At 39.3% G+C, this 245,824-nt stretch overlaps 2 protein-coding genes across 9 annotated transcripts; one reads left to right on the forward strand and one right to left on the reverse strand.

Annotated features, from left to right (window-relative positions):
- Positions 1-41,176: 41,176 nt before the first annotated feature.
- Positions 41,177-231,814, reverse strand: NOL4 (nucleolar protein 4). 6 transcript variants are annotated; one of them, XM_027750186.2, is made up of 12 exons: positions 231,326-231,810; positions 196,862-197,011; positions 186,637-186,748; positions 186,025-186,137; positions 181,752-181,884; positions 122,934-123,217; positions 88,873-89,052; positions 87,928-88,119; positions 75,842-75,955; positions 52,698-52,878; positions 48,814-48,894; positions 41,177-43,127 (listed from the first exon to the last, which is right to left on the reverse strand). In XM_027750186.2, exons 1-12 carry the CDS (start codon positions 231,590-231,592, stop codon positions 42,934-42,936), a joined length of 2,001 nt encoding a protein of 666 aa, XP_027605987.1. In that variant the 5' UTR covers positions 231,593-231,810; the 3' UTR covers positions 41,177-42,933. The 6 variants fall into 6 exon arrangements, with proteins under 6 accessions (XP_027605987.1, XP_027606031.1, XP_027606013.1 ...); XM_027750230.2 differs by lacking the exon at positions 231,326-231,810 and adding an exon at positions 216,175-216,275; XM_027750212.2 differs by lacking the exon at positions 231,326-231,810 and adding an exon at positions 207,480-207,581.
- Positions 230,972-235,394, forward strand: LOC120323352 (translation initiation factor IF-2-like). Of its 3 annotated transcripts, none has more exons than XM_039381793.1 (3): positions 230,972-231,787; positions 231,985-232,901; positions 233,010-235,394. In XM_039381793.1, exons 2-3 carry the CDS (start codon positions 232,670-232,672, stop codon positions 234,014-234,016), a joined length of 1,239 nt encoding a protein of 412 aa, XP_039237727.1. In that variant the 5' UTR covers positions 230,972-231,787; positions 231,985-232,669; the 3' UTR covers positions 234,017-235,394. The 3 variants fall into 3 exon arrangements, with proteins under 3 accessions (XP_039237727.1, XP_039237726.1, XP_039237728.1); XM_039381792.1 differs by having other exon boundaries at positions 230,972-231,532; XM_039381794.1 differs by having other exon boundaries at positions 230,972-231,532; positions 231,985-232,482.
- Positions 235,395-245,824: the final 10,430 nt, after the last annotated feature.

Consider the following 245,824-nt stretch of genomic DNA (forward strand, 5'->3'; position numbering starts at 1 on the left):
TACTAACTAAAGAAAAATTATAACATAATAATGAGCATGATGTCTGTTTGATTTAAAACATGAAGAGCCTAATAGATTAAATCCCTTTTAGACACCATAAAAAAAATCATTTCAAAGGACAAATTCACCCATCACAAACACTAAATTAAAATTAGCTGCACTTTCTCACTTTGCTACTAATTTTGTAGAATTTAGTATTTTTTCACTGATTTTCTGTATACCAGCTATATAGCTGGTAGTTATGTGCTCCAGTATTAAGATGTGCAAATGGGTACTAGTTCACTATTGCAGGATTTAAAATCAATTTAATGTTTGTTTTACCAGCGAAAAGATCTCTCTCACTTGTCAAGGAGCAAGAATCTATTTTCTCTAATATTAATATATGGCTTTGGGCCTCCTCATGCAGAGGCATTACATGTGCATGAAGTAAACACTCTGTTTTGAGGGACAGTCTTGTTCAAAGCACACACACAGACAAGAAAGAAAATCACTGGCATTATTTATGTTTGGATTTTTTTTTTCTTAGAATAGATTGAGATTTGTTTGGAACTGGCAGAAGGACCTAAAATTTGAATATCCAACCAAAGTGCAGCAAAACCCCCACTGTGGCTGCTGCTATCAGTCCACTGCAGTGATGCCCCCCTGTCACTTTGCCAAGAAGCAGCTGTTGCAGAAAATAAATAAATTCTCTAGTATTCTACCAAGCAGGACAGGTCTCAGCCTTGGCAGATGCAAGAATGAGAAAGAAATAAATGCTAATCAGACATTTAGAAAGGTAAACACTCCTTGTTTGTGCCTCAAAAATAATCTCTGCTGCTTGATGCAAAATGTTATTAAAGAATACGCAGTTCATACACATGGAATTTGTTCTATCGAAAATCAGTATAGAGAAGTAGGTTTGCATGGCCAGTCTTCGCGAGCGAAGATTTGGGAAAGGTCTTTACCCTTCGAGCCTGTGCAATGGATTTTTTAGGTGAGACACAGTGTGCGCTGAACTGAGCCCACCCTTTAATCCTAAGGTTCAACTGCCGGGGCCAAGCAAGCTTGGACAGTAGAGAAGTAGGTTTATTATTGCTTAAATTATACAGTTTTATTAAAAGAGTACTTGGTATTACACAATAAGCTTTTCTTATATTTCAAAATAATTGCTATTTAGTTGTCTGTCTGCTTACACTCTTAAAGTTATTTTATATTTTACACTCATCTTCCTACTAAGAGGGACATGAATTTACCATATTCACTCTGAAGCAATGGGGAATGCAGATGAGTTATTCAGCACAAGCACATAAAGTGTCCCAAAGTATATGGGTGCTGTAATCATGATTACTTCTTAATTACATATGCATTTGGTATGTCATGCATATAAATTACATCCTTAGTGCAGAGTTTATCTGCCAAAGATTTTTTCTGCTGAACATTATTACCCCAGTAGACAGGAGGACCTCATCCTAGGGTCATTATGGACAGCAGGCCATACTGACCAATCTACTGAGTTATCTGTGTCTGGGAATGGTTGTGAGCTCCGAGGCCAATTGGCAGAGCCAGCACTGGGACTTCCCTGGAATGGAGCTTCTTGGCACTGTCCAGAACTCCAGCAGAGAATATTCCTACAGTGTATTAGTAAGCATGATTGTGTTTAAATGCTGACAAAATTCTTGGATGCTTCTTCATTTACAATCATAGGTGCAGCCAAGGTGTCCGTCAAGATGTAGAGGATTTATTTCCTGTACATGAGTTGCATAGGTAACGTGTGAAGGCACAAGCACCACAAGGAGTTTAAGATGCACCACTTTTAACCAGGTGTATCTCAGTCATCAGTAAATGTGATGGATCCTGGGCATACCGAAATCACTGCATGTGGCCTACTTTTACCTTGATAAACTTTTACCTTGAAAATCTCAGGCAGTAATGTGGTAACTCTGAGAGTGAGGCTGAGCCTGTGCAAAGAGTTGTTTCAGCCTTTTGGTCTTACACTTTCTTCTGTCGTTTGCTACTGTGCTTTCTTGAAAAGATATTAAGTGTTAGATTAACATAGTTGCAGATTTTATTTGTGATCTCCTTATTGTTGTGTTTCTCAGTTTTTTCTCTTTCAGCAGCTTAGCATACTTATGTTCTCAAGAGGAAAATACAGATGTGGCTTGCTTATATTGTTGGGCTCAACATTGCACATCTATCACCTCAACTTTATTTCAGTGTAATCTGGTTCTTTACTTCTCTCTAAAAATGACATGTTAGTCAGTTGTTCTTCTGAAAGCCATAATTTGCATCACAGAAGGCAGAAAGAAAAATTAAAAACTCTAATAGAGAAAAGAATTCCTTTTTCCAGTATTTACAAGACATTTTGAAATTTTCATTGTCTTCTGCAAAATCTCAGTATTGTAATTTTCCTCAGGCAAGAACATTCACAGTGTCAACACTCTCACTTTTTCATGATCTCTCCTCTGCCTCAGAAGTATAACTTTTCTCCAGTTCCTCTTCTAATCCTCTGATTGTCTCTTCCATACCTACTTTCCTTCTCATTTTACTGCTCTGACTTGTCCACTGGTGCTGTGTCTGCTGTCTTTTCTCTAATTCTTTCAGTTCCTTGGAATTTACTTGCTCAATACTTGTTGGCTGCCAACAAGTACAGACAAGTCTTTTAGACAAGTTCTCATTTCCAAGTGGTGTTTATCTGCAAAGGATAGTGGAGGCCCAGTTCAATGTGTCTAAGATGAAGCACGATTTTTTTGTGCATCCACAAGTCTAAAGATCTGCTTGAGAGAATCCCATGGGATACAGCCTTGGAGAAAAGAAGGGTCCAGGAGACCTGGCTGATTTTCAAGGACAACTTACTCTGACCTCAAGAAACTCCCATCCCTATAAATAGGTAATCAAGCAAAGCCAGCAGGAGGTTTGCATGAATGAACAAGGAACTCCTCTATTTTTGAACAGGGTCTTATCCTTTTTTTCTAATTTTGTCTAACACAAGGACTCTCCTTTTTTTGTATGTTTATTTCAGGCTATTCACTGTATTCTGGTCTCTGAATATAACTCCTTAGTATATGACAGTGTGTAAAATCCGCGTACCAGCTTTGTTTGTTTTCTGTTTCCGCAGTGTTGTATCCGCGGAGCTGTCACATGGAAAGATAGAGAAAATGGAGAGGAAAATTTCCTGCTAAGTCTAAACGGAAACTTTATTATAATAAAATAGTAACAAAAAATTACTCTTGTAATTATTAGTTATTATTATTTACAAGTCATAATAGTATTATTAATTGTTATTATCTTCTTCTATTTTTCACTATTTATCTTTTGAATATCCTTCTTTTCTTTGCTTCTTGATTACAAACTGAGAAAAACCCCAAAACTGTTTATGCAATATCACAAATCCTAACATTATACTTCTTATTCATGTAAGCTGTGTGGAAACACAGTCCCACCACTTTCAGCTCACAGAACATGCAGTGAAGAATGGAGAAGGAAGGTTCCATCAATGAACATCCTGTTCATACCATCTCTGGCTTTCCTCAGGATTCTGTTATTCAAGTATATGAAACAACGGAGTAGCTGGCCTGGGTACTAACTGATCTATCAATCTTGGTGGCCAAGATTTACGTCTAAATTATTGGTTCCTAAAACACCTGATGAGGGCATTTGATGAGCAGAATTTCAAAGTGTGTTTAGTATGCTGGAGAGGTAACTATGGGTAGAGCCTAGATGACATTTCCAGTAAAAATCATCCATTTGAACACAGTATATACTATATTCAAGAGAAGTAAGCCTGAATAATGCTTCTAAAAAATGTGTTTGCATAGGATTTCATTGGTAAAAGCGAAAATCAATCCACAGTTCAGAGATCTGTGGATTCCAATAAAACTTGCTGTAAAGTAACAACAAAGCACAGAAATCTAAGACTGAATGAATTTAACTTAAAATTCCTTTAGCCATTTAGGTGTAATTGCTCGTAAATCTAGTTCTGCCTCTTCTGATACGAAGTGCTGAATAAGACAAGTGTCTGCAAAAATTTCTTCCTCTTTTCGATGCTTTTTCATTGATTGGGAGGGATGACTGGACTCAAGGAAGTTATTTAACTGAAGGTGCAGATTTATAAAGCAACCCTTTGTAGGACTAATCACCTGTTTTTCTCTAGTCCACACTAAGGAATGTAACTTTGGCTTCTCAAGTCTATTAAGAAATTTGGATTTTGGATTTCAGGATAAAAAATCTTCTCAAAATCGGAAGGTATCTTGGTGGAGTTCTGACCTCATCAAGAAATATCCAAAAGGAGAAAAGTATTCTATTAGGCTATAATATTTTATGCATTCTTTTTCATTATGTTAATGATCTATACAAACCTAATATGGGTTAGTATTTAATTAAATAAAAAAAAAAGTGGACAGATATTCTGGGAAGAAAATGTTAATTCTTTACATTTTATTTGAAATATTTGACTGACTACATTTCCCCATTATTTAAATACATATTGCACTTTGATATATAATTAATGCTATCTTTATTTTGTCTTTCCTAAGAATAATACTGAACTTTCAAAAATATAATTTGACTTCCAGGAAACTATAGTTTCACCACAGTTTGTGTACTTATGCTGTCTATGAAAAGAAATTTATATTTTTCTCATGACAACTAAGCAACAATATGTAGAATATTGGTCCAAGGTAAAATTTGCAAACACACAGACGGAGTTAAAAATTTATTACTCTTCCATGGGTAATCATCAAATTTAATAGACTGAGTTTAACAAATTATTGTGGGGGGGGGTTTCTTTGGAAATAGACAATTCTGTTTAGATTTAAATTGGAATGTAGAGATGGCATTAGCTGTTTCTTTGGGTTTTGTGCATCTGCTACTAAAATCCACCAATTCAGCTGCCCAAAACGAAGCAATAACATTGAAAATTTGTTTAGAAATTGCCAAATAGCTGTAAAATCATTTTAAAACTAGAAAAGCTGGAGATAAAAGACTCTGAAGGTTCTTAGTGTCTAAATATTGAAGGGAGTTAAAGAAGTGACTTGAATATGGATTATTAATAGCTCACTCTATTTGTTGAAGGTGAGCAATTTAAAATTATGTTTTTAATAATGAGAGAAAACTCATGAATGGTAAAGAGGTCCTGAAGCATCAAGGGTTGTGGCGGATTCTCCATCATCCATTGTACGTTTATAAGTCAAGCTTGACAGGATGTTTTACTAGATGTTTTCTATTTCAACAACTGCAACTAAAGAGACACAAATATCATAGGCAAAACAGTCTCAGATGGAGGAATTTTTAATTGATTTTATTTATTGTCAATTAGTACCATCTTCTGATTCAGATATTTGGTGGGGGGTGTTATAAATGAGAAAATAAACACTTAATCCTTCTTTCCCGGGCTCATCTTAAAGCAAACAGCTCTCCTCTTATTAGTGTCATCTTGCCTTGGTTTTGCTGTGGATTACACTCAGTCCCTCCTGATTGATTTTGTGAGTACACAGGCAGGTCCTGCACATAATTGTTTCTTTCTGCTGTCCCTTGACCATTTTCCCCCTGCTCCAGGGAGGCCCACCCATGTCCACAGTGCCTGTGGGGAAACCCAGGCTGCAGTCCCTTGAGGTTGTTTCCTCTCCGACATGGGTCACCTCTACGGCCCAAAATGTCTCCTTCCCTTGGGCTCCTCATGCATCTGCCCAAGATCATCTCCCCATGTGTCCCCTCACCTTTGTGGCTGCTGCCTTTTCTGAAGGGCATTTGAGCAGAGGAACCACATGCCCCTTCAACACCGAAGTTTTGGCAGGCAATGGATTGCTCACAGCAGTTTCAGAGCTGGATGGATGTACCTGTTACCTGCTCAGGGCAACTCGTGACCTTCTCCCAAGCAGCCCCCAGCTACCCAAATTCTGCCTGTTATGCTCAATGCAATAGATTAGCTTTTATTTTTCATATGTCAGTGCAGCTCAGGCTTTAATCAAACCATGGTCCAGCCTGTGCCTTAAGCAAGGCGGAACATATGCCATTTGTAGGGTTCCAAAACAGCTCATATTATGTGGCTTATTCTGCCTAATACTTCCTGTTACCACTGAATAAAGTCCTGTTTGGAAGTACCGTATTCTTATGAATTTATGAGAATTATTTTCAGCTACTTTGTCATCTTGTTCTATAATGACAAGAAAGCATATCCCATTATGTCCAAAAAATGAATGTAAAAATGTGTATTTTCTCTGAAACTAAAGGCAACCTTTCCATTTGACTTCTATTGTTCCCTATTTGGCCTAATCTCAGTAATTCAGAAACCCTTTGCTCAGTCCTGAAAACTTAGCTGATAAAATCACACACTTAAAACCAGTTCCATTTCAGCAACACAGTTATGTCAGTGTATAACTATAAGCACATGCATTTAAGTCAGTCCTTTTCTTATCAGAAAAGCCCTTTTAAATGTTTAAACATCAAGTAGAAATTACATTCTTTCAGTGTCTGAAAAAAGCTCTTTTTTGAAACTCAAATATTGCTACCCTTTTGCAATCAACACTCCCATTGAGTACCATTAGGTGTCAAGATTTGGCCTTGGAACATAATCTTTTATTGGATTTTAACAAACAGAACTATGAGGGCAGTCTGAATATGGGAGAATGAAACCTGCCAGTGACATTTGTTACTGATGGTGTGGGGACCTGATAGATGATTCAATTTGAGAGTGCAAATTCAATTCCTGACCCACATGTCACTACACAGAAGGTTTATGTAATTATCATTAGTGTGTTGTTATTTATCCATGCGTACATCCTGCTGACTTTTTATTACTTGCTGCTAATGTTGTCATTAAAAATGCATGCCAATTAACATAATTTTAAAATGAGACATGAAAAATACCTAATTTTGCTTTAAGTTGCAATTCTTTCTTTGATTTATTTTACTTTCTTCAGCAATTTCAAAATAACAGTGTGGGTAGACAGTGGATAGGTAAACAGTATCCAAGTTTAGTAATTCTCTTACCTCTACAGGTAAAGGTGACAAGCTTCTCATTTGACAAGCTATCACCAATCTTCAGCCAGTCAGCTATTTTTATTTTAAAAAAATCAAACCCTAGCACAAAATGTCATATTTTGTTGCAACGTGGCAGTTTCAGGCCCTTCATGAATCACTTGAGTAGGTAAAACAGCATCTGTCAATTTTATTACATGGGATTTATTGAAACCAGGAAATTAGTGTCATGTAAGTATGTATTAGTCTCTATTTGACACTTTATTGCAGTACTCAGTTATCCAAGATGGCAAATTCAGTTCCGTTTACTGAAACCTTTAGGTATATTTTTCTTTCCTCCTTTACTTGACTGAGGAGGCTTAATGATCACAATTTTATAAGCCTCTGTTTCTTATGACAGTAAAAGCCTTGGCATTTCTTTTTAGATCAACTTTTTGGAGCCTTATAAAGAGCACAGGTTTCACCTAAGCTTCAAGATGAAGATGGAAAGTAGGGAGTGATCTTAGCAGGGAGCTAAAACCAACAATTTCAGCACTAGAAGATGCTCACTTTTATCAGGAGAAACCCGTTCCCTGGAACTGCTGCTGTCTCTCCTTTTCTGCCAGGAGGGCTCAGTCCCAAGGGCCTCCCAGATGTCAGAGAGAGTTAAGGACCAAATGTTAGAAATGCTGGAATGAACTCGTGGCTGGTGATTGGATCCCTCAGGCGAGACAGTGGGTTGCCTAAGTCTAAGTTTCTTGCTGAAGGACCGTGTCTATGTACAGCTCTTTCAGTAACAGTAGCCACTTGCGCTTAACATATATAGCACCTTTGGTTAATGCTATCTTCTCTATTTTGCATTTGGTTTTAAGCAGATGGGAAATCAGAGCAAGCAAGGTCACAGGGTTTTTTTTTTTCCCAAAATGCACACTCTTGATTCATTAACAAGAATATAAATTGAATTTGAGAGTAAACATTTTTATACTCTTTCCTTGATTCTTTTGATTATTTGTATAGAACATGCTGAGTTGGAAGGGACCCATCAGGATCATCGAGTCCACCTCCTATACTTACCATCAGTTTGAAATACATTTGTGATTTTTGATTTGAACAGAGTAAAACAGTGAACACTGCTAATGCTAGAATATGCATCTTGTCAGATCCGGCAAACAGCGCTCCACCAAAATCCAATCTTTTATCTGGCCACTTGGGTCTTGTAAAGGCCTGGTATTTCACCTGATGTTGCCATCTGGTGAAGTACACATCATGTTGCAGCTTTGATTGCTGTTACATTTTTGCCGGTACCATTTTGCTGAACCACATTGTGTATTATAAAGGAAGAGAGACTTGGATCTTCCATCCATAAACTCTTCAGTGTTTGGTCTTTTATTTCTTTCAGGATCCATTTCAGCAGTTCCATCTGTAAAGCCTTCCAGCATTTCCACTTTCTTTTCTGGTTTCCATAGTAAATGTCTCAGAACGGAAGCCATAGCAATCTCTGCCCTGATAGAGAACAAGATCCCAAAACATGATCTCAACCATATGGAACAGAAGTGAAACATGGTATTGATGGAGGTCACTTGTGCAATGGAGGAAAGAAAATGCTGACACAGTGAATATTTTTTGTTTGTTTTTATCTTTGCTAAGCTCTTGAATGACTTGATAGGAAAGTCTTGTCACGTATTTCAGTACAAGACACTCAGTGTTGGAAACTGGCTTTTACAAATGTCACTGAAAAAGGAACATTCAGCTTATTAAGTGGATACATAACAAGCTTCTCCTCTAAGTGGAAGCTCCTGTACTGTTCTGTTTTCCTGCTTTCTCCCTTTCTCTTTCTCCTTTTTTTTTTTTTTAATTTTTAATATGTATTCTCCTGCCAGGACTTAGTAGCAGATCAAGTGATATTTACTAGCAGTAGACCCATAATGTTTGCTGAAGCACAGTGACATTAGCCCAAGATGTGTAATATACTGTAATATACTATTTGATACTAAAATTTTAGTTCTTTTGACAGCAAACTCAGGGCTTTGAATCATTATTCTCCTCAGTATGAGGAAGGCTAAGACAAAGATAGTGATGAGATGGAAGATGCTCCATTACAGCAATAGCAGAATATCAAAAGATGGTGATGTGTGGCTAGTGGATTCACACTGAGGTGTTCCTGGGAAAAGGGAACCTGTCTCCCAACCAGGTTTTAGGGGCAGGCTGCTGAGAAGTTGAATCAGAAGAGAAAAACTGAAATAAGGTGAGGACTGTCAAAAGTTCAATCATTTTTAACATTCCTTTTATATTATTTTTCATGATGGGGACCAAGTGACTTCAAAAAATCATATTGATTACAATTTAATTAGGCATATTTATCTTGGAATGAAAAGCATTTATGAGAAGTGGAGCAATGATAAGTATATATAGTGATCAATCAAATTCTAATTATAACTGTGTTAGCTTTCCATTTCAAAAGTCAAATACTAGAAAAAAACTGTTATTTTGTATGAAATACATTCACTGTTAGAAAAGTCCATGAGTTTTAGTGGTTCATCTTATGCTTTCTTTTATTTCACAGCTTTAAATAAAGATCAGAAACAGCAGCTTCATAAGAGAGCTCTATGGGAGTAGGTTTATATGTTAATTTACAGAATTATCCATGAATAATTTAGAACAAGCATTAGATTAGAGAAGTGGAGCTTTATCTTCCAATAATAAAATTAAAGAAAAATTAAGAAACAGGTAAGTATATTTCTAGAACCAGTGAAGCAATATTTGCCTGATGGATTAGTCCTATTTAATCAGAACAGCGAGCAGCTGGATAAATCCTAGCTAGGAGAATATTAGGTCATTTGTTAGCCCTTCAGCCAATTACAGCTGCAGCTGCTCTATGCTATCTTTTCCTTCTCATCACTGAGCTTCTTTTTTTTCCTTGAAAACACTAGATGATGAGCCCTCAATAGATAAGAATGTAGGGCAGAGAGATCTTAGAGCATCAGGGTGCTGGTGGATAAAATATGGTCCCTCTCATCACCAATGGAGTGTCAGTGAAATTTGTTTGTGGAACTGAAGAGCAGCAGGACCAGGATCTAGTCCTCACTTGACAAGACAGATGAAGTACTTTTTTCTCTTCTGCCAAAGGAACTTCTTTTTCTTTTTCTTTTTTTCTTTCTTCTCTGTCCTGAACAGAGCACCACTGCTATGGATAATGTGCACAAAAACCTGCTCGTGCAGCATGAGAAACCCAATAACGTGAAGTCATACAAATCTATGATTCTGGACTTGTTGCTCGAGCTGGATGTGCATAAATCTATGGGATCTTATAGGATTCATCCCGGGTTTCTGAAAGAGCTGTCTGGTGTCATGTCATCACAGAATCTCTCTACGCTATTTTTCAACAGTCTTGGGAATCTGAAGGGGTCTAATTTGACTGGAAGCTGGGAAATGTTGTCCCAGTTTTCAAGAGGGGTAAGAAGGAAGGCCCTGGTAGTTACAGGCCTTTCAGTCTCACTTTAGTGATTGGTAAAGTTATGGAGAAGGTTATTCTGAGAGTTATTGAAAAACACTGGAGAGACAATGCAAGTCCTTAGTCACAGCCAGCACAGGTTCACGAGGGGAAAGTCCTGCTTAACAAACTTAACTCCCTTTTGTGACAAGTTCAGCTATCTGATTGACCAAAGGAAGTTGTGGTGGTTTGTGGTTTTAGCAAAGTTTTTGATACTGTCTTTTACAGTACCCTTCTGGATAACCTGTCTACCACACAGCTGGATAAACACATTGTGCAATGGGTGAGCAACTGGCTCACAGGTTGGGCACAAAAGGACAGAGTAAATGGGGTTATATTATGCTGGTGGCCAGTCACCAGTGAGGTTCCCCAGAGTTCCATCTTAGGCCCAGTGCTCTTTAGTGTTTTTAAAAATTATATGGATGCAAGAATCCAATGTACATTAAGTAAGTTTGCTGATGGTACTAAACTAGAAAGAGCTGTGGACTCCCTCAAGGGTAGAGAGGCCTTACAGAGAGATCTGGATAGACTAGAGAGCTGGGCAATCAGCAACCACATGAAATTTAACGAGCAATTTCCGGGTTCTTCAGCTGAGATAGGCTAATCCTGGTTATACACACAAACTGGAGGACAAGATGCTGAAGAGCAACCCCATGAAAAGAGATCTGGGGGGCTGGGTCGATGGCAAGTTGAGTAAGAGTCAACAGTGTGCCATGGCAGCCAGGAGGGCCAACCGTGTCCTGGGGAACATCAAGAACAGCATCGCCAGCCGGTTGAGGGAGTGATTGTTGTGCTCTGCACTGGTGCAGCCTCACCTTGAATACTGTGTGCTGTTATGGGCACCACAATATAAGAAGAAAATAACGTTGTTAGAGCATGTTCAGAAGAAGGCAACCAAGAAGGCAAAATGTCTCAAGGACAAGACGTAGGAGGAATGTTGAGGCCACGTGGTTAGTTCACTTTGGAGAAGAGATAGCTGAGGGACATCTACAACTTCCACAAGGAGAGCAACAGAGGGGGAGGTGCTGATCTCCTCACTGGTGGCCAGTGATAGGACACGAAGAAATGGAATGAAGCTGCATCAGAAGTTAAGGTTGGACATTAGAAAAAGTTTCTTCACTGAGAGGGTGGTCAGTGGCTGGAACAGGCTCCTGAGGGAAGTGGTCATGACACCAAGCCTGCCAGAGTTTAAGGAGCATTCTGATGATGTCCTTAGTCATATGGTTTAATTTTAGGTAGCCCTGCAAGGAGCAGGGAGTTGAACTCAGTGATCCTTATGGGTCCCTTCCAACTTGAGATATTCTATGATTCTGTGAAGCATTTGGACCATGCTTTGGGGTTTAATCAGTTGTGCAGGGTAGGTGGGAGTCTGTTTCTTTAGTGTGCTGTAGAGGAAAGAGAGAGGTATTTTGGTGCCCTGAGCATCCCTTTGCCCCAGGCACTGTCCTCAGCTGCAGCTACAGCTCCTCCTCCTGGGCAGCCCCAGCTTGGTCAGCCATATTTTATACCCTCTCTCACTTCCCCTCCTGTGATTTGCAGGGAGCTACTGGTAGTAGCTCAAGAACAGACTAGAGCTTTGTAGCAGCCAGCATCATTTGGAGTTTATGGAATATTTAGTGGCAAATTATACCTTGCATTTTATTGACTAGTTCTGTCTCGTATGCCAGTTTTGTGCTGCAGTGCATCCCCCAGGTTACTCCACGTGGTAATAACAGTATGTGCTCTGCCTTGTATACGTTAATTTTAAATTATGTTTACACAGTTCATGATGTGAATCAATTGAAGCTTGACATTCTTATTTCAGGGTAGAAATAGCTAGTCAATATCAGCTGATATTATTGATTGGGCTTTTTGCATGTCTGTTATGCAAACTATACAGGTAATGAATATCAATGTACAAGAGTCTGCTGAAATGTTTTATAGTCAAAAGCACGGAGGCTGAACATGGAAGGCAGTCTCCCATGTTGGAAAGCATTTGCCAGTATTTTGGTACAATAGATTCATCTGTAATCTAAAGTATATATAAAAAATGAAATGTGAAATACTCTGTCTTAAAGGGAAAACATGAACATATGTTTCATAGTACACTTCTGACATGTGGTGTCTCACACTCCAGAGCGACTTTTTTTTAACATGGGATGCAGAGCTGGTGTGAGAGCTGTGGAGTTTCCAGGCAAAAGCAGAGGCACATGAAGTCTCTCTTCTAGCTCTACTCTACTGTCTTGTACTGCTACCTCCTCCAAATCTGGCAGACCTTCTGCCCTGTCCTTAGTCATTTGAGATCCTAAGTGCTTGCTCTGGTTCTTATCTTTAAAACTTGATCTAATCAGGTACATATTTCAAGGAGACAGGATTGAATAGTAATTGGAAATGGACAATATGTCATTACTGTAAATCAGGATTACTAAGCATTATCATAATGTCACATCATCATAATGACACTATTTGTAGAAGAAGAGACCAAATCTGTGGCTAGTAAGAGAAAATTAAGATTAATCATAAGCCAACTGTTGGCTTTATAACAGGGCCCCTGCAGCAGTCATGGAGTACAGCTGGGCTGTCTTGGGAGAAGAACAGGGACAGAGCTGTGACTCTGGAAGATGACATGTGGCTCCATACTCCCTGAAACATGGCATGGAAGAATTAGTTGGTACTTCCTGACTAACAGTAGATTGACTGTGCTGAGTGGTGTGCCAGCCGTGATTGCAGCACAGGAGCCAAATCTATTGTTTGTAATATAAAATCCCTCTGTTTTGCTTCTCTTATTTTGTTAACAGCCTGTAAATATGTCTATACATGTCCCAAGCAGATGTGAACTTACTTCACTGATGCTGCAGCCTTACTTGAAGCTACATAGCCATGCTAATGTGTCAACAACCTACAGCAACAAAAAAAATTGATTCTCAGCAAAGCTTATTAGCTTGGGCCCAGCTCAATGCAAGCATGGCAGTTTAGCTTTCATTCAGATCTTCTAGCTCTAGCTAACTCCAAGTGTGGGCAGAATATGATAATGAAGTATAGAAAATGCCATGTAGACATAACTTAGTTTCTCATGATCTTTAGAAACATAATATTCTTTTAACACTTCGATTTGAGAGTGGGTAACAAAAGGAAGCAAACAGATGAATCAACTCTCCTGTTTAGAATGGGATTCCTCCTAGAAAAGTTGTGTGGTTTATATTTTAGGGTTCCTCATATGAAAACAGGCATGCCCATGCTGTCACTTCTTTGGAACCTAGAATGGCATTCTATGGTCTTGAGATAAACTTCCCATTCTTGCAAATAGAGAAGCTAATAAGGTTCCAAGCACAGGGTACCAGGAGACCGATTTTTCTATCTTGATGGCAATAAGGAAAGAATAATACTGAAATGTTACATACACATTAAGCTACAAGTGACTGTAGCACAGTTTACATTGGAAAATAAGAAGTACCTCCATGGGAATAAAAAGCTTTTGCTTCCATCCACAAGGGGATAGAACCTTGCCCCTGTGAAGCATACTTGGGATTGCTGACATAAGGGCCACCAGCCTTTATTTTTGTCTCTCATAAATAAATGAAGTTAGAAATGCAGAATGGTGGTGTATCTAAATTTAGAGACGTGAACACTAATATTGTTCCGCATTGCCTACATTGCTTCTTAATCCTTTATGGAAGATTAAAGAACAGGCATTTTGATTTTTGTTCAATGTTCTATGATGAACTTGAAGAATATTGAAAAAAAATTTGAATTCTCCCTTGACACTATTTCATCTAACTGAATCCCAATGATTTTTTATTTAAATACTGAACTTCAGTTTCTTTTCTACTTTTAATCTGTCTCATGAATGCCATTCATTTTACCTGTGCTATGATTTTCTGGAATGATCATATTGTAGAATTATTAAATATAAAGACCTTTGCCTTATCAGGCTTATCAACAGTTATTGGAGAGTGAGTTTTTTAATCTTTCTTGAAGAAAACAGAATGCTTTTAAAGTTGGGTAGTTTAGGGGTAAACGTATTGGTTTTAAGGTGAAGTGGTATTCCAATTAGTGGCAGACTGTTACAGTTACTAGTTACCCTCTACCAAATACATTTCTTTGTTTACCAAAAACGCCAAATTTTTTATCTGCATATAAGAAAAAAAACAAACCATCTGAAGTGGCTGCACCTGGGAGGTGTTGACTGCTTCGACAAAATGCTTCCTATGGGCTTGGTGTAGTTGGTCCATATTACCTTCAGGATCATGTCATTAGATATCCCTTAATGATTACAGTATTCTGGGGTATTTTCTCTTTCTATGTCACTTTAGGTGACGTCATTAGAAAATGTTGTTAAGTTTTAAGACACAACCTTCTCAAAGCACCAAACTAATAAGGAAGATGCTAGTAATGCTAGTAACATTTTCCTAACATTTCACTTTCTCCTCATTCTCCTTCTTCTCCTTCTCTTTATTCTCCTCCTCCTCTTTCTTTTTATGAACTGAGTTTGCAGGTGACAATTTGGAAGACTGTATTTGTGTGTTTCAAGTAATTCTGCATTTGTCATCCAAGAATCTAACAAGAGAGAAAAGAAGGTGTCTGATGGCTTTTGGTGTAAAAAAATGGCCATTGGTAGGTTAAATTCAGACTTGTATGCCTCTCTTCTGTCAGTGGACCAACAGAAAGGAATATTGTATAAAGTGCTTACTTGGCTGGCAACCTCTTTGGGAAAAAATTCATAATCAGTCATTCAATTGTACTATGCATAAATCCACACTTATGAGGCACCACTTATTTTCAATTATTTGGCTTAAAAAAAGAGGTATGCAACTGTATACCAGTTAAGGGTCCTCCTATACTTCGTAGGACATTCAGAGTTGCAGTTATCTAAAAAATAGATTAGAGGAGATGAAACCTGTATTTCCACCAATCCCGCTGCTTGGGTATTCAAGGAAGATGAGCTGCTGTCTTCAAACTGGCAGTTCCCCAAGAGCCGTTATTTGGAACTCTGAACAGAAGAAACAGACTTGGGTTTACTTGGTATATTCATGTGTTTAAGTCATCTCTGTCATGTTTATCTTGTGCAGATTGCATTGAAGGCAGTTGCTGCTCACGTATGTGTTGCTTTTTTTCCTCCATTATGTATGCAATATGTGCATGAGAAGAGTTTTGGAGAACAGGTGGGAATGACACAGCCATGTGTTGAAAGTATATTCATAGATTACAGAGCCAAGAAGGAAGGCTGAAACAGTCTTAGTTGACTTCTTACATAATGCTCTTCTGTACTTGCATAAAATAGTTTCAGGGGAAACATCCCGTTTTGATTTAACCATTTATTTCCTTAGCTGTTATTCAGTAGCCATCACTACCAAGGGCCTCATTTCTCCTGAGGAGAAATGTTGAAACAGGAAGATGGTGGTAGGATGTTGAATTTAAAAAAAAAAAAAACCACACCCCATCAATGACTGTATTCCTCTCCAGGCCCGCGCACCTGTCCTTGCCCTCTTTGTAGTCTGGCAATTGAAAGTCTTTACTTCAAATTTCTTGCCATTCTTTTTAAATTTTCTTCAGCTGTTTTGTAGCAGACCCCTTGCATTTTACTTACATTTTCTTTTACCCTGTGAGCTGACAATCCAGTCTCTGTTCCTCCAACGATTTGGCTTCTGCCTCTAGTTTTCAGTGGTAATTCTGTTTCCTCTCTCTGTACTCTTTGTGCCCAACCTCTATTCCTGCCCTCCCCATCTCAGCCTTGATTTTGTATATCAAACGAGGAAAAAAATTGTCTTTTAGATCTGTGTTTCTTTAAATAGTTCACAGCTTTGGCCATTTTCATGTGTCTCCCTCTTTCAGTGATGCAGCTTAGTCACTGCATTAATTTCTAATTCTTTTTCTTGTAATGACTTTTCTTGCATTTGCAGATACGTATTTTCTGATCCAGACCTGCCAATAATCCTGAAGGTAACATGGGCCAACAATATCATGCCCACATGAAGTATTTTGTCGAAACAGCCACCACCTTTCAAGTGCAACTGCTTCAGATGAAATTGTTTTTACTTGTAGAACATAGAATCACAGAATAGATAAAAATGAAGTACTCTAGAATCATATAATAGACAAAAGGAGCCTCACTAGTGAATTTTTCTTCTACCAAATGTGGGAGGGAGACTGCCCCATCTGGTTTTGTCATCTCTCTTTTTCTTCTGCTTTCTGTATTCCTGAATCTACTGATTTAAATATCTCTCCAACCTATTTCTGCTTCTCAGGTGTACCTGTTTTTTCCCCACTTGCTAAGATGGAAACCACCCCTCTTCTCAGACTCTAATAAACAAACCTCATCCCAGAACTCTCCTTCAGCTCCAGTTCTCGTGGGTGTTTTGTAATCAGTATTTTGAATTCAATTACTTCCCTTTTCCTGATTTTTTAAAACACTTTTTTTTCTTTCCCTGGCCTGATGCAGGAGAGACGAGTCTATTCAGCACCATGAATTGATAAACTTAGTTTGGCTTGTTACAGGTTGTGGAGAGCTTAAAGCATATTCAAAATTTATCCTAGAAGACACTCAAACAGTAATGTGTGTCAAAAAAAGAGGAAGTTTTCTTGATACTTTTTTTCATGCCTCCTAAGAAATACAGAGCATGAATCTTGTCTGACAGTTGCTGCTCCCCTAGAAGGAATAAAGAAAATATCCTGCACTCTGGATATATTTGTGAGAGTATCCCAAAACCTTTCTGCAATAGGGAGCTGGGACCAGCCACTAGAAGGCAACATGATCCCACAAACAGCCAAAGGTAGTATTCCCTCAGAGCTACTTAAATTGAAACCTGAACTTCTACTCAATAAAATCACTTTTGTCATTTGTATGTGTAATTAGTAGGGGATCTATTAAAAATGCAGCATTTTTCTTGGGCAGTGATTGCAGCAGTGCAGCGTTTGAGAGGCACATCATGAGGAGGGGCAATGGTCACTGGTGGCACACAGGTGTTCAGTCTTGTGCTTTATCAGCATTTACTGTATTTATAATCAGCTGTGTTTGCAAAGCAGGCTGATGACATTTTATTGGAAAATAGTTAAATACTGAAAATAGTCTCTTGATCATTCACAGTTTCTTAGACCTGAAGTTCTGTAGTACTTTGTGAAGGGGATTTGCTGTGCCAGCTTGCTTTTCTGAGCTATCAGTAGCAAATAACTTGTCCCTGTCAGGAATTTAATGATACCAAAGCATAGTTAATATATCCCTATGTCTGGGTCGATATACAGCTAGAAAATAGATGCAGCACTCCTGCTTCACCTTTTCCTTTTCATCTGTCTTGTAGCTGAGAGACCCAACAGATGGTCCTTTCCGTGTCTGTGTGTTAAAAGTGTAGTGTAAGAGACACCACTAATATTTTCTGCCTTTTAATTTTGAAGAAAACATGTAAATGGAGGAAATCTTATTCTGTGGATTTAAAGAAGAAAACCCAGTTAGCATGGCTCTCTAGTCTCAGAGTGCTGCCCCAAACCAAGTCCCTTACAGCACCTAAAGGGACCAACTTGATCTTTTGTCACCTGTTTTTGGGGTGCCAGTGACATATTTTGCTTTTTTTTCTAGCGTTCACCTGGAATTCCACTCTCTTTGCTGTAATAAGTTGGTTTCTCTCTGTGGCTTTTGTCTTACATGTGAATAACAAGTACCTTTCTTCACATTTATGCCTTTTTACTCACTTGTGCCTCATGTGCAGCCTCTTCAGGCACCTGCCACTGGTTGGAGGCTGGAAGAGATGCCATGGTATCCCTCAGAGCATGTCTTCTTCAACAACATAAAGGGAAGGGAAAAAAACCCCACCTGAGGGGAAATATCCTGGCAGCAGATAAGCAACTCCTCCTCCTCGCTGTTCCTCTTGATTTGGTAAATTTGCGGATCCAGGCAAGTATATTTACTGTAGAATCTAATAAGATGCCAAGATTTAATTGAACTTGAAAGGGGAATGATAAAATAATTGTGTATGGCTTTGAGAGTACCAGCTCGCCTGTTACAAGTCATGATACATAGTTTTCTTATGTTTGATGGCTCTACCTAACAAAAATTAGGCATTTTACGCAACTTCTCTCCTTAGAGAATGAAAAGCCCTGTCCTGTACCAAGCCTTTGGATCCTCAGAAATAACTTAGAATTGTTCTGTACTGTATCAAAGAACTCTACAAGTGGCAGACATTTGGCTATCGTGCCATAGTAAATTTTTTTTCATTATTATTGGGCCTGTATGTCTGGGGTGTTCTGTGTGCATGCACATGTCTGTGTGATGAGAATCATCCATAAACTAGAAATCTAATTAGGGAGACTTTCACATCTCCTGGCTAAAATACTCCTGAGATGAGGGCAGGGCAAACCTCTGCTGCTGAAGGACAAATCAATACTGATAGACTCTGACTAATCCCTGAGGCTGCTGTGTGGGGGGAGGGCAGGGTTACTTGTGTGCCCGCTGGCTGGCTGGGAGACAGGGTCAGGGTTTTGCTCAGGCAGGTGCAGAACCTGTTGTTTATTTAACAAGGTTGGCAGCAGCTGCTGCTACTGCTTCGGAGCAATTAAAGAATGTGTTGTTGGGTAGGAGGTTGCCAGGTGCCGGCTGTCCTATATGCTATGACAAGCAGGGCAAAATTTCATGCAAACACCTGCCAGCATCCCAGGCAAACCTGAACTAACGGGCCATTATGTACCTGCCATTAAGCCATTTGTGGGTTTAGCTGAGAGCAACACGTGCATGCCAGCTATCTCCAAGCAAGGGCTTGGAGAGATAAGATATACCCGTGTTTCCTTGCCTCCAACAGATGCCAGGCCAGGATGTTTGAGAAACACCAACAACCACTTCAGACTTTATCCTCTCCAACACATGGGGCCCAGCCCATGTATGGGGTGAACAAGTGCTCTGCTGGTGATGGCAGGAGGAAGGTACAATGCACGTGGTGGAACTCTGACACGGACCAGACCTGCCAACCACAGCCTGATGTTTCAGCATTGAGTAGTTTTTCCTCATGGAACCTGGGTTTTGGGTGGACTTTCTGGCCTCCACATGCATGGCAGGCAGGCTTATAGGTTAGCCCCTCAGCTTCTTTATGAGTGCGTATACGATCTCTACTCTGTTAACTGAAATTGCTACAATTAGTGTCATTAGTCACAAGTGTCCCCCTGAAAAGAACAGAAGCTTCTACAGAAAAAAATATGCCTCTGAAATATTTAAAAGTATATCTTACAATGATTAATACACTTCTGAAATGCATGTGATGCATAATGCTTCTGTTACTTCAGTGTATGAGACACCCAGATATTCTGCTGCTGTTGTCCTCTGAGAGCATAACTCAGGGAATGAGGCCAAAAAGGGTTACAGGCTGAACCTTCCTTGGGGTGACTCAGAACTAGTCTCTCAGAGCAACTCTACACACTGTCTGTGGCTAATGGCCCTCAAGGGACCATGGACCAGCCAGAAATGGCAAAATGACAGGAGGGATGTAGCCCCTGCCCTCCTGTCCTGAATGATGCTGTAAGAGCAGACAGGAGGTCTGGTACTGGTAGGGGGGCTTTTCCATCTGGGGAGAGGGTCCTGCAACTTACAGAAATACAACAAGTAATAGCAATCATAACATAAGGAGGGGGAACCAGTACGTAGAAGGCTTTTCAATTAATTTCCATACGTTAGACCATAAGAGTTTATTTTTCCTTTGTGCTTTAGCACATAAATTGGTGCTCTGCTTTATGAAGTTTGAGGCAGTCTGCGGATTGGTGTTTTGAATTGTGTTTTGTTCTGAAAGGAAAAGTAAAAAGCTTACTCAGAATGTAATTGTGGCAACAGTTTCTTAAATTGCTGACCTCACTGAATTAATGAATCCAGCACTAGTGACAGTGCTGCAGCCAGTGACCTACCCCCTCCCTGCAAGCGCCATCCAATCACTCCTGTTTTCAACTCTGCGTACACTCTGTGACTGTTTCCGCATTTAAGCAGATGGATTGTGTGCACACGTATGGATAATTGGGCATTTTGGTCTGTTCAATTAAATGATAGAAATTCACATATTTGAAAGATGTTAGAGGTTCCTTTTGTTTTGCAATAAGACAATCCTGATATTATTAGTAGACTAGTGTTCCAGGAGTAAGTTATCTATGTTCCTTCATGGGAAGTGAATGACTCTAATTCAGGCTCAATTTCTGTGTATGGTGTATGTTTGCAACAGCAATTATTATATATGCATTTTTCTTCTTCATTGGAAGGAAAACCTGCAGTCTCTTGCCCCCTGCAGTTTTTAGTGAATACTGTACATAAATGATTTATTCTTTTCTTTTAGAGAGGGCTTTACTCTGCATGGCATCTGTCACCTTGGGATTTCCCCCTCCCCCTCTCGCAGAAAGTAGCAGGAAGCTGTTTGACTCAATCTAAGCACAACTGAAAATTGGTTGTATTAATTCCATCAAGCTTCAACTACTCTTTAACATTCTCTTTCATCTGGTGAGGACCTTCATTAATATGCACCACTTGTGATTAAGGTAGCACTTATAGGACCATCACAGGATTATGTGCAGATTGCTACACTTCAGAAATAGTGCCCTGTCAGTCATCCACAAAATTCAGATTTCCAGAATTTAAAAAAGAATACTTAAAATCTTAAAAAAGGGGTTTTGAATAACTTTTTTATTTTCAATCAAGAAAATCATGCCAATAATTCCTCTCTAACACATGATCTCTTCGTTTGTTGTGGCATGGAGATAAGCAGTGAGACAACATTTCAACTGAAGGATGTGTTGCCCAACACATAAATTAGGATGGATCACGGAAACTAACTTATAAGAAGTCCCAGCTCAGTGGGATGCTAGGGTTCGTTGCTGGTAGCTCTTCTTCAGAGGAGAAATAACTGTGTTCCATTAGGTAGCACACAGCAGTAACTGTTAGCAAATGCTATGTATTGTGACTTTTACTTTTTTTATTATTTTTATTTTTTAAACGAAGTTCAAAGTAGCATTCTGAAACAGAGCCATCAGGTGAACTTCTGTGTAAAGGCCAAAGAAATGCAGTTCCTGGCATGAGATAAAAGACAGAAATAAAATGGGTAACAGGACAGAGAAACTTTGGAAGTAGATGATTCCAGCAAGGCAAAGCAAAGCAGAGGTCGATGGGGAAGAAGATTAAAGTAGAATAGGAGAAGTAATCAAAGGAGGTCTCAAGCTGTTGGAGGGTAAACTGCATGTTTCTGAGAAGCGAGTCTTTGAATCGGTAAATATACTTAGTGTAGTTATGCCTTTTCTGGTGGTCAAAACTGCTCACACTGAAGTGAGTTCAAAGATTTCAACAGATGCAAAACTGAGTCTGCAAAGAGCCTTGGCAGCATTACCACTGGAAATGGCAAGTGTTACCCACTGGGGCTTTGCTGATCACAAAGAAGAGCTGCAAAATAGCATCCAACACAAAGCACACACAGCTTAACCACGAATGGCTCATGAGAACCCCCTTTTTTCAGGTGTGACATTACCAGAGGACCCAGTGCCAACCACAGGTTGCTGGCACTTCAGTGGGGAGATGAGGAGGTACATAGGACAGGTCATCACAAGCCTGCAAAATGCTTCAGTGCACGATCATCATAGAATTATGATGATCAGAGAATAGTTTAGGCTGAAAGAGACCCCAAAGACCATCCAGCTCCAACCCTCCTGCCATGGGCAGGGACACATTTCAATAGACCAGGTTGCTCAGCGTCCCATTAACCTGGCCTTGAACACTCCCAGGGATCGGGCATCCTCAATTTCTGGGTGTCTTGCAGAGAGAGAGACTTCAAAAAGGGAAGATAGGAAGCATACAGATGCATCAAAGTGTAAGGTGAAGCTAATATGCCTGCACTGAGGTTGGAAGCACAGTAACTTGTTTAATGAGAACAGTACCGAGAATCTAACTTTATTTCAGCCTAAAGTAATAATTTCTATTTCAGTTATTTGGCAATACAATTCTATGTCATGTGGAGGCCAGAGCAAAGGATCAGGGCTGGGATGTGAGAACACATTTATGAAAGAGAGTTTTCAGGAATGTAGTGGCATGAATTCCATCTGAACCAAGAAACCAAGAAAAAAGTGGCTTCCTATGAGGAGGAGTGCCCTTGAATACAGGATTTATTTTTTTTTTCTGCCCACTGTGCCTATAAAAGGACAACTCTGGCTTTACAGAATAGCCCACCTGCTCTGCTGGAGGGTGGATGGGTGCAAGGGTAGAAAGAAGTGTTAGTTCAGAACTCCTGATGGAGTTCTTTACCTGTTCAGCAGGGGTGTTACAACATGTTCAGTGGATGGACAAGTTCCAGGTTATCTCCCTGGAGAAGAAAGGAGAACAAAAAAATGACTAGGAGGATGAGATTATCTGTAAGCAACAGACAGAAGGGAGTTCAAGTGGGACCCTGCAGGTTCATGCTGAACTACAGACTAAATGCCTTCTTCAGCATGTGGACAGGCACATGGAGCCTGACTGCTCTCACTGATGGGCTGTGAGCAATGGACTGGAGATGTGCTTTGTGCTGCATGTGTACACAACGATGCACTGAGCTGGAAATCATTTACAGGGGCCTTTTTGGCTGAGGGGTTAGGAGAAAGGAAGGAAAGTGAGACAGACAAGGCATTAGAAATAGGAAAGGCAACAAAAGGTGAGATGGGAGCTTATGGCTGAAGTTTCTCTTCTCAGACCACATAGACCACTTGGAACTGGGAATTGCTTTCCCTGCCCTTAAACTCAAATATTTGTGTTTGTGCAAAGTATAATTTAAGGGGAAATCCAATGATTTTTATAAAGATATTGCAATTTGTGTATCAATTTGCATTGTATTACTTATTTGCATACCAATCCCCCTTAGTTGCTCATCCTGCATTTAAAAATGTCACATATGTTATATCTATAAGCAAAACCACCATTTAATCATTGGACCATGTACTATTTGTTCATGAAAGGAATATTACAGAATCAGAGAATATGCTGAGTTGGAAGGGACCCACAAGGATGATCAAGTCCAACTCTTAGCCCTGCACAGAACCACCCCAAAGAGTCACATCATGTGCCTGAGAGTATCTTGAATTCTGTCAGGCTTGGTGGTATGACCGCTTCCCTGGGGAGCTTGTTCCAGTGTCCAGCCACTCTTGAGGTAAAGAACCTTTTTCTAATATCTAACCTAAACCTCCCCTGACACAACTTCAGGCCATTTCCTCGGGTTCTGTCACTGGTCACCACAGAAAAGAGATCAGTACCTGTCCCTTTTCTTCCCCTGACAAGGAAGTTGTAGACTGCAAGAAGGTCTCCCCTCAGTCTCGTCTTCTCCAGGCTGAACAGACCAAGTGACCTCAGCTGCTCCTCATACAGCTTCCCCTCAAGGCCCTTCACCATCTTTGTTGCCCTCCTTTAGATGCTCTCTAACAGCTTAATATCTTACATTGTGGTGCCCAAAACTGCACACAATATTCAAGGTGAGGCCACACCAGTGCAGAGCAGAGCGGGACAATCCCCTCCCTTGACTGGCTGGCAATGCTTTGCCTGATGCCCCCCAGGCCCTCCTGGCTGCCAGGGCACTGCTGACTCATATTCAGCTTGCCATTGACCAATGGCAAGTCCCTTTCTGTGGCTCTGCTTTCCAGCATCTCATTTTGCAGTCTGTACGAACATCCAGAGTTGCCCCATCTCAGGTACAGAATCCATCACTTTCCCTTGTTGAACTTCATATGACTGCTGATTGCCTAGTCCTCTAATATGTCAAAGTCTCTCTGCAGGGCCTCCCTGCCTTCAAGGGAGTCAACAGCTCCTCCCAGTTTTGTATTGCTTGAGATGGAGCCCTGTGGAGCCCCACTAGAGACAGGTCACCAGTCTGATGTTGCCCCGTTCACCGTCACCCTCTGTGTTCGACCCATGAACCAATTGCTCACCCACCACATGATGTGTTTATCCATCTGTGTGCTGGACAAAATGTCCAGAAGGTTCCTCTGGGAGATAGTATTGAAAGCTTTACTGAGATTCAAAAAGATTACATCAACTGGCTTCACGTGATCAACTAGGTGGGTTAACTTGTCATAAAAGGAAATCAGGTTGAATAAGCATGACTTTCCTCTCATGAAGCTGTGCTGGCTGTGATCGATGACAGTGTTGTCTTTCAGGTGTTTTTCAATACTTCCCAGAATAATCTTCTCCATAACTTTACCAGGCACTGAAGTGAGACTGACAGGTCTGTAGCTTGTAGTCCTTCTTGCCCTTCTTGAAAATTGGGACAATATTCCACAGCTTCCAGTCAGCTGGGACCTCTCCCAATTCCCAAGACCATGCAAGAATCCTCAAGAGAGGTTTTGTGATGACATCAGCCAACTCTTTGAGGATTCTCAGATGAATCTCATCAGGCCCCATAGATTTGTAGGGATCTAGCTGAAGCAGCAGATCCCACACAATTTCAGGGTCAACTGGGAGTAGATCATTCTCGCAGTCATGGTCTGCCAGCTCAGGGCACTGACACTTCCTTGGTCCCTCATCTATGTTGAAGACAGAGACAAAGAAAGTGTTAAACACCTCTGCCTTGTCTCTGTTCCTGTTTGTGAGGTGACCATCCTCATTTTGTACAGGGCTAATGATATTTCTGTACTGCCTATTGCCATTAATATATTTGAAAAACCTCCTTTTGTAGTCCCCCACATTTCTGGCAGCTTCAGCTCCAGTTGAGCTTTGGCCACACGAATTTTCTCCCTGCAGTAGCAAGGAGCATCCCTGAATTCTTCACGTGTCACTTGACCTTGCTTCCACAAAGCATAACCTTCCTTTTTTGCCTTATTTCCAAGACAAGGTCCCTGTTCAGCCAGCTGGCCTTCTGCCTTACCTGCTTGAATTCTGACATCTGGGAATTGCCTGCTTCCATGCCCTTAGGAGGTGATGTTTGAAAAGTAACTAGCGCTGATGGACCCCAGCACCTGCAAAACATTTTCCCAGGGGAACTTACTTACTAATTCCCTGAGCAGCCTGAAGTCTGCTCTCCTCATGCCCAGAGTTGAGGTTTTGCTGGCACTTTTCCTTCTGTCGACAGAGATTTTAAACTCGATCACTTCACTGTTGCTGTGGCCAAGACGGCCACCAATCTCCACTTTGGTCATGAGATCCATTCAGTTGACAAGCAGCAGATCAAGGAGGGCATCTTTCTGAGTCAGCTCCCTTAGGACCTGGTCCATAAATTTGTCATTCAGTTTTTTTAGGAATCTTCTTGCCCAGGTTGTACAAGTTGTGTGATGCTCCCAGTTAATTTCTTGCAAGTTGAAGTCCCCCATAAGGACTAGGGCAATTGACTTTGAAGTGTTTAGCAGATGCTTGCAAGATGTGTAGAAATAATAGTGGCTTTAGGAAAAGTTTCTAGAGTGAAAACTAGGTACTGGTTTTATGGTCTTGACAAAGAATGTGTTGGCAGTGGGTAATGGTTGCTGCTGAGGTAGAGGAAAATTGCTATGATATCATGAGGCCCTCAGCTTCAGAAGCTACTGGTTGGGGACACTGAGGGGCAGACAAGGAAGCAGGTTAAAGGAACTGCTTTCTGCAGGAAAAGAGAGCTTCAGTCTTGAAGGAGAACCAGTGAGTGCAATAGGGTAATGTAGAGTAATTTCTGCTTATGGGTATGATGACTAGCCCAAAGAGGGGATTTCTGTGTGAGGAGGGAGTGTACCGCTGGCCTGAGGAGTGGAAGGACCCCCAAGGAGCTCTAGGTAGTAGGCGGGACTTTATCAAGAATTGTGTATTCTTGGTGGTAGCAGAATTGTATATTTGAATTAATTTTTTAATTTGAATCTTGCAGTACTGCTGAAAGCAGTATCCATTCTTGGGGTTACTGTCTGCCTCAGAAAACAGGGCAGGTTGTTGAATGGAAGAAACTTGGTTATCTCAGGTGGGACTGGGCAGTTCCTCCATGAATTGTGCTATTTCCCACTCGGAAATGAGGACATGATAGCAAAGCAAGCTCTGATGAAAAAAAAGATACCCTCACTCTTTTACTTCTTCCTCTCTTATCAACCTTCCCTTCCCCTGTCTTCTTTGCCAGTAACTCTCTCATGTGTTTCACCGCCTCTGTTGCCCCTATCTCAGGTCTCACGCATGAAGCCTGAGCTTCTTCAGTGAGTGATAAGATACTGGAGTAACAAGGGGTTTGAAGAAAAGAAATACAAGCCAGAGAAAAAAATCTTCATTTGAAGAAGGAATGCCATGTTGTTTGTCTTGTGTAGTGTTCTTGTTCAATGAAATTATCTGTACAGTCTCATAATTAATTCTTTTTTCTTGCTGTTATATCAATTAGCATATAACACAGATAAATTGGAGAGGCAGTGGTTGGTATTTTGCCTTCAGCAGCCAACAGTGTAATACATTAAGCCATTGAATCATCTACAGTGCTGCAGAACATTTCTGCCTTTGAAAAAAAGTGCCCACCATTAACGTGCTAGCAAAGAAAAATGAGCCAGAAGTTTATGGCAAAGAGGCAGTGCTTCAAATGTACATTTTATGCTGCTAAAGAAGACCACAGTACTGTGACCAAAATCCCATTAAATGGAACACTTTCTATTTAAATCTTCCCATGACATGATTCTGGTATTACTGTACCGAGGAGGCACATAACCGTCAGGCTTAAAGTCTGCTCTTCTTTCCTTTCTTGAATGGCTCTGCAGACTCAGGCTGTCACTTCCAGTTCAGAATCTCAGGCTAAGTGCCAAACTTCTGGGCAGAACAACGCCTCACCTCTGACTGTTGCTGAACCCCTTAGCCTGTGTACCTTACCCAGTGTGGCATTAGCAACTTGGTGCTCAGTTAAGGAAACTCAAGACCTCGCAAGGAAAACTGCAATGCACTTACCTCTTCTCTTGGCCATCAGCTTTGCTGTGTTCCTCATGGGATGAACTCCAGCACAGTGTTATTTGTGAGTGCCTGCCGTGGTAGAGTGATGCACACCACTCGTAAGAAAGAAGTAGCAAGTTGTTTATTGACATAAAACAGCAATTTAACAAAGTTTGATAGTAATTGCAACAACGGCTTAACAAGATTTGATGGCAAGGTACACTTGGTTATTACTGCATAGAGGGCAGGGTCAGACAAAACTGTTGAATTTGTTGAGTCATGAAGTTCATAAAGGACCTCCTTGCATTCTAAACTCCTTCTCAGAGGGAAGCTTAGATGCTGCTGGATCCAGACTTAGCCTCAGACTTCCTCAATGGTTTATGGCTAAATGATTGTATTTGCACAATCCATCCTTTATATCACTTAGCTAAGATTTAAAAGTAGAGAAGGCTATTAATCACTTATTGAGAATCCATTGTGGCCAGGAATCTCTCTGCCTTGAGGAGTAACCTTGAGAGGCGTCCCTACTGAAGTGGAGATCCTGGCGTGCTGCCTACGGCTGTGCAGCAGGGCTTAACATACCGCTGTCTGTCCACAATTTATGGAGTAAGATAATGACTTACAGTCCGATTTGCATACCAATTAGATAAATTAGTTTCTTCCAAACTTGGCTTGAGTCAGACCTTGACCAGGACTATGGTGGGGGAATGAGGGTGTGTTGCTCAGATTAGCCCTTGGCTACCGTGCTGTTTTCCATCTGCCCTGAATCCACTATGAGTTGAATGCAGCCATCACAACCAGACTCATCCATTACAACCACTACTGGTGCTTATCACTTGAGCAGCATTGTGGGAAATAAAGGTCAGGTTTTGGGGGCTGGGGAGAGGACATGACCACAGTTCTTCGCCTGTCTTTTTCCATGGATGGAAAGGCCTCTGGCAGTGTTAACCTGGCCAACACTGAGTGGAGTGCAATAACTCGAACTAGAAGTTTTTTGTTGCTGTTTTTGAATCACCCTTTGGGCATTTAAGGCCTGCTGTGGTTTCTGACCCGTACAGAGAAGGGTTTCTCACCACAAAGGGTAGCAAACTGCAGTGAGTTACAATTAGAGTCTGCGTGCATCCACTGTAAACATCTGACATTATCTCGAATGCCACACTGAACTCTCTTTCAAGAGCTGGTCTTGGATACACTTAGATACACTTAATGCTGGCTTACATTAAATTTTTTAACTGCTTGTAGTAATCCCAAGTGCAGTGTATAAAGAGTGGAATACAGGAGCTGGTTCAGAGAAGGGTAAAAAAAGATGCTTAAATGAATCTTCATAGACTGTCACCCCAAGCTCCCCAAATATTGATGATGCTAGAAACAATAGTATAAGAGAAAAAAGGAACATAAATGATAAGCTAAAATCTAGGAGTCTTACTTTGTCCACTGACAGGCTAAAATATTCCTCCTTTTTTTTTACATTCTGTATAGGAAAGTCAGCTTTTTTTGCTCCCAGTTCAAGACTTTTGGTGCAATCATAATTTCTACAATGTAAACAGCTATAGCACTATTTTCATAATTACCTAGCTGGTAAAATATGTAGAAAATTCATCAGATTTGGGATTCCTCCTAGAAACAACTAGCAATAGCCAGTAGATTAACCAGAGTTTTTTCATGTTTGCATGTTGGCTTTGGTTTTTTGCGTCTTGTGCTTGGATATCAAACTTTTCTTTTTTTTATTATGGCTAGATCAGTTGCCTTAGCCTTAGTTTTCTTCCTTCAACCTAGAACTTTAGCAATATTGAAACAGGATTTACTTTCAGGTAACTATTCAGTGTCTGTCTAGCTAAAGTGATTTTACTCCCTCCTTGCAGTTTAAGTGGACATCACAGTTACTAGCAACAGTGGTGAGCTCTCTGCAGGTCTCAGAGAGGACACAAAGACCTGAATCATCAGATATCTGATTTCCCATATCAGTCCTTAGTCACATTGGGCAATGCAGAAGTCTGAATTAATGTTCATCTCTTTTCTGAGTGAATAGGACTACAGAATTTTTCCTAATGCTCACTACGAGAGAAGTAAACTCAGCTAAAACCAAACACACACCCCCCCCAACCTCACAATCCCAAATAAGCTAAGAGGAATAATATATTTAAAGGGATATGCCTGTTAAAATATGGTGTCTTTGAGGTAACTGAGCCCATCCTTTATTGCAAATATTTTTTATAATTTTTCCAGCCAATATAACTATTTGTCAAAGCTCTCTTTTGTTCAAACAAGCGCTTGCTGCCTGTCTGCTCAGTCCTGCAGTGCAGCCATTGAGCTGAATTTATGGCACAACAGTCATTACTGTGCCAAGCCCAACCAGCTGCTATTTAACAAAGAAATCCCCCAAAATCTAAGAAACAAAACCACCGGTTGTGCCTAACAATGCAGAATTAGATGGTAGCGGACAGAGAAGCTTTATTGGAGCACTAATGTTCACTGAAGTATCAGGGACACTGGAAATGAATGGCAGAGTAAGCAGCACGTTGAATAAATGTCTCCTCCAAGTTTATTCCACTGTAAGAGCCCTTCTCAATGTAGGGTGTTGCTGCAGTGTACACAGAGAGCCAAACACTCACTTAGAGTGAACAAAAGCCTGTCTCCCGCTGTTGCTTAATGCTGTAACTTTTATTAGCAGCAAGTGACAGCAGTTTAGCCTCCCTTCTTTTTTCTAGATGATTACATTCTTAAGCCGATTGACTGTGGTGACTAAAGGCAGCTGTTGATCCACACTCTTTCCTCTTACACACACAATGGCACACAAAGAAAAGAAACACCAGATTTTGTGTGTTCAGGTTATGCTTAAGGTTTTGATTGCCTTAGCAAAGGTGAAAAATTGGTTGCTGTGTCAGGAGCCTGGGATCCCTAGGGGCACAGTTTCCACCTGCCTAGCAAAAGCAGGTGAGGATGCTCTGAGTTTGGGAGCACAGAACTGAGCCTCTCTCCTAAAGTCCCTTCCCTCTTGCCCCAGACATGAGGGAAAAGGTGAGAAAGAGGAGCACATGTATGTATTTGGTTGGTGGGCTACTAAGTCACTAACCAGGGAAATCCCTGACAAGAAGAGGAAGAATTAGTGAATCAAATATAAATGCAGCCCACACAGTCTTTACACAGAGTTGAATGTAGATGTGTAAATGGAATTTTTTTTTTTGCTCGTGGTTGTTTGTACCTAGATCTGTTTCGACCCCCCGAGTCCAGGCAGGTACTTTGCTCCAGGCTCAAAAGACCTTCAGGACATCCAAAGCGGCAGCTGCCTTTTCTGTTAAGGTTTAGGGATGCGATGCCAGTGCAGGGGGATGTAGACGGTGTAAAACGGGTGGTTCACTGAACTTGCAAGCCGTTCTTTGAGCTCGTAAAGAGCACTACTATAGGGAACGGTATTGGGAAAGGATTCCTCACAACCGCAAAACAACTAAAAAGCTGTTTTTCGGGGAGATACTTTTAACTAACTTGTCTCTGTGAATTGGCACAAAATTTTACCCAGGAGGAAAAAGACAGTGGAAGTGGAGTTGCAGCCATAATTACCTAATTAAGCTTTTTTTCAAGGAAAAACATGTCTTAGATATCACCTTATCTGCTGTAAATTAATGGAAGAAAACCAATTTCTTTCTGCAAAGATTTAGGAGACAAATTTCCTGGCTCAGCCTCTATTGGCTGCAGTGCATAGTAAATACACCAGTTACAGGCCTCAGGAGAGGTTGACATAACAAGAAGACTCCTGCCACTGTCTTATCTCAGGTGAGAGGTAATTTGCTGTTTAAAGGAACATCCAAGAGCAAGGCCTCATTTACAAAAGGAAAATACAAGTGAAGGAAGTGGTGGTTTGGTTTTTTTTCTTGTGCACAAACCAGTGAGCCTGCAGTGAAAAGGATCTAACCATAAAATTTACATTTTCCTCCCTGACAAAACTGGGGTATCTGCTTAGGAGCCTCTCTAGCTAATACAAAAACACACACTGAAAAAGTCTTCCAGGTGAAATCCAACTGAATGCAGCCAAGATACAATCACAGCTTTTAAAGGGATGGTCATGTGGGAAAAAAATATTTTGACATCTCAAATTGGAGCTTTCAAAAATGGTTAAAACAAAAGGTACTTTTTCTACGGGGAACCTGTGCCATCTGTTTTACTGCTTTGGAAGCCGCAATAGGGAAAAAGTTCCTTTCATGTGCTAACAACAAATGAGAAATGCTGGCATCCTTATTACCTTTTGCTCTTCTCTCTCTCTCTCTCTCTCTCTCTCTCTCTCCATATACCTAAGCTCCCATTCATATTTGTGTGACATAAAATTATTTATGAAGTATTGGCCAGACACACAGCTTGTAAACTGATGGAAAAGCTGCTTGATTCTGCTTTGTGCAGTGTGCAAATAGATTTATGCACAGTGGAAGAACTTAACAGGGATGACAATTTGATAAGTGACATTGTTGCAGTAATATATTTAGAGGAGAAAACCTACGCTAGATCTCAGAAGCTTGAGTAGACATAGATAATAGCTCACTGGTAAACCATATCCTGAGAAATGAAAGTGCTGCCAGTGTGCTGTCAGATAGGGAAAGTCTATTCAATAATGGAATGACACACTAGGGAAGCAGGTGGCTTTCAAGGTGGTAATAGAAGTATGAGCATGGGTCTGAGCTGGAAAGGTCAGAGTCCAATAGAGTAAGCACCAGCGAATGGAAAGATCCTGGGTTTTGTGCACCTGTCAGAAATTTGCTCGGTTTAAAAACATTTTGTAAAATTCTGCAGCTATTGATGGAGTGATACAGTAAAATATGGTATTTTAATTTCAACCCATCAGTGCCTGGTTTTAGTTCATACAAATCTGTTTTCTGCCTGGATGATATAAGGTGAGAAGGTCTGTAAGTCACAAAACCTCTGATGATGATAACCATATAAAAGGGTTAAAAGCTCAGCTCTACTGCTTCTCTTCACATCACCTTTAATCCATCCCCAGCATTCTCAGAATAGTCCATCGATTGTTACATCACCTCAAAGAAAAGAAATTAAAGCTTACCTACAACAGCATATGTAGAACATGACTGTAAAAGCTGCTTCCCCATGATGAGTTTTCCAAAGACCTGGGCTAAACCAGCAGCTATACTTTTCAGGTAGGGGTGGTGTCTTTTACACGGTCCCTTTAACTGAAGCTAAAATGAAGTGGTTTCTCTGGATTCCAGGGCACAGGAGCAGAGTATGCAATACTGCCCTGGGCCACACTGATCTGGGCTGCACCTGCCCATTGCAGGCACTGTCGTGTTTAAACACACCACCTCCCTTTCCAAGCTGTGGTGTGAATGTACCTACATCAGTAATCCCTTCAATGGGAAACAAAAATCCCAGTGTTGGCAGAACCATCTATTTCATTATTCAGAAGGAGCTGCATGTATTTATTTTGGTTATCTCTACCAGTAGGTGTCATAATACAGCAATCTGTGAAAATTCTTGGTGGAGTAGGAGATAAAGTGGTTAAATAAACACTAATAATTATGGAATTTTATTGAAATTATTGGATGTCAGTGGTTAAAAGAGTGGTTAAATTTGCTAAATGCTATTACACAGACATTACTCTCCTTGTTTTGGGAGTTCTGCAAATTAAAACCCCTGTCATTGCGCCAAAAATTACTTTTTGATGCCTGTGGAATATATCAGTTCCTCTTGTTCCAAGAATGGTACCTGCCCTTCAGTGGGACATGCTAATAATGGGGTAGGTAAGTGACCGAAGAATTACATCCTCTAAAGGAATTAATTAGAACCTCTCCTTTGAGGAAAGATATTCAAAATGAATGCTACACACACTTGCTGTGTCTAAGAGCAGTCCACAGGTGTTTTTGTCACACATTAAAGCACACTCTCACCATGTCCATTTTTGGGATGACTCTGGTTTCATCCTTTTGGGTGAACAAAAAAAAAAAGCTGTCTACTCTGTGAAATCAATTAAAAGGAACTGTAATATGTCAGATAGTCAACAAGGTGCCTGGGGTTACTAGGAACATGTCCACTCAGAGGTGCTGCAAATTACTTTATGACGTGCGTTTTCTCTCACCTTCCCTGTACCAAGCCTGCAGAGCTGCAGGTACTCAGTGCTCATGGATATCCATTCATGCATCTGAGGGTCCAAATTCCAAACAACGTGTTTAGCTGTTTAGTTTTCAAGCCTTTGCGTGCACAGGCATGTTGCAATTTAAGAGAAGTAAAGTAGGGGTGTTTTAAAGCTTTATCCAGTTGCTGGCCTGATGGCTTCTGAATACATCTCTCCTGCTCCCAATAAAGGCATCTGTTAAAACGTTTTGAGGTTGTTTTGTTGTTGGTGGTTTTGGTTTTTGGTTTTTGTTTTTAATATTTATCTTAGCCCTGTAAAGATTGTAGTTGCAAAAAACCACCCCTATCACATTACATGAAAGGGCCTGTTACTATTCAGTGAGGGGAAAAAAACCTGAAGTGCAAAATCTTATTAGAAATGTATAAACATTCCTTGGTCTACTCTTGCTTCATGTGTGCAGCAAAGTTCTTACTCCAAGCTCCAGGGATCTTGTAAATCCATTCTGGGTATTTTTAAATGATTTTTGTAATCCATATTTTGAAGATATCCTGTGTTTTTAAGGCATTTGTGTTTACAGCTGAATTTCTACATTCTTAAAGGCTTAATATGAGAAACTAAATGGAGCCTCATCAACAGAATTCCTCAGGACAGATGGAAGAAAAAATATTTAAGAATATGCATTTTCTTTTAGTGAAAACCCCAGCCCTGCAAATTCAGGAGAGTGTAAGAACAAATACAGCATGAGGTTAAGAGGGCACCATGGAAGCATATAGGATTAACCATGAGAAATTTGAGTGACTTCTAGTCAGGCAAGAGTTGATGGAACTCCTTAGATCAGACTCACCAACACCCACAGAGAAACTCTTCTGGACCTCTGACCTGGAGGGACTGATTACCCAAGTCTTACTTGAGCGCTGGCTGTAACACAACACTGCAATAAGTGCTGCCGTCTGCAGAACAGAACCAAAACTACTTAATTGGTAATAAAACTTCTTTGACAAGTGTGGGTTTTACACAGCACACCTCCACCATGTCATATTGTCACTCTTGAAAGAAATGGGACAAGATCACTACATTATTTTTGTATCTCAAAATACTCTGGGAAGAAGTCTGGTCTCTTTTGAATTCAACAACAGTGAAATATTAACAAGGCAAAGCCACCACAATGAACCTGCTTGTCATGACTAGTGATCACTTCAGAGTGGTTTACTATTTATTAGCATTCCAGCTGAATCTACTACTTGGCAACTAAATTTTACGAGTGAACATACCAAATTAGCGAGCAGGTTTCAGTGCATGAACACAGAGTCTCGCACCCAAACCAAATGCCTACCCTTTTTTGAACTGAAGGAAACTCAATCAGTAATGAATGAGCTTTTAACCTTCATCTTAGAGCTGTCAGCTTTCTAGAAAGCAACATATAGTCACAGAGTATTTGATGCAAGCCTCCCAGGTCAGCTGTGATCACTGGAAGAACTATTATAATGAGAGATATGTAATCAACTGTCCTGGTTTTGGCTGGGATAATTTTCTTCCCAGTAGCTGGTGCAGTGCTATGGTTTGGATTTAGAATGAGAATAATGTTGATGACACACTGATATTTTAGTTGTTGCTAAGTAGGGGTCAGGGATTTTTCAGCTTCTCATCCCACCCCACCAGCAAGAAGGCTGGGAGGCACAAGAAGCAATGACTGAGCATGGCCAGGCCAGCTGACCCCAGCTGGCCAAAGGGATAACCCATACCATATGGCATCTTGCTCAGTATATAAACTAGAGGGAACCAGGACCACTGTGCAGGAGGTGGCTGGGTTGTAAGCAATTGTACCCTGTTTGTGAGGTTTGCTAAAGCCTGAAGCTATGGCTTAGGTGAATGCTTCTCATTTCTATAAAGATCTTCTAAGCTCTCAGCCTGAGAGCTGCTCTCTGTTCAACAAGTTTCACCCCTTTTTCCATTCAGGAGTAGCCTCAATAGCTGTTATGCACAGCCTGGGACAGGATCTGTATGATTTGAATTGTAGGTAACTCTAATAGTTCACTAATATAAATTTAGTGAACAAAATGTTGACAAGTAGAGTAAAATGTGACTATTCGATATGTGTTGAGTTGAGTCTTGACTCAAGTAACTTCAAATGGACAGATCTGGGTCTGCAGAGTCCTTTCAGGGGTTCGTGCTCATTAGAACACTCAATGTCTACTGATTTCTGCCATCATGTCATGCTATTCACACTGTATTACCATAACAATGACATCCTCTTATTGGCAGGGAGCAGTAGAAGGCCAGTAAAAAATCGGTATCCTTGTTAATAATCTCATTTTCCCCTACAGAAGAAAAGAAAAAAAGTGTCTTTTTATAGTGACAAGGATGGGCAGATGGCCCTTTTTAAGCAAAGAAGCCTAATTTTCACTTCTTTACATCCTAAAAATGTACCATCTAGCATGACATACAGAGGGACAGCTCGTAACCACATTTCTCTCTCAGTTTCTTGGCAGCAGAAGCCTCTTTCAAGTTCTAAAATATCAGCCTGAAGTCCCAGTGACAGTGACACTGGAAGATTTTTTGTACTACCACTGAAACTTCCTCAAACTGCCCACAATACCTGAACTATAGCATTTCTCAGAGATTTTCCAAAAACTTCTCAGTTCAAACATACAGAGAATACCAAAAGGCCATTGGGAATGAGAGCTTTTCTGTAGCATCATAACAGCCTACTCCTATGCATATTCTAGTAATGGGTCAAGAGATTGATTCCTCTGGGATGCCAGAAGTGGACCAAAGTTAACCTCATCATGCTCAACAAGGTCAAGTGCCAGGTCCTGCACCTGGGTCGGGGCAACCCTCAATATCAATACAGGCTGAGGAATGGATGGATTGAGAGTGGAGAAGGCTTGGGAATACTGCTGGATGAAAAACTGGACGTGATCCAGCAATGTGCACTTGCGGGCCAGAAAGACAGTCGTATCCTTGCTTGCCTCTTTAAAAGTGTAGCCTGCTCTGGAGTCCCCCATACGAGGAAGACACAGACCTGCTGGAGGAGGTTCAGAGGAAGGCCAAAAAAACAGTCAGAGGGCTAGAGCACCTCCCTTATGGGGAAACACTGAAAGAGTTGGGGTTGTTCAGCCTAGAGAAGAGAAGGCTCTTAGAGCAGCCTTCCACTATATAAGAAAGACAGAAAGGAAGTTTTTATCAAGGTCTGTAGTGACAAGCAGCAATGATTTTAAACTGAGGGTAAATTTATGTAGAATATAAGGAAGACATTTTTTACAATGCAGGTGGTGAGGCACTGAAAAAGTTACCCTGAGAAGCTGTGAATGCTCCAGCCCTGGAAGTGTTCAAGGCCAGGTTGGACAGGACTTCAAGCAAGTGAAACTTGTTCCTGCCCATGGAGAGAGGTTGGACAAATGATCTTTGAAGGTCCCCTCCAACCCAAACCATTCTTTGATTATATGATTCTACCAGAATCTAAATGATTTGGTGTTCAAACCATTAAACTTTAGTCAATAATCATGTGGTAGTTTTTCAATGGAGCATGATTTCAAGCCTTTTATCTTCGTTTGTAAGGTAACAGGGTGATGAAGAACTTGGCAGGGAGACTAAATGGGATGTGCTGCCTTCTCAGACACCAAACAAGTCAATCAAGTCCTTGAGTCTAAACAAAAAGGTGGATTTGCACTGTAGAGATTTCCCCACATAGCAGAAGAAATCTGAACTCTTGGTACTGTAAACAAACAATACTAATAGTAATTTTTTAAAAAGGAGAAATCATATAATTTTATACTTTACACTGAGACAATTAAATTTTCCAACTCTATGCTGGATATTAAAGATTTCTATTAAATCCCTAATTTTATTTTTGTTGTTATTTATAGCTGAAATTGATTTATATATATAGTTTAATATAGTATAAAGAGACTGGACAGAGACATTAGCCTATGCCTCTAATTATTAGAAAATGGGTCTGCAAGGTAAGCATCCCTTGGAGCTTGCAATTTTCAAATATCAGGGGCAGCCAATGAACATTGCTGATAAGGTTGCTTGCTGGCTAGGGCAGTAAGAGTTTTTCTCAGCTAGAAGCTATTCCTCCACAGAGGAAATCCTTCCCTCCCTGCTACAGAATATGAGAGGAAATAAATAGGTCAAGCTTGTGGTGCTGAAGCACTGTTAGCTGGCAACCATTAATAAAATTAATTTAAAACACTTAAAACACGTTTGGAATATTAATAATACTTGTCCTTCCTATTTTTCTAGTTTTTCCTACTGCTTTTCCTGCTATGAGTGCTTCACTGTGTTGTGACTGAGTGTAAAAAAAAAAACAGTATCAAGAACTCATTAGTAACCCTACAATAACGAAACAGCAGCCTTGCAGGAAAAAGGGAAAAATTAAATGACATAATTTTCCAGGGGAGCATTAGGAAAAACTTGAATTAAAAAGTTCTCTTCTAGAAAACCTTGAAAATTTGGTAACACTGTTTCTTTTTAATTAGCTACTGTAATCTACCTCCCTGCTGAGTCAAGAAAACCACAACAAGCCTATCCATTTGCTGGATCCTTCTCCCAGCTCTCCTTACACCATAATTTTATAGTTGGCTTACCACAGCAAAGGTGTACTTACAAATCAAATTATATATATATAGTCACAATAATTAGAACTCTTCCTTTGTGTTTCCACACATCATTAGGAAAGGGAGTAAAAAATTTTGCATAAAATATCTTTCTCCATACTTGGACAAATTAACTGAGTTAGGTGGCACAACATAGAGTTTCTATTCACAAAGCAGTTAGTAATTTTACAACCTTTCCAGCTCCTTTGTGCTCCTTTATTCAGTGGTGAAAGAGATTTAAGCAGTTAATTTGGGTAGGGGTAAAAAACCATTTCTGTACCCTCTTCCACAACATTTGATTTAGTCCTGACAATGGAAAGGGGTCAACAGACCCAGGCATTCACAGGTTGTATCTCCTCAAGCAACTCATTTCTCTTTTGTGATACTTTTTAATGATATACCATACTATATGACTTCATTCTTGGCAACAAAAATGTGGGGGGAATTGTGGCGAGGTATGTGTCCAAAGTAGCCATTGCTTGGGGACCTGCTGGTGGGAAGTGGTGAGGGATTGCCTTTGCATCTCTTTTTTTCTTTTTTCATTCTTCACTTAGTCAGCCCTCGTTTTTTCCCTCTCCTCTCCCTGTGCCACTGTGGGGAGTGAGTGAGAGGGTGAGTGATTACCTGCCTGCCAAGGACAACCCACTGGATCCTCAAGCTGTTGTAGGCCATGGATGTGCATTTAGAAATTCTTGCTAAGTGCTTGCTCTGTTCCTCTGGTCTGCTATATCTGGCACAGTTTTATCTCTTTTATACATTATCAGAGACAGAATACCAGGCTGTGAACGACTGATCTTGTCTAGTACAGAAATTTTATATTCTTATATATTTAATCCAGTAACCACCTGTATGTCATTGCTTGATTTCTGCCATTGTTTCACAACTCTTTTTCACGTGCTGATAAGTATTTTTCAGTAGTGGTTGGAGTTGGGACTAGCTCCTAACTCCAGGATCTACCAAGATCAGCTTTTCTTTATATAGAAAAAACATATGTCTTCCTTGTGAATGCCTCACAAGCCCTTCAAAGCCAAATTCAGAGGCGTTTCAACAAATTTATAGCAAGTCTTTTAACACAGTGCTAGGAACTTGAGAGATATTAAATTGTTCCTTATTTCAATGGAGTTTTACCAACAAAACTTACCTCCACCTAAACTGTACTCATCAGGGACTCAGGTCATTACAGCAAGAATATTCAGTCACTTCAGTATAACTCTGTTTTCCAATTATTTTTATAACCACAGTCATGTATGTATTCATCTGCTTTCTATCTTTCAGGAAGTTTCTTCTCCATGCAGGATGGGCAGCTTTAGAATATGTCAAAACTTGCTTACTTACTTAGTTGATTACCTATATATAGTCTTTCTGTGGCTTTTTGATACTCATCATGGCTGGTACGGTGGTGTTCTCCTTCAATGACAGGCAGCAAGGTGCCAATCTGGATAAAAAATTTTGGTTCCAGATCTCTTTTCATGTTTTCTGACTCCAGTTTCCCAGCTGGCATCAAAAGCAGTAAACAAATCTGGTTAGTTGATAAGCTGGTCAGATTGTCCACTCTCACAACCCAAAGTTGCATCAAAAGAAACTATCCACAGTGGCCTACCCTAAGAATGAAAACTACCCTGGAAATCAGGGAGAGAATGCTTTTCTGAAGGCAGCCTTAAGCTTGTGTACTCAGGGGACATGCCCATGCTGGAAGGAACTGGCCTTATCCTAACAGCAATATTTAGGCTGAGGTGATCAGGCGTTGATTACAGAAGATGTGGATAAGAGAAAAAAATAACTCTGAGGTTATTGCTGGGTATCTGACTAAATACATAGTTGAGGCAAGATCTTCTCCCCTTGTGCCTTTACTGCCTTAGAAAGTTCAAAGCAGACAGATTAGGTGGCTCTGAGACCTGGATTCAGGAGACGAATTTAATTGCTATGCTCTAGATTTGCACACCCAAAGTGGACAGAGATTTACAGTCTCTTCTTCATAGGATAGGCCTGAAATTCAGTACCCTCTTAGAAGAAGAGGAAGTTAAAACTATAGTTGAATCTCTATGATCATTCCAAAGAAGAGATGAATAAACCCAGCACTTAGAGAGGGAAACAGCTGTAGAGTAAGAACTCCATCAGTCTGCTGGAATTTGGCACAGATAAACCACTTGAGGATACTGTTACTGTTGAGTATCTGTATGAGACTTTTGAGGAGGACATCAATTGCTCCTTAATATTTCAGAGAAGGCATGAAGAAGAGGATACGTGCAGAAGACATACTGTAGAACACACACTCGGAGAACTATCAAAGTAGGCTGGGAAGGGAGCAGGAGAAAAGGAGAGCCTAGCCATAGACCTCAAAGGTTGTATGGTGACCCCCAATTTCCTACTTCTCCCTCAAGAAAATGAGTAATTGAGGGAGAAGAAAGAACAGCCAGAAGGTAGAACACTGAAGCAAATTTCTTGCTTCATCGTCTAGCTTATTGGCTTTATCTGGATTTAGCAAGACAGCTTGAAAACCAGTGAGGCTTTCCTGGCTGGCAAACAGCCTCTTGGACAAACTGCTGATTGCTACTTAGTTGGCAGTTCGAGGCACAATGCCCTGCACAACTGGACTAAGGAAACTTCAAAACCTAGGCATAGTTGTCAGTCTTCTCTGTGGAAGATGTATGCCAGAGCTTTTCTTTGGATGAGGCCAAGACAGTGACCTGGCACAAGGTACCTGCTTCATCCCCTCCTGGCATGCAAGGGACAGAAGAAGGTGTAAATATTTGAAAGTGGAAGAAAGGAAAAAGGCACATGGCTTTCAACAGGCTTTTGAATGCCTGGTGAGAGAAAAGCTGAGGCAACCTCACATCTCTGGTAGCGACAAGCTGTAAGCTTTCACGAGCATGGTGAGGTGATGTTAGGAACAAACACACCTCCCAAGTGATGAGTAGCAACTAGTAAGAATTTGCAGCGATATTCTCATATCCAAGAATAGGTGCCTCTAAAAAGACATCCAATAGATTTTTAAGAATAAAAGTGGAGTGACAAAATAATGTTCCCTTCAGCCAACTTTAAATTATAAAATGTTGTTGAGTCGTTCTCCTTATTTATAGACCACCCACTTCTGCTCTTATTGAGGAAATTCTTCATCAATACAAAGCTCCAGCTAGATCAGCCTACTGGATTTACTCAATAGTTTTGAGAAATGATGTTTGAGCAGCTGCATAAATTGGACAGAAGGCCCTTTTCCCTGTTGAAAGACAATAATAGTTATATCTTCAAATACTATTCAATTTAAATGTTACAATGTTTCACAATCATGTATTTAAACACAGAAATCTGTTTATTTACCCAAACAAAACAGAGGAAATGATTCCAGCCCTCAGGTTTTGAATTCTCATTTAAATATGTGAACATCAGTCCACAACTTAGAGATGGTTGTGTATCTATGTACCTCCAAAATATTCATATTTCATAGGCTTTTTCACATTAATATTCACCAACAGTATCACAAAAGTTCTTTTTCTTTTACATAACTGTAAGCAACAGTAATTCTAGAAACACTAGAGAAAAAAAAAGCATAGCAATGTCCACAGTTACAAGAAAAAGTGCACATTACTTGGTCACAATCACAGTCATTACTTGGAAAACTATATGTAACAAGTAGATATAAAATATCACTGATGCCTTAAACTCATTGTCAAAAACGGAATTACATAAAATTTTGTACATGAAATAAGGCAAATTTAGGAATGCACAAGAAACTTGTTATTCAACAAAAGCTAAACAATAGAACAGATAGTACAGTAAGCATAAACTAAAGTACTTTTTTCTATATACTTAAAAAGAAGCCTGCCTTAGTGCACAAAGAAAACACCATTAATGTGTAATCAATATTATAAAATAAGAAATAGAGGGGTTGGGAAGAGTGGGGAAGGGGAGAGAATAGTTTTATTATAGTTGCAGCTGCATCCATTTACAGTTTTGTACAGGTTTTAGCTAGGCCTGGGAATTATACAAATTATACCAGAAGTGTCAATGACCTTCCTCGGTAAGAATTTTGTTTAAATTAAGGAAAAAAAATAAATACACACAAGAGTGCAAATTTTCAGATTGTCACTTGCAACCTCTTAACATTCATCATCTACATCCAATCACAACTAGAGGGACTTGTATAAGACAGCAGCAGTGATCATGGAGTTAGATGAGTTCACCGTAAGAAATCAATTTATCTTTTTTTTTTTGTCAACGATATGTCTTTTTTAAAAAATGCTCAACTCTTTATTAATTGCTAATAAAGCTGCAATATATTACAGAATGGAGTTGAGAATGGTATGAATGCAGGAAATGCATGCTTTTTTTGGAAGGTATTCCATAGATGACAATTTACAGTACACAGGGGAGGAATTATCCAGCATCAAGAGTTACTCGTTGTAGAAAGAATATGAAGTTGGGGAGAAGGGCACAGCTGGGGGTTCAAGAGAGGAAGGGGGGACTTAAAATAGCTCCTCAAAACATTTTCAGGACCAGTGAAAAAGTTTACCAAAGTAAAAATGAAAAATCTTGAATGAAAACAAAAATCATTTGTCTTGTCTTTTTATAAAAATTACATTTTTTTAAAATACAAGATCCTTTTAATTGCAATTGTGCCCTGTAGCAACAGGACATTTGGCAATGTTTTGCCATATACTGCAGCTTTAAGTCCAATGAGTCAGTATCACATTCCACTAATATTGCACTTGGATCTTGAACCACTTTTTTGAAAAACCATCACAGCATCTTCTGTTTCCTCCACTTGTTAGAATGAGTTAATTCTAGCCACTTTTTCGATATTTATGCTGACACACTAAAACAAAAGCAATAGGCTGGACACAGTAAAGTACCTCAGAAATACCAGAGGTTGAAGTTCACTTGAAGCACCTTAACACATCACTTTATGGATCAAGAACAGTGTGGCAATATGGTAATTAACTCTCCTAAAAGACTGTGCAGTAACTGAAGTGTGTGCTCTGGGAAATCAAAATGTCATTAGTGGAAATTCTGAGATAAGACCAGGCCGGTGTGAAGGTCACATGACTCAGTTCTGCTGCAAAATAAGGTTTTCCAGTTCATCTGCAGAACGCAATAAAAATGCGGCTGATTCTCGATACCCTGCCACAAGCTGCCTCACTGCGTTTATTTCAGTTGGACTCAGCTGGGGTCTAGAGCTTGAACTACTGGAGGATCCAGAGCTGGTTGCTAATTGCCTCTTCATACTGAGATCTGTTGGACCTGCAGATAGCAAAGGAAAAGAAAAGAAGCTTCAGATCTGCTGTCAGAGGCATTTCACAGATTTGTAGCTACAGATGCAAAGTAGTAAAATCTGCTCTCAGCTGAGTGTCAGTGAGAAGTAGGAGAAATAAGCAATAACTGTTCTGTTACCAGTTGCCTTGACAAGAACCACCGAGATTTATATTTATGTATCACAGACCTCACTTACGGAACATGAGGAGTAAGTCTTGCTGCAGCAGAAAACTACCCTCCGGGAGGGTATCCTAACAGAGTAAGCTACTTGCACCCCAGCACTGTCCTGGGATCTGATGCTGGTGAGCAAGCAGAAGGTTTGTCTCCTGTGCCTCCCCCAGCTCCAACTGCCATTGTAGACTTCATAGCAATTTGTACACTTGCAATTTTTATCACAGAAAATCAAACTTATGTTTTCTAGATAGCTATTTTATGCTTTAATCAGCATGCGACCAGATTGTGAATCCCTCGCAGACATAGATAAATGGTCATTCACATGACTAGCCTGACGCCGTCTGATCACTTACATAAATAGCTGCTCACGAATGAGATTAGGCTGGTGACAATCTGGCTGCTACAGTGAGGAGCACACTATCATCTGTGAGGGCTGCATACAGCTGGCAATATATTGCAAGGATCTTGTAAGGCCGAGAGTCTGTAGACAAGAGGGTCTGTAGCAATCACTGTGTTGCATTGGCAGCTTATAGCAATATGCTTAGCACTTTTCCTCACAGAATATTCTCAAGACCACGTATGCTGCATGCAGAAGACAAGCAGTCCTGAGAGCAGCCTGCAGGTTACTGTGATCAGTAAAAAATCTGCCATTGTGAACTTCAGCTTTGTGTGGAATTTCCTTGGCTGCTTGATCAGTTATTAACCAGCTAAGATGCATGATGCTTTTATGAAAGGTTTGCATTTTCCACTTTAAACATTTTTTCTTCTCGGAGCATAAACTTGGACAGGTAGAATTGGACTGAGGACTTTTTAAAGCATACATAGAAGGATGCAGATGGCAAGTATACCTATCAAGCAGTATATTATGCACAGGTCTGGAAAATACTGCACATTCATTTTGACAGCGTAGCAAACCTATACTTTTGGCAGGCAGAAGATCAGACTAGCCTGATCTTAGTACTCTCCTGGAAATTTGGGTCTAGCTATCCAGAGCAATGCATCTCATTTTCCTATGAGAAAAATTACACTGTTTAATTTGATTAGGACAACATATGTCAATGCCAAGGCTTCCCAGAAAAGACTGGAATAATTTAAAAATTTAGCATATTCAACTCTAGAAATGCAGAAGACACCAATTCATATCCTAGAAGTTCTCCTAAATAATGCCACTAAATAACAAGATTCAAAACCAGACTCACAGTCTTAAGCACTAATGGAAAGAGAAGTCTGATTTCTGGAAGCTTAAGATCTAGTCATAAACCTTACTTTCTTTTATGTTCATGCAGAGGTACAGCTGAGACCACAAAGAATGTAGAGATTCTTGTCCCTAGACTCACTGAAGTTAATGAAAAATCTTCCTTTGAGTGAATGAAAGCAGAGCTGGGACTATGAAAAGAAACTACTCAAACAGAAAGGGTCCTATTAGATCTGGCTTCCTACTATACAACTAGCATGAGCAGCACTTATCCTTACAACTGTATTATCCAGTTTTACACTGGCATAAATGAACTGACTTTTAAATGACTTCCAGTGTACAAAGGATAAATAAAAGGACAATTAGTTCAGTGAATTTGTTTCAGTGTGACCGCACACTGCAGGAAAACCATCACAGTGTGAAGAGGCTCAGAGGATATTTCTAAGTAAAATCCTAACCCAGCACAGAAAAGAATGGTATACAAATCACAAAGGCAGTTGGACTGAATGGTTGTAAGAAGCCATTAAAGACTTCTATATTTATTGAGGAGGTAGTGAAAAAGCTACCACTGACATATTGAGGGCATTGTGCTCCATATGAACCTACTTTAACTTTTATGTTCTTTCCTTGACTCTCATTCATGTAACAGCCAAAAACACACACACACAATAACTGGCAGAACAGAGTTTCTGCAGCAGAGCGTATCTTTTTATGAGATGTACCTGAAGGGCTTTTCTCATTGGTAATCAGATTTTAAGTAAAGAGATAGGATATTGGTTTATTTCACTTATAGGTAGAAAATTCATGGAAATGTTCTCGGTTACATCTCTCAGGTTTTCCTTACAAAGCTGGTAACTCAAAACACTGCTCTGAAAGGAAAACTAGGAGAAGACCAGATGTACAGCATGCACAAAACAGTTGAAGTACTCACAAGCCTATAGGGTCCCAAACTGAAGCTCTGGTCCTATATTCCTAGATGTCTGGATTAACTATTATGAGGAAAATTTTTTTAATTCTTCATAATGTTTATCTTTGCATCCCTGAAGGTACTAGAAATACCTGGACAGCAGTGTGTATACACAAGAGACAGTCAAGACCCAAAACCATTGGTCTGGGAGATTTCTGTTGTATCAGAGCTCTTGTATACAAAGGAAATATGATATCTCAGATTTTAATTTACCTCAGCTACTTCAAACTACTTGCTGGTTTGTTTGGTTTTTTTTTTATTTCTATATACTAGGAAAATAGGATTATACTTCATTCCCCAACTCCTGCTTTGCACTTAACATGTCTCAGTGCTGTCCTCCTTCACCTCAAAGAAAAGCTCCCTGAGGAAAAAAGCAAATAAATTCACCCAGAGAGAAAAGTCTCCATGGCTATGGTTTTGGGACACTGACTACACCCATGCTTTTTCAGGAAGGGAAGCTACATGTGCTGGCAGAGAGCTGAACGGAAAGAGACCAAGCCATGCTTGATGTAGGGATAAGGATTTTAGTTCTTTTAATTGCGTTACATGACCCCTTCATCTCACCTTTAAATCTTGCCTATGAGAGCCCAAGCTTTATATCTGGGTGAATATCTCACTCAGAGATTAGTCCCAGGATGTATTATATTGGTCTCAGCTTTTAACAGCTATGAGAGACACTCACTGGCAGTAATAGAGATTCTCAAAGATTGTCCAGGCTGCTAAATACTAAGATGCTATAACTTATTTGTAGCTTCATCAGTCACTTAGAAAATAAGAAATAAGTGCACCTTATTTTTAATAGTGTAGATTTTTTTCTGTGTAATTTTATGCAAATCAACCACTGAAACACAGAAACCTAAACCTTATTCACATCTACCACATCTCTTTAACCAGACTAATAAATCACAGCTATTCTAGAAGGCTTAAAATAGCTAGTTAAGGTAGACACTTCATGTACATCTATCTCTAGAAGCCATCACTACAGAAGACTAAATCTGGAAAAAGCTGAACAGCTTCACTTCTTTTAATTCACTTCATTTCTTTTAATAACTATCTTTACTATTTCCTCAATGTACTTAACATTATTTATTAAACTGCCAGTCCTCACAGGAACAAGGAAGTGTGTACTTATACAGAGGGTAATATGAATATTTTTGTACTGAATTTTGCAGTGTCAGATTCCTCCAAGGTGTTATTGCACATTTTAGCATACTGCTTCCTATTCTGGAGCACTTCACAGCAATTAAAAATCTTGATTGCCAACATTATCAGGTTCCACAATGTCTGTATGTGCAAGCAAAGATTAATCATATATCACAGAGATTAAGACAGGAAACTTCATTTTCTTTCTTTGTTACTCTTCGTGCATACTATTATAATGCAAAGTTGTCAGCTCCCATGTTTTTATAACAACACAACATTCTCACAAGCAGTGGGCTAAACAAATTGCTGAGATAGATCCTTTCTTTTATACTCTTTCAGAAGACTAAAGTATTGTTGCTCTGCCTCTTGTTCAGGCCACCCTATTGACACTTTAACATGGGAATATTTTTTATTTACTACCTCTGTTGAGTTACAAGGACCTAATTTCCCCTGTGAGGTGAAATTGTTCTTGTTGGAGCCACATCAAGATGAATATAAAACTCTAAAAACCCACTTCGTGTGCTAGACAAACATTTATCAAATTAGCTGCTAAGAATGTCTGCCATTAAATACACTGTGGAACAAATGGCTTTTCTGTAAATTGCAAGACTTTAATGGAACTAGTTATTGCCTCATGCACTACTCATTACCAACGTGATTTATATCAAATTCCAAAATATGGGTCAGATGTAGATGTGCTGATACTGATTGCTTAGACACTATCAACTGTCTCAGCAAAATTCCCTTAAGAATTGTATGTTGTCACTGAGTAGCTACCAATCTCATAATTAACAACTACTGAAAGAATAATAAATGCGTCAGTGACTCTCAAAATGCTTATCGCTATTGTAGATAATAATGTAGAATAAAAAAATAATTTTAAAAAGCTTTATGTGCGTAAGCATCTGTGCTTCTACATTTTCATTAATAGTTAAGCAACCTTTTTCATCAGTGAAGATGCAAAAAGTAGTGACACTTATTTATAGAAAAAATGCATTTGCCCATGCTTTGAAATCTTTTGCATGTGTCTTTTCTATGGCGTCTATTCTCCTCTCCCCATTTTTCCCCATGAGTGGCTTTAGAAGGGAGTATATACTACATTATCATATACTCCAAGAAAACTAAATTAAAAAAAACTATCAAAGTATGCTATCTTTTTCTCAGTATCAGATGTATTTATTATAGCACAAATGTTTCATTGTGATATTATGCATCTGTCAATGCTTCTTTTCCTCCTGCCTTCAAACAGAGCAGATGTTCCTAAAAGCATTGTTTCAAGTGCCGGGAGAGATCAAGAAAAGAGGGATTAATGAATTGGACCTTTTAAGCTTCTTTCTCCCTTCTATACATTTCCCTCTGGAAAACACACCTTCAGCTAGTTTTGCCTGAGGAAAGAGATATGAAAACACAGAAATGCCTACAGCGACTGAACATCATTCATTTTCAATGATCTGCAAAAATACTGGTCTGTGATTAAATGATTATGTGAGATCCTTTCTATCCACCACAGGGGTTTAAGTATGTGCCATATACCTGTGTCACCTTAACAATTGTCTCCTCAGCTTTGCGCAGAGGCAGAAAAGTAGGATACTGCCCAATGTATCCACAGACATTCCATTTCCATTCCTATATATAGTGGAAACAGACTAATACTTGCATGTGCCATGTATCTAATAATTTGAAGAGGATGAGGAAGGAGAAAGAGGAATCCGGGGAAGATTTTAATTCAGAATTCATCCAGCATTTCCCAGCAAGAAATTCTCACCTTTGCCAAAACATAGGTCAAACCATTTAACTTCTTCCACCCCCATGTTTTGTCTTTTTTTAAAATGAGATTAAACACACTGTCCCAGGTTCCTAACTCTATTACTCTTGTTCTGTGTTTCTTCATGCTCTCGGTTCCAGCTGTGTCAGAGACAAGCTGCGTTGCCCTGATGTCATCTGAGAACACAGAAGACTGTGCAAGAGTAGAGGTATAAAGAAGAGGTGGAGAGAGCAACCACAGCAAAAATCTCATTCAACCTGGCTAGCCAACCTGTGGGTTTAGCAGGGAGGGGTGGGAGTCCAGCAGCTACTGGCTGGACCACTGGGCCACTGGTCATGGTCTGCAGGCCTGCCAGTGAGAGAGGAGGCTGAGGATTTGGCTCAGGATTTGCTTGTGGTGTGAACATACTTGGATTTGCCAGAGGACTCACCTGAGCTGGAAGGGGACTGGACGTTTGTGGTGCCAGGGATGCAGTGCTGAGTTGCGGCCGTGGTGGAGGTAGGCTGCAGATCTGTATAGAGAAATGGAGACACAACAGCTGCTTTGTCTTACCATGACACAAGAGCATGTCTGCAAGGCCAGTCTGACATTGAGTCTGAAACACCCTCCTTTTACACACACAAAGGGAAATGACTGATATTTCTGCCTAGAAAACCAGACAATGATGCAAAAGAAACAGCCCCAAATCACCTTCAGGAAACCCAGCAATGGCAGCAGAAACACTTTCCACACCTCTTAAAGAAAATGTACTTCAGGAATTGAAGTGGCTGTGAAGAACATTACTCCAATGAAGAACATTACTCTCCTTGACTTTGGAGAGTACTGACAGCTGACAGTCATCAGGAGAGGGCAGACAGAGACCCCCTGAGCAGAAACACATGGAGAGACAAGCCGACTTCCCCCCTCCATCAGGAGAGGCTCAGGCAGCATGTAGGGACTTTAGCAGCTCCTGGCAGCAGCAAGAGATTTTGCTCCCAAACAGTATCTCCTGTCCTCACCCTCCTGCCCTCAAGCTGGGCGTTCTTCCAAGCTCAGTCCAGGTGTGATGGAGGGGGGGCAGCCTTTGTGGCTGGCTAGGATCTGGCAAGCAAATTTTGTTTACATCCGCTGAACTATTCCACCTTGGAGGTTCTCCATTCAGTTCTGTAGCAGGAACTGCATTAGCCTTAAAGAGAGCCGTGGAAATCCACCCTTCTCAAAGAGCAGCTCTTCTTTAACATCTACAGGCTGACGGATTCTGTCAACCCACAGACTGCTTGCTGAAGGTTTCCAGCTGAGCTGGACTGGCCTAAAAAGTTTAAAGGAGGGGAAAAGACGCCTTGGTGCTATAAGCCCAAAGCTTTTCCTTCTGTGTTTTTTCCCAGCCCATAATAAAGGCGGGGTCACTGTACAAGCTGTTGCATTCTGTTTGCTCATATTGAGCAGTTGCATGAAAGCTTGCCCCATACAGTTGTGTAAGTAGCTAATTATGGCTCTGTAATTAGCCATGTGGAAGGACAGACCTCCCCATGCGGAGGGAAGCACTGCAACAGTAGGCACAGAAAGGTCCCTGAGCCAGAGCCACCAAACAGTTGGGTGAACAGATAGCTAAGTCTGTAAGATCAAGGTAGCGATGAACTTTATAGAGAGGAAATAACCAAATTAAATGAGTCACAGAATACAAAATACATGCATCAGTTGGACTACTAGATTAAGAGCTAATTGGACACACTTATTATAGTACTGTGGGGGAGGGTCCAGAAATAGGTATTCAAGCAGTGAGTTTTAGATAGCTATTGCAACTTTTTTTCTGTTTTAGCAGATACACAAAACCAGACCATATTTGTTTATACACACTTTCTGACTGTGGTGTGTATTTATTTTTACACTAGAAGAACATCTGTAAATGTGATAAGAACATTTGATAGGTTACTATACTGGAAAGGGAATGCGTTCTTAAGTTACTTCTTAGGTATTGAAAACAATTTGCAATCAAATATCCTGTTCTCCAGAGAAGTAAATCATTAACTATCGTAACGGCCTTGCATATTTGGAAGAAGAGTCCTTGAAACAGCGTAATGAGGAGACTGTGAGGTCTGTCAGGTGGGCAATGGTTATCCCTCTCAATTGCAACTCCATCCACTCCTCTTAGCTAGAAATGGACATATTAGAGAGGATTGACAGGTCCCAAAGAACTGGCCTCCAAGTCTTCCCATTTCTTCTGTAGGGAAACCAGCTACCAGAGCCAGAGCAATTTACCCTCAATAGCTAAGAGATAATTAGGTTGGTTACTGATTGGTTTTGTGCCAATAAAACTAAGACATTGATGGAGTTGCCTTTCCGCAACTTTCCTAATGATCTTTCTAAAATGGCAAGTGGGTCACAAATCAGCAGCCTCATTAAACTGTTACCATCAACAACTGATTTGAAGTCCTGGCACACAGACTTTGGGTTCGTGGCGCTTACGTACTTTGGATCCCGTAGGATCCCTGTAGAGAAGACAGACACCTTTGCACAACCTTCCAACTATGCACAGCCATATAGAAGAACTCACTGGTCATCCAGAGTAAGAGGACATACAGACAAAATTTTCCAGTACAAGTAGGGAAAGGCAAGGAAAAAGAAAAGTTTGAGCATATCTGTATGCAAACCTATCTTGAGCTTTAATTGTGAAAAAATACTTGAGTTGCCTATGTTAAAAGTACAAAGAAAAAGTTGTAACACTAATTTATAGTGTTTAATTTGTACATCATTTTTTAAAACTGTATGCTGAAGATTGCCTAAATCCCACAATTCACTGAAAAATGAGAGTTATGAAAATGTATCCTATTACAAGATGTTTGAAGGGAAAAACAAGTACACAAACACAGTTGCATTTCCTCACAGTTTAAAATTATATAAACCAGGACAATATTGATGGCTTTTGCTGACAAATAACACATGTGGAGTTTAATCCTACTCTTAGTTGGGTAAAGGGCAAATGCCAACTGTTTTCAATGAGAACTGGCTCGGATCCTCTCTGGTCACAATGTAAAAGACAATTTTAAAGTTCTCGTGCATTTTTGCAAAACAACAGATTTCCACAGCCTGTCTTACTCTTAGAAAAATATTTGATCAGAGACCATATTCGGTACCTCAGATGTGCTTTTCATGCGTATGGAAACACTTGTAATCATAATTCAGTCTCTTTAAGTCAAAGACTTTTGACAACTAAAACATTATTTTTTTAAAAGCTGTTGCAAACTTGAAGCAAATCATTCACAGATCTTTGATAATTTTGGGGGCGGGGGGTGAGGAAGCAGACATGACTGAAGGTCCCCAGGACACCGCATACCAATATCTCCTTGCAGGCGGCAGCTCTGACAGCGTTTTGAAAATTGCTGAGCATGCTGAATATAGAGGCTGTAGCTGAACAATTACCATCTTGCCTAAGTCAGCCCATCTACCTGGAAAGGCACTCTTGTCAGTCAGAGAGGGATCAGCCAGTGCAAAAATCCAGGGATTTCTCCATCCTCTGAGATATTTTTTTAAATACAGTTCTTGGAAGCAAAAGACCATCAGGTTTCCAGAGTAATCACTTTTCTCTGACAGAGAGACAACACCCTTCTTATCAGAAGGGTATTGCTTTCAATTTGTATGAAATCAATATGAAGGACTATTTCAAACAAATACTACAAATCGCTTAAATTTGTTTGTCACAAAAGTATGTCAATGTAAGAAGAAAGGAATGTTGTCTAAATAAATGACACCAGTGTTTTTTTCAGGGGGCATACAACCTCATGGTGACACATATTTTACCTGTATCATCTTCAGTTTAGAGTATAAATGGATATGCTGATTTCTCATTTAACACTTGGTATGCCAGATCCTTATCTCCAGTAAACTAAAGTAGCTGGTGAGACCACACGAGAAATCTACATCAATTCATTTATGTTACACAATACAGAGTTCAGCGTTTTCAAACTTGAGCCAAAAAGAAACTACTGGCCTCATTTTGTGATCAGCATAGGCAAGGACAATAATGACAGTGTAAGTTCTCATAAAGTCACACAGATCAACTGAAGGTCTAACCTGGCATTTTTTTTACTCAGCCATGTTGGAGACTTATAGTTCAGTCTTGCCCTATTGTGCATTATTCCCCTGAAACTAAAAGGAGATTAGCATGCAGTGAGCAAGTATTTTGCTCAGCAGTAGCTGTTCACGGGATTCTGTTCCTGCTCATTATGTTATAATAGCCTATGGATATTGAACCCCTTGGACTAGCTTTTTGTACAGCAGGGGGAAACATACACATGAGCACATATACACACAGGCACATTTTGTAAGGAAACTCACCACTGCTAGAAGCATCACTGAGATTTAGCAGCCCTCCTCCGAGTCCTCTGTAACTATGGTAACTGTAGGTCCCGTTGCCGTTGATGTACAACACCTCCTGTGTGCTGGAAACAGCTGATGTTGAGTAAGTGACCTGGGCTGGCTCCTGTTTGTACTGCTTGTCAGCTGGAGCAGCCTCGTCCTACAAAAAAACAAGGAAAGGTTTTGAATTATTGTTACATTTTTACCTTGCATGAGAGAGTCTTTTCCATTGTTAAGACTCTACATCTATTGCTTTCAGAGAAGTATAATACATGGTAAACAAGCACAGATATGTTTCTGATTGACCAAATATCAGCTGAAAAGAAACGATGGAAATAAGCAGGAATAGAGGTTTCCTAAAATCCTGATAATATTCATTTATTTGTGCTCCACAAGCCAACCATACTGTTTCTCAATGGAGAAGATGTTCCCTCTCACTGAAGAGCTCACAGCCTTCTGCAAAAGCCAACTCTGTCCAGAAACAGTGGGAAAGGATAGGAAAAAGCCATTCCTTCCTGAGTACCAGAGTGACTCTTCCAAGTCAGAGAATCATATATTTCTCAATAAGATAAACTAATACAGAATGCACCAACTACTTATTTTGATGTATCGGTCTCAGAAATGACAGAAGGAACAGAGGAATGGAATAAAAGAGCATTTTGTATGTTTGGGGAAGGCTGAGTGAGTGTCCTTCCACACAAAGGCCAAAAGGTAGGGATGCTTCTACCTGTTATCTGTGTACGAGCCGTGGATGTTTGCACACCGTGAGTTTTCCTCAATGCTCCCTTAGAGCATTTGCCTCTTAGATGATAACATAATATTTAACAGAATAGCACAACAACCCTTAAATTTTCCCCTAAAGGAGATGATGTTTCAGGTGAGAGTGTATTTTTCCCCATCTGCATTTACTGTAGCTACTGCTTAGAGCACCTTACCTCCACTCATTATCACAGAATGCCCCTGTGGCAACTTTAGTAATGACACATGAAAAAAAAAAAAAAGAAAAGCATTAAGAGAAGATTTAATGCATTTTAGTAGTTGGAAACAAGGAAAACCATCAGTGTGTGACTGCTCATCCCACTACAGGGACCTGAGTGCCAGATTTTCTATTTAGTCTGAAAATGTATTTGAACATTTTCTTTGTTTCTTTAAGTTTTAGATTTTTTTTCATGAGTCTGATTTTACACTTTCATCTGATGAAAATATATTTCAGTGATTTAAATAAAATGGATCTATGGAAGATCTGTATTTAAAAGATCTTTTCAGAGTAGTTAACTGAAGAAAAAAAGAAATCTGCTAGAATTATCTCCCTTTTGTGTAAGATTTTGTCCATTTTATGCCTCTGTCTTCTGCACAACCCTTTTATGGTTGCTAAATATACCAAATATATTAAGAATGCTATAAAATATCTGAAACCTTTTCTACAGTTTTTACTTAGAGAGATCAGATAGTTCAAACAGTGTCCAGTCTTCATGTTGAAGCAAAAAGGGTTGTGAAGGAACTTTCCTATAAGCATTATAAGTTGTTGGTTCTACTCTCGAATAAGACACTACCAAGTTTTCCAAGTTGAAGACACCCCTGTCTTGCAGATATTTATTGGTGAAAGAGACTTAGGCACAATTGACAGCAGAAAGTATGTATATTATTAAGAGAAATTTTAATATTTAATAAAGAACACTGAACCATCAGACAATTCCATAAACAATAAGAATGGGGCCTCTTGGGTACTAACACAGGCTAAGGCAAAGCTTTGCATTTTTAAGAGAGTTGGCCAAAGTGGTCTCCTCAGCATTTTCTTAAGTAATAATAATCTTAAACAAATGGCCAGAATTGCAACATATTTTTGCGAGAAATTCAACTTTAATATAATTTACCTTTTATCTCCAAAGGTCATTGCTGCCTCTTATGAGAGAAAATGTATTATTTTCTCTGACAATATTCATAAGCTATACAGCAAAGCTCTATCTTGGCAACATAGCTTAACTCACGGTCCAAAACTTTAGCACTCTCAAGACTCAGATGTTCTGTATCCTTATGTCTAAAACTAGATGATACTTCCTGCCATAGGCTCACTCAGGGCCTCATTTTATTTTTCAGATCAATCAGGGATCTTCTTCAAATTTATCAAGACCTAAACTGTGTTCAAGGGGCGCAGTGCAAACAGGAATAACTCCTACAGCTGAGCAGAGTATCTCAGGGCCTGTCTCCTTATCCTCACAGGAGGACATCCTCACCCACGAATCTGCTGTCCCCAAATTTCTGTGCCCTCCAAAGCCCCTCTAGTCAGTGCACTGAAGCCCTAAATGTGAGTTCCTTGCAGAGTGGATGCACTGAGCTTCCAACAAACCAAAGAATGCAAAGCCTGGCTGGAGGACACAGCAAGGGCGCTTGGTGCACCTTGGTGCACACCAGCCCACATGCCAGAGCACATGGCCAAGAAGTGGGAGACAAGAGTTCTGGCTCCTTGTTGCAGTACATGGTGAAGAGGCGGAAAAATTGGGATGCAAGGTCTCTGCTGGCTGTGGTGAGGAGGGGACCTGAACTCAGAGCTGCCATCTCCTAGCAACCAGGCTCAAAGCAAAACTGAGGTGGGAGTCATTGCTGAAGCTGTGCCACTGAGTAGAAAGAAGTGCACAATTCATAGGGACGCAGAGATAGCAAACAAAATGGGAGCATGACTCAGTTCCCTTTCAGAAGCGCTGCCCTGGGAGGCTTCCAGCCCTGCTCCCTTCCAGCTACTCCCTAACACAAATTTCACAAGCTGCTCTAAAGCCAGGAATCCAAGGTTGGAGCTGTGCGGCTGAAGGGGGATCTTTGTAGAGAAGTAATTGCAGCCCTGTGCGACCCCACAGTGTGCCATAGGCTGGGGCTTGAGATGGAGTCCAGGCATGGTGGCGGGGAAGGCATTTCTCAGGGAGGTGAAAGGGATCAAAGACGATGCCGAGCCCCGGACTCCTGGTTCTACGTATGAACTCTAATCTGTCCACCTCTATAAAAAAGGCATCTTCTAAATATTACATATATTTTTAAAGAGTATACCGATACCAAATTATTCGTCACTGTCCCTAAGTGATGAATAAGTTGCCATACATTTCAGACATTAAATCTGATCCTTAACTGTTTACTTCAGTACTACAGGATAACCAAATGCAGAAGCAGGGCAGAATTTTTGGCAATTTTTCTGGGTAGGCTCAGGTGTCAGCCCTACTGGTAAGATTATGATCCATTAGCCCAGTCTTAGGCATTTAGGTGTTGCATTTCATATATTCCTCTGGGACTTAAGCATTTTTTGGAAATGTTTTGTACTTCAAAAGACAAAACTGTGTCATTTTTCCTTGCAGCCATACCAAGGATAAAGAAGCCAGGTCCTTTTTTCTTGGTGAGAGAGAATATGAATATCATGTTCACTTTTGTATACCTGAGATTTATTCTTCACAGAATCATTCTCTTCTTTCTTCTCATCTGAATTGCCTTTGATTTTAAACTAATGTAGAAATTAAATATAGTGGTGTTCCACTGAGATTGATTCCACTGAGAACTGAGATTTTTGAAATATTCTCTGTTAGTCATTCAGCACCTCTTGTTTCTCCTTATATAATGTTTACACTGGAAAGGCTTATTTATTTAAAATGTTATTTTAAAAATACTTTCATTTAATAATAACCATTAACATTTAACTAACCATTTAGTAACGTTTGACCTAACTACCTGAAACATACACTGTTGTAATTCATAACAAATTTATTAAGCCTCTGTAGTATTAACTAACAATTTTTAAACTATTTATAATTTACCTTTAATAAAAAGTATGAACAAGTTGCAGATAAAACATTTGTTCATCTAGAATTTGACACATACTATCATAATTTTGTATATGGCAATGGAAATAAGTCATCCTAACAATATCTCTCTTCTGAATTTATTTTGGAGGAGAAGCAATTTAAATCTTGAGCATATCATCTGGAAAATTATGGAAATTGCACAAATGGAAAAACACCTCTTAGGTACAAAACATGCTAAAATAAAAATTTATCTGTTGTCTTGAAAAGAAGCATGAAGTTCTTACTGTGATCCTCAACTTGATATATACCAGAGATGCTTACGTCTCAGTTTTATGTCAAGGTCTGTACTAGGAGAACACAATTTTTTTCCAAAAAAAAGCAGACAGAAACAATTTATTAGCTTTTATTTTGAATCATGGAAGCAATTTAGTAGCCACCTAAGGACAGTACATACTAAGAAAAGATTCCATGAACTGTATACTGAAGAAACCCTGCTCTGCTCTGACAGATATTCTGAGCAGCAAATGAATAGTTCACAGAGGAAACACCATCCACAGCAACACAGATGCTAGTGCAGATTGTCAGGACTGTGGTACAGAGAGCAAGGCTTGCTGGCAGTTCCCAGCCTCCTGTTCTCCTGCCAGCAGAGGCACAGCACACACATCTCTTTTCAAAAAGTCTGTCCTTCGTGGAAGCACCTTTAGCAATGTCACTGATCCTTTCTGTTCCTCATCTCCTTCACCATCACTAAAATAATAACAAAAAGCAATAGTTTGTTAAAATAAAAAGCCCTGGAAAATCTGTGCTTCACTGAGTTTTAATCCCATATACACACAAGTGTCAGAAATTGTGTGCTCACATTAAGAGAGAGAAGTGCTACTACCTTGGCTTCCCTGTTAGCAACAGGCATTGCTAACATGAAAATGAAAATGTAAATCCTAGAAGAGAGTGCGTATGCAGATCTACTCACATGGACAACACCAGCTGACCACAGAGCTAATAAAACTTCTGCAAAGAGAATATAAATGGTAATGTTCCCAAAATGGCAAAGACGGCAACATGCAGTTAGCTACTGCTTTCATGAAATGCAGTGTCCACCAGAGTGACAAATTAACAACTCTGAGAATGACGGCTTTTAACTGCCTCCATGTCAATGTGATTTTTTCCCATCAATTAGAAAAGAGACAAAAAGGCAAACACATTTTTGCCTCGTATTTCTTGATACTTTCTTTTTTAATATGTTAAACTGAAAAATGTGGATTGTTCATTGTTCTTGTCAATACACTTCTCTTAGAATACTACTTTGAGGTTAGGAAAACTCAAATGCAGATAAGTCTTCAAGCAAATAGGCAAGCCAGGGACCCAATATTTGCATATGGTCTTCCATTTTTTCATAGGAAAAAAATTCATTCACATGAAAAAAAGAAAACAGGCTTTAATTTTTTTTTAGGCCTCAATGGCTTGTAATATGGCTTTAGAAGAAAGGAGATAATGTTTTGTATATTTTTCCCATTTGGAACCCACTAATTTAATTCTATGATTTTTGAATCAAAAGTAAAATAAATTGAAACACATGATAAAACCACATAGCACTTTTCAAAGCACACCCAATTAATCCCTACAATACTCTTGTTAGATAGGATTTTATCACTGCTTTTCAGAGAGTGAGATTCTGGCAACAAAGGCAACCTTAAGCCAGCGCTACCTAATATGTAAACATAAGTGGCTTCTCTTTGTGTAACTTAATTTTTAAAATAATGGGAAGAAACTCAGAATTTTTATCATAAGGCACCCTGCTGAATCCACAAAGGGGTGTGGGGTTGTCTGCTCATCTCAGCTCTTGCAGGAGGAGGTGCTACCAGGGTAAGCAGCCATTATCATCTGCATGGAACAAGGTATTTAAAGGAGGATGAGACACAGTATTCCTGGCTCCCATTGCAGGGCCCAGAATGTGGCCCCTTAGACACCTGGAAACCTCTGCTGTTTCCTTGATCTGATCGCATACACCTTGTTCTCTGTCTCTTCAAACTTATTTCATACCGTCTCTTCAAAATCCATGACTTCTCACACCATCTTCCTTGCTTCTCCAGTTTCATCTTCTACCCTCCCTCTCAGTTTCAGTCTTTTTGCCTAGCAAATCCTAATCTCTCCTTTCCAAACAAGTCTCTTGATTCCAGGTACCTGAGCAACTCCAGCAAGTCAAGGCTGTTTGTTTCTAGTTTGTATTTAATCAGTGTCACATCCACTGATGGTCCCATCTGAGATTTTCTCTCCCTTCTCAGGCTCCTGTCAGCATATACCTGACAAAAGCCCTGAAATCCTGTCCTATAGGGAGCAAAGCCAGGTTCCACAGTTTGCCAGGGTAGCTTTTGTTTTCAACTCACATTATTTTTCATTAGTAATATCTGATCCTCTTTCACAGCTAGTTCTTTAATTCACCCAACCATCAGTTTCCATCACATTGTCAGTCTCAGCTACTCCCTTCCTGATTCAACCCCATCTCATAATGTTATTTTCTCTTTTATCTCTGCTCCTGCCAACACTTACAAGGTTCCAGCCTCAACACTTTTCTCCTCCTTTCTGCACTGAGATCAGATTCCTAGTCACACCCACTGAAATTCAAATAATCTGGGAATTTAGCAACTAAAATACTTTGATTGTGTGTATCCAGTGTCACATCCCTGGCATACATGACACCACTATATTGCCAGGAGCAAGCACAGAGCCTGTTTGGTTTGGGTTTTTTTCCTTAAGAAATGGTAAATACATTTAAGGATCTTACTACCCTTACAGGACAAAATTTCCTCATTCTTGAAAATGGCTGCAATTCTCTCTGACAGAGTTCAACAGGTGGAAGACATACATAAGTGCAAACAGTTGAAGGTCATGAAGTTATCACCAAATTGCATACCTAGTATTATAATGGGAAGTGTCAGGTAATCTTAATAAGTGATGATACTACCAACTGCTTGGATGACACACATTGTTCTGACGGAACACTGGAACTTTTATCAGCTTTAATTACATTAAAGTAATTATCTAGTGTTTGACCTAGCTTTTAATTTTATGACCAATATCCTGGAAGCCTAGACAGTTAAACATTATTTTGGCACATCACAGTAGGCTAAATTTTTCTTTAACTCTGCAGTAAGGCTGTTGACTCACTGTGCTTATCAATGGTGGAAATGGGATTTCAGCAAATTATGGACATGAGTTTTCACTTTAGTTTTGGTTTTCATTGCACATTCTTTCTCCCCTCTGCAGTTGCTAGGGTTTGTGTTGGGATTAGGACTCACTAAACAAAGCCTGTTCAAGACTAGTGAGGCTTGAACAAAAAAAAAACAGACCTACATAATTCACTGAGTTTGAAATCCAAACAAAGCTTCACAGTAGTCCTTTGCACTAGCTGACCTTCATATTTAAAGTACTGAATATTTATAGTCGTTTAAAAGACATCTTTTAATATTGTAGGAGATGGTCAGCATGGAGGCAATGTAAGGCTAGAGCAGGAGAAGAACTTCTGTGCCCAAAAGCTGATCTAAGATACTACCTTCCCCTGAAACCCTAATTTCTCTTACAATGCAATAAAAAAGACAGATTTTCAGTTAACTCAGCAGTTAACTTAAACAATGAGAAAAGCCAAGCATTTGCTACAGCCTCTGATGAATTTGCACATCTAAAAGATAACCCGTGTGACCTGTTTGCCATGCAGCACCATGCTTTCATACCTCAAAACTACTTTGAATGAAGTTCTACGAAATTTCCAGTACCTATATTAAGGGATTAGTAACAAAAAAATTAACATCTAACTGAGATTTCAACTCACCATACCAGACCCATAGCTGAAACCTGAAAAATGAAAATGAATTGCTAGAATCTTTGTAGTCTGTTCAGGAAAATACTTAAAACATAACACAGATAAATTTTATCTGAGGGGAAGAGTTATTTTCTGATAACTTTTCAAGACTCATTTATATACATATGTGTGTGCATGTGTATACATTGCACAATATCTCTTTAAAATGATGCATCCCTTGACAGTCCCACAACCTGTTGTCCAAAATCATCAGTACAGTTAGATGTAAACAATACTTGCAACTCTGGAGAGATTCCTTTCCCTTCAAGTTTAGTTGTCCTTCAATAAACAGCATTGCTGTAGCAGTATGATCCAAAGAAAGAGTAAGCTACAAGTAGGCTATACAGTAGTGCAGGGGATACTCCTTTTTGGGCTCTCAAAGAGGACATAGTGAAGACTTGAATCACAAATAGAGATACTTTGACTCGGGACATCTTTTTGAGCCTTTTTTCAGACATTTGGTTTTCAGTACTGTTTTTGGAACAGGCAACAGCCCCGCTTGATTACTTGGTTAACCTTTGTTTTCATGTTTCTTTTGTTCTCTTGCAACTCCAAAAGTGTTAGAGAGTACAAGAGCGACAAGAGAGTATGTTTGGTTTAGTGTGATACTCATAGCACCATCTTGATCAACACAGCATCAGTATGGGCATACACAAACATTCAGATGTTAGAGAGTCAAGGCTAGTTCTTACATCTCTACTTCCCTTTTCTGCTTTTTGAATAATGTCCAGAGGATAAGGCACTAGATTTACGGATGAGGTCTATGCACAACCAGCAGAAAGACCCCTGAGATTTTATGCAGAAGTACTTAGTGTAAATTTGAGCAAGCTGACTAAAATAAAACATGAAGAAAAGTCCAAATAATGTCACAGAACTCATGCCAGATATTCTTTAGACTAGGAAGTGTTTTGATAATTCAAGAGTGGACTTAGCAATGAAATTAAGAGGGACATAATTGCTGTTCTCGGGTATGCACACTACTTCTCCTCTTCTAAGGAGCAGTTGGGGGACTGCATAGTTGTTTTCCACCCTCTTGTTATCAGATCTAGACTATGTTCTTCTCTAGCACTCTCCCTGCATTACTTTCTTCACTTTTATTTACTTAAATCAAGTATGTAAAAAAAATTAGAAAACCCGTTCCTCTGTGACATACTACTCAATCTGTTGCTCAGCTGGGCATTCCAGCTAAGCTGAAAGTTCATGCTTTAGCTGTGAGCCTATCATCTCATCATTACATGGAGAGCATATCAGTCTCAGCATAGAATTTTCTGGCATAGATGTGAGATTATATGCAAAAGTACTCCTACCATGCAGAGGCAACTGTATCTCACAGGTTACTGCCAGAAGTCTAGGTATTAATGATGATTTTGCTTTGAAATCCAGTATAAAATGTTTTTTTTCATATTTTAGATAAAAAAATGATAAATAGAATTTTTGGATGGTGAGGAAATATTGCTATAGTCTAACTGAGCTAAATCAGGTGTAATACATAGTCCAGTTGGGGCCCCCTGGTGGTCTAGTGGTTAGGATGTGGCGCTCTCACCGCTGTGGCCCGGGTTCGATTCCCAGTCAGGGGACTCCCCCGGGCAGATGGAGCTCGTCAGCCCTGTAAGGCCATCCATCTAAGAGAAGGTCACTCTAAACAAACCTACGTCCTGAGGACCTCACTGCCACTGTCCAAGCTTGCTCAGCCCCGGCAGATGAACCTTAGGATTAAAGGGTGGGCTCAGTTCAGCACACAGTGTCTCACCTAAAAAAAAAAAAATCCATTGCACAGGCTCAAAGGGTAAAGACCTTTCCCAAATCTTCGTTCGCGAAGACTGGCCATACACACATAGTCCAGTTATGCATATAAACTTCCTGTAATGCCAGTGGTAACATGGAAATTTGAAGAGTGTCTATCAAAACGTTAGCTGCCAACAGTTTGAGGATCTCCAAACTGTCCTCCTGACACAGGGTACAGAGCCAAGAAAAGAAAGCACGATGCTTCAATTTCAGATTAGAAGGGCAGTAGGTTCCTTTTCCTTGCAGATTATTAACACTGAAATGAACTGTCAGCATCAGTGTTGTCACCAGGCACCAAAAATGACATGAGCCAGTGTTCAACAAGAAATGAAAGCATGAGACTGACATGGGAAAAGAAAGTCAAAATAAAAAGGTGTTATTGTGTAGAAGAGAGATAAATGAACCTAAGTCTTTGGTATTTCTGATAGAATGACACACTATTTAAAGACTGGAATATAATAATACTCTTAAAAAAAGGTTGGTGTTTTCACATTGCATGTTTGAGTCCTGTTTTTTCACCACTGCCACTTCACCTGCAGTACAGAAGAGGTACTTGTAAGGCTGTTGCAAGGAGAATCACTTTTTTGGACCAATACCAAAGCAGAGGGATCATTGTTTATAGCCTGTCAGCTTTAGCCGGTTCATTATCCATTGAGATAGCAGAAGAGCAACATGAGCTTTAAGAGGTCACCAATGCTGCTAGATGAGCACAGACATATGGATGAATTACTCCTACACTGTGAGGCACGGTCACTGAGGAAAAAGAAACTGTGTTCTACTAAAGACCATGTCTCACTGTCCAAATGGAAAAGGATAGAATTTATCTTTTCCTGTGGTGCTTGAGATAAACTTACTGTTCTTTAGTGAAGTTCTAGATAGTTGATTTTGGTGGGTTGTTTTTTTTTTGTTTTATTTTACATCAGGAACAAACAAATGTTAAAAAGCATAACTCAATGTAGAAATCTCATTTGAGGTGAACTAATGACAGAATGTGTCCTTGCAAGATAACTTACTCTATAACCCCTGCTGTTCTTGTCTTAGTTTGCAGTTATCACCATAAACTATTTCATAAATTATATTTTACATGGTCATGCTCTTTATTTTTCTAGAGAATTTTAATACATGTAAAAATTTTTTTAGCTAATGGTTTCACTACGATTAATTGAAATTTGTCTCAATAGACAAGACAGGTGCATAGAGCAAGACTGCATAGTGCACTGCAGTGTATGCATAGCCATGACTTCCTCAGCAGAATTTTAAATCACATATTCAACAGTGGCCAGCACCAGATTACAAGAAGCTACAGGCATGTAAGAGGCAGAACTGGACCTGACTGAATACAGGAATTGTGCCAATGCCTTTGAATTTTGGAAAAACCCCTATGGGCTGACAGTATATTTCACAAAATACATGTGACACTTCCTAGAGAGAGAGTGGCACAAATTCAGACAAAGGGACAAAGGTGTCATACAAAGAGAAGAAGAGTCTCCAGCACCACCACCTCCTGCCTTGCAGTGGAACACCAGAGGAGAGATGGCAGGCGGAACTTTTGTTCCTGCCTGTTGTACCAGCAGAAAAGATTTGTTAGGGTCCAGGCCTCATTTACAGAATTTCCTCCTGTCAGGATAGGCAGAAAACAAAAAGGCAGACTTTTACTGTGACCTAAAGAACAGCACAGCATGGGCCTTTCCTTGGGCCATATGATAAGTCACTGATTGAGCCTTTGTTTCAGTAGTCAACCTTGAGAATCTTCACCTCCTCTATTTGCACCTCCCCACCCACTCTCAGTCCATATCTTCCTTTAAAGGAAAGTCAGTTTCCCTTGGAAGAGTGCATCACCAGCTCCTTCAGCCTGCCACAGAGGATGGCACCAGAGAGAATAGGAGAGGATCCTTTCCTTCCCTGTGTCACCTCCACAGATCTCTCAGCCTAAGATCACTCAGGGCACAGGACAATGGGCCCAGGTTTGCTAAACCTGCTCCTTCCTAAGAGGCTTCATTTGCTACATGCCTGATCCCAAAAGTGAAGCACTGCATAATGAACTCCAGAATCTAGAATGCCCCTGCTGGAATTAGATCAGCTAAAAATCTGAAGAAAATAAAGGTAAAACCTGAGTGAAAATGAAGTACAGGTTATCTCATGTTTATTCTTCTGTTGCCGCATGTACCCTCTCATCCTTCCAAAGCCAGTTTCTTTGCTGAGGCCAGCACCTTGCAGAGGAACATGGCTACTGATCATTTTTGCTGCCTCTTTATTGACAGGCAGTACAAATGGAGGAGTCCAAATATCTGACCTTTCTTCTAAACAGAACCAACATAAACTGCAAGAAAACAATGTCATCTTTTCCCATCCCAAGAGCAGTTTTGCCTGCAGATAATGGAGTTGAATGAATCAGTGTATTACTGAAACTGATGCACGATGACAAAAGCGTAGCAGTACTGCTGAACCAGAAATATGCAAAGTGAAAGAAATTCCTCCTTCATGGTGTATTCCTCTCATTCAGAACAAGCCTTGCTATGCCTCAGGCAACTCCACTTTTATGATCACAATCAAGCATTTTTCTCTGCATTTTTCATATTTATGTGTACTGTCCTCAAGAAATTATCTCAGTGAGGCACTCCTGTAGGAGTTTCTTTCCCCCCTTGCCAACATGTCATTTTTCAGTGACTATGATAGGCAACACTTTCAGCTGGGATAGATCAGCTTTACTCCAGCAGGAGGACTGTGGCACCAGAGCACCAACAGAGAAAAATCTTTATAAACTCATGAATCAAATGTTTAGGAAGCACACAGGGAAAAGTGTGTGGGAGTACTTGAGCAATGCTCGTGCCAGCTTTGCAGATTTATTACTACAATATCATCATGGTCAATGTAATTAAACCTCCCACTATAGGTCTCTTCATCTACTGCACTACAGCTGGTATTACTCCCACCACTGACAGCCTATTTTCTTGACACAAAACAGCTTTCCATACACCTGCCAGATCTGGGATATGGAGATGCAACTACTGAAAAAGACTTTATTGGAAAACTATGGGGTATGATTTGGATTTTGGGTGATTCTTCCTATTTCCCTTCTGCTCCACACTTTCTTTTAATATTACACATATTAAAGTGTGTGGCAGGGAGAATGCACCAAAGCACTTTATGTTAGATTCTAAATTAAATTCTTCTTCATTTAGAAACAGAAGATGATGGCCTGGACATGAAGCATTTGAGGTCAGTGCTAAATTGACTTCCTCAGTTTTAGCTAATTAAAAATGTCTGTGTGTTCTGCTTTGAAAAGGAAAAAAAATAAGCAAGCTGGAGATTTCATCATTTTGCCGTATTTACAGTGTGCTGTCATTCCACAGATAAATTCTAGTGAAAGATATAGGTAGCTGTCTTCTAGAAAAGACAGTTTTCTTGTCTGTTTGAGAATGAGCAATTACTTTTTTTGCATTTACTTGAAGATTGGTTCTTGTTTTCAACAGTTCAGATATTTTAAAGATATTTTCCCCTGTGTTTGATACATTTGAATGCTAATTATTTTATTTCAAATGTGCATTAAAACTTGAACTGCATGTTTGTGTAAACCAAAGTTCTTTCTATGAATTCAATGCAGGATGTCTGTTTTTTAACATCACCTCAGGCACAACTTGACTTTCATAGTTTAAAAAAACCTTTTAAAAATAAAAGGTATTTAAAAACCCTGACCTGCCCACCCTGTCTCGAATTATTTAGTGGAAAGAAAATATTTTGCTTCTGAAGAAGACCTACTCTAAATTTTTTACAGAATTTGGCACACATCCTTTAACTTCATCCATTTAACTTCAGTGCTGTGAGGATTCTGTATATTAAAAGATTCAGGAGATAAGAAGTGATGTTTTTGAGGATGGCCTTTTGATTCCACAATCGTTAGACCAGAGTAGCATATACCAGTGCAAGAAACAAAGAAATGAACTTTGACTGGCCTTTGGAGGATGCACTTTCTGATTTGGTTTATCAATGGAGACAATAAAACAGAAGCTTAATATGAAATACCATGAGTAATAAGTATGAAATATGTGAACTGCAGTGCAAATGTGCTCCCCAAATATTCTCATTTCAGGGGAGAATTCTTTTGGCACAATGCCTAGGCTGTTGGCCACAGCCTGTTTGGCTGCCTTGTCCTGTGCCTAGCCTCTTTAGCAGCTGGTGCTGCTCCCAGGCAATGCATTCAGCTCTTGCTCCCACTGCTTATCATAGTGGGTGTTTTTTCTTTGAAAAATATGTTTCTAAATTTAGTTTAGGACATTAAGCCAGTTGTTGAATCACAAACATTTCCCTACTACCAAACATAAGCAATCTGAGGATACGCTTCTACATGTATTTTCTGTGTGGAAAACTGCACTTTCTAATTGGGGAATACTTCTGAATCCATTGTGCAACTGATGTTTGGAATTTAGGAATAATTTATGACTTTTTAAAACCTTCTAAATGTACCATTTCAATAACCAAAACCAGAATATGCCTCTTGAAAAATAAGAGTTTGCTCATGCACACTGGGTTTGCATTGATTTCATTAAAGCGGCCCAAACTCTCCGTGATAACTGGGATTTACTCACCAGAAACATTATTCCCTGGCTGTGCTGTAGGCAGGAGGGCGTGTGCAATGAAGTTATTGGCTAAACACCAGAAAGACATACTTGTATCTGTGCTAGAAACATCTTAGGGGCAAGAAAATGCTTCCCATTTAATATCTTCTTGCCATATGAAAGGGAGGGATAAGTAAAATGCTCTCTATTCCTGGCTTTCAAGATGGGAGCAGGAAGAACAGAAGCCTGGACTCTAAAATCTCCATCTTTGGGCCTGAAGAGAGAACTTTCCTATCTACATTTTCACCAGCCTTTCCTCTCCTGCCTCCCTGGCATAAGATGGATACTAAAGACACATGGAAAAAAGCTGTACCAGTTCCTGTTCATTTTCTTCCACCTATGGTAGGAAGGTGGATAAGGCTGTTCAAACGTTCCTGTCCAAGAAACAATCAAACGCTCAATTTTTGAGCCTTCAGCTTTATCAACCTCCAGAACAGAAAACTTATACTGGTATCAATTTTACTTCACATTCAAGATCTTACTGCAGCTCATGGTGCTTAAAGTGTAGTCTGAAATCAGCAGCTTGAAATTCAACCACACACGTTCAGCACAAAGAACCTGGAAAAACAGAGTATTTTCTAATGTAATGATCTCTGTGCTGAGGTGAAAAATTAGCTGCTCACCCTAGGGCCCATTGTAAATCTAAGGCATGAAATTATTTGCAATTGCATGCCTTGCACATTATTCCTTTCCAATGCATGTAACAAATTTAATGTAGGTTGGGCTGGCGTGTGGAGGGAAGGGGGTTGCCCTGTGATACTTTGCAGTCCTTTCCAGCTGCATCTGCTAATGATAGAACCCTATCCAGCACTGGTGAAATCAGGAATTTTGCCACCAACTTGAAAGACATCAAGATTTAAAATTACAATGCATACCACTTATTTTCTTCCCCTTGACAATATGGCCAGTGCATTCTGGGTAGGAAGCTAAGTTTCCCAATACCAGTACATAATTTGATCTCTTGACAATAACTCACATGCAGCTAAATGGTGCCTGCATAACATTTTTTGCCTCAGTGGTTAAGGTATATCATTTGGAACCACAAAAGCAAACCGAAGACTAACCTAGAAGTAAAATAATCACTACGTGGGGAAGTCATGGAAGTGAAAGAGGCCTGAAATGCAAACTAGCATGTTGGTATCCAAGGACTATACAGTCATTTTAGTGACCATTTTGAACACAAATAAAAAAAAAAGGATAAAGTACTGAAGTACAGAAATCACTCTGATTCCTATTAAATACCAAATCACAAAGAGATGTCTGAATACAAAAAGCTATTATTAATAAGTTTCTGTACTGTAAGAGGCATTGAGCTCTATGCAAGTTAAAGCGACATTTGCCTTTTGTGGATTTGGGGATTCCAATTTCTATTTGTTTGCTTTATGTTAAGTGAACCATCTGCTTCCTTTTGCTCTTTTCTAGGACTCTACAAGCCTCCCATTCTGAAGTGAAAATCACTTTGAGCTGGAATTTTTCAGGTCTTATGTAAAGATACAGTAGAGGGAGGACATGGCTCCATCCCTCATCGCTGCTGCCACTTGGATGAAGTGCCTTTTCTTTCCCATCCTCTACAGAAAATTAGTCTCCATGAAACCCAAGAGGAATGGAACTTCTGATGATTTCTCCTCCACCTCTTACAAGAATGTACAGTTGATGTGCTCTTCCTGCATACTGAATAGCTGTGGCAAGGACTTTATCTCTCTGACACAAACTCACTTCTTTGTGTTCCCTCTGAATTTGCAGATTTCCACCACAGAAGCACTTCCTCAGCAGGACATTCTCCAGTGTCAACTGTCAGCTCAGAGATATTCTTGCATAACTCCCTTTTCTGCAACCGATATTGTCCAAATCTGCCCTTGATAAAAAAACCCCAAAACTCAAAAAACCATAACCAAACCAAACCAACCAACCAACCAAAAAACCCCAAAACAAAACAAACAAACAAACAAAAACAATAAAAACAACAACAAAAAACCAAACAAAACAACATCAAAATAAAACAACAACAAAAAAAGACAAAACAAAACAAAACAAACAAACAAACAAACAAAAAAACCCAAGAGAAAACCCCCATTATAAACAACAGAATACAGAGAGCATTTAAGAATCCTACAATAATATTCTTCCTTCCTTCTGGAAGCTGCAGTGTGCATTGATCAAGAAGGAGAACAACATGCATACACAATGTAAATCTTTCTTCCTTCTTTCCTCTCATCTGAAGGGTACTACAGGAAATAAATGCTCAGCGTCAAGATTTATAAACTGTGCATTAGTGACATAGCTGAAACACAAATTCTCTCTCCTCCGAATAGAAAGGTTTAAAGGTCTCTTCCCCCTCACTTCTGAAAGCCAGATACAGTGATCCTGCTGTGGAGGTCCACGCCCTCACTGCAATTTAGATTTTTAATTAGTTTCTTCCAAAACAGTTTTACAATTACCTGTAATTTGTCCACCAGTAATTTCCTTCCTTCTTAATCAAAACACAAACTGCTCCTGGTCTGCAACAGCCAGACATCATTTCTGTTAATAAAAATGTGCTTGAAGAGTCCTTCTTTAGGTCAACCCCCTGTTACACGCAGTGAAAAAGAACCAGAAATTGTATGGGGGCAGATCAGTAACATCTCCTCACAAACCTCAATTTCTTTAAAAGTGAACATTCAGGAATTAGATATAAATGGAAGGAAGCACCATTGCAGTTATTTTCAAATGGCAGTATGTGTGCACTTTTATTAATATTCAGATGTATTGCATTAGCACAGAACCTGTATCCAGTCTGCAACCAGAGCTTGTATCAAACTGCTCTATTCAGCTTGCTGCTATGACAACTATCCAGAGGCAAATGTCAGGTCAGCTCTCAACATATGTGCCTAGGCCATAATTGCTTTGTCAGAAACCTAATAGCCACCTACTCCTACTCCTTTAACAGCTAAAAGCAATATTGTTAAAATTACTAAATGATGCAATATCCTTAACACCCTATTCACTGAAAAATTTAGATTTTCCTTCCTTTTATCCCTCAAAATAAAAATGGGTGAGGAGAATGTGTATAAAGTGCCTATTTGCAAATTTATGTGCATTTATGTTTGAGTGTAATCCTAGGATCATTGAACTTTCTCTTCCTTGGGGGTCAGATGTTATCTTTCAGTCCACCATGATGATTATTGATATTTAATTTGGCTGGTTACAAATCACAACGTGAAAAAAAATTACAGTCATCCTCTTGATGAGAGATTTCCTTAAAAATGCATTCAGAGTTTATCATAAAGAACTGTTTCATAGCATCAGAGTGCATGATACTCTGTGCATAGTGCACAGACTTGTTCTTATGTTTAACACATCAAACCAGTTGTATACTGATGTCTGTGCAGTGAAGGCATGAGGACAACACCTTTCTCAGATTATAAAGTTGTACAACTGTTGTTGTACATTTCTCTGAAATGAAAGAAAACTGTGGCCTTTAAACCCATATTTTTTAAAAAATGAAAATGCAGAAAATCCTTTTCTTATCATGTATATTCTATAAAATACTGACTGAAAAGCACCCTGTGAAGAACCTACTAATTCAAAAAGCACCAGTTCTGACTGAGAAATGCCTTCGTTGGGAAAGGAGATATGTAAGATAATGAAAACCTTCATTTTCCTCTGAGCTTAAGTTTTCCTTGGGCTCAACTTGTCATTTGCTATGTAACTACAAAAGAATCATACACTGCATGTCCAATTACTTAAGACATAAGGATGAAAGAAATGTACGTAGCTCCCTCCTTTGGCTGACCAAATTATTCTGCATACTATCGCAGCCCTTCCATGACATTACTCACTGAAATGGAGGTCAAATGGCTAAAATGACATATCCAGGAGAGAGTCGAATCCACTGGCTTCACACTCATATCATATGTGACCCTATTTTCCTATCTGCAATTATAATAACATATTCTCAAAGGTCCAGCTTCCTAACTGTTACAAATCAACATGGCACAAACAAAGCAACATCAATTTTCTAAATGATCTGGCTAACTATACATGACACGTCTATAAAAAGGTTCATATACTTCTACAGACAATAGTACTCTCTGATTCAGTTCTTTTCCTTCTTTCCCATATTCATCCTCCCTCCTCATTCCTAGGTGCTGTCATTTTATCTTGATTGCCAAAAACTAGTTATTTCAATTAGAAGAAAAATGTTTATTCATAAATTCTGCAATATGACAGTATGCAAAAAAATTAAATTTTAAACAAAAAACAATGAAACAAAAGGCAGCTGTTACAAAAAACACTTGTGTCCAAGTAAAGGGGAAGGCAATTTTTTCCTAGTATCATTCCTACATTCTTTTCCAAAGAAAGATTTCACCGTTTCAGCCTCCTTAGCAAAAATCGAGAGGCAGGTCCTCTCCCACACTGACATATATAAACTGCTATTTCCTCTAACATCTTCCCTTGAAGAATTTCTTTTTGATTTCAGAAAGGACAGTAACAACACTAATCCACATCCACTTTCCACAGAGCCCAGCAGTGCTTCAGACTGTTTTATGATGAGGTTGTATAAAAACTACAGCGCACACATACCTATTTGGAAGAAGCAGAGACTGACAAACTTCCATTTCTGTGATCGACAACAAGGAGAGCCACATTACTAAGGTCTCTGTAGCGCATAAAGCAGGCATCCCGCCCCTCTGTTCACTGCCCAGGACAGTCATGACAGGATGACTTTTCCCAGATTTTTCTACTTATTTAACCATTCTTCTTTTGTCCAACGAAGACAAAATTCGGTTTGTAAAGTGAAGGACACAGAAAAGAAGTCATCCTGTTCACTGTATGAAATGAATGCACGTGAATCTACTTAATTTGTTTCATGACTCCCTTGTTGATAGTAGATCAGAACCTCTACTTAGCGCAACTGCTTCATGAAGGATTATCCCGGGAGAAAATTCAAAGATATCACTTAGAAGCCCAGGAAATCTTAAGGATTCTGATATGACTTCAATCTCTGACTGAAACAAGTCATAGAAGGTTTATCCAATTATTGTTTTTACATTTTACATCAGCTGTGATCAAAAAAGTCCTCAGAATTCAAGACAGTTCCTCTTCAGTATCCTGACTCAGCAGAGGTGATTTGGAGCAAAACACAAAACCTCTGCATTGCCTCTGTACCTACTGCTTGATCTGGGCCAGAAAAGATTAACCCAATCCAGCCCAGTGTCACTAGCATTTCACTGTTCAGCAGTACTACCAGTAAACCTATGCAATTTCAACATATAAATCTATAAAATTTGTGCATCGGAATAATTTTTAGTACCAGGCAGAATTAAAAAGTGGAAGTGACAGAACTCTTCAGTTGGGTAATAAGTATCAAATATATAACTTCTCAGCGCTTCAGTTTCTTGCCAACCAAATAGTGCTTGATCTCAAGATAATGAAAATGCACTGAAGCTTAAGAGAGCACTTGAGTAACACCTAACACAGTCAGACAGCCAAAGCATTATAGTCCAAGCTACCATGACCTAGTAAACACATTTATATTCCTTATAGAGAAGTCTCACAAACTGACAATGCTTTTATTGTTGCAGTTCTTAAAAACTATGTGAAGTTACTAGTTTCCTGATGGACAAGATTACATTGATTTTCCCATTAGAAAATAAATTACTGCCACGAAAAAAACCCAATGTTGAAAATAAGTAAGTGATGCCAGTAAGACCAGATTTCATTATCTTATTTTTAAAATTGGATTTTTACAGGCAGAAATATTCAAGCATGGCTTCCTTGAATGATGGATGGCTTCATTTCAGACTTAACTTTATCACACTTAATACTATCCCTAGATCAGGGCTATATTAAGTATTGCAACTATTAGAAATACCTCTAGGAAGTCATTCATAGGAATCAGTATTTGTGTGTGCACAGACACATACTTTGGAGAGGTTTCTTCTGAAGAGATAAAAAATGTATGCACAGGGTTATAAGTATATAAACCCAATCCTTCATGTTTATTACTTATGGAAGAAACAGCTAATACTCATAAGCATGGCCAACACTGTCTGTTCAAAAGAAAAAATGAGCTCTTAGAAGTTTCTGTAGTTTCGACTTTTAAGCCGCTTCTTTCTGATGAGCAATAATTGAGATGGTTTTTCATAAAACCACTGCTAAAATTAACACTGTAGGCAAAAATCTATTTAGTTGGGAAATTCATAATATTTTAACAAAGTACAGACTTTTATTAGGGACATACATGCAACATGCTCAGAACTTCCTGCTCAGGGGCAGTGTTGTGCCAGGGAGAGAAGGAAAAATGGAGAAGAGGAAAGAGCATAAACAAGACAAGCAAAGGAGTTCAGGAAGCTGCTGAAGCTTTGTCATCAGGATTGGGCATAACACTCGTGGTTTTAATACATTCACATTTTATAGATAATATTCCGAAAAAGGTGGTGGTGGAGATACAAATCACAGAACCACAGAATCAATTAGGTTGGAAAACACCTTTGAAGTCATTGACTCCAACCCATGCCCAAATGCCACCATGTCAACTACACCATGGCACTAAGTGCCACTTTGAGGCAGATCACAGATCACCCTCTGGAGAATAAAAGGCAGAACTTCACCATACTGCATGCAAGAATAAAGCAGCTTTAATGCAATGCTTCTGTTCAGATCTAAGGGGAAGTGCTAAATGAGTGCTCTTGCCAGAGTCTCTTAACAATCTACTTTCCAGGGCTGTCTAATGTTTGTCCTCAATTAGAAGATGTCTTGATATAATTTATGACGCGATAATTTTCATTATCAGAATCTTATTTCCTCTTTCTTCCTCCCAAATTTTCACTGAAGAGTCCTCAAAGCCTGAGTCTACCCATTGGTATAATACCCAATTTTGGAAAACAAGGTGCCTTTTTTTTTTTTTTTTAAGAGCTATGGAACAGTAAAAGGACATGCTGCACTGAACTTTTCCAACCTATCTCCATTTAAGAAAAAAAAATCCAAAGAAAATATTTCATTTTAGATATATTTAAGAAAAGTGAAGGAAATTTAATAGTAAGTAAGAAGAAAAAATAGGAAGAGGAGCAGAATACAACCCTTTTACCTATAAGTCAAACTCTCTGGATGTGAGGATACAGGTCCACTTCCCACCTCAGCACATGAACTGAGCACACTAGTGTGTATTAAATAGCGCACGCAGAAATATTCCAGAATGCTTTGCTCTCAGTCAACTTTGTTAATGTCACATATTTGGAATAAATAATTAAATTTCAATGGAACTGGGGCTAGGACCAAGGTTTTCTATTTCTCTAATCAATTAACTATTCCACCCTGTAGGGCAAATTTCTCACTCTAACTTTTATGAAGCTACCTAACACATATTTCCATAATTTTTTCCAGCCACAACTATTCAGCATATCTATCATGAATTCACAAATAGTTTTCAGGCACCAAAACTACATCAACTCATCTAATTTACTGCTTGATAAATCAAAGGGCGGTGCTATTTGCAACCGTCTTCACAGCGTTCCCAGAATTCACTGCCAAAAAGGGGAAAAGCTGAAAGAAGCAGAACCCAACACCCATTTTTCATAGGCAGCTTTGCTACTTCAACATCACAGTTGTAATCAAGGTGATCAGTTTGGATACATTCTGACTACAGATTTTAATTCTGTACTGAAAAGTAAAGAAATGCTTCTCAACGCTGTTACCAAATCCTTCTGTGATAAGAATACCAAAAAAAAAAAGCAACAAAAAAATCCTACTAATAGGCTTTTTGAGTTCTGACTGCAGTTTAAATATTGGTTTTTGTTTCAACAGCTCTCTGGCTCCCTGAAGACTATTATGGGATTCTCGTTTAAATCACTTGAAAACTCTGCCTCACCCTGACCGGACTAAGGAATTAAGCCATTAGTTTTGTACAATGAAAGCAATTGATGTTTGCATGAGTCATTTCTAGTTCTCCTTGGGGTAAGAGCACGCTGACTTTGTAGCTTTTTTTTCTTATTACTGAAAAATCAGAGAGCAAATGAGAGAATATAAAACCTGCACAATCTGAATGAGCACTGCTTCTAAACTAAGCTATACTTAGTATTTCAGTCCCATATGATTTGTAAATCTTAAGGTAAATGTAGCACAATAATGAAAATACTAGTAAAAAACAGAATAGCAAAAAGAAATAGAAATATACACTTTCAGATCCTAAATTGTCAATATTATAAGGGTAGGAGTAGGAATCTTTTTTACAGTTAGGGCATGACCTGAAAGAACTTAATGGACCATGTATAAAAGGAAAATGTCCCTTTAAAAAATGTTCCGTTCCACAAAAAAAGTTCATCTACCATGACAGAAGCATATTTTGGAACAACTGACATATTTCTAAGATTTTACTTTGTTACAACCATGTAGAGAAATAAAGCATAACAGTTTTTGCAATAAGAATGTTAGACATTCACTTTATCTGTGGAACAAGTAAATAACTAAAGTCTGGAATGAGCTACCAGTTGGGTTTCAAAAAACTGAAAGAAAATATGTAATTTTCAGAAAGTTAAAAGTAACAAAATCCTAACATGCACTATAAAAGGTGAATAATAACTGAAAAAATATATATGAGCTTTAAAAATTCTTAAGCATTTTGTTATATATCACAATAACTTTTCTGTTTGGGGCAAATGGGTATTTTCAGAAACTTACAATTTTTCACCTTATATTTACAAATGCATACACATTTTGAAAGAGAATATGGGCACAGATAAATACACCGAGTCATGGACACATGCACCATTTCTATTATTTATGTAAATTACATATACTGTGTGTTCTGTTCCTTTTAATTCTACACATTATTCTCTGAAAATCTACAATCGTTAAAAAGTAAATATATAGCTTTAATCAGGTGGACATTACAAATACATTAAGACACCCTCTTACAGCTTATGTAAATATAGACAAAGACATGCTTGTGTATTCATTTTAAAAAGTCCAGCTTTTGTATTTTAATTATTCTTGCTAGCAAGAAACATATAAGGGATTGCACCATGCTTCTGCATGGCATCCTATATAAATGAGTCCAGTGCATTTATAAATATGGATGTGGTAGACCCCCAAACAACACAGTACCTGCTGTCTATCCAACCGCATCCTTTTTGCAGCATTTCTGCTTTCACTCTCACAGGCGGAAGCCAGGATACTCTCTGCAACTGCTGAAGTAAGGTGTGAGGGAATAGGTCGTGACTATGAGAGAAAAAAAGAAACACAGAAATTATTTCTAGCATAATCCACGATATCCTTTTTCAAAGCACACCATACCATCACCTAGGCAGGAAAGTCCGCTCATTGAAATGCAGTTTATACCAACAAAACAGGGAAATGGAACTTGCAAAGATGAAAAATGAAACTAGTTAGATGTTAAAGCTGCAGCTGATCCACAGATCCACGAGAAGCCCTTTCCCCCCACAGCTCTATTGTCCAGTGTGTTTAGTCTGGCTCATTAAGCTGTACTTTGAACAGACAGTGGCATATTCTCTGCGTTCCAGCAGCACCCTGGCCGTCTGATTCTTGTTAAGAAAACTGAAAGGCTTTTTATCCTGTACAGCATGTGACAGAGATGAGTAGTGTTTTTTTATAGTCATAAAAAAACAAAACAAAAAACCCCAAGTGATAGGGTTGAAACATCACTCAAAACCTAACAGATTGTCAGAACATTTCAGAGCAGCCTCAATCTGTAGTATATGAATATTTGCATTCCTTGCTGCAACATGACTGATGTGATTAAAGCGACTTTAAAAAAAAAAATCTGTTTTTCTTTTGATAATGCCAGCCTTCTAACACTCTAGATATTTTGTGGTTCAACTAGATATAATTAATTTTTCCAATTCAAAACTTCTCATCACTAATTTCACAGCATTAACATGTTTTAGGTTAAAGGGGCAGTGAATGCCCAAAAAAACAAGGGAATGCTACAATATTTTTAGCTTCATTGTTGATTATGAACTCCAACATGATCTTCCCTACCATTTCATTAGGGAGAATATTTAAACACTTTTTTTCCCCTGATTACATGCAAAACAATCTTTCTGAAAGATGAAGCTCACAATAAAAATAATCTTCATTAATATACCAACATATATCAGAACTACCAAGAAAATAAAGGAAGGATAATAACAGAGATAGTGATATACATATAAGCCTGTTACAGAGACTGCAATTTATTCAACCCAGTTCTGAACTTCCATAAATTTTCAAAGCTTAATTGAACTCAAAAGTACTATGTATGGAAATTTTTACCTACTGAGGAAGTGGCCACATGTGTGGGGGTTTGGTGTGGTTTTGTTTGCTGTTGTTTTTTTGGTTGCCTTTTTTTTTTTTTTTTTTTTTTTTGGAAGAGTTTTATTTTCTTATTCCCAAAAACATAGATATGATCCTGCTATGGAATGCCACTTAATTTTGGAAGCAAATTTTGCATCTATTCCCATTCAGTTCCTAGACAATGTTAGAACAGATTAATTATATTGCCTCAATTGATTTTATGGTTTTCATAACATTTCAGAAACTTAGGAGCCAACCATTATTAATATTACATTTTTACCTTTAAAAATTAAAGTCCATCTATTGACTTTGGATGTGCTCTGCCTAATGCCAGTTTTTAATCCGACACTGTACTATCTGTAACACATGGGACCACAGTCTGTCTGGGACCAGAAGCTGAACTAGCTTTTAGAAATAGACAGGGATTTATGGGTCTTCCTCACTACTGTAATATTATTTCTCTCCACTCATAGAGAGAACAAGCTCACTGGCATCAGCATAACAGCTGTGTCAGAAAGACAACCAGAGGCTGCAATGCTGCAATAAACCATACTTGGATTGATTTGACGACAAACTATTGTTTCTAATTTTGAAAATAAGTCAGTCTAGGAGATGAGGGACACTGATGTAAACCCTGGTGTCATTATAGAAGTTAACATTACATATAGCACAAGCAGACACCTTCCTCAGAGCTCCAGAGGAGGGAGTAAGTCTTTGTGGAAGGTTCTCACCGACAAAGCAGTATATTTATTATTCTGTATCCCTAGAATGGTGACGTTACTCTGAATTTGTTATTGCATCACACTAGATCCCTCTCTGTATTTGGTGGCCAAGTGACACTGTACATGCCACTGGTTTATGCACATTCAAAATACACTATGTTGGCAGCATGGAAATCTCAGTATGGTCCTGTAAGAGTGGCCACACAATTACATTCTTGAAAAATGGTGAGCAAAAACCTGGTTAACTCCTCCAGCTCAGGTCTTTAACTAAACCTATAACTATCCATGTACATCAATGGATTTTTAGAAGGTGACACATGAGCCAAAAAATTAATGTTCTGACCAAAAAGTAGAATGACTACTAATTCCCCCATCTTATTTGTTTATAGGAGAGAATAGGTTTATTGAAGTGTTTTATAAAACAAAAAATAAAGAGAACCCATAAAAATGAAGCAGTTATCTTTTCTCTGAAAAGTAATTCAGTGGTTATGTGCTCATTGTTGAAATATTGCACTCCAGTGAGCATCTGCAAAAAAAGAGTAAATCTCCCGGTAATGGAGTATCTTTCTCTTGAAATACTTGTTAACCCATAATTTCTCTCAGTCATCACTGTAGTTGGCTATTGATATGTTCATATCAAGAACTATCTGGAATGAACCTTAGGGAAAATGTAATGAATGCATGGCTGAGTCATCTGGGGAGTAAAGTACCATAACAAAGCACAGGAGAAAAATCATCTGATTAAGGTTTGGGATCTATCAACAGAGCACTAGTTTGGCATTGACTGGGAAGATGAACACAGTTCTCTCTCACTAGGAGTAGAGTTGTTAAAAAGAAGATTTTCTGTTCCATGAAATTCCATATCTGTAAAATGTCAAAAAGGTCAATTTTGAAAAGCATTGCCTTAGAGGAAAAATTGCTTTGAAATAACCACTTCTAAAAAAGTGTTTTTTAATATACGAATTTATACTTCCATATTCCAAGATCAGAGGCCCATTTAGGTTCATCTTAACTTCCTCTTCTTCTACACTTATTCATGATCTCTGTCTTGACTACAGCTATAAAACCACTTCTGTAAGAAGCTCAATCATCACAGTCCTTGTTGGTTTTTGAACTCTCTCAACTCCCGATCTGGGGGTGAGACACAAAGGCCTTGGAAAACATGGCAAAAGCAACATCTTTAAGTTCTGCAGAAGGGAGCCTGCAGATCTCAGCCAAACCAGCATTCTGCAGGTTCCAAGGCTGCCCTCTGCAGAGCTGAGAGCTAGTTCCTGCATGTTTGAGACTACAGCAGTAAATGTGGGAGCCGAGGAGAACTTTTTTCCAAGGGCTCCTAGAGTCCTCCCACAATCCCTGCATCCACAACCTGTGCACTGAACTAGCAGGAAACCAGGTTTCATTTTATGGGAATATGTCAAAACAGAAAACCCTTGACAAATTAACATTTCTGAAAGGGGTGGGGGGTGGGAGTGGTGGGGGGAAAGACATTATCAAAAAATTCCCAACCAGCTTTAACTGGCATAATGCACATAGTGCTGCTTGATACACACCATTCACAGCCCTGATCTGGTATTTCTTTCACTTCACAGCAAGGTAAAGCAGGAAATAACTATATTGGAACTACCTATGTGTAAAACAACAGAAAAGAAACAAGACTCTAAACTTAGTCTACCAAAACAAGCAATTCACAAAGTTAGAAGGTAGGATAACATTTTTATCATTTTGAATTAATGCCAGACAGAAAAGATGCATGTGAAAATTTTATAGAAACTCTCAGGTGAAGAGACGAATAAAGCTTAGAAGGAATGTGGTGAACAACGTAATACAGACCATCTGAGAAGACTATATGTCTCTATCCACCACACAAGAGCAATATACAGAATTCCTTTGTATTTACATGGAAACATGATACTGTTTGTGACTGCACTAACACGGCAGTCACATTTTGAACACACATCCATTTTGGGTTTTTTACATCTCTTCAGCTGACACACAACTAACGTTGAGCCCCTAAGATGTAAGGAAACCTTGCTAAGTTGCATGTGCACATGAATGCCTCTGTTTACAATAACTTTTAGAGCGACTGACATTCAGAAAGTGTTGGAATTCCCTCAGTAGCCCATGGGATATGACCAGCCACCACCAGTACTCTCATATTTGAAACTGTATTTCAAGGTAATTTAACACTGAAATTTAAGACTACCACAGAGCCTGTAGATTATGATGATGACAAAAAAAGCAACATGCACATATAATCACACTATTGAACACGCACTTTTGCATGGTTTTATGAAAAATAATTTTTTGTGCAAATTCATATGAAGACTATACACTTATCTCCTTTTCTATTTCTGAAGAGTTTACAAATCATTGACAGATATACTTTTGCAGGTTGCTTAATGAAAAACCAATTAGATGATACTTCTTTCTAGTCTAATAACTGTTGATCTGCTTTAAAGTATGTTAAACCTAATAAAGACTCTTCCATGGCTTTGATGGTCTTTAGATCAGGCTCTTAACAATCAAAGCATCTTACAAGAAGATAAAGCAGTCCTGCAAGATTACTGATTTTTTAGTAGTTGAAATCAGAAATCCTTGGCCCAGATCCCCTAGAAATTAGCTCCATTAGTATAACCTCTGACTCCTTAACAAAGAAGAGCCTAGTGTGTTCAATCTGCTGTAAAACACCCATTTTCAGTACACCAACTGTATATTACAGTATCAGAAAGTCTTCTGTTTAAAGGGAGGTACGTTTGCTGTATCTTCATGGGAAATACAAAGCACTCATTTTGGCATATTTACACAATTCTTGTATTTCTATATGGAATCTAAAAAAACTGCTACATTCTAATTTCATATATACCTTTTTGGTATAAATCTACCAATTAGTGATGTAATGGATGGATTATATTTCAGTGTAAACCACTAGGAGTAGGATATTCACCAAAAAGATTTGTGCAATTTACTGCGCATGCTGTTCCCCTCTGGTTAGAGATCTATTGTCTCTAAAGGTAATACCTTGACATTTTTGTGAGATCTAGTACAAATAAAAGCCAAAGTTGTTGCACAGAAGTTCGGTCTACATACTCTTACACATGTTGCACCAGACTGATTCAGTTCTGAAAAAATACAGCTATGTGTTAGATCAGATAATGGGCACATATGTACACCTGCTAAAATGCCAATTGTTAAAAGCTGACATTCATAAATACTACCTTGTAGTTTAGGCCAATTAACACTGAAAATTATATCTTTCAGTATAACACAGTTGCAAGCACATAAACATACACGTTACTTAATTTCTCTCACAGAGACCCGAATAGAAATCATAGAATCACAGAATCATTTAGGTCCTGTAAGATAATAAAGCCCTGTAAGATAATGAAGTCTAACTGTTAACCCAGCACTGCCAAATCCACCACTAAACCATGTCCCCAAGTGCCACATCCACACTCCTCTTAAATACCTCCAGGGATGGTGACTCCAACTCTTCCCTAGGGAGTCTGTCCCAATGCTTGACATTTTTGTGAAGAAATGTTTCCTAATAGCCAATCTAAACCTACCCTGGGAAAAGTTGAGGCCAGTTCCTCTTCTCCTATGGCTTGCTACTTGGGAGAAGATGTACGAATTCTAATGTAAATGTGTGAATAATGAAGTATTTTAACTATTACTCAAACTTGAAAAAAAGTAGTTTCAAATTTTCCGAAGTGATTTTGCATGGAAAAGTGAAGATCAATGCCTAAGACGCCTCACTGACAGTAACCGAGTTTTTCCAGAGGTACCACTAAGTACTTTGCATGTTGGGCTCCCAACAACTAGATAGTCTTTAGTGCTCTCCAGCATGTCAGCTTCTTCCTCAGTATTGCAAGACCAGTTCATGTCCAAAATAAGATATTGCATCTATGCCACAACTCTTTCATAATAAATTATTAAGGTCTAACATAGTGTGTTAAAATCCCCAACAAGTTTGTAACAGTATGCAATATCTAAATAGCATTTTTCCATAGAAAATGTACAAAATACTTTACAAGACACAGAACATATTACCTGAGTTTTAACTCAGCACAATGCAGTGAAATGCATGACAGAACTGTCCTACACAGCACAGTTATAAAGGACTCAGAAATCTTTCTACAGAGTATTTTTTAATTTAAAGACTGAATGGAGTACAGTACTGCACTATACTGGATGTACTTTTATAATGGTTTCAAACTGAAAAAGGGTAGATTTAGATTAGGTATTAGGAAGAAATTCTTTACTGTGAAGGTGGTGAGGCACTGGAACAGGTTGCTCAGAGAAGTTGCAGATGCCTCATCCCTGAAAGTGTTCAAGGCTGGGTTAGATGGGGTTTTGAGCAATCTGGTCTAGTGGAACGTGTTCTTGGCCACAGCAGAGGGGTTGGAACTAGATGAACTTTAAGATCTTTTCCAACCCAAACCATTTTTTCATTCTATGATTCTACTAATTGTTAGTACAGAATAGTGACATATGAACAACTGGACTTGCATTTTAATACTTGTAGCACTGCATTTCAGTCTGGGTTTTGATACATTTTGCTCAGTCATGCAGTCTTGTGAAACAGCTACTAAAGAATTCAATGAAGTAACTAGGAAAAATCTCTTAAATGGTAGAAGAGGCTTTTTGAAACTTTCGGTGATGTTCACATCACTTTTTTAAGTTTTCAGCTTTGATATACATTTAATTGAAACATTGTATGCTGCACCTAGATTATAACAGCACCTTAATATATCCATATATATCTTAACATATCCATATTCCTGTCTAAATGTTAAGCAAATGACACTTTCCAATCAACCTCCATGCTTCTGCTGCTGCTGCTATGCCTACATATGGGACGACTGATTTTGATTTAACAGTATTTCGTGTTTCCCCTAAACTAACACACTGAACTGTCTCCCTATCCTTAAACTATTGGCACAAACCAATTAATCAAGTAACATTGCAGCAGAGGTATCAAACTAAGTTAGAATCAGAGCATAAGAAAACATGAAATATTTACTAGCTTTTTTCTTCTTATTTCAAATAAAGAGTTTTGTTTTTTTTTCTTTATCATAACTTACTGTCATTTTGGAAGGGACTATTTTTCTTTTAAATCAGTAAAAAATTGAAACACACGTCAAAAATCATGTTCCTATCTTTACCTCTCTCACAGAATGTAGAAGATTAGGTGCTATCAGGTTATTAGGTACTTTTAATCTTTTTAGTTTTAATTCTTTTTACAAATATCATGATTTTTTCAAAGTTGACTTCCTCACATTTTCCAAAGTTAACTGAAAAAGTGTAATTTCTTCTGCTGCACACTTTTCCAAAATTGAAAGCAAAAGGTATCTGAGACAGATTTAACAGACAGATCTTAAAAATCACATTACTATTCACCTAACTGTGCTGTGGTGAAAAAAAATATGTAAGAGCCTTAGGGAAACTGTTTCTAGCATATTTTTTTAAGAATACATGAGATCTAATGGTAAAAGTCAACATTTGTCTAAGAAGAGATTGTTTGCCCTTTTCAACCAGGTTGCCCATCAGACTTACGTAAGCTAACCACTGTCAAACTAGGGTGAGATGCTTATAAAGGAAAGCAACCAATTGACAGAGCTTGGAGTGTAGTACAGAGCAATAACTCTATTATTATTTGTAGATCTTCATGTAACTGTTCTTGTGATAATTTTCTTAATGCTTCCCAGCTTGTTAATCAATTAGATATGCATCCCTGGATCCATAGACCTTCATCTTCCTGAAAATGCTTATAATCTTTCCAGGCATAAAATGCCTAGAGGACTGAAAGCCCATGTGACTGCATGAGCAGCTGGACTTTTCAGCACTAAATTAAGTAAATAACAAAAGCTTCCGATGTCTAAACCTAAAACTTAAAACCAGAACCTAGATACCTATCCTGAGTAATCTTAATGAGGCAGATTTCAGAAAACATACCCCCTTCTGGAAACCAGTCCCCACTGAAGTCGCTCGATCACAATATAGAAGCGTGACAAGAACTAGACATTCAAAACACCTTGATCAATATGAGCACAGTTGCAAACACCTTGTTAAAACACCTCTTACAGCCAGCTGGCACAACCAAATGACAGTAGCCATGAAAGATACAGAACTTAGTTATTTATTATTGAGGTTGGCGATAGGACAGAAGAAGCTGAGATGAACAATACTGGGATCTAAATGAGGAACTGTCTTCAGGCATAGTGTGACTCTTCTCTGACACATCCAAACTTGCCTTTGGACAAGGAAAAGCATTTATGACTAGCCTTTTCTCTCTAATACAGAAGAATGCTTCGCTCTTTGATACTATTGCTTTGTATTACTGTAGTACCTAGGAAGAAGGGTCTCCTTTGATTAAGCAAAACAAAGAATCTCTTCATGAATGAGAGTTTAAAATCTTGCTCTTGCATTGGGATGCTCACAGAAAAAAAATGGCATAAGTGTGGAAAAAGATACTGTAACATGCAGTTTCAAACAGAATGAAGGGAGACTGATTGCAGGAGATCCTGAAGATGGGAGGAAGCAGATGTAAGAAAATGTAACTATTAAGTCAATCCAACCTCATTTGATTATTTCTAGCATCTAAAATTTTTCTGGACTATCATTAAATAAACACATAACACATATCCTCAGCAGCTGTCTACTATTTTTTTAATTGGCAGTTCTCTATAGATACAGAAGCTGGGAAAAGTTTAAACAAAGGATTTTAAAAACATTAGTGAAACAGGTCAACTGACCATTTCAGGGAGAAAATTCGTATTCCTCTTGCATAGGTCATAAAATATCTAATTATATACAGGAATTCTCACTGATATCACTCCTTTAAAAAGAGGCATTATTTTTTTGCTTTTGTTTATGGGTTAATGAAATGAAAAAAAATAATTTCTTTAAGAACATCAAGAACTTTAAGATGTTCACAAAGCTCTATAGCACAGTGCACAACCTAGAAATCCCACCCAAAAGCCAGTGATATCAGTACTTGACAAACTTCCCTCCCAATGAAGGATTCTGAGGAAGATCATAGAATTTAATAAGACAACATTCTCAACAGTCCATTAGCAAGAGACAATGGGAGGAGAAAAACAATCTTACAGTTCATGAGAAAAATTGGGGATTTACTTGTGAGGGATATACTTGTGTCAGAATGAAAATGGCACAATTACAAGCTGAACAGTCAAATGGACAAAGCATTTCCAATACTGAAAGGGAACTTCTCAAAGGCATATTTGTAACAAGGAGCTATGCCAGCTGCCTCAAAGTCCACAGACAACTATCTGTCATAAGTAGAAGTAGAATAACTACAAGCAATCTCTCGAAAATATTAACACTAAGAATCACATTAATTAACGATATGAACACAGGAGATTGGGCTTTCTCCATTGCCTCAAAGCTAGAACTGGCCTGTTATGCAGCAGAAACTGTCATATGGATTACAGATGGCAAATAATTGACAGAAGCAGGCTTCAGGCATGCTTTTTCATCTTTACCATGCAGTTTTACACTAATTTAACTTAGTGTTTACATTTTCACTTTGCTTTGCAGTACGACGCTGTAGGTAGCTGCAGTGTTCCACGCACAGTCTGAACTCTCATATGCCACAAAAGAGAATATTATCTTTTTCTTGTGCAACTAGATGCTCAAAATGAAGCATTTTGAACCTGAACAAAATAAAAAACTTATATTTAACATGTCTATAGCAAAAGACCTCTCCTGTGGAGATGATCTGACATCATATTTATTACGACAATGGTACTGGTATTGCTGCTGAGCAGAACATTATCCTGGTTTGCTGTATTTGAGGGTAGCCCCTTATTTGAATCAACACCATTGTTGCCTTTCACGATTGTTTTGAAGAAATGTTATTATCCAGACAAAGTGATTATTCTCCATTGTCAAAATGGTAAGTACATTTAAAACAATCATGCAGTCAAATGCCTCTGTCCATGGTAGCATTTTTAAAAACTGCTTATAATGAAGAGATTATGATACACTAATTTAGAAATCAGAAAATAATTTCAAAAAAACCAAAGGGATACATATTAAATTTCAGAGTTATTCAAGAAATAAACATAAAATGTTACTTTTTCTCTTACGAAGTTATGGGGAGCTCCTACAGAAACTTTGGATAATCTTTGACTTGTGTTCCTACCTGCAAACAGGGACACAGGACTGATATCCCTGCAGACCTAAGAGGGCTTAAGTCTTTGGCCTGAGCTTCAGTGCCTTGTCACTTCCATTCATGGGCAAAAAAAGTCAATGTTTTAGAGGGTAATTTGTTTTTTTTAAAAGAAATAAATCCCATCATAAACTGTCATGAAACATTATAAAACCAGAAAATATTTCTGAACCATAAAGATTGCCTATTTGGATCATATTCCTGGTAATCTCTGCTCCTTTTCCCCTCTCAGGATTAAATTTGATCCCTCAACCTTTATTCATATGAAAGTAACATTTGCAAATGTGCACTGAAATCAGCCAATCCAGCTCTTATGGGTCAGACTGTAGCCCCTTGTTCATATTGCAAAACAGTTGCACAAGTCTTTCAGATGACAAAAAATGAACCAGTTTACATAACTGCTCATCAACGCGAATAATGAGTAATAAGGCCATAAATTGGAACAGCAAAGAGACTTGCTAGCATTGGCTGATTTTGTAAGTATTTTTAACTGAAAGTGCAGTAAAATAAAAATATCTGGCATTGTGAAAGCTGAACTTGATGTTGCTGAATTATTGTCAGCCAGAGTGACAAGATGCAATTTGATAATATTAAGTGAATTGTAGAAAATATTTACTTCCTATTTTTCTTTCTTTTATTTTGGATGGACAAATAATCTGATGTACACCACCAATCAATCTTTGGCACTTTTACCTGTACAGATGTCCTTTATTCTACCTCTCTTTCTTCATATGGGCTTCCATTGTTCAGAAACAGTGTTAACACAATGTTCCAAATAATAAAATCATGCAGTTGATTAGAATCAGAAACACTTACAAAAATTTAGTTTCTGTCTTTGCTTTTTGTGTTATTAAATAGTAGTCTTACCCTACAAATAAGCCTGTTCTTAAAACTGTCAGCTTACATCCTAAACAATGTGTGGTACTCATAAGTATTCTGCAAAAACTGCAGGAAAGAGAAAGACAGAGGAAAAGAGAGAAACAGTAAAATTTGGTTATCTCCAGTAATTTTTTTATGTAGTCAATGGGTTTGCAGATGATTCATTTAAAAAAATGATATGTTTAATCACTAAATGATATCTATTTGTAATGATGAGGTGATTTTTTTGTCATAAAGGCCAGAGAGATAGCTAAGACACATTAAATACAAGGTGTGTAGCTACCTAGTTTCTTCTGACTTTTCTCCATTTTGGAAATACAAAAGTTTTTTAGAGATAAGGAAGCTGCTGATTGGTGAGAAGACATTATAAACCCATCTTTGTGCTACCGAGTAATAGTAAAATATCAGTGTCTGAAAACACAGTTGTATACCAACATAATTTTCATGAGTTTTGGTTCAATTATAACTACTAAATCATTGGGATACTCAAATTTTAATTTTTATGTCTCTGTTTTACAACCATTAAATATGTTTTTCACACCCATATATCAACTGAAAGATTTCAAAGGAGTAACTTTTCCTGATAAGTAATAGGCTAAGGTGTACAAGAAAAACCCAAAGCCAAACCCATTGCCACAATGTTGTTACTACACTGGGCATTTTCTTGGGTATAGCTTTTCCCTAGCAGGATCAATTTTTACAAAGCTCACTGAAATCCAGTTAGCAGAGGCATTTTAAAGAAAAATCCAACTTACTGTAAGACCTTTCCAGGCAAAAATCTGTAACTATAACTTAAAGTAGGAAGTAAGTCACTGTACAGTCCATCATTCTGTTTCCCTCCTTATGGCTTGCTTTGTTCATTTTTTCCTATAGATCCATACTAGTTCATTTTGTGAACACTAGAGTCTTAAAGCAATTTTAAACCAAAGGGAATAAATTCAGGAAGAATGAAAGAGGGAAAAAGAAACCTCTGACCTGGTATTTTAAAAAAAAATAAATAAACAAACAAACAAAAAAAAGACGCTAAGATGAAAACAAAATAGTGCCATGGATTCACATATGGGGTTTTGATGGAAACTAGGGCTGGGTTTTAAGTCAAAACTCACCATCTCAAAACCACTTCTTTTCATCCGCCTGCAGGACTTGAGGTAAGTACGTATGCGTTTTCTGGCACGCTCTTGATACTCAGGGAATTGTCGCCTGCATGAGTCAATGATAGCCTGGATCTTTTCTTTGGGCTGCTTAGAGATTGGGACCATTCGGTCCAAGTTTTCATCTACAAACAGCCTGACAAACATCTGTTGGCAAGAGGGAGACAGAGGAGATGGGTTTGGAGGGTGGCTCTCTTCTCTTCCTAGCTTCCTGGCTTGATTACTGATAGGAAGACATTTTTTTTTCTATCCGCTGAAGAGCTTTGTAATGGGAAGCCAGAAATATTAAGCAAACAGTTCTTTAAAGGGTTATTTGGGGTGGGAGGGGAGGGGCTGATTAAAAGGAAAAAAAGACAAGAAAAGAATAGTCTATAGGACACAGAACTTGTGAGATAAACCAGAACAGATTGTGAAAATAGGCACTACTTAAGTTTCATTATTAACAATAGGCTGTGATTGCTAATCATTTTATTGAACTGACACACATTTTTTCTTTGTTTGAACAATTGCTTGTGTTTTCATGCATAATTATAGACATCGGGAAAGCAATAGAGAACATCTGACCACTGGAATGGTCTTCTGATAAACTAGCTATAGCCTCTTTCCATTCAATGGGTGAACATGCACACACACACACATCCACACACATGGTCGCACATGCACAGATACAGAAAAAAAGATTTGTTTTCCTCACTGGTAAAGATGGCACTCTGCCTTAAATTCTAAATCAAACACAATAAATCTGTCCTCTGTTAGTAGGAGCTTAATGTGCATTAAAATAATAATAGAAATAAATCCTGTAAATTAAATAAATTTGCCCTTAATACTTTCAAACTTACCCATAAACAACAATGTAAAAGAAATAGAAGAAGTAAACAAGATGAGTGCAAGAGGGCTTACATTAAAAGCTTTCAGTCGCTCAGCTTCTACCCCATCTGATTCATTGACCTTCTCAGGATCTTCTTGCTCATCATGGTCATCCTCATCCTCATCTCCTCGATTCAGAGACAGATCTTCAGCACCTCTGCCTACACTCTCATTCTTGCCAGAGTCATAGCTTGAATAGCTGTGTGCAGGGGACTGAAAACAGAGAAAAAGAATATGCTTGTAAAAATTCACCACAAAAATAAAGTCTACTTTTCAAAAATGCTTGATAAATATTTAAAGATTCCATGAATTCTTTTTATTATTTTTTCAACATAAAGTGCTCCTAGTCCTTCTAAGAGCAAACAATTCAAATTATATTAATTTCAGTGCTTTAAAAATGTGACCTATTGCAAATTCAATAAATCTATTAACAAATTAATTACCTATGATAATTACGGTTAACATGAAATCTTTGTCATACAGCCTTGTTTAAGTACCATCTGTAGAAGTTTCTTACAAATACTAATCTATTTGTATTAGTCAAGATCAACTACCCAACTGAGGGGGAGTTGATTTGAACAAAACTATAAAGAATTAAAAATTACACATTTTAAGGCAAAGAGGATTCAAGTAGGAAACACTGATATTTATCCGATGAACATTAAATATTACCAAGAGCCGCAAGAAGTTATTCAAAACATGGAGATGATTATGTTTTAGTTTCACTTGCACATCCCCAGAATGAATTAGAGAAGTATAGCTTTGTTAACATTTTGAATGCTCTTCTGAGAATCATATAGTAAACCCATTTTTGTTTTGAAATCAGCATTTAGGACTTTCCCCCAAGCAGAAGTTCAATTTGTTAGATAAAACAGATGACCATCTCATTAAAGTGTGTCAAATGGTAGGACCAAAAAGTTTCCAATTACCAAAAGTCAATACAGTGCATTTTCCCTTGCAATAACAAGTCCTCAGTTACCTGTTTCCACTGCATAGACTTCAAACTACAGACCATAAAAAGGCATCAGTAATAAAAAGCCTTCTACAACTTAAAATTCTACAGCTTAACACTTCAAGATCAAAGTTTTCCCCCAGCCACACAAAAATATCAGAGACTGTCTTCACCAAAGCTATCAAATTCACATTAAGGTAATTCAGAGCACAACTTTACTTCTATATTTTAATATTTTTTGTAATATTTTGATCTTTTTCTCTCTTGCTTCAAAGCATACTGTAGTCTGAATCAGGTGCTACACAATGAACTTCATACACACATTTAAGGGTGCCTCCTCCCTTAGTGTTGTCAAATGTCAGGAGCTTAATGCCTCAATCAAAAATACATTTCAAATAATTAAAATTGTATGCCTTGAGCTACATTCTGAGCTTCCTAAAATTGTCTTTATTTCAGGGTATTTTTGCCAACCACAGAACTTATGGGTAGTGTGGTAGAAGGGAAAGACCAACAAAATCATTCATCTTTAAGGTATATTTCTTGCTTTATATTCTTATTTCAACTTCATTTTTTCCCCTTACCCTATTTTCATTTCCATCTTATGTTGGTCCTCTGTACACCACCACTTTTGGAGTTCCTTGCCTTCCCCTAACAGCACTCTTACTCCAAGCCTTCCTTTTTTATCTATCCTACCCAGACTATATTCTCACAGTACAAATCCTCTGGAGTGCCACTTTTTAATCCCTAATGCTCCTAATACCAGATCTTGCAGCCTCTCTCATCCTCTTCCTTGAGTCTCTTCATTAAACCACTCTCCATTCCCTAGACCATTATAGTAGAGGTAGGAAAAACAAGAAAACATAGAAAGAATACAGAAGACCCAGACCCTGGATAAAAAACCTTCTACAAGTAGCAAGTTCAGCATTATCTCTTACGGGGCAAGAAATTAGCCAGGGTTGAGGATGGCATATTTGAGATGTCATGGAAAGATAAGACTTAGGAGAGCAGCAAAAAAAAATGTTCTTGATACACTGATATTTTGTTCTGTGAAGATGATGAGTATTTAAATTCCTGCCCATTCAGATAACTATTATTTGAAGGAGGTGTTGATTCCTTTGAATTATCAGGCTTGAGAAGAATATTAGTTCCATCCTGAAAGGACAAGGTGGCTTTACCTTATCAGTGTCCAACATATACAGGCAACAGTGCTTAATCTGCCCAATGTTGGCTACCAGAAGGCCAACAGCTACAGCCTGGTACCCTGTTACAAAGCAGTAAGAGTGATTTCCCTTAACCCTGAAGAGATTCTCAGAAGATGTTTTTTAAAAAGTTACAATTAATTAATTGCTACAATTATTTTTACAATTGTAATTGTAATTGTGCTATGCAGTAGAAGATCTGACCTACCCTGCAAGACTTGTTCTCTTGTACTTCTTCGTTTCAGCTGTCACTACAGTTATACAGAACACAGAAGGCTTTGAGATAATCAAAAAGTCATTTCATATGCGAGGTATTGCATAAAGCATAGAAGCTACTGCCCTGAAGAACCCTACCAACTGAAACCCTTGTTGTGCAGACACTTGATTTCACATGAGTCATTTCATCAGACTAAATCCAATTAGACTACTCATGTGCATATAGTTAAACAGATGCAAAACTGATTTCAGTGTGTACATATGTTTCGGCTGGATGCCAAGATCATAAATTATGCACCATGACTGAGATTTGCTTTTGTGAAGGAAACAAATTCAGGTCAAACTGGCTTAAGTATGTCTCTCAAAAATGCAACAGTCAGGGTTTTGTTCTGCTGTTTTTTCTTTAAAGAAAGAATTGCATAGAGAGCCTTGACCAATACCTTCTCAGACATTTTTATTTACACAACAACAGCATTTTAAATGAACTGTGGGGAATAACATACTCTGAGAAGGTTGCATGGCAGGAATCCATATCTATTCATTATGGATTTGAAGACTGTGTACAGTACCAGGAAAAAAGTGGGGTTTTTTTCCTAGCTTTTGCATTGGTAAACTGAGGGAAGAATTTGTGAAAACTCATTTAAGAAAAAAAATTTCTACCTTTCTATATTTCTACAGAGATGACTAGTGAGTCAAAGAAGGAAGAGACGTTTCTCTCACTTGTGTTGACTCTGCAGCTGTGCAAAGGCTGATAAGCATTTTCTTTTGGTACTCTATCAAGAGCTGCAGCGCTAAAGAAACAGGGAGTAGGACAGCAGAGGATAACTTTTTCTCAGTACATGTTTCCCAATTTTAAGTCTTGCACTATCCTTTCAAAAGATTGCTCCCACCCTTGCCAGATGGGAACTTGCTCCTCGTTCAGATTCCTGAACACCCCTTGACGTATACATTTTATGGTCCTGCAGTGACCTACAATAAAGAAGTGATCCTGGTAAAATATTTGGGATTGTTTGTTTGTTTGTGTTTCTTTTTTCTTTTTGCCAGTCAGTTTAAGACCAGAATCAGTTCTTGTCTCCAGTTCACCACCTGAAAGTATAAACCTTTGTGCTGACAGGAAAGAGTAAGCATGGAAGAGAGGAAGCATATGTGCCTCTGCTGGCAGCAATGCGAGATTAAAGCAACTGTGGAGTGTAAGCATTAGTAGACATAAGATGTTTCACAGGTGAAACTTTTGCTTAACAAATCTGGGTTGGCAAAGAAAGTGACAACAATTTTAAATGAGAAATTATTCAAGGAGAACAAATGAGGCCAAGGCTAAGGCCAAGGGTTTTGTCTTCCCCAAACATTTACATTGATGATTACAATGTTGTATTAAAAATACTGGGATGTTGATAGATATATTCTGACCACTTTGTCCTTAACCTTTTCTGAAGGTTCTGTGTTCATTATTTTAATCTCTTCCTCACAGTATTATGCACTTCTACTTTATAAAAATGAAAGTAAATGTTCATCCCTAACAACCTACTTTTATGAGTTTGTGACATGAAATATCAACCACTTTCTAGAACATTACAGGTCAGCAACAATTACTCAAAGTAAGGTGTCAAATCATACAATAAAAGACCTGGGAGGACATCACAGTCTCATCTTGTTTATCTTGCTTCCACAGAACAAGGTCAGAAGGTCAATCCTGACCACTCTTCATCTGGTTGTTATCTGAAGACTTCTAGTGATAGGGCTGCCACGCATCCCACAGACAACCTGTGTGTTTCATTGTCTTTAGAATTATTAGAACATCCTTGACACCCACCTCTGACTTTCATAAGAGTATTAAGCCTATTTCTTTTTCACATATCTACCACATATTGCAGTGGAGGAAAGGTGTGGCATCTGGAGAAAAGAGCATTCTCTTTTGTTTTTACAGGAATCTTTCCAACAATTAAGGACTGTTATCACGTCCCCTCCCCTCAATCTTCTCTTCCCAATAAATTTGTTCATGCTATGAAACTCATGTTTTCCTCATTCTTAATCATTCTCACTGATCTGCTCTGTATGTTTTCCATTTGGTTTGAAACTGTTTCAAAGAGCAACTTCCAAAACTCCAAAGTGCATTCCATTTCTGGCCTTTCTATGAAAAATATATTTCTTTATTGCTTGATTAATTTCTAATATGCTTACAGCAGAAAAAGTTTATCACCTTATTTGCAAGATAAAAGAATACCCCATACATGCAAAAGACAGCATTGCAGAAACCCCATAGTTGCCAACAGAAGTCATGCTGTTATTTCATGAGAACTCAAGCAGAAGTAATCCATAACATTTATAAATATGAAGTCTACTGTAGTGCTCAGTGCCTGGTAGGCTTCGACACTGGTGTATGGCCATCAGACATGGTTTGGAGGATGATGACACATGAACTCACTGCAGGACGCTTCTCCTGGCAGCTGACGCCAAGAGACTCTTGGCTGTCTTGGTGAGTGTACAAAGACAGCTCTTAATTACTCAACCAAAAGTGATAGAAAGCTAATTATTGAGGATAGTTATTTGTAATGACCAACAGCTGGAAAAAACATGTCCTTGTGACTTTTAAAAAATGCCAACAGGGAAAAAAAGACCCCACCTTTACAGGGAAAGGAACCCCTGATGGAAGTGTAGCCTTTTTTTTTTTTTAATGAAGCTTCATTTTTCACATTTACAATACATTTTACCTTTACATTTAATTAGAGAGTTTTACATATAGTTGAATAGTGTGTGATTCTTTCAATTGTTATGTTAGATGGTCATAAACCACAGCACTTCTGCGAGCAAAAGAGATTTGGACATTTGAAGAATTGTCCAAACAGTAGCACAGGTTTCCATGCTGCACAGAAAGAAAAGGAGTTACTCTGCTGGGTATACTCTATTCTCTTCTAGAAATCTGCCTCCACATCTGTAAAAGTTACCAGATTTTTTTAATGAGTAAATAAAACAATAATCTAAAGCTGAGAGAATTCTGTTCAGCCCCTCAGTTGTACCTCCAGCCCTTTCTTCTTTTTCTTACATCTCAGTATTTCTCCCTCTACCACTGAATACACAAAGTCTGCAATTTCAGCAAGTACTCTTGCAATTATGTGCACTTTTCTGCATATTTTCCCATGTGCTATTGTGAATACATATTTTTATAGCAACTATTCCTATGATCTAGAAAGAGATGATAATATTCTGATGACACTAGGTTTGAATGCTTTGAAGACTGTTTTTTTCCAGAATTTTTAATTAAATTAGAACTTGATTTTAATTTTTTGTTTCACATTTACATTTTTAACTGACTTCACATATGACAACGTGTGTGACACTAGTTTTTGGTGAACTGACCATGAGTAAGAAGCATGCCTTTTATGTGACATATAAACAAAATTAAAAGGTTAAGCCTGTAAGTTTAAGGGAAAAGTCATGTCCTATATCTTCCCCTTAAAAAGACATTTGAAATTTATATTGCACTGTTAGAGTTCCACTTCTTCCCTGTGCAAACTGTGAGTTCTCCATATAGCAGGGAACTTGCCTACAGGAGGTGATGGTAGGGGCATTTTTCATTAAATCTATAAAATATATAATTTAAATTGCACATTAGAAAACATAAAATACATTTGGCACATACAGGCACTTTTGGTATTAAAAGAGATGAAATCATGAATTCAAACATTTCCATCTTTTTCTCCTCAGTTTAAACAGGAAAGGAGGAGGCATAACTGGAATGCTTAGATTCAGCTGAATCTAAGTCATGTGAATTCCAGCATCTCACCATTTATTTCAAGATTCAATTAACCTCATTTTTATAAACTCATCACATATTTCCTCATCTTACCCATATCTTTGCATCTGACTATGATCAGTTTGCTCCCCTTGTTATATCATAATTGGCCTTTCCACCTCCTTCATAAAATTTCATCCTTGATAATGGGAAGGCATCATTGTGTGTAATTCTGCTATTTGGAGCATGAGGACAACAGCACTTTTACTGAAAAAATGGAGAGCTAAAATCTAGAGTCTCATAAGTTTGACTCTATAAAAGTGTTATCTAACACATTAAGTGCTGTAGAGTAGATTTTATAAGACTTTTTTACACAAAGCTTGTATTACACTGAAATATTAAAATATGTTTTCTGATTACTCTGTGTTAACAATGTGAGCTCCAGAAAGAAACTGTTCAGTTATTAACAATAGGAACTAAGAAATAGAAAAGATTTTTCTCCTGAATTATTTTTGACATAGTCTTTCCTCCAGAGTTATTGTTTTTACAGTAGTCCCTGAGAGAACAATGACTATTACTAAGACTATTTGTCCTTTCTCAGTAATTTGCCAGTCTATATCATACTAGGTTTGCTTATAATATGCCTTTCAACAGAAGCACATTTATTAGAACTTAGGAAACTGTAAATAACCCAGACACTTTCATTCCAGTGGGTTTTATCTGGATAAGTAGAAGTTCGGATAACTGAAAAATAAGAAATAATTGAAACGCCCCCTGAAACACATATCTTCCTTGCTATATTTTCTCCTTTTACCTAAAATACAGTCTACCCTAGCTTTATCCCCACTGGTATTGACTGACAATAAAATACATCACTTTGCCCTACTAGAAATAACTTCAGAAATTAAGTAGAGAGTAAAAACAGAGAGGCAACTAAGAATTCTCAGTCAAGTAGAAGAATAAAGTATATTTATAGGCAATAGTTTAATGAGCTTCTTTCTAATTTGTCCACAATCAGTCTTTATTACCTGATTCAGCACCTTCAGGAAAGCTCCTCCTCCTTCCCCAGCCATTCTGGAGGAGAAGAATTCTTGGGGGAATCAGAATAAGTGTGTCCAAACCACCCCAGTCTACCAGTATTGAGAGTACCAGGGCAGAACTGATTTAACAGAGCAGGAGACTTGCCTACTTCTCACAGCTTTCATTTTACAAAGTTGTTTTATTAATGAACTTCTAGAATTCCTATCACTGATGTAGGAAGACAGATTTTTTTTCAACCAAATACTAAAAGAATGTAGTTATATAAACACTAGTCATATTGCAAAATGTGGCTGCTGTGTCTTTAGCAAAAATACAATGTCCTTTGTGAGAGTTGAAAAGTCAAAACTAAATGCGGACAGGCTCAAATAAAGGCTTACATTATTTTTGGCATTGTACACTTCTGTTTTGATGCTTTATTTTGTGTTGCCCTCCTTTATTTTGTGTTGCTTAGTCACAACTGTCACATGTCTGAATAGGTGAGAGGAGACAATACTGTCACTCCTTCTGATCAATCATTTACATCTTCAGAAGTACAGATTAAAAGAAAAAAAACAGTAACGGTAACATATTGACAGATTTGCACAAAAAACCAAAACTAATTGATTAATGCAAGCCAAAATAATTTGTTCAGTCCTGAACAGCCATTTACAACTGATCCTGGTAATAAAATGACATATGAAAGATTGCTTTCTCCAGGGGAAAGCTAGGAATACAACAGGGCCACAACAGTAATTTGTTGCATATACAATAGAAGAGCATATTGCTTACAGAGAAGTATAGGGTTCAACTTGAGAATGAAGGACTAGCTTGTTCTTGCTTTTCCTTTCCGCCTTTTGCCTCTATCTGCTTATAGCAGCAACCTTTTTTTTTTTCTTTGCTGACCTTTAAAAAACTCTCTAGAGGTAAATCAGCTGGATTGTGTTAGTAACTAGCCCTGGGAGGCAGAGGCTAATGGCCTTAATTATTGCTTAAGGGCCAGGTGGGGAGATTTAGAACTTGAAACCAATCTAGAGGGGTCAGATGAAGACAGGGCTCCTGAATCAGGGTGGAGAGGCTGTTTGCAATAGTCTGAGTAACAGAGGAGCAGCTGAGACGTCTGTAGCTGAAGCTGATGGAATAGATTACTGATTAGTTCCCTACTCATGTAAGAAATGCACCCAGTTTGACCCTCCTTGTTTAGGGGAAGATAATTAAAACATTTATCGTAAGAGTAAACCAGAAGCATTGCTTGAGGTTAAGAGCAATCACAAGAATGTTACAGGAAAGTTCCTCATAAAGGTGCTTTCTACCAATTAGTTCTACAGACCACTGTATCCTTAGGATTGATACAAAAAGAGCACCAAAAAATAGAAACAACAAAAGAATCTTTCAGTTCTAAAGCTACTCAGGCTGTGCTTCTGTTAAAGGCACGGTCTGACATTTTGGGGTGGGGGATGGAGGACAATATGAAAATCACTAAACATGATTCTCAAAAGAAAAGACAATTCCTGCTCAAACTACTCAGGCAGCCAATTCTAGCAAACAACACAACTGTGTTGAAGAGCAAATGCTCTTCCCTAGAGGAATCAGACAGATCACAGTAGCCTCCTAAATCCCTACCAGTATCATTAAGTATCTCTATTGGGTGATAGCTTCCATGGTACCATCCTGAAGAAACTAGAAACTCTCACTGTAACTTTACCTGCTTGAGATGGTACAGCACTCTCCATCTTGTACAATTGTTTGCATATATTTGATACAAACTAGAAGGACAACTCTAATTCCAAACGCGGCCAGATGGAGCTCGCTTAGCCCTGTAAGGCCATCCATCTAAGAGAAGGACACTAATTAAACCTACATTCTAAGGACCTCGCTGTCAGTGTCCAAGCTCGCTCGGCCCTGGCAGATGAACCTTAGGATTAAAGGGTGGGTCCAGTTCTGCTCATGCTGCATCTCACCTAAAAAATCCATCGCGCAGGCTCACGGGTGATATCCACATTTGTAAAGCCCTGTAGCAACAGGTGAGGGTCGAAACAGCAGGTGATAAGGTGCACTGGAAGCCACAGACCCAACCCTGCCTGCAGGCGGTTCAGAACATTGGTCGCTAGACATTGACCCTGGAGGATAGTCTCTTTGGGCAGCATCCCAAATGACCAAGCAGCCTTTTCAAGGACAGCACTGCTTGCTCCACTCGGAGAGGGGCCTAGAAAAGGTGGCCTAACCAAAGCTCATCTCCAGCCTTCACCTGGTTGATTAACCGCAGCCAACGGGCATCTTCTGATGCGATCAAAAAAAGTCTAAGAAACAAAGGCATACACCTGCCTTCAAAGGTGTACCCAAACTGACTCTTGCATGCTGGAACATCAAAACCATGCTTGATACTGTGGATAGTGGATGTCCTGAGCGTCGCCCTGCCCTAATTGCCCATGAACTGTCATGTCTCAACATCGACATTGCTGCTCTCAGTGAAGTTCATCTCCGTGAGGAAGGCAGCCTTAGCAAACATGGTGCCGGTTATACACTCTTTTGGTCAGGTAAACCCAGAACCAAAAGGTATCTTTCAGGAGTTGGCTTCATGATCAAACACTCATCCCTAAACTCAAAAATCTGCCGACAGGTCACTCTGACCGCATTATCTCCTTACACCTTTCACTACACAATAAGCAACATGTTGTCCTCTTTAGTATATATGCCCCAACTCTCCAAGCTGACCCTGCTGAAAAAGATAAATTTTACACCGACCTGCGCCACCTTACCCAAAAGGTTCCCGCAGATGATAAGATCATTATCCTTGGTGATTTCAACGCCAGAGTAGGAAAGAACTTTGAAGACTGGAAAGGCATATTAGGCAAGCATGGTGTTGGAAATTGCAGCAATAATGGATGACTTCTGTTAGAATTCTGTGCGGAGCAACAGCTCACCATCACTAACACTATCTTTCAGTAGAAAAATAGTCTGAAGACAACCTGGATGCCTCCCAGATCTAAGCATTGGCACCTCATCAATTATGTCTTGGTGCAACAGAGAGACGTTTGCAATGTCCATCATACCCATGTGATCCCCAGTGCAGAATGCCAAACAGGCCTTGTGCGTTGTAAACTTGACTTCAACCTTAAGTTCAAACCTAAAAGGGGTGGTATCCTAAGGAGGAGACTCCATGTTAACAATCTTCAATCAGTCACAGTGAGAGACAGATTCCAGGCAAATCTTCAAACTAGGCTCGAAAATCATTCTATAGATCCCTCTCCTGAAACACTTTGGCAACATATTAAAAACAGCATCCTGCAGTCCTCTGAAAAATCCTTAGGGTTCTCCTTCAAGAAGAACAAGGACTGGTTTGATGAAAACAATCAAGAGATCCAGGAATTGTCGAGGAAGAAGAGAACTGCTCACCAAGCACACCTTGCACTGCCTTCCTGTCATGTAAGAAAAGCAGCCTTTCATCTTGCATGCAGCAAGCTCCAACAGAAACTTCGTGACATCCAGAACAAGTGGTGGATCAATCTATCAGAAAAAACTCAATTATGCGCAGATGCGGGTGATTACAGAGGATTCTATGAGGCTCTGAAAACAGCATACAGGCCTACATACCAGGTCCAAAGCCCTCTACTCAGCACAGATGGTCAAATGCTTCTGACAGATAAAACCTCAATTCTGAATCGTTGGTCTGAACACTTTCAGACTCTTTTCAGTACTAGCCATGTAGTTCAAGACTCAGCAATTCAGTCCATCACACAACAACCAGTAAAGTATGAATTGGATTTTGCCCCCACTTTGGGAGAAACTCTTAAGGCCATACAGCAGGTGAAAATTGGCAAGGCAGCTGGAATTGACGGAACTCCACCTGAAGTCTGGAAGCATGGGGGCCAAGCACTCCATGCTAAATTTCACGAGTCTGTGGTGCACTGTTGGGAACTGGGCGAACTCCCATCAGACCTTCGTGATGCAGTCATCATCACTTTGTATAAGAAGAAAGGAGATAAGTCAGACTGTTCAAATTACCAAGGTATTACTCTGCTCTCCATTGCTGGCAAAATCCTGGCAAGAATACTTTTGAACAGACTAATACCTGCTATAGCAGAAGGAATTCTACCTGAAAACCAATGTGGTTTCAGAGCCAACAGGAGTACCACAGACATGGTATTTGTCAGACAACTGCAAGTGTAGGGAACAGAACAAAGGTCTCTATGTAACCTTTGTTGACCTCAGCAAGGCTTTCGATGCTGTGAGCAGAAAAGGTCTATGGTAGATTTTGGAACATTTAGGATGTCCCCCCAAGTTCCTTAAAATGATCATCTCACTTCATGAGGATCAGCGCAGCCAAGTCAGATATGGCAATGCACTTTCTGAGCCCTTTCTAATTACCAATGGTGTAAAACAAGGCTGCGTTCTTGCACCAACTCTATTCACAATCTTTTTCAGCATGATGCTCCAAAGGGCCACGGCAGACCTCAATGAAGAAGACAGTATCTAGATTCAATATTGTACCGATGGAAGCCTATTCAACCTAAGGCGACTGAAGGCCCACACTAAGACCATAAAACATCTTGTCCGGGAGCTGCTTTATGCTGACAATGATGCCCTTGTGGCCCACACAGAAGCAGCTCTGCAGTGTTTAACATCCTACCTTGCAGAGGCTGCTGAGCTTTTTGGGCTGGAAGTCAGCTTAAAGAAGACTGAAGTTCTCTATCAACCTGCACCTCAGGAAGTCTTCCTTCATCCCCATATCACCATTGGCCAATCAGAGCTCAAATCAGTCCAGCAGTTTAATTACCTAGGGAGCCTCATCTCCTCGGATGGTAAGACTGACAGAGAGATAGACAACAGGTTAGCAAAGGCATACAGTGCTTTCAGAAAACTCCATAAAAGAGTTTGGCGAAATAAATACCTGAAGAGAAGTACCAAGATCAGTGTTTACAGAGCCATTGTGCTGTCTACTCTGTTATATGGATCCAAACCACAGGTCATCTATCGCCACCACCTGCGACTCTTAGAATGCTTCCATCAACACTGTCTCCGTACAATCCTAAACATCCACTGGTCAGATTATGTGACCAATACATCTGTTCTAGAGCAGGCAGCAGTCACAAGTATTGAGGCCATGTTGCTGAGAACACAGCTGTGATGTGCAGGACACATCTCCAGGATGAAGGACCACCGCCTCCCTAAGATCCTGCTTTATGGTGAACTTGCCACTGGCTGCTGCGAGAGAGGAGCCCCGAAGAGAAGATTCAAGGACTCCCTGAAACAACAACTCAGCCTTGGCCATATTGATCAACATAACTGGCCTACTCTGGCCTCCAATCGGGAGGTCTGGAGACACAACATTGTCCTAGTTAGGACAGCTGAGATCAGTTCATCATGGTATGGGTGTAACCCAAAACTGTGTATTCTATAGCCTTCCATGCCATTTCCCAGAAACTGTTGTCAATAGACTATTCGCACCCTCCTCCCATAGAGCCTGACTCCTCAGGCTATAAACTAGGTGTTAAGAGGCCTGTGAGATAGGAAGATGATCTTGTCCTCACACCCTTTGTGGAACTCCCTGCCCTGAGGGAAGTACTGAGCATTCCTGCCTGAACTGGAGGATATATAATCTTGGAGTCTTGGAACATTTTTAACCCACTCGTGGGATCCAGAGGAAGACTGCAGCTCATCGCTCTCAACCAGACTTAGACCACCACTGGACTGCAATCACCACTTTTGACCAGACTGCAACAGCTCTCCCACCAGCAGGTTCTTCCCCTCTCCCTTTACTTTGGACTCAAGCGGGGCCCAAGGAACACCACTTTGTTCATGCCCCAGGGTACTGGGTTATACATTTGGGTTTTGTGGGTTAAGACCAATTGTTTGTTTGTATGATTGTACTTACTGTATTATTTTAGTAAATTGTTATTCTGACTTATAATCTCTCCTTCGAGTTGAGTTCATTTCCCCTGCTGGTTAACTCTTAAACCAGCACAACCATCTATAACACTACTGCTTCCTTTGAGAACACACGCAGGGTCACTCTTGAGGAGAAAAGACAACACAGAAAGAATCGTGTCTTGCAGAATATACCACCTAAGGAGTCTTTCTGTTGTGCCTTTTGCAACCGGACGTGCCTGTCTCGTATTGGCCTTTTTAGCCACCAGCGCACCTGTAGCAAATGTGGGTAGAGCCCTTCCCAAATCTTCACGAAGCCTAGCCATGGATGGATGGATTTGATACAAAAGCGAACTAGAACTTTTGCTTGACCCGCTTATAAATGAGCCCTGAGATTTCATATGCTGCCTGTTTAACTCTCAGGCTTGTGAGAATTGTCCTGTTTCCTCCAGGATAGCATGGCATACTGTAAGCTCCCAGAACAGCTGCTGTTTAGAAAGGAAATTGCACTTCCGAACTTGATTCCATGCTCTGGAACTCTGTGATTTCTTGTAGTTGCATAATCTTTGTTTACTGCAAAATGCTTCTGTCACTTGGTACTTAGAGCTCAGTTAGAGGGAACCAAGCAGCACAGAGGTTTCCAAGATGATCTAATAGACCTGATCTGTAAAAGTTCAAATTCATTTACAACAAACCTTCTATTAGGAGAGATATTTTGAGTTGTAAATTCTAGGGACCATTTAGTTACATGCATTCACTTTAGCTAACTAAATTAGTGCACAAGGTTCATCTCTTATCACTATCCAGCAATGGAGAAATCCACTAGCAGAGTATACAGCAGAGTATAAAATCCTATTTGGTAGAACTCCACATCCTCCAAAAACCACATTCAATCCACCTTATTGCAGAGGAATAGTTCTATGAGCAAAACCAGCTAAAAGTATACCAGAAAAATGGAATACATCAGAGCAGACAGTGCATTTTCTCATATTGATATCATAACTCAACTCAATATCTGACTGTGGGGCACTGAATAGCTATCAAAACTGCTTTGTCTCATGCTCCACATCCTGCTACTAAATCTGGGGAAAAGGGATTTGATCTTATGGTAAGTCAGCTTATCACATGAAAAGAACTAGCTGAAAACTTCAGATCCAGATTTGAACTGGACTAAAGTTTTAGAACTTTATGTCCCTTTCTATTGACTTTCTTATTTTATGTGACTACTACCTTATCCTTAGCTTCCACAGATGAAATTGAAAGAACAAAGAGGAAAATAAATTAGAACACAATTTTTAAAATAAAATTATCTATATGTCTATTTTGAGAAAGTGCCCCCCCCTCTCGTGGTTCAGCTGCCTACATTTTGTGCTCACCCATTCTCATCTTTCACAGAGCCCTACCTCAGCTTAAGGCATGCAGTGCTGTGATCTACAGGCTGAGATCCTTCTGGAGCATGAATACAGAACTTAACTCTCATCTGTTTCATTCTACTAAACCCAGGTACAAGAGGTACAGAATTTGAGGGACAGAAAAGGTTTCTGTGAACATCTCCCACTACTGTCACTGGAATTGGCATTGGTTCGGCACTGTTGTGTGGCCAGGCCACAGATCAGAAAACCTGTAAGGAGGAATTAATTTTAAAAACTGAAAAGCAGGATAACTTTACTAAAGTTCCCCTCCCCTAGTGAGTAACCAGATTTAATAGATTTATTAATAAGTAGAATGGCTCTTCTGCATATTCACTATCTGTTCAAGTCTTTCCCTTAGTGTGCCAGACCTGCTGCATGCATCCAGCATGATCAGCTGGCATTGGTATCCCTGCAGCTCTCTGAACTTCCCTGCATGAAATTTGCTTTCTGCCTAGTGAGCTGCGTCAGAGACATCTCAGAGCTGATTAGACAGAGCAGAAGGCCATGTGAGGTCAAAAAAGCACCCATACACCTGAGTCTGGTTTAGCTGCCAGGATTTGCACTGTAAGCCATGCACCAAGAAAACATCAAAAGTTTTTATCCCAAGATCTTTACTGGTTCCTTAGGATCAACTAAGTCAACAATGCATGTGCTAAGGGCTATGGTACAGTCTAAATTCCATGGATTTAAGACAGCTGCACAAAATAAAACAAACTCATCTACTCTTCTTGTCCTACTGATTTTTGTACAAAAGTTTCTGAGATCCCCTGACATGCATCTAAAAAGCATCTCAGCTGGTTATCTAGATAGGTGCTTGTACTGGACATTAGGAGTCACGAGTCTCTAAATGTAAGATTTTTCAATGAAATTGTGACTCAGCTCACCAGAAAGATTTTGTGGGGAGTCTGAAAAGGCTACAGTATGTTTATTTTGTGGCTAAAGGATTACAGGCAGATATTCTAAAATCCAAAAGACAATATTATGACTCAGAAAATGGTCCCAGATGGAAGGTTTCTGGAAACCAGCACAATTTTTAAAGGTATATACACAATCAAGATTTGCAATACCAGAATTTATAAACCAACAACATTTACTTGTCTGACAACATCTGTAATATTACTTTGTATATTTTTCTTTCCACTACAACTGGCTAAACTGTCTGTCAATCTTCTAATCAACAAAGTAAATAAAACAGGATTACCTTTTGTAGACCCTGGGCATACAACACCTATTGTATGACTCTATTTGAACACAATGATATGTTCACATGTGGCATAGGATGCTAATAGCTTGATTTTCCATTATTAAAAAGTAACAGCACACAAGTAATGCAGAGAAATTGGTTTTCTCTGGCAATTCTCTTTCTCTTCAGTTTTGTCAAGAAATTTTGCAACTCCAGTATTACTGTTTTTAAATGAATGCAATGATATGGGTTCAAGTTATCGAATTTTTCTATGCAGCAAATGTTTTCAACAATGCCACATGCAACAAACAAAATACAGAGACATGACTCATGCTGGCAGTCACAGCTCACCTCTACGAGTCCTGTGAAGGAGTAGCTTTAATATCTGCTCAGTGATTACTACACAGAGATATCCAGTATATTATATTTAAATCAGTTTATCTTCAAAAGTAGGACTGAAAAAACTTGACATCCTAATGACATATGTCCTAGATCCCCAAGTCCTCACCAGCATGCCTTCTCCATTTCACTCCACATCTTTCTCACTTCTTACAAGACTAGAGTTTGTAGCTTGTTGAAGGCTGGGAGAGCACTCATTTCCCAAAGAGTTTCTGCCTCTCAAAAATCCAAGTCCCTCATGAAGGTAGTAACCTGAATTTTTCTATTTGAGTCAAATACAGATTTTTCACGGCTCAGAGCAAATCAACATTGTCAAGATTCCTATCCTATGGAATTATATTGAAATTGATCAATATTTCAAATGTTGTGCAGGGACAGAAAAACTGACAGAGCATAAAACACTTCCTTGGGAAATAAAATCAAGACAAAAAAAGACAGCACCTTTTCACATTTATAGAATAAACCATATGGGTAGTGAAACAGTACTTTTTCTGTATAAAACTTTCCTTGTAACCAAGATTTTAAAAAAGATTTCTTACCTTGGACATAAGTAAAACAGAAACAGTCTGGCATAAAATCTCTAAATAACACTTTGCAGCTAAATGTAGTTTTATGGAAAGTCATATTTTGAAAAGATCTAACAAATATCTTACAAATTACTCCTCTAGGTAGAATGAATTTCAAAGTGGTGTGTGAGACATATCCATACAGAGAAGACTCCCATATTTATTAGCAACTTCCATGGCACTATATACTATAATATACTATTATTTTTCTGGATATAGGTACAAGTGGCATTATTAAGTAGTTCACAATACTGGATAAGTCTGAGAGATAATATTTTTTAATTTATTTAATATAATTTAACCTCACAGATTGACTGAAGGCAAGAATATAAAGTGATGATTATACAAAATCTCTTAAAGGCATGAAATAACTTTCATGAAAATGTTTGTATAAGGTGATGTTCTGTAAAAGATTCAACTTTCCAAGCAGCTGCTTTTATTTAATAAACCTGTGAGAGGCTAACTAATGTAAGAAGAGATATGTCTGTGCACAGCCATATTTCTTTTAATGTACTGCCTTCCAAGGCCCCGTTCTAAGACATTATGGGTGATAAATGGACCATCCAGTAGTTTTTAATTGCTAATAAATTATGCATCATGTGCCTAATCAAAGTTCTATATGCATATTGGGACATTCCCAGCTTTTTTTAAAACTGTAAAACCCACATTTATAAGCTGAAAGCAAACATTTTTACTATTTACCATTCAGCCTTCCAAAAGTAAGGGAAACAACCTATCATGGGACAAAACTTAAGACTTTCTGTGCCTTACATTTTGCAGAGGTCATGTTTCACAGGCTTCAAATAACTGGAGCTATGGAAACACTCTTTATATGCGTCAACTTTGTGCACCAAAAATGCTTGGTCCTTCACTTGATCTGATCACTGAAAACCATATTGCCCTTAATTAACTAATTCAAGGTAAGATGTTGTTTGGTTTTTTCCTCTTAAAGGATGAAAGGCTTAGGGTAGGATTAGTGAGGCCTATTAATTTTTGAGATTAAATCCTGTCCTTTTGCTTTCCCATATCTTGGATTCTGCATTTCTACCAAAGTCAGAAGAAAACAGCTCTACTATGTCAGATAGCTGGCTGTAGCCTGAGCACAGCCCATGGAAATTTGCCCTTGCAGAGCTAATACAAGTCCTCTCATGTGAGATAGGAAGCTAGCATCTCGTTTTGTACCAGGGCCACTTAAAACCCTCTCACAATTTCTGTCATTAATCCATACCCTCATCAGGCCCCTGAGTGCGCTATCAGGCCTTATTTTTTCTGGCCATCTCTCCTGGGACCTCCCCCTTCAGGCCCCTTCCCAGGAGCACCACAGAAGCTGAACTACGCTGTGGGTGAGTGGGGGCCAGTGGCATCCCAGGCTGCTTCTGGCTCACTGCCTGCCCCTCCCGCACTGAGTTGGGACCTGCACACCCATCCTGCTCGTCTGCTGGTCACTAGGCTGGCAGTATGACCAGCTATTGGCAGCAGCCCTGCCCTGACATTTGCTGCATCAAGTCTCCATAACCTTATACAGTTTTTTATTCACTGTTTCAGAATTTTTCCTCCCTTTGATACTTTATCAGAGTTAAAGCAATGACCTGTAATGCATGCTCCAAAGACCAAATAGGAAATGTCTTCTATTCTTGCCAATGACACCACTTGTTCTAGGTAATAAATTGTCTTTCCGAGTCTTTTTTTTTTTCTGAAATGAACAATGACAAAAAAATGTCACTGAACTAAGGCATTGTTAAGGTAAAACTCAGATCATGAACTGGATTTAACAGGCAGATTTTCTGACTCTTCTATTGGCTTTTGCTTTCATAAATTTTAGCAGAGGCGACATGGGAAACTTCTGCTTCTGGCAGAGGTGCAAGAAGAGATACTGAAAGTCATCTGTTGGGACAATCCTGTATAAAGAGAAGATCACCACACGGAGTGGATCCACTTTTTGAGCATCACTATCTCAATAAGTAATTACGTAACAGATCACAACACAGTTGACTTGGATTAACTTGTAAGGCTGATTGAGGAATAGTTCACAACAGCACAGGAGATGGAAGGTAATAATAAAATGTCATTCATGCCAATTAGGAGGAACAGACAGATGAAGTGAGAGCCTAAAATGGCTGCATGGCAGTGGAAATGTCATGCCTTGGTGACAAAGAAGAAGGAAAGAAGAGGGAGACTATTGCAAAGCCAGTCTCTGATCTGCAGTTGAAGGACTTTGCAGAGCACTGAGAGAGGTAACACACTAGCAGATGTTCATTTTGGCCCTCAGCTCTGTATATTCCTTACTATTTAAAGTAAGAAAGCTATAAATTTTTAACCCTTTTTATGTTTTCTGTTACATGTTTCATTTAACACTTGCCCAAAAACCGGTGAATTGTAAACATTATGCCCAGCTGCTATAACACCAGTAAGTAGTATGTGTAAGCTACTGTGGGATCTGTTGGTGTCCACGTTAGTTATATGGCTTTGATGGGTAAAGCACATGAGTTTTAGGAAATAGGCTGCTGGAAAGAGAGTTTGTAACTTAAAGGCGTGTTTATAAAGGCACACTGTCAAAACCACTTGCCAGAAACACATGGAAAGTACACAGGCCTATTAAGCAGGACATAAATATAACAACTGGGAGAGCACTGAGCCAAGCAAGCCATATATAGCAGAATTGTGAAAAAAAGATTGCATTGTAAGAAGCAACGTTTAAGGAGGAAGTCAAAGAACTTGCTAGATACAGGTACACATATGTACATGCATACTCATATTTTGTACATAAATTGAAAACCTAGATTTAAAGTCCAATGCTTGGGCAATTTGAACTATTGTTTTGATTTTGACTTTTTTTGTCGTAATTAAAAAGCTAAAAAACCCCCAACTGCTAAGTAGCTATAGACAATTATTCTAACACTTTTACAGTCTCATCATCCTGCAGTTCGCTCAGTTTTGGCAACATACTCAGTGCCTAGTTCAATCAATGATTCAATCAGCAAATTAATGGCTGTATCCATTTCAACTCCGCAAGGCCAGAATCCTGTTCTGAGACACATTTAGAGAAGTTCAGAGGCTAAATGTTCATCTGCTATCCTCAAGAATATAAAAGAAACTACATCATCAATACAGGTGGAATTAACTGCAAGTTGTACCAAAGTACTCCAAACTTATTCGACTGTCAAGAGAAGAGCCCATGTGGATGTGCAAGACAGCCTGAAATAGAACCAGAGGACTACATGAAAGGCAACTGAGCCCCATTGCTATATTAGGATGGAATAGGACCACTGTATAATACCAGCAAATCTCACATAAGGCCAGCATGAGAGGCACATCCTTCCAGAGAGGTTTATGCTAGGCACAAATACCCTGGCGTCCCCATAAGGGTGCCAAATGCCCATCCCTATACAACTGAATCCCATTCTGCTATCTAAAGCCAGGATGAACTGCTACAGTCTACGTTCTGTATTATGTCAATAGACTGTGCAGGGAAGCTATATGACTGAATCTAAGGAAAGCATCTAACTTTAAAGCAATTAAGGTTTACACACACATGTATTAAGAGTGTAGTCCATAGGCTCTCTTGTGCATACATATACATGTTTTCATGATGAGGCCTGGACAGATTTATCAAGACAATCAGTGAAATTTTATTCCTCAAGGTTCCAGCAAAGCACAAATTAAAACAAACATTTTAGAAACTGTTTTGAATTTTAGCTATGCTAATAAAACCAGAGGAAACTTTCCAATGGCTATTCAATTGAAGTTGACTCAGCCTCTTTACCCCAGCTGAACAGTAATATCTGGAGATAGGGATTTGTACTTTGATTTATGTTCAGCTATAACACCCAGGAAACAAATGACTTCTCCAGCTTTCCTACAGATTGATTTGCTTTGGGAAAGTCAATGAATTATGTCATGCTTGCATTTACTAATCAGTAGACAGTGATAGAACACATTTGCCTCACAGGACCAATCCAATGTTAAACTGATATATTTTTATTGATGTTTTCAGAATCCCAAATGTGCTATGTAAATCCAAAGAATTAAGATACAGAAACCTCTGGTAATTAAAATATTGGTGAAGGTATAAACAACTTATTCATGTTGAACAAAGTTATTATGCAAAATTTTCTTATTAGAAACAGTATATTCTTAAACTTTTATTACCTATATAAATTATAGATGTTAAATGACAAATGTAAAAAGTAACAGTGTAGTATCATATACAGTTAAAGGACATAACTTTCAACTAGGAAAAAGTAGTAAAAGATGGAGCAAAAGTTTTGAAGATCCTGCCACTACTGACACTGCCTACCTCACATGGACAGCAAAACTCAAGTAAAAATAACTGTCTCACAGTCAACAGTAGACTCATACACAGTCTATTTTTTTTTATTTGATATTTGACATAAACAGCTCTAGATATAAGGTCTAGGTACTGTAAACATTGTAGCATTAAATATTAAAAAAACAAATAAAATCAAAATCTAAACATAGAAATGGAGAAACAGGCTAAAAGCAAGCCAGCATACTCCCTGACAATTTTCTATTAAAAAAAAAAAAAAAAAAAGGAAGAATAAGGAAGATAAATTATCTCCACAGAGTTTAGAGATAGTCTTAAAAACTTCTTACTTCTTATACTAAATAAAATGATCTTGAATTGGCTTATGAGTGCAGTGAAAATAAATATTCTGTCCTGGATTTTACCAGATGTATGCAGGGCTAAGTACTGAAGGCTATGAAATACAGACATTTAGGCCAGGTTTCTCAAATGCTTAGGCCAAGGAACTGGCAGTCTGAGAGGCTAAAAGCCTTTTTGGCTGTTTAAGCATTCAAAACACTTCTACAGATTCATAGACTTTAAGCTCAGAAGAGAATGCCTGCACCATAGAACATGACCTGTTAACTCTTGAACAGGAGGGTACAGTTGTCACCACTTTCCTAAATAACACAATCATGCCACATAATAATTAACTACTTTCATACTTATGGTTGGTTACAATCATTGTAAAAATGTTTTACCTCAATTCCAACCTAAACTTAAAAAAAAAGTTTCATCTGCTGAGTCTTTTAATAACTTTGCCTTCTAAAAAGATGACAACCTATTAATTGGTAAGAACCACTGAGATCTGTCATGAAATCATCATGGCTTTATCTCTAACAACGTAATTCCCTCTTTATGTAGCAAATTTTTCAGCTCCTCAGTGTTTTGTCACTCATTCAGATCCACTATGACTTCCAATATCTTTTTCCAGTATTACATAAACCTGTATATTATGTGTTTCTTGAAGGCAGGGTGGACACTTAATTGCATGATTATGTACATCAGTGGATGTTAAAAAGGATCAAATGCACCACACAGAAACATCAATCTTTCTCAATCAATGAGAAATCATTTTTAAGGCAAAATTGACACAAGCATCATATTCCAAAAGATGCCTGTATGTCATTCCTTCATGCCTCCCTCTCTCAGCTGAGCCGAGGGTATGAGGTGTCACACAGGCCCCAGACTCATCTGACTTCTTTTCCTCTAAATACAGCTTTTCCTGCTAAGCAACACACTTGGGGAAGCAGGTATTTAAAAAACTTTATTTTAGTAATTTAATACAGTTTTTGAAACAGGTCCAGTCCCACGGGGTTCCATCTGCAAAAGATTTTTTAAGAGCATATGACTAACTGTGCAAAGTGAGACAGAGATACATACTTTCAGAGGTGGTCTGAAAAACCACATATCACTGATTAAGTAAAAAAGGGCCAAAGAATATCCATGTGTCCTTTTGAAAGCTAATACAGACTTCACACTATAATGTTGTGGACTGAGGACAAACCATAGTGGGGCCATTCAGGGTAATCCCTAAGGAAATCAACTCACCTTTCCCTGTTTCTCATGCAGATTCTTTTATCAATCCTGAGATGGTGCAGTTGAGGATCTCAATGGCAGAAGGTACAGGGAAGAAATTCTGAATAGTTCTGCAAGGCATCTTCCTGGTAGAGTCAGACAATTCCCAAATGCCATGGGAAACACAAGAGGAGGAAAAACATTACTTCATGACCTTTACCCAAACATAAAATGGAGTCAGAAGCAAGATATGAGATATCATCCCAATTTTAATTAAAACACACATGAAAGACAATCACACGCTCTTGTCTGCTAGAGCACCTGTATACAAACGTTAAATTTGTATCACTGCAGGTGCCTTAACAAAAGATATAAGCTCTTTGTATGCTCCTGATTCATCTGTAGGATTCCATCAACTTTGGGTCATGGCCATTGGATGACTGTTCTCATCAGATAAGGGGGAAAAAACATAAATATATATATATATGCATGTATAAAGTGTGTGTGTGTCTGCATCTATGTATGTATGTATATGAAGAGAACAACATATATCATTTCCCATCAGATCCGGGGGTAGCTCATGGTATAATCATGATGAGAAGAGTTAGAAAACACAAACTGAATAGGTGTGAAGGGACACTGAGAATGACAGTCTGACCAAAGCAGCTGATGAGAAACATCATCTATATGGGAAATATTCAGTTGTACCATGCCAAGATCCAAGAAACTGCAGTATTTCATAGAAACACTGTGAGCTCCAAGAAGCAGCAGCTTAGAGAAAACTCTAGAGATGCATATGGAATTCATCCAGTATTAAAATGTTTCATGATATGCCACACTTACATGGGTGAAATGAAAACTCACACCAGTAACAGACCCCTACCTCTGGCTATATGTTTTCATATGTGCTTGTGTTTTCATACTGTTTCATCAGTTCCCAGTGAAATACAACTCTTGACTCTTTACACAGTTTTCAAATACTAGTTTCCAGGACCTTTTATTGATTGTGCAAGAATACTGTTCTGTAATATCTGTAACAGTGAGTGGTTCATTTGTTACCATGCATTTTGCAAAATTATTTGTTTTCTGTCTTTTGACTGCGTTTAATAAAGATAACACACATTTCACAGTTTTCAATGCCTACTTACACCACCAATCCCCTCCCTATCTCAATAACTAATGTGGATGCTGGTTTTTTAAATTGTTTCTTTGAAGTATTCAAAATCAGTCACTGTTAGAGACAAAATTCAAAGAAGCATGTTTTGATGAAACATATGGCAGACAAAATCTCAAGTAGACTGATCAGGATTATTGGCAGTTGTTCTTTTTTACTTGTCATTCTGCAGGGAATAAGATACTGTTAGAGACCATCTGGGAAATCCACCTAGCAAATCCTTTGTTGTTGTAGGGATCTAGGACATCAGTGACGATTCCAGTAACTCACTGTTTTCCAGTGGCATATTACATCTGCAACATTGTTGTTTTCTATAAGTCTGAAGGTTATTAATCAGAACTTCATAGACATTGTGAGCTGAACTGTTGCACATCCTCTTGGAGTAAATGTCTATTACCTAGGTTCCCATCTACAGAGGATTACATTCAGTAATTGAAGTGATCCATCACAGTCCTATTTGCTGGTAAGTAATACTATTACCTACATCTACTTCTTTGTTCCTAAAAAAACCAAAATTTCAGATAGATCTTCCTAGGAGTCTTTGGAAGCAAATGGAGAACAGTGGAGAATTACCAGAAAAAGATGAAGCAGGAAAAGGAGGATTAAAAGGCTAGTAACAAAAGAAAGATGATAGAGAACAAAATAGTTAAATAGTTTTAAAGTTGAATTCTACTTCTCTTTCCCTCTTTTCTCTATTAAAAAATTGACCTGCTCACTTCTCTCACATCAAATAGCAAATCCAGTTACATGAATATTAAGTATCCAAAAAAAGCATTCAGTGTTCTAGTGTAAGTAATTATTCTCAGCAATTGCTAGGGAGAGCACACAAAAGCACAGCTTGAAGGTATATCAAACATTCAGCAAGACATTTGACTACTGGCATTCATTCAACAAAAAACAAGATTAGAAAGAGAGATGCATGTAAGACCACTAATAAAAATTATATTTATTTTAAAACCTCATCAATATGTTGTTATAAAACTCATTAAAGAAAAAAAATCCTGGACTTCTTTCCTCCCTTTCTGCTGAAGTTGACTTGGCATATAGAAAAGAATTCAATACCAGAAAGAAACAATTAGGAGTAACATTTGTGATTATCAACTTCTTGAATAACAACGTAGTCTTGCAGGAGTGTAATGTGTGTAGAAAGTGGCCAATTATCAAGCTATTTATCACAGATTAGTTTTAAGGATCAGCTCTTCAACCTCTGCATCTGAAAAATAAAAAAAATGACAGTTCATTAAAACTGTAAATAACATTAAGACTAAACACAATCACAGTAGGTAGCAATTATTGCTACCCCATTATATTTTGCTCAATTTACCATCAAATAGTATTTAATCTTCCAAGAGCAAGATTTCTTCTCCTCTTCTTTTTCTAGTTCGAAGAGGAGCTGTGTATTTGATAACAGAAGGAGAAGAAAAAGCTGCAGCAAATCATTTGACATGGTAGGACTTCAACACAAATTTAATTTCCTTCCTAATGAGAAAAAAAAAAAAGGCACAACTAAACAAAACACAAAAGCTTGATTTAAGGACTGCAACAAGGCTCAGCCTTGAAGCTGCGTGTCAGGAACAAATCTAGGTTGAAGCGAACAGGAATTTGCCTGAGTGGTACAGACATAGGTTCCCAGGCTGATGAATTATAAAACGTTCTTAGCTGTAAATGGGGAGGGAAGTAGTAATTTCATACCTTACCTCACTGACTTCAGAGGTCCTTGATAGCTTTGTCTCTTGTCCGAACAGATGTCCAGCCACTAAAACCAGGTTGGACAAAGTCCTGCATCCCCTCCATGTACAAATGCTTCTTTTTCAATGTGAGGGACCAAAGACTCCAAAGGTGAGTGTAAATGAGGATAGACAGCTGGATCTATAAGTAACACATATGCAACCTGGAATCAACAGCACCACTGTCTGATATTTGACCACCTTGTACTTTTTCCTTTAAAAAAAACTTCTGAGAACATTTATAAAAGGTCAAATTAAAACTTATTCTCTTTCACTACATTAACTGGGATCTCATACACATGTTGAGCCAGATTGTATTCTCCATTACAGATATGTAAATCTAGAGTAGCACCATCAACTTCAGTTTAATTGATCTGGAGTTACATCACTGGAATGGATACCCTGCAGGAAACCAATTTCACTTTCAAGAGTTTTCATTGAACATGAAAACCTGCTACTAAATGTACTTCCAATGGGAAGAATTAGACATAAAACTGTTATAATAGACAAAGGACTTTGATGAATGTCACTGTTAGAGAATGCTACAGCATCCATATTTCCTGGCAAATACAGCACTGATTTTTTTCATGCATCTGTAGTTGTCTCTCTTCAAAATAATGTTCTATTTAGCCATTTATCAGAAGATTCACGTCTGGAAAACACAGTGCTCTATAAAACCATAGTGCTTACACTTAAACAGTGCTTATTAAACCCTTAAACTAACATCAATTTTGGTTTTGGTACCAAAAAGCTTCTCAGTGGCCTATAGCAACTACCTTACAAAAGCAGCAAAAAACAAGAAAGACTTTTTTTCTTCATAGAACCACACTGCTTTCTCCAAACAACAAATAAACTGAATTTTGGAAACAGAAAATTGTGATTTTCTCAGCTTTCTAATTTTCTAAAAGTAGGAAAGAGTAAAATCAAGGTGTCTGATAAAGTGGTAAAGCTAAAGGACTCAGACTTTACAATAGGAGCAACCTGTAAAAATGCTATGTATGAAGTAGGGTTTCATAGGGAAACAGAAAATAGCCTAGTTTGTAGGTAAGTGGGTAGAAAAAAATTAGGTCCCAAAACTGCTGTCACCCACTTTTTGTTCTCCTTTTATTAATGTTCTCCATGTGTAGGAGAAGAGAATAGGCCTGCCTCCTTTTATTGTGGTATATCTATCACCGAAGAAGTTATGAAAAACAGTGTCATGGCTGTTACCTCTGCACAAACCTGAGTATAGTGGACAAGATGCATATTTCAACAACATTTGAGCCTGTCTTCACACACCAAGGATGTGAGATACAAGCTTAAAGATGTTGTAGCTTTGTATCACCTACACATGATGGTGACAGAGTTGGATTTCACCCTCACTTTAATTCTTCTATAATTTTTACTTTTAATCCTTGGTACAAATCGTTTCCAAAGATTTAGTGTAGAGCAGCAATGATGGATCCATCAGGTAACAACAATGAAGTCACGGCTGGAAGATGCCACCATTCTCTCCTCAGTGCTATGGCTGTAATGCTGAGAGCAGACTGGAGCCTTAGCTGCAGACTCAGTCTGTGCTGGTATCTTGTTGCTCCACAGAATGTGTATAATGCTGACTTTGCATTCTGCTCCACCCCCTCTGTTGTTGTTTGGTCAAAATCTTGTTCCTTGTTGTAACATGTCCTGCCTATACCTCTACCAGACTTTGTGTCCCTGCTCATAAGTTATTCATTACAATGGCAAACAGTATTTCATGCTAAGCCTTTTCCTACTCCTAACAATTAAGTCATAAAATAAAGCTGTCAAATCCCTGGACTGTAGATTTTTTTAAGATATTTGCATTAACAAAACAGCAGTAAGTAAAATATAGCATTGCTTTAACAATCAATTTCTATCTGACCATGGAAATGAAATAAAATATAACAACCAACCGAAACCAAAACAAAACCAAAAAATGTAATTTCCTCTTATGCCATATCTAGGTAGTGAGATCCAACTTCAAGCAAGGGAGATGGTGAAAAGTTCTCAGGAGAGGATGAGTTGGAGTCAAAAGCTCCTTTCTGAAAGGTTTAACTTTCAATTCAGATTCATTATTTAAACTTGGGCATTTAGCAAAATAAACTAGATGGGCAAAAGGTTATTTGTACAAAAAAGCCAACATGCAGCATTTAAGGGCATCCTCAAAAGGACAAGATCCTTCTATCTTACTCTTTCCACCTTCCTTCCTGCTTAGAGCTAGCTAGATCATATAAGCACCATATGACAATGCCCCCATTCAGATGAAACCTATCTATTCCACTTGACTATAAATAATCAATGACGATGAAAGAAAAAATGTTTGAATTATTAAAAAAAAAAAAGAAAAATAAATAAATAAATAAATAAACAAACCAACACCTCCAACACTGTTCTTCAACATGCCATATTCCCAAAGCCTGCATTTTAACTCTTGCTTCAAGTAGGTGCACACTTGTTTCACATTTCATTAAGAAAACATTTAAATAAATTACTTCCTAAGTTGCTCAATAAGCTACTGTCTCCATAAAAGCCCACCGTAACTCCTGAGGACTCCACTTGTTTTAGAAAAAGCCAAATGCTCCCTTATGTTCTGATCATCACCACTTGCCCAAGGAAACCTGCAGACAGAAATACAGGCTAGACAGATAGCGACTCCACATGTCTCAGAAACACTTCAGATGTGATGATCTTCACTGGATATAAAGAATGATCTTCCACTTTTTACTAAGGCACAATCATATCTTTTAGAGAGAGTGAGAAAGAAACACATAGAAACTCTACCTTACTCCTCAGAGATGATGTCCATCTGTGGCTAAATTCATGTACACTTTTGGAAACCAGGTTCATGATGCACCAGCATATGACAACAGGCTTACCTGTATATTTGTATATTTAGGTAAGGTTGCTGGGACAGTTGGGCCTGGTTTCCTTTAGTAACAATGATCTCCAGTAGAGCAGATATTACAAGATTCTACAGCTGCACTAACCACTGAAGATGACTTAAGTTTTAACTAGAGTATCATGAAGGAACTTCAAATGACTCTTCACCCAGGACCTCACATATGCTCTGGGTTTCAGATCCCACGCAAGGTTACAGCCTTTAAATACCTTCTTAGAACCTGTCTTAAAAGTAGACAGTGTGCCAGGCTAACCTGCCACAGCGTAGATACCTCTGTTACAACGCTGGTTTGAAGCTGCAATTGTTGGAAGCAAACAGCCCCTGGCAGCGGCCCATGACAGTAATACTGTTCTTTACATCAGGCAGAAGAAACACTTCAAAAGACCAGCATTAAAGGAAGGATAGAAAGATTTTCCTTCTACACTACATGAAAGCTCTGCCTTGTTGTGAACAACTGTAACTATAATGGCATGCACATTAGAATGCAGTATTATAATTAAAGGTCATGGTATGCAGCAATCATTATTCACTGTTCTCTTCTCTAAAACTATGACTTTCTTCTCAGATTTAGAGTAAAAATTTTTTACCTTGTGCCATTCTGCAAGTAGCCAATTACACACTTGAGCTAAGCATGATGCATATTAACTTAGCCTTAGTTCCTCTGAGTCCCTTCAGAGGGACTCCAGCTGTCCAACTTTTCTATCAGAAATTTTTTCTGGTAGAAAGAAATAAACCCAACTGTTTGCAATTAGTAGGTATCCAGACAAAATGGGCACATGTGTGTAGTCCTTGTTACCTTATTTTAATGCATCTCCTAGGCATTTATGATCAGTAGCATGTGTTTCTATCTGGGAAATTCCAAAGAGAAGTTGTTGCATAATAGGAGCATCCCTTGCAATACAGACATAATGAACTATTTATTAATCCAGGTAAAATACACGGCACAATGTAGATATGACTGGTTAGCTCAAAAGCCTGTTTTCCCATACGGTATCACAATGACCTTGTTATCCAAATGCAGAAGAGACAATATCATTTAAAAGGAGCAGGCTTGCTATATTTAATGAAATAAATAATGAAGAAGAGATAAAGCTATATCATGACTTTTCAAAAAAAAAAATAAGGTCCAGAAAGTAGCAATAACAAAAGAAACCGCAATAAAAAAATGTCAGTGCTACAGAGACTTCATACAGAAATCCAGCAGGCTCACACATAAGTAAGCATATAATGATCTAAAATAATCTAGATATGCACTTAACTGAATTCATAGAACTGCATTTGCAGAGCATTTGCTCATGAATACTTTCTAAGTCTTTTGTACTACAAAGACCCAGCCCTGTTAAGGTAAATTTATGTATAGATTTTTGCAGCTATGCAAAATTTCACAGACTTCAGTTTAGTCCTAAATGGTTGTAGAAAATTCTACTGCTGTGAACACCTAAGTCTTACTGGAGGCTCTGTTCCCTAATATAAACTCAACAAAAGCACATACATAAAGTGTATATACATACATATACACACTTACATATATGTATTTAACACAATGAAAACCCATGGTCATCCTTGCGCAACATTTTTTCAGTGAATGGTAAAACATTTGCAAGTCATATTCTGGAGTGTTAAATAATATACCCTAGTAGTTTAAAAAGTTGAATTAAAATTTGTTCACAGGGTTATCTAATCCCCAGTTATTTATCCTATTCTTTTCAGGCAACCCCTCCTTGATTTATTATAAAAAAACCCCAAACCCTACATTTCTTACAAACCACTAATTACCTCCTCTGTGTACATTAGAGAGGCCTGATTTTAGAAAAATGTTAAGTATCCCTGTTTTGACATCCATGACTCTTGCAAAATAAGGCCATTACGTAGCAAAGTTCCCCTACAGCTCAAATAGGAATGGACAACATAAATATTCCAAAAATTGAACTTCCACAAAGGAGTAGCCATTTTCAAAAAATTTGACTATTAGCTGTCAAATTTACAAAGAAAATATGATAGAAAAACTACCATTTTTATCTCAACTTTTCCTGATCATATTTCTGCAGCACATGCAAAATTATCTATCAGAATGTCAGCCAAGAGATCTTCCTGGCTCCATCCCTTTGCCTCTGAGTTTCACAGAGTCCTGGCTATCCCAAAAAAGTAACATCTTGTACAGGCTAAATAGGTCATTTTAGAAGTTGGAGGAAGCATAATGTACTTCATCCAATTCTAGCCCAATAATTGAAATATATTTCCCTTCTTTTAGAAACCAGATATTTTCTTCACCAACTTCTCATAAAACTTTTCTCAATTCTTTGCCAAATAAAGATACCGTAGGAATACTACATTATAAGAAGTGGCATATCAATTTTATATCTAATGAATGCTGCAGATTATTTTTCTCATGAAAACATTATTAGAGGCATCATAGTTTAGGAACAGTATTCCCCAATTTAGTACTCCCACTAAAAAGACAAGGAATCACTTCCCTCCCCTCCTAAATGGGAGGCACAAAAGGCAGAGATCACGCGTTGAGACAAGAACAATTACTGGAAACAGCAATGAGATAAGAAAAATGAACAGTAACAACAACAATACTAATAACAAAAGTGTACAAGGAGGGGGTGATTTACATGCAAAATGCTGACCAAGCCCAGGACAACAAAATAATAGTGGGCAGCTTCCCTCTGCCCACCACACTTTCTCCACCAAAAAAGGAACGCTCTTCTTCTAGGAAGCAAGAGAGAGAGTCCCTACCCCTGGCAAAGGACATGAGATGGTATGGAATAATATTATGGTCTTGGTCACTCCCACACAGCTCCAGGCACCACCCCTTTGCAGCTACTGCAAAAAATTAACCCTGTCCTTAGCCAAAACCAAGGCAAGAGGTTGCACTAAACACATTTGCTTACCCATCACTACCAGTGATGCCATTATTCAGGTCCAATCATCTCTGACCACTGGGACAATTTCCAGGAGACTTCAAAAAACATCCCACATACTTGGTGTATTCTAGGTAAAAAGGACATGTGAGATATGGCTCCTAGTTAACAGTAGTACTCTGTTAACCTTATATGTTCTATATTTTCTTTTCTTCTTTTGCAGAGAATTAGAGTCCAGGCTAGTTGTAAAATATTCTTTGACTGTTCAGTATGTAAGATATCATTTAAGGTAAAACAGTAGTAATTATTTATATGACTGCATATATATATGCATATTAAATTCTGAGATGTTGTACAGTCACATTCTATTCTAATATATTGATGGGTTTTAACCCTTACAAAAGTATCTTACAACTTTTCTTAGATTTAAAAAATAAGAGTAGAATTAATCTGTAAAACACTAAATTGGCCAAAAAATATTCTTTTACTCTATACTCAGCTTACAGATCTCTGAAAATTTTTTGCTTATCCCAGGACTGAGTTCTTTCTGAAGTATTTACTCCATATTTAATAATCTTCATTGCATACCTAATAAATCATATACTTAAATGAACTGTGAACATCAACATGAGTTTCACTAGGACAAAACGGGGAGACAAATCTGCATATTATTGGCAGCATAGAGTGGGTAGGATGACAGTGAGTGTGAAAGAATGTATCAATGTGGGGGATGATTCTGGTGTCTTAAAAGTTGTAGAGTAACAAAGAATGAGATGGCTTTGATTGTCATCTCAATTCATTACAAACAGACTTTTAACACTTTTTGATACATTTTTTGCATCTTAGTTGGAACTGATTGAAATTGGAAATTCAAGCTATGTTCTTGTCTTAGCTACAAATGAGTTCCACATTAAGACTCCTCCTTTCTTTGCCAAGCTTATTTGTGTATTTGCAAGAGTGATGGCAGAAGCAACAACCTATCTCAGGCAAAAGGGCCTGTGTGTCTGCCAATATTTGGGTGACGAGCTTCATTGGAACAATATTCCCTGAAGCAAATGAAGATACCATCCATATTAGCCAATTTGGTACTCACTGTGCAACAGTGAAAGTACTGAGTAAATCCAGCATTGGAGTGTATACACACACCGAGACTACAGATAGTCAGAATATTTTCCACAATATAAAAATTTGTAAGAAAAAAAGTATTCCATGCAGATAGACAGTTTTCCATGAAGATTTTATGAAGAAGGTTTGGGATACATGATTTGCTAAATTGGAATGGCCACAAGAAAGATTAACAATCTCCCATTTAGTCTCCCTTTCTTCTACCCACCAAAACTCAGACACTTAAGTAACAAACACATTTCAAGTTTTTATTTTTACTCCACAGGCAATGAAGACAGAAGGTAAAACTTTAGCATAAACAAATGTTGTTCTCTAGACATCAGTCACGTACAATCCCTTTCTAGGTATGCCTAGAAAAAGTGATTTTCCATAACACTCCTCTTTCAAAGTCCTGTAAAAAGATGTGCCGATTCAAAGTATATCTATGTTGTCAGGCTACTGAAAGCTAATGGCTAGTATTAATAGTACTTGGATCCACAACTAACATCCTATTATTGCTGCTGCAAAAGTGGTAAGCCAGTTGTTTATCAGATAAAAAACAGGAACTTTTCACCAGTAAGATCAGTGGCTGAATTCTATGACACAGGCCATTTCTTCACCCTCCCTTACAGTAGGTCCTCATGACAAACACCTTCCTAGAAAGCTAATGAACCTAATCTATAGGATCTGTCTTTATCTACAAAATAACCACCCTTGCTTCCCCTTACCCACATAATAGAAACTAGAGAGAAAAGCCCTCAGAAAATTCCAGCTTCTTAAAGCAAACTTGTCAGTTTTAATTCAGGTTAGGTGCCTGCATAACACAATAATGAAGGAAAAAAGTCAGCTCCTTTCAGATGTTGATAATTCACATGTAGTAATTTTCTTGGGTATAAACGCTTAACATTCATATGGATTCACTCTTGTCCTGGTTTTGGCTCAGAATGAGTTCACTTTCTTCCTAGTAGCTGGTACAATGCTATGTTTTGGATTAAATATGAGAATAATACTGATAACACACTGATGTTTTAGTTGATACTAAGCAGTGCTTACCCTAAGTCAAGGACTTTTCAGTTTCCCAGGCTCTGCCAGGGAGCAGGTGCACAAGAAGCCGAGAGGGAGCATGACCAGGACAGCTGACCTGGACTGACCTAAGGGTTATTCCATACCATAGAGCACCAGGCCCAGTGTATAAACTGGGGGGAGTTGGCCAGAAGCCACCAATTGCTGCTCAGACACTGGCTGTGGGCATCGGTCAGTGGGTGGTGAGTGATTGCTTTGTTCGTCACTTGTGTTTCTTGGATTTTATTCCTCTTTCTCATTTTGTTATCTTCTTTTTCATTACAATTATTAGTAGTAGCATTATACTTTATTTTATTTCAATTATTGCACTGTTCTTATCTCAGCCCATAGGTTTTACCTTTTTTCAATTCTCCCTGCCACCCCAGCAGAGTCGGGAGGGGAGTGAGTGAGCAGCTGCAAGGTACTTAGTTGCTGGCTGGGGCTAAACCATAACAATTCTACAGATACATAATACATGTGATGAGATGGCCATCTATAAATATACATACATATATGTATCTCAGTTTTATACATATATATATGTATCACATTATATACATATTATTTATATATATATATATTTCAAATGGGTAAGTAGACACTTCTCGATAAATGAATTGATAAAATTCATGTCTGATGGAGAACTGTACCATTTTTTGTCTGTGTGTCAGCACAATATACATGCCTATACATATTTATTCACCCATGTACATCCACATACACTTAATGTATATATGCATAATATACGTGTAACAGAGCATACATACCTATATATAGCATTTAAGCAATGATCCAACAAACATTAAGTGCTTATGTGGGAATAACCTTTAGTTTGGCCTCACAAATCTTTTCCTTTTCTAAACTACACACTTCATATCTGGAGCATGTGGAAGCATCTTACCTTGCTTCCATTTTCTCTTGCCTCCCGTTCCATCTTGAGGTCAGAAATTAGGAGAGTCTTGTATTTGTTCTTTCCATTACTGCTGTGATCATCTAGTCTGTATTCTGAAGTCAGCTGAGCAGAGAGGGGACTGTCACTCAGGTTCAGAGGCTGCTCATCCTGCTCCAGATTTGTTTTGCCATTACTGTTGGTTTCTGCCATCTCCCTGCAGTGTGTTCCCCCTGAAGCATTGGAACTGTGTCCCACGGTCTCATTGCCATTAAAACTCTCTGCGGCTGAATCATCTATTAAAAAATATATATTTTCAGTCACATGCCACATAATCATCTCTGTCCAGTTCAAACATAATTTATATCTTCACAATTTTTTTCAAAATAGAATGAAAGTGGGTTATATTTACTAACACCAGTACATTTTTGCAAAATGTGCACACACACTTCTCCACATTTGCAAGTAAAAGCTTTAAGTAAATCCATGAAATATTACTAAGTTAAGGGAAATTATCTGGGCTGACACCTTAGTATCACCGTGTACAAAAAAGATAAGTATCACAAACGATTTTTAGGCACAAAGTGACAAAATCTGCCTTAATCAATCTGTCTGTCCATATGTCTATTTCTTATTTCAGATTCTTATACCATGCTCATTGCTGTAGTATTGCATATTTCCAAAATCAGCAGAGGTGCACATGGTACTCAGAGAGAATCTAGTTCTCAGGTTTTAAGTGTGCAGAACAGCATGTCGCATCCATAAACATCCTCTTGCACAGCCAAAACTTAAACATATCTGATGTATTCACTGCTGGCAGTAAAGATATGCAGGAAGAGTGGACTCCAGAAACAAAGATCCTCTCTTCATTTTGTTCACGTGCCCATTCACTTAGTTAATTCATTGTGTGTTATAATATATGTAAAAATACTGATCAATAGTGGATTAGATTATAAATCTGAAAGCTACATCCAAAAATTCTGGATGTGTTGTTGTTACCCCCAAGATTTTACAGATGAATTGTATGATTAGTATGTGTCTTCACATACTTATGGTTTTGTGTATCCTGTTGTCAGCATTCGAATTTGCTACCTGTGCTACTATCCTTTACATCTAAGCAATCTTTTCACCAACAGTCTATGTAGGAAAACAATTCATCCTTCAGTGGGTTAAAAGGCAGCAGAATTAGGCGCTCAGTTTGCTTACTTCTTGTTCTTCAAAGCACCTGGGTTTTGGCAACTTACATGGTTTTGCTAATGGTGCTACACCTGCCTAGGGCTCTACAAGCCTATGCTTATTGCAGACAGTGAAGCTGGAAACAAAACTGGGGAGTTAGTAGTCAGGAATGTGTTCAGATTGAAACTGGAGATACAGGATGAGATGGACCTTAATATTTTAGCACCTTTATATACCATCTGCTTTGGGCCCTTCTAAAAAACTTCCATGGAAAAGAAGTAAACACATTTATACACATGTGGTACTTAAAAAAACAACACATCAGGACACGTTCTTTAATGGATGAGCTCAGAAATACTCATACTTAAACTACATGAATAATCAAACTGTTGACTCACTATCATTATTACAGTAAAAAACAACTATTCACTGCACTCAGATCAGATTTTTAAAAGAGAATAAAATACTGTATAAATGGGGAGTGATCTAATTCAATTAAATACTTAGAAAGTCATAGACAAGACATGACACATCAGTGCCTTGCTTGCTGTACTCATCCAAAACTTTTATGTCACAAAGTATACTGGACTGGGAATATATTATGAACATATTTTTTAAAATTTCTTTGTTTTTTAAACCTGTAAAAAATCTAGTTTCATAAAAATCCATAATAAGAATCATAATTTAAATGGTTTTATTTAAGGAACATTTTTTTGTTCTATAAAATGCTTTATAATTAATGGCTGGAGAAAAAATAAAAAAGGTATGCTTTGGTATGAACCACTTTTATATGACTTCTTACAAATACAAATGTATATACTATAAAATACATAACATTCCTAGAATAATACTTTTAAATGTGTACACCAACCAAACTTGCAACAGAGCAATGCTGCTTGGGGATTTCAGCTATGCAAGTGAATAAAGTAGCAGAATTTATCCTTGATAAACCTTCTATCATGCCCTGAGACTTATGTCTTAAAGAGCATAACCAATAAAAAAGGTTAAAATTCTAAATAGAGTTTCAGAAATAAATATGCAGTTTTACTATTACAAAAGAGAAAATGAAATTCCAATATGGGGGCATTATTTTTTAAAGAAAATAGCCATATTTGCAATACATTTTAAAAGCTCTGAGATATCAGAAAAAAAATCCAGATTTCTTTAAGAGAAAACACTGATTACTGCTGATTTCTATTTAGGACTGTTAACAAATAATTGGCTTCTTGATTATCAGTTTAACAAGGGATAGTTAGTTTCAAATTAATTAAATCAATTACTGAATTGGTCACAGAGTGAGGGATGCTCTTCCCTTTGAAGGGCTCAGAAAATTCCCTACTGTTGGGAGCAAAGAGAGAAACAAGTGAGTAATCAGAGGATGCAAAGAACCACCTAAAAGATGGGGGCACTGCCTACTCTGCACCACACAAGTCTGATCCCTAGGGAACTTCTGTGTGCTGGCACTCAAGTGTCCCCGCTCATGCAGTGCAGAGTCACTACCAGGACACAGACAGCTAAATGGGAATGATGAGAGCTGTGCTTAGAGCTAGATCCAGGAACTGCCAATTCTCAAGCACAGCTGCTAGTTTTACCTTGTAATCATAAGCAATAATTATTTTATTTCTTTTTTTCCCCTTTATGACAAATGGTTGACAACTAAAGCTTACACGTGTGAGAAGGTTACAATGCAGAAGAAAAAAAATCTTATATTTGTTCTAAAACATGACCATTGAAAAGATTCCTATGCTAAGTAAATGCAATCAAGCATTATAATACTCTGAAACAATAAAAAAGTATTTACAAGATTTTGTCTTTTCTTAGCAAAACTTAGTTACTTGATGGTAAATCTCAGTTTCTACTATACAGTCAAATACTTGTTTTTACAGTCATATAACCTGGCTTGTTAGAAATGGGAACTGTTGTTTGTTGGGTTAATGCTAAGGAAAATGGCTACCATGGGTATGGTATAAATCATGAGTTTGCCAAGTAAAGAGAAATACGTATTTCCATAAAAGAAGAGATGAAGGAAAAACAAAAAGTGGTGGAGCACTAATAGTTTCTCACAGATGTTACCAAGGTAACTAGATTACAAGGTTTAGTATATTCCTCATCCCTGGGCAGCCGTCTATTTTTGCCAAGAATAAGGCTACTTCAAAGCAACAGTTGCTCAGGAAAAAGTCAGGAGGGTCTGGCCCAGGAGAGGAAAGACATGTTCACCTTTGGATACAGGTAGTCACAGCCCAAACACCTCCTGACTGCTGGGCTGAGATGAGGTCCACCCCCTCCCAGTGCACATGGGGAAGCAGCCATGGACTCACTGCACGGCTCCCCTCCTGCAGGAAGCTCTTCATCCCCACTGCCAGTCACCAGCCATGACTGCAAATGATGCCCTCATCAAATGCTGTTGCTCACTCAGGGTAGGACACATCTTTAGTAAATGCGCAGCTTTCAAGCCCTTACCCCAGGATGCTGAAAGACTGGAAACACATCTACAACTGGTTTTGTTACTTAAGACTGAAAAGGGCAAGTCTGACTGCAAAATATGTATGTGTTTCACTTCAGAAATACAGCTAGATGGGGCTTGCCTCACCTATGCAGAGATCCTCTTCCAGGAACTAAAGAGCATCACCTCTCAGAAAAGTACTCCAAGAACAGACTGCTGAATCAGACAGCAGCCACCTTCTTGCTGAAGCATAGAACAGTCTCCAGGCTTAGGCAGAGACTTCTCACTCCTGGACCGGTATTTCTTACACCTCCTTTTCCCACTTGCACACTGCTCCACACTGATCATCTGCTCTGACCAACACCCTTTGGATACTTTCAGTCCAAGTACTCTCTGTGTTAAAGGTAATTGATAGGACAAGGGGTAATGGCTTTAAACTGAGAGGCAGGGTTAAATTAGATATTCGGAAGAAATTCCTTACTGAGGGTGATGAGGTACTGAAACAAGTTGCCCTGAGAAGTTGTGGATGCCCCATTCCTGGAAGGGTTCAAGAGCAGGTTGGATACGCCTTGAGCAACCTGGCTTAGTGGAAGGTCTCCCTGCTCATGACAGGAGACTAGGAATTAGATGGTCTTTAAGGCCCCCTCCAACTCAAACCATTCTATGGTTCTATGATTCTAATTCTCAAAACAAGAACTGCAGTAACTTTTCTACTTCAAAGTTAGTTCCTTAATCATCACATTGCATTACAGCTTCCAGCTCCTCCTTTTAGATCCCACAGAGACCAGCAAGATACAAAGTGACACCAGCTTTGTTTTTGAACACATGAGAAGTCTGTATTCCTGCTGTGAACCTCCCAGGCTCATTGCAATCATCACTGTGTTAGTTTTCTCCCTGCTTTTGAAGGAAAATTGGAAATGGTGGAAGAAAAGACAACGCCAAAGAAAGCTCAAGCAAACAGATGCTCTGAATATGAATTTTGATTCTCAGAACTATTGCATCCTTCACTTCAGTTATCTGCCACAGACATTCAAATTATCATGGCCTAAATCTCCATCAAAAATCAGTGGCAGTTGGTATTTTAAGGAAACTCTGATTTAGAGCAGGAAACTAGGTCTTAATTTATAGGAATATCTTTTCCTTTCAAACAATATCCAGATTTATGAATGGGCAAACAACATACATTGCTAGAATTAGAGATTCTTCTGTTACAGGTTAACATCCAGTTGTTCTACTCAGAAAGAACTGTCTTCAGACAAGATATGTCAAATGCTCAATGCAGTGCTCAATAGAAGTGCTTTCTTAAAGTTGAAGTGAGCACCAAAGATGGCTGGAATAACAAGTTTATCAAATACCACTTTTCTGAGAGCACAAATTTAAGATCTGAACTCTAATATAAGTGTCATTGAAGTACTGTGAATAGCAAACCAAGGTACATATATATACTCTCATTGATCTCCTTGAGAGAAAAATGTCCAGATGTTTTAAGGGATCTCTTAGGTATCAATTTTTTACTCTAAATCACCCAGGCTTTTCATATTCCTTGCAGCTAAGTCAGGGAGGAGTTAAAAGACAAATCTCTGAATAAATCCTCACCCTCTCTCAACTCCCGTGTGAGAATGCAATTAATATTTAGAGTATGCTTTAACAGTTTATACAGCTGAGATTTCAGCTACCTGAAACACATTTTACTAGTGAGGAATCCAAAGCACTGGGCTTCAGCTCTAACAGCAGTAATGGGCTCAGGCCTGCAACCATATGACCACATGGAACCTCAGATCCACTGAAAGGGCAGAGAGCTCACTTAGGAAGCAGACAGAAAACAAGGGAAAGGCAATCAACCTTACACCACTTGTGGCTCTATTGAAATAGTCTGATTATATGAGGGTGTCCTACAAGTCAAAACCATTCCTGGTAATAATTAATCACACCAAATGATCAAGGCATTTGTTGGGGCCACTTTGTTCTGCTCTAAGGATTGGAGGTATGAGAGGACCCCATACACAGCCCAAACAGACAATGATGCCTGCAGACTCCAAGGCAGCATGCATTCAGGTTAAATGAACTCTTTGAGTGGGCTACCCGTTGACAGAGCATCTCTGAGAGCAGCAAGATGGGTAACTGTTCTTTCTAAAAGGAGATTGGAAGCAAATGAGCTGAGTAGGATGAGTGAGACTGAAACTTCTTGCTGTGCAAATGCAGACTGTCATAACACCCACTCTGAAAGATTGTCTACCAAAACCCTGTATGCTGAAGTTTGCTTTAATCTTGTTGGGCTGGACACCATCAGGCCAGACCTCGCCAAACACCACTTTATACACTGAGCAATCTGATTCATTTGAAGAGAATCCCTTGCAAGAGACAGTAGTGCAGACCAGAGTGACAGGCTCCATATCAGAACTATGCTGTCCTCCTTAAACTTTGGCTTCAATATTGCACGTGTTTTATTCTCCGTATGTTAAAATACAACTTTAATGTAAGTAATATGTTACACAAGCAACCATTTTAAACTAAGTTAGTTACATTCCTTCCATAATCTACAAATCCAAGGCAAACCTTCCCAACAGGAGCTATTAAAAAAAACACTCTACCAATGGCATCCAACAGCAGGCAGTTTGGGGAAAGCTACACCATGAATCAGGCAAAAGGTGGTGTACAGTGTTGAGTCACAGAAATTTCCGTAGTATAAAATAATTATTGAGACTTTTCTAAATAAACGGATGAAAGGCAAAGACACTTCTCACTCACAGCACTTTTCACAAGGACCGTTTAATACCAGTTTGTCACAGTTATGTATTTGGTTATGCTTCATTTACATCACAAGTCATGTTTCGAAAAAATGTTCAATAAATAACTTAAAAGCCAGCCAAAATCAACTCTGTCTATTCATTATCTTCATTCCCTTTCATATTATGATAAAGAACAGGGGTTGAATTAATGGAGGTACAAAGGTGATTTCAGATGCCCTTTTATTCTTCATTTCATAAAGCATAAGAATGGTCATAGTTGGTCAGATAAAAAATGCACTTTGTCCAATATCCTGTCTCCTGCAGTAACTATTAGGAGATGTTCAGGGAAAAAATAAGCCAAGCATATACAATTCTTCCTCCCATGGATTGCTGAGCCCTTAATAATTCTAAATTCAAGGTCTTTTTGACCAGCGTGTGGTTTCTAGTAGCACACCAACACTCAAAAGATTTTTTGATTTCCAAAAATTCAGTCTTTATTTGAACCTGTGTAAAACCCAAGTAACCTTCTCTGCTCCAAAAAGTTACTGCCACTATTTCTGTTTCCACTAAAATGTCAGTACGGTGGCAAGGAAATAAGGAACAGGAATGAAGAGGTAGGCAGGGGACAGAACAGGGTGAAGTGCACAGAGCTCAGTCCCTACATTCACAGTGAGACTGCACTTGCTCCATATTTTATTCAATTACAGTGTTAAATAACAGAGCAGTGAACAATTGCCACTCCATGACATCAGCAACTATCAGAAAAATAATACTGCCCTCTCAGTCACAGTGTTATAAAAGGGCTCATTTATAAAGCTTCATGAGTGATTTGCATGACTACTTTGCCTGCAGAGCTCCTGTCCTTGCATATAGATAGCAAGGAGATGAAGCAGAATGTGTATTGGGAGGATACTGCACATGTAAATAATCAATTGGAAAGCTCACTGGGTGCACAGTCATCTTATTATCACTGTGCATCTAGTTTGTACTTGTTCTTTGGTATACACATTTCAAAACACATAGCCTTTAAGGTCTCTGGGGAGAAAAATCCCTAGTTTTGCCCTTACACTGGAGAAACCTTTAGGGCACATTTTGTAACAAAGGCTCTGTCAAGCAACTGTTAACATAGAAAACCTGCAATTCTGCTAAAAGTTTTTATGCCGTGTATAGGATCATATTTGACAGGCAAAATATCATCTGGCACTGAGAATGTGGCTTAGAGCTCCCTCTCTGGGCAAGCACTCCAGGAAAAACTTCTCAGTTTGATAACATATGAGTGATCCTAGAGGTATTGCCTTATGCTCATCCTGAAGAGGACTCTGGATGACAGAGCAGTTTATTGATAAGAAGCTAGGAACTGAGGAAGGCTGGAACACAGGCAGGCAAATAGGGCTCAGGACAGACTAACTCTTACTTTTGAGAATCACTAAAATTCTGAAGATGTACAGAACTTATCAGCAACAAAGACATTTGAGTCTGCAATATATTACGAAAAGGAGAAATATGAAGCCTTTTCCTTAAAGTAAAAAGATGCAACCTAGGATATCTTACACCCTCCTCCTCCTTGCCCATGATGGAAGAGGTTTATGCTGCCATAGCTAAAGGTTGCTGCAGGTAGCAGCAACTGCTGCCATTCCCAGCAGCAAGAAGACTCCAGTGCTGTGCCAGCAACAGACAGAGTAATAAGTGCGTGTTTGTGCCTAAACTTCAACCCAAATGGGGCTGAAAGGAAACCTACTGTTAAATTTATCTGCTATTTGGACCTAGTGCATATGTGCAATATCTAATTTTACTTCATTAGGATCTGCCAGAAGACAAAAGAGAGGAAAGATCAAATTGGAATCATCAGAAGAAATTCTCTGCAGATTGGATGCCCCAAAATCTGGAATTTTTAGTAAAGCCCTCTAAAGTCTAAAATGCAGCCCACCAGTTTCAGTGTGTTGTTCACTCAGTGATATCAGTCTGTGTTTCTTTCTAGAAAAGTGAAGCCCTGAGCACAAGCAAGATAAGTAATAGCTTGACAGCTTTGCACCCCCTCAGCAAATTGCTGCCTACTCTTCCATAAGGGCAGCAAGGCTATGGAAAGGCTCGTTATACTCCCTCCATCAGTAAAACTGGGAGAGAAAGGGGGAAGAGGCCATAAGAACAAATAGAAATGGCTGCTTTGAGGTGCATATGTCCTTAGCAACATTTAAACCACACTCTGACTTGGGGCGCCAAACTTTACAGTACAAATTGCTGGATTTGCCTGAATGCTACATTCCTAGCAGAGTACTGAACAGAAGTTTCCTCTTGAAATATGAAAAATTCATATGTCTGTTAATATTTTACCTCTCACTAGATCACTACAATGGAGTAGAAATAAGGAAAAATTGAAAAAAAAAGAGAGAGAGAATTGGGAAAATGTACCTATACATGCCCAAGCGTATGAAAAGCAAGAGTTCTGTTGAAGTTCAACAGATGCTGATATTGTATTTTAAGTTTTATTTTAGAACCATTCTGAAGAAGTCTTTCAAGCATTCCTTATTTTATATTTGTAATGTATGCATAATCTCAGTAGTTACCAGCTGCTATTTAGCTGCATAAAGCAAAGAGCAACTTAAATCAAAATGCCCTGTCAGCCCAACATTTTGGTCACCTCTCTAATAATAAAGATAGTTCAACTGAGTTGACAGCATAACTCTCAGTAACAATATTTCTACAAATAGTTCAGATTCATTAGACTATTCATCATCTGTTTTGTAACTCTACAGTTAGGATCTCAAATTTACTATATAATTTTATTGATTTTTTTTTACACAGAAAAGTATGATTTAAAGACTTTTATTACTTACTTTAAAGCAATTTTAGTGTTACTCACAACTGCATACTAAAAGCTAGGACACAAAAATTCTTCAAAACTAGAAGTGAAAACATTTTCTACAGTTTTTATTTTTTTTTCTAGTTTTCATTTTATAATGATGGTAAAATTAATTGGTTTTTAGCAAAAAAATTGTTTTTCACTTTGGAACAATTCTGTCGCATCCTTTCCAATCAGTTATCTCCACTCACTTTACCACACAGGCTTTCAGGAAAATTTCCTACCTCAGCAGAGAGTAAAATAAGTGCCTCTAATATTCACATACTGAAATTCAGTTTAAAAATAGGTAATAAACATATAATTGGGAAGAACTAGAAGATAAGTACGTAGAATAGGAATAGGAACTTACAGCCTTTGTATTTCTATGTAGTTCTAGCATTATCAACAGTTAACTGAAACTTCCTCAATACATTAGGAAACTAGATGTTAGTGAATCTGAGAAGCCAGAACAGTAAATATCCAATTGTCAGACTCCATAAGGGTTGCTGTTTCCCTATTTAGTGAATGTAATGTAATTAATGTTTTGCTGAGACAGAGTCCCTGTGAGTCAAGTATAGGATTCTGCTACAGATAAACTGTAAATTTAGAAATTCAAGGAATTCCGGAGCTTGGAAAGCTGCTATTAAAAACTTGGAAAAATAAGCATGTTCAAGGCATATAAATTACATGACCCTTTTCAATTCAGTTTGTTTTTTATTCTGCCACTTAAAAATGCTTATGAATGTCCATGGCAGCATGTGCATTACTGTTTCCTGCTTTGAGCATGCCGTGGGTAAATACAGCAAGTGGTCTGCACACTGCTTGAGGGAAAACACTATTCTGGTCACATAGGCCACCACTTCATAACAAACTTGGCCTTCCTCCATCTGGCAAGCAACCATTTTTGAGTGTTCTATCCATTATGCTTTCCTATTATATTTTTCACTGTAAGTTAAAAATATTCAGCATGTACAATGCTTAAGTGCCAGCCCAAACACCAGAAAAAGAATGCTAAAGATTCAGCAATGCTAAGAAACCTTTACCTGAACACAAAAGTATTGCCATTGAGGTAAAGGGCACACGCATATTGGGAGTGTCTCTAGCATGTTGACTATAATTACAAGGTAGAAATCAGCAATGCTGATAATTGAAGTCCCTTTGATCAGTCTGAAAAATTTCTCTAAAAATTTGGCAGTGAATGCCAAAACTGCCAAGAGAGATGTATAGACATTATCACACCCAAGGCATTAAAATCTGCTTGGAAGTTTACAACAGTTAATGCTTTTTTCTACTGAAAAATGGCCCAACTCAGCGGAATCCTGAAACATGTAATATAACTTGGGCTGAAAAATGGCAGATTTGCACACTCTATCTACAAATGTCCATGACTGAGGAATTTTACACCAATTGGGTGCCACAGAACACAGCAGACTTTCTATAAGGTATTAATACTACAGGAATGTCTCTTCTGCCTTTCCTAAAGTCACCACTTTTAAATCCCAACTGCCTTATAATCCTACAGATAGACATGTTGACTTCCAATCTGACTGGCAAAGTTCAAAAATTCTCTTTCCTTTTCAGAAATTATTTTCAGGGTGAAAAAAACCCTCAACCACGTTCTTTTATCAAAGTCAGTAATTTTTTTTACAATTCCCAAAATATAGTTGAGCATTTGGTCACACATTGGCTAAAAATGAACTAGAGTAAGGGGTATCTGAAGACAAAAAAAGAATGATTCTGTTAGATGGTCTGTTGTCACAGTGTCCCTGGCAAACCAAGTAAACATGATTCAGTGCCCAGAAACTTCTTAAAATCCAAAGGATCTGATAGATAGTTCTGGCATATCTACTGCTATTCCCCACTAGAGCTGCGGACTTGAAATTTTCACTGCCAAGCCATCCGACTAAGCAATGCCTCCCCTGTTTCAAACTTTCCCTCCCACTGCAATGCAGTGGGCTGCGCTTGGGTGGGAAACAGAGCAAGTATGAGAGGGTGCAATGAACAAGAGTGTAAATGGAAGATTAAAACTTGAAAACTATTTGAGCTTGAAAATTTTTGCATGAAGACTATAATTTTACAGTTCCCTTCTGAGAAGCTAATGCCAACAGAAACACTACAGGTTCTTGAACTTAATATTAATGTAGGAACTTTCAAAAATTTTCTTCTCATCAAAGGCAATCACTTTGCCCTTGCTGAAACATCACTGAGAGCTAGTCTCAAAACCAGATTACTCAACAAGGCCAGAAAGTAGAGCAAGCAGAATACTAGGCTTCAGAGAGAATACATGAACTGTTCTGCAGTTCTTTGCAGACTGGAGAGATTTCTTAAGAAATAAAATAACTGGTCCATTATTCTAATTTACTTAAGGGTTTCTGGTAGCCCAGCAGAATTCAGCATTGGGACGGTCCACACACAGAGTAATTGCTGCATGTGCTTTTACTGTGCTTTACACTATTGATAAGGTACCATTACCAATGAAAATTTAAATGTTAATCACAGTGAATCAGTCCTATTCTCACTAAAATTCCACCTACTAATTATGTACAGATTGTTGTTAGCAATCAGAAAACTAGAAAGGGAAAGAATAAAACCTTACCAAAGTGTCCAACTGTAATGCCTACTTGGCCTCCTTATCATATGGGACTGACTTGAGAATGAAGGGCAGCATGAAATTGTAAAAAATTGACCATTTGTTGAGCTGGCTCAACAGATCTCTATGAGGAAACCAGCAGGCTGCTCCTAGTAAACCAAGTGTTTTAAATCTGTCCACAAATGATGTTCTCTGTTGCAAAGATAGCTTGGGGAGGAAGGGGAAGCCCAGCGCAGAGCACTCACAGAAATGCTTGGTGTTATTCTAAATATAGAAGTAAAGACAATGTTATTGCAAAATCAGGTATATAATTTTTTTCCCTTTATGATCTGTAAATAAGATTATTTGGCCCATGATAGGCTTTGTATTTTGAAAGGATCATCATTGTATAGCCACTTTCATCTAATTGAAATGCACATTAGAAACAGAAACAGATCTTTAACAAACGGCTGTACAGTAAACCTTTTCCCAAGCTTCCAAAAAACTTAGAAAATATAGTGCTTGCAAAAAAAAAAAACAAACCTGACAAGAAAGAAAAACACTTGCTAATAATCTTTCTCCTGCTTCAATAAACTGTAAATGTCCATAAAAACAGCAGAATCCCAGGAGGTTCTTTCAAATCCCAGATCATTACTTTGCAATTCTTAAGATCACCTTCATAAACTGATCACCTTGCTTCCTAAATAATAATTACAAAGCAGTTCTAAGCAAACCATGTTTTCCAGAAGCTTGGGTTAAAATTTTTTGAAGCAGAATATGGTTTTGAAGATGGCTTTGAGAATAGGTTAACGTTATTTCTTCTGGGTGGAAAGTTTTTACCATTGGATCAAGCAGAAAAGTTAACACATGATGAAACACACTATTTCAATCCTGATCCTGAATAGAATGTTATTTCTAATAACTATTACAAGCTTGCGGTGCTGTCATCTTTCATATCCAATGTAAAAGCAAACAATAAGACCAACACTCAACAGCATGAAATGCCTAGTGTGTTCTCTTTCACAGAACACCAGCAGGTTTTTCCTTTTCTGCAATTGCAAATTACTGCCATCGGAAGAAATAATGCAACCAATACAACAACAATAAAAAAACAACCAAAGGGGAGCTGTCAATGGTAAACACACTGCAATGAAATCTATTAATTGCACTTCAAACACAAATTTGATTGGGAAAATTTGTTGCTGATGGCACCTGGTGCTCCAGGTATGACATATTCTGAGACTGTTCCTTATTCTGCATGTAGGAATCAACAGAAACTTCAAAGCTAGATATTAAATTGCTCCAAAAATTATAAAACAATCTGTGGAAAGCATGGTTTTACTACCCCTGCTTAAGTGAGTGTGACAGGCTTCAGAATACAGAAGAATATTGACACAAACGGATTGCTCAAGCTATATATGTCAGTTCAGGTACCCAAAGAAATTTCAGCTGTCTAAGCAAAGAAATGGTTACCATCTTTGAGTCTCCAACACATGAATAAAAACATTTTGGATGAACCAAAGCACAGTATTTCTAAAAGAAAAACCCTTTTTTTATTACCCATTTAGAAGGTAGTCTAAGGCTATCATCTTCTTTAGAAAAGTCTGCAATGTCTCAAAGATATTCTTGGCATTCCCCTTTACGCAAACAGATAAATACAGATTTTCAAGCTCCCGATTTTGCCTCACAGTGTTACCCTAGGAAAAATACTCTAGGAAGCCTTTGACATTTTGGTCCAAAATCTTTTAAGCTCACTCAAGAAGCCTTTGAAGATGAACATTTTCTCAGAACTGATATAATTTCAGCATTATCTTCTTCTGTTGAAGAACACCTGGGATAGCTCTATTTTGAAATATTTTCAACAAACGGCAAAATCAGTTAAATAATGTGGTGAAAATCACCAGAAATCATTGATGTGGAGCCCCTTTTACATAGATGTCATCAGCCAATTCTCAAGCCGCTGTTTTCCCAAAAAGCACTTCTTTTTAACTTCAGCTTTGAAATCTGCGGTTTCTGCAGATTCCTACCCTAGGAGTCCCTGCCAAACTCAACACCTCAGCTTGTGATGCAGGAAATTAAGATAAAATACAGGGAGCAGAGGCTGAGCTTCTGCATCAGAAGTGGACATATGCTGACAGTGCATTTGCAGACAGTAAAAGAACTGGTAATTGTTAATGCATCACGTGATAACCACAATAGGAGCCATTGAAAGCAATCTTCAGTAGTTTATGTAGTAGCAAAGAGAAGAATGGAAGGATATTAGTGAACATCACAGCACTTTTGCTCTTGGACTTGAATATCCAAAACGCGGTTTTGATCAGATCCCATTTGGTTTACTGCTGGCTGAACAGAATCGCAAATCACAAATGCAATCAGAAATGCTGCTGCTGCTGCCATTAACCCACATACACAGCACTTGACTTCTCCTCAGCATGTTTCAGAAAATTCCAGTCATAACAACCAGAGAAATGACAAATTCGAAATGACAAATTCAAAATGACCAATTATTCACCTAAAGACAGACCATTAAAGGGGTCCACACCAGGATACAATAACTAATCTATTGTCAAGAATGAATTCGCAATGATAAAATAAAATGCACTACATGTGAAAAGATTGATCACTCATATCTTGAGCTCACATTCATTCTCCTATCCCCTGTAAAACTTCCAGTGGACTCTTCTGGTAACAAAACAACAGAAACCCTGGATTCCCTTTGTATAACTCTACTGCAATTGCAATTTTGATATTATTGGTATTATTAACATTTGATATCCTGATATTTGGAATCTAGAAAAAACACAGCATTGCCCTGGAGGATGTATGTGCATCTCTCATCCTCCTTATAGCCACCTGCTGTCATGACCTCACAAACAACCTCTGGAGAAGACCAAAAATACTCCGATTGCTATGGCTGACAGCACACAAAACTAGAATAATGGAGCTGCAACAAGAACAACTGCACTCATTCACTCCTTTCAATATTAGAGCTGCCAGCCAGACAGCACATAGTATCTCAACTACCACTAGAAACACAGAACTTGCCCAGGAAATCTTGGTTCGTGTCCGGCCCTGTTAAAAATGAACATCGTTGTTTTGCTTAGCTCCTCAGCTAATATAAAGAACTTATTACACAGTAAGCCACAAAGCCAGCAGCACAGCACTAAGAAAGCACATTTTAATTAACTGCTACAGAGCTGGCCGGAAGAACATCATACACAGGGTTGAAATCTACCTTTGGATGCATATGAACTTAATCTCACTAGAGTCAACAAAAGCCAGCATGTGCAGCCTGGGAAATAATTTATTCCATTAAATTCATGCAATTTGCATACAATTAGTGGTTTCAGAGTTTTATTTTTAGGAGCGGAGGAAGATAAAGAAGGTTTAAAATAATCAAAATATTCCCATGCAGATGGCTATCACTCTTTCAAATTAGGGCAAAATGTCAACTCAAAGATATTTTAAAACCTTGCAGATTTGTCTAAAATAAAAATATTAATCAAAATATTTGAGCTCATGTGTAAAGACATAAAAAATTTCAATAGATTTAAACTTCCTGTTTCAACTGAAGATACACTTGAGGTCCACTTCTGCTACCATCAAATTGACCATTTGTAGTCTCTTTAGAAACATTGTATATATATATATATATTCACATATATATATGTACATTTTAAAGGAAATAGAGGTAGAGGCGCCTCAGAAAACAAGATGCCTTGCAACCAAGAAAAAATACCATCACTATTACTCTTTTCTTACTATAATGTGCAGGATAAATCTCTGATATGGAGAGATACACACGTTGTGTGTAAAGTTTACATATAGTATAAAAGTATGATTTCTGTTATTGATTTAATGAGAATATCATCAGCAAGATCCCTGCTGGGACAGAGTAGAGTTTGTGACTTTCTATTTGAGGATGCTAAAAGACAGCCAGGTTCTGTGAGGTGCAGTGTAACAGGTACAGTGTACCATCTGGAAAGTGTTGAACATCTTACCTATTTTTCCCTGAATGAGAATGTGAATGAAAGAGGGACAAATTGCTAGCCATGAATTCCAAATGGAGACTGTAGGCAGTCTCCAAGCTGTGTTGTACAAGTTTTAGGGGCTGTTTTTGCAATCATGAGAAATGTTTCAAGGTAAGAGAACAACACACTATTGACAATATTTTCCTGATTGGTGTCATAATCCAAAACCTTGATTTGGTGAATAAGTATATACAATAAATTATCCTATTTTTATGCATGGAAAAGACACATCAGAGAGCATTATGTTAGCCAGTTCAACATCTAATCAGCAGACACCCTTAACAGGGATACAGGAAGAAGGCAGTTCTGGAGGAGTGTAATACCTATTGGGAGTGGGAGTGCTGGCCAGAAGAGGAATTAAGAGAAAAGCCTGGGTAGAAACTCACCCCCTGCTGTGGGGAAGCCAACAGCTCTCAGAACAGGATGGTGCTGAACAGAAGCCCTGGCAGAGTCTGCTATTTCTATTATTTTTAAGAGTTTAGGAACTCCGACTTTTTTGTATACACCAAGCAGAGTCATCTCTGCTTTTTAGTTTCTGGTAACTCAAGGACTTCCAGTTTATTTAACCGACACAGAGTTTATACAGGAATTTCCTCAAGTTTGGTGGTCTGCACTCCTGAGTGTGGGCAGTCTCTGCCAATTGTACCTGCCTGTGTGCAACACAGTGCCACTACTACACGGAGTGTCCACACCCTTTCCCTGGAGAGAGAATGCAGACAGGTTATGGGTTTGGATGCATGCTTGGAACGCCACTGCGCTTCCTCACAGGCAGTTATTCCTGTTTACAGTTGGTGCTTAAACTTGTCTACATGTGTAGATAAAGAATTCAAGTGCCTTTGTGAAAACTCAGTCCTAATAAAATTTGGACCAGTTTCCTAAAATCACACACTTTGTAGAAGAAAAAATAAGTTGACATAATCTTTCAGTAGTCAACATTATTCCATTTAACACAAATTAAATGCTGGAGAAAAATAAATGGAAAAAAAATCATGGCCTTGAGATAAAAAAAAATCCAATTTATCGGTTAATTAATTTAATAAAAGGACGCGCAAGGTAGAAAATTTGCGCATTTAACAATCTCAATTATTTTAAAAGCTGTAAACAGCTGTGTTAAAATGTAAAACTACATCCTCACAGAGGTGGTGAAAATATACAATAAAACCTCTGCCAAATCTTTCTTAGTCGATTTTTATCACAGAAGGGACTTTTGAATCAGTAATTTAATTTGACAGATATCCAGCAATAATTTCATAGTGCTCTTTCTAATTAAAAGCATTTATTTGATGAATTTTCTCTTACCCTGATCCTCACTTTGCTTGGCACTTCTGTGGAATGCCTGTCATCCATATGTCTACCACAGATTCAAGGGCCAGCCTAAATAATGGCTTTAAGCTTCCAAAGCCTTTGTTTCTACAGTCTTCCATAATAGACATACACTGGCTACTGAGTTTTTTAACTACAAAGGAGACAGACAGTGTCTTTGATTATCAATGTTCTTACTATTTGGTAAACCAGCCCAAAAAAGGAAGTTTTAAGGGAAGACTGCTCTTACACTAACCAATCTGGAGCTTATGAGTGACTCTTTCTGAGCTGTCCTGGAAGGAAGGAGAAAAAAAACAACTGTCCCTTCACTACACATTCCATAGACCCAGATCTCTAGAAAGGCAACACAGTGTTCTTTCATCATTATCAGTGAAGATGCTTCCCCTTTTAACTCTATAGACACACAGAGAAATAAAACATGCTGTTTCTTTAAGCAGATTGAGTGTGTTTATTAGGATTTTTCAATAATAAGTATTTCAGATAGGAGAAAAATACCTATCCTGCAAGTTGAAAACAGGTCTTTAACATCCTTGGTGTTATATTATCATGAATCACTAACGGGCCTCATCAAAACAAAGACTGCAAACGTATATGCATATATTGTCTGTATTTGTATATGCACATATGTAGTGCAAAAACACACAAGCATGCATACATTTTATACATGTAAAACACATATATGCATAACAGAATTAAGTTAGAGAACACTGCTATATAGTAAACAATAATTAAATAATTATAAAGTTATTTTTTTTTACCAAAAACAGAAAAAGCATGCATATGAAAAATGCAAAAATACATAGGCTGAACATATAAACTCTGCTAGAAAAATAAGTTTAAGAAAAGCTGACAGTAACAAAAAGCAGACAGTTAAAATCTTACTGCAAATAGTCTAGTTTAAAGCTGGGAGTCTTGAGCATCTCTTTAAGTGAAATGCAGGATCATATCAAAGAAAGGTAGAATATTAAAATAACCAGAAATGGAATAGCTAGAATACCCTCTGTCCAACTCTACCAGCAAGAAAACAAACACTTCACATGCTGCATCATGTCACACACTACCTTAATTCAGCTACATTAAAATGAGTTTTTTCCTCAAAGAAAAACTCATATTATGACTATACCTTTAAAAAGCTCATGTTTTCTCTGTTTGGGTTTTTATATGATGAAAAAAAAAATTAATCAGGAATTGTAAATTTTCATGCTTACTTTCCTAGTTCAGCATGAAAAGTTGAGTTTGCAGTTGAGTTTGCACAGCACACACAGACCAGTTTCCTCACGCTTTCCCGCTTATTTTGCAGCACTCAGGAATTCCTAAGCACACCACACAGTGCATACACAATTTGTAAGCCATGCTCATCATCACTTGTTCAGCTTTATGCACCAAGTGAGACACACTTCAGGTTTCTAGGTGCGCATCTCACAATGATGTTTTAAAATTTTATCACCTAGTTTCCAGGGAACTGAGGCTTTGAACCTATATTTGAAATACCACCTGAACAGGTGAAACATATTGGTATTCCACACACAGCCTCCTGCTGTCATTCCACTGTTGGCATGGGACAGTCTTCACCAGGACTTAGAAAACCTCATTTAATATTCCTCTCTGGAGGATCTGACACTTACTGTGAATTCTGCTCTTCAACTTAAATACCAGTGTCTGTGGCAGGCCAATTCTATCATTGCAGATACAGCATCCCTCAGGCGAGGTCCAACCTTTCTCTTGCAGTGCACCCAGGGATTAGCTTGACTTCCCCTAAATTCTCTCCAGTGCACAGTACGAGCTAATCTTTCCTGTAGGAAGCAGGAGATGGGGTTGCCATGACAACAGAGCACATTCTAGCAGTGGGACCACTGAGATGAGCTGAAAAGACGACAGTGAAACATGCACTCAGCCTTCCTCCAGGGCTATGGGCTCCTTCCTCCAGGATTTAATTCCCCTGCAAGTTTACTGACAGGCTAGGAGGTTGATTAGCTATGTATTTTGCTATGGGGAGATTACTAGTTAAGAATATGGTTGAGAGATCATAGCATTATTTAATGAAACTGCCATTCCTGCTTACATTAAATTGCTGATTTAAGCGTGGTTGCTTTTAAACCACTACTCATTCATACACAGTAGTCTTATACTTAGTCCACACTAACATCTTACAATAATAAGGAAAGTCACAAGCCAAGTCTTGCACTCCAGTTTTGGTTTTCCAGCATATTAGCCATGTTTTTGTGCCCTTACACACACATGCTCATACACACACATGCACACAAAGAGCACAGAGTAACATCTGTGTTTGGAGCTCAAAGGGTTCTGCTGATGGGGGATGGGGCACCAAGAAAAGCAAATCACAGCAGCCACGTGTCTTATACAAACGGCACAACCACAATAAGCTTTGGGAGCCCTGTTCATCAGGCAAAAGAAAATTGAGTAATCTATACTGTAAATATCAGCTATTTTCTGCCCCAGAATAATGTTTGAATCCTATGTGTTAAAGATTTTTTTTCTCAACAAGAGCAATAGAAAGCTTTTACAGTGCCTGCATTTCAATTATTTACACGTTTTTAATTGCTCAATCAAATTTTCATGTAAAGGGTTTTTCTTTGTGTTTTAATTTCTCTTAGAAAACCACACAACATATTACTGTGGTAAATTTCCTGAAGGCTTGAGCACGACTGTGTCTTCTCCTATTATGTGAGAAACAAGCGTGTCTCAGTGAGCTTTCACATTGAAGACACAGTAACCAAAAATGTAAGGCCAGGCTGTAATCATATTTTTAACCACACATTTACACAGGACAGATTCCACCCTTCTTTGTGCCTTCGCTCTCAAGCATATAATGTGTGTTACATGCTGCACACTCAACACTGACAGGCTACAGTCCCCTCAGTAACTGTAAAGGCTTGACCTATGTGAGTACTGAAAGAGCTGCAGATGAGCCAAATCTACACCATCTGAATCCATTTTCCTCTTCAGAAATTTTAAAAGCAAAGAACCTCTGTGATGGTCTCTGACACATGAAAGAGAAGGAGCCCAGGGATTGCATTTAGCCAGAACTCCTATACGCAAGGGAGGTGGGGGTGGACTAGATAGTGGGCAGAGGTATAGCAGCTTTCCCTCCACAGCAAGTTATACAGGACGGTTGGCAGGTTAGTCCCAACTAACTTAGTCTTGGCAAACCACATAAGGCCAGGAATAAGGCTTTGGCTGGAGAGGGAAGGTATCTTCTTGGGGAGGCAACCTGCTGCCTGGAATGGTTAAGGAAATTTTGGGGAAATCTGGGGGGATGGGGGCATTTGGAAGCCCAGGTCAGGATCCCCAAATTATTATCAAATCACTGTTTTTATCCTAGTACCATACTAATTGCATTTACAGTGAGAAGCTTCCAGACAAAACCCAACCAAAAAAAAGCATACAATTTATTTTCCATGCCTACGCAATATTGCACCTCTGCAATCTTGAAAAGTATTCAGTGTTATACAACCCTTTAAAATTTTACCTTAACTTGGATTTTAGCATGTGTTTGGAAAATATATGCACTAAACAGTATCCCTCAGAATCTGCTGGCTCTGACTCTCCCACAGCTTGCTATGAAGATGAATTACACCACACAGTATAACACCTGTATTTATTATCATCTAATTAGCATTAGGTTTTACTTTTTTTTTCCTCTACTTTTCCACTCAAGTTCTATCCAACTGGAGAAATGCCAGATCATGTAAGCGACATATGGCTTTGCTTTTGAAATCACTCAGACAGAATTCCCAAATACTGAAAAATCTTTGCCCAAATAATTTTCAGCTTGAGAGACAATATTTTACACCTTCAATTCCAGTGGGAAATACTGATATTTGTAGGTATGCAAATTGGTTTTGAGGAAAAAGGGCATATAATCAGAAGTTGAATGATGTTACAGATTTTTCCTGTCACATGTTGTCTCCTCACAATGTAAAGAGAACAGTTAACAGCAAGATTAATGTTGTGAAAATAGCTAAACCACTATTATGGTTAATGAAAGCAAAGTTCTGTTTCCTTTTTTTTATTTCACAAACTATGACTGTAGAAATCAGTAAATACTGCCCTTAGAATGCAAACATCCATTTCATAATGCTAATGTGCAGAAATTCCATTTAATAATATTGCATCCTGTGTTTCTGGAAATTCAGTCTTTCAGCCAAAGGCAAAACATAAGTACTGTGTTCCTTTAGTTGTTGAATAGGGAATGGATTCCACTGCCAGCACCCTAAAGAAGTAGCACCCAGTTACTAAAATGGGTCCAAACTAACCCTGACCTTCTTATTTCTGGCAAAAACTTCTTGGGTTTTATTTCAGATTAATACCCAAATCACCCTCTCAACAGGAACACATCCTCTCACACACACATGTGAAGAAACAAAAGCACTTTAAATGAGCAAAGTTTGGAAATCTCCTGGAACATCCAAGAGTTCACAGATGTTCCTAATACATACATATATCCCTTGGTATACCCAGGCAAAGGCAACTGTTTTAGTGCACCCAGGCTGAGCATGCCAGAACAGGGGATAAGATAAAATGAAAGCTGAGGATGTATATTTAATCAGTCTACTCTAACTAAGGAACAACATGTATGTGTAACACACCATGAGCAAAGCAGCACACTTCTGAGGCTTGAGTAGAGTAACCAGCTCTAGGTCCTTAGCAGAAACTGCCCCCACTGCTCTCATAGGTCTGTCCTACCTTCTTTGAAGGTAGAATCTACCTTTATCAAGGTTGGAGTCTGAATTCTGTCCTTTGTTTACCCTCTTGCTTGGAAGGGGATGAGAGGTGAATACACAACAGGCCCTTTTTCTCTCAACAGGATACCCACAGTTTAAAGACAAGACGTGGGAGCTCAGAAGACACCTCCTGTCCTATGTTTCTGCATGAATTCACAGCTTTGGACACAAATGAGGAGTCTGAGGATTTCACATTGAAAGTAAACAAGAGAAAAGACAGGAAAATAAAACTATATATACGTTCAACATGAAAGGTTGACATGAGAAAGTGAAGGTTTCCGTTTTGATTTCCTGTCTTTTTCTTTACTATGCTTAACTGTGAAATCATAATTGAATTCTCATTTTTATTATATAGTTTCTGTATAGAGTTGTTCACAGAGTCCTTTAAAATCAGTGGATGAAAGGAAATATCAATCTCCTTTTTAAGAACTATTCGAGATTAAACAGTGCTAAATGCCAAGCCCTGAACAAAAGCTTCAAGCTCATGTAAGTCTTGCTGAAATAGAGTAACAGTGCCCAGTACTTTACAGAATCAAACCTGTGATTTGGGGTTTTAAAACCCCTAATTCCCCATCCTCTCCTTTCTCTTTTTAAATATATCTTGATTACCAAGATCTTGCTTTTGTCAGATGAATTCCTTATATGAAACACTGAGGGACCTTCAGTCCTTGTGCAGTGATACATCAAGCAGCAGCCTACACCACCGCAAGCTGTACCACCACTTTCTGACAGCAAACACTCAGATTTCATATTCTAAGCAAAGAACTAATGGTACAGAGCTAATAATCAGCATACACCTAAATATGTAAATGAAAAAGAAGTGTTTGTTTTTTTCCTTCAAGACTGTAACAAAACTGTTCTCAAACACTTTTTTTTTTTAAATGTCATATAGTTAAGCATTTTCCTCCTGTAATTTTACCAGTGGATCATCTAGGCAATCAGGACCTATTTCCAGTACGTCTCACACTGTTTTTCTCTCCCTGTGGTTTCTCTCAGTTCACTGACATTACCCAAGGTTTACAAATAAAAGTAGGTGTCAGCAGAATCAGTGTTCAAGTATTTTTAATCAAATAATTTTGTAAGCAAGAACACTTCAGGAGATAAGATCTTTCAATATGCAAAATGATAAAAAGTGCTGTGATTTCATTCTAATAGCCAAAGTAATTTATCATGGCTGGGCTTCGCGAACGAAGATTTGGTAAAGTAATTTATACAGAAAAACTAAAACAGCCCATATTTGTAAAATTGTTCTATAATTTTGTCTTCTTAAGCAAATGCTTTGCAATTTAGGAATGTAGTGCAAATGCGAAAGTACTCACTGAAGGGACAAGGTACCCCATTGTGAGACATGGAAACACTAAACAATATTAAACTAAATTATTTCTACACTGAAATCATAAATGCAAGATAAGGTCAGATGTTCTCAGTAAGATCTTCTTTCTTCTAGATCTGTAAGATTAGTTTATCAGATTGGGAATGGTGGAGAGGGATAGCAAAGATTAAAATGTTCTTTCAAATGTCTGTTGCTTTTACAGCTTAAAAAAACCAAACAAACCTGAATTTCATAACTTTCTTAAACAGTCAATATGATTGAACTGAGCTATTGCCAGAGGTCTCTTCCAAATTCAACTATTCTGTGATTCTGTGAGTTACATGGGGTACTTTGTGGCAGTACAGTCTCTGCTGAATGAGACCAACAATAAAAGATTACACCATACTTCTGTCTGATAGACATTCTTATTTAAAAAGAGCATATATAGAAAATAACGAGAACATTGAAATACATATTATTTACAGCAATAAGCCTTTAACATTCTCCTGCAAGAGGAAAAGAACAGATATCCTCTCCCAACCCTGACATGGGCCAACAGCTACAGGCATGATAGAGAACAGAGCAAGCAAATTTCCCTGGCTTACCCTCCCACCAGCCAGCTACCTTTTTATAAAATCACAGAATCAATTAGGTTAGAAAAAACCTCTGAGATCATCAAGTCCAACCTTTGGCCAATCACCACCTTCTCAACTAGCCCATGGCTCTAAGTGCCACATTGAGTCTTTCCTTAAACACCTCCAGGGATGGTGACTCCACTACCTCCCAGGACAGCCCATTCACATGTTTAACAACTCTTTCCATTAAGAAACAGCTTAGGGTTATGTCCTCTCATCCTGTCACTTGTTACCTGGAAGAAAAGGCTGACTGCCACCTGGCTACAACCTCCTTTCAGGTAGTTGTAGAGACTGATAAGGTCATCCCTGACCCTCCTCTTCTAGAAGTGGTGGGGCAAAAGGGGATGCTACCATTCACTGTTTTGCCATCTATTTCTTTCCTGGTGGGTCCAATTTTAAGCTTTAATATTAAGCTCTGAAGTGTCCTCCTTCAGTCTGCAATTTCATCAAGGTTTGTGTTTCGAAAACCTTGCCCACTTTTTTCAACTGCACTATCTGATTCAACATCTATCTACAAGTCCTGTTAAACCCTTATCTTCAGCACTACTTTTTGTTTTGTGATCTTGAGTAATTCGGTCTTGTCAACAACATCTCTCACCTTGCTCTCCAGCCTTGTTTCAAACTATTTATGAATATTTTGGAACAGTAAGAACCCGATTGCCCTATTGCAAATCCGTTTAGACTCCACTGACCTCTCTCTACTGAGGGAACTAAATATTCATATTCTCAATTTCTGATTTTTCAACCACTTAGATACCACAGAGCCTTTACTAGGGACCTTATTAAAAACCTTTAGGAAACCCAGATGGATCACATTTTCATTCCCATTGCTGAGGGCTACCTTCCTTTACAAAAGATATGCACCGGAGCAAGCAAGTTGAAATGGTCCAGCACAGATCTTGGAGAGAGCTAACAATTAAACTGAGAGAATGTCTGGGTGTCCCAGTGCTCAAGCTTGCAGACTCTGACCCTTCTCTGAACCTCACACAGATGTACCCTGCACCAGCCACAGGCTCAGCGCCTCTTTCACACAGTAATACTTTTGACTCTTAACAGGTTTGAGCTGCTGACTCTTCCTCAGTTCACTGTTTTTCTGCATTGTGTTACTGTGCTTCTGCAGAGAAACCCTGTTCTTCAGGACAGTTTCTACTGATGTGACCAGAGAAGACCTCTGATTTCTTTCATCTGCAACATCCTGGATAACAGCTGCAACATTGCAAGATTCACATTTCCTGTCTTGCATTTCAATTCACATTTTCCTGTCTTGACCTTCAAAGATGCTTTGAAGGTCAGACCATTTTTTATCTACCTAAATGTAAGTGTGAGCATTCAACTATACATTCCCAGTTAGGAAATTCAAGACACGTGTACTTCAATATTAAAATTAAATATGATCTGTGTAGTTTCACAAAAAGGTTGCATTTAGCACCATGTTAATTTGGACAAATGAAAATGTTCAGTAATGTAGAACCTATTCACACTCTGAGATAAGGGAGCTCATTTACAAATCTATGTTTTGCAAGCTCAGTGTTATTGCTGTTATACAGTGTTGAAGTATAGTCTCTGAATTTATAGCACAAAACCTGTCAGAGTTCAAGGAGTGTCTGGATGACACTCTTAGTGATATGGTTTAGTTTAGGCAGTCCTGTGAGTAGCAGGGAGTAGGAATTGATGATCCTTTTGGGTCTCTTTGAACTCAAGATATTCTATTATTCTATGATTCTAATATTTACATTGAACACTATTAAAGAAACTAATTGATTTCTGTTTGTTCATGTGACTTTCGCTCTACAACACTGTGTCTTTGTGCATAAGCTATCCAATTGGGGCAGGGTAGTATCCTGTGTTTTCAGAAAAAACAACACGAACATGACCAGAGTATTTATTGCTTTATTCTTTCAGTATTCATTATTTCAGCTGAAAAGCAGCATCTCTAACCATAGTCTTCAGTCTGGTTTTTTCAGCTGATTTTAAAAATCCAGGAAATTCAAGTTTTTATTGTTCATGCCTTAAAGAAATTCAAATACTACCTTCAGTTAAGAAAACTTAATCTAAATTAGTTTTATTGAAGTAATTTCTGCTTCATTGCTCATATTTATGACATTATGGGACATTACCAGTATGATAAATGCTTTTTATAGTGCTCATGGTTTCAAATGAAATTAATTTTAGAAGCTGCATCAAATTTCCTTCCTATTACTCGAAATCATGTCACTGCAGTACTTTGGATGACCCCCTGTGCATTCTGTGTTTCAATGTGTTTAGGTCTGTTTTCAATGTAACAGGAAGTCTGATTTTCAATTTATTCAGTCTTTTCGGAAATTTACAGCTTCTTTTCCCATATATATCAATTTAAGTTACTCTTGAGGAGAAAGACTGATACTAGAAGAAGCTGGAAATGGATGCAATAACACATAGGAAGATGACAGAAAGTTCTGTAAACAGCTTTGAAAGACCAAAAATGCATTTTTCCCAATCATGCTAGGCAGGAAGTTCTATTTAAAATTCCCTGAATAGCCTTCATAGAATCACAGAATCGTAGAATTGTTTGGGTTGCAAGGGACCTTAAAGATCATCTAGTTCCAACCCTGCTGTCATGGGCAAGGATACCTTCCACTCGACCAGCTTGCTCAAAGTCCCATCCAACCTGGCCTTGAACACTTCCAGGGATGGGGCATCGACAACTTATCCAGGCAATCTGTTCCAGTGCCTCACCACTCTCACAGGAAAGTATTTCTTCCTCATATCTAATCTAAACCTGTTCTTTTTCAGTTTGAAGCCATTCCCCCTTGTCCTGTCACTACATGAATTATGAATTCAGAGCAGGAGAAAATATTATAAGTAATTTCTGTCTTAAAGATCATGGTAAATAACACTTTACATAAAACATACTTGGTGATGATGTTTCTCTTGGAGCTGCCATTTATGACAGACGCACAGAGAAATCAAGATGAGACAACAAGAAAAGTGATACCATATTAGTGGCACAGCAAAGTGACAAAAAAGCATGCAGTTACTTATCTTCTAAAATCTAAGGATAAACATCTGGTATAAGACCACGAGTACCAAAATCAAAAGTGAAGCAGTTCACATTTTATTACTTCGCATTACTATAAAGAGGCAAAAAGGATATGCTAGCCAGTTCTGGCTAGACAAAGAATCATAATCAAGGAACATACAATATGTGAAAAGAGTTGAATATTCACATTTTCATTGTGGTTCAGTATATGTTGGTATATTAGTAGGAAATTTAGTCATATTACCCCATGGCTGCTACAATGACAATTGAGGAAGAGAGTAAGGTGAAGTTAAAGAAAGTGCAAGCTGTAAAACATGCTTTTCAAACACCCAGTTAGACAGGTAGATCTAAGACCTTTTAAGCATAGCTGATCTGTACACAAATACCTGCATCAGTTCTTTGCTTTGCTACAAAGTGAATCTCTGGAAGACTTGTACGAGACGCTGAAGCAATAGCATGTCAAGAAGACATAAGAAAGAGTATGAAGAAAACTTTACTTCCTCTTGCTTTTTCCACCTAGTTCCAAAGCTCTGTTAAGCTTCATCAGCAGATATGGAAAAAATAATTCTTTGGCCCTGGTAGGAGGAACAGCTAAGCCAGTTTCCAGAGGGGAATTATGTAACTCTCATTTAAATAGTTATCTTACATTCTCACCATAGGAGAAGGCAGTTGACTGATTCAGTATCTCAGCTGGCATTAGACTCACAGAATTATATGAAGAAAATTTTCCAAGGACACCTACCCTGCAGTAAACCATTTATGCACTGCAGATAAGAAATACAAATAAACAAAGTTGAGACATAAGAGCATTACCTGAATCATAACCTTGGCTTACTTCATCTGCTAGCTAATGCTCACAGATAGATATTAATGTTAAGGAACATCTCATAGGGACAGAGAGGGGATAGTGCCATAAAACTGACCTAAGAGTATTTGCTGTAGAGGAGGAAGAAGGGGAGGGGAAAATGGATACCACGTCCATAGGGTATTCTAATGCCCAAAGCAAAGCATTCTCCATGTGTATAGTAAGGTAGCAGAAAAAAACTATCATGTCAAGACAATGACTGATACCTTCTTCCCTCTCCTGCTCTGAGAAAAACAAACATTTGATCAATGAACTTGTGAAAACCAAACTCCAATATGTTCCACAAAAGGGAGGAATAGCACTACCTGAATGAACTTCTATGACTGTCCACCCTAAGACATCAAATAAAAAAAAATTACATGGTCTTTAAGTCTCAGTTGAAGTAAAAACTTTCCCTATTGTTTCTTCTCAATGGTGACGCACAATTGGTCTGCAGTACATTACTAGATTAAGCACTGCTTTTATAATAAGGAAAAGTCCTATAGCAAAATCCATTTAAATCTGTGAGAATTACAAAGTGATTTAAGCAATCTTTGGATATGGTACTTCATGCAACATCAATACTTTAACTGGCAACAGTTTGCACATTAGGGAAAAGGTAAAAGCATGTTGTTAATTGTATTCTCTAGTCATGACAGCATAAATAAATTCTGTGTATGTAACCTCCAAAAACCTTGATTAACCTTGCCTTACTGCAGATCCAGCCCACTGCTCACTGATGTCATGAAGGTTTGCATTGGGACCTGAGTGCTTCAGATACAGAGGGGGGAAAATGAATTGACATTCAATATTAAGGACAATTGGGTTGAGATTTACAAACTGCTCTAAGACATTTGGTCGAACAACAAAAGGATTGTTCAAAGCCTAACTAAGCAGTGACAAAACCATTTGGGAGTCCCACAGCGCAAACTGATTTCAGTGAGAAGTACATGACCAGGACTAGAGGCTTGAATTCCAATCATACACAGCAGCTCATGTGGGTCCTGCATAATCTATCTGTCTCCTATGGGGGACTTTAATGGTACTGCAAACTTCCAATTTAAGAAAAACATGTAAAATTATACTAAATGCATGATGGAGGGGTTAGCCAAATCTTGAGGAATTCAAGTGCCACTTCCTTCCCAGTCGCATGGCTGGTGCCTCTAAAATAGAAATGCTATCAAGTCTGATGTCCCCTATGCAAGACAAAATTGGTGAGGGTAACACTGATGACTAGTCTTGATACCAGCCTCGTCTCATCCATGCAGCGCAGCAGTGAGATGCAGGGGGTATTATTGTTAGTTCCCACCCAGGCATCAGATCTGAAACTCCCACTAGTAAACACGATTCAGGAAGACTGTTCCCCACCAACGTTCACATTACATAAAGGCTTTGATTACATCAAAATGAGAATGGTAACACTTTTCCCCTGCATCTCAGACTTACAGATTTTCACAAGCAGAAAAAAGTCCCTTTGGTTTTGGTTTTTTTTTTAAACTTTGTTCACATTTTCTGCCACCAAATCACTAAAAGGTCAAGTACACACAGAGCATCACTTTCTAGAGCCAGTGCCCCGGGGTACTGGTTCCTCAGTGAGAAGGATGGATGTGTGCTTCTGATTTTTTTTTTGCAAAGCCAGTACACTGTTTTGACGTTGCCAGTAGGCACATCTTGCAGGGCTGCCTGTAACACCTGCGTCTCCACTGAGCTCTGCATCCAAGGCATGTATGAGTGTGTCACTCTTTGCACAAAAGAGGGAAATCAGGGGTGGCACAAGCAGCCAACCTGATGGGTCCAGCTGCAGCACAGAGCAACCACTAAGGAGCATGCCTAAGCACCTGAGTGCCTCTTTGGAGGAGGCAGGCACATGCAGTTCAGGCAATGATTCCCTCACAGTTTACTTTTTCTTTTAATGAACATCATCAAACAGAGTCAAGCTTTTGTTTTAGAGAGATTCCTCCTGCCATCTGAGAAAGGTTAAGGAAAAGAAAGTGAGAGTGTCAGCAGAGTACAAGAGGGGAAGTAAAGCAAGAAAAAAGGGCAGAAGTAGAGAGCCAAGGATTTGTCCTATTCTTTTTTAAGAATTTCTGCTTAACTTGTGTGCACATGTAAGTGCATTAACACTTACACACCCTGGCTTGTATTAGATTACCATTATGCCAGGCATTGTACCCATACATAAGAGTACCCATAAACTCGCTGGTCTAAAATCTGCTGAATCAAGTAAGACAGGATAGAAAATACATGGATTTAAAGACATATTTTCACCTCCACTCTTCAGACAGGAAAAAAAGGCAAAGAGAAATCAAGAGACTTGACCAGGGCAAAGATTACCAGGAAAGAAATGCAAATCCACTGAATCCCTGAATCTGCATCTGCCCCTCTTGTGCTTGCACACTAGTCATTTCCAGGTATTTTGATGCGTAACCATTTCCTTCTATCACCACAAAAAGGATAATTTTATCAGAGGTACTTTGGTTTTGTCTGATATATTTGTTTCTTTGTGTAAGCAATGGTGCATTAAAAAAAGGAGTAGCAAATTGTCAACAGTTACAGACACTAAAAAGCCTCAGAATGGTTAACTGAGTGCATTTCTCCAAAACAATTAGGTACTTTTCAGTAAAGAATTCCACTTCATCGACAGCCAAAAGGATATTAGGCAACAGGGAGAGGTAAGACAAAGATCAGGTTACAGTAAGCCTTTTATGATGATAATTAGCACGATGTAGACTGAAAATCAAACAGGTTTGCAATAGAGTATGCAACTAAACACTGCCTTTTCTTCCTGTTTTGTTACAAATTACCTATCTGATGCTCTGCCAGGTGAAGGGACCCCCCTCACTGACTTTATCTGCAGGACTTTACTTCCTTGATACTATACAGTGTATACCACCAAGTATTGGACATATAGATGTAATGCCTGAAAATCTAAAAACAAGCACAGAAAAATCATAGTGGGTCAAGCAAATATTCATCTGGCCAAATATGCCAAATCTAAGCAGATGTTGAGCAAAAGACTATAGGAACAGAAAAATATGATGACCCTTCTCTTACTACATCCTTGCAGCTTCCAGCAATTAACTCTTTATCATCTTCTCTGAGTAAAGATTTTTAAAAAGTATTGAATAGCCATCAGTTGATCTATGCTTCACTTGACTTTTGAACTGTTCTTTTTTTTCTTTTGCTTCTGCAACACTCTGTGACACTAATACCACAATTTAATGATGGCCTGTGCAAAAAAATGTCTTTTGATTATTATGATCTCACTGCCTGACCATTTTATTGTGTCCCAATTTTCTACAGCATGCAAAACAGTGTAGAATAATACCATATTTACCAATATACACCGCTTAGACTGTACAGACTTTTGTCATACCACTCCCTCAGGCACATTTTTCTCCAAACTGAAGTGTCCAGGAGTTTATTTAGTGTTTCTTAATTTCATACCTCCTTCTATCCTAGTCCTTCTTCATTGTTTCTTGTCTAAGCCTAGAGCATCTTGTGATAGTATTTGTTTTATAACAGCAGTTTTCAAGGTGTGATAATGTAATTTAGTTCGAGGAAGCACACAGAACATAACATGATAATGAATTCGTATCATGTATATAAATTTTTTTGCAATGTTTTAAACAGAGTTTTAAGAAGCAGCAAAGATTTTTAGCTAACATTTCTCCTTAAGTGGACAAATAGAGAAAAATTTACTTATATAAGATTTAGAAGCTGTATACTGGGAAGTTCAGATCTGCTACTCTTCCATATAAAGCTATCAAACCCTTCTGCAGAAGAACATACAAGCTGTTTTTACAGCTCACATCAGTCTCTCTGATGAGCTGGACCTACACTACAGACTTCCAGGATATACAGATATATATTTCCAGCTAAGAAATCCTATACAAGAGCACAGCAAATTGCTTTAAACTCTTCCGTCCTTTGCTTAGCACAGACCTGTAAAAAATATCAGAGAACATATCACAAAGTGAGGATGATCTCACTTTTGTATGGTAAATAAGGACAAAAAAAGTCCCTAAGAAAGCTTAGTCCCAAACAGTATGAAGTGTATACAACTGAAGTTACACATTGAAACAAGTAGTCACATTTACCGTTCAGTCAGTAAATGATAATGCATCAAAAAGAGGATGCATTTTAACTGTGCCTTCACATTATAGATTCTATAGTTAAGGCTTTAAAATTTCACAGTATGAAAATATATTGATAGTCATGCATTGGTTACTATTCTAGAAGATACCCAGGAGATGGTATTTATTTAGGTAGAAAACTGTTTCTGAGGACAGCCTCATGGGAGATTCAGTACATCTCTTCCTGAGCTTCCCAAGGGGACAGCAGTCAGATAACCTCACTTCAGCATCCTGCAGTACAACACAAACAACATAATGCAGGACATTCACTCAGGACAAGCAGACAGCCACTGTCAGTGTCTCATTAGGCTGTCACGGGAAGTAAAGGCTTCACAGGGGGATATTAGTATTCCAGCCACTGAATCTATGGTATATAGAAAACCCAACTTTTCTCTGCACATATTTTTATGTATATTACTCAATACCAGAGGGAAACCCTTTCCAAGGCCTTCTTTCCCCCAGCTTGCAGCACACAAACCCAGGTCCTGTGTCTAAGCCACAGGCCTGAGGCCATTCTATTTATAGACACCCTAGCCTTAAGTAAAATACACAGTATGTCAATTCAGTTATTAAAGCCAGGGCCATAGATGGCTTTCTCTAGCACAGAGATATCTAGTTCACTGTGTCTCTGGTATTTAATAAATGCATTTAATATGAAAACAGTATCTAACTAAGTTGTCAAGGTTTGTGATTTCAGAGATAAAGTGAAAAGAACTCAAAAAAACTGAGTTATTCATCCACAAATTTCACTTCCATGATATCAAGTGTTCCAAATTATAGGCCCAAATTTCCCCAAATTATTAGGGAAATCATACATATATACATAGGTACAAACAAATCCCAAAATCTGCTTTTTTTTTTTTTTGCGAAATACATTCTTACATTTAATTTAGGTGTTTCATTGGGTCTTGCTTTAATGAGCATTTCTGCTTACAGCTCTCCTAAAAATCAACGACACTTTCTGGAGAACTGAAACAAAAAATGAAACAAAAAAAGCTTTCATGGTCCTAAGGATCCTTTCACTGTGAATTCAATCAAATTTGTTGGCAAAAACCAGGAGGAGCTGAAAGCCATTGCGCAGAGGGAATACCAGGACATAGCTGCCATCACGGAAACATGATGGGATGATTTGCACAACTTGAGTGTCTACAGACACTTCAGAAGGAACGGGCAAGGAAGGAGAGGCAGTGCGTTAGTCCCGTATGTTACAGAGCATTTTGATTGTCTGTAGCTAAATAATGGTGGTGATAGAGTTGTGTTTTAAGGGGCAAGAATCGAGGGGAAGGACAAGGCAGATATCATGGAGGGAGTCTGTTATAGACTACACAATTAGGATGAAGAGGCAGACAAAATATTCTAAAAGCAATTGGGAGAAGTCTCATAATCACTAGCCCTTGTTCTTGTGGGGGTCTTCAACTTACCAGATACCTGCTGGAAATTCAAGACAGTGGAGAGGAAAGCAGGGATGGGAGCAGAGTGAAGCCCCCATAATCCAAGGGGAAAGGGTCAATAATCTTCTGCAGCACTGAGACACACAGCAGTCTATGGGGCCAGATAGAATTCACCAAAGGGTACTGAGGGAGCTGGTGGAAGTGCTCAGCAAGGTGCTTTCCATTACCATCACTCCTGGTTAACTGGGGAGGTCCCAGGTGACTGAAGGTGAGCCAATACAACACCCATCTACAAGAAGGGCCAGAAAGAGGATATGGAGTAGTACTGTCTGACCTCAGAAACAGAGAAAATCATGGAGCAGATCGTCTTGGGTACCATCCTGCAGCACATACAGAACAACCAGGGGATCAGGCCCAGCCAGCATGGATTTAGGAAAGAGGTGCTGCTTGACTAACCTGACCTCCTTCTATGATAAGGTGGTCAATCCAGTGGATGAGGTAAAGGCTGAGGATGTTGTCTACCTGGACTCAGTAAAGCCAATGATACTGGCTCCCACAGCATTCTCCTAGAGAAGCTGGCAGCTTTGACAGGTACACTCCTGGGTTAAAAACTGTCTGGATGGCTGGACCCAGAGAGTGGTGATGAATGGATTAAATCCAGCTGGCATCAGGTCACAAGTGGTGTTCCCCAGGGCTCACTGTTGAGGCCAGTTCTGTTCAATATCTTCATCAGTGATCTCGATGAGGGGACCAAGTGCACCCTCAGTAAGTTCACAGATAACATTAAGCTAGGTGGGAGTGCTGATCTGCTGGATGGCAGGAAGGCTCTGCAGAGGGATCTGGACAGGCTGGATCAATGAGACAAGGCCAGTGGTGTGAGGTTCAACAAGGCCAAGTGACGAGTCCTGCAATTTGATCACAACAACCCCCCACAGCACTACAGGCCTGGGGAAGAGCGGCTAGAAAGCTGTCTGGTGGAAAAGGACCTTGGAGTGCTGGTCGGCAGCAGTTGAACATGAGCCAGCAGTTTGCCCAGGGGGTCAAGAAGGCCAATGGCACCTTGGCTTGCATCAGAAATAGTGCAGTCAGCAGGACCAAGGCAGTGATTGTCCCCCTGTACCCAGCACTCGTGAGGCCACACCTTGAAACCTGTGTCCAGTTCTGGGCCCCTCACTACAAGAAAGACATTGAGGAGCTGGAGCGAGTCCAGAGGAGGGCACCTAAGATAGTGAATGGTCTGGAGTACAAGTCTTATGAGGAGCACCTGAAGGCACTGGGGTTGTTTAGCCTGAAGAAAGAAGGCTCAGGGAGGACTTTGTTGCTCTCTAGAACTAGTGTTAAGTTGCTGTCCAAAGAAGTCTTTCCAGTGAAGCTCATTAGAGTAAAACACATATAGGCAGAGTAGCTGGCAAAAGTGAGGACAAAGGGTGCCCATGCTCTCTGCCCATTTATCTATGCTGTTCATTAGCATCCATTCACCACCTCATATCTCAGCTCCTGAATGAAGAATTATTTTATCTGTTTTCATCTAGTGTTGAGAAACTGGATTGAAAAAAGCTACAGAAAATTGTTATTGTTGTTACTGTTGCTAGTGTTATTAGTGTTAATATTGTTATTGCCATCATCTCTCTCTCTTAATAGTCCGCAGAAATTGTTCTGGGTCCACAAACAGACTTGGTGATGTCTGTAGCTTCTGTACAACCCTGAATTGTTCCTAAAGTGCTGGGCAACAGGTAAATACAGTGTGACTCTCTGGCTTTCCTCCTGAATGTCCCATACTTGAGAGGAATGAATGCTTAAAAATTATTAGTGTGAGGGACAGAAAAGTCATAAGATACATCATGAGCATGGGCTATTATGTTTTTCATATTTAAGTAAAAGCAGATGTAAGCTATGAGAGGCTAATGGGCCATTACTTACAGAGTCTCAAGATAGCAAAACTAATGGAAACATTTTTCTTTCTAGCTCTAAAATATAGTGTTTAAATGGAATTATATGGCAGAAGGGGTGTAGCCAGCATGGCATTTTCTCCAGATGTTTGAACTCCTAGTCATCCTTTCCCCAGAAGTGGTGATTCACCTCTTCAGAGCTTTATTCCCTGCACCTATGTCAGCAGTATGTGAACACCTTCACAGCTTCTTTTTTGTTTCTGTGAGTAGTAGGTTTGAGGGGAAAAGGACTATTTGGACTAAAAAAAGGCATTTTATTTTCCCTTAGATGGAATGTGGCAAATTTCCATCCTATGCCTCGTTTTCTCTGCAAGGAGAGGAACAGAAGTCACCAGTCAGTTTATTAGCACTCACTGTGCTCACTATTGTCTCAGGCTGGGGCCTCTGCCAGAAGTAGAGGTATTACAATTAAATGAGAGGAACACTGTTCACTGCAAGAAACCCAACCCTTTCTCAAGCTTGCAGATATAGAATCATAGAATCGTTTAGATTGGAAAAGACCTTCAAGTTCATCAATTCTAACCATTAACCCAGCTCTGCCAAGTACACCATTAAACCATGCCCTTAAGTGCCACACCTACACATCTTTTAAATACCTCCAGGGACAGTGACTCAACCATTTCCCTGGGCAGCCTGTTCTGATGCTTTAAAACATTTTCACTGAAGAAATTTTTCCTTATAACCAAACTTGCCTTGATGCAACCTAAGGCCATTTCCTCTTGTCCTGTCACTTGTTACCTTGGAGAAGAGATCAACTTCCACCTCACTGCCTTCAGGTAGCCCCAGAAAGGGCAGAGCAGCTCCACCACCTGCTCTCCCAGGGGAATCCCTGTTGGGATGCTGGTTTCAGACTCACCCATAGAGACACCTCCCAACACCACCCTGACTGAATTTGCTCTTTTGCACAAAGGACCTGAGTGATTCTCCAACTGTTCAATGAAGAAAGCAAAGTTATTCTTAAAAGAACTAATTTCACTGGTCTTTTTTATGCTCTCTTTATGTGGCATTTCCCCTTTAAACTAAAGGAGGAAAATGAAGTATTTCCATAAAGGGCAATAAGTGAGAACCATCTTGGGCATGACTTACATACACAGTGGCCATTTACACACAGGTTTACCAAAACCCTTAGTTGATGATTTACTTGTTCTGCTATCACACTAATGATTTCCTTTCTTATTAAAGAGGTCTACTCATAACAAGCACTCTGACTAGCACAAGGCAGGTCTGGATACCTTCATAAATATTAAGGTTGACAGATGTGGCCATCAGCTTTTTGCCCATTATAATAAATAGTCTGAAAAAAAGGCAGTCTTTATAGATTTTCCTTTTTTTTAGCTGCTACCCATCAGCTACTGACTTCACACACAACTAACTGAAGTCACCGCACTGTCACAGCCCTCATCCTTCAGAGAGTGAAGAAAACGATGCACAAGGTAATAGCTAGTGCTAGGCTAAGACCTGGGTGATTACAGCAGTCACAGTACAGTTAGAACACAGACAATATTTCACTACACGACCCAATACAGTACACAATATACAATCAATATTGCCAGTAATTTATCCCGGTTCAACAAAGCACCTAATTCAGTCAAGTACATATCAGGAAAGTTTTGCAAGTGTGATGAACCAGGCCTTGTTTTTATCCTTAGCACAGCAGCTGCTTTCAGCAACACTGCCTGTTCCACCACCTTCTTTCCAAAAAAATCAAAAATAGCACCAAAATAGGAAGAACTATCAGATGAAATAAGAGGAGTCTGACACTTTTTTATGAGACTTACAGGCTACTGTTCCACAACTAGTTAGGCCACAACAAAAAGACATAAAAACATTTTGCTGAGTAGGAACAGCTAAAGTCATGTTTAACCATCAGTCAGGTCTCTGTATCTTCTCATGCCCAGCTTGAATCCCTACAAACATTATGTAAGGAGTTTGTGAAGCACAGGAAACTGCAATTTACCCATTTTGTTTGGCTGGTTCGTTTTGTGTTTGTTTTGACCAAGAAGGAGAATTTGTCACCTGAAAGAGAAGTCACTGGGAAAAAGTCATTAATGTAACATGTCGCCCCTTTTGTCCAAATTAATACATTCCTGTTCTTGTGATTAATAACTAGGCCTACAGGAAATACAGTAATCTAATTCTCACTTGTTAGAAATTTACAAGGCATCATACTAAGGTCACTTAAAAAACAGTTTGAAGATTAGTTTATTTTTTGAGAAATAAAAACAATCCTCAAAGGCATATGGAATTCAATAATGCCATAAGAAGCCATTAATTGTAGAACAATTTAATTAAAGCTTTGTGTGCTTCAAGGTTAAAAGCTAAGAAATATATTCTATCCAGTGAATTACATTATAATATACTTACTTGGTGACTATAGTTGGCAATCTTTTAAGTCACTTTCCAGTTGTTAATTTTACATTGCAACTCTTCCCTACTTCAGTTAAATGTGACTTAATTAAAACCAACACTAAGAGGTTAAAAATTCAGATAATTAAAATTATACACTTCTCAAAGCAAACAATCTTTAATAAGAAGCATTTTCTTTTGGATGAAATATTTTTAATACTTGTGCAAATAATTGATGTTGGCAGAATTTTGATATCAGTAGACCTCTAGTGGCTATTACAGTAACTGATGATTACATTACTTTTTCAAAAAACAAATATACTCTTCAGAAAACAAAACAGGAAAAACTCCACAGAAGCAAAGCTGGAGCAAAATGTTATTAGAGTTATTAACCCATAATAAATGCCCTATTTCACAACTGTTATCTAACAAATATATAGAGGCCTGGTTCTCATTGTTTTTAATAAAATTACACAGCTTTGCAAATTCAGTCATCAAAATCCAAATCTGAATCAGCAGTGGATGTTTTAAAATTTTCTGAGATTAACCCATAAATATTTGCCAAACACTCTGAGGGAGTTTTTACAGGTCAAGTCTTCAAAGGGACAGGAAAGCACTTCTCTTCCCAGCAAGGGCAGGTGCTCTCACCCTGCCCATGCACCATCCCTCCTCACCCTGCTATTTGGAGGGAAAGACCTCAGACCTAAAAGGCTGAAACAGCCTGCAGAGGCCTTGGGACAGTCCCCAGTCTGGACTAGGAGCTGTGGGACAGGAGAACATTTGTCATATGGTTTAGCTAGCCATGACTCTACATAGAGCCAGTCGCTGTCGGTATTTGGTAAGTCCATTTTAATGATTTTTCATTCTTTTTGGCTAAACTGTCACATTTCAGTGCCTATCAGCAAGTATAAAATAGATAGGATCCCCTGTAGTGATTTAGTAAAGGAACCAGCAAAGAGCAAGCCTTGATGACCTTTGAAAAATCAGTCTATGTTAGCTTAATGCAATCTCAAAGACATGGATTTGATGCCTAAATAAGGGACATTCAATCTTAAAGTTGAAGCCTTTGCTCATTTAATTTGCTTATTTAAAGTTTTTGTCATGACATTACGTTTCCCTACATTATCTGAAATGCAGTTAAGGAGTCTGGGTATACATTTACCATTTTTATCTTTCTCACGCTCCTCAATACGAAAGGGTCAGACTTTTCACAAAATACAGAAAGGCAAAGAGGAAAATCTATACAAATGTATCTGAATATTAGCCATCTTATCCTTGCACATGGGACTAGTTAAAAGGTTTTTGTGATATTTAGGACCAATAAACACTTAATGGCTTTTACAGAGAGTATTAACTATCTTTTTCTCGAAGGGAATCCAGAGGGAATCAAGGGGGTTTATCTCCTAAGGAGATACACTTAGACTCACACAGTATTAGTAAGAAAGCAGTATGAAAATCAAATTCTCATTGCATGAGGGCCTCCCACTTGCCTGTTTAAGAAGCTACACTTTGGTTAGTTTGTGCATACTATTTCTTTCAGATATACTTTAGATTCAGAGTATTTATGTTCCTCACATACTGCTGCATCTTCACAGAACTACTAAAGTCAAAGAACTCTGCCCCAAGTCAAAACTGTTCAACAGATTTTTGTGTGACCTCCTTCATATGCTGGTGACAAAAAATGATAAATCATATGTACAATCAGAAAAGTCAATTCTTATTTAAAAGAGAATCATGTCCACCTATGCATGAAATCTACTGCCTTTTGATAGACCTTTGTGCCAAGGTGACTTTGACAACTTAAAATGGTCACAAAAATGTAACTCCGCACCACCTGTGTAGGTTTAGAAATTAAACAGTATCTAGAAAATGTCATCTATTTTATTGCACATACTTGTGTACACTAAGAGAGAAAACACAACACTCTCAAAAAGTTGAACCCTTAACATGCCACAGGATTTTAAAAAAGAATTGAAGGTCTACATAATTAAAAGCAGATTATTTGAATGAAAGAAACTCTGTGAAAATGAGTACAAAGAGATATGAGCACACACAAGGAAATGCAGTGATGTAAAATGTGCAAAAATCTCTCCCCTTGAGGAATATCTTCCAGCACACACTCACTGAAGCTATTCTTGATTATCACAGGCTGAGCAATTCAAAAAGAACAGCTTTAAAACATTTTGCAGCTAAGTATTCATACTTTTTAAAAGTTCAGCAGATGATCTCTTGGCAGTCTATGTCCAATAGTTGTCTATTCAGATAGATGGTTGTTCATTATCAAATCAACTCTTTGCCTAAGTTTGTTGCCAAACTTATTAATGACAAGTTTAGCTGAGCAACCTGGATAACACTGGAAGAAATATTCTGTGCTGTGTGCCAGCAGAGATAACCTGCCATTGCAAGGTTGGTAGAGCAATGCAAAGAAAAGTGACAAGTATTGTGTTTTTTTTAATACAAAAAGAGCCCTGGGTGATTTTGTTAATTTATTTATGAGGATTCTTTGCATTGCTGAGCACGCAGCTACAAATTGGAAACTGAAAAGTGTGTTAGGAGAGACTATGGTAGCTGCACCTGTTTAGTCTAGAGAAGAAAAGACTGAAAAGAGATCTCATCAATACACACAAGTATCTCAAATATCTCAAAGGCGAGTGCCAAAAGGATGGTGCCAGACTCCTTTCAGTGGTGCCCAGAAACAGGACAAGGATAGTAATGGTCATAAACCAAACCACAAGGAGTTCCACCTCAACATGAGGAAGAACTTCTTTACATTTAGGGTGGCAGAGCACTGGAATAGGCTGCCCAGGGAGGTCATGGAATCTCCCCCTCTGGAGAAATTCAAAACCCACTTGGACATGTTCCTTTGTAACCTGCTCTAGATGACTCTGCCTTGGCAGGGCGGTTGGACTAAATGATCTCCAGAGGCCCCTCCCAACCTTAACTATCCTGTGATTCTGTGATTCCCAGTACACTTCTCAGGATACCATGGAAGTGCACTGTTTATTATTCTTTAATCTCTATTAAAACAATATGTTCCTTTCTCCTCCAAATCCATTGTGCATAAATGAGAGGTGCTTACTGCTCAGAGGATTCTTGACGCATCCTGCCAAGACAAACGTTCATTCAATCAGCTAAAGTTCCTGTTCCTTACCCTGCTACTCCACGACTTTCTCAGAAGCTGGGGAGAGACAGCCTTCCTGGACAACCTTCAGCTCTTCCTGTATGTTCCTGGTTACAGTCTCTTTGGAAACAGAGCAGTGAGACTTGTACAATAGGGAATAGCTTCATTTAACTGAGCAACTAAGCACACAAGTGCCTCCACCTCAGTATGAAGTCAACATGCAAAGGGATTAAGTTTGAGCCCCCTTCCTTATGTGTTTTAATTAGTCCTGAAATGGAACAAGAAGGGTCAGAGTGTAAGCAGCTCCCATTTGAGAACTAATAATAAAGCTGTGTGTTTGAGGCATTTTTTGTGCTAAGCTGATCCTGAGGGGACACCAGCCCAAGGCAGACCCTGCAGCAGACAGAAGATCTGGAGTCAGAGTAAGTAGTGAAACTATCCACTCTTGTTTCTGCTACCAAAATCCTTTGCATGCTGCAGGGTTCATCAGTACTTTTCAACTCAATTAAAACTCCTTTGGGCTAAAGATACAGATGTACAATCCATGAGGACCCAACACTAGCTAATAAAGATCTTGAACCTGGGTTCAAGCTTAAACATCACAGACATATTTTTTTAAAAAATTTTTTTTTTAAAAAAGGGTTCATTGATGACCATGTTTAAAGCAAAGAACAAAGGAACACACTGGCTTTTTATGGATTTGTCAAAGCTTACCTGCACCAGATCTATATAGGTATAAGGAGAAACTCAAAAGCAAGGCCTCAGCCCTACCTCGAAAACATTAGCATTTCACAGCTTCCCTACAGCTTTTTATGTAATTGTGTCATGCAGCCAATGAGCTCTTACCAGAGATAAAGCTCCTAGTCTATCCTTCCTGTACAAATGTGTCATCAAAAGTGCCTGTCACACTTCAGACTGAGCTGAGCTGTAGCAGGCAGAAAAAAAAGGCTCCTATTTCGGATACCTTTGGCCAATCCATATGTTCTACTCATTCTTGTATTTGGCGTGTTTAGAGAATCTAATTTAGAGTAGCAAAGACTATCTCACAAAGTGTAGGTGGATCTTAAAATATCCTCCAGATTTCTGGCTTAGTGTAAAAGCTGTTCCTCTTTAATATCAAAGGAGTGGATTTATTGAAAGAAAAAAATATTATATGTATAGTCAATGCTGAATCAGTGTGAACATCCAAGTTAAAAAAACAAATACAGTTTTAATGTTCAGGGCCGAAAACATCCTTTTCTTTCAAAAACTGGTCGCATTTCATTGAAGTGTAGTTCAGATTTCAGGTGGATTTTTTTTTCCCACTAACCACATTTTTTCGACTATTTCGTTTTCTTTATTTCACAGTCTGCAAGGTATGTTCTAGCCTTCAGTCATATTGCTGACAATTTCTGATATCTCCAGCTTCTAAATAATATATATATTGCTGTGATACAAGGCAACAGACATTCTTCTTTTGTCCAAGTCCCTTCTTCTGGCAGAAGACCCATCTTCCGTCCTTCTCTCATTTCCCCAGCTCCACTAGCCTTCTGATTTCACTAGGGAGATGGGAGAGTAACCATTCTGAGCTGTACTATCTCTGCTAATCGCTATAAAGCTTCTGGATTAATGATGCTCTGAGTCACTTGAAAAGGCTGTCACTCTTGTTGTATGGATGAGCACATTTAACAAAGATGGTATTACTCCTTCAAATGCTCCCAATTAAAAATGCTTCCTTTAGTACTACTACTTCAAACAATAAAACTACTGAATCAGACCTTCACTTTAAATGCACAGGCAGACACTCTCAGATTGCTCTGAAAATATACTCCACAAGCAGAGGGTGGGTGGAAGAGGTGACAGCGTCTCTTTCGGAATGCAGACAACATAATAAGGCACATCATTTATGTCATGTTACTGACTTTCTGGTATTCCAAAACAGATTTTGTTGTACTGAAATCACGCAGGCATTTACCACAAACATCTGTGTGGTTTCTTCACTACTTGAAGGTGAAAATAGAGAGCAGGTGGACATCAGCATTTACTACCATTTACTACCATTGCACTTTGGATTGATAAATTGTGCCTAATAATTAATAAAGATCATATTTTTCATGCTTACAGGGATGCACTGACAATTATCAACTATCATAGAAAGCAATACTGCAGACAGAAAATAATAGCTCTTTTTAAAAAAGGTCAGAACCTCATTTGCTATAAACCAGTGTAGGCCCACTGAGAATGTGATGCAAGACATTCAAATTTACCTGTGCTGATGTTTTCCTTTTACACATTGGCAAGTTACACTCTTTTAAACAGCTTCTTTGGAGAGTGACTAGAAGAGAACTAGCAAACCTTCACCAAGAACAGTGGTTTCAAAGAGTGGCAGAAGAGTGCTCTCTCTCCTGGTACTTCTCTGCAGGAGTAAGAGGTCTAACTACCACTTATGCCTCTGCCAAGACCATCACTACTGACTTTCTTCCTGTCTGTCAGACAACTCTTCAGAAAAGTGGTTTTCCTTGCTGCTAAAACTGACTTTCTGATCTCATACTCGGAATCCAAGCCAGAAACCCGCATGAAGATAACTTACCTTTCCATTTGCTCTACACCACGCCATGAAAGTATATACCTTTCAAACACCAGCACCCCTTCCCTTACTACCATTCTCCTCTCCCATGACATAGTTTCAGTTGGCAAATAAGCAAAGATGAAGTATTGATGAGAAGTATTTCAGACTTACTTAGATTGAGAACTAAGGATTATTATAAAAACTGTTTCTCTCCTGCCAAAACCCACACATTAGAGAAAAACAATCCCTCAGCATTCTTCCCCAATAACTACATGAACTTGTGAAAAAAACTGTTCCTTATCACCTGACACCAATGCAGAAAGCTTTTTATTCCACAAGTCATTTCTTTCTCTAGCTGTCTTGATGTTTAAATGATACAGGAAAAAAAGGCTTTTAACAAAAAAGGCAGAAAAATGAAAGGTGGTAGGAGAAAGGAAGCACCTCCTGATCATCTTCCAGTAACAAGAACATCCAGCTTTAAATTATTCAACCCACTCTTCAATTTTAGGACCTTTCAAGATGCTATCTTATTGGCTGCCCAAACAGGCATGGCAGCAAAAAAATCTTCCACCTGCAATGATCCAGGAATCTCCTTTCTTTTTTGTCAGAGGCCCTACAAGCTGCACTGTATTAGTTCTCACCTTGATTAGGGCAATCACGGAAATAAAGGGTGGTTTGGGTTGGAAGGGATCTCAAAGGTCAATCTAGTTTCAACCCCCTGCATGGGCAAGGACATCTTCCACCAAACCAGCTTACTCAAAGGGTATATTGTCCAGAAAGTTCTTTTCTTCCATTTTAGGCAACGATCTCCTCAGGGCTCTTCTTTAGGTGGTTTCATTCTTAAATATAATGATTGGCTGTGTACACAGAGGTACAGTCAATGGCTAAGTGTCAAAGTGGACATTGAGCAACAAGTGGCGTCACTCAAGGGTCCATACTGAGACCCTTGGATATCTTGGATATTGGATATCTTCATCAACAACGTAGTCAAAGTTTGCCGATACCAAACTCAGTGTGGAAGTGGACACTTCAGAAGGGAAAGCCATGAGGCAGGAAGACCTGGATAGGTTGGAAGAGTGGGCTAACAAGAACCTTATGAAGTTGAACAGGGACAAGTGTAAGGTCTTGCACCTGGGAAAATATAATCCAGGAGTACAGCACAGTCTGGGATATACCCAGTTAGGGATCAGCTCTGTAGAACCTGGGGGTCCTGGTGGATAACAAGTTCAATATGAGTGAGCAGTGTGCTGCTACAGGATGCTGGGTTGCATCAACAAGAGCATCACCAGCAGAGATGTGCTCTTCTCAGTGCCTGTCAGGCCACACCCGGAGTACTGTGTGCAGTTTTGGTCCCCACTATAGAAAAAAGATGTGGACAGGCTGATGAAGGTACAGAGAAGGGCCACAAAGATGATCAAATGACTGGGAAGCCTGCTGTGTGAGGAAAGGCTAAAGGAACTGAGTTTGTTCAGCCTTGAGAAAAGGAGGCTTAGGGGAGACCTTGTTGCCATGTTCCAGTATTTAAATGGGTGGCAACAAAGAAGATGAAGACTCTCTTTTTTATGAAGAGTCACATGGAAAAGATGAGGGCTAATGGGTACAAGTTACTTCTGAGGAGATTCTTATTAGATACAAGAGAAAAAATTTTCACAATGAAAGCAATCAGCTATTGAAATAAGTCAGCACCTGGACAGGGTGCCGAGCCATGCTGCCTAGACTATGACCAGATGTTCCTTGAGATCCCCTTCCAACCTGGTATTCTATGATTTTATGATTCTATAAGCTCTTTTATTTTGTCCACAAGATTCAAAATGTATACTGCTCTGCTTGGATTCAGCCTGCACAAAATTGCTTCTTTAGAAATTCAGGCCCATGGTATTTCTGAGCTGAGATCATCTCTAATTAGAGTACAGTAAAATGTATCATCTGCTTAATAACAGATTCCCATGCCATTAAGGTCTACCTCTCTTCAGTGATCAGTTCACTTTATTTAGAAATAGACATCTATATAAAGATACATATATATATGATAAGAGAAAAATAGATTTATAAATATGTTTATAAACCCTGCAAATAGAAAAATCTATTCATAGTAACAGATACATCTCTGTAAACTTGAATTAGATTTGTGCTTGTTCCATATTGTGTAACAAAATATAAAACAGGGCCAACATACAACTCAATGCTAACCTTATTTTTAATAAATGCTGCTGAAAAAATAACCTTGGCAAGTTCAATCTCAGCTACTCCCTAAGCAGCCTTCATAACCCTCCACTCTCTGGATTTTTCTTCACATCTGTGTGACAGGGAGAAACAAATAGAAAGGCATCCACCACATTCTCATATAGAAAAGCAAAATAAATAAAATTTTCCTGCCTTGAAGGGTGCTGAAGGGGGACAGTTTTCACTCTGAGCAGGAATAATGGAGGAGTCAGAAGAATGGTTTGCTCCTCATTTTTTCATTCAGGTTTGAAGTGTAGCCAACTGCAGTATTCCCAAGTGTTAGTCAGACAGCATGGTAGACTAGATTTCTTCCTGACCCACAAGACAGGAATATCTCTAAAGAAACTCTTTATTATCTTTTCTCTCCTTCATACATGTGTACTTGATGATCAGTTAGGCTTGGAGTCTTTCTGGCCAATGTGCTTATGTATGCCCAGGCATCCGCCAGATCATAGATAGCACAGGGTCCTACAACCTACTTCAGCTAAGAAGCAAAGGGCTACCATTCTATTAAACAAGCTCATTTGGTGGGCCACATGCCTGATTTGGGACTTCCCTGTTGTCCAGGACTCAAGGAAAAAAGCATGAAGCTGAGTCAGGGGAGGTTTAGGTTAGATATCAGGAAAGGGGTTTTCATCCAGAGAGTGGTTGAGCACTGGAACCCAGGGAAGTGGTTACAGCACCAAGATTGTCGGAGTTTAAAAAGTATTTGGACAATGCTCTCAGGCACATGGTGTGATTCTTGAGGTGTCCTGTGCAAGGCCAAGAGTTGGATTCAACGATCCTGATGGGTTCCTTCCAACTCAGCATATTCTATGATTCAGTGAACTGGACTACTCAAAACCAGGCACTACACCTGGAAGGGAGTTTAAGAAACAGACAAGATGAATAGGCTACCACTACCCACTCAAGAAAATTACCCATGAAGTAGAAGTTCTTCTTAAAAGAACCTGTTCTGCGTGGCTATGGCAGTGTCGGAGTTGCCTGTAAAAGGCTAGAAAGCTGTGAGTGTACACAGTTTACAAGGTGGTGAAGAATTATTTCTCAGAAAAATAGTAGTTTTACCATGTTTACTCTTTCCTTTGAAAAGCTGCATTTAAGTAAGTGTCCATTGGAATCAACACTTTACAACACCATCAGAGATAATTAAGTTCAAGAATCACCATGGAACACTCTTTCTGAAATTACTGTGAAAAGTTTGGCCAGGCTGTCATTTCATTCTTTGAAATCTACCTGTGTCACATGCCTTTTAATGCTGTCACCACCATTTCCTCATCTCCTTGAGCAAGTAATCATTTTAGGTCCCTTATTTTTCCAGGAAGCGAAGGGAAGTACACTACTGAGTAACTGATTCGGAGAAGAGAAAAATATTTGTCCTTGCTAACAGGCTTTACAACACCTATGTGTTTAATTAAAATAGGGCATATTTAGAGAAAATACAATAACATGTGCAACTGCAAGTCTATGACCACAGATGTACAGAAATAACCAGGGAGTATAGCCTGCTCCAGGAATGTAAAATGAACAGTTCCTAGAGAGCACACATAATTGCAGAAATGTAGCAGAAAGAAGAAATGAAGACACAGCAACAGACAGAGCTTGGCTAACTCACTGAATTAAAGCTTATCATCTCTGCACAAACTGCACTGATGGTTTAATCAGAGTCAGTAGCAATTTCAGCACCCACATTAACTACTTCAGGATTCATTCAACTACACAGAACCTATAATGAAAACACGAAGGATGAAACCTTGTCTCCACTGAAGTTCACAGAAATTCTTACGATTGATTTCAGTAAGGTTTTCCTTGCATCCATGTATTTTGGACATGATCATGCTGGATAAAATTTCTAAAAACCAAGTCACCAAAAGTCGAAGCTCTTTCAAACTTTTTATACAAATACGATGCTTGTACAGTTACCTCAGAGGGATATCTTCTAAAAGTTACCAATTACCAACAGACAGAAATCCTAGAAGATGCATGCAGACCTGTAAACTATTCAAAGAATTTTTATAGATTCTTTATACACATGCAAGGAGTCCTTTTAAAAACCAACTTGAAAGCATTGATAGCTTCCATTTACTTTCTAGCTCTCTAGACCACCTTGCTGCTCTCACTAGTTGTACCACCTCCTTTTGAAGAGGACCTATTTCTTCTATTCCAAGTAATTCACATTAAGAGTTCCACATCCTGTAGTTCTGTCTCTTCATTCTGTCTTTGACAGGTTGCAGCATCAGCTCCCTTCAGAATAACCATCCAAGAAACACTTAAATAGTGTGACATAGCAAACACACTGCATGTCTTTGCCAATTAAGTCGTTAAAATTTTAGTACACTTCATATTTTGGTTCTTCCTGGAACAGTAACTTTGTATAACTGAAATGTCATCTCTCTATTTTGTTCTTGCAGAGGAAAAACATAAGTATTCCCTGTCTGTATCTCCTAATTTCTTTTCCCATCAAACCAGTAATACCTATTATCACACTTAATATTAGAGTAGTCTGTTGATATCATGGTTTTATCACAGTTTATCAAAGCACAAAATCAAATTTTCTAATCAAATATTGCCCCGAAGTATCTATTACTGTTGCCTTATTTAAAAGCTGCTAGTGAACCACATGCTTTTTCTCTGGTTTATGATCTTATTTAAATCTCCTTAATAATGCCTATGCTTATGTGAAATTCAAATTTCAGAGTACAAAAAGCTAAGCACAGAGGTTTGAACTCCACATTCCAGTCAGAAGGAATTACTAATTTTACAAAAGTTTAACAGCAGGGACCATGGACAGTTATTAACAAGGATGACTCTGCCTCCTGCTTAGGGAACAACTCTACCCAATAAAGCATATGGGAAATCAGGACAGATAGAATTTCAGTAGAAGCAGTCACTAGTTCTCTTGGAGAGGCATCAAACTGACTGCTTGATTCATGTCACAAGAAAAGAAGATTGTATAAACTCTGAAAGTAAACTGAAGCACTGAGGAAGGACTTTACACACAAAGATTCAACTATTCCCATAAGCAGGAACTTCTGCAGTAGAGACTGTTCTCAAAGCAATCCTAAAGAACCACATTCCAGTTGCAAGACTAGTGCCATAATGAGTTGTTATCTGATGCAAATGGAGAAAAGCTTCTTGGAGTTGACTTAAGGCATCAATTTCTCTTCATTTCTGTGCACCTAAGTCTGAAAATTGTATATTATATAAATTAGAATTCTTCCTTTATGATAGCTGTTATCTGAATTTATTCTACGGGTAATGCCAACCCTTACAATTGCAGTTCTGAATTGATTTCTCAGCATCACACATAGTACAGCCAGCAAAGGCAATTAAATAGTGGGCTCCTCCACATCTTTTCCTAGAGTGGGTCTGAGTAGCTACTGAAGTCTGTCAGTTTGTCAGTCTGGAAGGGTGCTCCTTCAGCAATTAGAAGTGGTCAGTGTCCACCAGGCAATGGAGAGAGTGCCTGAGCCTCACACATCTCTCAGCAGGCTGTTGATTGGTCACCAAGTGCTAAATAAACCTCTAAAACTAGTCAAGCTGTATTCTAACCTGTGTTGACACTAAATTTAATTGTTCTTGTATGTTTCTGTCTTCAGTCAACTGCAAACCATCACTTCTGTCTTTCTCACAATAACCAGGTGTAGCAGTTTGAGCCACATTAAAAATCTAAAATCTAACTTCCAAGCTTCCCCCACCCCTTCTCAACAATTTATCCTAACACCGGAGAGAAACTTTCAGGCCAGAGGCTTCTGTAGGGGAAGGGGGAAGTATATACATTTATTTACACAAATAAATACTATACAAACTAAAGGCAACTATATATACATATATATATATATATTACATTACTATCAGTCAGTCCTTTCAAGCCCCTCCTTTAACTTTAGTCCAGGAGCAGCCTTTAAGGCTGATATGTAACACAGTCTTTTGCTGTGGGAGTGTTCTGGGCTCCTGAACACTCCCTCCTCACCAAGTCCAGCAGTTTTTTGTTGTAGCCTCTCCTCCTCATGAAGTCCGAGAAAATAGCTTTGAGTCCTTGCTCTCCTGCTGCTGGTGATCTCTCCCTGCTGCAGTGTAGCTTATCAAGCGTACACGTCCTGGAATCTTCATTCCTCTAAGTCAGTTTTTGGCTGCCTCCGGTCAGCTTCAACAGGCAACTCCCAAGCCTCTCTTGGCCCATCTCCAATTTCGCCTGGGATTCTTCTCCCAAGCACCGAGCTGATTTTACCAGCCCGTCCACTTGGCTCTGCTCAAGTGCTGAGCCTCAAAATCCACCCCCCACCAGCCTAAATGCAGTGGGGGGGAAAAGCTCCCTAGCCTTGGCCACAGGCAGCTCGGTTCAGTTATGCACTGTCCCAAGCGTCCCGGAGCTGCAGGGAGGGGGGAAAGAAGGCCTAACCTCCTCCCTCTTACCTCAGGTGCTGTGAATCTCTTCCTTCACCGCACACACTCCAAATGCTGACTAATTCTAGCCAAAGGCTGAGTTGGGGGGTCGCAGGGCTTCCCTCTCCCCCCCGGAGGGGAAGAGAGGGAGCCCAGGCACCCCCTGACCTTGTCCACCTACACGCAGCAGACACCAACAGCACAACACTAAGACTGCCAACAGCTTACGGTGCTGTGATATATGATTTTGAGCAGGAGCGAACAACATGAGTGGTGAATTGGCTCTCCAGGGAACACTGCCCTGGCACCCAATCACCTCTGAGCCCCTCGAACTCTCAAGGGGGGCCAATTTCAAACTATGACACCAGGCTATCAGTGTTCACAAATACTTGGAGGACACCACTGGAGTTCAGCCTATCTTGAAATTTTCAGGATTATTGCATCATTTCTTCCTTCCTGTTATTAAGAAGTGCCAGAGATGGCACATCCCTCTGCCTCCAAATAAGAGATACGGTTACTATTTGGCGACATTAAACCAATTATTTGAAAACATCGCTTCAAAAATCTCAGGAAATATATATATAACCACTTCCTATGTGTTTTAATATTAAAAATCATAGTAGTGCTGAAAAAGTACTACTCTCTTCTTGTAATAAAACTATTTGAATTTGGTTAAAAAAGTACTACTAATTTTAGACATTCAGAATTGCAAATATTTTATCAAACAAGAAGTACTTCAAAGAAATTTCCATTAAAAATATCTTTCACAAGACAGTCCAATGTCTCCAGGGAATTTCCTCTTCAGAAAAAAAAATAAATTAATAACTTCCTTAATTAAAATATAACACAGTGAATAATCAATGGGTAAATTTAATTTTCTTTAAAGCACATTTTTTTACATTTCTTTTACTGTAAAAACAATGCTTTATTATATTATTCTATAACAAACATAATAGGAAAAAAGAAAAAGGAGAGTCAATGCCTAGCATGCATTTTAACAGTAGTTATGAAAAAAATCTGCACCTATATTCCTATCCTTTAAGGAAGTTTACAAATTAAATCAAACAATCTGTGCACATAGCCCCTGCTAAGGTAAACTGGTAAATATGAAAGGATAAACTGGATAAAGTGCCTGCAGTGGAAAGCATAACTATATCCCCGCAGCAGAATGTCCCTCCTTTATTTTGATGTTACAGAGAAATGGGAGGGAAAAGCCTGAGATATGCTAAGATAAGGGAAAAGAACACAAAATATCAACCAAACCAACCAATGCTTTCAGAAATCCCGCTAAGTTTAGTTACAAGGACTTGCACACGAAAATCAAAAGCAAACTGGCTCCCTTCGGTACCTGCATAAGGAAGCAATAGCTTGGTTGGTTAGTATTATTGCCAAAGTGAGATATCTGTTGTTAGAGGACCTGTACAACACCAGCGCAACTCACAGACCTGTTCTGAAGATGCAAAAGAATACAGGTCTGCAGCTAGCCTTTTGCACAGGTGTAGGCTTCACCACTAGACTGCTGATGTAAAAATGAGCGGCTGTGAATAGAGTGAATGGTGTGCAAGCATTTTAGCATTACTTGTGAAAAGAAAATTCTAATTTCTCAGCTATTATTGGCTGCAAGTATTCCCTGATGTAATTATGGAGTAATAGCTGAGAACTTGATTGTAACCAACAGTTAGTAGTTTGTTGCTAACAAGGCAAACATGACAAACAATTTTGAGGCAATTATTGTCATTACAAGCCACACTCAATTGTTCAAGGCAAGCATAATAGAAAGTGACAGTTGTGCAGCTGGGAGGATGGTAAGGGAAACAAGATTGTTCCCTGGTTGCAACAGACCACTCAGACTCTAACAGAGACTCTGCTTAATGCATAATTCATGTTTAATAATATTTTAGTCTCCAAAGCAAATTACAGTATAAGATAAGAAACAAACAGAGACATCAAAAAAAGAACACAAGTTACTATAAGATAGAATAAGACACACGGAAGTAACATGAAGCAGGGAGAAGACATTCAGCACATCCAACTCACAAGATGCTTGGAACTAGCAAATGAAAATGCAGTAACTCTACATATTAAAAGAGCCAGTTGTAAAATTAATTAATTTGCTATGCTTCAGGATGGATGCTCATGTCCAAATCCTGGTTTGGGACCCTTGTATAATCAGGTAGGTCCTGCAGGAAGGAAGGAGTGCTCTCCATTGAGAAACACTGAGGCTTAATTTTTAACAAATTTGAGTTACATAGGAAGTCAAAGGAAGATTTTCATCTCTCATACAATAGAAGTGCTTCATCTATCAGCTCAGTATTCTGATGACAAAGCAAACAGCAGCTGCCTCGTCAGCAGCCAGTCCATTAAAATACTTGATTTGCTGAAAATTTTACCCAGCTCTCCTTAACGATGTTAAGGGCTGAAAGTTTCTAATGCAGCTGCAGGGACATTTCAAGCTCTTGCCCAGGCTCAATACATTGTCAATGACATTGTAGCCCTATTCAAGTGTCATTACAGTGTCACTCACAGTGCCTTTTGCACCGATAAGGTATCATTTCTAAAGAAGCCATTAAAACACCACTGAAATTAGATTTCCACTACTCTCTGACTTTCTTGTTTTGTTTCACCATTTTCCTCCTTTTTTAAATCACAGAATCATAGAATGTTTCAGGTGGAAGGGACCTTAAAGATCACATAGTTCCAATCCCCCTGCCGATGGCAGGGACACCTTTCACCAGAACGCATTGGTTTATGCAAATAATAACATATCAAAACAAATCTGATGAGCTAAATCACCCTAGGTGTAGGTCCATTGAAGTAAAATAGCACTATGTGCCAGGTTCTCAGGTACACTTTGACTCTGCTTAGGTGAAGACGATACTGATTTTTGCAGACAGAGCAACATATTTTAACTAACTCCCTGTCTAAAGAAACCTCTGTGATTTTGACATCTGTGAGATAACACATAGACTTACTCAGAAACATATATGTGTGACTGTGCTGTCTTCTGCTTTATTCAGTAACAAAGCTGGTGTTTGCAAAAGGTGACAGATCGACAGCTGCAGAGAGAGGAGACCTTTGCTTACCCTCAGAGCAGATTGCTGAGCAGATGAAGAAGAGACCTTCCTCATTCTCTCTTGCCAGCTTGTCTCAGCCCTGGTCTTTGGGATGCAGTTGTTGCCCTCACTCAGCTTCTGCTACCTATGTTTTGTTTCCCAGAATAGGAGAAAGATATAACCTGTTCATCCAGGTGGGCTTTCCTTCTCAGGGAAGTTGGAGTGAGATCACAAAAGACTATGCATAAGCTGCTGTATTCCTAGTATTGCCTGGACATTACTGTATAGAATCATAGAATCATTAAGGTTGGCAAAAACATCAAAGATCATTGAATCTGTACTCCTTTTCCACTGCCATGAGATAGGCAGGTATCTTAGATCTCTTTCAGAAAACTGGCATTTATTGTTTCACTCTTAGTCATAAGAAGTGAGATTATTGCCCAAAATGTTGTAAATGTCAGTGGCCTGAGCAAGACTGGAAGGTTTAAATATATCACAAAATTCAGTCATATCTCTTGGTCCTAGCTCAATTGTAATTTTAAATGATCTGCCGTTTTACCAAAACTATTACCTCACTATGAAGCAAAAATTACCTTTTTCTTTGGAGTAAAATGCTTCTTAAGTTTGTATGTCCAATGTCTTCTATAATGTATAAGCATAATAAGCAACTCTACTAGCATTAAAACTTTGCTAGTATAGATGTACAGATTGCAAATAAAACCAGTGAAGTTACAAAAAATCCCCCAAATGAAAAGGCTTTCTAAAAGTATATGAGATTGCATGTAGGAAAACTGACAGACTGCTTTTGAGTTTATTTTTAATGTTAATATTTTAATATTTAATATTTTAATAAGGCTTTATGACTTTGTGTGGTAATTTCACTCTATCCCATACACCACAGAAATGTCAGGTGCTTTGTTTTAAAGACTAAAGAAGTAAAGGTTTTAAGTAAAAGACACCTAAACTCTGCAAACAGTTCAGCTAATCTTTAGTGAGGCTTTACTGAAGTCAAGTGGACTTAGGCCTCATACGAAACAAGCATATTTCTAAAACTTTTCAGTGCTTGAAATTAAAAGCACAATACCTATTGATGTAAATTGATTTTTTAAATTAATGTAAAATAACATTTCCACTGAAAAGTCTTAATTACCAACAAAAAAGTTGCCATGGATTTAGTGCTGGGAATCATCTGCTCTCATGTCAACTTTTTTACCGCTCACTTTACTCAAGATCAAGAGCAGGGCCAATACATAGACAACAGAAGAGACAATTTACTCCACTATGCTGCTTCACCAATCGGTCTTCACTTTGGCCTGCAGTTTGTATTTGAACTCGCGTATCTTGCACTTAAATTGCTTTGAGAAAAAGAAAAGTCACTGTTTTAAGACAGGGAGTCCAGGTCACAGTGGAATAAAGACAAAAGCAGAATGAAGTATGACAGTACAACCGCTTCAGAATGGGAAGATGGATTAAATACTTGGTTGGACTTAGTTCAGAGAGGTAAACCAACAGCAAGTCTGTACCCTTGACAACTTAATCAGCTAATGTTACTTGTTTCAGGCGAAGCCATTGAGTAAAGATAATAGTTTCAATGCAGAAACCAGGTATTTAGATGACTGACTCCAGTACTTGTATCTGTCAAAAACACCAAATGAGCAAAAGGAATAGTTAATGTAAACAGCCAGGTTTCCTACATCTATATTGTATAAAAGCTGGCAATTTGAATATGTTGGGGAAAGAGAACTGGCACCATCCAAGTGACCACAAACTACTTGAAGGCATAATCCTCCATTTCATGACATTATTATTGTTCAATTTTCTATAAATTGAAAAAAAATACAACCAGGAAAAGCTTATTAGTAATCTCCACAGCTAAAGTGATAGCACAACCCCTGTTAAAGGTTGAATCCTGACATATTTTGTCACAACTAGCTGCTAAAAGCACAGTCCCCATATAGTGCCTGTGAGATGCAGTTCTGTATGAATATGTAACTATATTTTTCTAAAAGCTAGATTGAAGAGAACACAGTCCCTCCACCTAAATCCAGACAAAGCACTGATATGTTTTAATGTACCTTAGTACAGTGAGAAATACAGAAAATAAATTAATCCTATTTCTTTCATTGAGTTACAGTCAAGTAGTCTCATCGCTGATTTTTACTTGATAGCTCACATAGTGAAAAACAAAAAAAGCAATGTAAAATTTATACTTAGCTCTTCTCAATTCTAGAGTTGTGCATGTTCTTAATTTCCTCTAATCAGAGTATCCCCCTACACATCTCTCATGAACCACCACTGTGCAGAAGCAAACACACACAGCTGTTCTGCACAGGGCTCCAGCTAACAGGCAAGGGCAACAAGAGTCCCAGGGTAGAAGCTCTTTCTGCTCCTCTGACAGATCTATCTAGAGGCCAGTTTACAGTAAAAAAAAATCATTTTTTTACAGCTTGAACCACTAACTTAAAAAAAAAAAAAAATACAAGCTCCTTTATTTCCAACTCAGTTTGCAATCCTTGCCTGCTGTCTGTAGTCTGAGATTAGGACATCTTAGGACACTGAGCTGTGGCATGTCTGGGAAAGCAAAAAAATAGGGGCAAGCAAGGAGAGAGGGTGCAAATTTGCAATTTGCAGCTCTATTATCCAGCTGGCTGCTACAGAAAACACCTCTGAGGCACTGCTAAGCAGAGAGCTGTAGCCCACTACTAGCTGGGGAATGGACCAATTACAAATCAGAGATGCTTTCCTTTTCTAACTCCCCAGGGAAGAGCAGCAGCCCTTTTCCAAATCCCTCCCCATCCTTATAGCAGCCCTTCAGGTGCTCAGGATGCTACTGTCAGCCATTCCTCAGCAGGCGTGACTCAAGGCCCTGTTATTTAAAAGTGTACAAAGGTTAATTTAAAGTGGAAACTGTCCTTAGCAGTATTGTGGCAACTTCAGTACCACAGATACAATGCACCAACTCTCCCCACTTTTCATTTCTTCCTCAATTCCCTGTTCCCTTTCAACCCAATATTCATACAAGGAATATTATGAAGCCTCAGTCCATTTGCAGATTCCAGGACTTTTGTGCAGTACCAGCACCCACCTACTGTGAGCAAATATGCACCTTCCATCTCTGTGTCCTCCTCCTCAGCATTTTTCTTACCTACCATGGCATTTCTGGGCAAAGAAGTCTATCGCTTTCAGCTGATACTGTAAGTAGCTCTCATACTTCCCTTTGTTCTATTTAAGTTTAAACAACCTAACCATGAGAAACAGGATGCATTAAAAATGAGCTCTCTAATGGAGTCCCAAAGACCAATGCCTGCTTAAAAAGGATGCAGGTATACCCTCAAGGGGTAAGGATATGAAACCATCTTATTCCTTTTACGTAGACAGTGTCAGCATTCTGATGCTCTGACAAACTGAACCAGAAGAGGTGCATCCATCTGTCCCTCAGTGGCATGGCCCAGCTCACTATTATGTTCCTCTAGGGTACATAGACTCTGTTTATATTCTAGTACCAAAAACAGTTGAAATCCCTGGGAAAAAAACAATGGGTGACCCAAAATATTCTCATGCTACCTCACATGGAAAGCCAGGTAAGCAAAGTGAAAAAACACATCACTTTTCGGTACACCAGACCTGTCACTAATCTACCCCAGGCAACAGTTTTCCTAATGATTCCCATTAGCAAATCATTCTCCCAAAGATGGTATGCTTGGGGCAGCAGAAGACCTGTGCTGTCCCATTCTACCACAGACACCATTTCCAACTGTGTGCACAGGCAACCTTACACAACAGTAACTTTTCACCTGCCAGAATGCAGCAAACACATTTCAGATGAGCCAAATGCCAAGTGTCTTTATGGACTGAATGTGATGGCTGACATATAGAATGTTTGAGGGAGAGGAGTAAGAATCACTTTAGAGACACAGATTCATGCTTTGGTGATGATTTGGGGTGGAGTGTGCTACAATTTTGTATAAATTTGTAAAATTTTACAGTGCAGCCTGTGACAATAAAAGGAATTGTATGGCTAAGTTCATTTGAGTTCCCTTTTATTTTCCCACCTTTCTGTTCCCACTTCCATCCCTCCATCCCTCATACTCATCTTTCTCTTCCGATCTTCTTTTTTCCTACCCTCTCCTATCATTCTTGTTACGTTCTCCCTTCTCTAATGTCTTTCTGTTACTTCTTCAGCCTCTTCTCCCACATCTGAAATGAGTGTTGCTCTAACTAGCCACACTAGGTTTGCTACCTAACAACAGCTAGCAAAGGAAAACCATGAAGCCAGAAGAGAACTGCTATTTCAAATCCCTCTATCAGCAGATGCTTTAGCAGAAGATGAAGCAAAAAATAGGATTGCTTTAGGAAGGTGTGCAAGTACCATCTGGGAAGAAGAGAAGGAAAGCTGAGAGATTTAAGGCCATTTTGTAAGATCACACTACCTGCAGTTCAAACACCACAGTGCATTTATTTCCCATACATTTCAAATAGCAAGTGACAGATTTGTGGCATTTTATCATACATACTTATGTTCTAATATGATTAGATGCGGCACTTGCATCTGGTTGCAGCAGGTATTAAGACATGTATGACAGGCATTTCTTCACAGGTTACCGTACTGAGATACAGGTTTTATTTCAGACATACTCATGCACACAATTACTATTAGGAAACACTATATATATGAAACATTGACTATATAACCTCTACAGCACAGTATTGCACTGAAAGCCAGATACATAAAAATGCCACCTTCCTAAGTATCCCTGAAACCTCTAACTTAGCAATATTATTATATTAGCTCTGTGAAAAGTCAAACTTCAACAGGAACGTGAACTAGCTTTCCATACATCATGAGCATCAGAACTGCTCCTTTAGTGAACATACGTTGACAGAAATTAAGGTAAAAGTCACACAGATTTTGTGGTAGCTTGAGGACACACATACAAAAGGCAGCTGTGGTTAGAACCTGGCTTATCAAATTATCACAGACATCCTACTCCTTTATTTGTCCAGAGAGCAACCCAACAAAAGGTCCTACCTATGACCAGATTCTATCAGCCACTGTGCACCACACTCATTCTCATCTAAATATCTCACCAACTAGCATCATGATGTACAAATTGCAAAGAATCCAGGTTAACTGTCAAATCCCATATATTTAGTGTTCTAGAGAAATATAAGAAACACTTCTAAACTGGCACATATGATCAGGAAATTACCAAGTAACAAGTACAGGATGTCAGTGTGCTGTTTCTAATACCAATAGAATAGACCTGCTCTTTGGGTGTTGTGGATTCACGTGTCACTCACGAGCCCATGACTACAGACTGCCACAGTCTGTAGTAGACAGGTTACTTGTGAGTTCCATAACCAAGGAAAAAGTTCATTCCAAACCAGGCTAATCTAACTGTTCTATAACAAGGGCTGAAATCAAAAACTACACAGCTATGTAACTTCTATGCAAAGTAAAACTTTCATCTCTGACTAAGAAACTAGCTTTGTGTTGTAACCAAGAAATAGTTAACATTCAAATTTACAATGCTGTTCGCTCCTTTTTCTCTTACCTCTGTTTCATTACTGGAGTTTGTCATTTTCATCCTTTCTTCTGAATATCACATCCCAGTTCCTATCTCTCAAATATTATCTTCTGTCACACTACTCTCCCTCCTTTCAACCAGTAAAAACAACTTTCTCAGCTTTTTGGATTGCCTCAGAAAGGTTTGAGTTTCATTTCCTTTTATGTCTGTGTATGGTCACACACACACACACACACATATATATGGTAAAATAATAGTACTTAACATATAATGGTTGAAGCACTCACCTGTTGCCTAAGCAACAAATAAATTAGACTGCAAAAAACCCAACTTCATCCTCTTCACACTGAGATATAAGGAACATATATTTCAAATTACCTAATGAAACATCATGAAGAAAAGGACACAGCGGGTACTAAATGAAAGCACAGAGTGGGAAAAAAAGACAAGGCAATGCTGCATATTCCATAGGAAATGGGAGCCTTACCATCCTGCTGGCCCTGGAGGTTCTGAGGACTTTGCATTCTCTCCTCCAGATTTGAGCTGAGGTCAGAGTTCACAGCTGACATCCTAGTTGAGTCACTCATATCAAACTCATCACTTTCTATAGAGCTTTCATCCTGCAAATGGAAAGATTCAGAGACATGTCAGAAAACATCATATACTCTTCACATTATCTGTGCAGTTCACTCTCCTTTCATTTGTTTCCCTCACACCTGGTGTGTAGTGTAATCATGCTAAATCTTTGTGTATATAAGCAAACAAGCAGAACACATAAAGAAGAGCAAGGAAAACACTGCATTATGATAATATGACAGATGCAGCTTGTTCAGCTATGAAGATACTCCATTACCCCACTCTCCTGTTTCCACAATATTTTTCAAAAAAGTACTGGTAACTAGAGACCCCATAAGTCCTTGTTATTCAAATTAGATTGAGGAGACCTCTCTACATTCCCTGCCTGAATCCTCTACTTTTCCAAGTGAGGTCAGTAGCGCTGTGAATGACCACTGTCCTGGTTGTGGCTGGGATAGAGTTAATTTTCTTCTTAGTAGCTGGTACAGTGCTGTGTTTTGGATTAAGTGTGAGAATAATATTGATAACACACTGATGTTTTAGTTGTTGCTAAGCAGTTCTTACCCTAAGCCAAAGACTTTTCAGTGTCTCAAGCTCTGCCAGCAAGTAGGTGCACAAGAAGTCATGAGGGAGCATGGCCACGACAGCTGACCCCAAACTGCCCAAAGGGATAGTCCATACCACAGAACATTGTGCCCAATGTATAAAGTGGGAGAAGTTGGCCAGAGGGGGCCAATTGCTGCTGGGAGGCTAGCTGGGCATCATTCAGTGGGTGGTGAGTAATTCTATTCGGCATCACGTGTGTTTCTTGGGTTTTATTCCTCCCTCCCTCTCTCCTTTTCATTACAATTAGTAGTAGCAGTAGTAGTAATAGCAGTAGTAGTAGTAGTATATTTTACTTTGTTTAAATTATTAAACTGTTCTTAACCCATGGGTTTTTACTTCTTTCTGATTTTTCTCACCCATCCCACCAGAGCAGGGAGGGGAGTGAGTGAGTGCCTGCGTGGTACTTAGTTGACAGCTGGGGTTAAACCATAACAACTACTTACATTAAGACATTTCCAAATGACAACTTGACCTAGTAAGAATCCAGTATCAAACTCCCTTGACATGATGTCACCCTTACACTGTTATTCTGTTTAAAGAAGCATCTATGAAAATTATACAGCTTATAACAGTTCTGAGCATGGTCAAATGACAGTCAATGGCAAACCAAAGTAATATAATCACATGAGAATCACTGCAAATTTATTTTACATTATACATGTTTAATATGATTTATCCATCAAGTTTAATTACTTATGTCCCTAGCAGCTAACTAGGGATGATAACAAAGGGCAAAAAGTCAAAATCCTGGTCATTGTCCCCATTTATAAAAGCAAAACAGTTTTGGACCTAGTCCAGAAAATGTTCAAACAGTTGTTTGACTTCAGTTGCTTCAGTCCCAATAAAAGTTCATGTGTCCACTCATGGATTAAAAATTAAGCATCCGCAAGTCTTGCTCTGTAAATCGCTGAGGCAATGTACAAACCTAAGGTGATATATTTTCAGAAACAACTTTGCTGAGATGGTTACTCCTGTTACGAAGAACAGTATTTTTAAGAACTTAGAGAAAAATATGTCAAATAATTTTGTATCCCCTGAAGATCAGTTTAAAATATTTCTCCAATAATTTTTTTACATTTTTTTAACAAAACCAGAACTGACAGAATTCTGACTATTTTTCTGAGTTGCTCACCAGAACTGACGTAGAAAAATAGCAGTCTTTAGAATATGATTTACCATGTACTTGTTATGAACTGGTTACTACAGATGTGAATATAGCTTTCTTCTTTCTGAGTGCTTAGCCCTTTAAGTTCCTCTCCTGAGTCTCAGCAATGTTTCCAGTTTGCATGGGCATTCCTCTTGTTTTCAGAAAGCAAGTTCCCTGCAGTCATGACTCATGTTAAATTGGGATGAAGCACTGCCAAGTGCCATTCAGGAGCAAGAGTAGGCCAACACACAAGGCAATGACGTTCTGCACCGTCACACCAGGACAATGACAAATAATGAAACAAACATACCTTGTTCTCAAAGATTTGTAAAAAACTAAATGGAAGAGTGAGGACTTCTCTAGCAGGCACCTATCTGTCTTGCCTTACGTAAGGAAGGAGCACCCCAGTTACAGCAGCAGCAAACACCCAAACACCGCCCTCACAGAAGAACCGTGGTGCCTCCCGCCCCAGACAGAGGGCCAGGGCACATGCAAGCTGGTTCTGAAGTTTACAGAAAATGAACACTGCTTGTTCGAAGAGCAATATAAGGAAACAAACGCCCCCAGACCTTCTGGAATGCTGTTCCTCTATTAAAACACAGGGGTATTTCTCATTGAATCCTGCAGGAACCAGCAAGCAGCAGCTTACATTTTTCAATTGTGAGGTCAGGCAATTTTCATGTGCTCCCAGAAAGGGAGCTCTGGTTGACTCTTGCATAGGTATAAAATGACACACATAGGCAGATTCTGTTTGCCTCAGGCACTCTGCAGAATATCTCCACCTCACTTCCCAAACTGTGTATACATGTATCTGAATCTTCATGGACACACAGGCATGGGAAGAAAAGCTGACATCCTTATACTAGCTGCAGCATGGCTCTAAATTCCCACACAGTGATGAATTCTCCTTTTAGATAAAGCCTGTTTCCCTTTCGTGGATGGCCTCAGCTTAAAAATGTTGAATCAAGAATGAGAAAATTAGGAGGCTTTCAGTCATTGTGCTAGCTAGTTGTGGGATCCAAGTTTACTCCTGTCTCAATTCCACCCCCTCCACAAGAATACAGATATGATAGATGAAACCTTGGAAACAGAGCTTTCCTACAAATTCAAGAATGTTTTTTAAGTACATGAAATAGTTTGAACCAGAAATCCTGCTGCTTTGCTACAATATTTTCACTGTCATTTTGTTCTCAGGACAACAAATGTATGGCCCAGGGAAAAAAGCAAATCTTGGCAAAACTCTGCTTTGAGAAAAGACATAAGGATTGTCCTAAGAACTTTTCTTGTGCCCACTCTGCCCTGGAAAAGACACTATTACTAAAACATATAAAAAATTACTTTCATAAATCCAGTACCACAGGCATTTCATACGCAGTAACGACAGAGCTGCAAAACTGAGCTGGTCAGAGGAATACCAAGCAATGGTACTTCCTGCTGCCTCCATATCATTGCCACTGATTTGTCTAGATGAAAAACTGGTTTAACAAAGATTTTAGTCATCAGATCAGAAAGACTACACCAAAACATTCAGGCTATAGAAGCACTGTGGCAGGTGACCCTGATGCAGCATGAGCATTTGACCTTGTTGTGGAAGTAGCAATTCTCAAAGGGAAGAAGTGGAAAAACCAAGGAGTCATTTAAGTCCTAACTCTGCTGTAGGAACAAAGCTTCTTCTCTCCTGCTACTTGAAACCCTGCTGCCAGATCCTGGAAAAGGGGCAGCACGTAATGTGGGACTCAATAGGAGGGAAAGACGACCAGGATGTATTTGTGCACAAAGAACTTTGAGTTGGGAATCTCTCCCTACACACTCTCCAACTGAAAAACAAAAAAGCAAAAGCAAAAAAAGTATCTTGATATTCTAGAAGAGTGATGAAATCCCCATTCTATGGACTGTTGAATGATTCATGAAATCTCCACCGATAGTACATACATACTTATTAGGAAAACAAATCTGGCTGACTCTGCAGAAGTTGGGACTCAATCAGGGTCTTGACATAATTCAGCCGCTAAGTTTGATTTTGAAGGTTTTCTTTATTTAAAAATATAGTCAGGCAGAAAGACAAAGAACGTAAAACTGCTTTTTGGCTGGCTTCTGAGCTTCTATTTGGCAGCTCAAATGGTAAATGAACAAATTTTTAGCAAAATGAGGTTACTACAAATAATTCAATAGGTGTCATTCATTTGATGAAGCACTTCTTAAGATGTGGAAAAAATCTGAATAAATCAGAAAGAAAATTATTTTTGAGAAGAAATAAATATAATTCAACCTCAATTCTCTCTGAAGAAGCTTGATTCTCCATCTACTTCTCTTCCATCTTTTTTCTCTCTTTTTATTCAAAATTTCAAAAGCAACCTCTATTCTTACTTATTAAGGTTTTTGCCTTAAAGATTTTAACAGAAAACCAAACTTAAAAGATTTCCGTTTTTACCTCATCTTGTTGTGAATTTAGTAGCTGGAGCTTCATGTGTTTCATATAAGCCATAGTAATGGGCATGTTGTAATCAATCATACTGGTCACCAAAGTTGGAGGTTTTCCATTATCTGCAACAAAAATAGTTATTATGCATTAATTGTGGAGGCTCTGTTAGCCTACTCTGCAGTCAGACTGTTATGTCATTTAGTTCTAACTTTGGTATTTTCAATCCCTTTTTAGGCTGTACAGATGGGAGTCTCCCAAAGAAAAAGCAAAAACAAGTTCAAACCCTGAAAAGTGATGTGTTCTTCTACCCCAAGTGACTCCAGCACATACGCCCTATCTATTCCTTATGCTTACGCCCCAATATAAACATTTCTATAGCAAAATAAATTGTTTCCTCCAGATAAAATCATCTTTCTATCAAGGGTGCATATGGTATTACACTCCATCCTTAAGTGAAAGCAGAAGATTCACTACCTTCCAATTTAAGTAAATGAGATGATCTGACTTATTGAACTGTTCCAGTCTACCAAATTTTTATGAACCCTCACTTAAGCTAGGAAAATATAAGTGGGTATTAGAAATAAAATTACTTTACATCCCACTATTTGACACTAAAACTACCTTTATGATCCGCTCCATCTGGATTTAAATGCATTCTTTTCTGGCACTCTGAGCAGCTCATTAGAAATCGTGTCACCGCTTCTCTCGGTAGGAAGGCATAGGTCTCTGAAATCTGAAATGAATAACAAAATATAGGTGTTATTATATAAGCTGATTGAACATGATTTAACAGAACTGATCATCATATTTCCAAATAAGGCATATTATCTTTTAATGCCAGGAAGCACAATGAAAGCATGTTCTGCATACTATGTAGGATTTCAAGAAACATCTATCCAATCTGCCTATTTATCATCTAATGGCTCCTAACAGTTGGTACTGAACAAAATTCCACTTATATCAAAAGGGGGGTTGTTTTGTTTACAGTTCTTTTCAAATTCCTTTCAGCAAAAAGATTCATACATAACAGCCACCCTACTGTGGAATGTTCTAAAAAAAAGTTGAAGAGACCTCTTTTTTTATAACCAATGTCAAAAGAAGAAAGTGCTTGGCTTCTGGGCTCTATATATTTTTGTTGTAACAATACGTAGACAGATATAGGACTCAGCAATGACAGTTTCCTTACTATTTTAACTTTGTATTTAAATGTTTTGTGAAAATATTTTTGGAAAGCTTGTGATTTTATACTATGGAGTAAATATGCTATTTTTACTAACAGTTACAGAATTTGGGAATCAATTGATTTTAAATACTGTTTTACCTGGAAATACCTTGAAAAAACAGATTTTAGTTGTTTCCTGGTTCAACATTATCATTCTTTCCAATCACATATTCACAAGGAGGCATCAGAGGGATTATTTTTCTTTTTTGAAAGGGGAGAGGAGGAAGCAGTTATTGCTGGTTTTAAAGATTGCATTCCCCCCACCCCCAAGGATACATATATCTTTATAGATATCTCGCTGAGGAGGACCTGGAGGTTGGTGCCAAGCTGAAAATGAGCTAACAGCATACTCTCTGATCACAGATAAACTACATTTCACACTGGCTATGTTAAGTGTATGGCCAGCAGATCAAAAAAAGTTATTGTCCCTCTCTACTCAGTGCTGGTAAGAAAGTAGCTGGAATAATGTGCCCAGGTTTCCCCTCACATTTCACAGATCCCCTCCATACCTCAAGAAGCAGGAAAGGGCTCTGCAGCATGCCACCACAGCAGCTGGAATCTAAAGGAAACCTTGAAAGAAAGGCTGAGGGATGTGCATTTGTTTCATGTAGGTTATGAGGCCAAGAAAGATCTAATCATAGCCCACCACTGCCTGAATGGGAGTTAAAAAACTGTAGAGAAAAACTCTTCAGAGTGTAAAACCACAAACAACAGCAACAACTGTGGCTTGAGACATTCAAAACAGATATCAACAGAAAATTCTATAATCCAGTGCACTGGAACAGCTTTACCAGTTGGGTTAAATTGGATGAAAACATTCAAACTTTGATGTTTTCAACTCAGTAAAAGACAAAGCCATGTTTTTTCTGTGATTCACTATATATGTTGATGTACATACACTGAACAGTGCAAGTGTTGTAAGGAATCTCAAGCCTTTCTTTTCCCAACTAAGGTGGTTATCTTGCCATGGAGATAATCCTTAAAGAAAGACAAAGTCCCAGCAAGAGAGATTAAGAGAGTCAATTGATAATCTGCTTGTACTCCCTTACTGTTAAACCTACAGCGGGATTTGATTTCCTATCAAGCACTAGGCTGATGCAAGTCTGTAGGAAGTACAGGAGGATGGAGATGGGATGTATGAAACTGCGGCTACAGAAAAGACCGGATAACTTTCTTTAACTGGATGTAAATGGGATTACATACTGTCCAAATCACTCCTGCCCCTCACAAGGGTACTAAACGGAGGAAGAATGGTCCATTTTAACTCTCTTACACTCTTCCACTCTGCTTGTCACCTACTTAACACCTGTGTTGAAACTTAGGTTTCCTAAAACTCCATGGACCAAATTTATCAGTTGACAGTATTTTGAAAAATAGGCACAGTTTAAATTAGCATATGTTGATATGACATGTCATGGTAATACATGGAAATGGTGCGCTATAAAATTGGAATGCAAATTATACCATCATGTTTATAATATTGCTGTTTAGGCTGTTTATTTTTGTCGTTTTCTTATATATCAGAAATCTTATTTTGGGAGGGAGAAGGGGATTAGTATAAAAGCAAAAACTGTTCTGTGATTATAATTGGCAAAGATATTTTTTGGGCCTGAAACAAATAAAATTACAGCATTAAATGAAGCCACTTTTGAATGGGAGATCCTACTAAAAATGTATTTTCAGAATTTTTTCCCTGTTTTTTATGCCACAGAATAGATGCTTATTTACCTTTCTAAATATGAAAACACTCCTTTATGGAATCTAAAAAAAAGAACTTAAAATCAGATGAAATTTAGCATTAAGAAAATTGGTAAGCGCGCATACACAACAACCTCTCTCTTACAACATTTAACACGTTTAGCACTATATTGAAATTAATAGAGCCTACCCATGGATTCATTAGTTGCCTGAATTTGATAGGAATGCTCCATTTATTATAATCAAGCCTCTCTGTCAAAATTCCAGTTCTGCTCAAACAAAATGAAAATCTTCCACAGAAGCCAAGCGAGCTAAGGCCCAGATTTGATAGGTATGCTCCACTGACTATAAGGGAACCAGGTTTTATAACTAAATTTGTCCACAGAGCAGATGCTAGTGTCTCCAACCTCCCACTGCAACACAGTTTTAAGGATGCCCTTCCCTAAATAACATCAGATTTCATCAACTTTCTCCCCTGTTTACTTTGTAATTTGAATCAATCACTTACATTCCTAGACTTCAGCTTGTATAAACTGTCATAACACAATAGGAATGATATTAAAATAGATACATAGGGGATATAACCCACAGCTTTCCTTAAGTCATCTTGCCTGAATATACAGGGGAAAAAAGCTCTTTCCAATTTTCAATGCCAGAAAGCTTACAAAAGCTTACCTCACCCCCTTGCAACTTCACGTCCTCAACACTGCAGACTCTTTTTTGCCTTTCTCATTACAGAACAAGATGCAAATAGCCACTTGCTCCCTCTGGCCACGCTCTGAACCAGCCGTAGTCAGGAGGCTCTCTAACCAAAGTAGCACAAGACTGAAGACAAAATCCTATATATCACCTCTCAGCAGAGTTTACCAGCTTGTGCACAAGACTGGACAGATGCAGTTCAAGGAGCCAGTTTGCAAGTGTGTATTTCAGAGCACAACCTGGAGGCCTATGACACTTTTTAAGTAACTATACCGAAATACTTTAGTGGTCTGACCTCATCAGGAAAAATTGTTTCTGTCCTCTATTCTATCTGAAAGAATGCACTAATGACTCAGTCCTTACTGATGCTGTATACTCTCACTGTCTTCATCAGCCCTGCTTCTAGCTGTCTTCTCAAGGCTATTAGCTACACAAAATATATAGCCAGACCATCTTATTATAAGTATACTTTTTTCAATCACAAAGCTCTAGAAGTATCCTTATAGGATTCCTTATTCTTACTGGTGCTTTTACTGCACATTAGTACATCTTCTGCTGCTTGTAGAGATGTGTTATCTTGTAACTGGATGTACTCTGTATCACAAAATAAGCAGATTCTAGCAGGTTGGTATTTAGGTATTGTGCACTAGGAATAGCTCTTACAGCTTTTTACATTGTAAAGGGAAAAAATATATTAAGAAACTAGGCCTTTGGAGTATTAAGCAAAGACTGCAAAAATAATACAGGGTTTGTTTTAGCCTCGGAAATTACAAGATAAGAAGCAAACATTTCATAACAATACAGTCCATGCACACCTTCATTTATTTTATTTTAACTCTGAACCGAGAGGAAAATAAAGTGAGTTGACTTCAGTGATTTCAGTCAAAACTTTTATGACCTTATTTCACCATTCCCAAGAAGTCTATGATATAGATTTTGACATGCGTGAACCCATCCAAAACATCACCCAGCAATGAAGGCCTTTCTAGACCTGTTTACTGGATCCCATGAAGAGTACAACAAGGCAAGTAATCCACTACCTGAGCATGTAATCTGACTTACATTGGAGCTAAGCAATGCATGCCCTAATTGTCTATGGGAAGCCTATTGCATTCCTACTGCATCACTGCAGGCAGAGAAAATGGGTAAATCTCCTTTATGCTCTCCAATATTCAGATGATTTAAGTGCAGGATGTTGTGATGATGTAGATTTCAGAGCTACATTTTTTTTGGAACGTTAACAAGTCCTAAACTGAAAGGCAGATTTTAGGACACATATGGCAGAACAGGAAAGACAAGTGTGAGGAGAGGGAGTGAAATTTTGCAAGTGAACCTATTAACCCCTGAAGAATTAACATGGAGAATGCATGTGTAGTCTGGAAAGATGTGTCAGAATAGAGACTTTGTGTATGTGTTTGTATTTTTTTAATTAAGGAGGGTAAGGGGGAAAAGATGATCTAAAGAAGACTTCCAAGAGGAAAGAAAGAGAGAGAGACGATAGAGAGTGAAGACGGTAATCTGTCCTGGGCCCACAGCCATCAAGCCAGGTGGCAGAAATTGGTTTCTTGATGACAGGAGGGTGAGCCAGCCAAGGAAAGTCCTCTCCTTTCCTCAGCAAGAGGTCAGAATAGAAGACTGACATAGAAAAGCAGATATATTACCTCTGGGAGTTTTATCAAGAGCTCACTACCCTGCTGTACTGGGAAAATGTTGTTCCTTCATGTGCTAAACTTGCACTTCACAGCTCCCTTCCCTCCCCATATAGCAAAAGTCATTTTCTGTGAGGGAAACGATGGGAAACGCCTGCTAATGGGACAACTGCCAGGACACTCAACACTTGCCCTTTGCACAGAAGCAAGAACAACCCATAGAGTAAAAGTGCACAAGGCTTGGCTGTTTCATCACGCACACAAGAACGGCAGGGATGCAAGAATTTAAGCATGTTTAGGCCCTGCACAAACCTCAAGTTCTTCCCATTCTCCAAGGACAAGGTCTGCCCTATACAGAAACCAGCCAGGCTCAAAACATGCTTTAGCCCTGTTTGATCAGGAAGGAGATGATAATTTTTCACAGCGCAACCTGTCAAAACATTCTTCCCCAAGGAAAACACACCCATTGTGATGCTCAAAGGGGACTCACAAGCTCGTTCTGTTTTGGGAGGGAAAAAGAGTGACCCCATGTTTCACAATGTGAGGAAGGTTTTTCTTAGGGTGACAGGAAGTAGGGAAGCTACTCAAAAGCTTAATCCCAAATCAAGAAACGTTTATTACCACAACAGCTGGATGAAGTATAGGACCCCAGATATTGCCCCACATCCAAAAAAACTCCTGTTGTGCCTCAGATGTTACATATTTATGTAATATCTATCTGATGAGAGTCTTGCCTCAAGCTATTTTCCCTTGACACATCAATATCTTCCCCATGTTTTACAAGCCTGCTTCTCTGCCAGCTCAGCAGCCCGGTAGCTTTTTTCATTCATGAGTTGGGAGTCTTATAAACTGACCCATTTCTCCTGCTCAGACATCATAGCCCTCACTCACAACTCAAGTTCACAGCTGTAACGTTTCAAGGCTTTGCACGGTGACTACTCAGGCTCAACAGGCAGATATTAGATCATTCTTCACAGGTAAAAAGTAGAATACGTACATAGAATTTAAGGTGCTTAAGGTAGCTATGAGACTTTCACAAACAGTTCTCAGCTAGATGATGCACTTAGTTGTGGGAAAACGTGTCCAGATATAACACAGAAAGGTGAGGCACCTACTCAATTGTTTAAATGAATGAAAATCTAAAACCTTTTTTAAGAATATTAAAAAAAAGTAAGGAAAATAAAATCTGCTCTGAAATATAGGGCTTGATCACTAAATCTGGCCTAACGGTACCCATACCTCAGCCTGAGTGGTAGCATAGACATTTTACATCTTCAGTCTCATCACAGACCATTGGTGTTTCTTGAAAAATGTAATAAGGCAATTTTTTTTTCCTGGTTTGCACTGAATCACAGAGTTCTCCTGACAGCTTGAGCCTGTTGCATTATGCTGCTACTGTAGCCACAACTTTTCCCACTTACTCCCACCTCTGATATACCCCTTAGCACTCATGTTTAAATTGTAGACATAGCTGAATAGTTTAAATCAAGAAATGTAGCTCTACAAAGGCACAGAAAGTCTGCTATGCACTTGTTGCATGTCTTTCCTAATACAACCAGTTGGATTGTTTTCCTTATCACTTCTGCCCTGTGCGTCCCCATCCCCACTTTGATGCCATGGTTCTCCTTTCAGGGCGGGATGCCTATACAAAAATAACTCCCTTAGAACAGAAAGTGAAAAATACTATCCAAAGCAATGCAGTTCCTCTTGGACATTGAGCTGTAGCAGCAACTGCTAGCAGAGATAGCCCTATGAGAATCCTTGGTACTTTCTCCTGACCACATTCCCTGCATCAGCACATTTCACCCCACCTCCTATGGAGCCTGGCAGAGGACCCAGGGGGAAAATGCACGACAAGCAGTGACCTGTTTGGGCACTTCTGCTTTCCTTGGCCCAAGGAACATGCTCTTTTCACCTTCCGCATCTTCCTAGTCACCTGTGCCCCTGCTGAGCAACTGCCTTGGCCAGGCCCTGTGTCACATATCCTGCCTTTGTGAGGGAATTATCTCCCAGATCAAGGCCCTCAGTGTTTTCCCTGTTTGTAAACTTCCCTGGGAACCAGGAAAATAGCTGAGATTATAAGCATCATATTAATTATTCCTTCAGTCTGGCAAACTCTGGATATGATTTAAAGTTTTTAGTTTCGTTTCACACATATAAGTCATGCCTGGTTTTTTGCTGGTGTAGACCTACCTACAGTTATGCTGGCAAGGAACACAGCCCATCAATCTTACCTTGTATACACATGAACTGAGCACAAAACTTACCAGTTAAATAGGACACTCGCTCTCTTTTGCGTATTTTCAAAGTTACTCTCCCACATCATATACACAGACCTTGTACAATTTCCTTATGATGTTTTAGTGCGCTACAGAAGAGAATGGGACCTTATTCTAAACTTAAATATTGAAGAACAGATACTTCCTTAAGTTATCTATAGGGTTTGTGTCAAAAATCCCAAAGTTTGATCTTGGTACATTGCTGCTCCAATTAAAACAGAAGGGCTCCCTTTCTAATACGCTGCTCTTTTAGAGGTACAAACTACCATATCCTATTTATCTTCCTGCACAGCTCTGCCATAGGAAGTCCCACACAAATCAATCAGTTGTAAAAATGCCATTCATTTCCACACAGTTAACACAAACAAGGCAGTGCAGTTACAGATTCACTAATTGCATTTGTAAGCTGTTCTGAACACACTTTCAGAGACACATACTGATGTATACGAGCACTCTGGCACCCAGGGTGACTCTATCAAAAATTAAAAAGGCTCTAGTTATTCCTAGTTTGTTACTCTATATAAATGCAAACAATTTTTAATTAAGTCACCTTTGATAATTTCATTACCCTTCCAATCATACTTGAATGTTATTAAAAATTTTGAGTGCAGGAGGTTCACTACTGAAAATAGAGGCTCACACACCTATAAGCAAATTATGCACTTCAAATCAACACACTGCAATTCTTAGGGCTGTACCATTAACTTTTCAGAAGTACTCAGACACTGAAAATCCATGACAATATTTACGAACTTCAGAATTTAGCAATTTTGTACCAAATTTGTGGTGGTTTTCTCTCCACAATTTCTTTGTTAAAGTGTTTTGGTTGTCCAGTCAGAGAACAGAAGCAATATGACCATCACATGCCAGAAGTTATGACTAACAAATAGTAGTTGCAGCATACAGTTTGTCAACCATCTCTCCTGTAAAAATTCTTCACTCAAACTATTTGGTGAATACTCATGCGTGATAAATACATGCAGAGATCTCAAGGATGATTAACTTTTGACATGTGAATAAAGAAACAAGACTAAATTACTCTTGTTCCAAATTCACTTAATAAAATTAAACACCACCAAAGTACTTCAGTTTGATTTATAAAGCTTTTAGAGAGTAACGTTTTGTAAGACAGTAATCTGAGATATTACCTTTTTCCTCCTTACAGTGCCACAGAGAAGGTAGATACTACGTGGCTTCCTGGAACAGACTGGCACTACAGCTCTTAATTTTTAGTAAAGGCATTTTAATGGACAGGTCCAATAAAAGGAGCATGCATTTCCCCAGATGATCTGGTAGAGTTTGAGGTCTGTTTACTTAATCTAATTCTTACATCAGGATAGAGAGCAAGAATTGAAATTAGTTTCTTCTGGAGTCTTTTTTACATTTTTTTAAATCTATGGAAGTCTTTCAAAATTATATATGTGAATCTCATCACTGGAAAATATGACTCAATGCCCTTAATAAACTAATACACAATGAAATGAATGCACAAATATTGCAGACTTCAATAATGACACAAACTTATATTTGGGCATCCTTAACAATGCACAAGTTCACATCTCAATTGCAATAAAATTGGCATTCAATGAAACTACTGAATCTGCACAAATAGTTATACTAGTTGTCTTTCATGCTGTTCACAATAAACAAATTTCTTATCTGACCTGCAATCATAGGATTCTTACAGTAGTAAATATTACACTTGGCATGTATTTGTAGGATGATGACTTGAAGTATTGTATTTCTGGTTGGCAGCATTCCTTACATTTGTATATTATTCTACAAAGTTTGTGACCTATACCTTTGAGCAGATTACTGAAGTAAAACAAAATAGAAAGAGAAAGGCCAATGGAAAATATTACTTTTCTAATGCTTTCTAAAAGAGAAGAGCAAGTATCAAAATGGCTGAGGTGCCAAATGAAAATTAATTTAGACAGTTTGTGTTTGTTCCCCCTGAAATAACACTCCAAGCCTTACAAAAGCACATCCAGATGAAAGATGTCTTCATATATCTATCTTAAGGTCAATACCACTGGGAAAAAATCATAAGAAATTTTGTCGAGAGCTTATCCCACAACAAACCATCTGAAATAGCCTATAAATAAAACATCTGTGAAGGGATTCAAAAATACATAGAAAAGACTGTTATATAGGTGAAAAGGAATAGTAATGGAAGAACAGCTATTTCTTACAGCTAAAATTTAATCACAAACCTGGAGTTCTCCCACATTTTGGTGACCCCTGATGAAAAACAGCTGACATAACTGCAGGTTGCTTTTAAAATGAACACTGTGTGCAGGGTGACAGGCCACCTCAGGATCCTGCACACAGCCCCCTGCCAGCCTTGTCCCGCTGGGACTGTAGGGAGAGGTACCTCAGATGCCTTGCACCCTGGCCCGGGCTGTGTGATGAGCTGGGGGCCCCTGCCCTGCTACTCTGGGTAGCCCCTCCTGCTTCAGCAACTGGAAACAGCTGGGCAGGTGCATCAAGATCAGCTGAGTGTTCCTGGTGCTATCACAGCCCTGCACATGGAAGGCTGGCTATCCAAGTCCAGGCAAGAACACACGTTTTAAGCACCTTGCAAGAGTGTAGCAAATGTTTCATTAGTTCTCCATAAAAAAATAAAGTGTTATATTTGTGTCACTAACACAAAAGCTATTTATAGCTATTTTAAGGTAGTGACCGAACTGATTAGGTCAAGCAACAACATGCAATTAAAAATCTTAGAAACGATAATTTTTCTCTATTCAGTCAGTTTATACAGGTGTGACAGCTGCCCTCTCAATACTTCCCTTATTATACCTAGTAGCTTTCCAGTCCTTTGAATTTAGAACATTTACAAGTTTTCATACCATTAAACCATTAGTTATACTTAGTCTGCAGCTGTAAACTATAAGGCAACTTCATTCATATGCTGAAATAGAGCAACTCATTTAGACAAGTTGTGGCAATACCTTCTAAGTCTTCTTTCACACTTCATCCTTTTAACAACAATTAATTAAGACAGTTATTAGAGAAATTGCCAAACCATTACAGAAATAATAAATTCTTTTCTTGTACCAATGAGAGAATCTCTATTTAAATCGATGGATCTGGCCCTTGTTACACAGAAAATGTGATTTCTAAACTATGTTTTCATGCATTACTGAAAGATGTCTGAAATCAATTTGAGGGTGAGGGTTGCAGTACTAATAAAGTTGGAAAAAACCCAAAAACACAAATCTCATGACATGTGACTAAGTCCAAATAATTCACATTCTTAGAGACTCATGTCCACTTTTAGTTGTTTTTTTACTTACTGCTTTATACGTTCTCTTTTGTCCAGCATGTTTTCTGATTTGTTCTCCATTAGGTCCAGTCTCAACATGCATGGAATAGATAATGTCAAAGAAATCTTCTACAACGGCCACCCGCCGTAAAGATAGCTTCTCGTCTACACCTACTCCATCCTGAAATGAAAAAAGAAAGAGAACAGAAAAAGTAAGGGAGACAAGATGAATAGATAAATTATGATAATTATGGAATACATTCATATTTTAACAGGGAGTTTAAGGCCCTTCCATTGAGACTGGGAGCTCACCCACCCTGCAAATGACCGACAGAGTATTGTAGGAAAGCCACGTGATCAGAAGGATCACATGGACCCTTGCAAGTAGTCCCTTTAGCCAAGCCAAGGCATTTAGCCTCTTCCACTCTAGTTTTTAAAAAACAAAACAAAAAGTATCTGTTCTTCTTTCTCCAAATGCACAAACCAGATTCAAAGGCAGAAGTGGTCCCAAACACATGGCACAAAAATGCATTATGTGGTTGTTAGTAAGGACGCAAGAGTCCTTTTATCCTCTCATTCCTTTCCCAGTAAATCTGTGCCTAGCATTTCATAAAGATATTTAATAAAAGGTTTTAATTCACAGAGCTGACTGTAATTATAAGTATAAAGGAAGTTGTCACAAACAACCTTGCAAAAATTGCTTGAAGACATACTACATGAAGACATATCACACCATGAGGAAAAGAAAGGGATGTTTTTAAAATTTGATACTTTGCACACAGATGTCCGGTTGGAAGAACTGACAGAAAAGTGAGGACACCTACCATCTGATTTTTAAAAGTCATAGTGCTACAATAGCTAAAGACTTCTAAACAGAAACACTCTCCAATGTCTCTCAAATTAATCAGTGCAGTTCAGTTCCCACCTCTTTAATAGGACCATCCATATGAGGTTTTTTTTGTTTTACAGCTGCCTATGGACTCAGTTCTAAAGAAGGGGCAGGAACTGGGACTCTTGTTTTTCCAGAACAGACATCTATCAAGCAGGCTGCATTTTATTATGCAACATCAGTATATGAAGAATAAAATAAGAATGGTCAATTCACTTGTACTCCAACAGTGTACTTGAATTTAGATCTCTGGAAGCAGCAGTGTAACCTAACCTTTACTGTGTATTTTAAGCAATAAGGGCGCCCCAAGCTTAATATATTTGATAATACCATTACTGATGCTGTAATTCATGCCACAACAAAACTGGTTTACATAGACACCTTTGTGACAAAACATATGTAATTATTGCTACAGTGACCAAATAAAGACAAAATATGAGAAATGAAAAAGTAATAACCATGTATGACTCCCAGTTGCTGTCCCTTTCTCATAATTTCTTGCTAACTCATTCCACTAAGTTTGCTGGATGTGGAAAAACAGGGTTCATTTTTCTCACTGCTCCTATTTTTATTCCACCCTTAATTACTTTAATTCTTCATATATTTCAAGGAAAGAACCCAAATAATCCCAATGGCTCCAAAGAACCCCCTAGGGTGACACAGAGGAGCTCTGACATGTTCCTAATAGCAATGGAGAAAATGCCAGTCATTTTATAGCATAACTTTCTAAATGTGTATTACTCCAAATGATAGAGGATTAGCAGGTGTTGATACACTACCAGCCAGACAGGTTTTATCCTGTCCTGCTCCACTATGCCCAACCTTCTTCAAAGAGATTCCTGCCCAAAGCTACCAGTATCTTCCATCTGCACAGCAAGTTTTGCTCTTTATCCACAGGAGACAGCTGGACCAGGGCAGAACTCCAGCACATGTGTAATGAAAGGGCTGCCACAGCCCTGATAGAAATGACTGTGTTGAGGATTCAGGGTGGAGGAAGATGAGGAATTCACAGTGCAGTTCCACCACACATTAAAGCCTCAGAGAGATCATCTGGGAACAGCTGATCTGAGAAAGCAGCAAGGCTCCCAACCCATGATTAGTCTCTAAAACTTCACCAACCACCACCTCAAAAATTTTGTGGCAATGTGACAAGTTTTGGTACAACCATCATTAAGAGTTTGCTTGGCACTACCCACCACCATTGCCTACTATTTAAAAAAAAAATTTGCTTTAGAGATGGGGACAACATAAAATCCAGATTTTCACATCTTTAGAGGAATTCACATGTGAGCACTGTAGGGGGGCCCATCTTCAATCATTATTTTCTCACCACCCAAACAGCACAGTGGGATCCCTAATAATTTCAAACACTCTTAGTATGACGACAGTGTTATCTCACACCGCTCTCCAAACACTCAGAACTTTATAGTGTTGATTAACTGATAAAGATTTAATCTGTTTATTACTAATGAGTTTTGTTTCATGAATTTCCTATGAGGGAGCTCTCTTTTTTAATTAAAGAGAAAGGTATTACAACGATATTAATTTAAAACCTGAGAAGCCACCTCAGCAGAGCTGACACAGGCAAACATTACAAATACATTCAAAGAAGAAACTCGAAAATGAAACTCATTTGCTGCTTTTGGTGGCCGTACTGTGCAGTGCTCTTTCAAATGGTCCTCCTACCTCCCTCCCCAGACATGAACACCCAAAGTATGATGTGGGGGTTCTCTTGAAGCTGCATTTCTCCATGCAGCTGAATAAAACAGTAAGCATTGCTATTACTTCTAAAAATGCACAGACGTAAAATCTGCACAAACTCATGACTCCTAACTGAAGTGTCAGAAAATGAATACAAATTTTCCAAACTTTATCAGTCGAAAAGGGTAGGAAAGAAATGGTTTACATGGAGTGGAAACTGCTTCAAGGAAAAACAGCACTATTATTCATCATCTACACCTGTAATTTCACCATAACTTTATCTGGTGGGGCCTGGACATGATTAGGTTGGGCTTCATTCTGTTTGGTGCTGCATAAGGCAATAAGGTAGACCTTGTTTCAGAACTCCTGCAGTGCTGCAGAAGGTGCTGAGTTGCTGTGAGAAAACAGTTCATCTGGCAACATGCAATGTTGTGCAGAGATGTAAGCCTCAGCTGCAGAAGCAATACACCAGGTGAGTAACTTGAATAAGGTAAATACTTACTGATACTTTTGACATTCAATACTGACATCCCAATGAGTAAAAAGCTGGGCAAATGATACAACCTCAAGTCTCCATTAAACCATGAAGTCTCTGAAGTGGAAGCAGTTGTATCAGGCTTTCCTGCCATATGCCATTACACTACACTTTTATCCTGAAATTGCTATTTGATAAAGGCATTAACAAAGAAGCTCTCTTCCTTATAAGCTAGCTTTGGGTATAAATTTTCACAGTGCCTAAGGGGACATTTTTTTTCGCTTCAACTAAGGCCAAAAAAAGTGAATGAGAGAATACATGGTAATGCTATTCCCATGACCGAAAGGCAATGAAATGTCCACAAGGGACAGGACAAGTAATAGGCTTAAACCACAGCATGGGAGATTTACATTAGACATTTGGAAAAACTTACTATTGATGTGGATAGTCAAGTACAGTCATAGTTAGCCTGGGGAGGCTTTGGGATGTATGTCACAGGGGGATTTAGAGACCAGGTTAGGCAAATATCTGTCAAGGGATAGTTGAGTAAATCCTGTCTTGGATATGCTAGATATTAATTAGGTTCCTTCTTGATAACTCTAGGACTGAGAAGCTTAAATAACACTTTCAAAGTGACTTGGGCACTAACAACTCTGAAATAGCAAGGAGGATATTTATAAATCACTGAGGTATTTTTAGGACTTTTATTCAGCATGGCAAGAGTCCAAGACACTTTCAAAAATGACTTAGGAATGGAAGCCTCGCTGAAGGTTTCACTTCAAACATTGGACTTAGTCTCTTAAATCTTTTAGGCTGAGTTTCATCCCACTTGTTTCAGCCATCACTGAGGTTTGCCATGCCCTTCTCCTAAACCAGTCATCTCAGATGCTCTCTCGCCAGCAGTGTGATAGACACTGACAAAATACAATTCATCCTTACAGCTGCTGGAATGGTTTCAATCTCTGCCAGTGAGATGCAACTTAATTCTACTCTTTGCGTTACAGGTATTCCTGTTTACTCTTGTTTTTATCTATAAACAGAAATCTTCCTATGTTCTTAGAATACAAATAAATAGATGTTTCTTTTCATTTTCAGCCCTATAAAATCCATTTGCACGCTGAGATTAAAGAGAGATTTGCTTGTTTGTTTTTAGATACGAACACAAAGAATAGATTTCTGAACAGAAGTGAATTTTACAGAGAGTTGTGCACCCTTCAGAAAGTCCTAAGGATCCCTTTGAACAATGATGTTTGAGGAGATAGGCAGTCTCTTTTATTGAGGTGGAATATATGGGGCTTGTGGGAGTAGAGAAGGGAAGAAAGTTTGCCAGTAAAGCAGATAGATAAAACTCTTAAGACAGCAAAAAGATCTATTAAATGAAAGGTTGTCATTTTTATAGTTACTTTGCAGAGGAGAAAAAAATTTAATACAAGCCTTTAAAATTAATGCCACTGAAACAAAAGTGCTTGTAATTCCTTGCTTGAGAATACCTGCCCAATCTCATGTTAAAATTTCTTGGAGAAAATAGGTCTCATAAAACATCCTCTTACTTTGTGAATGAATATAACTATCAGCATCTTGACAGTGTTCAAAAAATATTCCTATAAAGACATGATAGACGGAAATAGAAAATAAAAGGAAAGGCTTTGTTCATGGTTTTACACAAAATGTTCAGGTCTATAAAAAACCCTGTTGTAAAAGCATCAAAGCCAGAAGCACCTACAAAACATTAGGAGTAGATGTAAATAACAATCAACCTAAACATTTCTTTACATAATATAAATCATATATAAATCTAAGACTGCTTTGAATGCAGAAATATCATTTTTCTCATATAACCAGTTCAGACAACAGCAGAGTTAAAGCATATTTATGTCTCCACACGTCTCCTGGCTAGTATCATATCTTGAATGTCCCCTGGATGGGAAACAAAGTCTTTTGCTGACTGAAGCTCCATACTCTGAATGAACAAAAAGTTTTGCACATAAACCTTCACTTTGTTAGTTTATACATAATGAGGTCCTGACATGATTGTATGCAAATGTTTTACTCCCTCTGGATTCAACACAGGAAAATTTTGTATTGTAAGTGTTTGGGGGAACCAATGGTAGCTGATATATAAATGAACCCTATATATCTGTCTGCAGAAACTAGTAAAAATAATTTCAGATTGAAAATCCTGTTACACATTATTTCCTTTATCTGCTTGCTCAGTAACTGTAAAAAATACTAATATTTAAAAAAAAGGATGACTATTTTAGAATGTCTCTTATTCCCATAGTAATGAATAAATCTAGTTACATCAGCCCATATATTTGAATTCCCAGGTTATTAGTACATCCATTTGAATATCTAACTCATTCCTGTCAGTGCAGTGTAAACAGACAAAACATCAAAAGTTATTAGTATTTGATAGCTTTTATTAAGCAGCCTAAAATAAATAAATTGATCATTTCTATTCAGTTCCAAGTGGAAAGTGTCTATAGCAGCTAAGGGGGTATTTATTATTTGAAATTTATAGTTTCTGTTTCTCATTATATGATCTTTGAGCAGCAAATCTCATATTTTACCAGCAGATGGAGACAGGAAAAATCAGAGTTATATTAAAGCAGAACCATTTCCAGCTAACAAGTTCTCCCTCTGGAACCTTTAGAGCAAGAAACCCTACAAGGACTAAACAAATAACCTAGGATATAGCAGCAATGAGTCAAACTAATTGTAAAAATAGATTATGAAAATAAAGAGAAGTAAAATGGCAAGTAGATTTGCCATTTGAGATGAGAGACTAAAACTAACAACAGACACAAAGTTTGGGGATACTATGAAAGCTGTAGGTAAGAAAAAGTCCTCTGACTGTCTTTATAGGTGAGTACAAGACACCCAATAAAGAGCATGAGAAACCAAATCAATATTGAGCAGAAATCCTTTTCTCCTTTTATCTCTTGTACCAGTCCAGATGATGGTAAAGCACCAAGGCCAAATCTCTGTCCATAAACAGTAAGGAGTGTATGCTGGGTGCCATATAAGTCTAAAATATCCTGCCCAAAAGGGCTATTCTATTGTGTCCTTTCAGGTGAGGTCATCATCTGGTGTCAATCACTAGCTTTATTAAATTAAACACTTGCAAATAGAGAAAATGGGTTGTGAAATCCAGCTTGCCCAACTGCAAAGGGAAGGTCCGTCATTTTTCCTTCCATGAAGTGTAGTAAAATGGGCCTGGAGATCATTTCATGGTATACAAGGTACTTTCAAAGGTATCTTCAGAGGCCCCTTTGGCACAAACAGGATAATAACCTGACCAGTTGTCTCTGAGATAAATACTTAAAGCTCTTTCCACACTGAAAAAGGGTAGAAACTTCTCTTTTTCATCTTTCTTCAGAAGGGGCAACCTGATGCAAAGGAAGTTCAACCTGAACCTGAGGAAGAACTTCTTTACTGTGCAAGTGACCACACACTGTAACAGACTGCCCAGAGAGGTTGTGGAGTCTCCGTCACCAGAGATATTCAAGAACTGTCTGGACACAGTCCTGTGCAATGTGGTCTAGGATGACCCTGCTTGAGCAGGGAGGTTGGACCAGATGACCCACTGTGGTCTCTCCCAGCCTTACCCATTCTGTGATTCTGCAATAGGCAGATCTATCATCATCCGTGTCAGTGCAGGAGGAGAGATCTGAAATGAAACATGGAAAGTGGCTGCCAACTCTTGTGTCTCCTACTGAAAACAAGCAAGGACATGGGAAACAAGAGGCAATTCTAAAAAGATGCCTCAAGATGAAGGGCACGCAGAGCACTGAAGGAATGGTAAGAAGACCCCGGTGAGGAATACAGGGACAGGCAGAGCCCTGGTTACACTTTTCATAGTTAAGAGTTACTTCTCAACTGAGGTCTGAATACTCTTTTCTCTCAGCACACTAACACTTGATTATTTTTTTCCTTAGGTGTTTAAATATCTACACAACCATTCTGAACAAAATCAGGTCACAAGACAAGTCACACTTCACTTTTTTGTGAAGTCTGTTGCTGCAGGTGAACCAAACACCATGAGCTGTATCTCTGTGAACAAGTGGGGCACCACAGGAGCAGCACATCTGTAGCACAAAGCAGTTGATACCAAGGAGTTGATGGCACACCATAAGTATTTCAGGCTGTCTCTAACCTGGTCCCCTGCAATGGACACACACATTCTGGGTCACAACCCAGAACACCTGGAACAAAGGGCAGTTTTCTTTTACTAAAAAGAATCCATTTATGCACTGAAAAAACACTGTGGTGTGAAACAAAGCCCAGCAAGGTGGTCTGTTCCACAGACCTATTCATTTTCCAGACTAAAATGTCAGTCCAGATGCAGTCGTATTTTCCTTAGCAAGACAACAAGATAAGATTTTTCACACACACACACATACACACATTGTGGTGAACACTACCCAAACCGATGAGGAAAATACTTAAGGATCTAGCTCAGGAACACACATGGCCCTGGTGTGACTAGGGAGAGCAGAAGGATAATGAACAAACACCTGTTCTGAAGTAGAGACCATATTTGCCACATTACTCCCCCTACATGCCTCCCTCTCCAGACAATTCCCACCTCCCTAGCCTGTTAAAACAACAGATGATACTGCCATCATTAGATGAAGTCTAATTTGAGCTGGCCTTTGTTCCTTTTCTTTATTTTTTCACAGAGAAAGTAAATTAATGCTCTATTCTGTCTACAAAAGTTTGTTGAGTCAGTGTATTTAGTACAGGAAAAATTAACCCAGGCACTACATGCATCATATTCAGTGAAATGTATGTGACAATTCCATTCAAACCAAAGCTAGAATTGTACAGAGAGAGAGAGGAAGTGCACATATAGCACCCATGGGGAAATGGCAGCTTTCACTTCAAAGGTGAATAATTGAAAAAAAAAAAAGCAATTTATTGCATTACCTTTTTTTTCACTTGAACTTAAATATAATTTACCAATTAATTCTTCATTTTAAAAAATCAACTTGAAAATAATTTCTGATCTAAGAAAATTCAAGAGTTTGTTCTGAAGTTTATATATTTTAAAAGAAAAGCAATAACTACTTTTTTTTTTATAACCAGACTGTATTATTTCCTGTTCCCTGAAGGGTGCCATATCTTTTCTAGTGGGTTAGTTTTCTATTAGAAAGAATTAAATTTTGACTTTGAAGTTGTTGGTTTGGGGTTTTTTTTAAAATACTCAATACAGTTCTGGAAACATCCAGCACACTTCACTTGCCCACTTCAAACTCACTATTTGGTAAGCAGCTGAGAGCTAATAAACCTAGCTTGGACATCAAGGATAACTGAACTGAGTGTAACACAGCCAAATTTAACTGAAGCATTTTGTTTAATTTTACATTCATGACCAAAGTTTTAATACATGTATTCCTTCTTGATGACTCATTAAAGGAGTCATCTAGGTATGAGGACCTTCTACCAGAATGTTCTGTAATTGTGTGAATTCTAAGAAATTGCAGGTTTTAAGCTTAAAAAACTGTCAAGATTTCAGTTCTACCATGAAAGGGGTTGAAAAGGTGTGAAAATTCATCTCATTAAAGTAATGTTATTCTTTTACTGAAAGTGAATTTGAACATAAAGGTAAGTGTTAAGATAGTTATAAAATAACGTATCTCCTAACTAAGACACCATAAAAGGTTCAAAGAAAAGATTCTGAGGCTGGAGCTAATCTTTCTGTGTACAGATTTCTTCAGCTGTTCAAAAAACTGTAAACATACCATCAGGCTTAGTCAAACAATAGAAAGATAACAACTCACTGAAGCACAAGTGTCCACTCAGTGTATGAGTACTGAAATGACATTCTCTTTTTCATGTCTTCCTACTCTTCATACATTTTAACTACATATGCCAAGCTGTAAACAGTTACTCCAAGACTTTTCCAGAGAAGACTGCAATGCCAAGCTAAATGCTTGGCAGGGGAACTGCCTTTTCAATCCCACAGCTAATCTGCAAAGGTCAACTACTCTTGGTGAGTATTCTAAAGGGAAGGGACTTCAGCTCCCCACTCAGACAGCTCAGCAAACTGTACATTAATTCCCATGAAACTTTGTTTCTAAAAGTTTCTAGCAATTACAATGCATAAAAAACCTTAATTTTACTTTAGTTTAAAATAGACAGTTCTTTGTATCTTTGATTAGCATGAAAAGATTTGATTTTCCTGAATAAGGGTACAAGGGTAAAACAACTAATTCTCTTCAAATATTTTTGACTGAAGGAGATTTTAAAATGAATAGGCGTGAACCCTGAGTGGGCCTGTTTAGTATGTTTTGGGTATTTTTCCTAAATTATAATATCTGGTATTGTCACCAGCTCAGCAAAAAGAAATGGACAAGCTACTAATTAGAAGTTAACTCTTAACATTCCCATCATGCTCAAAAAATGAACAATTCCATAATTGTATTTTAAAGTGCGCTACAGTTTACAGGTATTCAAGCACTAGGGGAATGCAATGTAGATCTATAATGCCACCTTTTTTCAGACCGATGAAATGCAACTACTCCATACCAAAAGTAACCTAATTCAGAAATGAAGCTTTAATAATGAGAAATCATTACCCCAAAGCACTGCCTGCAAAATTAAATGTATATTCTAAAGTTATATTCAAAATACTCATGCAGGGGTGTTTGCAGAGGGCACTTTTTTAATAAATAATGTGATATGCAAGTACCAAGTGTTACATGCAGCAATCAGGTGCTAAGAGGATACCACACTGCAGATCAACACTGCTCAGTGACAAAATTTCTAAAAAAAAATAAATTGCTTCAAAATCCTAGCCAATTGATAAAATACTTCAAAAAGTCGGGGGAAGGGGATGAATCAGAAGACTGCTAATGGGATGTAGTGGTTTTGTGTCTAGATCTCTGGGTGCAACTCCAGCAAAGGCTTTTGTCCCTTAAAGTTACTTCTTCCTTTCACCTGCTGCCTACTGCAAGGAACAGCCCTGGGGTGGCAGGGAGATGAAGTGTGTGACCTAATCTCTCCCATCGATGTTTCTACAACAGCTGTTCACTTGCTTATACAAAATGAGTTCATGGTCTCAGCCCAGCTCCCAGGGGAGCTGTCTCCATCACCAAAACCACTGCTACAAAGGTGCCATTAATTGGTAACCTCGTTAGCATCATCAGTAAGACACTGAGGATCAAATTTTAAGCTGCACTGGTGCTGTACAGGCAGCTTATGGTAGAGACAGATGAGAAAACATCAGTGACTTTGTGTGACCTATACAAAGCCTTGGCACTGATACAACCCAGGCACTGTTTCAGCAACCTCACTTGCAAGGCCAAGCACAGAATAAGGACAACTGGCCCCAGTTCCAATGCCAAAGGGGACAGGAGTCTCCAGGGCACCCATGTTCATGCGTGTCCTGGTTCTCTGACCACATTACCAATATACTTCCCACACTGGAAAAGAGCTGCTTGTTTCAGGGAGCAAAGAGGTACTTCCCAGACTAAATATTCCTAAACTAACAGCTTCCAATGGAGATCCCTCTAGATTTCTGCAAGGACAAATGAGTGGGGATTATGAAGGGGCTCACTGTAATTGCACAGGTAATGTTACCTGACATGGGATAGAGGTCACTGGGGACTCAGCAGTCTGCATGGGTCACTGACTTCTGCCTGTATGTGGTTTTAGCAGCAGTGGTGTGACAGCCCTGATGACCTACAAACATAAGCAAAGTAGGAACTGTAGGGATTAGGGTCTGTTCTCAGATGAAGCAACACAGTACACAAAAAAATCAGGCAAAACACTGGATACTCAATCTCTCCACCACGTCTGAAATAGAAGCAGCAAATATTACGTCATATATTGGCAATAAGGTTTTTGGTGTAGCCAACAATGCCATGGACCAAATACATAACCATGGTCTTCAGGAAAATTCATCACAGAGGGGTGCAAAAGTTATCCTTCCAAAATACATAAAAAACCCATAAGTTATTTCATCCTCCCTCTGACCTGAGGGAGGGCATCATCAAACTAAATTAATTGGTTAATAAAGAATATTCCTTTCTTAAATTAGTTTTGTTAATATTTTTGTGTGCGTGCACAGACGCAATTTTACAAAATGAAATTATCTCACAGACTTATGTGGGGCTTTTTAATGACTTATTTGTTCGAGTTTTCTTTAATTAAATTGCATTTCCCTAATTCTGTGGTTTTTCTCACTCCTGCAACACTCTTCTGTCCTGGGTAACCTAGGGAAGAACAAGTGCCCCAGGCAAAAATCCTGTGCTCCTGTGAGGAAGCATTGTTGCAGATAGTCGGATCATTTACACCACTTTTTTCTCCATCTCTTCTTCCTCTCTTCCTCAATCATAAATAAAGTCCACAGCATGAAGAGGCAAATCCTTGCCAGCAGAACCAAGTTTTGAAAAACACTGCTCCACCATATGTTCAGTCCCGACCAGCGTGATAGTTAGGAGGCTGACATCTGCAGATGGGGAGTTCATACCACCATTCAGCACAAACATGCTGCTACTGTACACTGAAGTCGGTATTAGCCAGTCTTTGCTCAGGAGAAATTTTCAGCACTGATCTACAATTTCACCTTGCCAACTAATTTTTGTTACAGTGTTGTAAATGAAATAGGTATAAAAAGAATCTCAGAGAAAAACGGTGGCAGTGATTGAAAAAGGGAGCCTTTTGGTAATCTCCTTTAGAAGGAAAATTCTTCGGTATCAGATATTACATTGAAGCCGTTTGTGTAATAGGAAACATTGTTAATGTTACGCATGACAAACCTTCATGAAAGTCCACCAAACTCTATTTGGTCTTAGGCTTACGCACTTAGAGAATACAACCATCCCAGTCTCCTGGACTTCTCTGCAGACCCAGTAAACTCAATTTTTCTCTAACTAAAGATGTATCAACCTTGCAGTAAGCACTTAAGAATGTAAGTTATTCTTGTCTTCCTTAATGCCCTTCTGAAAGCAATGAGAATAGTCTACTTAAACGTTTGTAGGAGTGAGAATGATTCTTCTTAGAGAAGGAGTAAGATAAAATGCATTTCCCCTGCTACTTTTTAATTTTTCTCCCCCCTGCTCCTCTCTCAGTCCATCTGCAGCTCCTCATGCAGTCCAAACATCCAAACACGACTTTTTCCAGGGCTTAAACAGATTTATGGTTAGCAATTTCCACAGGGGTTGTGTGCATGTTCTCCCAGGCATGCTCAGGCACCAACACTCATCAGAGGGCTGGAAATCAAAATCTGTGTCTGTTACGGTACTGGCAATGAAATTCAGTGGGTTCATGTTTATTGTGTGCCTCATTCAGACCTTTGCTGCATAGCAGTCCCCTTCTTCAAAAGGCTATACCTAAAAGATATGCCTCTGGGTGAATTTCTTTAAAATGTTTTGCAGTCTTACCTAATATGATTATTAAATGGGAGAGTGAATGGAACTACTTTCCTTTATTATATTGCTCTGAAACTGAACAGGACAATGTCTGAACTGTAAATTCCCAGTAGAAAGGAGTTCGATCTTCAGTTACACAAATTTGATTCAGAACTTTTCCTGCATCAAATCTGGAGCATGCCCTGAGCAGCAAACAGTTCAAAACAGTGATCATTACAACACTGACCTTGCAAATGCTGTTTTATCAGGTAAATTCAGCTTTTTAGTTTTTGTAAGTAACAGCTTCCTGGGGGTTTTTAATGCAGATAAGAGGTACACTCCAGTTCTGATCACTAATTATGCTGCCCACCATCCCTTTTCTTTTTTAACAGAATTAAAGAAACAGTCAAACCATTATTTTCTCAACACTACTGCAAAAACAGGTGTTTTGAATAAGCAGGTAACCAGATTTACTCAATATTTGATGCATGATAAAAGACAGGAAATCAGAGTATTTGCAAGTTGAAGACTCCCTGTTAATCAGATGTTTGAGAGTCTCTGCCTTAATCTAGACATGCCCACAAATTTACTACCATATACTATTACTTTGCACACTCATATTAGTATATATACCGCAGATGATGAAGGAAAAGGAAAGATGCAGTTGAAATAAGGCTGCTCTGTCTAAAGTTCATGCTTATTTTCTCATACCTACAATGATTAATACGCAAACTATATGAAGTTTTGTAATTCTTACTACAATTCTGTGCTCAAAACAAGAGCCAAACAATATATTAACATATGTATCCTTACATATTAACAATATGCATCCTTACTTAGACTTTATCTCTTTATATAAAAATGATAAAGTTTTAAATTTCTCAGCTGTTTGCAAGAACAGGAAGAAAAGTTGAAACATAGGATTAGAATTCAATTATGTATTAAATGCAGTATAATGACTATACTATTCATCAAGTTCATAAGAATTTGGCGCTCTCTCACCCAATATCTTAGTTTAAACCACTACATTCAAACTGTAGCAAAACCATAATTCACCAGTATTAAGTGACCTGCCCATTTTCTCACTCCTCTGTGTATTCTGGCTGCATCAAGTTAATGGGACACAGCGCTCGGATGTCTTCAGTAATGACAGCAATGTTTCTCTTCCTCTCATGACATACACATGATGTGTACAGCCTGGACGATGGATATGGCCATCCAACCCAGAGCCCACTGCAATTGATGGTTTAGCTTGCAATGTGATATGGGATCTCTTGAGAGGGATAGAACTACACAAAACCAGGGACAGATGAAAAAAAAATCAAATGGTGACTTAGTCCATCCCCTGACAGAAAAGGGATTGCCATCTGTTGCTCATGATGTATTTTCTTGTCTTAAATGACTCATCTGAGGTAGGTTTCCTTATTGCCTCTGAGAGACTATTTGACAGACTAGTAGAGGTAAATACAGAAACTTTGGCTGAGCCCATGCCAAGAGTCTGCTACAAAAGGTTTGTAGACTGTTGTGTTGCTGTTTCTTAGTGATGCTCACTTGGAAGACAGACACAACACTAACCCTCTCTAGTACTCATCTGGGGAATAAAGTTTCTCTCATACTAGATCATATCTGCTGAGAAGGAGTTAGCAAGGGCCTCTTGGTGGCAGTGAGAAATAGGTGATCACCTCCCTAAGGCTTTGCCATGTCACCGCCTTGTTTATTTCCAGTGTATCTCCCAATTCCTGCTCTGCTCCTGCCAAAAACAGCTTCCCTTGCACAGGGTCCAGTACATTCTTTCTTCACAAATAATAGCATAATTTAAAATCCCATTGATTTTAATAAACTATGGCTCAATCTCACAAATTGTCCTATTTTGTCCGAAATGATGCTCTGCCTGCAAAGGACTAGGGACACACCATCAATAGTTTTAGTTCCTCAGCAAATACAGAAATCATAGTTTCACATACTCATTAGAGATGGCTAAGGGTATAAAATTTCAAGTTTATCTTACAAGGAAAGGCAACATTTGTTTTCATCTTGCTGCTGCTGACAACATGAATATTTTTATTCTGCTGAACAAAACATTAACAAGGACTGAATTTTCAAACACAATATTTTTTTCCTTTCTCCATCAACTTAACATTAAACTGCATCTTCTGATATAGTGCTGTGCTTACAAGAAGCTGCAATTTGCTTTTCTCAAACTTTCCCCTTTTCTTTACATCAGGCTTGATTCTTCCTGGACTACATTTCCCAAGACACAATGCAGAAGGAGATCATGTGTTTCATGACACATTTAGTAAAATCAAGGATGCCAGTGTAGTAGAAATTCTTGTGTCACATCTCTCTCTTTGTAAATGCATTGCATCCACTCATTCGCTTGCACTTTGTAGCAACCACTCTCCCCAAAAAAACTGAGAAGGCTTTGCTGTACTTGCACCAACAGACAGAATCAGCTATGGGGACTGACTATGTACTTTATCTACATGATTTAAGCCTTGTCTGCTCTAAGAGAAATATGTTATTACTTTATTGATGAATCACACCTGCTACCCAAACCACATACAAGGCCAGCTCTCCCTCACTAGGACAACTCTAAATTCAAAATCTGTGTCTACAACTGCCAAACTCGCACGGATCACCAAGAGGATTTAAAAAGACCACGCAGGCAAGCCCTGTTCTGTGCAAATAGCCTACTACAGTACTGTATTTTGTGTGTGCTACAATCTTTAAAGGGAAATGACACAGTCATTTCCCATCAAATCAAATCATTTCTAGCATAACTTTTCATTGGGGGTATTCTGCATGCATCCTGGAATTCGCTTTCTGAGGAGACATCAGGCACAGCTGCATGTCTGATAAATATGTGGGCTTGTTTTTCATGTAGGAGGGGGGTGTGTGAAATTAAATTCAATTTGATTCAACAGTATTTTACTGGCATGGCAAGCTGGCTAAATGTAGCCTAAGAAAAATGAACAGACCCTTAAGGTAGCTGTCACCAGCTGATACAATGCATTTCAGATGGGGTTTCATTCTGTATCTGGGGTTTTAGCCCATCTATCTATTCCCCACTACAGCCCATTTCCCATCTTGTTCAGTCATTTTTAATAGTAACCTGCCATCTGAGAGCACTTCACAACACAATGCCATCATTACACTCTCCTCCAGGGGTCAGAAATAGTTTTTTCTTCAGGTTTTTTTGACAAATACATTTTATGATTTCTGATGATACCCCCCAAAAAATCCTTTTGTTTCTCCCACAGATATTGAATGTTGAGGCAAAAGGCTTTGCTCTATTTCATTTTTCCTAGTAGGTTTTGTGCTCAGATGCTCCTTTTTTTTTCTCCCCCATTTTTTTGTTTCCTTGTTTCTGCTTATACCGTATAGACATTCCTTCTCCATTCAGTGTATGTTTCAGCCTTTGTATCCACTGAAATAAAAAAAAAACCCTATTACAACAACAGTATCCAATCTAGCATCCCATTGTTTGCTTTCATCCTTCCCAGACCTCAGTTAAACAGAGTATCATGAGTTACAGAGACAGAATCATAGAACCACAGAATGAATTGGGTTGGAAGGAACCTTAAAGATCACCTAGTTCCAACCCCCCTGCTATGGACAGGGTCACCTTCAACTATATCATATTGCTCAAAGCCCAATCCAACCTGGCTAAAACCCAAACCAACTTCTAGGGATGGAGCATTCACACCTCCCTGGGCAACCTGTTTCAGTGCCTCACCAACCTCATTGTAAAAAATCTCTTATGTCCAGTCTAAATCTACCCTCTTTCAGTTTAAAAGGACTGCCCCTTGTTCTGTCACTACAGGCCTTGGTGAAAAGTCTCTCTCTGTCTTTCCTGCAAGTGCCCTTCAAGTACTGAAAGGCTACAATAAGCTCTCCCTGGAGCCTTCTCTTCTCCAGGCTGAACAACCCCAGCTCTCTCTGCCTGTCTTCACAGGAGAGGGGCTCCTGCCCTCTGATCTTCTTCATGGCCCTCCTCTGGACCTGCTCCAACAGGTTCATGTCTTTTCTGTGCTGAGGACACAGTGCTCCAGGTGAGATCTCATGAGAGTAGAGCAGAAGACTCACATCCCTCAACCTGCTGTTCACGCAGTAGTGACGACTAGAAGGAACCATCACAATCAACTCAGCTGATGCTATGTGTAACTCAAGCTACATAAATTCTCCAAATTAATTCTTGTGAGTTATTGATGCTGTACCTATTGTAGCAATTTATTTTGCATTTTTGGTCCCCCAGAAGTCAACCTATTACTATGATGAGGCCAATAAATAAAGGCTTTGATGTTGCTTTCACACTTGATCCTCCTGTGCTCCTGTGTTGCAGCAGAAGGAATGTCTTCTGCTTGTGGAGAGACAGGACTTGGGAAATAGGGTCTTCAGCGAGCTGTTTACTACAATGCTCTCCTTCTCCAGGTCTTGCTTTATGATGCAGCATACTCTGGGAATTTTTTTCATATTAAGCTTTTACAATCTGATTTGTCAACTTCAGAAACTGAAGCTTCTAGACACTCCTATTATGAGGCTGAGCTTTATATAATTTAAGATGTATTCAGTGTTCCTATCTCTATAATTTAATTTGTCTCATTTTATATTTTGAGCACCTTCTGAATTTTTTTCAAAGAGCTTACTAGGCGTTACGTTGAAAGGATTCTGCTGAAATTATATCCTTTGTTTTCTCATCTTTCATTATTTATGGTCTTTGTTTTAAGGATAATTATTCAACTGATGTTTGAATTAATGAAACAAGGTATGGAAAATCATTAAATTGGCCTGAAAAATCTTATGAGTTAGGAAAAAAACACACTCTTATTATTTCCTTGTTTCCAAGTCTACAGGGTCCACTTGGGATATTTGCAGAGTTTAAAGTGAAAGTTCTCAAACAGCAGCCTGCAAGACCATTTGTGGTTTATAAATCAACAGTATCAGCTTCTAGAACCACACTAATCACCTGCACGTTATACACTCAGCAGTCAAAAGGCTGATAATGAAATATCCACGGTCCTTGAGAGATTTTGAGAACTGACAAGGAGTTGTTGCTAAGACTGACAATCTCTTCTGTACAGCTGTGGGGATTACTAAAGGATTTTTGTCCGAGTTTTTTTAACACAAAAGTAGAATTTTCACAAGCATTTGACTAGAGATGGGATTTTTAAAGAAAAAATTACAAACACCATGGGACTCACAATGAAATTGTAACAGTTGATAACACTCCACTTTGGAGCTATTTTAACACCTATAAAGAAGGAGAAAGTGTCCTGGTCTTTTTTGACATTAACTTCTTTAGGACACAGATACGGTTTTGTAGTTAGTTTTTCATAAAGGAGTTCAATTTTTATTTTCATGTGTGAAATTATTATTGGTCACATATTTTACTATCTTTTTAGATCCCAGCTGTGTTCTATTAAAGACAATGACAGTCCTGCAGCTGTATTCGATGACACGCAATCCAGCATTTAGTGAAGCCGATAAAATATAGTTTTCTCATATTACAGCTAAAAGAGAAACCTCATCTACTACCTGGGACTAAGGACATTACTCCTATCCACCCCCTTTTCCCAGTTCCTGGGCTGCCCTCTCAGCTACAAAGAAGGGATTCACAAGCCTTCTTCAGGGGACAGACCTGGCTTCAAAATATATCAGGTTACTACTTGCATGTCAGGGATCCAAGGGGACATTTTCCTATCATAACAATATGCAAACATTTTTATTGCCTGTAATAGCCAATTTAGTACCTTGAGGGCCAAAATGGAGCAACACTACTTTTCAGCAAGAGCTATAACTATATACTGCACTACATACCATATAGCCACCCACACATAGTAAAAGACCACCAGGGCTGGTAAGCAGGAGATATCTCAAGTGCTGGGTTCTGGCAAAAGCAGAAAGTGAGGTGAACACCAGCAGTGACAGTGGTGCGAGGTTTTATTTCCATTCCCTGCATCTCAAATCATGCCAGCCACGACATTTTCGTCACTATTTACAGCAAGTATTTGCAGCTGCCATAATACTGGGCAGCCCTACATGTGTAGTGTAGTGTGTCATACATCTGCTAGAAGGGTCTCGTGTGTCATCATAGTGAATTTACTTAGGAGACTTGGGGCTGGCTCCCAAAGTCAAGGGCTTCCTTAAGTCAAACTGATAGTTCCCAGAGGCCTGTGCTAGATGGCCATGTTGCAAGTGCACTCTAGGAGTCCAGGACAGCCCTGATGAAATAGGTACCAGCTGTATCCCCATATATGCACACCAGCACCCATCCTTTGCTGGGAACAGGGCTGGCTGGTGCTGAAACATATCCATGGCTACCCACACAGCTGCTTGGACAGAGGAGGGCATCACAAGCAAGTCCAGAGGAGGGCCACAAAGTTGATCAGAGGACTGGAGCACCTCCCCTGTGAAGACAGGCTGAGAAAGTTGGAGCTGTTCAGCCTGGGGAAGAGAAGGTTGCGTGGAGATCTCGTAGCAACCTTCTGGTGTCTGAACAGGAAGCCAGAGAGGGACTCTTCATCGGGAACCGTAGTGATAGGATAAGGAGTAATGGGGAAATTTAAGTCAGATATTAGGAAGAAATTCTTTACTGTGAGGGTGGTGAGACAACTGGAACAGGTTGCCTGGGGAGCTTGTGGATGTCACAACCCCAGCAGTGTTCAAGACCAGGTTGGATAAGGCCTTGAGCAACCTGGTCTAGTGAAAGGTATCCCTGCCCATAGTGGGGGGTTTGGGCCTAGTTGATTTTTAAGGTCCACTCCAACCCCTCAACATTCTATGATTCAATGATTCCATCACCCACCCATCTCCACCGCTAGCATTACTCAGGGTGCTACCAGTGCCAGCAGTAACCACCACGCCGGGCAGGCACAGGGTATTTGCTGCACTGAAAATACACCGGAGCTGATGTTTTACTTTACCGCACGGTATTCCCTGCCCGCCGTGGGTGCTGGCTGACGGCTCCGTGCCCACGGCGGGGGCAGAGGATCCCCCCCGCCGCCCCTACCACCCGCAGCCCTTTCCCTGGAGTGCTGGCACAGCCTCGCCGCCCGGGATGCGGGAGGGAGCGGGGGGAGCGGGGGGCGAGGGGGCGGCGATGGCCGCACAGGTGCTGCCGCAGCCCGTCGCCATGGGAACGGCGCTGCCGAGGGCGCGGTGGCCGAGCCCGGCCGGGCCCCCCCGCCCGCGAGTGGGAGCGAGGAGCGGGTGTGTGCGCGTGTGTGTGTCCCGGAGGTATTGCACTGTTTCCATAGGAACAGGCGGGGGGAGGCGATGGCGGCACGGCCGCACCCTCTCCCCGCTCCCCCTCCCCTGTGCCCTCAATGCCAGCCCGAGCCCTGAATCGATTAGTGGAGCCGGCACTGGGCTGGGAGCGGGGAAAGGGCTGTGTCCCCCTCGGGGCAGCCCCGGCACCCAGCTGGCGTGGCGGCTGCGCTGCCTCCCGCGGGGGGACCCCAGGACGTGGGGTGGCCCCGGCAGATGGTCCCTCCGCAGCCGCCCCCCATGCCCGTTCTGTGCCCGGCTCGGTGAGTCCGGGGACAGGCGCTGGGGAGCACCGGCCGCACCCCGGGACACCCGCGGGGAGAAGGGGCGGGGGACACACAGACAACAACAACAACAAAACCCCGTCCCCGCACGGCTGTTTACGGCACCATATGGCTGCAGGGGGAGGGGTGAGGGACATGTCTGCCGAGCCGCCGCGCTCATTATGTCCGATGGAGTCACGGTCACCGCGCCTCCGCCCGCTCCCGGGGCTCGGGGGGACACCCCGCTCCCGGCACACACGGGTGGTGGGGCACGGCGAGCCCCGGGGCGGAGGGACACCGACAGCCCTGCGATGGGCACTCCAGGGAATAAACACACTGCCCTGGTGCAGTCGGGGAGGGAAAATTCGGCCCCTTCCCCAAAGTCTATCTCTATTTCTGTTAAAATCTATGTATATCCTTGGCGTAAAGAGGAACGTATGGGATAGAGCTCTATTTTGGATCACGACGGGGCGATGCTTGAAACGAAAAAAGGAAAATACAAAATAAAAAGGTTGCCTGCATTTTTTTATCGATGTGGTTTGACACGAAAACCTGACCCATTTGGGGGCATTTCTGTATACGGTTGACACGTATGAAGGACTAGAATCGAAGTCCTAGGCATCAAACGCTACACCGAGATCCACAGCGATTAAGGCTATTTTTTTCCGAGCGAGGCAGTCATTCATTTCAGAGTAATCCTTGCTGCACAACGCTGATGGAGGCATGCTCCGTGCAGTGCATCCTGCCTCTGGAGAGCTTTCTCGGCTGGGGCAGGGGAAATGCTCTGAAATGGCTTATGTCTTTCCTCTCAATGATTCATAAGATAGGTGCTGAACCTCACCATTATTAGAGAGATAAAATCCACAGACTATGAGGTCTGATAATAGGCAACTATACTGCTATCCATATTACCTTGTAAAATTGAAGTATTGATTTTTTTAAAGCATGGTTTGCTACTTAGCAGACCAATCCCACTACTATTGTAGTCAGTGGGATTTTGCTATTGACTTCAGTGGGAACAGCTTTTTGCCTTTAACATGGTCTATTTCACATTATTATGGTAATGTCATTCAGCAGTTCTTAAAATTGGCCTTCTTGGCCTTAGACATTTTAAAAGATTAATGTACAAATTATTTCAGCTCAAATTATTCACCTCATTTCTGCTCATGTTATGTCCAAAGTTTTGTTTGGATAAATTCAATAGATAACTTAGTGCTCCAGATGGTTGTGGGTGGATTGGACCTAATAGATTCTCCAGTTACAAGTTTTTAAGGGTTTTTTTTTGTTTTGGTTTGGCTTTTTAATTTTACAGAAGCCTTGATTTAGAAACCCATTTGTAGATCTCCTCTTGTGTGCAGCTTTGACTGCATTTGGTTGCTCACTAAAATAGCATGCCTTCCAAAGCAAGATTAAAAATATTAAAATGCAGCCAGTGCAGGGAGTGGTTCAGTTCAACTGAAGCCACACAAACGGGCTGATCCTCCTGCCCACAGATAATATAAATTTGAATCTTGGCACGTGCCATTGGATTGGAATTCTAAATGAGAAACAGCAGGCCTTGAGGTCTGGAAATAAAGGCAATACAAGAAAAAGAAACAAACCTGTTCTCTGCCTATTAGTAACTAATAAACTGCAGCAGCAAAGATAAATGACAAGGATGAAGGAAAATGCGTAGCACTGCAGACATCAGATAGATATTGGGACTATGACATAACAGGAAACACGTCCAAATTCAAACTGCAGGGTGTATCTAGCAGCTATAACACTTATTTGGGTATTTGTGTAACTACAAGTTTTTTAGTGTCTAGCGACATTCTGCTTAGCTACTTTTTTCTATATCATGCTGTGATACTCATTGAGCTAAATGTTGACAACTAAACTGTAAGTTGTAATAAATAATTTGGAATAGACACAGAATTTATCCAAAAAACCTGCTGAAGTCAAGAAAAATGCCCATCCCCAAAAAACATGCTTCATTTTCCTCACATTTTCCAGGCAGGAAATCTTAAGGTTGTTCTGTGCTTATAGGTGGCTGACAGGTATGCCCTAGCTGCCTAAATACTGCGTTTGAAGATCAAAAGTAGTTTATTACCAAATTAACAGGAAGCATCAGCCTTCTTTTGCCTGATTTACTTCATTAGCTTTATTATTATTACCGTGAAATGTGTAATAAGTGTTCTCCAGGCTTATTTTACTTTCCTCAGCCTCCACCTCTCCTGAAGCTGACTTTCCTGCTTTTGGATGAGCTCACAGGAAGCTATTAAGCCAAAGTTTGTTTATACTTGATTGGCTTTAACACTTCACTCCATTTGTTCTCTCATCTCACTTTTCTTCTGCTCACATTAGAAGCACAATTGCTCTAATGCAAATATAGTTCAAAGAGACGGGGAAAAGGGAAAGAGATCTGAATTCTCCCCACAGCAGATGTCCTAATGTGATATCCATAGGAAAGGGAGATTACTAAAAAAACAAGTAAACAAACAACGTCAATGGTGTAATTGAGGGTGAGTGTATATGTTGGGTATGTTTGGATGGGAAGGGGACAGGATGAGAGATGCTCCTTTAGTTGACTTAAATACATGGAGAGTTTGAAGGACTGAGATAAGTTCATTCCCCAGGTTGGTTTTTCCCTCCTTAAACAATCAGAATATGGGGATTTCAACAAGAGAGAGCTGTCTACACAGTGTTGAGTGTGACTCCGACACTGTGGAAGATAATAACCAAAGATGTGGGAGCAGGGTGCTCCTAGTATTATTTTACAGCTGAATTTGGCCTTTCTGTTATTAAAACTTTTAGATATTCTTATACCTTTTATAAACTTGCCTATGCATTTGCTAAACACTGGTCTAGCTTATTGGAATATACTGTGGCAAAATCTGATAGCAGTTACAGGTAAATTATTCTTTACAAACAGAAACACTTTATCTAAATGTATCCTATTGAGAGTTCAGCCACTGCCACCCAGTCAACCCCTACCAACTGATAAGGGGCATTGAGTGCCCAGGGTGGTGGACTCGTCCCTCAGGCACTGTCCATTGCAAAGCCTATGCATCAGTTAGGTGCTGCATTATGTCTTCAAAACAGGGGCATAATCTTTGTGCCAAAGATTAAAAAAAAATTATTCACACACCTTCTGATGGTCCTATTCCAGGAGGGGATTTTACCCAGCACGATTTAGGATGACAGGACTGGTCCTTCAAAGCTTCACAAATTTCATCAGCTAAATTCCTTCCAGCTTCCTCCAGCTACAGTTTTTCAGCTTTTTTTATAGGTTTGTTGGTTCACTCTTTGGCTCTATTAAGTACTAATTTATTTTAAAACACTTTCACTTAACTATCTCTATTGTACTTAGTTTATTTGCTTGCTTTCAAATTACAGCAAGCATGATGATGAAATTTGTTAAATTTTTTGAAGTCTGTATATGTGGAATTTTTCCTGACTGACTGAAATTTCCTGACTGAAATTTTCCTACATTTATTAAGAATCAAATTTCTCTTAAAAAATTTGGTAATTACCTATAAATTCATTAGAGTTCAACAATAAGTAGCAGAAAAATACATAGTTCATTAGAATTCTATTAATTGAAATGTTCTACTTCTTAATAAAACTTGACCCGCTTTCTCCTATTTAGGAATGCTTTTTCCTACTCAGCTTTTGAAAGCAGACCTTTTGGTTCAAGTTGAAAATGTAAGGTTCAATTAGGAATACAGGTAAAACAATATTTTCAGTTCCACAATTTCCTCAAAGTCTGATGTATCTTGACAAAATTGTGCTGAAGAGAATAATACTGAAATTTGCTATATAGAGGATCAATTAAAGAGGAAGAAAGTAGTCTTATTTTAACCACCTTTATTCAGTTCTAGACCTAGCTTTATTTATTTTGCTTTATTATTTGCTTTGGTGCAAATGTAACTCTTCGAAAGCTCCTCATGTGTCCGATTCAACTCTGTTACACCAAAACAACGATAATGAGGCCTTGTGCATTGGTAACACATGGCAGAGGATTTGTGTAAGTTTTCTAAAAAACACAGGGTCAAAGTGCAATGAGTTTACAATAAATGTCTTTTTGAGAAATTCTGGGTTTTGCTGCTGCGTTCTATACAGAACTTACTATCCCATCTCCTTGTTAGATAAGCCCAAATTGAGACAAAAAAGGATAAATGTATGAGGTCTATCTGAACCACAGGTTTTAGAAGGATGCCTGGCATTTGAATATAGCACTCATTAAAAGGAACCTGACTGTTTGCTCACTACAAATGAAATACTTCAGTATTACAGCAACCATAGCCAGGGGGCTTTGCTGAACTCTCAGAATATAAAAAGATAAAGGTTATCAAAAGATGTCATAAAAAAAAATTATGACTATGTCTAGATTAAGGGAGGAACAAGTGAGTTACATTCTTTTTTCCTTTCCGTTGCAGTTCCTTGAGAAATGCAATGGGGCAAGTCATCTAATTACATATATGCCATACTTCCTGGTCACACTGGTGAAAAAGGAAAGTCTTCCAGAAATTGTCATCATTTGAATGAGCTAATTTCCTCTCATATTTGCCATTAATTCTCTAATAATTCTCTGCTCTTTTTTCTTTTCTTCTCACCATGGTAAGAGTTTGGTAGTAGTTGCAACAAATACACACACATAGAAAGCTAGCACGGGTAGACAAAAATACAGAGATGAAAATAGCACATTCCTTCTCATCACAAGTGCAGCAAATTGGAAACTAGAGGTAGTTCATTGCAAATGTTCTGTGTAAATCACAATAATGTCATGCACTGGTCTTCACAGGGTGTTGATGGTCTCCCTCCTTCCTCCAGACTAGTAATATCACCACAGCAACAAGCCATAGAAACTGCTACAGTCAAACTGACCAAAAAACCATCTAGTACCAGTCTGAAAGGAAGTCTGCAAAAGATGTCAGAGCTCAGTAATTAGTAAATAAACAAATTCCTAAACAAAATACAGTACATTACACAATAATGACTGATTTATTTTCCTCTGCTAGCTTCGGTCAGCCTAAGAACACATACCTAAAACTTAATAATCTATTCATAAAACAAGAGCATGAAGGCTGAGACCACGAGCAATGGTAAAATTCAGTACAAAGGAGAAGGGGATGGGAAGATTCTGGGATTTCACCACACCATACAAGCCTCCCCTTGTGTCGACTGTATGGGCTGAAGTGTGACTAGCCCTGATAGATGGTCTGTGGGAAAACACCTGGGGAGGTGCTGCAAGACTCCAGGTGAGAGCCAGGCAGCAGGTCTGTGCCATCACACCAATGCCCATGCTCCCAGTGACACAGAGCAGGCAGGGCAGCAACATGACCTTGTCCTCCCTTCTGCTCCAGACAGCAAAGCTGAACTGACATAAAGAGCATACTACATCCTTACGAGAGCCACAGAGCTATCATTCACCTGTAAAATTCTTGGAAAAAGTTTGGATTAATCAATCAGGGTTTCTCTAGGGGCACTAATGCAGACTTTCCATTCCCAGCAATATCGGTTATAAAACAATGGACTAGCTTTGAATTTACCTTCTGAGATGGTTGTTTAAAAGAGTCTTAGGAGATGGAATAGAATTAAAAAGGGTTACTGCTGAATCCTCTCTCTCTGCTGTTCACCAGTATTTACACCACACTATTTCACTCAGCTTCTTTCTACCTCTTTACATGTCTGTTTTCTGCTGTGCATTTTCTCTTAATGTTTATCCTTCTGAGTGATAGAACCATTTAAAACTATTTCTCTTATAAATATCCCTTTTCTTTAATTAGCTTAGTTACCTTCCATGGACCTTTCGTCTGTCATGACCTTTTAGAGATGAGATAAATACACTAAGCATGTTATTAAAGGCAAGGACATACCATTTAGTTAACAAGAAGAATAAGTTTTCAATGTTATTCTCTATACTTTTCCTAATGCCAATTTTTATTATACCTGCTGTGCATGTTTTAGATACACTTATTGATTTCTTTGAAACTATTCCTAAATATTTCCCTCAAGATGTTATATTAATTCCATTGATTTTAAATGTGATTGAAAAGCTTGACTTCTTCCTTTCCTTTCAAAAAGCTAATGTCACGATGGCATATAAGGCAGATTATCTGGCAATTGTCTGTATAGAATTCTGCCTGCCATGATTTCTCCTTTTTTTTCCCTTTGTCATGATATTTCTATTTTACGTCCCAATTCTTCTTTCACTTGCTTAACCTAATTAATTTGTTTTTCCAGCCGGTGTTGAAATGCCTTAATTTTCCTGAGTTTTTTGTGTACCTATGTATACATATATACTTATATGTCTGTATATATACACAATGGACTGCATTGTATAGCTCTCAAACACTTCCTATGGTTTCCCAACTCTTCACCATTTTTAATTTGTCATCATAGCCAAAGTTTCAACCCTGCTTTAATAAAGTCAGTGTCAGACTGGTTTCATTTCAGAAGGAAGCAAGAACCAAAGTTTCACCTGAAAATTCTTAAGATTCCTGAACACAACAAGTTAGAAGAACATAATTAACTGTCACAAAATCCAAATTAGTTCCATCAACCAGGTACAGTTATATTGACACTTAATTTTTAATGATTCTTACCGATTTTTTTTCTGGTGTTGAAATATTGTTCACTAGTCTGTCATTTATATGAACTACCTTTATCTCCTTGTTTTTTCACCTTGTACATTTTTGGCCATACTCCAGTATCATTGCCATGTATAGTGGCAAATGGTATATTTTAATAATAGTTTCGTTACTTCATTCTTAAATTCTCTAGTGTTGTTGAACTTGTATTAGTCCCAGGGATGCACTGTAATTTAATATCGCCCCTTTTTTTTATTTCTCTATTTCTGATCATTTTTCAGTTTCATCACCTGAAAAATGTAACCCCAGGATAGGTATTTCTTTATTACTCTGAACACACACTAAAAATTAAGTTCTGTGAAACCCGTTTATACTTCTTGTCTTTCCTGTCTGCTGAAACCCCTGGCCATACCTTAGCTGCTCTTTTCTTATGTATCTAATTACTTGTATAATTACTTGCTTGTTATTCATCTTCTATCAGTTTGGGGTAGTGAGAGTCTATTCCTAAGTGTGATTTTCCATATGCCAGCATGATGCTGCTTTACCCTACAGATAGGTCATGATTTAGTGGCACTACTTCAGCTCTGGATCTGCCTTGAACAAAAGTTTTCTACAAAATCCACCTGGCAGTATTAGTAGTGATATGTGTAAGTCCAGATGCAACAAAGACAGCAATCACAAGACATGCTCATTTAAAAATTGTACAGTGAGTTAGAGTCATGTCATTTAAGTGCAAGTAATCTCGCCGCCTAAATTTTGTTAAGTAGTACAGTCAAAATGTTATAGCATCCATGTCTTGTTGTATTAAAAACTCTGGGGTAACAAAATGTACAAAATCATCAGACACACAGACCTTACTCTCAATAAAACAAATAAAACCTCTCTTTTCCCAAAGGAGCTTAAGTATAAAACGTTGTATGAGTTTTATCCTAGGCTGAAGTAGTTCATTTAATAAAAATTGTCCTTCCAAGTCTACACAGAATATTTGTTTCTGACAAAAAGTCTTTACTTCAGGTTAACTCTAACATAGATCAGTTTTATTAAGTAAACTGTTTTCTACAGATAGCCCCTTAGGTTGAAGAGTATCCACACATACAACAAAATGTTTCAAACCTCACATTTCAATTTCAACAACTAGCTGTAATCCCTGCAGATGCACACAGTAACTCAGGTTTTGTAGCTTGCAGAGTTATTGAATAAGCAGTTAGAAGTCTGTACAACTGTCTGCGATAAAGTTGATCATAACTAAGAAAATCCATTTGCATCTGGAAAAATGCTCAATGCCATAACTTGTAGCATGTCTTTCCTGGATATTGACAATGCCTACCTGGGTACTGTATGCTTATAAACCATTAAAAAATACCTTGCTAGTGGAACTGTAAGGTTTTGAGGCTCATCTATTTAAAGAGAACAAAAAGGTAATTTAAGCAAGCTGCAGGATCACTTTCAGTGCTGTTGCAGGACAATGCAAACAACTCTCATTGCACCAGGTAATACCCCCTGAGTTTTCTAGTCAGAGAGGCTTCCGGTAGGTTTAAAATTACTTATACAAGGCAAAAACATCTTTTACATCCTGGAAAGCTCTACTAACTTTGAAGGCTGTATTGACCAGAGTCAACCTACTCAGCAAGAAACAGAAGATCTCTGTGATGCTCTGTGGTGCAAGGGAGGCTGCAGAATCTGGTATGATCTTCCCTCCTGGAGAGTGTGTTTCCTGCCATGCTGTCTCATTTATATGCCCTGCTTGTTTTGTTCCTCTTTTACCAGCAAACTCTCAACAGGTGTATCCTGCATAACAGGGAAAGATCAGCACCCAAATAGCTTCCTTCAGACCGAACTTAACAGCTGCTGGTTGCCTCCTTTCAACAGCAGACTAAACTCACAGTTCAACGTCAGGAAATTTTAATTTATTTCTGTAGCGTAAAATGAAATTTGAATCATTAACTTCCATATTCATCCAGCATTGGCACTAGCCTTTTTCCCCTAGGGGCTCGTGCATGAGAAGCCTTCTGTATATGGGGTCTCTCTGTGTAGTCTCTCCAGATTGTGTCTCCTTTCAGTCTAAGATGTTGAACAAGAGCAATGGTGATCACCCAAGAGGTTAGGGGAAAAAAGTTTCTCTGTAACAAGATCAGAAAAAGTCCCATCATGCTGTACTGATGTCTATCAGCCCATTTGAGCCCTAACCTTCCAGCAAATACCTGCTTATTTCCCACTTATCACATAGCTATGTAGCCACAAAAAAACCACTCAGTACATCTAAAGAAAATAGGGTTGGAGCATCTGAGCAGCAGTCCCTGCATCATGACCAAATCCAGTGCAGCTTCTCTGACAAGAGATCGAGGATGAGAGTGAAGAAACAAGTTCACTTTGCCTCAGTCTTCTCGGCAAAGGTTCACAGCATCATGAAAATTAAACTGGGACTTCTTCTTTCTGATTATTGGAAAGATTTGGGCTTTTGAGCCCTTGCCCAGGTGATAGCACTGATTTTGTCATCCTGTCTCTCACTACATGTGTAAGATGGGATGGATATACCAGTGCTAGTTTTTGTTTGTGCACTGCTACACCCTATTTAATGTTTCTGAAGTAACATCAACATATTCTACCTTAAAATACTCGGGTTTTAAAAATCTGCTCTCTTTGGCTTATGTTTCTTTGAAAATTCTAACTGAACATTGTTATTAAGAAATCTCAGCTCCTCCTCTCCTAATGCCTCTCTCACAAATGTGTGTGGAAATGGCATCTTACATATGGCCGCTTTAACATTTTTAAATTCCAGGACAGAGTTATTCTCTTTATTCATGAACACTTCAGTGAATGTCTGCATTAAGAGTTGCCAACTAAACCAGTTTTGTTCCATCTGCTATGACCATTTTCCAGCACTGCCTGTGTGATTCACCAGCATTCCTCCTCACAGAGTCCATCGGGAGGTCTGCAAACAGCAGGGCAGAGGCTGCAGGTAAAGGGAGGAGACAAAGCTCTGCAGACCTGAGCAGAGGTTAAGGAAAATGTGGTGGGCAGTTAAAACCGGACAGGGTTCGAATACTGCTCCTGAGCCTGGAAGGTGCATTTAATGGGACACTAAACTCCTGCAGAATTGTACCTTGAGATAAATTACAGCTCACCCTCAGCATCACCTTTCTGCAGTATTTACTGCCATTATGTGCTGGCAGTTCAGCAGGCTATAGAGCTACCAATATATATTTGACAAAGACTTTTGTACATTTTTTTTAATATTCATGACTACAAAAATGGGGAGAAATGCAAAAAAAATGCTTATTTTCAGATTGTTATGAAATGCCCTAAAATAATAAACAATATAAAACATAAGATAATTTAAAGCAATACATTTTGACATATAAGCTATTTATATGGTGATCTGTTTTTTCTATTATTCATGAACAAAGTGATTTATATAAAACCGAAAAGAACATAAACTCATATGTCTATCTACTATTCTTCAAGTCCAACAGAAGAGGTGGGCTGGGATACAGCCTGTTCCTTTGAGCTGACTGGCCTGTAATTTTAAGCCCTAAATCCTGTAATCAGGTTCAGTAGTACAGCCCTGCACCTGCAGGGAGCCTTGCTGGTCTGCTAGCAGCAACCCATGAGGTACCAGATCCTCCTGCAGGATCTAAGGATTTAACTAAACTGAACAAAATTTGGTGTCAGAATGAAAGTTCATTCTCTCCTTGTAGTTGGAAAATATAAAAGAAAACACAGGAAAAAATCATACATTAGGTCTGTGATATCATTAAAGTCAGTGCAGTCATTCCAAATTAGTAATGACATAAAAGTAATCTGAACTCGGCCTTTGAGGTTAAGTTCTATTAGTTTGCTAACATTGTATAAATTCTATATTTGAGAGGTAGCCTGCAGTCATCTTGGCCCTTCTCTTTTAAAGGAAAGTTCTGCTTAAAATCTGCTGATACCAGCTCAGGCCATTATTTTATAACTTCTTTTTAAATCACGACTGATTTTTAGGGTCCATGTTTATGTTTACAGGCAACATCAAGCCAGAGAAAGAAGAGTGGTGGAAAGAAATTTGTTTTCAAGTTGCCAATCAATAAACGGTTCTAGCTAAAAAACTATGCAAAAAATAAATTAAAAAATATACCATAAAAATCATGTATACCATTAGAAAGATTATCATACTAGAAATACTAGTTCCGTGCCTCCTTATGGTTGATGAGTACCAACCACTAGAAGTCAATACTATCAACCATTTGGCATACTTGTTGGCCTAACCTGTTTTGTTTATACAGCGTGTCTAGGCTAGGCATAATTCCACTGCTTGCAGCTTGGGCTTAATGCAAGAAAATCTACAGTGGTAACAGGAGCAATCTGAAAAGTTGCAAAGTGAAATACTTGCTGGGTTGCCTATAGGAATACCTTAAGCCTATAGGAATACCTTACTGTGTGTTGTCCCACTCAGGACCTAAAATGGCTGTTTTGCAGGGAATGTTGTTGCCTGGTGACCAAAAGTGCATCTCCTAGGCCACAGAGGGATGTGAACATTCAGAAATTGATTTGTTCCTGTTGCTCTTGAGGAGACCATACCCGTAAAATAGATTAAGCCAGCACATAATCATCTATGCAGCCTTCTTGCTGGCATGCTTAAACCTGATACTGAAAACAGGCCTGTGATTTTGAGCTACTTATCAACCAGGCAAGGGAAAAATAGAATAATACCTTGTGCGCTACTGCCCACAGAATATGAAAGTAGACCGAGCCTCAGCCTCTGTGAGACTGCAAGACACCCCTGCTTCAATTAAGTCTGTGTTGTACATCTAGCCTGTTCCGGTGCAACCTCCCAGTTGCTATCAGGCTCTCTTTCTTTCATTAGAATCAAGTAGTTAATTAGCCCCAGCCTGTCCTCTCTCCTTCTCTCTTTCCCTTTAACGCAGCAGTAATGATGTCTAATTACCAGCAGCAGTGGATTACAGCACCATCAGGAGCAAATCTCTCTGGCTGACAGCAAAGCTGAGCAGCAAATCTTAAAGCTTCAAGGAGAGAATAATTCCTAACGAAGTATTTGAATATTTGCTTATTTTTGACCAGCTTGTGACTGTAGAGTCCAACTTGTAATTTCATCCATCCTGTTACTGCACAGGGAGTGCTCATGCTGCCAACAGTGATTAATTTTAAATTGAAATTGCTTTTACCTATGGTGAGATCAAGTGATGGACAAGAAGGGGGAGAGAATGAGGGAGAGATTCACAGTTTGGGGCTTTGTTAGCGTTTTGGGCTCTCTCTGCTGACTGGACAGGCTCAAATGTACGGGATAATAATGAGAGATGAGGGAAAAACAAAACACAGTGGGGATGTTTCTAAATGGTCATAAATTAATAAACTCTTAAATAATTAGTAACAGTTAAAGAAATGAGAGAATGGGCTTTTAAGGCTTACCAACAATTACTGTCTGATGAAAATCCATTTTTTTCCCCCAGTAACTTATCATTCCCAGCTGGGTGAAATTCTAGGCCTCTTGAGTCAATAGGAGCTTTGCCACTGGCTTCCTTTGGGCCAGGGGCTGCATCCCTGTTTTGTCACAGAGGTTCTTTCTGAGCTTTCAGTGCCCTGCAGGTGCTGCCCCAGCTCTGGAAATAGCCCATACAAACCATTGCCACCCTGCGCGTCTGCTTAAATACTCCTCTGCCTTTTGTGATGGGATAGTGACACCAGATTCAGGGGTTTAGGAGAGGGTGGCATTTGTTTCTCAGAATGTTTTATGGGAGTGCCAAGCAACACCTTTTCTCATTTGTGTTGGACAGCAGATTTACATTTGCCAGCAGGAAGAAATTGTACCTACACGCAAGATCTCTTCTGTAAAGGTTTATATGTCATTGTTCAAGTAATATACAGATATTCAGGAACTGCTTGCAGATAGGTCATGCTAACTTTCCTTTCTTGATTTCATTAGCAGACATCCTTATTTTATTAGAATGCCTGCTTGGTTGCTTAAGCTATCTTCTTTTTTAATATAAATACATATAAAGGGACATAAAGAGTCATTCACAGCCGAGGGTTTGACTCTCCAAATGCACAAAGGTGAGCCCAGCAAGATGCTCGACCTCTGACTGAAATCCCTAGTGGGGAAAAAATAAAATAAAAATTGATTTTGTGTTCTTAAAATAGAAAACAGGAGGCAAGGTGGGACTCCAGGCTTTCATGGCCTAGCAAAGGTGAGAGAAAATAGACAAGCTGATCATCACTGAATCTTGTGTTTCAGATGCCCAAAATAGCACTTAATTTTTAAATTTCATCTTGTAAAATAAAGGTTAGCCTCTTTTTTTTAGTAGCAAAGTCAATGTAATTTTAAAAAATACTGAATTTGCTTACAGTTTTGAACTTGCAGTGAAAAGGATAGTCTTGGAAATAAATAGTCTTGCTCACTGGCTCACTAAAATAATTATTTCAGTGAGCAGAAGAGATATTTAAAAATACCGACCTAATTGGACACTTTTGCTTTAGACAACGTTTTTGTTATAAATTGTATCTACATTACCCTCTGGCCTCAGAAATTAGCAGTCATCTAACACTATAACAGACATCTGCCAAATAACCTGAATCTACAGGCAGACCTGGAATAGATCAGTGAATAAAAACCATAGAGAAGGAAGAAACTCTGTCCAGAGCTTCTTTTTCATTTTCAATCTTCAGATTTGTAAACTCCTTAAAATTAATTTCCCATCTCTGCCTCCTCACAGCCACGACAGCGCTGATGACAAGGGGGCAAATAGAAGCCAGCCTCTGGGAATGCCCAGGTTTATGACTTCAGCAAGGCAAAGAGAGGCAGATTTCCCCAGCAGCCTACGTCACAACCCAACCCAGAATACTTTCCAAGAAGCCCCCTTTGCTGCGCCACTTAGCAACATTCCCGTTAGGTCCGGATAAGCTGCCACTCCAGGAAAAGAAAGAAAAAAAAAAAAAGAGAATATTGCTCATCCAAACCAAATGCCCAGGCAGAAATATTTTTAATTGCTGGGTTTCCTTTCTCGGCTCCCCCTCCACACCCGCCCCACGCACAGACAAAAGAAGCTTAGTTTGCGTGACCCAGCACATAAGAAGTAAGAATAATGATACATTAAGAGAGTTCAATAGGCAAAACCTACTTGCAACCAACAGCCCCCATCTTCTTAAATAGGAAAATCTGTCGCTCCTGCCACCACCAAGCATAATAGCTCTCCCGCTGTCAGACCTGCACCGGGTCCGCGGCGCCAGCGCCTGCCGGGGATGCCACGCTACCCTAGCGCATTGAACGGAGTGCTGAGGGGCTCCCGCGACCCCAAAAAGAGTCACAAAATACACCCTTCCCTCGGTCATGCGGAACCCCGTTCTCCCTTTGTTGAGCATCCTCTCTCCCCCCCGCCGCCCCTACGAGCGCAGCCGACCCTTCACAGCCAAGCCGGGCACATTCGTGGCCGCTCGGCGGCGGCTCCAGGGCTGCGGGATAACAATAAAAAAAAAAAAAAATAAAAATAAATAAATAAATAAATTATAACCCCCAACCGATATCCCGGGGAACCACCGCCCGGCGCCGCGCCTGGCTTTGTGCCAGGCAGGGTACCCCCGTGCGCCATCCATCAGCCCCGCCGGCGGCGGGGGCCGCTGCCCGGGGCGGCAGGGCCCGGCACAATGGCCGGAGCGGCGGCGGCGGCGGGACAATAGCCCACCCAAACCGCGCCGCGGCGGCCCGGGGGAACGGGGGGGACAAGGAGGATGAGGAGGACGAGGGGAAGAACGACACCGACCCGGCGGGGTGCGTTGTGCGCGCGATCGCTTTAAATGAAAGGACCCACAAAGACCTCGGCGGTGTATAATGTGACAGGCAAACGCAACATGGTGATGATGACTTGGGGGAAGAGGGAGGAAGGAGCCAACTGTGGCTGTGGCTCCCCCTGCGCCTCTCGCTCCCGGAGCGGGCTGCAGCGGCCGACATAGAACAAGGAAGACAATTCTCTACTAACCGTGGTTTTGACTGGCACGTACAGCACTTGCTTCCCTCCTCCAGCACCACCACTGACCTCGTCCGAGTTGCCGAGCTGGAAGCCTTTAGATTTGACCCAGAATTTGAATTTGGCATTATCCGTGGAGCTCGACTCGGAGCCGTTCAGGAGCTGGACGATCCGGTCGTATTTTTTACGGGTCACCGTCTTGGTTTTTCCAGAGTCCCCGTAAGTCCTGAGACACCAGTCTTGAAACTGGCGGTACATGTCCCGGTCGCTGCTCTCCATAATCTCCTAGTACACACACGCACACATGCACACGCCGGGGCGCACACACACGCACACACACACACACACGGACAGACACACGGACACGCACACGAAACGGGCCGGGGTGCGGGGCCGGGCCGCCCCGCCGCACTTTGCACCTGTTCACCCAGCGCTCATGAAAAATGCATCCACCTCCGAGCCGGAGCGAAGGAGGTCCCGGTGCAGGCAGATCCCAGTGGATTTTTCTTTTTTTTTTTTCCTTTTTTTTTTTTTTTTTTTTTTTTTTTTTTTTTTGTTGTTGTTGTGGTGGTGGTGGTGGTTCGGGGGGGTGGGGGGCCGGGCGGGGGATGGGGGGGCAGCAATCAATTCAATAGTGTGGCAATGTTCTCCTTCATTTTTTTTTTTCACAGGATGCAAAACGGGTCTGGTGGAGGCTCCTCTTATCCTTCCACGGTACGTGATCAGTCTCTTTAATAATTGTGCAAGGCAGGACTATCCCACTGGCTCCAGCAGCGTCTTACCCGGAGAGGGTTCGGTTGGATAAATAATTAAAATCCTATCCCTCGGCTTAGCGAAAAGAAAATACTGACTCGGATCCTTCTTCTTTTCCATACATCAACTGCACCCGGATTCACCCTGGATAGTGCAGGTGAAGAAAAGAAAAAAGAAAAAAAAGGAGGGGGAAAGAAGAGGAAAAGCCCACCCTCCTCCACCCCGGCAGCCCTCGGCTGTCTTCTCCGAAGGCTTTCTGGGTTTTCTGTCTCTGTCCTGGCGGGCTGTGCCTCTTCCCAAAGCCGCCGCGCCGCGCAGGATGGAGAAAGCACTGAAGGGCACACTGGTCTCTTTGCTCCCCCTTTATTCCAAGGCTGGGCGGCTTTGCATCAGATATCCCCGCTCCGGGCATGAAGGTACTGGAAAGAAAGTTCTTACCTGCTATTTTCTAAGCCTAATGCATCCGATCCGCGTTTAAAGTACATATTTTTTAATTTAAAAAAATGGTCTGTGACCATTCACTTCCTCATATTGAGTCCCACTGAATTTTAATATGCCCTTTTAGGAATTTTCCTCTATTTATTTACTTAGCAATCCCAGCCGATGGAGGGACAAGGAAAAAAAAAAAAAAAGGAAAGAAAGAAAAGGCCAGATATATACAAGATAGGCTCAGATATTGGACCAAAGGAGAGATCAGTCCCAGGAGGATGTTGGTACAGGAAAGGAGGCGGCTCTCGTTGCTCTGCCAGTGTAATGATGGTGCTCACACATGTAGGACTCCTCGGGTGCGGGGTATCCTTTGGTCTCTGGGCTAAACTGGCTACAAGGCATTCAAGTAAGTTTGCGTGCGGATGCTGAGCAAAACCCCCCTTTTTTTAAAGGGGGAAGAAGGAAGAAAAAAAAAAAGCAATCCTGATTTTTTTTTCCCCTCCCTTTGCCACAGTTTCAGTTCACGCCGGAGATCTCCGCGCTCTCCCCGGTCTCCCCCGCCGCGTCAAGCAGGACACCCCCTCCGTTCGGGGGGAAAGGCTCCGCCGTGGCGCTTCCTCTCGTCGCCTCTCCGCGGCCGCGCCCGCCCGCGCCTCCGCCATCCAGTGCCCGGCTCCGCGCCCCCGCCCGCAGCCGTGCGGCACCTCCGCGGCCGGGGAGCGCGTCCGGCCCGCGCACGGCTGGGGATGCGCCGGGGCCGCCGCTCGGCTGGGCTGGGCTGGGCTCAGGCGCTCCGCTCCGCGCTGCGCTCCGCGGCGGGCTGGCGGCGGCGGCGGCGCACCGGGCCGGGCCCAGCGCCGCTCCGCGCCCCCCCCGCGCCCTGATTGGCCGCCGGGACAAAAGTTTCTGTGGCGACGGCGGCGCGGCGCCGTGACGGGCAGCGCTGTCCCATGTCGGGATGCTCCCGCCTCCGCGGCCGCGCACCCTGCCCGGGCCGCCGGGGACGGGGAGGGGGGGATACGCGGGGGGAAAGAGAGGCGAGGGCAGCGTTTCCATGGCGATGTCTCGGGGCGCAGTCCCCCCCCCCCTCCCGCCTCTCCGCGCGCAGACGGAGCGAGTGGATCAGCTGACACTTCATTAGCTGAGGACCTAATTATTGCTTATTGGAGCAAGAAACGCGCGCAGGGCCGCGGCGGGGGGCTGACGGCCTCCGCGCCCCCGCCGGCCATCCCCGTCGGCAGCCTCTTCCCCCGCGCTGCCGGCGGAGCGCAGGAGGAGCGGCGGTACCACGCACTTTGCGCCGCACTGGCCGGCGGGGCCGCGGCGGGCCCGGTGGGGTCCCTGCGGGACACGTGGCCGCCGCCGGGCCGGGCTTTCCCTCGGAAACGGAGAGCGAAGCCCCTCCGCCGCCTCCCCCGCGGCTCGGCCCCCGCCCGGCGGAGCGGAGGGGCCGCGATCCCCCGAGCGCCCCCCTCCAGCGCTCCCCGCATCTCCTGCCCAATTGCGGGACCCTCCGCATAGCCCGCCTCCGCGGAGCAGCCGCGCCTTGGGCTCCGCGGGCGGGAGCTCGGCACCGCACCCCGCGCTGCGGCGGTCATTGGGTGGGAGGGGAGCCCAAAATCCACCGCAGCCCAACCACGTGCCCTTTTCGCCTTCAGTGCGCTGACACGAAGGAGGCCGCGGACCTCGCGTGCTGTAGTTCGGGTGTCTTCTGCAGAAGTCCCACCTGTGCCTGGGTATCCAGCCACTCGGGACCTGGAAGGGCCCCGTGCAAAGACAGCTGTGTGTTTTTCCTGCCCAGGCTTGGGCAGTGGCAAGCACCCTCCACTTTCACCACCTTGGATCCTGCAGGAAAAGGATGCAATGGGCTGTGGTGCCAGCAAAACTGTTTATACCGAGCCTAGATTTCTAGTGTAAAAGGGGAAGGTTCTCAGAGTGCCAGAAGCCATTCATCGCATGCCCCAGCCAGGACATGGTGGTGCATCGGGCTGGCCCTGTGCATGAGCATCTTAACCCCGGCCTCCATCTCCCCACCTGTCCCAGTTCGCATGTACCTGTCCTCTCCTCTCTCCTCTCCCCCCCTTTCCCACCTCCCATCTCCTTTTTACCTCCAGTCCCGTGTTTGCTTTTCTGCTTTCTGTCTAGAAACACCACTGCAAACACAGGTAAGGCCAGGATAGGACTGTTGTTTAAAAGCAGCGTGCTGAAGGATGTCTGTGCCAAGACCTTTCCCGGCATCTGTAAAATCTGAGAGGACAAGCTGGCACAATGGGCAGAGAAAAGTAGGACTTAGAGATAACCCAAGGAGGCCTGAGACTTTTTGTTGGCCACAGGGCCCGTAAATTATCTTGGCAGCCCCGTTTTAGTGTTAGAGGAGCTCGGGACTCCCGTTCCATCACAGGATCTGGAGGAGAAGCAGTAACAAAGGAACTGCTGTGCAGAAGGGAAGCAAGGGGAACCTCACTGAACCCTTACCCAGCAGGCTTTATGAGATGTAACATTACTTTAATGTGCCATTAGATCTACATTTAGAAAAAGGGTCATAACATAGATTGGGCTGCACTGCTAAACAATTCTGTCAGATAATTGTTCTCAACCCAGCCTCCTGCTGAGGGTCTCAGTAACTTCTGTATCACACTGATACTGTGCTATGCCTGAATCCAAAGTATGCACACAGAGCAAGGAGGGGAAAGGAAGATGTGTCAGAGACAGGAGTTACAATCCAGACAGTTATAGCATGGTTGAGTGAAATGTTTGAAATAAGCAGGAGTGGTTTAGTATATCAGAAAATAATTCTGTAGATGGGAGTATTACTTTGGATCATGTAACGAGCCCTATGCCTTCCCAGCAGAGACAAATTCCTAAAATTCAATCAAGTTTGGACTATGCTTTAAAAAAACCCCAGAAATATTAATTATTTTTTCAAACTGATTAGTGACAGGAGAGAGAATCATAGAATTCTAGAATGATTTGGTTTGGAAGGGACCTTCAGGATCATCTAGTTCCAACTCCCCTGCCATGGGCAGGAACACCTTCCACTAGACCAGGTTGCTCAGAGCCTCATCCAACTCAGCCTTGAACACCTCCAGTGGTGGGGAGTCCACAACTTCTCTGGGCCACCTGATCCAGTGCCTCACTAGCCTTACAGTAAAGAATTTCTTCCTAATATCTAATCTAAAGCTACCCTCCTTCAGCTTAAGGCCATTCCCCCTTGTGCTACCACGACATGCCCTTGTGAAACAAACATGGATGAAAAACACCTGTTGTGTGAAGTGGGGATGGAGAGTAGAAACTCGAGTAATATTTAACTCATCTGGATTTTTTTCTTTGTTTTATAGTTAAGATTTTTGATTCATGTTGATGAAAGGTATGGATGTTTTATTACTGCTTCCATTAATCATTTGGCTAGAAGTCCTAGGAGCGTCCTGGTACTCCACCCCGCCAGGCAATGGATCAGCACAGGACACAAAAATGATGCTTCCCATAAAGAATTTGTGATCTAAAGAAGGTCAATTGCATGGTACATGATTTCACTTTTATATAAATATACACTGTAGAATGTATTTGCATAACCTATACTCGTTATGTATATATATATATAAACATATATAAATTACATATATATGTGTATAGTAATTTCAGCAGAATTTATATAGTGAATCTAGAATGCAGATTTTTAATCTCCATTTGTAAATTAGTACTATAAGATTATATTTAAATACAAAAAATTACATGGGATTAAGTTCACCGTTCTGGTTCTGGTTTTGGTGTTTGGTTTTGGGGGGTTTTTTTGTATCAGAATTAACAGGATTTAATAACACAGCTTGGAATCTCCTTGCAATGAAAAGGGCTTGCACAGACCCTCCTCCTGTTAAAAGTTCTAATGACACCCCATTACTCAGCCAAACCTGAAGAAACTCCCCTAGCATCCTTCAGGAGGGGGACTGTGTTGGTCCTTCGATGCCATGGGCTGAAGCTGTTCTGCATGCTGCAGAACTCACTTGTCTTTGCCAGAAAATGAAAGTTTTTCTCCTCTGGTTTGGAGACAGCAAATCTGTGCCTTGCTGGCTTGTTTGCTCTGCAGCCAACCCGAAACAATACACCACCGACAGATGTGTGAACTTTTCCATTCAGTGGAATGAAGTGTTAGCTGCAAAACAGAGTTTTGGTGATTTGAATTGCCTCATGTGCATCAAGCTGTGAAAGAGGTTTAAAATAAATCATGAATAAGTTACAAATATTGTATTTTTTGAATTATCAGCTCTAACAAGTCCACTGGCAATAGAAAGTGAAGACAGGCAGAATGGGGCCTGATGTCTCTCATTAAAGTTACCAGTGTTTCTAGATGAAATTACAGTCTTGCATTGACATAGAACCGAGTCTGTGGAAAAAGCTGAGAAGACATTTTCAAGTTTTTAAAACTTGTTAAAAAAAGAGAGAAGGGTTTTGACTGAAACCTATCATCTTACTTCCGACAAAGAGGAGTGATTAGAAAATATGCACCGTATTTCAACCCTGTGCTCGATATTACTGGGTGGAGTTACTGGGTGGCTAAGGGTAGTCTTTGAGGATAAGAATTTTCTGCCTCTTGGGTTTTTTTGTTCGCTGACATACTACGAAAAAATTGTTTTGACACTTCTGACTTGCCATGTCCATGAGTTATGATGGAAAGTCCTTTTCTGTGCAGACTGAAAATCATCTTCCTAAACTGAGAGAAGATGTGTTGAGAAATAAACTGCAACTCCAAATGGCTTGCTTTAAACTATGTACCTGGTAGCACTTTTCCTCTCTTCTGGAGAGAATTTCGGTGGAAGTCTCTTGTTGAGTCTTTTACAGCACCGTGATGGCAGCAACGATGAGCACTGCCAACCCTAATGCTTGTGAATGCAGAAGTCAGTGTTCACACACTGCATGGACTTGTCTGTGCTCTCTTCCTTTGGTCTCATGTACATGACAAAATCGCCTAAGTGGTTCAATAATCAGTCACCTGCATTTGGGGAGGTAGGACTCTGCTGTGACACAGCTTCCCTGAGGGGAAAATACTGTTCCACCCACTAATATTACTGGCAAAGGATCATTCTAGAAAGCTGTTCTTAAAGATAACTCCAAGGTATTTCTGCTTAGAAGATCAGAAACTAGAGAGTTGGATACTTGGTGGTACTAATGTATGAAAACTGCAAGCAAATGAATGTTGCCAATGATTTATCTACTGAGTGAGCTATCATGAAGCAAAGCCTAAACTATTAACTGCTGTTCAATATAAACGTTTTCTACACATTGTCTATTGTTTCCAATGTCAATATTCTTTATTTTTTCAGAAGGTTTTGATCAGTTACTTCTTACTTTGGAAAATTAGGGGGAGATAGACCAAGGCAATGACTCAGAGATGACTTATGAGAACATACTAGATTGCTAAATCTTTGGGGGAAAGAGGCTGTATGTTTCTGAGTTTATAAAGGCATGAGAGAATGGTGCCATAGTTCTGGTTAGGATCCTGTCACACAGAGTGATGTTGATGATGCTGATGAGAATAGTACTGGAATATATTCCGTCTTTGTTTTTAACAATCTTCTTTTGAGATATTTGAAATCTCTTGGGAAAATACTCAAACTCACTTTCCCTTCCTGCAGTTAGAAAAATTCAGACTCGGCTTCATTCTACAAAGCTGCTTTGCTTTAAGTAGCAGTTCTGCAAAACATAACTTCATGTATTTATTTTACTCTATGCTTATATTACTGAGAATATTTGCATGAAAACAGGGTCTTTGTTTAAAAGTTCCTGCTTCTTATTCATCACAGCTCGTTGGGTTGGAAGCAATTACAGTACCATGTACAGAAGGCTCCAATCCCTTCAGAACAGGAAAATATAAGAAGGAATCAACAAACTTCTAAGAATCTAAGCTCTTGTTTTCATGAAAATGTCTTCATTCCCTTAGTAATAAAGAAAGGAAAAGGGAATATATATATATGACGCACAATAAAAAAAAATTGTTTTAGATGTCTTAAGGTTTGTAAACATTTTTTAGTGTTATAATGACATTTTAAATTCAACTTTGCTTGCTTTCATCTTAAAGAAGGTGTGCACAAAGGATATTTTATTTGTGTGTAGTATTTTTTTTCTAGAGGTAGTGTATCTTTTTCAGCTATAGCAACACTGATATAAACCACCTACTGGAATACCACACAGTGTGTTGTCTAAACCAAGCCAGAACTAATAAGGCAGTGCTGAAAATGCTAGCAGTCTTTCTCTGTTACTGTTCACAACTTCATTGCCATGGAGGAAGATGTGACAATTGCAAAATGTTCCAGAAAATCTTCAGATATGGCTCTACAGCCATCATGTCAGGCACTACTAGACAAAGTCAACACTGGAACAGAGTGTGGTTAACCAGCTGCCACCATCCTGCTTACAATAGGAGGAAACTATGGAAGAAGCAAAAATGAAGAAGATAATTACTTCATCTGAAATATTTGGCAAAATACAACATTAATCCCTGCCTGGTATAAAATACCATCCAGATTTTACTTTTATATTTGATCCATATATTTGCATCAGCAGCATGGGGTCCTCCTACCACTTCACAACATTACAGAGGTTGCTAGCTAAAGACCAAAACAGAAGAAATTAGCGTCACATCTCATTGTAGATATTACTTCCTTCACTCTTTTATGGATTTCAGCTCTTTAACCTAGTAGATCTTGCTTCACAGGTGAAATTTGCTAAAAGTACTTCCAATTTTTTTGCCACTGTACCTCTACTGTAAACTAACTGTGCTGTTTAAATGAGAACGCTGGGCACATTTTGAGGTTTTATCTGTAGGGTCCCAGAATAGTCATTAAAAAAGTGCCCTTTCATAAACTGTGATTACTGGTAGCTTTTGACGTGGTAACATTTAGGCAGTGTTTCAGTGTCCTGAGTAAAGTTATCATCAAAACACCAAATCAGCGTTGTTAGCATCAACTTTAAGCAGCAGAACAGTATAAATAGTATCTGCCCTCATGTGACTTCTCCCCACTCCCCAAATGCAGCTTATCTGTCACACACTCCTTACACTGGTCTCTTAATTCCTGTTAAACTACTGAATAATTTTTACTCAGTGGGGTGCAAATCTCCCACCTTCAAGATCATCTAGTTCCAACCCCCCTTCTTCTGCTAGACAAGGTTGCCCCATCCAACCTGGCCTTGAACACTTCTGGGATGGAGCATCTTCTCTGGACAACCTGTTCCAGTGTCTCACCACCCTCACAGTAAAGAATTTTTTCCTAATATCTAATCTAAACCCTCTTTCAGTTTGAAGCCATACTCCTTGTCTTATCACCAAATGCCCTTGTAAACGTCCCTCTCCAGCTCTCTTGCTGTGCCCCTTTAAGTACTGGAACACTGCTGTAACATCTTCCCGGAGCTTTCTCTTCTCCAGGCTGAATAACCTCAACTCACTCAGCCTGTTTTCATAGAAGAGGTGCTTCATCGCTCTGATCATCTTCACGGGAAACAGGATCAAATGCTTTGCACAAGTCTGGGTAGATGACGTCAATAATTTATGGTAAGTAAAATTGGTTCAGACCTCAGAAGCAATTTTGGTTTGCAGGGTTCTCCTGGGTGGTCGGATTGGTTTGTTTGTTGGTCTGCTACTTGACTGGGTTATCCCTCACCCCTCAGGAGTGAGGAGGGGAACCCTGACCAAGGATGGACCCTGTGGGACCCCCCACCTGTAGGGCAGTAGGACACTGCCACAAATTAGGTGTAGAATTTCAAGGTATTGTATGTAGAAATGCCCAGCACAGGGAGCTGGAGATAGTTGTCATTGTGTGCTGCAAATCTCCCAGTTTGGAAATACAGGCCTGGAGAGGATCTCCTCACAGATCCCACCTCCTGTAAGTACCTTGCAACTTTTAGTCAAGGATGGTCTACGAAACACCTGTTCCATATTTCCCACATGCTCTAAGGCTCTCTCAACCTTTTCAGTTTGTCAATCCAGATTGAGCCTTTCAGATATCAATCTGAAAACATGCAGAAAGAAACAAAAATCTGCAATAGTTTCAAACAACAGGAAACTAGTTGTGATGCTCTGATTTCTGTGTGTGCCTTTCTGCAAGCAGTGCATCAGGGAGACACTGAGATGACAGCACTCAGGAATTACACAAGGTGTGAGCCAAGGATTGTTCCTGTGTGTCCCCCTGGAGGTCTGCCACAATCATGGCATTTATCTATACCAAGACCTTGTGGGTTATTTGCCATTAGAAGCACGTTTATTTAGACCTCAGCATGCCTGTATGTTTCCTTAATCCCATATTTGTGTAACTCAGAAAAAAAGGCACAATCTTAGGACAGTGAGGTTTTAAATGGAGCCAGACATCACTATGATCACTCGGCCCATGGACTCCTTTGATACAGCTCCTCACTCTGAGCTGGGATATGGAAAGAGAGATAGAGATGGAGCAGAAGTCAGCACAAATTGTTTCAGGAAAGAGTGGCATTTCTCCACCGGCTGTCCCCAAACATTTAATGTCCACTGTCTAGAATATAGAGAAATGCAAAAGTGTCTTTAGCAAAAATTATCCTGGTGCCTTATCTTTTGGATGCTTAAAAGTCTCCAAGGTACCTCTGAGGCTTGTCCATTGCTGCTAAACCCTGAGGGATTCATCTAAACCAGCATATTCTCTTATATAATTATGATTTTTCTCCTTCCAAGAGGAAAAGACCATTTGAGAAAAAAAAAAAAAAGAGCCCACTGGATAATGCTTCAAGGCTCTGAAACAGAAAAAAATGCTTAGTGAAGAACCTCGATAGTGACAGCAGTATGCCTGAAATGTGAAGGATTGCATGAATATTTCTATTTATGACCACTAGCCTATAGAGAACAATAATGCCTTAGCAAAGTCCTCACTCTTTTTAACATATACTGAACTTTACAGTGTTAAACTATATATATTTTCATACATTTCTGATTGAACTTTGTATAATGGTTCTTATGAAAGAAAGTAAAACTGGAGGTCTCTGTACTTCCCACAGCTATTTTTCAAGCCAGAGCTATACTTTGTTTTCTGAAATTGATATCCCCATTCAAACAAATATGTGATAAAAAATGTGTTCATGTGTGAAAAAGCCATATGCAGTGTTGAAATTCTGGCCAACTTGTTATACAGATACTACATGCTAGAGAAATGATGACTCAGTAGAGGAGTTTTACTCATCCTGTAACATGCTCAACTTCACAAGCAACACCTTGCCTTCACTACTCTTACTCCTGCCAGGGATCGGGGAGGTAGAGATGTGCATGGCCGTAGGCAGGGTAGCTTAGGAAGCTGTTCTACGGTTTCTTCTGTGGGTTTAGTTTGATTTTAAATGAGATATATACTTTATCTGTAAGATCAAGTACAGCCATGGTGCTTGTCAGTCTCTTAAGGGAAGGAAGAGGCCACTTTGGCCTTTGCCTCCAAACTTGCAAGACTCCCTGCTCTATAATCACCTACTATGTTGTGTTTAGTATGGGCATATTAGTGACTTTCTATTCCATGCATCCATTTTGCTAATTAATCAGAGCAGAGAGAAAAAGGACATAGGCGAGACTAAAACTTGTTCATTGTACTCGAGCTCATGATGGCTGTCCCAACTGTTCACCTTTTTTTTCTATCATTTGTATTTACATATCTGGATTCATGACAGAGGTGATCCCATAGCCCATCCCTTGCTACGGGCCTCTGAGAATGAATTGAAATACAATAAATGTCTGTAGATGCAAGATCCCTAGAAAACAGACAGCAGGTTTGCAAACATACTGCAGGAAATAATCATGGTCTACTCCAGTCAGAGTGACTGGACTACGTCCAGCTCAGAGGGTCCTAAAATAAGGACGTGTCCCTGCCCATGGCAGGGGGTTGGAACTAGCTGATCTTTAAGGTCCCTTCGAACCATTCTATGATTCTGTGAAGGCAAACTGTATCACTTTTGTTTTCCAAACCTTCCCAAAGCACAGATACAGCACAAGTTCTCTCATCAGACCATTTTAAAAGGTGAGCTTGGAATATATTCTAAAGGATAACTAAAGGTAAAATACTTTTCTAGGTAGCTCTCTGTATATGTCTTCCTGGTATTGCTGGGTGTCCTGGCCGTGGTAGATACCATTCCCAAAGAGGAAAAGAGACACATCCAAAAAGTGTTGCAGAAAAATAATAAAAAAAAGAAATCCAAATTTTGTCTGGGAAACACAGCAGCATTCACAGCTCTCAAAGTACACATGAACATAGTCTATTAAAGTGGTTGCTGCATTTTGTTCTCTATGCCATGTCTGAGGCACGGTTTACTGCATCTAGAGAGGCAGTTGACATGTTCCCCTTCTGTAAAGAAATCTGAAGAAATCCTACCAGAACAGACCTGCTTTAGACAAAGCATAACTATACTTAGAATCTCTAGATTCATGTCAGGGCTCAGATAGATACAATTATAGTATTGGGGTGTAGTCCATATGGAGAAGGAAAGGAAGGAAAGGAAGGAAAGGAAGGAAGGATGGAAGGAAAGAAGGAAGGAAGGAAGGAAGGAAGGAAGGAAGAATAATTTGCTAAAAGTAAATTTTCAATCCAAGGTTGTGACTCAAAGTGACTCAGTGCCTGTATCTGCTGCAGGAGTTCTCAGAGTAAAGCTGTGTTGCCTCTGTATGGGCAGAGGTGCAGTGGCCACTGAAGTCGTGTTTGCTTCTGGGGTCTGGTGTTGGGAACTGGTGGCCAACAGATGGGTTCAGAGGAGGGCTACAAGAGGAGAAGGTATGTCTTTCAATGAGAAGCTTAAGTACATTAATCTATTTAGTTTGACAAAGACAAGGTTAAGGGGAGAGTTGGATATAATTTATAAATTTCGTGTCTCCCTGTAGAAATAGAGGAGCAGAAATTCGATAATATATGGCATTTCGTTCAAGTGGAAAAAAGTCTGACAGGAACCAGTGAAATTTGAAACTAGACACATTTTAGCATGGGAGGTAATTAATTATTAGAACAATTTACCAGGGATTGTAATGGATTCTTCATCGCTAGGCATTTTGAAGTGGGAAATGATTGATTTTTCTCAGAGAAATTGTTCCTCTTGTTACTACAGGAGTTAATTCAAGAAAGTCCTATAACCTGTGTAATACAGGGAAAACGTAGATGATCAAAAATAGTCTTTCTGGCTTTGGGAACTATAAGCTTACAACAAGTAGCTGCTGCACAGCTGCCTATGTTCTATATTCTCCTACCGTAACTTGTAAGTATGGTTCAAACATTTTTCCCTTTATTTATGTTTGCTTTGGAAATTTACAGTGATGGACTATAAAATGAAATACATGCTTGTTGTTTGGGTGGGACATTTTGTCTGGCATATGGATTCAGAGGTTTTAAAGCTGGGAAACTACTAATTGTCAGGCCTGAGTACTTCCAGCACAGAGCATCATGTTTCACCCCACCATTCCTCCACCAGCTGAGGAGCTGATGTCTAATTGATGATATGAAACTTGGGGTAGTGGTTGATACACCTGAAGGCTGTGCTGCCATTCAGTGGGACCGTGATAGGCTGGAGAGTTGGACAGAGGGAAACCTCATGAGATTCAACAAGGGCAAGTGTAGGGTCCTGCACTTAGAGAGAAATAATCCCAATTACCAGTACAGTCAAGGAGTGACCTACTAGGAAGCAGTTCTGCTGAGAACTGGGAGTTTTGGAGGATGACAAGGTGACCATGAGCCGGCAGTGTGTCCTTGCAGCCAGGAGGACCAATGGTATCCTGGAGTGCATCAGAAAGAATGTGGCCAGCAGGTCGAGGGAGGTGATATACTTCTATGCAGCCCTGGTGAGGCCACATCTGGAATACTGTGTCCAGTTCTGGGCTCCTCAGTACAAGAAAGGCAAGGAGCTACTGGAGAGGGTCCAGGAGAGGGCCACGAAGATGATGAGTAGTCTGGAGCATCTCTCTTATGAGGAGAGACTGCAGGAGCTGGGTGTGTTTAGTCTAGAGAAGACTGAGAGGGGATCTCATTAATGCAAATAAATATCCCAAAGGCAGACGGCAAGAGGATGGTGCCAGACTCTTTTCAGTGGTACCCAGTGACAGGACAAGGAGCAATGGTTGTAAACTAAAACACAAGAAGCTCCACCTCAACTGGAGGAAGAACTTCTTTATATTCAGGGTGGCAGCGTACTGAAACAGGATGCCCAGGGAGGTCATGGAGTCTCCCTCTCTGGAGACATTCAAAACCCATCTGAACACATTCTTTTGTAACCTGGTCTAGGTGACCTTGCCTAGGCAAAGGGGTTGGACTGGGTGGTCTTCAGAGGCCCCTTCCAATCCTGACTATCCTGTAATTCTATGATTCTGTAATTGACAGCAGCCATTTCCAAAAGCCATGTGGGTTATAGTTTGCCATGAGGGTGCAGGGGGAAGTGGGATGCCTTGTCCATGAGTTCCTGATTTTTCCAGGCTCTTTTGTAAATTACATCCCAGACAAAATTTAAAGAATAAGATTCTGCTGCTGCTTAATTCAACCTTGGATTTCAGCGAATTACACTGGATGAGCCAAAATGATGCTGCATTTGGCACACTAAAAATATCCAAAATTTTTAATTAATAGTACTCCATGGATTTTGTTTTGCAGAATTAAATATAAAGCAAGGCAACATTGGACCTCTATGAACAGGATCTCTCTATTCCTGATCACCTTTCACTGAGGGGTATTAAATAAAAAGGAAAAAAATCTACTTTAAAGTAGGCAGAGAATTTTTTATTTCAAAACATGTCCAAGATCTTCCCAGCCACTGCATCAAACTGTACTGTCTAAACACAGCACAGTGTCTGTCTCTGAGCAGTGCTCAATGCAAATGTTACTTGACCTAGAAAATTACTGCTCACAAGGAAAGGAGAACCCTTTCGACATTTTGATGGTAAGTCATGGAGACCAACTATACAGAGAACTGTAAATAAACATTACTTCAAAGTGTAGCTCTGGGCAGTTCTGTATAGTTCATCTGAAGCCGTTACAACATTCATAGCTATATAAAAGAACCAAGATAGAGGAGGGAGTGTCCTTTGTTACAGCTGGAAAAAAATGATTATAACAGTTTTTCTAATCAAAGAGATTAGTTACTTTTTCCTGCAAACTTTGTGTCTTTGAACTGCCACAGCTACAATGCTGCCACTCTTTCTCCATAAACATTATTGTTAGTAGGACTGTTTTTACATACAGCACAGAATAAGTGAGAAATAAAACAAAAGCAATGATCATACACAGTAAAATGTGCACTTTAAAGCATATTGAGAAAACTATTTGTTTGATATTCTCACAATTTTTCTTCCTTTTTTTTTTTTTT

The sequence above is a fragment of the Pipra filicauda genome, unplaced genomic scaffold, assembly GCF_003945595.2.
Source record: "Pipra filicauda isolate LSUMZ 115617 unplaced genomic scaffold, ASM394559v2 scaffold240_size1633699_pilon, whole genome shotgun sequence".
Classification (NCBI taxonomy): domain Eukaryota; kingdom Metazoa; phylum Chordata; class Aves; order Passeriformes; family Pipridae; genus Pipra; species Pipra filicauda.

Excerpts from the sequence above, each read along its gene's own strand:
- NOL4 (XM_027750186.2), bottom strand. The coding sequence starts at position 231,592 with ATGGAGAGCAGCGACCGGGACATGTACCGCCAGTTTCAAGACTGGTGT. Across the intron at positions 186,749-196,861 it reads AAAAGAGAACGTATAAAGCA|ATTTCAGAGACCTATGCCTT; the intron begins GTAAGTAAAAAA and ends TATTCATTTCAG. Across the intron at positions 43,128-48,813 it reads CCAGTCCCCTTCCAGCTCAG|GTCCAACAGATCTCAGTATG; the intron begins GTGAGTCCTCTG and ends TGCTATCTGCAG.
- LOC120323352 (XM_039381793.1), top strand. The coding sequence starts at position 232,670 with ATGGAGGGACAAGGAAAAAAAAAAAAAAAGGAAAGAAAGAAAAGGCCA. Across the intron at positions 232,902-233,009 it reads ACTGGCTACAAGGCATTCAA|TTTCAGTTCACGCCGGAGAT; the intron begins GTAAGTTTGCGT and ends CCTTTGCCACAG.